The sequence below is a fragment of the Podarcis filfolensis genome (genome assembly GCF_964270895.1).
Source record: "Podarcis filfolensis genome assembly, chromosome: 2".
In the NCBI taxonomy this organism is placed as follows: Eukaryota; Metazoa; Chordata; class Lepidosauria; order Squamata; family Lacertidae; genus Podarcis; species Podarcis filfolensis.
In genome coordinates this window covers 69,116,448-69,339,462 of record NC_139605.1, presented here as the reverse complement: position 1 = coordinate 69,339,462, position 223,015 = coordinate 69,116,448, and the positions used below count along the sequence as shown (strand labels likewise).

Genomic DNA, 223,015 nt, shown 5'->3' with positions numbered 1-223,015 from the left:
TGTCATAGGCAGCTGCCAGACTGTCAGTATTTTGCATTCCACTAAATTCAGGCTGCATAAATAAAGTGGATTTGGTACATTCTCATGACCCTGCGTAGGGAGGTGGGGAGGATCAGGATTTCTGCAGTAAGTAAATATTATGATTATTATGGTATCTCGTTTATGAAGTGACTAAAATTTACTTAGTGCTGTACTGTGATTAAAAAACCAAGGCAACCCCTGTCTTCAGACTTACAGTCTAGTAAGAGTGACACAAAAGTGAAAAGGAATGAGGTTCGAAGAGAAAAGTTATGCAAACAGAGTCAGTATTAATTCTTATGGTTACATAGTTCTTATAATGACCAGGTTGAATGGAAATAGTTCATGGAGGATAAGAGTTGAGTGGAAGATGGTCTCTGAGTTGTGCCAATCGAGTGAACCCCCAGCCCTAACTCTTTATCAACAGTCAGGTGGAGGGGTTGCAGTCAGAAGAGCTTGAGTGCCCTTCAACATCTTTTTTATTGTTCATTCACAACAAATTGTTCTCATTATGCTATTGGAGTAGTCATACACAATCCTGATTTCAATACCATTTGTGTCTGCAGAGGCTTTGCAGCAGTAATACTGCTTCATTTCCCATCAGTGAATAGACTTCCTGCTGAAATCATATAACTTTTCATGCCACAAATCTTCTGGTGTTTTTGTGTGTAGAAGGGGTTACTGCTTTTCTTGTGTTATAGTGCTTTTTTCTGGTGGTTACTCAGTGGTACACAGTACTGGCACCTTCCCCCAAAAAACAATCTTGTGAGCATGCGCATGCATGGCTGGGCAGCAGTGCAGGTACAGTGTGGCTTAGCCACTATGAGGGGAAGGGACAGGACAGGTGTCTGGCTGTCTGGCTCATCAGATGGCGGACATTTTGGGGGCTCCGTGATGTACCCCTGTGAAAAGGGATGGCGGTGGTGGAAGGCAGATCACCATGAACCTGTTGAGCACCGGCACTGTTTTTCCTAGGGGGGAAAAAGCACTGGTTATAACCCCTCCAGATAGCAATGGTATGGTAAGCATTGGAGAAGCATCACAGAACAAAAAAGAAAGCAAAATAAATCTATCATTAATGCTGTGCTATTGTGTTAAAGACACTTGCAATAAAGCAGTCCGTAAAGGCCCTGAGACCGCATTCTAATGTCATGCTTGGTAATTGGGTAAAAGCACAATGGTGAGCTGACAGCCCCTGATTTAATGTCATAGGTAGCCTTAGGGCTCATCCACACATCGGCTTGTCCTGCCACTTTCCCCCAGGGAAAACCTGCTGTTTACCGCTGAATCAGAGCAAACATAAATCAGGGGTTTTTTTGTGGATTGACATTAGCTCTGATTCAGTGGTAACCAGTGGGTTTTCCAGGGAAAGCATCAAGGCAAATGGAAAGACTCATGCTTTCTAGGCACTTAGACAAGTGGTATCTCCCTCATTCTCGCCTCCTGTTATATTGGCAAAATGAACCAAACCTACCTTATAAAGCTGCTGTAGAGGTTGCATGTGAGCACTTAGGGTAAGTGAAATAAAAAGGATAAGTATCATTATTGAGGTCATATGACTTAAATGCTAAATATCTTCAGCAGTTGATTGAGTATTAAAGGAACAGAATTGTTCTCGTGACACTAGGTGACCTTGGGGCAGTCACACTCTCTCAGCCTAACCTTCCTCACAAGGTTGTTGTGAGGATAAAACGGAGAAGGGAGTGAACTATGTGCTCCACCCTGAGCTCCTGGAAGGAAAGGTGGAGTATAAATGTAATGATGATAATGGGAAAGTCTGTAGTTTACAGGACAGAATAAACCAAAGTCACTGTGAAAGCTAACATTGGCGTCATGTGTATTTCTGTCTTTTTTCACTTTCCTTTTGAAGAGATCCCTTGCCAGAACATGACCGGGATGGGATACAGCGGCCCACATGCATCACAAGATCATTCATGCTGATATAATAGCCTACAACTGTCTCCTCACACCTGTTTTGCATGTCACTTGACACCTTAGTGAAGCTCTCCCTACTAGAAAAAAATATATATTGATAGTTATATATGGCAAGGAAACTCTCCATCAGAAGAACATGGCTATGGCAAGCTAATCCTGTTATGATCCATCATCCCAGCGGCTGTTATGTCAGGGCTAATGCCAGCATAACGTGAGTGCCATCCTTTGCACCGCCAGTAGCAGCTCCAGTTTTGAGACGGCAGCCTTGGGCAAGATGTCCTCAGCTGGCTCCCATCCCTGAGTCTGTCCCCCCTTCTTGCCACTGACATTACTGTCTCCCTCTGGGCCCCATCCCTACCACTGCCCAGAAGGAGAGAGCAGGGCACATAAGGGTGCTAGTCCTACTTGTTGATATCACTGCTTGGCTCAGCCCCACTAAAGCCTTGGAGACAGCAGTGAATAGGCAGAAACAGCAAGGAGGTGGTGCCTCTGGGTGTCAGCCATGGGCCTCATCAGATGCCCAGCTATCTATATCTGACTATGTTGCATCAGAGAGGTTCCCAGGCTCTATTGTGAAAACTCTGCCTTCTATATGACTGGGATATAAATTTATAAACCAGAGAAAGAGCCCCTTTCTTTCCCAGCGCGTATCCCTCTCATTAAGTCATCCTTTCTGTTCAATTATATTTCATTATCAGAAAGAGTTTCCAGCATTATTGTTGTAGCCAGTGGAAACCATGGATATAAGTAATGTTGGTCTATTCATTTCCGTGTGTCTACTCTGAGTAGGACTGAATGGGTTACAAAACAAAGTATTGTATCTGATTAACAGTGTGATCCTAGACATATCAGCTTGGAGGTCAGTCACATTGAGCTAAATGGCACTTATTCCCACTTACAGAATTACAGCATAAGGGTATTAATAACTCCTTCTCCTGTTCCCTTTACTTACCTTGTGAAAAAGTAAAATAGTGCAAGAATACACATCACACCTGCCTGCCTTTATATCCTGGCTTATGTCCAGATGTCCTGGTCTTGTATGTTGTGACATGGCCTGAAAACCACTGATAGATGCCTGAGTGTTAAAATAGATGTGACCTGAATATAAACCATAGCTACTATTTGTGTCAATCAATCCTGATGTCATTGCACGTAGCCCTAGCATGTCATGTAACATATTGCTCATAGTGCTATTCTCGGGTGCGCATGCACAAGTGGCGTTTGTAGTCTCCTGCACTCAGGAATATCATGTTTCTCAGAGGCCACATTCAAATCGTCGGCAGATAATGTTACACAGTTCTCAGAACATCCCAACTGCCTGTGGAATTGAAAGTTGTATGTAAGCCACTTTCCACCAGAACTAGTTTCCAAATATTTGTAGGAAATTTGTATTTTGATTATTTATATGGTCCATAAAACTTCTCTGTTTTAAAGGCCTGGTTATAAGTTCAGTGGCTTCTTATTTTATTGTCAATAATCCAAGAGTGCTTCCAAGCAGGGTTTCTTAGTGCCTTCTTTGTGGTTCATAATGGGGGTTTTCACAGGGCTCCACACAACATCATTATCTTTTTGAAAGTATCCCATGCCAACCCCATATTTTCTCCTAACACAGATAGTTCAACTTTTATGAAAGATCTGAAACAGCACCAGAAAAGAATCTGGTTGTGAAGTTGTAGGTTCTTTTTTGCACTTTTATCCCTCAGGTTTTGGTGGGTGTGGTTTTGACAGTGACATTCTTTTTCGTCTTCTATTTCCCCCTTGTACGCCGCTTTTTATTGAACATGAGCGGAATTACTAAACCATACCCGACTGGTATGACTCACAATACCATAAGGCTGACTAGAATTCTCTTTTTAAAAATAAATTAAATAAAATAAAATTATTTTTGCATAACGTTATACACAATAACCATATCCAGTGGGGGTTTTTCTGGGGGGTACGCATACCCCTAAACATTTTGTGAACCTTTGTACTTTTGCCCATTTACTGTATTTATTTTTCCTGATTTGAACTATAAAATGGTGATTTTCTTGAGTCAAAATGAGAGTACCCCTAAACATTTTTTAAAGAAAAAACCCCTGCCCCCAACGGACACTCAACATTCTGCAGCTCCCAGTGACTACTGAGCATGATCAGTCCTCACTGGGCAGCTTTTTTGTGGGGGTGCCCACTCTTGGTTGTTATTGGTTTCTAAAAAAACAACAACACTTCTGTGAACATGCTATCCTCTCATTTCTTGGAAGTCCCATTGGACTCCATTTCTGCTGGCATCTACCATCCTGAGCCTGAGGTCTTCTGGGAGGAACAGGGCTCCCAGAGAAACTCAGCATCACCAGCAATCCTAAAGAGCCCACTGTTCCTGCAGTGCCTTCTGACCAGAGGACCGACACGTTGCCTGGGCTTGTTAATAGCAGAGCCATGGGAGTAGAGCAGATGACAAGTTATCTGGGATCTTCAGGGCCACCAGCAAGGTGCACAGCTAGCTGCTGGACGCTTCCATTTACATGAGACTACTCAAGAAGAAGGAGGAACCCATGCACGTACTCACCTAGATAACAGTGGTTGCAGTAGTGTGAAACACCACAATGCTGAGGTGGGATAGTTATGGGAGTCGAAGCAAGGTGCTGTGGCAGGTGTATCCCAATAGCTTCTTGGGTATGCTGGGTGCTGATGTTGGGCCCAGCGGGCATTGACTGAGTTTTCTGTTAAAGGGAATGACAGAGGTGCCTCTGAGCTATAAAAGGTATATCCTTGGGAGTCATGTTGGCAGATTACTATAACAACACCAACTGGATTGGGAATAGTACAGCATAGACAGTTGAATGATTCACTACTCCTTCGCCAATGTTTACTTACCCACTTCACACATTGAGGCAGGCTTCATAGTCACTAGAGATTGAGATTTATTGCATAAGAGAAACACTTGTAGATGTAAATAAAACATGAAATACATTCCAATAATTTGTTGAATGGTGTATGTTTCTGCAAATCCACCTAGAGTGGCTGGGGCAACCCAGCCAGATGGATGGGGTATAAACAATAAAATTATTATTATTATTATTATTCACCTCAGTAATATCCTTACACCCACAAACATCACATTCTAGCAGTGTTGTTTGTGAACTGTTGCCACACAGAGATACGCCATGTTCACTGAAATGTGAGTTCAGCATCTAAAAATACCGCAGATCTTTATAGTCCAGTGCTTGGGACACTCACCATGCAAGCATTTACTAAGGAAACAGAAAGGCAACAGCATGTTTCCATGGGAACATTACATTAAAATGAATCAGTAGTATCAGGTTCACAGGGCATGAAACAGAAGGCCTGAGAAAAGATAATTAGAACAAAAACCAACAGAAGATTTGTTGACCCTTGAGTACTGAAGCAGCTTGGTCCTAATCAATATGTTTGCTACACCTGGATAATCCTTTCTATATTCTACCAACTCCCTCACTTTTTAATATTATGTTATAGAACCATATATAAAATAAAGGGGAGTTCTGTATGGATTTTTCATACAGCTTGGTGTACAACCCAGCAAAATATATTATGTTCCATGTTTGGATCTAGTAACTATGAGGTCATGAGAGGGACCCATGGAAGGTTCCCCATGAGGCAATATAGTGCTTTGTCTGAAAGAAATATTCATTACCCCTTAAACGGCCCAGGACCACAATACCTCAAGGGTTGCCTCTCCTCCTATGAATCAATCTGGACCCTGCAATCATCGTCTGAGACCCTTATTTGGATGCCTTCTCTATAAGAAGTCCAGAAGGTGACAATATGAGAATGGGCCTTTTCTGTAGTGGGTCCTTTATTTGAGGAATTCTCTCCCCAAATAGGCCCACCTGGTGCCTTCATTACATATCTTTAGGCGCAAAGTGAAAACGTTTCTCTATAATGGGGGTACAGGACTTATTCCGCAATCCAGCTTGTCAGGGTGCCACTCCCCGCTGGTCCCTCCAGTCAGCAAAGAAGGAATCTCCAGCCAAGTTACAGAAGCCAATCAGCGGTCAGTAGACCTGGTCATTATTTGTTGCAACAAAGGTTCAAATGCAAAAAGAGAAAGAACCAAGAACATGGGGCTGCACAGACTTTTGAAATTTTCCCAGCTTTCCCATAATACACATCATCATCAAAACGTCATGAAAGAGGCATGAAACTGTCACCCACCCCAGTCAATCGTTCCAATTCCCAACGCCTTTTAACCACCTTCTTCCCCAAAGAACAATAAAAGTATTTACACATCCCCCTAGCTGCAAGGCTTTCCTGCGCTTCTTCTCTGAAAGTACAGTATCAGGATTCAATCCACCACCCTGATGGGTTTTTTGGCTGCTTAAACAAATCTATGTATGGCCTTTTAAATGTGGCTTTGCAAGGGGGGTTATTGGTTTGTTCTTGTTTTTATTTTACTATGTATTTTGTTTTCTTATTTTGTATTTTCTGTTGTGAACTGTCCTGTGATTTTCAGATGAAGGGAAGAAGCAGAAGAAGCAGAAGAAGCAGAAGAAGAAGACTGTAAAGCGCACACTCTACTTTCACATTTTCTTCTTTTAACTTCAGGGTTAGGCACCTCATTTCACAGCTATGCTAGTGAGGGGCATCAAAACACTGGTTGTGATGTGTGAGGGTTGCTTCTGACACAGTCCTGGGCAGGGAACGATTATACTTGAACCACTAAAAACTTGAATTAGTTCATTCTCTTCTGCTGAGTACCAACTCTCACCATGAGGGGGCAATAAAGACATGGACTGAGAGGGCAGGGAAGCTCGCAAAACAAGCTCCTCCTTCATGTTCACATCATGGTTGCCACCAACCATAGATGTTTTTATTTTTCTCTGTCTGCTTCCATGAAACTGACCTTCTGGACTTTAACTGGCTCAACCCACTGCTGGGTAGAGTGGTGTGGAGAAAGTGACTAGAGAGTAGTTTTTCTCCCTCTCCCTTCACCCTATGGCATCCCAGTGTGTGAGTGTTTGCAATAATGAGAGAGAGAGGAAGAAGAACTAGCAGGACAATAAGCTGTAAGGACCTCCAGTGGCAAGGCCATGAGATGGATGACGTCTCTCAGCCTTTGGTGGGTGGGGCAGCGTAAAACCCAGGCAACCCTGGTGTTATGAGTTGAATAGGATCCAAACTGCAGCAGTCTGATTGGTCCTAGAACAATAGGATTCAGAATACAGCAGTCTGATTGGTCCTAGAACAATGCAGCAGTATGATTGGTTGGCAGGAACCACCCAATCATGCTCCAGATTGAAGTGAATCCACAACCTGATTGGCTTACAGTAGAATTCCGGAATTAGCCAATCATGTGCAGCCCATTGTGTAAATAATGTATATAAAGCAGATACTTTGAGGGGACTTTCATTCATTCCTCCTCACCACCATGAGCTGAATAAAGAGCATGAAATCACTTTGCGACTCTGAGTATATTTCACTGGCGACGAGGATGGGATCCCGCTGAGCTGACTGCCACACAGAGCACCGCAGCACCGCCACCTGCCGCACCGCTGCCTCGCACCGTGTATCCAGGCTTCAGCTCCGGGACACAAGGAACTCAGAATGGCAACCGACAGCAGCTTCTCGCCGTTCAACCCAGCATCTGGAGACTGGGAAGCGTACGCCTCCCGTTTCACCTTCCTCCTAGAAGCCAAAGGGGTCACCGAGGAAGAAGACGCCAAGAAGAGGGCAATATTCTTCAGCGTCTGCGGAGAGGAGACGTTTGAAATCGCCCGGGCTCTCCTTGCGCCTGAAGACGTTGCTACTGTTCCATACAAAACAATAATGGAACAGCTGAAGGGGCACTTTTCGCCACAGCCCTCAGTGGTGGCTCGTCGAAATGCCTTCTACGCAAAGCGGCAAGCCCCTGGGGAAACCATAACTGGGTTTGTGACCTCTCTCCGCCAAGCTGCCCGGTTCTGCAACTTCTCAGAGCTGGAGAACATGCTTCGTGACCGCCTCGTCGGTGGCCTGATGGATGAGAAGCTGCAACGACGCCTCTACGCTAAGAAGGACCTAACGTTCCAGGTCGCTCTGGAGGAGGCCCTGGCAACGGAAGCTGCCGAGAGGTCGACGCAAGAGGCACGGCCGAGCCAGCCGTCCCAACAGAGGGTCCACCATGAAGACCTCACCGACGACTCAGGATCTGACAAGGAGGAGGTGCACCGAGTACAGCAGCGCACTCAAGCAGCCCACATACCACAGCTGCCTCGACGAGAAGGAGGGAACTGCGCAAGCTGCGGGGAAAGTCACGAGAGGAGGACCTGCCGTTTCCGCAACGCAGAGTGCAGGCAGTGCAGAAAATTGGGACACATCGCCCGGGTGTGTCGAGCTCGGCCCGCCCGACGCCAGGCATCAGATGACCTATCCAAGAGCCCCAGGTCCCGGGGCCCAACGCACCAAGGCAACTCGACGGAGCTCACGGACTTCCAGGTATACCAGTTGCCCCACCCCAACGTAGAGAAAATTTATGTAGAGGTACAGATAGAGGGGGCCCCATGCCGCATGGAGCTTGACACGGGTTCAACTCTATCCATAATCTCGGCAAGGACCTTAAGGAAACTGTGTCCTACTGGGGGTCCCAAACTCAGGCCGGCCCCATTCACCCTCCGGGACTTCCAGAAACGTAAGGTCCCCACAATGGGGGTGGGGACCTTCAGGGTGCAATACCGAGGGCGGACGCGGCAACTGGACTTGCTTGTGGTCAAGGGCCCCTACATTAGCTTACTGGGATTGGCATGGTTTGGACCACTGGGGCTAGCCGTCACCGGGGTGAACCACACAAGCTTACAAGTGGACGTGGACGCCATATGCAAGGAATTTCCGGGGGTTTTCGATGGGAAATTGGGACAGTATACGGGCCCCCCCATTGCTCTACAGCTTGACCCCGCAGTACGACCAGTCAGGCTCAAGGCCCGCCGGGTCCCGTTCGCTCTGAAACCCCGTATAGACGAGGAATTGGACCGACTCGTGGAGCAAGGAGTGCTGGAGCCGGTGCCTAATGCCCCCTGGGAAACCCCAATCGTCACACCCGTCAAGCCTAATGGTTCGGTCCGCATCTGCGCAGACTACAAATGTACCATAAACAAGGCCCTCACGGCCCATGCATACCCAGTGCCAGTGGTCAGCCATGTCCTTGCTACCCTGGCTGGGTCGAAAATTTTTGGCAAGCTGGACTTGGCCCAAGCATATCAACAGCTGCCAGTAGATGAGGCCACAGCAGAGGCACAGACGATTGTGACGCACAGAGGAGCGTTCAGGGTAAAGCGGCTGCAATTTGGTGTCAGCGTGGCACCAGGCATATTCCAGAATCTAATGGACTCTCTCCTTAAAGGGATTCCTGGTGTCACCCCCTTCTTCGATGATGTGTTGATTGCCGGGCCCACACCAGAGGAGTTTGAGGACCGCCTCCGCACCGTTCTGCACCGTTTCCAGACGGCGGGTCTCAAGGTGAAGCGGGAAAAATGTCTACTAGGAGTGCCTCAGGTGGACTTTCTGGGATTTATGGTGGACGCAGAAGGGGTCCACCCAACTGGGGACAAGGTACGGGCCATTTGTGATGCCCCAGCGCCCAAGAACAAGACTGAACTTCAGGCCTTCTTGGGACTATTGAACTTTTACCATTCCTTCCTTCCCCACAAGGCGGCGGTAGCGGAGCCCCTACACAGACTCCTGGACAAGCGGGCCCCTTGGGTGTGGGGCCAGCGCCAGGAGGCCGCATTCCAGGCAGTCAAGGACTTGCTGGTCTCAAACTCGGTCTTGGCACACTTCGACGAGAGGCTGCCAGTGGTGCTAGCATGCGACGCCTCGCCCTATGGCATTGGCGCTGTCCTGGGACACCAACTCCCGGATGGAAGAGAGGTACCGGTGGCATACTTTTCCCAGACACTCAACGCAACCGAGCGGAACTACTCGCAAATCGACAAGGAGGGTCTGGCAATCGTGAAGGGAGTAAAAAAATTCCATGATTTCTTGTACGGGCGGCCCTTCACCGTGGTGACTGACCACAAGCCGTTGCTTGGCTTGTTTGCCCCCGAAAAGCAGACCCCCCAAGTGCTGTCTCCTCGCGTCCTCAGGTGGTCAATTTTCCTTGCCAGCTACCAGTATGCACTGATTCACCGCCCTGGGAAGGCGATGGGCCATGCGGACGCCCTCAGCAGGCTACCACTACCGGAAACAGGCCCTGACCCAGCACCTGCACAAGAAGTTATGAGCCTGGAGCTGCTTCCTGACCGCCCCATTCAGGCACAAGAAGTTGCACACCATTCCAAGAAAGATAGGGTCATCTCCCGGGTCCTGGACTGGGTGTGGAGGGGATGGCCCAGCAGCAGCCCTGGGCCAGAATTCGCCAGCTACACAACCCGCAAACATGAACTGTCGGCCCACAAGGGGTGCCTGTTATGGGGAAGCAGGGTCGTTGTTCCCCAGCCCCTCCGCAAAAGGGTCCTCACAGCCCTACACGAGACACATCCAGGGGTAGTAAGAATGAAGGCCCTTGCCAGGAGTTATGTGTGGTGGCCGGGGATCGACGGAGAGATAGAGGCCTGGGTCAAACACTGCCAGGCCTGCCAAGAATCCCGCCCAGATCCCCCAAGGGCCCCAGTCCAGTCCTGGGAGTCCGCCCGAGCACCATGGTCACGCCTGCATGTGGACTTCGCTGGCCCCTTTCAGGGGAAAACATTCTTCATCGTGGTGGACTCCTACACCAAATGGCTGGAAGTCGCACTGGTACCGTCCACTTCTACGTCCGCAGCCATCCGAGTACTACGCAGGCTGTTTGCAACCCACGGGCTCCCTGACACTCTCGTCTCAGACAACGGGACTGCATTTACGTCAGGAGAATTCCAAACCTTCACAGCGCAGAACGCCATCCGCCACATCCGTTCGGCGCCATTCCACCCTGCCACCAATGGCCAAGCAGAACGCATGGTGCGGACCACCAAGGACACCCTTCGCCGCATGACGCAAGGGGATTGGGAGTACCGCCTTGCCACATTCCTTCTAGCACAGCACAGCACCCCCAGCTCAACGACTGGCCGGAGCCCCGCTGAACTACTAATGGGTCGGCGCCTTGCAATCAGATTGGACCGCCTTCACCCCGATAGAGCTCAGGATGAGGTAGTGGTGGGGGAAGGCAGGAACCCCCGGACCTTCGAGGCCCAGGACCCAGTGTACGCAAAGAATTTTGGGGCGGGCCCTGCATGGGTACCCGCCACAGTCACCAGGGTCACTGGCCCCGTGTCGTACGAGGTGCTAACAGATGGGGGGCAATGCTGGCGCCGCCACTGCGACCAGATACGGCGACGATTCCCGGGAGAAAACCAGGAGGAGGAGGACAGGTCAGGGAACAGTGGGGCAGGGAGGCCCATAGAGCAGCAGGGGCAAGCAGGAGAGGCAGAATCAGTAAATACAGAGGGGACCCGTGAGGCCGAAAGGACACCGGAACCAGAACCACGACTGAGCGAGCCGGTTGCGCCAGACCAAACAGCCCTATCACAGCCAGCATCCTTGGAACACGAGCCAGAACCTGAACCCCGGACCAGGGAACACCCCAGGCCGCAACGCACACGTCGGCCGCCGGCGTACCTCGAGGACTATGAATGCGACCTCCCGGGCAGGACTGGAACTTAGAGGGGAGGGGTGTTATGTACTGAGTTGAATAGGATCCAAACTGCAGCAGTCTGATTGGTCCTAGAACAATAGGATTCAGAATGCAGCAGTCTGATTGGTCCTAGAACAATGCAGCAGTATGATTGGTTGGCAGGAACCACCCAATCATGCTCCAGATTGAAGTGAATCCACAACCTGATTGGCTTACAGTAGAATTCCGGAATTAGCCAATCATGTGCAGCCCATTGTGTAAATAATGTATATAAAGCAGATACTTTGAGGGGACTTTCATTCATTCCTCCTCACCACCATGAGCTGAATAAAGAGCATGAAATCACTTTGCGACTCTGAGTATATTTCACCTGGAAATAACTGTCGTGAGTATTGTGGGAGAGGCTTCCTCTCTGCTAACCATGAGAAGAGATGCATACGTCAAACACCCACAGCTTTAAATGAATGGCAGACAATGAGCACATATTGCAGAGGGGCAACAGCACCTATCCACCCACACCCCCCAGGGTGGTCCTGTGGGATGGTCACAGCTGGAATATATGCTCCAGTGTGATCTTGGCTTCTGGTTCCCAGGCCTTCATGCTAGCGACAGCAGCCCAAGTCCATATGAACTGTGATACATAACACAGCATACTTGGGCATGCCGCACTAAGGACTTTCTGCGTTAGGTACCAATTGGCTAGTATGTGCTGGGTGTTTGTGACACAATATAGCAGAAAGGTGTGAGATAGCTTCCAAACAAACAAAACAAATATTTAGAGTACCTGTCCCCCCACTCTTCAGCCAAAAAAGCTCCCAAAGCAGCCTACATACAGTGAAAATCTATGCTGCCTTAGGGTTCAGCACTCCTATGCTTTTTATCAGCTTTCTCGTGTCACATGTATGGTGTCTAGAAGAAAAAGAAAATTAAAGGCATTATCGTTTATCAGCAATGTTCACACACACCATTTATAATAAGCATCTTTACCAGAGCCCTTGGCCGGTGCCATTGCAACTATATATTTTTGCAAGGCAGGGATGCAGTGATTTCCACTGTTAGGAACGACAGCTGCATTAGTGGATTCCTAGTCTTCATTACACCCTCTCTGCCCCTCCCCCAACCCTGCTTTACCCACCATATCACCAGAGGAACTGCACATATTTGTGGGCCTCTCTTAGCTAGCCTTGTCACAAAATGCCCCCTTCTTATCCTGTGCTGTAATGCTCTGATTCTTGATTCTGACCACAGAGCACCCCATACGTCTATGACTTCTTTCCAACTTCCTTAGTCCCCTAATCTTGCTCTCTTTCGGTTATGAGGAAAGCAGGAAAGCCAGTGGGTTGAATGTGAACTCTTCCCCTTTCTGATTCTTTCTCTCACTCTCCTCCCCACCAGCTAAGCTGGATCCTTAAAGCTCTGCCCCACATCTCCATATAAGGTCACCCCCATCTTCAGCCTTCTCCCTTCTTATAACTACATGCTGATCTGGGCAATGTGAGTGGGTGGCCTGCATAAGGTCTTATTAAACTTTTTTGCTCTCTATATTTTTGAAAGGGCATGCTAAACCTCAAAAGCTGCTTTTTATGCTTAAACTGTTTTATCTTCCATAAATAAGCAAGCACATTGATATGGGTTTCTTACTGATCAGTGCTAAATCACCCAAAGTTAGGAAAGTCATCACTATCAAGGCTGGCCCTAGAACAACAGTGAGTCTCATAACGGCCTGCCACTCCTCCTCATTCGGCCTGCGAGCCTGTTTTGACCAAGCTACACCCTCCTGCCCGCCACAACTGAGCCAAAAGGGGGGGGGTTGCAGACACCAACCACCAGCTGATTAGTGGCACCCACAAAGCTGCACACACCTTGTTTGGAAAGTGTTGATGACCAGCTGATCGTTGAGGCGTGCAAAAGTGCTGTGCACAAGGCTTTGCAAACACCCAACATCACCTGATCCTTAGTGCCTGCAAAGCTCCGCACTTGCATGCTCAGTATACAAAGTAATCACTGAAGCTTGCAAAGCGTTGTGCCCTGAGCCATACAATTCAATTTCAAACCATGTGAGCAAAAACAAGTCATTGCGACTTCAGGTGATTGACAGGTAGAGGGCCCCACCCACCTGTCAAACTTGGCCTGTGGGACATGGGGTGGAGTAGATAAAGATGTGGCTTGCTGGTAGGATCCAGTTTTCCCTCCCTGCTCTATAATGAAGTACCCAGAGACATGTGCCTCATGCAGTGGGCAGAGACAATGACATTCTGGAGAATGTCACAGGGAACCACCTGATGAGCAATGACCCATCACCAAACTTTAGGTCCTCCTTGCCAAATCACAGCATCGCATCATCAACATCTCGTGGTAAACTGTATCAAAGGTCACAGTAAAGATGGAAGAGGATTAAGAGGGTGCAGTGCCTCTTATCAGACTCCAGGTGGAGATAATCAGTCTGGGCCATAAACACAGTCAGTGCCATAGCCAGACTGTGAAAACCAGATTGGGATGGGCTTGAATTGCTAATGCTAATGTGCGCATTAGTTTTCAGAGGAAGGGTAATCATCACGGTTAGCTAGGCTTGAGGTAAGATTGGAATCCAGGGAAGTAGGCTGAAGCAGAGGGATGAAGGACAGGGAAGGCATGAGCTGAAGGCAAGATCAAACAGCTCTGAGGAGGGAACAAATACCCTATTTGTTCCCTCTGCAAATCCTCTATCACTCCCTCTTGTTAGCATATTCAGGTGGTGAGAAAATGAGCCAAGCACAGCCTCTTGAGAAACAAGAGGGGGAATAACAATAGCACTGTAGTTTCAGAAATATAAAACAAAAACAAAACACCAAACCCCAAGAGGGCACCCTGCAAAAAGAAAAGAAAAAGAAACCAACCCAATGAGGGCTGGGGACTGACCATGTTCAATAGCTACAGAATGTGGAGTTTGGGTTAGAGAAGAAAAATTACTGACTTGGGTGGTGGAGGTAAAATGGAATGGCCTGCTGTCAGTGGGCTTGGCTGGCTGGCTGCGGCCCCAAACAGCAACACTCCTGTGAGGGGATGAGAATATATTGCAGTATCTTGTTAAAGTTCTCCTTTGTCCTGAAATAATGCCAACAGAATGTCCATCCATTGGTGATTACATATATATCCCAACTAGCTAGTAAACCAGTAGCCCTTCAGGGCTTTAAAAGGAAAAGTCAGATAGATTTTGCTGCTTTGAAGGCATTTACAAAACAGGGCCAGTTGAGGCTTTTACCCACAATCCGCTAGATTATTGGAAGGGGGGTATTTCTAGGTGTTGACCTCTGAAGTGTTGCCTCTGTTGTGTCTCAATGACTTTTACTGTCACGTGTGAGTTGTCCTTGATCCTGTCCCACTTTTCTGACAGCCACACCCCTGGCTATGCCATCTTCATGTAACAACAAGCTTACTTCTGTTACGCAACAAATACTAATAGCTGAGGTTACCAATACTGTAGGACACTGCTCTGTCATTGCAGCACATTGGTTTAAAAGTTGCATTAATGCTACAATTCTTACATCTGATTTTTGCTTATTGGCACAGGCATAGCTGTCAACTTTCCCCTTTTCTTGCGAGGAATCCTATTCAGAATTTGGGAATTTCCCTTTTAAAAAGGGAAAAGTTGACAGCTATGGGCCCAGGGGTCCATAGGAATAGGCTGAGAGGTAGCAGTACCAGTAAGCATGATTTAGGTTGCTCAGTCTAGGAAGCATCTTAAACGAAGTACTGTACTGGATATTTGGCAGTAGAGGTTGCAGTGGTGGACAACAAGAGGCAGATATGAGTAATCACAATATAAGTGCATGGTATCATATAGACAACGAGTAGAACAATCAAGCAGTAAAACTGAAAAGGAGCAGAACTATCAAGCAGCACCATTAAGAGTGCAAGCACACAAGCAGTTATTCAACATTACAATTAAAATGTTCAGAAATGGGAGTTGCTTTGGGATTCAGTCATGAGTCATGAAGTAATTAACAGTGATAATTTAGAGGCCTGAATATCAAATCAAAATCTTGATTAGTTTAAATGGCAGGTGAGGCAAGGGGATGTATTTTCTTTCCTTAAAAAAAATTAATAAAGCATTTATTATATATGGCAAGCCTTCAGAAATTCCTGATGTGAAACAGGTAAGTGATAGTTTTACTGAGTCAATGTTTGAACATCAGTAACAATTACGGTACTTAGTATTTCTTAGGAAAAAGCAATATATATTCAGTTCTGAGCATATTAGAATATGCATTAGATTCATGGCACAAAATGAGTCCTGAAATTGGCCCATGTTGGAAAGCCTAAGAAGTCAGAGCAGACCCGTGTATGCAGGTGTAACATTTGTGACATCTGTTCTTATCCAGCTTTTAAGTGGGTCATTAAATTCTGCCCCAACTTCAGTTTCTGATAGCGTTGGAAAGCAAGTTTCCCCAAAATGTTTGTTGTAAGCTATTGTCATATGTGCCGTTCATAGAATTTCATTTCATGGAAATGATTGTTCAGATTAGCATAAGGAATCATCTCAGCTTCTTATATCAATGCTTTTATGTTAGGCTGTTGCAGCACACATCCTAACTGGTTGTCATGCTACAGTTATGTCTTTGTATGAAATATCTAGTGGTAGCACATTAAGACTGGCAGTATTTTTAAATATAGAGTAGCTGCTTTTAAAAATCTATTTATGTGGCTCATTACATATATTGTTAAATCCTTGCCCATTTATGAATTCAGCACAAATGTGTTCATCCCTTACCTTTAAAGCTCTCGGTGACTTTGCACCGTGCTATTTTTCATAGTTTCCATTTTGTCCTTACCTTTGACCTTCACTCCTCCATATTAATGCAATACTTCTCCTGTTACTTTTGCCTCTCCATTCCCTCTTCTGTCTCCTCCCTTGGAGGAGTGAGCTTTCAGGCCTGCCCTACTGGAAGGCAGCCAACTCAAGTAGCAAACATGGAGGAGGGTGTGTGTCAGGGAGTAGTGGTGAGGTGTTTGAAGACAGAGCCATCTCACCTGTCCTGTATCCTCTAAGGCTAAGCTAGCCTGCTGCCCTCAGGTGTAGCGGAGGGCATTTATCCCACTGCCAGAATTGATGTAAGATCCCAGTTTTCATACATGGATTGGTGGTGGGGAATGGGGGGGAGACACCAGCTTGTCCTTTGCCTCAGGCAACAAAATGTATTGGTGCTGGCTTGTTCAGTTTGCACTTCTCATGACTGGCATTGTGTCATGAGCAGTAATAGAACAGACAATTATCACTTTAGTCAAGCTAATTTGCACAGCATAATTCCGTAGGCTGAAATGAATGGTTAAAAGTGGAATGCTCATAAGAGACTCAAGAGTTTCTATTGATCAGGCTTATCACTGATGTGCATACAGAAGGAAAACTACAGCATCAATACAATAGTGAGGCTGTTAATGCCTAAACTTTAATCTGCCAGAGGACACCTTGTTGGAAACAAACTTTTTTTTTGTCCAAATGGCACTATATGAGCAGGAACAAAAATTCCCCAAATACTACACACATATACTTAGTACTGTATTGTTAATCATGCCTCACTTCCCCAAGCACTGAGAAGTACAGAAGTTTTACTGGACAAGAGAGAAATGGAGACTTGGGATCTCTACAGATGTACCATCTTATGTACAGCAGATATAATTTGAATGCACACATTCCTTGCTCAGTACATATTTATTTATTAAACTTATTAGATGCTTGTCACCCAAAGAGTCTCCAAGCAACTTACACTGAATACACACACACACACACACACACACACACACACACAAATATTCAACCATGGGGGGGGGGAAGGTGAGGATCTTATATTCCATACAACATATGGGGGGAGGGGAAACCAAACCGCTTAACAGTAATAAAAAAAAGCAGTGTACAAACAAAAAACAAAACAATACTCCCAATAACAGCATTGACACTCCCTCCCTAGCCCCAAATCATTCACATCAACCTGGCAATTAAAAAAAGAATAATCCCATTTTTGCCTTATCTCTGTAACAGCACATAACATGAGAACAGTGGATCAGACCAGGACCAGATCAGGATCTGTGTCCCTCTAGCCCAGCATTCTGTTTGCACAGTGCCCAGCTAGAAATCAATGGGAAGCCCATAGCAGGACCTGAGTGCTGTGGCATTCGCCCCTCCTGTGGTTTCTGGCAACTGATATTCAGAGGTATACCGCCTCCAACAGTGGAAGGAGGAAGCACAGCTTTACTGAATCCAGATACCAATTTCCCAGCTAATTTCACCTGCAAGTGAGTTGGCAGCATTTCCCACCCATCCAAAGATGCCGGCACATTCCCCACTCCCAGCCCTACCTACAATAGTTACCTAGGATTATTCTCACTTGCAGCTTAGTGGGTAAGCTGTCCTCTAAATAAGCTATGATATGTGAACATGGATTACTCAAGATGCTGCAGCATTATCTGAACATTTACGTCACTCATAGTCGTGGAAGGACTGCACAAGAAACATTTTACCGTATTTGTACAGGGTTGTCTCAAGATACATCAGATCAAGCCTGACAAAACTCAGATACAGTGGTACCTCGGGTTAAGTACTTAATTTGTTCCGGAGGTCCATTCTTAACCTGAAACTGTTCTTAACCGGAAGCACCACTTTAGCTAATGGGGCCTCCCGTTGCTGCCGCGCCAACGGAGGACGATTTCTGTTCTCATCCTGAAGCAAACTTCTTAACCCGAGGTAATATTTATGGGCTCGCGGAGTCTGTAACCTGAAGCGTATGTAACCTGAAGCGTATGTAACCCGAGGTACCACTGTACTAGTTTGGACTTTATTCACAATTTCCCCCAAGTAAGTCATCTGATTCATGGTAACTACTATTCTTCTGTTTCATCAACTGAATGTAATTACTTCAAATGTAATTACTTTTCTTTTCTGCTGGTTTTTCCCATGCTGCATTACACACCGAGAATTGCTATCACATTTTCTTTCGCAATTGAGACAAATGGGACTGCTAAGTTAAATCCATGTGAAGAAGATCACAGCCATACCCTATGATATTTGGGGGGACCTGCCTTCACCTCCCTCGTGGGATATAAGCTTGCCAGCCTTATTTTTTTCCTGAGCAAAGGCTCTGTGCCTTCAATTAGTAGTATGACGGGCATCTGTCAATAGAAGAAACTTTCTCTCCATCACTGCATCGCTAGACGGAGGGAAAAATTCATTTATTGATTTCTGCATCTTAAAAAGACACAGAGCTTCTGTTTATAAAAAGTGGCAACCATACAGCATGGATGTTTGAAAACCTCCCGGCAGAATCTAAAACAGGCAGCATCTAACTTGTGTAACAGTGCATTCATTGTTTTTTTTAAAGCCACACAGTTAAGTAAAGGGTGATCCTATGCCTGTCATCCCAATAGCATTTCAGTTATGGAAATGCCTCTCTCTGAAGGTTAAACTGGTGCCAACACTGCATAACTTTAAGGGCCAGCCGAATATCTGTTTGTTCAACCCTTTTAAGCTAACCCATTGAATAAACAGACATGTTTAACTTTTACATTTTGTATGATTTTCACTTGTCTTTATACTTGCAACCCCCCTGAGATTTTGGACAAAAGGTAGTACATTATGTAAGTCTGATAGATACAGATAAACACAGTACCATATCAACTTGAAGATACGTAGTAGCTTAAATTAGTGGCTAAAGTTTAACACCAGCAAGAAGGTATATTTTGTGTCCTATGACACCAATTACACTTGTAAACTGTGATTGTATCTAATCTGTGAGCTGGATTGCAAGCCGTGTGTGTGTCAGTGAGCCGAATATATTTGAGCAAAAGAAAGCTGTATAATTCTGTAGTAGCAAGATAGGATGGCAGAGGTTGCAATGCACAGAGGTGCAATCTTACGGAAGTCTACTTGCAGTTAACTTCTTGTGCAGCAGAGATTTAGTCTGTAGGGGATGTGAACACAAACGAAGCCCAGAATGTATGGCTTACAGTCAGGGCTGGTGCTGTCGTTAGGCCGACTGCCTAGGGTGCAGACTTCAGAGGGGTGCAGAGTACTGACCTTTGAGGGGCACAGTTTTATTCAGATTAGTTTTTGGTATATCTTACAAATTTCTGGTAATATTTGATTTTTATTTTATATTTTGAAGAATTTTATCATTTATACCAGACATCTGTTTTTGAAAACTGAAATTAGCAATTTGGAGTGGATGGAGGAAGCCCTTAGCTGTGCCAAGGGTGCAAAATAGCTTGGCACTGTTTACAGTATTTGCATGTATGTCACATAAACCTACTTGTTAAATATTTTATTTTTGTCCACCTTTCCCCCAAGGAGCTCGGGACATCATACATTATTCATTCCTCCCCTCTTCCAATTTCATCCTCACAACCATCTTGTAACAGAGGCAAGTTGAGATAGTGGGACATGATCTCCCTGTGAGCTTCATAGCAGAGTGGGGATTTGAGCAGGAATCTCGAGTCCTAGCTCAACACTTGAAGAGGACACCTTATCTATGGTGTTTGTTAGGTACCAAGGTTTGTATCTTACGCTGTGAGCAGCATTCTATCAATTAAAGTGATGCTTCGCTTGGGTTTTTATAGATTTCTCATATTACAGGTTGGATCCACACATGCAGCAGAGGTGAGGAATTAGAGGAAAGAGTTCTGAAGTGATGAATGGAATGGATCACTTAGTACTGCAGATGCTGTCTGACATTAAAACAAAACAGGGTGCCCTGTAAGTAGAAAACTAGACAGCAGGGAAAGGGGCATGGCAAATGTTTCTCTTTGATGAGGTAGTTTTCCTCTTGCAATTTGTTTAAACGTGGGGTAATCAGACATTATATGGAACACCACCTGCAATCTGAAACAGCACACTCCGTTGTTGTCATTCAGCGGTTGTAAAGCGGACTGTCCAACTCAAGTCTGCAGGAGGGCCGCACAATTTATGATACCACACAACAACATCGCTCGCAAGAAAGCAAACTACTTCGGGTCCTCCCTGCTGTGCTAGATTTCCACTTGCAGGGAGTTCTTCTCTTAACGTAAGGGAAAACGAAAGCGGCCCAATCCCATGTCTTTTAGAAACCGCATAGCTTTCTAAAGCGCCAAGAACATAACTTGCAGCCGTCATTTCGAGATTGAGAAGGGAAGCTGGGAGAAAAGGACTGTAAAGCAGGTCCGGCTCCGTACAGCGAAGAGCTGAAGACGCGAGGATGGCGGGGGGAGAGGAGGAGGAGTGAGACCGTCTTCGCCCCCCCCCGCCCCTAATGGTACCGCCCTCCTCCCCCCACCCTCCCGGCGTTCGCTCGACGGGCTGCCTGAGCCCGGCTCGTCCAATAGGGCGGATAAAGGGAGGGCGGCGTTCCCGGCATGCAGCGTGCGCTAGTGCCCGGCCGGTGGCTAAGATGGCGACTCCCATGCACCGCCTTATCGCTCGGAGACAGGCGTAAGTGTGCGAGGGGCTGCTGCTGTTGCGGGCGAGGGTCGGGGGTCGCGCTGCGGGGAAAGAGGCGGCGGCGGGGGGGGGGGGGGAGGGGAGGCGCCGCCGCTGGAGACCAGCCGCGGGGAGCGGCGTCCTGCCGGGGAGTCCCGTGCAGCCGAAGAAGCTCCGGGGTTGCTGCTACCTGTCAGCCGCGAGGACGAGCGCGAGCTCTGGGAGCGGGGCAGCAGCTCGCGCGGCCTGAAAGCGAAATAGAAATGGAATGAGAGCGCGGCGGGGGGGGGGCGCCTGGTTCTTCGCGAGGCGGGACCGTCCCTTGGTGTCCGCGCGGGGATGTGCCACCCGGGCGCTGCTCCCTCGCACCTGCCTCTGAATGACCGACTGTGGGAAGCGCCGGGGTTGTGGACGGGCGATAGATGGGGGTCTTGAAAGGCTTCAAATCCCCTTCAGGTTCACGAAGGGAGGCTCTCCGTGGCCTGGTGGGCGCTACTTTCTCCTTCTCTTGTTTATCTTGCCTGCTAGCAAAATATGGTTAGGCATTCAAATGAATCTTAGTGGCGTTGGTCGTCTTTCGTTTGCGAAGTTGTGTTATCTCGCCCACTAGCGCTTCTAGCCGTTCAAAAGCTACTGTTGTGTAGAAGGTGGTCTTGTGTTATGTGACGTACGGTTGTTTCCTCGCCACACACACACACACCTCCTTCTCGCACGGAATGACACACTGCTTTCATACAGGCTGTGCGGTAAGTTGCCTTCGGTGCAGTGGAGCTGGAAAAGTTGTTGTGTGTAGATGCTTGGAAGTAAGCGCCGCTAAGTTGAATGGGGCTGGCTTCTGTGTAAGGGTGAAAAGGACTGTGGTTTTAAAAAGGATTATCTAGGCACACGAAGTTGGTAGCTGATTGCCTCAGAGTGAATGCTTAGCAAAGGTTGAAGCTATTTTCTTTGGCTTGGTGCCTCCACTAGGGTTCCACATGTAGACTGGATGTGTGGATATAAGACTGAATTGGAAATAACCAAAGCTTTCCAGTTGACTTCTTGCTGTGACATTTCTATTAATAAATATATAGAAATGATTCTCACACTAGAAGTGTGTAATCCCTGTGAATGTCAGAACTTTTTGATGGCTCTAAGCTTAAAGGAAAATGTGAAAAGGAGACATGACTTTATGCTTGTTTTTGATTACACATACAAGCTTTTTATGTACTCATAAATGCTGCTTCACATTATTGTACTAATAGAGTAAAGTAGTAATACTTATGTGAGTTAGTCAAGGTCATTTACAGAAAGAATATCAGAGGGACAAAGCAAAATTTAAAATGCTGCATGTTCTTTGGTTTCAAAATTTAAGATGCCTGCACAAGACAATTGACCGATTCAGTTTTCCTATATTTTTTCTAGTTTCTCTTGCAGCATGGATTGTAGGGTCTGTTGTAATATCCTTTCATTTCTATCATGCAGAAGGCTTGTACAGTGTTGATTCTTAATCCTCATTATGATTTATGATTTACTCAGAAACGGTATAGGGCCTTTTATGAGGTCTTGGTGTGTGTATTAGTAGTGTACCATGCCTTAAAAATGTTGTTCCCTTTACTAAGGGTGAGTAAAACGGCAAGTGAAATAAAGACACAAGTATCCATCTAACCCATCTCCTAGTTATTATTTATTACTTGGTACAAACCACATACTCTTAGCTGCTTCATATACACTCATACAGCTTCAAAAATGCTTGGAGGAAAATCCATCATAGGCATACTCTTTGATTTAGTACAACAGGGTGAAGCAAACAACACTTGTAGGTCTAAAGAGGATTTCCTTTGGAGTGGTTTCACAATATTCTCCTTCAGGACACCCACAACCACTACCTATCAGAATGAGACACTAATGCCCACCTCAAGCCAGCTGGTCAACCATCTCTTACTGGACATTAGAAGCCATGAGTATCAGGTGTCCAGCAATGTGTAGTAAGCCACATCCTTGCAAGCATGTTGACCTTCAACAACTGGCATTCGTCTGATAAACTATTACCAGTTATTTCTTCAGACACATTCACTGATTGCAGCAATAGTAGTGGTGTCTAGGTCAAAACAGGTGCAAGCAATATTATTCTTAAAGTGCTTAGCAAATAAATCACAGGAGACTACCGAGGCTTTTTAAAAGTAAACTTGTAGGCCAAGCTGAAGAAGACCCCAAACCAGGTGTGGGAAACCTTTGGCCCTCCAGGTGTTACTGAACTACAACTCCCATTGGCCTTCCCAGGCATGGACATTGGCGTTAGGCAACATCTGGAGAACCACATGTTCACCATACCTGCCCCAAACCATTCAGTGTTACTGGACGTGGGATTCATTGGTTGTGAAGTATTCATTCTTCACTCCTATCACTGGTACAGAGTAGCTCTTAATATTAGTTGTTCATTGGAATCAGTTGAATTGACCCAAAATTCCCATAACTTGTGTTCAAACCAGTGTTTGGTCTGCTTCATTGTCCCCAGTTCACTAGTATAACAGAGAGCTAAATGTGCCCTGTTTAATAGGTATGGGCATTTGGGAGTGATGTTCGAAGCCCAAGTCATTTCTGCAGCATACAAAGCTGCTATGACTTTGACATGAGCATCAGTCCTTCCTGATTAGGTCCCAAACATTGTCAGGAAATTTGGCTCACTCTGTTTCCAAGATGGACCATTCTAATTTGTTCACTACTCCTGCAAAGGGAAGAGGTCTTCTTGGTGTATTTGTCCTGTATGGAGCCTCACTTTTATCATGTGGAAGCTACACTCAAATAATTATTTATTTAAGAAAATTTATGTACCACTTGATTGTAGAAAAGATTTCAAAGTGGTTTACAAAAAAACCCCACCCAATCCCAATAAAATTATTACTTAAAAAAATATTGTCTGTAATTTAAAACACACAGAAGGTTAAAGCTGCAGTAAGCTAGACTAAACAAATCAAAACTCCTACAAACTTTCTAAACATCTGGATAGGCTTATCTAAATAAGATTGTATTCAGCAGGCACTGAAAGGAATACACAGAAAGTGCCTGCCTGATATCAGTAAGCAGGGAGTTTCAAACATGCAGAAATGTCTGCAGTGCAGCTGTTAACTATGGGATACTTTTCTGCTTTTTAAGTTGAATATTCTCTACATTCCTGAGCAATTTTTAATTTTTACTTCTTGTTGTGTTGGTGCTGCCACACTAAATGATCAAGTTGTTGCAGAAGTAGTGTGGGTTATATGGCATTGGTAAAAGTGCCAATTCTGCTGGTCAAGTGGGCACATAAGGGATACAGCAATCTCCTAGGTTAACTGGTCCCAAGTTGTTAAGGGCTTTATATATTCATAGTAACACCTTGAACTTGGCCCAGCAGCAGACAGGCAACCAGTGCAGACTCTGAGCACAGGTGTTAAATGTGGACAAGGTCTCACTCCCCCAGCAATGCAGTCATGTTACAGCTTGCTGTGCATAGAATTTCAGTGTGGGTATAGTGATTGGCCCTTCAAGTTTTTATGGGGATATATCTGAGATATAGTTTATGGAGTACCTCATTATCAAACTTTGCATGGTGCCAACTATTGTCATTCTGACATCGAGTGAGCACAATTGTTTCATGGTATTCCTACATATAATGTAAATTGGTTCTACATGTAGTTTCATCTGTTTTGCTGAATTTATTGACATTCTGACCTTTGTTCTCCATTGAGTTTTAGAAACTTTTTACCATAAGATGCTCCAAAAATTTAATTGAAGGGTAGTGTAGAAATATTCTAAACATAAAAAAGGGGATAGTAGCTTTTACTTACTCATTTAGAAGTGTAAGTATCTTGACTTTTTCTAATGGCTCATAACTGCTTACAACAGAATTAATGTTATGTAAATCAACTCCAGGAATTGAGAACATTAAAATTTACTTAACGAAAACAAAACTAAAGCCTCAGTTAGCACACCTCTCTTCAATTCACTCATACTTATATCTCTTTTTAAACCTTTAGCGGTTTTCCTTGCAATAATAGACCATCAAAATTTGTCTAGTTAGCAACAATGTATTTATTATTTTCTTTTTATTTATTGTTTATTTATTTTTATTTATTAGATGTGTGGCATCCACATGTAGATTTGCACACATGACACCCAGGTAATCTTGCTTAGTTTCAGCAATAGAAATGTAGTAGAATATCAGATATTCACTGGTTCAGTTTTTGTAGATCTGTGAGGCATCAAAGGGTGGAGCCTATTGCTATAATATTGAAATCAATTTGAAGTCAGAAAAGATACTCTCATGTAAATAACTTCTGGACCACAGCCCAGATTCCTGACTCTGGTTTTAGTTTTAAAAAGCCAAAAAGATACTCTGTGCCTTCTAGGAACAATCTCAGGCCGGGTAGAATGTATTTGTTTTTCAGATGAATTCTCAATTTTTATCTTCAGAAATACTTTCAACTTGCTGCTCATGATGAAGAGCTTATATTTTTAATACATTTGCTCCAATTTATACAGTTGCTGCTTTGCAGCTGTAATCATTATCACCGAATAATAGTCTGTGAATAAATGTACTAGTATTTACCGTAGCTGTTATTCCAGTTTGGATATTATCACCTGGCTTGTGAATTGCATGTGATAGGCAGGGGTGTGTGTAGTGGTGGTGAAGGAGAAAATCAATAACTGCTAGCTCCACAGCTAGTGAGGTGAAAATAGCTCTTGGCTACATTTTCCCTACTTTTGTCTGGTGTTTTTTTATCATAGTAACAGTTCCTTAAGCTTTCTTGCACTTATTTGCATTCTAACAGGACAGTTTGAAACCATATTTACCACTTTCCCATATGGGAATTAAATTTGTCAAAAGTTTGTGCCTTAATTCTGAAACAACAACAACAACAAAAGCACTTGCTTTAGTTCTAGAAGATTAATCCTCAGTCCAGCTAAACAAGAGTACTGTACTTAAATGTAAGTCATATTTGTCCCAAGGGAGGAAAAGTTAGTAATGCAGCAACCATTGGAGGCAATGGTAAAACCACAATCATTTTAAAAATGTTTTTAATGGAGTTAGATTGCATTGGAGGATTGATGTAATCCATGTACTCTGGTTCAACTGGCTTGTGGATCAGTCACCTAAATTCCAGTTAGGTCATTGGTGTGAGTAGCAAAACATACATTAAGCGAAGCTATAATTTTAGCTTAAGCATATTTCCTTTACCAACTTTTCTTTGTAGTGTAGTATCCAAGAGTGTTCTCTCTCCCTGCCTTTGGAGCTCCTGCCTCCAAAACCAGAGATGTTGTCACTACCTCTCCATTTCCTCTGACCTTGAGACAAGGACAATTCTCAAGACAGTAGGTGATTACTATTGTGGATATGAGAGAGCATCCAGTCTGTGCCTCTTTCTCTCCTGGGAAGCAGGGCATCTTAAGAATGTAAGACAAGCCTACTGCATCAGGCCAGTGGCCCATCTAGTCCAAGTCTGTTCTTGCAGTGGCTGACCAGATTCCTGTAGGAAGTCTGCAAACTGGACATCAGCACAACAGCACTTTGCCCACCTGTGATTCCCAGCACCTAGTATTCAGGGGCATACTACCTTTGACACTTCCCTCCAGTTCTCCCTAGACACAACTGAGTAGCATGGGTTGAAGATGTAGGCAGTGTCTCCTGAGCAGTCAGAAGCACACCCCAAATCCCAGTAACTATAATGGGAAACAACTATAACTTTATGCATCTTGTCTATCTTGGTTTGTCTTATGATAACCGTGCAAACATGGCAAGTCTCCAACTTATATATCCAACATGATCCAGTGAGACCTGTAATGCAGATGAAGCTGTGAATCCACATCAGTACTGAACCTGTATTTCATACCATCCCCCAAATCAATTGTCAGGCAGAGGGTAAGGAGGAGTTTAATATGGTCTAATAAACTGAATAGGAAAATTAAAATTAGGATCTAGCAACGATCTGTCATTTGATCTTGTATAAATACACTTGGCCTTTGCTGTCCAGTTTGCTCTTGGGTGTATTAACTTATTTTCAAGAATGTACTTCAGAATCTTATACCACCTTGATGTTCTGGCAGGCAGCTCAAGGAAACTGAAAGAGGGTTTGACAGCTGTTCCTTGATTTTTCATTTTTCTTGTGTTGTAAAACTATGTAAACATTTTTTTCTATTAAATAATTGTATGGACTGAAATACATTTCTATCTAGATTCAGTTTTCACCTATCTTTGCTATGACAATGGAAAGAACATTCAAATGTTATTTTGGAACATGCTGTAGTTCTAGCTGTTCCTTTTTCTTGTTACAGCTGCTCCTGCTGGTAACACATCTGTGTCTCATGCTGGGTTGGGGGAAGAGATGAAAGGATTTCTGCAGCAGGTGTGGAATGACTTCATTGGACATTCAGCCTCCTTTGCACTTTCCCCCTTTTACTAATTTACTGCCTTTTTGGAGTAAACAGGGATGGCACACTCATGAATATTTAAGGACAGAGATCATAAGCTGGGAAGTGTTAAAATGACCCTCATCAGTAGATTGGTTCAATACAGTAGCTATCTCCTTGTGACACCTTGCCACCTTGTTGTCTGGAAATGGAACTCTCTGATTCCTTTAAACTCTATATTTTCCCCTTTCCCCTGGGGTGGAAGTAAGAGCTGCCCATAGGAAACCGTGGGATTTCAGTGTTGCTTGCATTTAGATGGCATTGTGCCCACCCAGGAACTGAAGCAGAGAGATGAGTGCATGCTCATTCTAAATTGGATCTAATTTCATTTGTGACTTTTAAAAATCAAAGCACACACCAGAGCAAATCAAAGGAGCACAAGGCTTCTCCGTGTAATTGAGTACAGGATTTGGGTTGGTAATGGAACTAAGGGAACAAGTGAACTAGAATGACCTTAGCTGTGATGTGAGGGATATCTTAGATAGGAGATATTTTTGCTGGAAGTTGAACCCAGCCTCTAACTTGTAATGTTATCAGTGGATTATACTACACAGTTGTCATAAGCTTCTTGTTCAGCCACAGTCTGTTCTCATCGAATTACAAATATAATCCCCTACTAGGGGCCCAAAGTTGGTAGATTTTATGTTGGAATTGCCATCTATTTTCTAGAATGTTGATCTTAGCTGTGGTTAATAGTCAGCTTTTAAATCAAAGACATATGGTTTCAAATACTCTTGGATATTTCCATAGGGAAGCAAACAAGCAGCATGTGAGATGTCAGAAGTGTTTGGAATTTGGACATTGGACCTATGAATGTACAGGGAAAAGAAAATATCTCCATAGACCATCAAGGACAACAGAGTTTAAAAAAGCACTTCAGGAAAAAGAGAAGCAACTATTACAACAGAGGTAAGATCACAGGGGAAGGAGACTGTACACCATTTGCAGAAAAGTGCATGTGATCAAGCTGTAGTTTAAGAGCCCTTGAATCGTACAATTGTAGAGTTGAAAGGTGCCCGAGGGTCATCTAGTCCAACCCCCTGCAATGCAAGAATCTCTCTCAACTAAAGCATCCATGGCAGAGGGGCATCCGACCTCTGCTCAAAAACCTCCCAGGAAGGAGAGTGCACCGTCTCTCATGTGAATCTGTTTCACTGAAAGTTCTTCCTGATGTTTAGTCAGAAGGTCATTTCTCGTAATTTGAATCCATTGGTTGACTGTTGATTTCAGTGGGAAAGGTAAGCATGTTCTGGGAACAAGGGCTACTGCACATGTGATGCAACTGTGGTGTTATCTTGCAACTTGACATGGGATGACTTGTTCTCTTATTCTCTCTCTCTCTCCCCCCCCCCCCCCAGCTTAAACATTGTAGTGTTCTTCTTTCTGGTTTGCCTCTCCTACAGTTTCATCTTTCCTCCAGTCTTAACTCTGCTGCTAGTTTAGAATTTGCCCCTTTCTGCATCTCACGTTGACCAAGCTTCTCTTTTCATAACACTCCCTTTCAGTTTTTTTATTACTCCCTGACCCCAACCTAATAATATTTATGCCCTCCCTCCTGTCTTTCCTTTTTGCTTGCTTATTTTTATAGTGGTACCTCGGTTCTCGAACGTCTCCATCGACGAACGTTTTGGAACCCGGACGTCGAAAACCGGGAAGTAAATGCTTCCGTTTTCGGCCGCGCCTTGGAAGTGGTACAGCTTCCGCTGCATGTTTTTCCATTTTCTCAACTGAATTTTCAGAGAGCTCTTTGCGCCTCGGTTTTCGAACGTTTCGGAACTCGGAATGGTTTTCCGGAATGGATTACGCTCGAGGACCGAGGTACCACTGTCCTTGGTTTCTTGTTGCCTTTGTTATGTTGATACTTTCTTACTAGCTAAACCTTGCCATACTACTTTTGCATGTTTCCACCTTGTCTTGTTGCCCCTTTTCCCTGGAATGTCTTGCCTCAGAATCTCTGCACCTCTCACTTCTGTCTTCTCTTTAAGCATTTGAAAACATGCTTTTTGTCTTGTTGTTTTTTTACCTCTAAAATTCCTCCTTTCCTTTTTAGTATACTCTTTCACTCTTATACCTTAAGGAGGGTTGTTCGCTACAATTGTCATATAGCAATTGCAAGAAAGCTTTGAATGCAGGGGTTGCAAATGTGGTGCTCACCTCCACAAAATCTGCTCTAGAGGGTCCCCAGCCTTCCAGTGCAGATTTTTTTCTGGAGGGCGTGGGGTTGCAGGGGAAACAGAAGACTGGAAAGTCCACTTGAGTGATGTTGGATCTTAACCCATTGAGAACAATGCTTAGTGAATATTTATGTAGCCCACTCCTATGCAGTTTAAAATCAATGGATTTGTGTATTCTAAATTACTACTATTGCAGATTTAGACATTTATTTAACAAAACATAGTTGGCTGTGTAATAAAGCTAACATTGTTGCTATTGTCTGCCAACCAAGGGGCTTAAAAAAAATAACCAAGAGGGTTTTTTTTTGTTTTTTGTTTTGCAAGCACACACTCAACTCTCAACCTAACATTTCCTCATATCATTATGTTTAGTGCATATTTTCCCACTCTCCCAGCAAATTTTAGAGTATTTCAGTACTCCTTAAAACAGCCTTGTAAAGCAAGTCATTATCTCCACACTAAAGATAATTTGCTGAGTTTGAGGCAATAGTAGCTTTCCAAGGCCAACAGGTGAGTTTGCAGCTGAAGTGATATGAAGTGAAGCCAAGGGGTATCCAGCTTACATTCCTAGCCATTTCACCGCATCATGTGTAAACTAAGAAATAGGAGCTATAATATCATAATAGGAATAAAGGGATGCAGTGAGACATGTAATAAACTACAATGGGGGTGATGAAGATGATGCTGGTTTCCTGCTTATAGTAAAGATACAGCCTCGCCGTTTTCTGTTGAAGATATAAATGTTAGCCAAGAGCAGCAAAGCAGCCATCCATATTATATTCACCCAGAATTACTAGTTCTGCTATTTACTTAAACAGCTGGCATCTAAGCTGCATGATGTTTTGACATTTTAATATACTAGCTTTTCCTGCAGTATTGCTGAACTCTGAATAATTTCCTAAACATTCATGCCTGAAAATTATTATTCTTGTGTAATTCTGATAAATGACTGAACCAACTATTTTTCCATGCTTATATTTTCAAAATAGTTTAACTGTGTAAAAACCAAGACTGCAAATTCGCCCTCTTTTTAAGCAACAGCAAATCAAATAATAATGGATGTATAGAATAAACTGCAGACTCTTGAGACTGAGATACATGGATAAGTCGGTTCACTACAGCTAGCTGATACAGTTTCAAAACAATTCCCACGCTTTCTCTTTATCTATGCATCCGTCATCTGGTATTACAAATTCACCATAAAAGCTCGGGCAAATTACACTACATATAATATACCCATTTACATCCCTGTTCTTTTTAGCAAATTTGATGAGCCTTGTGAAATCAAGCTGTGTGATATGTTAAAAGGCAACTAATATCTAAAGAAGAAAAATTCAGTAATGCTGTTACCACGCTACCGGGTTTCTTATTTCCTTTAAGTGGGACAACTTGAGAAAGAGGCCAGCACATGGTTTTTCTCAGTTTTGCTTCTTATTTATTTATTTCACAAAAATTTTGCACTGCTTGATTGTAAGAAACCTCAAAGCAGCTTGCTAAAAGGTAAATCAAGAAAATCAGGAAAGAGTCACAACCCTGCTTTAAAACACACTAAAGTAAAAATACTAAAACAGATTAAAATTACCTAAACTTTTAAAGCATCTGGATAGGCTTACCTAAACAAGAATGTTTTTAGCAGGCACTGAAAAGAGAACAATGAAGGCACCTGCTTGATCTCAATAGGCAGTGAGTTCCAAAGGGCAGGTGGGGCCATACTAAATGATCAAGTGCTTACCAATGCAGAATGTGTATTATGTGGCACCTGTAATTCCAGTTCTGCCAACCAAAGGGCACAGGTGGGGTAAGGTGGTCTTGCAGGTAAACTGGTCCCAAGTTGTGACATCTTAAACTTGGCCTGGTAGCAAATCAGTAACCAGTGCATATCTCTGAGCACAGCTGTTATATGTGGACAAGGCCCTCGCTCCAATCAGCAATCATGCTACCCCATTTTTACTAACTGCAGCTTCTGGATCAAGCACAAGGGAAGTACATTAGTTTGTGTACTAATGCTTGTATGCAGTTCTGTCCATGTGTGAGCGGAATGGATTTCCATCCTTGTGAAATAAAACTTTGCCTTGCAACACCCCCTGCACCCCCAAATCTGCTCTAGAAAGTGGAGGTGGGGCTGTGCAAGAGATAGGGGAGGTATGGGTGCAATGGGCAGATGGGAAAGGGAAGGGTAGTCCTTTTTCTCTGCTTGCATGATATTGGATTTCACTAATATATATACTGGTTATCAATGTCTTCCCTGGACAGTTTGCATAAACACCTCTGCCACTAGCATTCAATAAAGTAATTTATTAATACCTGTATCATTGCCACTTACCCCTTTTGCTCATCTTAAGTTTAAGTTCTAACTGTGAGATATATATATATATATATATATATATATATATATATATATATATATATATATATATATTCATTCCAGCATATTAATTAAAACAATTGTTTCTCTTCTCTTGCCCTTACTTTCAACCAGCTCTGGAGAATGCACTACAGACAGGAAGAACAAGAAGAAGAGGTATGTGAGAAAACCTGAAACTCAACCAATTGCCCCTGTCTAATGCCTATATTCTGTGATAAATGATGCAGCTTGGCTAATGAACTAGACATGTATGTTGTCGGCTGTAGTGCTAATTATGGACATGGAGAAGTAAGTGTCTGTGGGACCTACTTTCCAATTTGGGATTTACTTAATTCTAGTAGCCTTTTAATATTATGCATAGTGTGTTCTATTCCAGTTTATTTATTTTTTGTTCCATCTGCTCTACCTCTTCCTGTCTTTAGTGGTAAGCACAGGTGTATCACTTGACAGATAACATGCGATAGTTTTATTTAGAAGTAGCTGTCAAAAACCAAGGGATAGAAGGAAAAAATGTTTCACTACAGAGTTTCAACTGCAAAAATGTGCTTCCTAGCCTGCAGTAGTTTCTCATACTAAGATATATCCAATATTTTAATTTCCAAGTCTCTCTGAAAACCATAGGCCTTTTGAAGTTGTAAGTGGCCCTCTGCTATATATCTGCTGATTAGTGGATTCTCTAGAAACAAACAGATAAGCACTGACGAAATAAACTTCAATGTACTTTGGAAAACTGGGATCTTCCCATTTATAATAACTGCTCTTGGCTGTTTCACAAACCTTTTTTTTTGTGCTGAAGGAAATACAGAATTCAACTAATGATAAACTACTTTTTTTAATGCTGCCAATTCTTACAAAATAATGTAATTTTAAGAACTTTGTGGAGGCTTCAAAATAATGCCCCCTGCATGCAGTTTAGAGGCTGAAGACCTCTTTTGCTTCTGGGTGGAATAAACCACAGTTTCCCATTCTGGCATACGCAGAAATTGTGGAAGCAAAATCTTCTACTCTTATCCCTGGGGCTTGAAATATAGGAGTAGCATATGGGCCCAAGCCTTATTGTAGCTCATCCATATAGCAGGAAACCATAGCCTTGCTATTCCCTCAAGTGGGATTGGGTATTTGAGCCTAGAAACCAGTCAGGGAGATCATTGATTATATGAATCTTTTTGTTAAAATAATGTTTTGTTGATAGTGGCACATCTACATAATTCAAAACTAGGAATGGTTTTGATCAGTGCTTTTTTTTCTGCGGGAATGCGGGGGTACGCATACCCCTAAACATTTTGTGAATCTTTGTACTTTTGTCCGTTTACTGTATTTATTTTTCCAGATTTGAACTATAAAATGATGATTTTCTTGAGTCAAAATGAGAGTACCCCTAAACATTTTTTAAGAAAAAAAGCACTGGTTTTGATAATTGTTAGGGACTAATGCTCACCTAACGCTTAATTTTAATATTCATGGTAACTTGTATACCAACGTGAAACTCCCATATTCCCTTGCTTTTGTTTTCAGCTACTTTAAATAGCAGCCAAACATTTATAAATAGAGAACCAAACTCCGCCCCCCCCCCAATCCTTGCTATACAAAATAAGGAAAAAAATTGTATTTTATCCAAATAATATTTTGGGAAACACATGAATGCTGTTCTATGATTGAGATTGCTTTACAAGGCTTTGCTAGTCACCGAATCGCGCAGTGCCATTGAATAATATCTGCTGGTCATCTTAAAACTCTTGTGCAGGTCTAAAAGTGTCACAAGTTCCAGCAGTAGCAGCAGCGCCAGCTCAGCCAGTGAGTCATCATCTGAGAGCGAAGATTCCTCATCCTCCTCTTCGGATGACAGTGACAGTGATGAAAGCACTTCCTCTTCCTCATCATCCCCCTCTTCAAGTAGTTCTTCCAGTTCTTCTGACTTTGAGACAGATTCTAGTTCCTCCAGCAGTAGCAGCAGCAGCAGCACAGACAGCAGCACGGATGATGAGCCGCCAAAGAAAAAGAAGAAGAAAAGTAATCTGGTGCAGTGTTAGGACTCTGGTGTTGATGAACGATTAGCATCTAAAATGCTTAATGGCCAAACGAAACTAACAGGTCAATTTTTACAATTGATTTCTTTTTTTTTGGTGTGTTTTACATAGTAGTTGATAGGACATAAACCGTTAAATGGCAAGTAACGCTTATTGAAAGAGTATTTTTGTGGATTATTGTTTAATAGGAAATGCTACTTTTTTTTCTTAGTTTTTAAAGAAATCTATCAAATGTTTATATGAACTAAGGTCCAGTCACCCTGATGTTTACATGCCAGCAAGCAAAACACATTTATTTGAACCATCCTGTTATGTTATAAGCAACCAACGTCCATACCAATGTACTTCATGTGAAAAGCAAGATAGGAAGATAAAGGGTGCAAAGTTTTATTTCAGTTGGCTGATATGTCAAAGCCATATTCAATCTCCACTAACAGTTAAAAGGGGTGGGTGGGTGATACTGCCTTCAGCACAAGTGAAACAGATCTCCCTTTTCTGCCAGTAGCTGCTCAAATATTTGTTGCAATAACGTATTGCTGAATTTTGGAGATCAGGACCATACATTCATGCCAGTCCAGTGGGGTTGCTTCAGCCTGTTGAAAGAGGCTTCTGTGCATAGACTGCCCTTCTGAATGTGGTCCTGCATATACAAAATGATATGCAGTGACCCTAACATGGTAGTGGGCAGCACACATGGTACTACGCTTAAGGATCTCCCCCCCCCCAAGGGGTTGGTTCATATTCTCAGTATAGAAAAATCGCAGTCACTCCATCTGGGTTAGAGGGTAAATGATTTCCAGAAACCTCTCTGCCCCCCACCCCCAAGTAAACAGCACTGTCAAATGTTAACAATGCCTACCATCTGTTTATCAGTGGAGATCCTTCCATGCAACTACATACATGCCTCTCTCCAGCATGTACCACAATTTCTGGACCAGGGTCAAATGCTTTAATTTTTTTAACAAGACCCGTTCAGAGCTTAAAGGCCATCCCTTAAGCTGCATTTGCACTGCGCATGGAGAGTAGTGTTAACTGTTGCAACTGAAGTGTTTCATCTTTGTGCCTTTTCATGAAATTAAATGTTCCCCAATGAGGGTGTTAAAAAGAGGAGAGTTTTAAGTCTTCATTTTATCTTCCATAATCTAATTTGGGAGGCTAGAGAAATTGTAATAACATACAAATGTTGTATTTTCAATGAGGAAAAAAGAAAAAAAAACATTTATTTTCATTGGAGCCCGATTTTAAAAGAAGAAAGTATCTTTAAATATTTCCCCTTGTGCTATTTTTGCATAGTAATTCTTAACTGTAAGATAAATTTGATTTATTTTGGTCATATAGCAACTTTCATTGTATTCTAATTTACAATCACTTATTTAGAATTATTTCTTTTTTGCATAGCACAAGTTATATATAATTGTATGAACTTTGAAATGGAGGGTACATAATAGCAAAAATCATATTGCAGTACATTTCTTGCTAGTTACAGAAGTGAACTAACTTGCTATTGTGATAAATTTTAGCAATTGGCAGTAGTCACTTAATTTGTGATACAGTCTCCTTTTAGTTTCTTATTGATGGGAGTCTTTTTAAGAGGGAACATGTGGGGGAAGATCTTAAATATCCTAGTCTAGTTAAAATATGAATTAACTATTGAACTATTTTTTATATTTTTATGAAAATGTAGTGTGTAGAATGCCTTTTGAATACAAATGTTCTATTTAAATGTTTATGTAAGTTGTGCATTTTAGTCTGTAACCATTTCTATGTTTTGCAGAACTCAGATACTGTAATTCTAAAAGTACAAGAAAACTATTTGAAAGTCATGCTAAAGAATGTATCATTTAAGAAGAAAGATTAATAAATTATTAAATGCAAATAAATGGCTTTATTGTTTATTTTAACAGAATGCAGATTCAGTGCCAATACAGTGGTAACTTGGTTGTCAAACTGAATCCGTTCTGGGAGTTCGTTCAACTCCTGGAACCATTTGAAAACCATGGCGCGGCTTCCGATTGGCTTGCTGCACTCAATAGGAAGCCGCAGAAGCTGCGTCGGACATTCGGCTTCTAAAAAACATTCACAAACCAGAACACTCACTTCCAGGTTTGCGGCATTCGGGAGCCGATTTGTTTGGGAGCCAAGCCGTTTGACAACCAAGGTACCACTGTATTGCAGTTGGTTTCCTTAGCTGATTCTAGTCTTAAGGACCTGAAGCCATGGACAATAATGAAGATAATATCTTAAGAGATGGTGGGGACCTACTGTTGGCTAATCACTTACAGAAGAGAATGAGAGGAGCAAGAGTGGTATGGAGATTATATCGAGGAGATTCATTACAGTTATTCTATGGCTGCTTGCTCTAATGGTTTATATGCAATATGCTACTTAATATTAGTTCAAAGGCAATTGAGTAGCTGCAATACAGCAGCATTAGGGCTTTTGCTTCATTACATGTTTGTGGACTTCACAGAGATGTCTGGTGGGTCCACGGTGGGTACAGAATTCCAGGCTAATTGCGTTTTCGTCTGCTCCAGCCAAGGCTCTTGTCTCTTGTTTCATAAGCATGAGACCTTGCTAAGAAAATTCTCTAATGTGGAATGAAGAACAACAAAGATCTGGTAGGAGAAAAAAAGAATAGCTATCAAAACTGAAATGAAATGTAAACCTTAAGAAAACATTGATGAGAATGTATGGATGAGATTGAAATGGGTAAGAGTCGTTAATGGCCTTGTTGGTGCCTGATGGCAAACCATAGTCAGAAACTAATTACGGCTTGTTGTGAATGAGCAGGGTGTGGTTCATGCTGCTTAATCGCACTCGTTCTGCCCTGCTTCCTCTCGAAGAAAACCATGGCAATTGGTTTAGTGTTACATGTAGACTAGCACTTGTGGTTTGTAGCACTCCAAACAAACATGACTTCTGCTCATGGTTTGGAGAGAACCAAGCTGTGAGTGGTGCTTTGCATGTAATGCTAAGCCAAGTTCACGGTCCTTCTCCTGGAAGCAGGCAAGACAGGTTAAGTGAAACCAAGCACCAAGCACCATGCACCATACCTTCATTCCCAGTAAGCCATCGTTTGCTTCTAACTGTTGTTTACCACTGCATGCAAACTAGTTAGCTCATTAAGGTATTTATTGAGCATGTTACCATCTTAGATTAGGGGCCAATCTACATGTTTTCTTTAAAAAAGCACAAGACAGAGTCTTTCTGATAATGTATCATAGGGGAGGGGAACCTGTGTTTCAGGGCCAAATGTGGCTCTCCAGGCTTTGCTTTTGGCCCTTGGAACTTGCCATAGGCCACAGCTTTCACTAGCCCTACTTTGTCCCCTCCTGGAGTGTGCTTTTGCCTGACTGGAATATGTCCTTGAACTCTGGTGATGCCTCTTGCTTGCCTGAATGGAGGACAGAGGAGTGTGTGTGTGTGTGTGTGTGTGTTTAGAAACTAGCCTACTGTACGAAGGCAAAAGGTACATCCATTGATTCACCCACTTTTGCTTCTGGCCCCAGTCAAAAGGTGCACCACCCCTTCTCTACCACGCCAGATTACATTTTGGGGTGGTATATTGCTGGTCTTCTAGTAGTTTGCTGTTTATCGAAAACTATGTCGTGGAAAAAGAGCCTAGTCTAGTATTTTCTGGTGGACAAGGATTTCTACATGACAAACCATTCAGTCATGCTTCATTTTGAACTGCTACTGCCTGGAGATGATGGTACTATATGCTTTTCCCAAATGTATAGGTCAGTTTTAAGTGGCTTATTCAGGTTTCATGTCAACTTTGTCAGTGTAATCAAACCTGTTGTAAATTATCCCAGTGAAGATTAGGCATCAACCACACAGTTAAATGTGAAGCATGAAAGTGTTTTAACTAACCCTTTTCCTCAAGGTAATGCGCAAGGATGCCTGGGCTGCAAATGGGAGAGATTCTCACAAATCTGATTTTCCTGCCTAAACAGATAAACATACATCATTGCAATGGTAATGTAGATGTGGCCTTTCCTGCTTATGTGTGAAAGAGACTTCCAGCAATTCATGTTACCTTAAATATATATTCCTTACCAGATAGATTATCTCATATGGGTTTCAACAATGTTTGCTGAAGACATAGAAACTCTGGAGCAGGTATCTTTCAAATGTCAAAAAAAGTGAATTTTTTAGAAACAGATTTAATTTGAGAAATTTATCTAAAACCTAAGATAAATTTGTTCAAGGACATGGAATTGGTTATCTTTCTTTTCAACAGCAGCAAAACCATCTATAATTATAACCGGAAAATGCTGAATCTTCCCCGTTATGGATTGGTTGTTAAGAGACAAGGGACATGGTTTGCATGGAAAAATTGACAAACTTTGTGAGTAAAGGCACGTAGGCTGCTAAAGAGCTTTATTGAAAAGTGAAGTATGTAATATTTTGGAACGACAAAGTGCCAAAAAATCTACAACGATAGATTTGGGGCAATATTTAAGGACACTCCTTTATGATGTTTTAATTATCTGTGAATGAAGTCCTGTGTACTTAAGTTGACCATGTTAAAGAGATGTTGTTAACTGAACCTTAATTTATTCAACCTTACTCATTCCACTGAGAAAATGAATAGACTTTATTTGATGAATAGATCTTATTGCACTGATTTTATGGGTTATTGATAGCCATTTGGAGACTTGGAGGAATTTATTTTAGTGTTCAACACTGAGCATCATACAGCTTCACAGACACTTTGAAGAATGTACACTGGAACGTACCGCAGAGGCTTTCCTTCTCGTGAAGTCTTCTGTGGCATGGTTTGCATGTTTTTATTCTTAGAATATGTATTCAGAACCCTTTCAAACATGCCTCTTGATTTGTTAAAGTCATTACAGAGTGGTTTAAAATTACTTGAACTGGACCTTGTTTTTGAACCTTCTATTGTTGTTTTTCAGCCTGGGAATGAGTTATATATCATACAAAGAATTTGAACTGGTTTCAATAATTAATTACAGGAGAGGACAAAGAACATCAAAGGGGGGAAATGAAAGCAATCCATAAGCTGGTGTTGTTGTCTCTGTCAAGGGCAATTAATATCCTAATCTAACCTAGGGCAGTTGAGACCAGTGCATGGTATGCACAGATGTTGACAGAATGTGGAGTCCTGTTAACCCCTTTGGGGTCTCTATCAAGCTCTGTCTTGCTATCACTAACAGCAGGGGGTCATTTGAATACCAGGCTCTTTAGAGAAAGGGGGGTGGATTCAACGCTGTGAATCAAAGTGACATTGTCTTCTCCTTGTATTTAGCATCTCTATTGTTATAAAACATGTTCTGCTGCATGAAAAGATTCTTTTACTTCTTGAATTATGTACATATTTGGTTGATTCCCCTCATCTGAAATAAATATAACAACTGGTGTAATTTGTTTTCTATATACCACAACAAAAGCAATTTTGTGTGTGCAGATATTTTCCTATGTCTACCAACTGTTTGTGGTCGCTATATTTCCAGTAGCTAGAGTTTCAGAGAAATGTGGGCATTAAATGGGAACCATGTGGTAGGGAGTAAAAAAATCACTTCCTGCTTTTAGAACATTAATTGATGAAGCCCTTCTGACAAACATATTCAGTCATTGGAATTGTGATAAAATATAGAAGCAGCAGTCTCTGTTGAAGAGAGTTTTATTTCTTATGGACATTCATAGTGGGAAAATGTAGAATACCATCCTCTGTTGTTTACATAAAGGTAAAGGGACCCCTGACCATTAGGTCCAGTCGTGACCGACTCTGGGGTTGCGGCACTCATCTCACTTTATTGGCCGAGGGAGCCGGCGTACAGCTTCTGGGTCATGTGGCCAGCATGACTAAGCCGCTTCTGGCGAACCAGAGCAGTGCACGGAAACACTGTTTACCTTCCCGTCAGAGCGGTACCTATTTATCTATTTGCACTTTGACATGCTTTCGAACTGCTAGGTTGGCAGGAGCAGGGACCGAGCAACGGGAGCTCACCCTGTTGCAGGGATTCGAACCACCGACTTTCTGATCAGCAAGTCCTAGGCTCTGTGGTTTAACCCACCCGCGTCCACATAGAGACACTTTATTGATTGCCAAGTATACTTGCTATATTAGATATATCTCGCCTACTGGGGCGGGGAGGGGTGGTAATGCTGAAGGAAATAGGCTTACATTCTTGAAAGTAGCTGGCAAAAGAGAAACAGAATTCTGCAGTTGGCTGACAAAGAGGACATTGGCAGAGTTCGAAGAAGTACAGTATGCTGTTTCTTTTGAGAAAACCAATTCTGCTTTACAAGCTAGTGCTAGGTGTCCAGTCCACCCCAATGTGTATTTTCAGGCAGATATTGTGGAAACAACATCTTCTCCATAAGGCTATCACAAGGAAACAGATATTGTAAAAAGCTGTCCCTAAACTAAGTTTGTGTGTGTGTGTAGTACAGAACAATAAATTATCTGTGTTGTTTTGCTCTCATCTGCCTGTTTGCATTTACTGAATGATATCAAATTATTCTGGTTTATTATAGATTTCTAGTCACCACCTCTGGATTTATTCTAGTGTGTTAGTGGACCCTTAATGTGAAATTCCATTGCTGTATGACCACACACTACCTCTCTTTTTTGAGGCATTTGAGTCTGATAATAGGCAGCAGGGTGAGGCAACTGTCCTTTTAGGTCTATGAACAGAAGGAGGATCTTGTTATTCCTGTCCATCCTGTCAGTGCACTGCATGCAAAGTGTCCTCTCTTCATAAATGGTTTTAGAGCACCCAGAAACGAAGAGATAAACCCATGTTTACTTCTGTTCTTTAAGCTGGATATTGTTACCAACTTTCTCTTTCTTGAGATTTGAGCCCGTTGCACCTATAAAATGTTGTCGAGGGGCTCTCTCTTTGGAAGGAATTGTCAGCAGCAGCGAGGAGTGTTTCCCCCCGTCAGAACCTGCAATTATATTATTCGTAAACTTAGTAAGGGTACAATACTTGTTAACATATGAAGGCTTTAGATAGCTTTCTTGGCTAATAATATGTGTTACCTGGGTGGATAAAATCACTTAAAAAAACCACAATTTAAGTTAGTGGGCGCCTGTCGGTCGGATCTCAACAGGAATGCCGTTTCTCAAAACAGGGGCAGGCAAATGACTGCGGAGAACGAGGAGGAGGCTACCGATATTGCAGGGAATCTGAAGGAGAAGCCCTCCCGCAGAAAGCAGTGACCTCCTTGGGCATTTGCGTGGAAGAATTGCGCACCATACCCGATTTGAATCCATTCCTCAATGGCGGCTAGGCATGCGTTTAACCCCCTTAACTCGCCCCTTGAGCTTTGCAGGACTCCATCCCTCGGATGCTCCGAGGGGGACTCCCAGACTCCTATGCAAACCCAGACGCTACTTCGCCGCATCCGCCCGGATCGACCACAGCACAGGCGCCCACGTTGCTGCTCCGACTTTCCCCTGTAGAGGGCGCGGGAGAGCAACGGTTTTTTGTAATCATCGACTTCAAAAAAAGAAAAAAAGAAAATGAAGCGATCCCTGGTCATGTGACGCGCCCGAATCCTCCTGCGCTTCCTTTCTGGGCGAGGGCGGTGCTCGCCTTCTCCCGGCGGCGTTGGCTGCTTTCCGCCGGGGGGTCACGTGGTGAGGCCTTAGGCCCCTCCTCTCAGCTGCTGGGCTTTGGGGCGGCGGGGCTGTGCTTGCCGCGGGGGCTGCTGGGTAATCCGACTCCAGAGAGGGAAAGAGAAGGAGGGAGGCGGCGGCGGCGGCAGAGACTGGCGTCGTCGGGGAGGCCCTGACACCGCCGCCCTCTCGCGTTTCAGCGCAGCCCCGGCTCGGCGGCCCCCAGACATGGAGCGGCGGGGGAGCCGGAGATGGAACTCCGCCTCCGCGCCTTTCTCTCCGCGGTGATCTCCCTCGGCCTGCCCCTCCTCTCGCCTGTGGCGGCGGCGGCGGCGGCGGCTGCTGCTTCTTCTGGGGCCTTCCTGGCTCTCCTCACGCCCGCCCGGCGGTGGCGGCAACCGGGAAATGGTCGGGGTGTAGCGACGGAGCCAGCGGAGGTGAGTGGCCGGGCGGCTCGGGGCTGAGCTGGCGCCGCTGTCGGTGGCACTTGGGCTGGGGCGAGGCAAGGTAAGGTAGGCCCCGCTTCTCCCCCCCCTCAGGTAGCGGGAAGAAGGAGCCCTCCCTGGGGATGGGTGAGACGGCCCCTCCCTCCTCGCTGCCGAGGCTCTTATTACACCCCCGTCCCAGACACCCCCCCCCCGATAGAAAGCGTCGAAAGTCGCCTCAGGATGTATCTCCCCCGCTCTTTCCCTCTTCTTCCGGGAGGGGTGGTGGTGGTGGATGGGTAGGCATTTTCTGCTTCCGCTCCTCCCTCTCTACTTTGGAATGGGCTTCCTTTCTTCGCTTCTCCCAAGCCCCGGATTCTCCCCGTCCTCCCTCCTTCGAAATTCAGGGGAGCTCCTCTCCCTTGGATCCCTTTCCTAATCTGTCGCTTACTGCTCTCCGTACTTCATCCTTAAGCGAGGTATCCCCAGAATAACTGCTAGCATAGGGATAAGCACACCTGGTTACTAGCGCTTCTATTTCTCCCCCCCCCCCCATATATATGCCGTATCACATAAATGCACACACGTGAGGGCTTCTGATGATACATTGTGTGTTCGAAGGATGGAAGCAGAGATGGGATGGCACTGCCTTTCTTTCCCAGAAGTGCCCGTAGCTTGAGATAAATGTGCATCTGAGCTTGTTCTTGGATGGTTTTGCTAACTAAACCACACCACCTCCTCTATTGCAATAGTTGGGTTTTAATCCCACTCACTCCAGTGATCAGTCAGCAGTTGTTATGTTTGTTATGTTGTTGAAATACTGAGTAGCTCTTAGGACAGATCAGGCAAAGCGATTGTAGCTCTGTAGATTGCTTTTTGAGTGAGTTTTCTGGCAGATCCTATCTGTCTATGTCAGCAGAAGTTCCTCTAAAAGTGATATGGGGATTTCACCATCTCTTTTGTTACTATACCCAAAGCTGCAGTAGTCTCACCATTTGAAGGAAGGACTGTCTTGATCTCTGTTACTCCACACAGAATCTGAATTTGAAATGTCTTATCCAATGTAACACGGATAAGATACATATTAACTGTATATCTATTATCTCTTTAACTGTAATACTGAGGGCAGGTTTACATAATATTAGTTCTGTATTTGTGGGACATCCCAACTGTCCTTAACAATGAGTATTAACAAATATAACATGTGAATTGGGTAATTGTGAACAGAGCAGTCCTTCCGCAAAGGTCTACTATCACTGGAACTCCTGCTGGCACAGCTCATGTGTTGTGTTGATCTCAGTACTGTATGTACACCTGAGTAAGAACAATCATAATTACTTGTGCAAAAATGTATTTGAACTGCTTGTGTATAAGTATGGAATGGTAGCTATAGTTTGGATGGGATCCAGAAAGCCTTGGATGATACAGCTCTGGGCCAACAGTGTTGATAGAAGAAGCTTTCAATTGTGTTGATCTCTTTCTAGGCAGAAATGAGATGTTAATGACTCAGACTTAGTTCCTTATCATCTGTTGAAAGAGCTTGACTCTGAGAAATGTGAAAAAGAAACATTTTACAATTTACTATATTGCCTTAAGGAATCAGGACAGTATCCTTGCGCTGTGATTTGAAAGGTATGGTGTTGAGAGTGAGAGGAACGAAAGTCATTTAGCAAAGAGTAGTGTTCCAAGGAAAATACTGCTCAGACAAGTATCACACTTCTTTCCTTTGTTTATTACTGTGCCTGTTACCTTCAGCAAATGACTGTTGTTTATCAGGCTGATAATTTAATGGGGACATTTGGATTTAAATCTGTTGAATCCTATTGACGATAATAGGATTAAGCTAGTTTAAATCTAAATACTTTGCTTTAAGTGACGGTGAGTTCATAACCTAAGCCCCACAATTTGTTTGGACTAAATTTTCTATATATCACAAAATTAAGGCTAAAGAACCTCTTATCTTACTTTGTATGCACTTGACTATTACTATGGGATGTACCAGAACAGAAGTTTAACAAAGACTCCACCAATACTTATGAGATTACATTGTTTATTGTCAATAAAGTTATGATTTCCTCCTGACTTAAATCTTGTCTCAAAGCTGCTGTAGCCACAAGTGGGGGCTGATTTCTGGTTTAAGCTCTTAAGCCCATATGTTTTCCTCTCTGCACATAATAGCCTCTAGGTTGGAGCAAATTTAAATTTGGCCTTCAGCACAGGGGCAAAGGGTTGCAAGTCCAAATTGCCCCCCTCCTTAAAGATGTCATGGAACTCACATGCCATATATAGGTTTATTTTTTTACCTGAATGGAACTTAAGTTTATTCACCCTCATCTTCTCTATCACTGACCTCAGACGAATAGAGAGATGACACTGCTTCACCAGGAGTTGACAGTTTTCATCAGTATATTGATAGCCAGGTCAGGTAGCCAGCACCAGTTGATGTAAGTTTTCTGAGTAATTTTGAATTAGAAAACTATTTCTCCTCTCCTTACGTATATGTGTGTGATTCTTAATTTGCAAAGTATATATGCTTTCTAGGGAAAATGACCTGTTAAATTGTAGTTTAACTGGTATGCAGCAGGGAATCCATTTAGTGATTTTATCCTCATCTTCAGTTCTAAACTGATGGTATGGTGAACTAAAACCTGTCCTTAGATCTTTGTCAAATGCATTTTTTGGGAGACAGGGAGTTGTCTTGGTTAGGCTAAAACTTGGATGAAGGGTCTATATACTTCCTGACAGGAGATCCCTGCCAGTGCTTGTGTCTTGCTGTGTTCTCCCTGTTCAGTTATTCTAAGGTAGATTGCAGTCATTGTCATTTTAAAATATGGGACTTCCCAGTAGCAAGTGGCAAGCCCATGAAAGAGGTCAGTGAATAGACACAGGCCTCCCTAGTCCAGTTCTAACATTTTATTTTCTGAAGCACCCTGGTTCTCATAATATTTCCTATAGAATGTACCCTGCCCTTTTATTATTGTTTGTCTGCGAGGCACTATATTCACTGATACTGTATAAATAATCAACAGTATTTATCTCTTCTGTTTAAAGAATCAGATGATCATAGTTTGAACATGCAACTAAAAATGAACTATATGCATAATCAGCAGCTGTTTAGTAATGTTTGGAAATGCTAAGGACATGAACTGCCACTATTAAAGTGTTTAAATAATATCCTAATAAATACTAAACTAATACCAAATTTCTGAAATGAGCTTTGACCAGAAACCATGGTGCAGCAAATTTAGTGGCACTCTGCTGACAGTAAGACTTTCATCAGAGGGAAAGGGAGGAAAACCTCCCTCTGTATTCTCCCCCCCCCCCCTCATGATTGCTCTAGAGCAGGGGCGCCCAACTCCCAAGAGACTGCGATCCACTCACAGAATAAAAAACTGGCAGTGATCTACCCCATTTTTGGGGTGTTCAGGTCAAAGTTGTTGAGCTTCGTTCAGGGACAAAAATGTCAAAATTGTGGAAAGGGGAAAACTCACTCACCAAAAGATCGCTAAGAAAACAATCTCTCTCACAGCGAAAAGTCCATCTTCCGTTACAGCTATCATGCGAAAATGGAGGACAGGCCGAGGGGGGTGGGGCTGGATGCTCTGATGACAATGCAAAGGAAAAGGAGACCGCGATCAACTGGAACCTTCCAGGCATCAAACAGTTGATCTCAATTGACCTGTTGGACACCCCTGCTCTAGAGGATCCTCCAGTCTGTCAAGCAAGCAACTGAGAGGGTCTGCCTTTGTAAATTACAAACTGCTTATTGACGAATCAATGGGTAATGCAAGAGGTCTTTGGGAGATGTGGAAAGGAGATCTAGGTATCAGCACTGTGAAACATGACAGGTTTGATAAGGTCTGGCCCTATTTTATAAGTTACATGAATAACTCACCTTAATCCACTGCACCATATGACAATGTGGAGTTACATGGATATGAAATTATCTGTTCATTGTGTTGCTTAGTGATCACTGTATTGTAACAGGAAAATATATTTTGCATTTGTATATCCCTGGTCCTGAATGGGGTAACTGTGCCCCTGAAGGACCAGGTGCACAGCCTGGGAGTCATTCTGGACTCACAGCTGTCCATGGAGATGCAGGTCAATTCTGTGTCCAGGGCAGCTGTTTATCAGCTCCATCTGGTACGCAGGCTGAGACCCTACCTGCCCGCAGACTGTCTCACCAGAGTGGTGCATGCTCTAGTTATCTCTTGCTTGGACTACTGCAATGCGCTCTATGTGGGGCTACCTTTGAAGGTAACCTGGAAACTACAACTAATCCAGAATGCAGCAGCTAGACTGGTGACTGGGAGCGGCCGCCGAGACCATATAACACCGGTCTTGAAAGACCTACACTGGTTCCCAGTACATTTCCGAGCACAATTCAAAGTGTTGGTGCTGACCTTTAAAGCCCTAAATGGCCTCGGTCCAGTATACCTGAAGGAGCGTCTCCACCCCTGTTGTTCTGCCCGGACACTGAGGTCCAGTGCCAAGGGCCTTCTGGTGGTTCCCAGAAGTTACAGGGAACCAGGCAGAGGGCCTTCTTGGTAGTGGCGCCCGCCCTGTGGAACGCCCTCCCACCAGATGTCAAATAGAAAAACAACTACCAGACTTTTAGAAGACATCCGAAGGCAGCCCTCTTTAGGGAAGCTTTTAATGTTTAATATGTTATTGTATTGTAGTGTTCTGTTGGAAGCCAACCAGATGGGCGGGGTATAAATAATAATAATAATAATAATAATAATAATAATAATAATAATAATAATAATTATTATTATTATTACTATTTAAATCACACTGTGATTATTGGATTTGAATTGTTTTATTTTTAAAAAACCTTTAATACAGTGATTCTCAAATGGTGTGGCATTTGACATCAAGTATAGTGGGAAGATTCAAGGATAATCAAAGAAATATTTAAACATTTCAGTGTAGTATAGGATCATAATATGTTTTTATTTTCAGAATATGGATAAATATTTTTTCAAAATGAGAACAAGAGCATCAAGAATATTGAGGACAATCCTAGTTGTCATTTATAATTATATTTTGGGAGTTATTCAAGTTCTTATGTAGCTGCATTGTTTTACACTTTCTGGATGTCCCACGATCATATTATAAAATAGTTGTATTCTGTGTTATAAATTAAGCACGAGCAAATTTTCTCTGGTACAGAGAAAAAGTTTGAGAACCACTGCTTTAATAAATACCTTTTGGGGGTGAAATTTCTTTCCTCCCAGTACCACTGATTGACGTCTTACTGTCAGCTGAGCAACACCACTCGACACAACCCACTGTGAATATAAAACTATATATAAAATTCTGAAAAGCTGGTACCTATTTATATCCTTCTCATATTTTACATAGTGAATATATATAATAGCTCACATAGTCCTACATATAAATGAGACTTTTTGTCTTATTTTTGAAGCAGTATTGAATATATGCTTCCCATCCTTATTCTGCTTTCAGATAAGATGGCAGTATTGGCAAGTAGGAAGGAATAACGTTGTGGTGAAGTAGTTAAGTGTTGTTTGTCAACAACTAGAATGTGTTCATGTAGTCATGGTTTTTTGCTCAGTCTTAGATTTATGAAGACCAGTGGTTTGATGAAAAGCCTGGTTAATTTATGCTTTGCTTTTGCATTTTATTGCAGTAACAGGTATGGTTTGCTAGAAGACATTCTGTTATGATTATATCCTTTGAGTCAATAGGCATGTTCTGTTTGGCACAGACCATAGATATCATGCTATGGGAGGTGCATAAGCTTCATACTTATAAGTGTCTGGGCAAAAAAAATGCAGCCACTCAGGCAGAAATGGATTGAGGAATTGAAGGATTTGTATAAGATTTACTGGGTAATCCATAAAGAAGTGGAAGTAAGGCAGTGTCTGTACCAGCCCTCTGAATTACCCATCAAAGTTACTAGCCAATAAATAAATAAATAACCAACCAACGTACAGTACCTGCCTTGTACTTACAAGAGGAGTTGGTAGAGTAGAGGGGTCTTTCTAGCCTTTTTTATGAGTAGGTGAGGAAAACATTTGAAATGAAGCTGACTAGTGGAGGGCACATAGAATGTTCCCTGCCTTGTTCTCTCCTCACCTGGTTTCTGTCCCGGATGTGCAGAAAGGGGCTTCACTGCCTGGTTGCTGAGCATAGAAGGCTTGTAAGTGAAGGCGTGGGTCCCTGTGTCACTTCATCAGCTCGTTATGTTTCTTTGTTGAGCCACACAAGGTACAAAGCACTCTTCTATGTGTGTCCAGAACAGAAGCTTAGCGGACTATCAAAGCAACCCAGCCTTCCACTGACAGACTCCTTGATTTCAGTTCTAGGTGAGGAGGAGGCAAAGTGCCCTCCTATACAACATAAAACTGAGCAGACTGCCAGAAGAAGCAGGTGGGTGGGTGGGTGTGCGCGCGCACACACAAACAGTATGTAGCACCCTTAATCGAAAAATCTCAGGATGGTTAACATTAAAATCCAATTGAATAACCGTGTACTGGAAGCAACCATTTTACATTCATTCAATTGACACACAACCATGCACACGCTCATCATTACTGAAGCAGAAGATGGGTTCCTGTTCTTAATAGTTATAGTAAAAATGTTAGACTGGGGGAAATGGAGAGGCTCAGGTAGTGAAGAATGAATGCAAACAAATGTAGCTACATGCACATGGCTTAATTTTAGTTGGGAATGTGGGCTAAGGTTAGTGCAATCCTATGTTGCTCAAAAGTAAGTCCCATTGCTTTCAATGAGAGTTCTTTGCAGCTAAATGTGTACTGGAATGCAGCTTTAAGCCCAAAGCCTTATAGAAGAGACAAATGTTGGGCTGAGGTTTGGACAGTGAGGAAAGGGGATGGGAACATCAAATGGCAACAGAAAGGCATAGAGGGTCACCATCCGAAGTGTTAGCAGAGTGTAATTGTGACAATATGTTAAGACTTAAGCTTGTGGCCATATGACTTTGGAAAAGTTTATGCTTCAAGAGAGTTGAGCCAAATTCTTGTTCATTTTTGCAGTTAAGTGAGATAATACATTGGAGAAGATACTAAAATTGTTGATGTATTCATAAGAAGCTCTTCTCAGTTAAGAAGGTGATGATACCTTTGTAGGCATCAAATTCCTGAGCATTGAGAGAGCTGTTAATTCCATTGTGTTTCTACAGTACTTCCACTTCTTGCCATAGTTGGTTTCTCAGTCACCTGACATATATCAAATAGTCTTAACCTGATGATTTGATTATATGACTAATGTTATATTAAGGCAGTGAATAAGCTATAGTGGATAGTAATGTACAGACTGTGTATTTGAATTTACAGAGAAATGATGAATACCTACATACTTTTGGTTCACATATATTTTTGAGTTTAATTAATTATGGAAATAAGACAATACATCAGGAACTGTCAGAGCTATGTACTTGGGCATGTAAAAGCATGCCCCACAGAAACTCTGCATGCTAATCATTCTGCTGTAACTACAAGAACTAAGAGTGATATCTAAGTACGTCATACTCAGATTAGCGCCATTGAAATCAGTGAACTTGTAGAACTTAAGTACATTCTGAGTATGACTAACACTGGATATGACCCTAAATATCAAATTCTCTGGAATAATATCCAGCTTTTCTCCAAATAGTGTTGATATATTAATTTCTTTGTCTTGTGGCTTTTGTCCTGAATACTGTAGGTATTCAGGATTAAGTGAAGCTCAAGTCATCCACTGGTATAAGGATAACTGAACAGGAAACTGTTGAAACCAAAGACACTTTGTTTTATTTCAGTGATAGACAAAGCTGATAAAGGTTTATTAGAGCTTTCAGAATGAAAGTGGATGAAGCCAACTTTGAATGTTGTTTTGTTGTCTTTTAGCTTGCTTTTGCTTTGTTGGTGAAACAAGGAACAGTCAGGCTAGAATAATCCTGTGTATTTTGAATGAAGTAGAAACACTTTTGGAAACAGACCAGTGCAACTATAACTTTACTAACTTCAGTCAGCAGGGCTTATCATAACTGGGGAATCTCGTAACTGCAACCAAGCAAGTTGGCAGCATTTTTATGCTTCCTTTGGAACAATGAGGTTCCAATTATAGAGAAACTGTCATCTCTGATACTCTCATAATATTGAGACTTAATTATTTTAATTCATTATATTGTTATTTGACAAATAATGTCACATGAAGCCATATTTTATCTTGTTATCAAATAAACTGATATTTATTAAAGTGACAGAGCTTCAGACCTGGTATTAAAGGTGAAAGAAATAAACATAACAGATTATGGCATTTAATTGTGAACTTGGCAAACTATGCCCTCATAAATTTATTCTGCATTATTACATTCCTGGCAGTTTCAGCTGAAATACGATTTTTAAAAGCCCCTTTTATGTGCAAGATTATAACAGCCCTATGCCAACATTATTGCTACGAGTGAGGCAGTCTGTAACTGACGCTGACATGAATGCCTGTGTATATCAGATACATGCATTGATACAAGTTTGCTGTGTATCAAAGCTAACCATTGGATACTAAACTACTGTAAAAGATACCTGCCTTTGAATGATAGGGACATATTCTTGTGCACAATGGGTATATTACATCACTTATTTCAAGACTTTTTGAATTTCTTACTGAGCAAATGTATTTACTTTTAGCTTTCAGAAGCATATATTATATCAGAAATGACCCAAAGGCCTTCAGTTAATTAATGTTGCCTCCTAGGGTGGTGCTCATATTTTAGAGTGGAGGGTAGAACTTAGTCCTTAATAATATCTTGTGGATTTTGTATTGTCAGTTGTTTTAGTTTTTTCCTGGTTTTAAATTGTCTTTTACATACTTTTGTCAGGTCACATTGAGACTTTATTGTAAAAAGTAACTGATAAATGAAATAAATAATTTGCTCATTTTAGATTATACAAGTTTGTGTAGAACTGCATTAGCTCAGCATATACTTGGTATTTTGAAATGATTTCTTAGATCTGCTGTACTTCTAACTATTTCTGGTGGTAGTTAGGTGGATAGGCATCCTGTGGAATAACAAAGACCTAGTTATTTATAGCTGTGCTGGAGCTTATTTATCATTCATAGCCAAATATTGGCAAACATAGCTCATGTTGCATCATGTCTAGTTCACTGGCACTGAATGTGCTTTTGCTTATGAAAGCATTTAAACAACAAACCATTCAAAAGCCCTCAAGACCACTGAAATGGTGATTTCTTCTCAAGGAGATACTTCAAAACTCACTAACATTCTTTAATAGAATTTTTAAATCTTGTTTTTCAAAAAGCCTTATACATAAACGCGTAAATGCTTGTATTTGTGTTTTGGGCATGAAACATGGCAGTCGGCTATACAGTACATTCATTTGATTTGAATAGCACTGCACTGTATCTCAGTGATACTGCATGTGCTTTGCATCCCAAAAGTTCCAGGTTAAATCTGACATCTTGACATAGATCTGGGAAAGACTGCCTGAAAGTGTTAAACCCTGGAGAGCCACTGCCAGTTGGTGTGAATGGTATTGAACTACATGGACCAATGGTATCACTCAGTATAGCAATTGTGCATGTTCTTAAGAGGACAGTACTGTAGTTTAGAACGTATTAGATAATGACAGGGGTGAGTAGGAGGAAATGAAACCACATCCAAAAATGGTGACATCCTTTGACATCTTAACATCCTTTATCCTACCAATTTCCTAGTATGTGTGATATGTCTTGTTTTGTTTTGTTTTGTTTTTTGTCAAATGAAGGTAGAATGACTTTTAAAGATTGATATGTAAACTTCTGCCTTTGGCCAAAATGCTTAGTGTTTCAGAATAAATGTTCTTATTGTCATAGAACAAGGGTCAGCAAACTTTTCAGCCATGGGCCGGTCCACCGTCCGTCAGACCATGTGGTGGGCCAGACTATATTTTTTTGCGGTGAGGGGGGGATGAACGAATTCCTATGCCCCACAAATAACCCAGAGATGCATTTTAAATAAAAGGACACATTCTACTCATGTAAAAGCGTGCTGATTCCTGGACCGTCTTGCAGCTTTAAAATAAATAAGTAGAGTTTAATTTTTCAAAATCACCCTTTCATAGATAGTTGATGGTAGTGAATGTATTTAACTCTGGTTTTAACACTTAGTATGTCACTTCATTTGATCTTCAGTGGTGTTTATCCTTCTACCTTCCAGGTATATTTGCCTGAGGACAAGCTTAAGGTTTGAAAAGTCACCTGCAATGTTGGTTTTTAAAGATAATTACTGATTGAAGTTTGCTTTTGCTTTTGTTATAAAGCTTCTAATTTAGTAAATAACTGTTGCTGTTTTGCCAGCTTAAAGGTTAATTAAAGTTACTAAGTTAATTGTTTGCCTTCTAGGCATGTTTCAAATAATACTTTTTAATATAAAAGCTAAACATCATAGCTAGAGCAATTTCATGATTTCCTAATGCATTCTGTCTTTAATATTCATAGTAATATTTCTCATTCTGGATAAATGGTGCATTTTGTTTAAAAATGTTGGGTAGTATCCAACATTGCTATTCTGCTAGTGCAACAGACTTCTACTTGCACAACAAAATCCTCCCTGCAGCCCTGGCATACCCTCCACATCTGTTCTAGAGGGTTGCAAGACCCTCTGGAGAAGATTTTGGTGGTGTGGGGGGAGAGGAAGTCCCATAAGTCACACTTAGCATTAGATATAATCCATTACACTGGTACCTCAACTTATGAATGTGATCCGTTTCAGGGTGCCATCCGCACCCCGAAAAGTCTGTAAGTAGAGTGTTGCTACTGCGCGTGCGCAAAGCACATAGTTTGCTTCTGCGCATGCACTGAACCCGGAAGTAAACACTTCCAGGTTTGCCGCGTTCATAACCTGAAAAGCTGCAACGTGAAGCAAACGTAACATGAGGTATGACTGTACTTCCATTCTAGTTTATAAAGGAGGGTGTTACTGAGAAGGCAATGGATTATACAAAATACGTAAAGTGAGATTTATTCCACTAGCTGTTAATGGTTACGTAAGATTCAGTTTTGCGATGAACCTTTGTGAGCTTTCCAGAACCTTTGAGAGTTTACTTGGCTCAGTCTGTGACTGGGTGGAGTGGACTGACTATAAACGTTCTGTGCAATAAGTCATCAGCCAGATGTTTCTTGTGAAGAAGCTCTTCACTGTGCCCCATCAAGTGGTTATTAGTGGCAGTTAAACTTATGGCTCTGGAAATCTTGGGGTGACCGCATACCTATGTGTTTAGAAGATACTGCACATTAAATAATCTCTTCTTATAACAGGAGTGGGGAACTGAGGGCTGCATTCTCTCATGGAAGAACTTCTGGGGGCTTCATGCCACTGATGGATGAGGCCAGAGGCAAAAATGGATTGTGACTCTTGCCTTCTATAGTAGGCTACTATCCAGTCACACAAAAGTCAGAGGTTCTATACCCACACACCCACACCCTCCATCTAGGTTACCAAGAATCATTGTTAGAGGTCAAGGCCATATTCCAGCCAGGCAGAAGCACTCAATGTGGGTGCAGAGCAGGCCTGGGGAGGGGTGTAGACTGGGGAGAGGGACTTGCCCAGGATGAATGCCACCAAGGGTGAGACAGAGGCCTAGAGGGCTATATTTGGCCTCTGGGCCTACAGTTCCCCACCCACACTATATAAAGTAAGTGAATTTCATGGAGATTCCACAACTTAACTTCCTTCTGCTTGTAATAGACTGACAGCCTAGGCAGAAGTCAAATTATTGTGAAAATAGTGTTAATTGAAGTTGACCTAAGAGGATATCCAGCTTTGTGATCAGAGGTGTACTCATTTAATGAGGTTTTCCTGCCACCATTTCTTCACTGCAGCCCATACACCCTCAAGAAGCCTCTACTGAAGGTTGCAGGACTCAGGAAAGGCCCAGTACAGTATGTGACATGGGCCGCAGTGGGAGGGGGCAGTGACCAAAAATTAGATGGAGGCAGGTTGCACGTGGTATCGCTCTAGATGACTTTTGGGAAAGAAAAGTGGTGGCCGCTGTGAATTAACCCCCCCTTCCAAATTTGTTCTACCCTGTTTGATCTACCCTGTCCTCACCTTGGAAATCCAAACTAAAACTCAGCCCTAATTGAAAGTAAGTTCGTGTTCTGAACATGAAACACTCTTAGTGTGACTTTGCACTCAGCACACCATGTTCACAAACTTTCTTGTAAGTAGAATCTTGTTCTTAACTTAGATGCTTCCTTGAGCTTAAGGGGAATCCTTTTAGATTTATGGCATATATTTAGAGCAGTAGGTCAAATTAAAGCAGTGTTCTGTTACGTCAGATGTCAGTAAGCCTGTTTTATAAGGGAAACCTTCCAAGTTCTTAACCCACAAGGATCAGAAGCTCCTATTCAGGGAGGAAGTGTAGGCATTTTTAGAGGTTGTTGTAAATTTGGAGATGTTTACTGAAATGTGTATTTAGAGTAGAAATGTCATTTTTAGGGAACCTAGAAACAGCAAAGCTGAGAGCATGCTACGGAGGATGGACACCAAGGAGGCTCTGTTGGGGACAGAAAGAAAGAAAAATGAGGTAGATCAAACGTAGATGGCAATTGTTGTATATGGGAATGTGTGTTCATAGGCTGGCTGGTGGGAGGTGATTTGAATATAAAAAATAGAAAGCTGAAGTTAATAAAGTGTTTAATTTGATAAAAACCTTTGATTCTCATCTCGATTGGCCTATTCTAATTATGCAGGTAACATGATCTAAGAGTAGGAGTTCGTTTAAATAATGCTTTGCGGTTTTACATATCAAAGTAATTGCATAAGTTATACCAGTGTCATATCTGTAAGGCAAGTTGTAGTGTTGAGGCATTCCCTATCTTAAAAAGAATGCACCGGAGGGTGTTAAAGGGGAGGGGGGTTCATAAGACTGTCCAGGGGACAACCCTTCATCAGTTTTTTTACCTCTGTACCCATTTAGGTAATCAAATTGTTTTTGTTCATAGCAACATGAACCGTGAAGACCGGAATGCGCTGCGTATCAAAGAAAGAGAGAGGCGTAATCAAGAAATTCAGCAGGGTGAAGAAGCCTTTCCACCTAACTCTCCTCTCTTTGCTGAACCATATAAAGTTGTAAGTGCATGAGGTTTTTTAAAAATGCAGTTTTTATCTCACTCCAAATTAAAATGGTTTGAGTTTTCCCCCCTGTAATACAACTTCAGTATCATATGGTTTCATTAAAATATGAATAAATGTCATTTATATAGTGGTTCCAAGTCTTACATCCTCAAAATTCCTGTGATGTAGGCAAGAGTCTACAAGAGACATGACTGTGGAAGAGATTAAGACCTGTTGCTCTAGATCTAGAAAAAATAAAGAAACCTGGAAGTTGTATTGTTATGATTTGAACATTTTTAAAGTAATGTTGCTGAAATATAAGATTACTAGAATTTTATGACTGCTCTGGTTTTAACACAAGGACATTGTATCAACATTTTTTTTAAAAAAGAAAGAATTAAATATCTCATTACGCTAGTATCATTAACTATCCACACTTGAAACTAGCTTGCAGTTGAACAGCCTAAATTTGAAATTATAGAAATGATAAATGTGAATTAGAGCCCTAAAGTAGTTGAACAGATAATTGTTATAAAGTACTCTTGCCTTTGTAGTAAAAGAGTAATACAGCATATTAACATTTTTGAACTTTGTAGACAATTGTCTATTAATTACAAGTAATTGTCGGAGCTTGATGTTTTTAGTCTGGCTCTTTATGTGTAAGGTTCACTAGTTAATACTGCTAATTTGCTTTGTTCATGCAGTTAAATCTAATTGTAGCTGTTGTGAGTAAGATTGAAACCAAACTACAAGGAAGACTGGGTTATGAAATACTGTCAGTTTGAGAAATTTGGGTTTTGTTTTGTTTTGTTTTGTTTTAAATACTGACTTGTTTTTGTGAGGCTGCAAATGTATCTCCGTACAGCTCTCTTTCTGGCAACAGATTGGTTAAAGGTTAATTTTTTAAAATTGTCTGTCATTTAGCATGTGCATTTCACTAACAGTGACATATTTTCTTCATACCCCTGAATTTAAAGTTAACTTGGGTACATGTTTCCTTTCCTTCTCAATACCATATTCCTTCTCTGTGTTCTTCAAGGTGTGGTTACTGGACAATCAATACCATCTAATTATTTTGGTCTGTGATTTTTAGTTAGCGACTCATTCAAGGTGCTTGTCTCAAAGTTCTGCTGTTTATTACAAAAAATACATATGGTGAAGGGATTTGTGTTGACTAGTAAATGTTTGATATCAGGCAGCCTACAGAATACATTGCAATGTATGTATCTATCCATGGTGAGGTGGGAGTAAGGAGACCCATTGTCTCCTTTGCCATTTTTGTGTACATCAGGTTAAAATGGTTTTCTTTCAGGAGGCCTTTGCATTGTGGGTGCTGTTTTCTGCTCTCTTGTATTTTAATCTATGTTTTAATTTTTTTTTTCGGTTTCATGCTTCATTAATTATTTTTGTAAGCAGCTTTGTGATACATAGTAAAAAGTGTGGTATAAATTTCTTAAATAATAAATTAAACACGAGGGAAGGAGGGCACAATGACCTGTCTGTCTGATCTTGTTCCTCCTTCAGCCACCTTACATTTAAAAATGCCACTTAAGATATCTATAACTTCTCTAGTATAGGCTTTTAGCCATGTTATATATGGATTGGCCTGGGCAACGGGGGCAGTTGAATTCACTCCCAGCTATAAGATTGACCAGTGCTGATTTTGACTAACAATCACTAGAAAGAAAGAAAAACTGAAATCTTACTTGCTTCTTCTATCCTTTAAAAATATTCATAGGAGTGGAAGAAGCTGAAAGAAGGGAAAGTAGTCATTTATGTTTTTAGTCTTGTTTTTTAAAAGTATATGCATGATGGAAAGAGGTAGATACAGTGTACTGAAATACTAAGTAAGAGGAGTGCAGCTTAAACTACCTGAAAGGCATGTGAGTAGAGATTATAATAATAAATGGGTTTCAGTTATTTAAGAGGATTTTTTCAATTATCTATTTATCTTTGTTGCTTGAGCTTTACTACTTTAAAAAATCTGATTGGTTTCTAAATGTGCAAAAAACAGTTTTCAAACTGTTTCTTCTACCATAAGAAGCTTTTAGTGCCTTTCTCATTTTGCTCCCAGAACCATGCAAATCCTAATGAATGTGATGTCTTGGGAATTCCTAAGAAAGCATCCTGAAAGGCTCCGTAAATGGAGATTTCGCCTTTTGGTCCTTTGAACAGTTACTTAGCAGAACCAGGAAAGACCCTTATATGTTCTGGTTGAGAGACATGTAGAGGGACCGCTTGTCATGGCCACTTTGTTTGGTGAATGGTAGCGTTAGAAGGAAAATCTGGTTAGGGATTTACAGAGAATCATTTGTGCATTTCTGGAATGATAAATATAATGGGTGATATCCAATGGTGCCAATTCACAAGCAGAACATATTTCTGCAAGAACAGTGTGACTTCCCTTCTCCTTCTCCTCCTACAGCTCCCTGCATGCCCCCCAGGTCTGCTCTAGAGAGTTGAGGAACCCTCCAGTACATTGGAGGGCACTAAGGCTGCAGGGGAGGACAAGAGAAAGGGGAATTTCACTGGTGCAGTGTTGGATATTTCCTAATGACTACGCTGTTGGATTCCTTAACTACAAGTTTTGTTTCTGTACAGTAGGGGTGAGGAACCTCTGGCCCATATGCCATATGTGATATCAAATGTGGGCCCAGGTATCAATGTGGTGTCAGAGGAACAATTGGAACCTTAAAGTGAGTTCCTTCTTGTGCCTTTGCTGGAACAAGACATGCTCCAGGATCTTCAAGTAGTTTGCATTGAAACCACAGCTAAAATGGGAGACTTTAAGCAGTGGTGTTAGTTGAAACTGCTTCCTGCTCCTAAATCAAGTCTCTTTGAAAATGCACTGGGAGCACATATTCAGAGGGGCTCACCTTTCACTGTCAGATGGGTAGCCCCGCCCACAGCTCAGATTTAGCTGGGGGGGGGGAGGTACAGCAGATACTGATCTAGACTGCTGGGGGAAACAGTCTGCCACCCTTGCTGTATAGGATGTCAGTATGATATGAAAATGTTCTTCTGTTTTAGAAAAGAGATGTTTCTAATATTTATACTGCACATCTGAAATGAGGCTTCTTTTGAGCTTTCTAAAGGAAAGGACACTTTCACAGGAGTAGAATAAATTGCATTTTAATAAATAAGTAACCAGTAATTGCTGAATCTTGAATATTTTTGTCATGAATATGGAGTTTGTGGAATATTCCATCTTCTAGTAAGAAACAATATGATTCAATATGATTGAAGAGCTAGATATAATTTATATTGGTTTTAGTAATAAACAATAGAGGGCGCCTCATCAGTTAATTAAACTTTAGTTTACTGGTGGCAATTAATAAAAGTGCACAGTACTGTTAGTATATTCATGACAAAATGAATTTTGGTGAAATCAGTAAGCATTAGCCATTGTGGATGGCAGATTAAGTGGTTCCCACGTTAATTTTATTTTTGGTGCAAAATAAAGACTGACCGCTTTATTCTGTAGGTAAATTTCAAATATATGTTATCATAAAGGACATTCAGCTGGCCCAAAAGTTTAATTGTAGAAGGAGTGTATTTTAAAATAAACTTCTGCATCATGTTTTTGTTCCTTACACAGACCAGCAAAGAAGATAAATTATCTAGCCGTATCCAAAGTATGCTTGGAAACTATGATGAAATGAAGGATTTTATAGGTGACCGGTCCCTCCAGAAGCTTGTTGAAATTCCTAAACCAACAGTACCATCAACAACAGATGAAAAATCAAACCAAAGTTTCTTTGGTGATCAGAGGCACAGTACTGGCTCTCATCAGAGCAGCAAATGGACGCCTGTAGGTCCAGCACCTAGCACTTCTTCCCAGTCGCAGAAGCGTTCCATAGGTTTACAGAGTGGACATGGTGGCCAGCGCAACAGTGGTAATAACACTAGCAGTAGTGGGCAAAGGCATGACCGTGACTCGTATAGCAGTAGTGGGAGCAGCAGTAGCCGTAAAAAAGCCCAGCATGGATCTGAACATTCAAAGTCCCGTTCTTCCAGCCCTGGAAAACCACCTACTGTTTCTTCTCTGAACTCCAGTCATTCCAGGTCTCATGGAAATGATCATCACAGCAAGGAACATCAGCGCTCCAAATCTCCGCGAGACCCTGATGCCAACTGGGACTCACCCTCCCGTGTCCCTTCCTTTTCTAGTGGTAGTCAGGCTTTCCCTCCTTCGCTTATGTCTAAATCTAACACAATGTTGCAGAAGCCTACTGCCTATGTAAGGCCTATGGATGGTCAGGAGTCCATGGAACCAAAGCTATCTTCTGAACACTACAGTAGCCAGACACACAGCAACAATATGAATGAACTGAAACCTGGTAAAGCACATCTAACAAAGCTGAAAATTCCGTCTCAGCCGCTTGACGTAAGTTGCCTTAAAAAAATTAAAATAAAATAAAGCTCATTTGTGCTTATTCCATGGATAAGAGAGACTGCTTAGAAAAATACTTTTATTGACATCTGAGCTGTATGTAAGGAACACACCTAACTAAAATGCAATAATTTCTTTTAATTTCAATTTCTTTGACAATTGAAGGATTTACAGCTTCCTGATCTGTCATGATTCTAATAACTGGGCATTTATGCTGGTCTGGCCTGGCACATGTTTTTGCTTGGGTGTTTCAGCTTTAAATAAACACTAATGTGACATTATGATTATTTTGTTTACAATTCAGTTGAGCATCTGCTCAGTCATAGTGGAAGATAAAATTGTGCTAAATATTGACTTTTAATAACGGTGTTTTATTAACAAGCGTATAGCAGCCTCATCTACTTCCCAGTCACAAATGACTGGTTGGAATTCATTGCTTCATGAATGGGTTTGCACAACAGGACTTTCCCTTCCTTTCCTTCCTCTGCAAGCCCCACCCCCTCCGGTACCTAAAACTGTTCTGGAGGGTTTCCAGGCTTTGAGGGAAGACCAGGAGACTGCAGAGGCAAATGAAGTCCCATTGCACAACCAAAAGTCCATTCTGCTCACACAGAGACAGTATTGGATACAACCCTCCTACTTGGTCATACTCAGAGTAGAATAATTGAAAACCATGTAATTGAACTATTACAGGTTAATTTGAATAGATTGATTTCATTGGATCAACTGTGAATATAACTGACTTGGACATAACACCCCGTTTGAAAAGAAAAAGCGAGAGAATGTGTACTGTCATTGTTCTGCAATGTCTTGCACTTTAAAATATAATTAAGATGCCATCTGATATTTAATTTCAAGTATGAAACAGTATTCATATGGGCATTTAATTCTTCATAGATTACTATTTCATTTTTCTTTTTTGTGTGTGTGCTGGATCTGACAGTGCAAAAAGAAATGGATATGAGAAACTGGGTTCTACCTTCTTTTTCTTCTTTGGCGATCACTCGTAGCCGAGTAAGATTGTCTTCCATAAACACGGTTTTAACAATGAGTGCGTAAGTGAAGCATTCATGAAACAGGAACGTTAAAATTATATTGCTTAGATTACCATTTTTCTCAGAAATTTAAAAAGTTAACAATAGTTTCCCTCAGCTGCATACATTTTAGGAAACTTTGATGAGAAATACAAAGGTGTGAACAAGTTATGAAAATATGTTTGTAGAGTCTCTTTTCATCTGCAGTATGAAAGCTGCTCTTTGTACCTTAATACTGAATTTGAATCCCATTTTAAGTAATTTTATAATAATTGAATTTTCTAGAAGTTTTATAACATTGAATTACAAATATGCCAGTTAAGTTCTGATCATTCATTTGTAGGCATCAGCATCCAGTGACATGAGCAGTGTGGATGAAATTCTAAAAGTAAGTTGTTCTCTTATTCTGGCTTTTGAGATTTTCTTGCTTAAATGTGTTGAATTTTTTGAAAAAATCCAAAATCAATTGCCCCCATATATTGCTTAACATTTCATTAAAAACTGATTATCTTTTTTTCCTCTTCTGTACACCATTGGTATCCACCAGTTTGTTCTCTATTTTTAATAATACTTTCGGATTATTTTTCTAAAGTCTTCCTTTGGTAAAGTCTTAAAATATTTTAAAAGAATATTTTCCTGTATATGCAAATCAGTATGTTACTGTATTTTCTCTTCAGAAATTAAATAAAAAGGTTATTTACCCCCCCCCCCCCCAATGATTGAATATGCATAGTGGAAAAGCATATCAATATATTAAATTAGCAATAAAACTGATGGATTAAATAAATAGATGTTTTGTTTTCCTTGGAAGGTTTCCTTAAGTCAATCAAATAATTTTTGTGTATCCTGCATGAAAATGACATTGATGTAATTCTGAAAGACTAATCACAGTCAGTCTTGAAAGAAGATTATGTTGTAACTTCCTCTCCACTTTTTCCTTCCATTTCTTTCTGGTAAACCTAAAGCTTTTAGGTTATTTGGTAAATATAGCAGTTTCATTTAAGACTCTTAATACAAATAAAGTAGAATCCCCATGGGTGTTACTATTCTGAAGAATGACATATACCAGCAGGACAGTGAGGGAGACAATTCATTCTCTCCTTTGAAGCCCCCCATTTTTGGGGGGCGGGGTGATGACGAGTGACGACTGTCATGATTAGATGGGACCAAGGGAGAATGCAAGGAACGATTGCTAAAAATGTCTCCATCTCTTTTTTCCTGATGGATGCCTTTTGTCAGTAGAACAACATTCATTGGATTCCACCCATAGTTGGTTCAATTTATCCCTGTTCACAAGGCTAACAATTATTTTTTAATTCTCTGATCACAAAGTTTTGTTGGGATTGGTCATTGATAGCGTTGTAGTAAAGCAAATACTTTGGCTTGTGCAAGGACAACCCCCCCTTTCTCTTTTCCCCTGCAGCCCTGTAAAATCTACTTTGGAGCATTTGGGGAACCTTCCGGTCAATCAGTAGGGGACAGGAGACTGCAGGGGGCAGGAGAAGACTAAATCTTGTTACATGAATTGGCATCTTTTCCCATTATTTTAATTTAAAACACTTGTAAGCTGTGCTTTTTGGTTTGCATTAAGTTAAAGGTATAATGGTTTCTGGAATCTTTGGTTTGTGTTCCGAACAGGAGATGACCCATATTTGGCCACCGCCATTGACAGCTATTCACACACCTTGCAAAACTGAACCTTCAAAGTTTCCATTCCCAACAAAGGTCAGTGGATAACAGAAAGATCATGATTGCATGCGGCAGTTGGCTGATTCTAAAATAAAGAAGCTACCTTTTGTGGATCAAGATTTTCATAATTTAATTATAATTATTACAGCATTGTTGTTTTTATTGGCTTCATGTTATATTCTTTGCTTGAAACTTCTGCTTTGGCTTTATTTTTCCTTAACTCTGTTTGCCTTTCATATTGAACTTATTATAATTGTGTCCTGTTCTTTCATCTAGAACAAATTTACATACCCTTTTTAACAGGCATGTTATTTCATGCGTTCAGAACATTAGGTCATATGAATTGTTCAAATTCTCTTCCTGTCAGGAAGCTCCAGCTATGCTGTTTCCATACACAATACTTTGTGTTCTTTTAGACATCTTAAAATCTGGTGCAGCCACTTCAACAATAGTGATCCTGGGTTGATTTGTGAGGTTTATCAACAGCAATTTGTATTGAGCAGGTGACTTGAGTTGATGCTTAAGAAAACCCTTTTCCTAGGTAAACTCTTGTCTCCTACGAATACCCCAGTAGCTGTCTACAGTATATGCATATTGGAGGCTAGAAATGTACAGAAATTATCAAGCAAGAGGACTTTAAAATTATCCAAAGAAGGCAGGACTTCTTCAAAATGCTCCTGTTTTGTAGCATTTATTTTAAAAAAATGTTGCTGTGCTATTTGCTTTCATTCTTATTCAGTTCAAATATTAGTTTGTGGAGTGATCTCTCCATGTTAAGAGAGATCATGTTGTGGGAAAACTCTAATATCCTTTGCTTGAAAGACTTTCTGACAACTCATCAAAAGATTATAGCAGGTATTTTTTTCAGTATCATGTTTTAAAGTATCCTGAAGAGACAAACATGATAAAATTGTATCATTCTTGGCACATGGTTTCTGGTGGTGCCTAGGGCAAAGGTTTATTACTTACATAAATATGTTATTTCATAAACCTAGTGTTTGTTAGTCCTTAATAGACTCTGTTATTCAACTTCAATTTTTCATATAACTACATGAAGTGCTGGCAGTAGTGAATTTCTCAAAGTCATATTAGACGGTTACCAATGGCAATAGATTAGTTTTATGATTGCATTCTTTCTACTGTTCTTGAAAAGGAAAGTCCAAGGTTCATTGGTTCCATGTAATCAAGCATAAACACAGTATGTAGTACCTACATGATTATGACAAATATGAATCACCTCCAGGCATGGAAACTTCTGTAGAGAGACTATTTAGAAGAAAGTGTGTGTTGTATTACTTTATTTCTTTCATGCCGTTTACTTACCATACTTGATTAACATAGGCATCTGTTGGAACACAGAAGACTAGTACATGTTTGTTAGCTACTTTTAAGTACATTTTAATGTATATTTTTAATTCAAAGAACTCAGGATGGATAATAGTTATTCAGTAGAACAACCATAACAAAGTAACAAAAAAGCAGAGCATTTTTTGCATCTTTCAGCTGAACATATGTTACCAATCAGTTACCAAAAGTCTATGCCAGCAGCCAGGTTTTGAGCTGATGTCTAAGTGACAGAAGCATAGAAGCTGAATTGGAAAGGGCAGGGAGTTCTAAAGCTGGGGTGCACAACAGAAAAGGCCTGCCCCCATGATGATGGTAGAATGCTGAAGAGATCCTTTGTGGAAAAGTACCGTATTTTTCGCTCTATAAGACGCACCAGACCATAAGACGCACCTAGTTTTTGGAGGAGGAAAACAAGAAAAAAAATATTCTGAATCCCAGAAGCCAGAACAGCAAGAGGGATCGCTGCGCAGTGAAAGCAGCGATCCCTCTTGCTGTTCTGGCTTCTGGGATAGCTGTGCAGCCTGCATTCGCTCCATAAGACGCACACACATTTCCCCTTACTTTTTAGGAGGGAAAAAGTGAGTCTTATAGAGCAAAAAATACGGTAATCTGAGCAGGAAAATGCACTCCACACCACTGTAGACACTTGGGACTCAAGTGATAAAGTGTAATCAAGGAATACCCTAGAAGCAGGACCTGCTCTTTTGAAGAGGCCTGCAACCTTCCAAAACAATCCAACAATCCAAAACACCTAATTCCTAGGCCTCAGAACTGTCCAATCATAGCATCTTCGTCTTACCTGGATTCAGTTTATTACAGTTGCCTTGAGTGCATCACCCAGCAGCTTCATATATATGTTAGATACTACTTAGGATATAAAGAAACCCTGCAGGACTGCATGGACCAACTTCCTTGGACTCATGCAGAAGTCCAATCCCCCCAAACCACCTTCTGGAATCAACCCTGTGGGTTGGAGTGAAAACACTCTGGTGTTGTGTCTCCTACTCTGCCCCATGTAGTCAGTGGTATCTGAATTTGTTTCAGTTTGTGGCAGAGGGTTCCAGTGGCCTTTTATCTGAACTGGACTTCAGTTGTCTAGTCACTAGTCAGAACAACAGTGCTGGACAACTCTTGGAAAATGTAACGGAGAAAGCAAATCAATTCTTCTTTGTTTCCTTCATATAAATTGTGCCTGTAATTTGTATTTGGCCATTCTGGGACTCACACAGTGTCAGGCTTAAGCTGGTATGGATGAGGTCTTCTTACTCCCCACTAGAAGCTGACAAATCAGACTTAGATAACTCACCGGCATCTTGGTACCCTCTGGACTGCACAACCACTTCTTTGGTGGTGGCAGTTGCACATCTCCCTACTGCAGTTTACTCATCCTTAGGAGAACATCAAATATTGGGAGATGGAATAGGCTGGTGTTACAGCGTTAGCTCTCCAGATGTTCCTCTGATTATCTCTTGCTGCTCCTTCACGTCTGGCTGCAGCTGACCTCTGTAGAGAATCCCCAGGCCCAGGACTGATGTGGCTGCCCAGTGTAGATATTTATCTTACATGCAATAGTTGTAAATTGTCATATGTAGTTGTAAATTGCCATTATATAAATGTTAGCTTGTATAAATGACTGCATGGCATGAGTCATGTAGCACAAAAGTGGTAACCTCAGAATTTGGAAGTGGAAGCTTGATCCAGAAGAAGCCCTAGCCTAATGTGCAAAGTAGGCATTTCCTTTTTCCTTTCCAATAGTCAACTATCATCACTTTAAATTCATATTCAGTGGGTTGCATTTAAAAACATGTTTGGGGGACACCACTGTGTGTGTTCATTGAAAAAAGAAAAAAGGGTGAGAAACTTTAGCATGTGATCAGTGCCTTAAACCATAGGAAAGAAGGCATCAGCTTTTAGGATTCTCTTGGCTCTAAAGTCTGGGGAAGATTCAGATAGGCTTGGATAACACTTCAAAGGAATTGTTGTAGTTTTTTCTAAAATTTAAATAATCAAGCACAAGCACAACTAAAGCACTTCCTCTTTTAGGAGTCTCTGTTAAACAGATAAGTAACCTTTTTGTATTTTTACAGGAAGCTCAGCAATCTAATTTTGGCACTGGAGAACAAAGTAAGTGTGTGTTTATATTATGTACTGAATTATTTCTCTGTTCTTTTTAAAAAAGAATTTACAGTAAAATTCTCTTTTGAATGCTTTACTTGAAGAAAAGTTCTATTGATAGTTTTTCTGGTCTTGTGGCTAGGATGCCTGGCTCAATAAAAGACCTGAATCAGAATGTGTTCTCATTTTATCTATTTTTGTGTGTGTGTGCTTACTGTACTAGGAAGGTTTGATTTGAGAATTAGTGCTTGTTATTTTTGTTCCCTTTGAAAGTTGTAGCGCATTTTGAGAAATCTTTGCCATTATGCTCTGAATGATTTCATAACTCCTGTTTGTGAGAATTAAGGAAGTTCAGCTGGTTAAGGCACCCTGGAGAATGAGCTTAAAGTAATCTCTAGGTGAGAAGGATAAGTAACAGAACAGCTTCGCTTCTAGCTTACTTGTGTTTCCCTTATTGGGACATAACTCAGAGCAGTCCTTGCCTGTCTCTGTAGCTTGTGTGAGACTGTGCCAATTTCTATTATTCTCTGCCCTTGGAGTGCTTCCATTCTTTAAACAAAGGCCGTTCTTTTTAAGAACTGGCTTTCTCCAAAATAATAATTATGACTAGGAATGCAGTCACTGTGAATGAAACGGGACTGCACCATTTAATTCACAACATCTGACTTAATGTCTTCTGTAACTAGGATAACTAATTGATTAAGTTGTAAAAGCATAAGTAGTTATTCATATACTGTGACTCCATTTAGATGGCACAGAGCTGATTGTCAAACCATTAGTTTGGCATTTGGGCACACGTCTGTAAGCTTGCAAACTACTTCCCCTCCTTCCTCACAGGGTTCTATAGTATGAGATAATTGTTGCTTTATTACATGTGAATGACATCTGAATCAGACAGATTGGTTATTTCTAAGATTAACTGGCCTTTATACCAGCAGTTAGAATGGCAGATGATGAGTATTTGATTATTTCCATTTTCGAGCACCAGTTTCAACTCTTCTTGCTGCTCTTCTTGTTTTATTAGAAGAATTTTATTGGAAAAGTGAACTTGAAAAGGTCACTGGGCCCCAACCTAGTATTTGTATCTTGCATCAGAACCTCCAACAAATGTGTGCATTGTTTCCTGATCCATAACAAGTGCATCTTGTTTCCCCTCCCTCTCAAAAAGCACCACTCTGTTTATATGGTCTGTTGTCAGTTGCTTCCATCTGTTTAAGTGATTCCTGAAAATGGTAGGCCTTCTTCTGGTGGCAACACAGTTGCTGCATTGACCAATGAATTGCTAACATTGTCCAATTTCTTCAAACCATTGCATGACTCAAATCCCCAAAGTGTAAACATTTTCTCATTGAGATAGCAAAGAAGCTCAAAACAAGTTACATTAGGCTGCAGTCCTAACCTTGTTTGCCTAGAAGTAAACCCCATTGATTAAAATAGGATTTACTTCTGAAAAGACATTGTTAGGCTTGTGATGATAGTTACTAGGTCTGAAGCATGTGATATTTTAACTTTAGGAAACATGATAGGATGAGGTATTTTGAAATGTTGCATATTACTTTTGCCTTTGAGAACAAAAGGATCATTGCTCACCTTCTGCAAGCAGGGGTGATAATGAAACTGCTGCTAAGATAACAGCATTACTAGCCAAATCATTAAGTAGCTGTGTGAAATAATAAACAGCACATTTTTGTCTGGAACAATATGTACTTTATGTTAAGGGAAGAACTTGTTTATATTTGTAAAACAAACAAGTCAAACTATTGAATCACTTCCTAGACTGTGAATTCAGTAGTTGATTTACTGTTAGTCTTTCACTCTCCTTTTTTTTAGAAACCGGGTAAAGACATAGCTAGAGTACAGTAGTAAGTTTAGCATGTAAGTCAGAAAAGAAAGGGCTACTGAATGCAGTGGGTTAGCCCACTCTTGCAGTCTGCATCTGAGTCATGCGTGCCTCCATATATATCATTTGGGTGATGTATATGTTTTTGTAACTTAGTGTTCAGCAATTATTTTATCTTTCTCACCTCCAGAAAGATACAATTCTTCATCAAAAACATCTAATGTCCACCAGTCTAAATCGTAAGTATGTCCTATAATTTTCTTTGCAATATTTACAGTAATATTCTGAAAATATATATGATGGAAATGGCCATATTGATTCATAGAGATGGAACTGCTACAGACAGAAAATCTATATAGTTGCATAGTACATCTCTTTATTTTTAATATGCTCACTTTCAATATATGTTTATGAGTGATGGGATTTCTTAATCAGGTTAGTAATTCAACATGAAATCTTGAGTGCTGCTTCTTGATTATTTACTGCACATTTACTTTCACTTGAACTTTATATACCCAGGTGCACTTAATTCTCAGTACTTCACAGCCATAAAAGAACGTGGTTTACACTTGACGAAGGGGAACTATTATGGTCAAGGCTACACAATTTTTGCTTAGCTTGAGTAGCAAAGCCTAACTTTGTGATCTGCAGGCCCTCCCCATCTGTCCTTTGTTCATGACATTGCTTTGTTCAATGTCAAAGACGATCTCCTCCAATCCAGCTTCAGATTTGGAGCTGGAGAATAGCCCAGAGGTTGTTCCCATAAGAATAGCCTGCTGGCCCAGGCCAATGGCTCATCTAATCCAGCTATGGCTAACCAGAAGCCTGTGGGAAACAAATAGGATCTGAGCACAAGAACACTCTTCCTCCTGTGGTTTCCAACAACTGGTATTCAGAAGCATTACTGCGTTGAGCTATGGAGGCCGAGCATAGATGGCATATTGAGTATTCCCACAATTGCACTGGGATTTGAAAACAGTTAGATCACCTTGGCAGCCCAGAACAATTGTGCAGTCAGTGTGTCCCCAATTTTGCTCCAAACCTGAAGCTGAGGGAGAACATAGAATTGATTGGGCACTGGGCTGTTGAGATATACTAAGGACTTTGGTATCCCGGCACCAAAAGGATAACCCCAGTCTTCTTCTGAAAGATCACCTCAATTTTTGTCTTGTGCTTCTAAGCTTGAGGATGAACCCCAGTTCCTCTCTAGTTCTAAGCTGGGACCTCTATTGTCATGTTTGCTCAGAGGGTGATGAAAAGCATGCTGAGCAGAATGTCAGACCTCCTAACTGACCTTCAGAAGTATTGAGAGTTAGCACACCTCCCTCCCCTGAATTTATTCAGCAACTTAACTTGGGAAATAATGTCTAATAGTTAGTTTTTCTTGGTAATACTATCCATGTACCCAGCACTATGCAGGGAATAAGAGGGCAAGTCCTTGCTCAAGGAGCTTACAATCTAGAAAAATCCTGTATTCGAAATAAACATAGAGATGGCATATTTGGCCTTAATAAAACTGACCTTATTTTCTTGCAACTGCAAATTCATTTCATTAAATAATAAGCAATCAGCATTTTTGGAGAGAATCACCTGGAGTGCCCAACTTTCTCCTAGTGCCCCCTTGGTAATCCCACTGCCCTTTAGGGGGCAGTACCGTCCAGTTTGGGAACCAGTACCTTAGATGAACATCATTCAGCTGCATGAATAGTCGTAAACTAGATATAGCAAGCTAACATTGCCAAGCAACTTTTATTTTACTGCAGAACTACCCAGAAGGTTGAATAATTTTAACCATATTTCTGTTTCCCCCCCAGGTGTGAATCAAACCAGACAAAGTAAGATGCTATGTTTGTTACTGATGTCAAGTGTTGCGTTTAAATTCTTGCTAATGCAAGAATTTTATTCGTATTTCATTATATGCAGAATGTTAATTCACAGCCCAGCTCTTGGAGAGTTCATAGTAAAGCATGAAAGAGTTCAAGTTAATATCCTTGAATTATGTTTTAAAAATATAGCAGTGATTCTTAAGCAAATGGTAAAACTAAAAATGACTTACGATTAATTTATGCCAGAATTTATGAAGCCTACTCTGTATTTAGTTTCCGTCTCCTACTTTTTTGGTGTTGTGTGGTCACGCACAGTCTATGCTCTTAAAAGTTTAGTCTTAGCTTTTTTCAAAGTACATTTTGTCTGTGATGTACTGGCCTTTGCACTTGATGACTGCATTTTCAGTATAGTATTAATGGGTGGTGGTGGTTGCGGCAGCATTGCACTGGTGCCTGTGAATTCCCTAACCTTGTTAATTGGGATAGGATTCTGCTTAATTCAGGCCCACAGCGCTCTCCTTCTTCTCTGCCTATATGTGACTTGCATGGTGCCCCACTCAGTGTTCCTACAGTGATTCAATGTCTTGTGTGTTTTCCTTGTTCCATCAGGACAACTATGCTACTTAATATAACAGCTCTTTGAGCCTATCTGCTCATTGCATTTTGTCACCCACCACAAAGATGTTAAGTGTCTTAATTTCTTCTGTTGCCCTTGTAATGGTTGCCATTTCAGGATTTTCAGTATGCTTCTTCAACGGAGCGTCAATCCATTATGTAAAGGGAGGAAAATTAATGGCAATCATCACAAATTAGGTTAAATTGTTAGGATAGTACGGTATTATTTGGTAAAAAAACACACACCAAACCATTCCTTTTTCTGTTTGTTCCTAGCGTCCTTATAAATGACTTGAAAATCAGCAGCAGCGAAGACAGTGATGTCGAGCAGGTGATTTTTGTGTTTTTTTAAAAAAAATTCTGTCCTGCCTTTCTACCAAGCTACACAGGGAGCTGACAGCACCATCAAAATAAAGTAATACAAAGCACAACATTTAAAAAGGCAAAAATTAAAAATGAATAGAAACAAGCAACTAATACACTGTTTTAAAATAGTGTGGGAATTTGAACCCTGGGCTCCCAGTTCCTAGTCCAATTCTCTGGACAACTACATCATGCTGGCTCTCAGTTTTGAGAGTGTAGGAAGGGCTGGCTGGGCTGCTTTGCAAGTGAAAGGGAGAAAAATACTTGCAAATGAACATGCCAATTGACATTCAAAACCTGTCAAACGACATTTGAAATAGTATAACCCTGCTAGGATGGCTGATGGCTCTCATATTAATGTTTGTCCATAGGTTGCTTGTAAACTTTGGCCAATTATGCAATATTTTCCCTAGTTTTCATTCTTATAGATGGATAATGTTCATGTCAGTGAAAGACAGCAAAATATGTTTTTCCAGTACCCTTGTTGAGTGTGTTATACCTGTTACAAGGACACTAATTCTAGTTTGGATCCTTTATTTCAACTATAGGATTCTGATAAGACTGTGCCAAGAGGTACACCTGGAAGGTAAATATTGGTTGATACACCTGGCATTATAAAGCTATGTTGAACTGGTAGTGCTGTAAGAATTTAACTGTGGGGAATTAAGGTATCTGTTTAAAGCAAGAGCCAATTAGGATTTCATCTTCAATTGAATTGCCATGGCTCTTCAACTGGTTGGGTTAAACATTAAAATATTTCTTAATAGCCTTATGCATAAATTATTTTATCCATAGTTTGAAAGTAACTATGGATAAAATCCTATAGCTTCCTTTGATTTTTGTTCTACCTTTCCCCCCCAGTAATTCTGAACCTTCTCAGCATACAAGTGAAGGAGCCGATAATTCTAGAGATGACTCAAGCAGCCATAGCGGATCAGAGAGCAGTTCTGGTTCCGACTCTGAAAGTGAAAGTAGTTCAAGTGACAGTGAGGCAAATGAGCCATCCCAGAGTGCGTCTCCTGAGGTACGATTTTTTTCCTCCCTTGCATGTGGTCTTCATATTTCCCATATGTGTCTATAGCACAGCAGTAATGTGACAAAAGGGGGAATATGCATGTTAGAGACTATGCACTGTTTATACCCAGCTTATTAATGTTCATTGATCTTCTTTCATTTTAGAAGCAATCATATCCAAGAATTAAGGTGGAACAGGACTTCCTATGTGTTCAGAAGTATACATAGAAACACAATCCAGCATGGCCTCTGAGCTTCTGGGACTTGTGGAATGCTTAGTGCATTGTCTATAGGGAGATCATCTGAGTTCACACTGAACGCCTGTTCTTGTTTCCACCTTGCTGGCCTATCACAATGAAGCAAATCACCATTGCTTTCTGTGAGCAGTTTCTTGCTTCTGTCCTTGGGAATGAGACAAAAAGGGGCCAAGTGGACCAGAAGTTAGGCAGGCTGTGAATCATTTAATACAAATTAAAAATGATGATGATGATGATGATTTAGTCTGCAGTCAAGACCTGGAATATTACATTGGCAGTTTGGAGAGAAATGTAAGGCAAAGGGCTCATGCCTAGCAGCTTAAAACTATATTGGAGAGGGGGATTAGTGTTGGGGAGCATGCGTGCCATGAGGTTAAAAAATTCCCTTCACTGACATATGCAGGTGTGTTTCAAGCAGAAGGAGATGAAAATATGAATTTCCCATTTCCCACTCTCTAGGCACCACTACCACCTATAGAGCAATAAAACTGTCAGCCAGCCAGAACATGGCTTCTGCTCTATGCTGGCTGGGGCCTCCATAGTATTCCTATTTAAGGCTCCTGCTAATGTGGTTCCCAGGGAGTGGGATATCCTTTTAACATTTTGCTGCAGGGCCTACTTGTTTGTTTTACAGTTAACTAAGTCAGCCATGCAGCTTGACAGTAATCTGCTGCCCTGAGCAGGGGAGCAATTGATCCCAGATGAGTAGATAAGTGGCACGCTGCCCCCGCTGCAATTTGATGAAGAAAACCTAGCACCTTGTGGCAGCCCCCCTCTCCTGTTGTGACATGGCTAGGCTGGAGAGACTACATACTTAAATCAGCAGTTTCCTCAATTTTCTATAGCAACAGAGGAGTAAGCTGCATAATGGATGGCCATGTTCCAAATTTGCAAGCTTGGAATAAAATGTTTATTATTTATTCTTTGGTTCAGCTTGTTAGCCACTCGGGAAATGGAGGGAATGTAGGTATTGACTTTTAAGATTCCCTGTTTTCTTTCTTTAGCCGGAACCACCTCCAACGAACAAGTGGCAGCTGGACAACTGGCTGAACAAGGTGAATCCGCATAAAGTATCACCAGCTTCTTCTGTGGACAGTAACATCCCATCAACACAAGGCTACAAAAATGAGGGTAGAGATCAGAGCACAGGGGGTGGATATGCAGATCAGAGTGGATCTAAAGAATCAATTTCTTCCACTCCTGGGAGAGATTCAAAAACCAGCCAGAAAGGATCAGAGAGCAATCGGGGCAGACAAAAGTCACCTGCTCAGAGTGACAGCATGACCCAAAGGAGGACTGTAGGTAAAAAACAGCCCAAAAAGACAGACAAACCATCTGTGGAAGAGCCCAGAGGGGGGCTGAAAATAGAAAGTGAAACTCCAGTGGACATGACAACAAATATACCCTCTAACAGACACAAGGCAGCCACAAAAGGCTCTAGAAAGCCCAACATAAAGAAGGAGCCCAAATCTTCACCTCGGCCTACAACCGAGAAAAAGAAGTGCAAGGTTGCAAACAAGTCCTCCCAGAAATCCAAGGAATTCATAGAAACAGATACCTCATCCTCTGATTCTGATGAGAATGAAAGCTTGCCTCCTTCATCACAAACCCCCAAATATTCTGAGAGCAATAGGACTCCTGTTAAACCCTCCATGGAGGAGGATGACAGCTTTTTACGGCAACGAATGTTCTCTCCTATGGAAGAGAAGGAACTCCTTTCACCACTCAGTGATCCTGATGAAAGGTATCCCCTTATTGTGAAGATTGACTTGAGCCTCTTAACCAGAATACCAGGGAAGCCTTACAAAGACACAGACCCATCAAAAGTTGAGAGGAAGAATGTGTCCGAGAAGCATCCAAGGGAGCCCCAGAAAACATCCTCCGACAAAGGTTCCACCAAGGGCAAGCGGAAGCATAAGTTATGTCAGGTCAGTTTTCAGTATGTCGTTTTAGCGTCATCTAAATGGAGGGTTAAGGGAGTAGTCTTTCAAAACCTAGTATCCTCTGTGCAATCAAAGATGTGTAGAAAAATGTAATGAACTGATATAGCATTTTTAATTTTAGTTTTAAGGTCACTTCCATGAAGAAAAGAAAAAAGTAAAACAAAAGAATAAGAAAACATTATAATTCAGTTGCAATATTTGCATATTGCTGTAAACTAGCAGTAGGTGTAACTCATACCCCAACCAGCATGGCCAGTAGTCAGGATTGATTGGAACTGAAGTCCAGCAATATCTGGCTTTCCCTGTTGTTTAACCATAATTAAAAGTTTGCCAGGAGCATGCATATGGCTTCTGCTTTGTTCTTTTCAGTGGGAGCTACAAACCATAGTCCTTGACTTAGTGTTTCATCTTGTGAAGCCAAGCTTTGTTCTTGATTTACTATGATCTCCTTGTTTGGATGTAATACTGAGGAAATGATCCAAACCACTAAATATGTTTACTATAGTATGCAAACTGGGCCATTGCAATGTGATTTTTGCATTTAAGTTCACCTCAAATTTCTGTGGTTGGTTATAAATGTTGCCAGTAGTGCTTCAGTCAGTAAGTAGTCTGACTAAAATGTATTTGCTTGATCTTTAATGTGAATGGAGCAAGATCTCCACTAGCCAATAATCTATGTGCTAAACTGGAAGCTAATCGGTTTAGAAGGTAGTGAAATATGGCAAACTACACCCCATACATAGTTTATAGATACATGCTGAGAAGATTTAATTGTTACATGTAGTCCTGCGTTGGTAAGAAAATGGGCTTGTGTGATCTTATCCATTTCTTGCATTATAGAGTTTTGCAACTTTATGGCATCATGCCAGTAGATGCCCTGTTTACATGGATAAAAGTGTCCGCCTGAAAGTTACGCAAGGGAGCCTTAATCACACTTGTAGGCTCGGGTTGAAAATTTCTTTGGTGATTCTTCTTTTGTGAATGTTTAGCAGACCCAAGATAAGACTTCGGAAGTTTGTCAGTGTGCAGTGGCTATAGTAAAGCAGCTACACAACCAATGAGTTTGTGGCGTCTTAAGAAAGTTATACATGTTAAAAACTATGCTGAATTTGGAACAAATACATGGCCATCTGTTTGGAATTAATGGCATGCATTTCAACCATTCCCTCTTGATAGTTGATCCACAGCTAAGCTAGCTATTGTTCCGAGGGCTCAAAGTGTCTTAAAAGTTGGGAAGGAAAAAGCAGCACAGTAAGGATTGAGAGGCTTGGGTGAAATCCAGTGGCATCTGTCCAACAGCAGAGCAGGCACTGTTGGCAGAAGAAGTTCCAGATTCTCCTTCCCTACATCTTCTGCATCCCTCCATAATCTTTTCCAGGGGCTTGGGGGATCCTGTGGAGCAAACTGGGAGGGACCTGGGGAAGGCTGCAGGAGTAATGGGAAGTCCCGCCAAATAAGTGAATGACCACTGTGCAGTGATGCCTATGGTCAGTGTAAGAAACTCAGGTGTATTAGCTAGGCACCAAATGGTGTCTTAAATCTAGCTTGCTGTCACTGCAGTGGAATGTCTATTCGCCAGTGAGTTGGACTAGATGACTCTAGGGGTCCCTTTCAGTGCTACGATTCTATTATCTCAACTGCATTGCTTGACTGTAGCCTGTCCTTACAACAATTCACTTGTCCCAGTATGCAAGAAGGAGAAACACACGCAGTAGAAATGGAAATGATATTAACTGTGAACTAAGGCAGATGTTTTTAAACTGTGGTCGCCAACCTGGTGCCCAGGAATATCCTTGTAGGTGTAATTGGACCCATGCCAGTAGCAAAGCACACCTGGGGAATATTGAACACTGGCTATTGCCAGTTGTTTGTTCTGACTGTCTTCCTGCAATTTAAGTACACTTAGTTCTTTTGCCTTTAATTTTAAAAGTGGGGCAAAATATTACCTGAATGAGTGCGCAAAGTGTTCACACTCCACTTCTCATATATATGAATTCTAACAGTAAAATCCCCCCCCCCATTTTTCTTGTGTAAAAGGCTTCATTAAATAATTCTAGTTATTCTTGTTATTGTGACTGTTGGTGGGGCACACTAAATTTAAACTGGATCAGTTGTGTCACAGCTGTTGCCAAAATCCTCTCAGCAACTATATGCACAATCTTGCATTAAAGGGTAATTAGGATTAATAAGATCTTTATAGAGTGTGTAAGGCACGTCTCGAAAATTCTCAAAATCAGGAATTTACAAACTGACTGGCATCATTCCTTTCTGTTAGTCATTTGTGAAGCCCAGTCTAACAGCAATACTATTATATGTATGTATTTTTAAAAGCCATGTTTTATCACAAAATGACGTTAATAGACGCATCATATGTTAGAGTAATAAGCCAAGGTATAAACAAAGGAGGCAGGAGAACATTGCTGCATTCCAGTTCAAACACTTCCTAACTTCCAACTGTTCCTCACTACAAAAGATTCTTCGTAGTCTTCTAAGACTACATGGGACTAAGCACCAGTGCAGGCCAGAAACAGCAAGAGAGAGAAAGATGTTGAAATCATCAAGCTCAGCCCCAAAGGGATCGCTGCTATTTCCCAATACTTTATGATGTGGCCATCTTCCTATATCTCTACACCTTAATAATTTGTTGCAAACAACAGTAATTCAGACAACAGTAATTTTTAAAGTGGGGGAGGGGACTAGAACTAGTGTCACATAACCAGCCTGCCAAGCCTTTTTTCACTGGCCCACCAGATACCCTCCACTTTTTCGCGGTGGTGGTGGTGGTTACAAAACAGAACATACATGCTGCAGTGTTCCCAGAAACTCTTCTTTCTCCTGTCTCCCTGTATTCTGTCTTTGCCAGTGTTTCCAGAGCCCTCAACTCACATTGGACCAATTCTTGGCTAGCATCCCCTTTGCCTTCAGGGAGTACTCAGCTTTCATTGCCCATGCTCGGAGGTGACTGGGAATTACCAGAGGTTCCACCAGTCTCCTACAAGTTTCATGAACAGCAAACAGCAGAGATCTTAAGAGTAATTTAAATCAATTAAGAGCCAGTGGGGCAAGTTAGGTCAGATAGCAAATTAGCAGGCACATCCCTCTTACGGTGGCTGTGTTTGCATGACCAAATCCTGGGTTAATAAGTCAGGACATGTATGAGCTTGGTGCATTGGCAATTTCTCTCTTTTCTTGCCTCTTGACTTCTTCCTTCAGACAAGCAGTTAATCATAGTTTTCAATTTTATGTGAACTGAGAGCCATGGTTAATGGGATCCAAATAAACAGGATTCAAAAGCCAACTTTAAACCAGCTCATGCATATTCTGGCTTATTTTCCAGTTTTGCATGCCAGACTTGAAATCTATATATATTACATATATTAGAAGACTTGTAGTGCTGCATCACAACCCTTTATTTGCATGAAGTCAAATAATAACCCCTATGGGACGATTTGCATGAAATCACTATCCTGGATTTGCATGAAATCAGGATAGAGGAAAGGAGCAAAAAAGAAAGTAGAAAATGGACACACAGGAAAATGGAAGCTTTAACAACAGCAGAGGTTTGAGTAAAGCAGAGATGGAACCAAACTGAGGGGGAAAATTGGTGATTTTAAACAGTGGCAGAGATTTGAGTAGAGTGGCAGTTTGAAACGTTTTGAGTACAGTGAAAATGAAACTGGGAAAGGTTCTGTTGCATTAACTTTTTGGTGTTTTCTTCTCTATTTTCCTTATCTGCTATTTCTCCATGTTAAAACTATTAGGAGTTGGGGTTTTTTAAACACCTCAGTGTGCCCTTCTTCCTGATTTACTTAAACCTCTGATGTTGTTTAAAACTTCATTTCAGTGACCCTCTATTCCTGCTTTACTTTAAATTTCTGCCGTTGTTTGAGTACAGCGAGAAGAGAGAAGCAATGAGGGGGGAGGGATGGCTGCTTTAACCTTCTTCCTCTTCCATTCCTTGGCTGCCTGATGTGATATAGATCCCTCAAATATTCCACAGTACCTTCCCACAAAGCATTTCACCCTTGGTACCGCATGTTGCCTTATTGAAGTTCCATATTCAATATAGTAATTTAGAAGATACGCTAATATTTGGACAACATCCTTCAACTGAATTTAACTTTCCCTCACTAAACAAGCTGACAGGCTAGTTCCTTACGATTCTGTTAATCTAAAAGATGCAGTAGCATGTATCATTATGGGATGTGTGCTCCAAGGGAGCTGCAGAATAGGAGAGAGAAGAAGGCATGGATATTGAGTGATCTGTGTTCAAGAGAGAGCTGAAAAAGTGGGAAGAGTAAAGGGAAAAAAAGGAGTGAATGTGAAAATGGGGTGGCAAAAAGGAGGTAATAGGAAGCATAGGCATGGGGTTAAAGGTGAAAGCAAGGAAATGAAAGGTTCTGCAAAATACGAGGGGAAGGGGAAGCTCTAGGCTCTTAATGGGGGAGGGGGAATGGCAGGGGCTTGGTAAGCGGAGTGAGCAGGGGCATAGTACCTAGTACATTTATATTATTTCATTCATATTTTTACCATATTAATGAACACCCTTAAAAAGTAATTTAATGTTTCCTTTTTTTCTGCCATGAAAGGTTTAACATGTGCATTTACAAGGAGCAGTTTACAAATAATAAATGTGTATTTTGCTAAACATTAAAGTAAGCCTTTAAATTGCACATTTCTTAGCATAGTAAATAGGAATAAATTTTCGCTGGTGAGATCCAGTATAGAGACTCTTGTGTCAGCATGACAAGACCAGTTGCTGTTTTGACAGTCTATAGTGGGAGTAAACTGAGCTGTCACATTTTTGCATGCATGAAGCTATTAAAGCCACACTTAGATCTCCTTGTATTGCAGGAGTATGACATCTACAATACTTCAGCCTTATGTTCATTTTGTCAGTAAGGTTTATTGACATTATCTTGTACTGTTCCTGCAGGGAATGTTTTTATTACTTGCTGTATTATTATCTTAATCCTGTAAGTGGCTTGTTAAATCATTGTGGTGGTCTGTGAAAGATAGCTGCACTTATTTAATGTGAGATCATCAAACTTTGTGGTTGTTTCATTTTAGAATGCAGAGGAAAGCCGAGGCGTTGAAAGCAAGAAAACTAAACTAGAAGAAAAGGCTCCTTCAGCGCACAAAACTTCCAGTAACAGAGAGTGAGTGCCTGTTTACACTATGTAAGATCCGAAATGCATGAAGCAGAAGGTTTGCTCAGAGCACACAGTTTTAAAAGCGGTCCATTTGCACACAAAGTTCCAGTTTTTGTTTGATCAGTTACCCCTGCAGAATTGTCAGATTGCTTTCTTTAAAAGTCTCAATTTTGGGTTGACACAGCACTTGTTCAAAGGTAAAGTTAGGGGGGAAATGTATACCTGCTTTTAGCAAGTATTTCTTATAAAAAAGCTGCCATGTCAAATGCCCCACCACACATATAACATTTGGTAGTTTAAATTGCAATTTGTCCATTCTGAAGAGACAGCTTATAAGAGCTCCAATTTTTTTGTAAGTGGGCACCTTTCTGGATCATAGCTCGTTATCTCTACCTTTTTAGATCAGGGGTCACCATCCTTTTTCAAACAGTGGGCATATTTGAATTCTGAGAATGCTTTGGGCACCTGTCCCAAAATGGCCGTGGGCCACTGGTTGACCACTGTTGCTGTAAAGCGGGGGCAGGGGGCACCTGTAGCCCTCCAAATGTTGCTGCACTACAACCCCCATCTCTAACCATTTGCATCAAACAACATCTGGGGACAGGGGTGTCACAAGCGCCGATTGGTTGGTTTTTCTGTTTAATGTTCTACTTTTAGAGCTGCCATATTTTCTTCATTCTTACATGGGATATTTTTGCTAGTGGAACTTGAAGCATGGAATAGGTTTCCATAGGTTCATGGTTGCAGTAACTTGCATTGGTTAATATTTTTTTCCCTTCCCTGTGGGGCAGATCATCAAAGCAGAGTGCTGTTAAGGAGAAGGATCTTCTTCCGTCTCCAGCCACAACCCCAGCCACCCAGAAAGATTCCAAGCAGGAGCATGGTTCTCGGAAGAGAACCGTCAGTCAGTCATCTTCCTTGAAATCGAGCAGTAACAATAACAAGGAGAGTAGCAGCAGCAAAGGTAGCTCTTCTAAACAAAAGAAGACTGAAGGGAAGGCCTCAAGTAATACCAAGGAAGCAAAGGTAAAAAGATTATACTTCCATCATAGTTTTCCATTGTCCATAACCTTTCGTTTGCACTTTTTGTAAAACCAAGCAAATAAGCCCTCTTCAGAAGAAACCCTTACATGTTGAACAAAAAATGGGAGCAGGGCTGCATTGACTGACCTGACATACGCATGCTAGCTTGGCCTGCCCTCTTGTCCATGCCTACATCACAAACGTTTGCAAGGAGGTAACCTTCCTGTGTACTCTTGTACCAGCAAAGGCATCCATGTAATCTGGAACCAGTAGAATTCCAGGTTGCATGGATGCCTTTGTTAGTACAGCTGTAAGCACAAAGGGTTCCTCTTTGCAGACATTCATGCTATATGCTTTTAGACGTCAGAGGGAGGGGCTTGTTTTCCACTCAGACATTGTAGGAGTATTTGACTGTTTTGTCTGGCTAAGGCTAGAATTTCACAGCTTTTGAGTTCTCTAATTGAGACACGACAGCTTGGAGTTTATAAGATACCTGTTAGAGCAGGGTGGTCCAATGTGTGGCCCAGGGGGTGTATATGACCCGCAATGCCTTTTGGTGTTCCCCCGGCAACATTTGATGTCCCCTGCAAAGGAGAAGGTGTGAGGGCTCTGACAGGGTTTTTAGAGTCTTCTCATCTCCTTTCCAAATCCTAGTTAGTGCTTTCTCAGCTTTGGGAATGAGGTAGGAGGACTCTAGGACCCTGCCAGAGCCTCACAGCTCCATCCCAAAGTGCAGCGCCCTTTTACTGGGATTTGGGAAGGCTGCACAAAGGCTGGTTGGGCAGGGGGTTCAGATTTTGGCCTTGTTTCCCCCCACCGCACGTAACAAGGCAGTGTGCAGCCTGTGGATTGTATGCTGAAGTAAACTTGATATGAAAAGTTGTACCACCCTGTGTTAGAGGAACCTTTGTGGACATGAGCACACCTTTAAGTAGACAACAAAGTTGATATGTTGCATGCCGGTAGTTCCTAGACTGCAAATGTTTCTCTGAATTAGAGGTTTTCTGTTCATCAGTGGTCAGTGTTTCATTAATAGGAACATAGTGGTAGATAAACTAGTAAGTGAAAGTAAATTTGCTTATGCCTCAAGCAAAACTAGAGCCTTGTAGAAACTAGGACAATGGGAGGACCTCAGAAAGTAAACAAGTGGCTAAATATTTCACCAAGGAATGTAGCTGCAAAAGTCTTGATTTTTTGAGCCAAGTAGAGTTGGACTAAACAGTGCTTTCACGGGGGAAATTCCAAAGAGCTTGTGTATGTGGCAGGAGTTGGTTTTTAATAGATTTTTTGGCACCCTTCTTTTAAGCCTACACTGAGTCATGTCTGGACCAATTTAAAATTAGGGTAATTAGTATCCCCTCATAGTTCTGCTGGGTTTTAATAATTCTCCTGCTAGGGTAGCATTGATGTGTTCTATTAATGCATTAGCCTAGTTGGCTGAGTTTCATTATTGAAGCAGAATTTGGTTTATCTGTTTTGTAAACAGATTTAACATACAGATGATGATTGAAAGAAAAACTAAAGTTGAATAGAGAGAAGACTGTAGACTCCCTTCATATATTAAAAGGGCAGTGTGATGCTTCTTGCTCCCCATGTCCCCTGTGAACCCGGTTCCAGGTGAACCCTTAGTAGTCTCACGCTAGAGGGTTTTTCTTTTTTCCGTCATCATGCTTCTCTGTTTCCTTGGTTTATCAGTGCCATTGGTGTAATTAACACTAGAGATCCTTTGTAAACCCCCTGCCTTGGTTTTTCCCCTCTCATGGAGGAAGTACAAACCAGTTAAACTTGTGTTGTATGAAGCTCCTTCCCTTCCTTTTACACCTTCTAACTCTCATTTTCCTCGTGACTTCACGCAGACTCGCAGGTTCAAGTGCACACACAAGGTTTCTCTTTCTCTGTTTCATTCCTTGTAACCTTTCGATTTGCGTGCTTTCACACTCCATACCTTTCTCTGCCTCTAGCTGTTTTTCTCTACATTTCTCACTTACAAGCTCTCTCCCCGCTGCTTCTCTCAGCAGCCAATCAGCCCATTCCCCCCCTCCTTTTCCCTCTCTCTGTGCCTACAAGCACACACAGTTGTTTGTTCTGCTGGGTTTCCTTCTTTTTGCTTCCACTTCCCTCCAGAGTCTCTCGCTGTTGGTGAGCTTTAGGACCCACCCCGCTGGCTGCTTGTGGCTCTTTAATCCTGACAGGGTGGGACAGGTCAGCGCCCTCAAAGCCCTTGACACCCCCCAGCCTCCCAGCTGGGCCCCTACCTTCCCGGGCAGATTGACAGCTAGAAAGACTGCTTCTCTGCTGCTGCCTCTACTCACAAGCACAAAAGTACGGGAGGAACAGAGAGGTGCTAAAAGCTCTAGGAGCGGGGTTGGCACCTTGCACCTCTGCCTTACTGTGATGTATTTTAAGTTCAAGTTAAATAGGGGAAACAGCTGTTGGAGGGTTGGAAGAAGGAGCGAGACATAACAGTGATTACGGAGAACTGTTGGGGACGTGGGAGCAGTGATAAGAATGGTGGGCATCTGAAAACTTTGCTGTAGTTATTCGATTTCAGAACTTTGGCCACCCTGGAACTTGTAGCTTTCTTTGGAAAAAAGTATTTCACTTCGTCTGGAAAGTAAAATATCTTTGGTTGTATGCTGCACTGTTACATAATGGCAATATTCAGCCGTTGCTCAGGCATCTGACTGTAATTTGATCCTTCCTGCATAGTTCTACTGCAGCATAGGTTGGAACAGCACTGAGAACGAGACCTAACAAAGCTGTATAGCTGTGAGCATTAGAAAATGCCTAATAAATTGTATTATTAATTATATGCAAACAATAACAATTCAGTTCCTAATTGAAAAGTGCCCCTGTTGTGTTTTGAATCTGTTGGAGTCCATATGGCAACATCTGTGTCGGTCAAGCTGTATATGTGGTAAACATGAATGACGGTACACATCTGGATTGCATTTAGCCAGCCTGAGCTCAGCAAGTGAAGCACAAGCAGTGAATATTTGTTCGCCAAAAATCAGTGTTTTAACTAATTGTGGTCTGTCTTCTTTCAAGGAGAAGCTTTTAAATAATTCTTCAAACTGCCCTTCTGCCTCCACCATGACTACAGATAACTCGAAGTCCCGGAGAGCAAAGCTAGTGTTCGATGACAGGTGAGAACAGATAGAAGTCAGGCAGTTGGTCTCTATGTTACCAAGAATGTGTGATGAATATTTATACTGACATCTGTGTGTCGTCCATTTTAGTCTTTTTGCTCTGTCTTTCTGACATGAAAGTTTGGGTACCTTTGGACTCATCTGTTGCAAGGAGTTACAGCTGCCAGGAGTGAAATGCAGCATGATGCCGTCTATTTCTGCAAATCTGCAGATCTTCTCTGAACTGAATTAGTTCCCCTCTCCTCCCAAAAATACACTGTTCTCCTGAGAAGGGGCACAGCATATGCTTTGCATGAGAGGGTCCCAGGTTCAATCCCAGACATTTCCTTCAGGGAGGGCTGAGAAAGATTCCTGCCTGAAACCCTGGAGAGCTTCTGCCAGTCATTATAGATCAGAGCCTGCCAGAAGATCCACTTTGGCCCACAAGGCCATTTCCCTTAAACCATGCCCACCAGTCGAAACATGTTTTGTTGTGGAATTGAAGGCCAAGTACTACGTATCTGCTGTGCAAATCTAGTAACACAGACCCAAACCAGTACCAAACCAAACGTCATTCCTTTGCTCCAGTACAGTGAGAACACATTGTAAGCCAAAGTGCCGCTGTGTGGATGCAATGCATTGTGCCAGTGCAGGAGGGGTGTGTTGGGAGCATTGTCAGGCCAGGAAATTAGGGCTTCTCACACTGTATCCTGCATGCTGCTAGAGCAGCTTAGAGCTCCTCGATAACCCTCCATAAATGGGAAAGGCACCAAAGGGTAAGACTGCTCTGATATTATCAATCTCATAGGTTTTCATTTTATGTTGCAGGACTTACTCAGCAGATCACTACTTGCAAGAAGCAAAGAAATTAAAGCACAATGCTGATGCATTGGTAAGGAAAACGCTAAACTGTTGTTTACTTAGAGGCATTGCTTATTGTCCTAGGTTGGCATGATTCTCTCCCCCTCCCCCCCCCCCGGACTATTTTGCCTGACACTGTAGTAGTAATCCTCACTTTTATGAGTTGATTGTCAAAAGGCTTTATATTTCTTTAGTCTGACAGGTTTGAGAAAGCTGTGTACTACCTTGATGCCGTCGTGTCGTTCATTGAATGTGGGAATGCATTAGAGAAAAATGCTCAGGAATCAAAGTCCCCGTTCCCTATGTATTCGGAAACTGTGGAGCTGATCAAGTAAGTGATACAGAACATGCAACAAGCATTGTCATCAAAATGGGGATTAGGAGCTGTGGCGTGAGTGCCTTAGTAAAACATTGAACAAAAATATTCCACTCTCGGTATTTTTCAACTTGGGGCTAACTGCAGATTTTTTGGCACAAAGAATAAAGCACAAGCCTCACATTTGTTCATTAAAGAATTGTGAATAAGAACTGAATGTTTTGACCTGACAGTTGCTTACATTATTTTTTGGTTGCAGGTACACTATGAAACTGAAGAATTACTCAGCACCAGATGCTACTGCAGCAGACAAAAGGCTAGCAGTGCTATGGTATGTACAGTTTGAGCAATTACAGTTAAATAGCTTTGAAGGCAGACTATACCTGTATAATATACATTTTGTGATAAGGAAAAAAACCAAAGCTTACTATCTAGCCAAATACTTTTTGTTCTTGACTAGTAACAGCTCTTCAAGATGTCAAGGAGAAGTCCACACTTCTACTTGGGATTTAGTATCACTTTAATCTTCTTTGAATTCAACTGTTCTAATACTCCTGGTTATGTTACAGAAGTGCACTGTACATTTCCCATCACATAGCTGTTATTATTTGTACTGCCATTGGCAATATTCCAAAGTAATAATTAGCTTAGTGTAGTCACCTCATTATTATGTACTATAAAATAATACATTTAGTATTTTACACCCCCAGACCGATTTTTGGTTAGTCATGTCGTGTTTTATTATTTGTTTGCACAATTTCATAACAAGAAAATTATATATATAATAATTAAAGTGATGGTGTTATTTCTTTTACTAGTCTTAGATGCCAGTCCCTGTTATACTTAAGACTTTTCAAACTGAAGAAGGAGAGTGCCCTGAAGTATTCCAAGACATTGACTGAACATCTAAAGGTAAAAAACATGTTCATTGTAGCTTTGGAAAGAAATTGCCTAACCCAAAGGGTTATTCATTGTGATCATCATGCTTCTCTATGCAGGAATGGTTTTTTGGGGGGGGAGCGGTGTAGTTAAACTTGATGAATTGTGTAAGAAAGACATTTTGTATTAGGTGACTAATAAATTGAATGAAGAATAATAACTCCCATTATCCCTGACATCTGGCATCAACATACTTGGTGACTGCTGTATTTTCCAGATTTTATTGTACAATTTATTGAATGGGTTGTTTTTCCTCAACAGAATTCCTATAACAATTCTCAAGCACCATCACCTGGTATGGGAAGGTAAGTGTTTCTTTTATACACAATACTGGGTTGTATCCAATGATGCCATTCAGAAAGTCTTCCGTCAGCAGAACAGGGAGGAAAGCATTTTTCAGCAATTACTCCTCCATTCTGTGCTCCATAGTCGTCTCTGGAAAGCCACACAAGCTTCTGGAGCAGATTTGGGGTTTGGTGCAGCAGCATGAGGAAACACTGAAAATTACTATCCTCCCAGTCAGTTGAACAGCACTGTTGGATACAACCAAAATGAGAAATCTAGCTGTTGATACTTGGATCATCATCAGATGGTGGTTTCTGTGTTCTCTGATCTTCCTTCATTTTCTCTAAGGGTCTGTGCACTGTTGCATTCTGAGGCTTTAATGTGATAGACTTTTTTCCTTCTAGAAAAACATGCAGATTTTCATGATTTATTTCCATTTCTCAAAGGACTGTATTCAGTCTCCCACAAATTGAGAGGGAAACACACTAATAATTAACTGACAAGATTATCACAACATTAATATTACTCGTAGCACTTACTGGAAGTGCTACATGGTTTAAATAAGAGTTTGCACACTTGGGTCTAGTAGCAATAACATATTGGCAATATTTTGGTATGTAGTGTTACATAAACCTCCAGGAAAATTTAGCCCCCTCTGGTCAGCTTGTATGAATGCAAATGGATGCTATATGGGTGGTTAATCCCATATCTAGCATCCTGGACTGTGCACAATGTGATATGTGCTGAATTAGATCTATAAGTAATGGGTGACGTCAATTTTAATAGTTCTAATTGTCCCTATAGAGTGAATGTCAGAATATAGTTTTAATATTACATAACTTTGTCAGTATCACATACCTTCTCTTAATGTTTGGCTTAATGTTGATGGTGGCAAACAAATGTGTGTGATCTTTTTAATTATTAGCAAACCAGTCAGCATGCCGTCTCCAGTCTCTCCGAAGTTGTCTCCGGGAAATTCAGGAAATTACTCTTCAGGGTCAAGCAACCCTTCAGGGAGCACATCTTCAGTTACTATTCCACAACGGATACACCAGATGGCAGCCAGCTATGTCCAGGTTACATCCAATTTTCTGTATGCCACTGAAATTTGGGACCAAGCTGATCAGCTTGCTAGAGAGCAAAAGGGTAAGACTTGGCTGCGTTAATCTACCATCAGGTCTAGTCACATAGACCATGACATTTAAAGGTTTTTTTTTTAAATCAGTACTTAAATTATTGCTGGTACTGGTTCACTTAAGACTGTAAAATGTCTTTCCTTTCATTGGTACATTCCATGACCTCAAGAGACCCGTGCCTCTCCCCAGCCCATACACTTTAAAAAGTGGGGAAAGAAGGAGGAAAATTAAATAACTGAAACCAATAACACTGAGTCCCTAAGAAGCCATCCTCAGGCATTTTCTGGAGCACTTGAGCTGCAAAATGGGGGCTGGTGCCAGAGTCAAGCTTCACCCCAAAGCGTGCAAGCTACTCTTCAGATGTACAAAGATCAGAAGTGGGTTTTAAGCTCATTCAGTAGAACACACTTGGAAACCCTCCTACAAGCAGGAACCCTGTCTTGTCAGATCACAGGGAGCGTTTCCAAGCTCATTCAGTTGAAACCCTCTTCAGACTCTCACTTGTCTGGAGGACCAGCCTGTAAGGCCAGTGGATGTTAGGAGACAGCTCCATCCCCATTGTTACAGCTCATGTATTCAGCTGTCTGCAGTGGCTCCCCATTCGTAGAATGCTCTCCCCAGGGAGTTTTGTCAGCACTATCATTATAATGGAGAGAGCATTCTACGAATGGGGAGCCACTACAGACAGCTGAAAATATCTATCGATCTATCGATCTATCTATAATATACATATATTAGACACCAGGTGAAAATGTTCCACTTCAACCAGGCCTTTGGCTGATTAATATTCTATGGCCTTTTAAATATGTTTGTGGGAGGGGGTTTTATAGTTTTGTATTCTAACCTTTTATTTGTGCTTTTATCCTATATTTTTATCTTGTGAACTGTCCTGAGATCTTCAGTTGAAAGGGTGTGTGTGTGTGTGTGTGTGTGTGTGTGTGCGCGCGCACACACACACACACACATGCGTGCACACATATCAATATTTTTTTCTATATAGGTATATGAAATGTTCTGAGGCTTAGAGAAAATTGACCAATATTAGAATGTATTGTTTGAATGTTATATGAAACTTTGAGCACTTTGTTATGTCTAAAGTACACTAAGATCCCACTCTGTGAACACTTATTATACAAACCTTCAGTTATCTCCACTTGAAAGATTTCTACCCTACTATCACTAAATAAACATCTTTTTTCCCCCTTCCAGTAGCACCTTAAAGACCAACTAAGTTAGTTCTTGGTATGAGCTTTTGTGTGCATGCACACTTCTTCAGATACACTGAAACAGAAGTTGCCAGATCCTTCTATATAGTGAGAAGGTGGGGAGGGGTATTACTCAGAAGGGTGATTGGCAGATAGCTGTGATGAGCCTGTTGACTACTCTTAACGACTGCAATAGGTCTTACAGGAAAAAGCAAGGGGTGAGAAGGTGAAAAATGGCTTTGTCATGTATAATGAGATAAGAATCCAATGTCTTTGTTCAGACCAGGTCTCTCCATGGTTTTAAGTTTGGTAATGAGTTGCAATTCAGCAGCTTCTCTTTCCAGTCTATTTCTGAAATTCCTTTGTAGTAATACAGCTACTTTGAGATCTTGTATAGAATGTCCTGGGTGATTGAAGTGTTCTCCTACTGGTTTCTCTGTCTTGTGATTCTTGATGTCCGATTTATGTCCGTTTATTCTTTGGCGTAAGGTTTGGCCTGTTTGTCCAATATAGAGAGCTGAAGGACACTGTTGGCATTTGATGGCATATACAATGTTAGACGATGAGAATGTTAGACGATGAAAGCTCATACCAAGAACTAACTTAGTTGGTCTTTAAGGTGCTACTGGAAGGGGAAAAAATTTTTTGTTTTGACTATGGCAGACCAACACGGCTACCTATCTGTAAATAAACATCTGATTTAGATGCCCCAGCATACAAATCAGTTAGCAGTTGCTCAGAGCCCGGAAAGGTTCTCTGACTGAGTGTGATCCCTGCAAGAGTAGTTAAGAGATTCAGAGAATCAAAGTTCCCATTCCGTGCTTTTTTATTTTGTTTAGCATTGCAGTCAGAAAAAATACAATTTTAATGTGAATTTTCCATCGTTTTAATCTTGGGGAATATGTTGCGTAAAGGTGTATTTCAATCTGGTTGCTTCTTCTTTTCTGCAGAATTCTTTGCTGAACTGGATAAAGTGATGGGCCCTCTGATCTTTAATGCAAGTGTCATGACAGACCTAGTACGTTACACAAGACAGGGACTGCATTGGTTGCGTTTGGATGCCAAGTGATAACTGGACTGAAGAAATCTAAAGCATAGAAGATACTTTTCTTGCTGCCTCTGATTTTTTTTCAACACTGTGTCATAAAAAAATAAGGAAGACTGCCATAATGCATTGCTTAGTGGACACTGAGATTAAGGAATGCTTTCATGTGTCTCCCAGCATCATGTGTTTGAGAACCTCCCAACCATCATGTTAATGAACTTTTTCAGTTGTTCCATTTTTAAGGTATTTAAAAAATAGTTTAAACTCTCCAACGTTTTAATGTAAGATGGATTCATTGAGCTGCAATTGGATTGGAATTCTAGTAATTATGCCTAACAAATCTGTTTTAAAACATATTTATTTTAATTTGTTTTTGAAAGCTCTATTTTTGGGCTTTTTTAAGATTTAGCAATTTTTCCTATAAATTTTACCTGATCAAGTACTTAGTGAAGATAAAATGTAGACACTTTATTTAAGTATTTTGTGAGCTTTGTTATTCTGTAATGTCTTGTGGTGGTAGAGATTGTAAGAGAAAGTCAGGGTTGATAGATTCTAAAGTGTAGGGACATATTTTCATGAATATCTCAGTTAAACCCCTAAATGACAGCCACAGGTTTATTATTGTACTAAGTTCCAAGGATGTTGTTCTATACATTAAGCCATTTTATTTAAGTGAGATGTAAAAAAAAAAAATCTCTATGGACACTTAGCTTCAAAACACATGTCTTAACACTAATAATATGAAAACCTTCCAGGAAGTTGCATTTAATGCAATATCAAAGTGATGTGGGTCTCACAATTGAGCTTCAGTCTGCAGGTGTAGACCAGAAATGGTTTCAAATGGACAATCTTGTGCTTTGGTGCAGCCTCTGTTTCCTTGCTTGTCTTTATTAGACACTGAAGCCACTAACTCACTCCTGCATGGAAGTGATGCTTGTCCATTTCCAGTGGTAAATCAGAAAATGTGAGCAGTAACTAAACACCCTTGGGTTTCTCATGGTTAGGTGTACGCAGGGGGCAACATGGGGTTGAGAGTAGACGTATGATTACAGGGACATTTTAAACTGTTAACGTCCAGTTGATTTAAAATCTTGCTTTTACCCCATTTTATGACACCTTCCTTAATGTTAAGTGTTTGTGATGGGAACAGAATCTTTAATTTTCAAGGAAATAACTGTGATCAGCAAAAATCATGCGTGGAATTCTAAGTGACTGCTTTAAGGTTACTAACCAGAGCACCTTTCCATAGGAGGTGCCTGCCTGACGAAAAGAATACTGCTTAGCATCCCTAACATGTCTGGTGTGCCTTATGCCTTTTTAGACGAAGATTTTGAATACTGTTTACAAGAGGTTTTACACTTAGGACCTGGTATACTGTATCCAGTTGGTCTCCTGCAGTACTTTGGTAAAATTCCACTTCCTTTTCCTGATAACTAGTGGCTGTCATTTGTTGAGAATACACACATTGGTTGTTCGTTAGAGTCAAACTCTGAACCCCTCTCCGTGTGGGGTTGTGGAATGCTGCTTTACCTGCCCTTGTCCCTGAACCCTACCCCAGATGTAAATGTGCATGTTCAAGAAAATGATTGCACTAAATTTATGTCTAGCTGTATAGCTATGTGCCAAAATGATGGCGAACGTTGAAAGAAGGAATAGAATTCTACATTGATTAGTACTGCAGTGTGTCCTTGGGACGTTGAGAAACTTCATAAATTATAGTCACTAAACTATAGCTTGCATAGTCAACGGAGCCTTGTGTTCGGATGTTTTGTACTTCAAGGAATGCACAGGTTCTCTTACCTTGATACTTTGAATTGTTTCCGATGAAATCAACTATCCCTTGGTTCTGTATTCACAATCATTAATGCTGTTTACTGTTGCACTCTTATCCACAAGAATGCATTGTAAGAGTGGAGGCAAAAATACGAAGTCGCACCCATGCATACAAAAGATGATAAATCAAACAATATTTGAGAAAATGATGCAGCCTAGGATGATTTACTGTGGGCAAACTGAATTTCAGTTAAGCAGTAATGGGTGATGATGTATTAAATGGCTACATATTCTTTTGGTGTCGCTGTTTGGCCAGTGCAAATACAACTGCTGTCATATGGAACCTTCTTTAAACCGCTTCCTTGGCAAGCAGTTTATTGTGTATGTGCCTGGCACACAGACTAAGAGAGTTTCAGATTATTATTTTTTTAAATAAAAAGAAATGGTTTCTGTGGTCCATTTCATGTGAGCTGCTTGTGTAGAGGTACCAATCTCGTGAAGCAGTTTTAAAGCGGGCACGTTTTCATGTGCTTTGGTCCCAAGAGGCACAGCACAGATGCTAACTCAGATCCAATGGGTAGGTTTTTCCTTAACATTCAGAAGTGCCTGGCACACTTATCATACCGAAGCCTCTACACTGTTAGCAGGAGTTGGATTACAAGCTCACTTGCTGTGTAGTGCTGCAGTGATCAGCAGGGTGATTTGGCTTGGTTTTGTACCCAGTTACCATAACTGCCAGTGGGAAAATCTCTCGTTTTTTTAAAAAAACATTGTTTTCAGAAGTAGAATACTCTATATCAGATTGGATTTTTTTTAAAGAAGCTTCTTCAGATGAATCCTAGACATTTGTATGTTTAATAATTTAGCAAGGCCTCTGTAGTTTTAAATGTATACCTAAGCTAGCAAGCATTATCTTTTGTAATATATGCCTCCCAGAGGTATTATTTGTATTTCCTAAATATGAGCAGTTCTTTTCCTTCATGAATGCAAACTGTCTAGCAGTTTCCAACCAGTTAAATTAGGAGTAGACAAAATTTCAAAAGGCCATCGAACTTGGAATTCCTTTGTCTCTAAAGTGCATGAGTAATTTGCCAAAGTTAATTGTTAAATGCAAACACATCATGAGCTTTTCCTTCTCTTCTCAAAGAGCAAAAGCAAGCTTAACATCTGCCCTGAAGATGCATTATGTGTATATTTTGAGCACTGGCATTGTGCTGTTGTCTTTGTGTGGAAACTCTGGAATAAGGGGTTTTATGGTTGTGTATTTACACATATCAATGTTGCTGTGTATCCCAGTGATGAGCCTTTTAGAACTGCTTAATAGTTGGACTAGGCTTGCTCAGGTGTTCAAGTAATTCTGAATTTTCTCTCAAAAGTTGCAGGGTCATAGGAGAGCAATTCATGAACGGTGGCACGAGATCCACCAGTGGAATTCTTTAGGTGTTTCACCAGCCTGCTGGCAGTGAGTGGGTGAGACACTGTAGCATTAGAAGCTACAAATGTTCCACTTCATCAGTCGATTCTGACTAGCATGTCCCCAAACTAAAGATCAGTTCTGATGGCAGATCCCCTTAATAAAATGCCTAGGAAACACTGACCTTGTTGACACTTAGCTACTTCATTTTGTATCTTAAATGTACATTCAGGGTACCAGACTAAGATGACCCAGCGTGTTCAGTTCAATATGATTTAAATCTCTTGGCTGTAAAGCAGAGCAAGTGGCTCTTGACCTTTGACAGCAGTATGCAATTTGTAATATACATGTTTCTAATACATATATCTACATACATATATAAATGAATGAACTCAAGTCTGTCCAAAGTTTGTTATACTTGTGTTAGGTTATAGTACAGCTGACTATATCAATATATTTATTGAGTGCTGAGCCATCCTCATTTTGGTGATGGTGATAAACTTTGCATATTATGCTGGAGTGCTATCAGTTTCTTTTAGATTATTGAAGCTTGATTGCTGTGATTTTATACACGAGAAACCCTGTAGTGTGTGTTATGAGCAGCCACAGCCGGTAGGGAGTCTGGATATAATGGAGGGATTGCCAAAGGCAAGTAAGACATAGCTGTAGGCAGATAACCACGAAGCTTGCCAAATCTGGCAAATATCGGGAAAGACTACTTTTGCTATATATAGTAACATTTCCCTGCACTGTAAACTTTGCAGTATTTTTTATTAAGGGGGTTTCAGTGGACCTGAGCAAATCAAGTCTGAATACATTTTACCCATACAAGAAGTAAGCAACAACCAGACCATATGGCAGAGTCCAGAATGGCAAATATTTCATAAATATTTGCGTCAAGGACAGAATGATGTTAAATTGAGTGGAAATCAGTATTGTGGGAAGTTTGGGTTTTTGGTAGCTAAGTTAATGTTGGAGATCTTTCAACAGAGTGTAGCCAAAGCTTTTACTAGTGTGCTCTATTCAGCGACTTTCCCCGAAGACCTAGAAAATGCAGGTTAACTGTACAGAGTATGAGAAATCAGTTTCATTATTTTGGGTGGGTACTGGGGTGCTTATGGCATTTTAAAAATAGCAGTTATGGGAAATGGGTTGATTGTAACATTCTCACTGGAGTCGAGACTTTTGTAGAAACCCGAGTGTTTTTACAAAATGGCTTCTCCCGATTCATCGAGGCTTTAAGCAAACTCAGCCGAAGACATTTTGTTGCTTCCCGCTCAGATAAATTGTCAAAGTGGATCTAATTTTGGCTTGTCTTCCCAATTCCATGTGTAAATGTATTGACCACACATTTGTTTCTGGTAATGTAACCGAACAGAACTGGTGCTGGCAAATTGGGCTCAGACGTTTTCCTTCTCCTAGTTCATAGATCACATCAGTATTGGCAGCCAACATTCCAAGATGGTTGCACTAAAATAACATAGAACTTGGCTACATGAGCCAGGCCAAAAGCCTCTGCAAGCACAGTTGCTGGCATATGTATCTGGTTCCATTTTTAAATGGTTTTAAGAAGTTTTGTATATGGAGGATAAAGTGCTTATATATTTATTAAAGATCCTTTATCATATTTGAAATTACTTGGTAAAGGTGGCTTTTCTTTTCCTTTTGGGGGCAAATGTGTTGGGAGGGGGAAGTTGTTTTTAACCTTTGGCTTATCAATTAAAAAATATTAAAAAATCCCTTCTTGAGCATGCAGCTTGGTACTGAACATGATTGGCAGGATGTATGCTTTGTACATGACATGTCCATGTCTTATACATTTTGTTACTTATCAATGTATTAGTCATCTGTTTTCAACCAAAACTAAACTTTTAAAACAAAACTGTGATCCCCCCCTTTACTTTCAATATATTTGAAATTTCAAAAGGGTACTTTGGGGCTCCAAATTAGGATTTCTAAGTCAGTATGTGCATTTCACGTATGTTAATGGTGAGCAAAGTATTATATACTAACTAGATTTCCCCCCCACATCTGTATAGTATATCTATGTATTTTGTGGTATTGAGATTATAGAAAGTTTAGTGTCTGAAATATGCGTTTAATGTGTATTTTTAAACAAATTTATGGCAATTAAATATTTGGAGAAAAGGGTATCACATTTCAATTTGTAAAGATCTTTTTAACTACTGTGTCATTAAAATGCTTTGTACAATGCAAAACTGTAACTGGAGAAACTAAGTTTAATAAATATCAAATAGATTTTCTGTATTAAACTTTATAAGCACTGTGCTTGAATTAATCCTTTTGTATGGGCCTTTCTACAAGAGCATTACACATTGGTTCAGAAAGAATTGTTCTGTTTGAGGATGAGTGGGCAGAGTGGTCTGCTGCTCCCATATGTTCCAAGGGGGGAAAACTCCATTTTATGTTTCCAGTATGCGCATAATTACCCATTCCTTACTATTAAGCCAGTTACATCATTCCCCACCACACAATTAAAGTTTGAAAGGCAAACATTGTAAAAGAGATGGCATCAATTGTGGTACCGAGGTGCTTATTGCTCTTATGCTTTTTTTGATTTACCAGTGTTGAATAATTGCTTGAGGATTTAATGGGGGAAAACCTATATCATTCCCTTAGCTCCTGTAGAATGGTAAAGGTCTATAGTTCAGCTTTGCTCAGGGTACTTCCAGGGTATCTTCCCAGACTGGCTTTCCCTTTTGGCTGGCATACTAGGCACATAGCAAAGTGTGTTTGCTTAACAGCTATTTAATGTCTTGCATAGAAAAACATGATAAACAGTACAAAAAACAAGATAGGTTTAAACTACTTGAGCTTCCTCTAAAGGACTGATGATGGAAAGATGTAGCCTAAATTAAAATGTGCTTTGACACATTGAAGTCCTTTGTAGCTGTCCATACAACAGAAGCTTTCATTGAAAATCTTTAAGCACATGATCTCAGGAGAGGTGATAATAAATAAACAGGGAGGAGCATTATCAAAAGCAGCAGCAGCAGTTTCTTCACCTTAGTGAACAATCACTCCTGTGATACTCTTAAAGAACAGTGTTTGTTTCTGAAAAATAAAAAAGCAATATACAGAGAGGAATTAATATACTTTATACAGCTCTGTAATATGAAAGCAAAGTTAAATGTTATGGTTTTTATTTTTAAAAAACTGATCGGTGTCTGGTATTCGTCTTAAGGGGAGAGCAAATAGTGTCACCATCAAACATTTCATTAGCACAGAGTAATTTTGTTTTTAGAACAGCACACCGAAAATAATTGTTTCTTTTAGTTTTTGATGCTCAGTTGATGTATATTTTCAGGGAATAGTCTAATGACTAGCATAAATATAAATAGCTTTATTGACTAGTCTGTGTTTTACTGTCTTGATCCTAAACTATTTTCACAGTTGACATCTCTATGGTAATTCATCTGGCAATATTTAAAATGTTCCAGATAATCTAGACTGTATTAAAGGCTCAGTGTAGTTTAAAGTTTATTCATTTAAAAATGGGACAGTCTAGATTTGCAATTCCTATCATTCTGATTATTATTTATTTATTTTTGCGGGATTTGGAAGCTCAAAGAGTCACATATGTTCCTCATTTCTGTTCAGGATGACTCAAATGGCTGCTCCTGTCATCATGGAATTCATTTCAAGGAGTGAGATAAAAATTACCTGCATAGTCTTGTGGCACATTCACTGTTATCCCTGCACGCTGCTCCAATCGGTCTTGAGATCCCTCTCCAGAAGGGTGTCATTCTCTTCGGCCTTAATAGCTGAGAGTTTTCTGGATGCAGAGGGGCACAGTGTGTCTGAAACAGAATTGTAGGCAGCTGTTATATATTTTGTTGAGGTCCATTTAGCTATTAAGCCCTCCTGATTCTCTGCAGAATTTGGCTGAAGTCATTTCTATATGGAAGCTATTGTTTATTGTTGTTTCTGCACAACCGTTCTCCAGACCAGTAGGAATGTCAAAACCTAACACTTCCTACATCCAAAAATACACAACTCACTGGAGTCATTAAGTACACCGTTTTACTTTCTTTCCAGTACAAGTTACTGGTTGACATTCATTTCTATGGGACAAAAGTAGAGCTTGGGCTGTGTTGCAGTAAAGGCAAAACAGGCCTTTGCCTGGCCTAGTTAACACACACAACCTGTGTGGCAGCACAACATGTCTGCTCCAAAGTCCTTGCAATAGCCAAACCCTCCTTCCAAAAACACATGGCATAATGATGAGCAGAATGCTAATAACAGCTAGCAGTCATGCTGTCTTGATACGGCTGGTAATTCTGGTCTCTGTGAACTTGGCATAGCCAAGCATAAAGACACCTGAAATGCATGGCATGCAAATAAGCTAGCATCTCCCTCCAGTTTGGAATTGAAATACCAGAAGTGTTCTTACCTGAGACAGCAGGACTGAACAAGCGAAGATGACCGCCACAACTTTCAAACACTGCATCATCTTTGGATAGCTGTCCTGCGACAATCGTGTTTCCCAAATGATGTTAAGTCTCTTTCAGACATACTTGTCCAGCTGTTCTGCTTGGACTTTTATAGATGCAAATTGGCATTGCATCAGCTTATTAAAGGAGCAAAGATCACCCCGAGAGGCAAAGGGATTTCATAAGTTAATGTCTACTAAACTGATAGTCCAAGGTCTGTCCTGGAGGCTAAATATATTTACTTTTCCAGCACTTGTACTTTGATCGATGTATCAAACATGCCAACAGCTCCTTTTTTTAAACCTAGATCTCATCCAATGTTTCACGGTGTACCTGCAAAAGGGTCAATGGTCAGAGCAGAAAGCTTTTTTTACACACAGTTCCTTGGGGTTAATTGAAAAGAAGTGGGGTGATGGTAAGAGAGAGGATTCAAGCAATTTGGTTTTACCAGAGGGTGGTGCCTTTTTGCAGTCTCTGGATGCCCATCTGAAGGGCTACAGTCCTTTTAAAAAAAATAAAAAAATTATTTGATTTTCAAAATATAAACCTACAGTGCCTGAATAGGGAATAACTTCCGAATATGCAGCAACACTGTGCAACAAACCTCTTCTAGCAGAGCACCTAGAGCAGGGTTTTCCAGACTTGGGTCTCCAGCTGTTTTGGGATTACAGTTCTCATCATCGCTGACCACTGATCCTGCTAGCTATGATGGGAGTTGTAGCCCCAAAACAACTGGAGACCCAACTTTGGGAAACCTTAACCTAGAGGCATAGCACAGTGGTGAAGGGAATGAATCCCTGGTTGGAAATCTCCAACCATTAACTCATTAGAAGTACCCCAAGACAAGCCATTGTCTCTCATCTCAGCCCCCTCTCTCTGCCTGGAAAATGGAGATAAGATCAAACTGCCTTATCTGCAAGAGCTGCAAAACCTGGAATCATTGCATTTGTGGCCTGGCTCTTTTCTCCAAGGCCTTTCCTTGCAGCCCTGATTCTTCCCTGCAAATCAATTTTCCAGACCAGGCAGTGGGAGTGTGCAGAGTCAGGTGCAGATGAAGGGCTCTTCATCTCCACCACCTTTTTAGTACCCCACCAAAGACTTTTTAGTAAGCTTAGCCGTCATGGAATAAGAGGTCCTCTTGTGGATCAGGTATTGGTGAAGTAACAAGAAGCAGAGAGTAGGAATAAATGGGCAGTTCTCCAGTGGAGGGATGTAGACAGCAGAGTCCCCCAAGTATCAGTTTTGAGGCCTGTGCTTTTTATTTGTTCATAACTGATAGGAAGTTAGTGAAGTAGTCAAATTTGCTGATGATACTTAACTAACTGTTCAAGGCGGGCTTTTTAAAGGGATTGTGAAGAGCTGCAACAGGATTTCTCCTGAATGAATCGGTAGTAAAATGGCAAATGCAATTCATTGTAAACAACTGTAAAGTGATGCATATCTGGGCAAAAACCCCTAATTGCACATACAGTGGTACCTCGGGTTAAGTATTTAATTCGTTCTGGAGGTCTGTTCTTAACCTGAAACTGTTCTTAACCTGAAGCACCACTTTAGCTAATGGGGCCTCCTGCTGCCACCACGCTGCCAGAGCATGATTTCTGTTCTCATCCTGAAGCAAAGTTCTTAACCTGAAGCACTATTTCTGGGTTAGCAGAGTCTGTAACCTGAAGCGTATGTAACCTGAAGTGTATGTAACCTGAGGTACCACTGTATTGCACATATATACATACTGCATATATTCTCATGGGGTCTCTCATACAATATATTTACTATGAATAAGCAACAATATGTCTAACTTTACCCACCCAGGCGCTCCAAAAGATGCCAAAAAATGCCTAGCCACATTTTCAGTGGTTTGGGTGTAGGCTCTCCTAGTTCCACTTAACTGCAAATGTTCACAAAAATTTAATGTTTCACTTCCCCTATGGCCCCCGCCTCATCCCCCAAAATCGCAAGCTCCGACTCCAGCATTGTGTCCACTCTGTTTCATGTGTTCTGTCCACATGTTTCCAAGTATGGTTATTAATTAAATCTCTAGGAAGCTAATCTTGGCTTGTTTGAAAATACTGTAGATAGAAATAGTGCTGTCCCTTGGCAAATAGGACTCTCAAGTGCAACACACTGGCTGAACATTTTCAGGGAAGAAAACACAGCAAAGCTTTCTTTGGTATTGCTTTATCCAAACTATTCATCCAGACTTTCTAAATCAAGCTTTTTTAGCCACCACAGGTGGTGGTAGTGGATAGGTCTGTAGGATTTGTCTATTCACGGTGAGGCAGGGGTAAGCAATGTCCCCCCAGTTTTTTTTTCCTTTTTGAAAACTTTCTCTCTGCTCCACGGTGCATGCTGCAGCTTCTAAAGATTCATATGTGGCTCTTTAATTTTTGGTAACTTAGTTCTAACAAAGATAAACCGTTTCTGGGCTTGAGGGCTTGAACCCTCTTGCTGAAAGACAATAATTCTGGTGAGAGTACACACACAGCAATTGTGTCAAGTGCAAAAGTACTGGGACAGTACTGCCTCCTGAATAGACAAGTGATGGTGAAACTGTATTAAGTTCAGGAAATTATACTCAGCGAGTTCTAAAAGAGTCCCTGTCAATTTCAGTTCCTTATCTTTTAAATGGGATTGGTGGAAACCCAACAGGGCTGATTCAAGAAATAACCAAGATAAAAACTAAAAAGAATTTTATTCCTGTAACTTGTTTTAACTGTTTATAATACTGAATTTTAAGTTGCTATAGCCCACCCAGGGACCTGCTGGTGAAAGACAGGTAATAAATGTGCTACTGATGTCAACAACATATGAAGAGTTATCTTTTGTATACAGTGGTACCTCGGGTTAAGTACTTAATTCGTTCCAGAGGTCCGTTCTTAACCTGAAACTGTTCTTAACCAGAAGCACCACTTTAGCTAATGGGGCCTGCCGCGCTGCCGGAGCATGATTTCTGTTCTCATCCTGAAGCAAAGTTTTAACCTGAAGCACTATTTCTGGATTAGCGGAGTCTGTAACCTGAAGTTTATGTAATCTGAAGTGTATGTAACCCAAGGTACCACTGTATAACACTTCATATGTTGTTGACATTATTATTGTTACATTATTTACCTGTCTTTTTTTAAAAAAACCAAAACCCTGCTACTGGACTTTTTAGAAAAGCAAGTCTGCAGTTGGAGTTGATAAAAATAACACTCAAACAAATCTTTCAAACAATAAGATGAAACAAAATAGTACTTTAAAAATATTTACTGGCTTTAGAACAGAATGTATGGGTTTGGAGTTAAATTGCATAAACTTTTGTTCCTGTACTAGTACACAGTACGATGTGCAATGTGTGCAAAAAGAACAAAGACTTTGGTGCAAATGTATCTGGGTGGAACTTGCACTGTGCGACTTAACCTCTGAGCAAACATGCATAGGATTGCAGAGTCAGCCACACTTAAGCCCTCCACTTTTGTGTTTCTGAAGTACACACAGCCAATATCTATGCATGCTACACACACACACACACACACACACACACACACAAAATCCATAAATAATTACCTAGGGCAAATATCAAAAGGCAAGAAACATAATTTGCTCCCATTCCTAAATGCGAATACAGCTAATATAAAACAGGGAATACTTTTTGTACTCTAGTGTCCAAAACTCAAGGTGGTACATAAAGAATACACTTTGTAACTTGTAACATCAAAATCTGATGCCGATAGCTCAGAAATTTGATGAATCTTAGCTTTGTAAAAAGGTAAAGGTAAAGGGACCCCTGACCATTAGGACTCTGGGGTTGCGGCGCTCATCTCACTTTATTGGCCGAGGGAGCTGGTGTACAGCTTCCAGGTCATGTGGCCAGCATGACTAAGCCATTTCTGGTGAACCAGAGCAGCACATGGAAACGCCGTTTACCTTCCCGCCGGAGCGGTACCTATTTATCTACTTGCACTGGTGTGTTTTCGAACTGCGAGGTTGGCAGGAGCTGGGACCAAGCAACGGGAGCTCACCCCGTCGCGGGGATTCGAACCGCCAACCTTCTGATCAGCAAATCCTAGGCTCTGTAGTTTAACCCACAGCGCCACCCGCATCCCAACATGTAGCATTTATCTTTGTAGCATGGGCTAAAAGCCTTGCAAGCTCATCTGTAAAATTGGGGTTTTACCGCTCTCTTCATTATTATTTTTCTGATGTAGTCGCAATAAGGGTGTGTGTGCCCCTGTCTCCACAAACCCATTTGTCATGTCTTCCTTTCACCTCAGCAGTGAAACCTCCCAGGCAAGCAGGATAAAAAGGAGATGTACCTTTTCTGCTCCCCTAGCAGCAGGTTTATAGGGAGAGTATTAAATTACCTCCCGTCAGTGGCGTAGCGTCGGTTGTCAGCACCCGGGGCAAGGCAAGTAATTTGCGCCCCCTAACCCGTGGATTTGCGCCCCCTAACCCGTGGATTTGCGCCCCCTAACCCATGGATTTGCCCTAACCCCAGATGTTGCGCCCGGTGCGGCCCGCCCCCCCTGCACCCCCCACGCTACGCCACTGCCTCCCGTGCATTCTGTTAAGCAAAATCTCACAGGGCTGAACCTACAATTAGGCACAGTGAAGCAACAGCCCGAGGTGACTGATGCTGTGGACTAGCAGCCCTCGAGCTGTGCCTCCTGTGCCCCCTGGCCAGTTTGTCACACAACCACTACGCTTCAAGGTGTGGTGGGGAACTCCATCCTATAACTAGTGTTGAAAATTCAGCTGCCAGTCCAATCAACTTCTGCATTTTAAAGGGGGAGGCGCCATTTTGTCCTTTTCCTCAGACAGCAAACCCAGTTTTAAAACGGAGAGGTTATCGGTTTCCTAGAATTACTCAGGAGAGAGATACTGAACAGTGCCAAGTGAGTGCTTAATTTAGATAAGATAACGCCACGTCACAGCCAGATTCCGCCACAACCTGTTCTTTGCCACTGGTGTCCCCATTCAGCTGGGGTCAGCCAGGCACTGCTTCAGCATTCTCCCGACATGCAGCTCACTGCCTGTTTGCTCCCTTTCAGGCCAGTTTTATTTTAACTTGTCCTTCCCACCCCCCACAGCAGCATTCAAGGTTTCTTTTTCAACTTGAGCCCCTCCTTCTCAACTTTCTGTGCCCTCCTCTAGCCATGCATCAGCCATCTATTCGGTGGGTGAGCATACACAATACCTCACATACAGCAGCTCATTGCTATAGATAATGTTTTGTGTAAAATACTATTTTGGCAGAACTGACTGCTCTTTTTCTCTCTCTCTGGCTCTCTCTGCCCTTGACTGTTTTCCATCTCTCTTGTTTCCTTGCCTGTTCAATCGACTGGACTTCAGATGTATTTCACTCCAATTTGAACAGAGCACGGACAGACAACCTCTGAAATGCAGTGGTACCTCGGGTTAAGTACTTAATTTGTTATGGAGGTCTGTTCTTAACCTGAAACTGTACTTAACATGAAGCACCACTTTAGCTAATGGGGCCTCCTGCTGCTGCCGCGCCGCTGGAGCACAATTTCTGTTCTCCTCCTGAAGCAAAGTTCTTAACCTGAAGCACTATTTCTGGGTTAGCAAAGTCTGTAACCTGAAGCGTATGTAACCTGAAGCATATGTAACCTGAGGTACCACTGTAAATGTCTTTCAAATATTTGGACATTTATTTTGTGACTGGCAAATAAAAGCTGAGGAATCCAGTATATAAGATTCAAAGCATCCCTTCCTCCAGAGCATTCTAGCATTTCTGTGGAAGTGATGGTGGAAATCTGACCAATGCTGATCAGTCTCTTGGATGCCAAAGTAATTTCCTATACCTTATAGTAGAAGAAGAAGAGTTTGGACTTGATATCCCGCCTTTCACTCCCCTTCAGGAGTCTCAAAGCGGCTAACAATCTCCTTTCCCTTCCTCCCCCACAACAAACACTCTGTGAGGTGAGTGGGGCTGAGAGACTTCAAAGAAGTGTGACTGGCCCAAGGTCACCCAGCAGCTGCATGTGGAGGAGCGGAGACGCGAACCCGGTTCCCCAGATTACGAGACTACCGCTCTTAACCACTACACCACACTGGCTCTCAGTACAGGGGTATGGGGTGGTAGTGTGCATATTTGCTTGAATGCCATGGTTTTAAAATAGTAACTCTTCTCAGGATGGGGTGAACTCCCCTTTTAAAGCAGAGATTGGATGGCCATCTGTCATGGATGCTTTAGCTGAGATTCCTACATTGCAGGGGGTTGGACTAGATGACTCTTGGGGTCCCTTCCAACTCTACAGTTCTATGATTCTATGACTTTTGAGTTCTTTGGTACAAAGGCAGCATATAAATGTAGTTAAAATGAATCACACTTTGCTCCCACTTCCAAGAAGTTACCAGAAATGACTATGTGTTTGTGTAGGGTTGCCATATTTTGGAAATTCCCCTCGGACGTTGTTTCAACCTTTGGAATCCTGGTAAAGTCCGGGAAAATCCGGACATATGGCACATATATGTTTGTATCAAAGATTCACCATTGCCTCTGTGCACAAATCCAGTTGCAAATTTTAAGCACTCCCAACTCTTTGGAAGTTCTTACTCATGAAACAAAGAAAAGACACTTGCTTTTAAAATCCCTATTAGGGTGATAACTTCATTAAGCCAACAAAGATATAACAAAATAGTGTGAAAGTTTCCAGTTCTCCAAACACTTCATCTGGCTCAGAAGCAGGCAACTGGGCACAACTCCCATCAGCCCCAACCAGTATAAACAGTGATCGGAGATAATGCAGGTTTGTAGTCCAGCAAAATGTGGAGGGCACAGAGTTTGCTACCCCTGTTGTAGGATGGTAAACAGAGAAAAGCCGGGGGGGGGGGTGGAGCGTGAGGAGAAAGCAGCTTATAGTGATGTTATGGATTCTGCACCTGCTCAAAGACTTTAGATGGGATCATAGAGGAGCTGACATACATTCAAGTGAGCCTGTGTTAGGTGCTGGTTTCCGGTTGCCCGTAGGGATGCTGGGAAGGTGGAACACACAATGGTTGTGTGTCAATAACGGAAAGCTGCTTGTAACCATGGTCTCCCCCTGCCTAGTCTGAAAAAGAGTTTTGTAGAACTTGAAAGCTAGCACACTGCTCTAATATGGCTTTCAGAATTTTTCTTATGGGCCAGCACAGATACCTTTACCTTTTGGGTTGCTTTTTAAATTTATCATTCAGCAGCAAGCAGACAGATCAAGAAAGGTTTGTAAACGGATGCTCCCATGAAGGTATTCAAGCAAAGGATGTGCAAGTATTTTATGCCTCCGATTACCAAGGAAATTGAGATAGTGCAAATGGCAACATAGTTGTTCAGCAATGCCAGAAGCTTAAGTAGTACAGTTAATGGTTCATCCCTTGCTTTACAGCCGATGTGATGTGGCTACCGTTTTTTGGTCTGAGGGCCACATTGATCCTTGTCCCACCTTCCAGGGATCACATGGCAGTGGTGGGTGTGGCCACACCACATTTGCCTACACATCTTGAAGACACACACACAGAGGCACACAGCTTCCCCTTCTCAGCTGGTCCATGCAGGTCATATGAGGAAGGGGCCTATCACCCTATCAAATATTTGATTTTATGACCCAGGGAGGATGCTGGGCTCTGTTCACACTGTCATGATGTTTACTGCCACTGCCTTTTTAGAACTGCCAAAAGCTCAGTCTTGGGAGGGTGGAGATAAAAATTGCTTGGGCTGGATCAGGCAACAGCTTAGGAAGCCGTGGCTCCATTTTGAAAGAAGTGCTAGGTTCTGCTGAAGTTTAAGTGGCACTGTGGAAAAGTATTCTGCTGAAAATGCACAATGGTCTGTAGGTACCCAAAAGAAAGTGGTTAGAGATGTGAGCATCTCATGGAGGGTGAGGCAGAAGATCTCAGCAACAACAAAGGGTCTAATACAGGGGTCAGTAAACTTTTTCAGCAGGGGGCTGGTCCACTGTCCCTCAGACCTTGTGGGGGGCTGGACTATATTTTTTGGGGGGAAATGAACGAATTCCTATGCCCCACAAATAACCCAGAGATGCATTTTAAATAAAAGGGCACATTCTACCCATGTAAAAAACACGCTGATTCCTGGACCATCTGTGGGCCGGATTTAGAAGGCGATTGGGCCGCATCTGGCCCCCGGGCCTTAGTTTGCCTACCCATGTTCTAACGGAATCAGTCTAAGACTTGTTGTTGTTCTCAAAATAGCCACAGGCACAAGGCAGCACAAAGGGGAACTAGCCTGAATGATAGTTGTTTGTCCATTTGCAAGGTGAATGAACATTAGCACACTTGGCAAAGCCTATGTTTTAAATTACACAGAACAGGGTGATAGAGGATGATTACTTGTAAATACAAGTGACTTCTTTGGGCTGTTTTATGGGAGGGCTGCTCCTCCCCCTACAGACTTTATCTGAAATTTTCTGCCTCCCCCACTCTCAGCAGTCAGCCAGCTTTCTGTGGGCACTTGAGCATGATTTCATTGGATTGTTTTAGGGGGTTTCCTCCCCCTTTGTCCCCCCCCCCACTCTAAACATTGTTTTTACTGCAAACCTTGAGGTTGCCTCAAGCTTGCTAATTTCTCATGTGTGTCTATTGCGATTTTGACTACATAAGCAATGGCACGGAGAGAAGTGAATCAGAATTAGAATGCAAGATGATAGATTGACTTATGATAATAGAGCTCATTTTTATACTGACTGCTTTCAAGCCAATACAGATCAGCTTAATATCTCAGCTTCAGTTTTAAATGCACTGGTTTTTTATCCATAGTGTCATCTAGGCAATCATTTCAAAGCCTGTTCTTTTGACATTTGATCCTGAGAAAGAGAGGAAGGGAGACCTAATGTCCAGAATGATGCAAATACAATACTGAAATATCTACCCAACATGTATGAACCATCTGTGGGTGAGTGGAGAAGAGGAATAGGAATAGGGGAAAGCTGACCTCAATGAATCATAACCCCCAAATTCCCAGCTTTATTTTTTTGAAATTTCTAGCTGCTTGAGATATGTGAGGAAATGTACACACACTATTATTGCTAGAAATGAGCCTGCTCCCTCATTCTTCCCACCTGCTTTTCTCCAACGCCCAGGAAAAACTCCTGCAGAAACCTATGCCTCCAGCCACTGCTGCACTACAGGTCCCATCACTCCTGACCATTGGCTACAGTGGCTGGGGCTTATGGGAGATGAAATTTAATAATATCTGGAGAGCCAAAGGTACCCTACCACCACTTTAAAAAAACCCCACAAGTATAATACATGCTGCAGCAGCACATGGGTGTGGGTGTGCTCACCTTACCAAAGGAAGAAGAAAAAGGAACTAGCATGGTTGCTGAAACTGACTACTTTCACCAGCCCACCAAAGTCTCATAGCAAACTTGGGAGAGCAGACTTCAAAAATCAAGCATCCCTCCTGTCAAACGGTTTGAAGGCACACATTGAAATTATACCACTGCACTGAAGTAAGTTAAGCATCCATTTGTATGAGAGACTGTACGTAGTCTGCTATGGCCCTCTTTGGAGGAACAGCAGGATGTGTGGCATATGGAAAAGAGCTTATCTACAGTTTGCCTTGACTGGTCAGCTTCAGCCAGTCATCTCGGCAGATGGATGAGCTATGGATTTAGGATCCCAGCAGACTGCATAATGGAGACAGGCCATTTGTCATTAGCTAGTATCAACATTCCAGATAGTACTCCAGAAACAAACACCCTGGCTTTAATCAGCCTTTGCCAACCTGGTGACTCCCCCTTAGCCCCAACAACATACTTCCTTTCTCTTGCTAACTCTACTTTTAATTATGTGGTTCACCCCCTTCTAATGCTCTTGGACAAAAAGGTCTCTGCAGGTCTCTTATTGTCCATTCCTGGTCACCCAACCACTGCCAGTGTCCTTTCTCTTGGCAGATCAAGATGAGCAGGTGACAGCAAAGGTTGCAAGGTTTTTAGCTGGTCCAATCTGAATAAGATCCACTGTTTGACAATTGATTCAAAACCCTAAAATGTATTTTACATAATTGACTTTTTATTTCTATTCTTTGTATATCATATTGTTGTTTTATTGCTATGGCCGATGGCTGATGCAAATAAAAGATTCATTCTCTGCAGCTTTTATTCCACAATGTGTCTTATGGTCACAATTCAGAGAAATGCACATCTAATTGTGCATGCCCGGTATTTTATTTTTATTTAACAAAATTTATATACCACTTGATTGCACTAAAACCTCTAAGCAATTTACGGTTGTTTACAGATCAAAGGCAAAACAAAACTGCAGTCACCTGTGCTGCGTGGAAAGCTTAGAGGAGCTTCAAAAAAGCCACTGGAAGCGCAGCACGGAGGGAGAGGGGAGGAAGCAGAAAAATGTTCAATGTTAAAGCCTGTTGAACAGGCTTAAGCCCTTAATTCAGGGATGGGTGAGCAACCTGTGACTTTCCGGGTGTCATTGAACCCCAACTCCCATCAGACCCAGTCAATATGGCCAGTGGTCCAAAGGATAGAAGTTGGAGAGACCAGGGTCATCTGGAAGACCACAGGTTCCCCCCCTAAAGAAACTCTGAATTCACACACTTAATAGTGCATTGTCTCACCCACTGGATTTATTTGTGTGGTGTTATATTGATAAGCAAGACAGTTGAAGTGTGGTGTTTGTATTTTAAGGTTGCATTTTACATTGTAGGGGGTAAACAACAAACTGATCTAAAAGTTGGAAATGGAAATGTACTGGTAAATTTTGCTGGGCAGATTTGCCGTGGCAGGTTTTGACTCAAAACTTCCAGAATGGTGGTAGCAGCAGAGAATTACAGCTGGAATCCTGCCAAGGCATACTTGGGACTAAACTTCCAAGTAAACATGAATAAGATGGAGTCGTGCCTGTCTGAGTTTCATAGTCCTATCCCTCTCCTCCAGGAACCAGAGAAATTAGAAACAAGAGCAGGGCACTCTCAGCAAACTACATTTCCCAGGATTCTTTGGGGTGAAGCCATTAGAGGTTTCAGCAAAATATGTGTTCGGCACGCAGATATACTCAAAGAATGCCCTTAAGGTGCAAAAGTGACGTGTGTGTGTGTTTAAGTCTTGTACAAACGTGTTATAACCAGTCAAGCAATGCTCCTGTCTGCCTGTAAGCAAACTCCTTAGAACAAGAGCAATCGCGGGCGGTAAAGTCACAGGTCGCGTCAGCTCACGGGCCATTTTCAACAGTCTTGCGGCCCTTTAAAGAGTGACGCATTTATGAGGCCATTAGCAATCTGTTAGCCTTTGGCGGTGCCAAAACGCCAAACAGGCTAAGCCTCCGTCATTGTTATAAGCCTGCTGCGGACTTTTTGCCTGTCCCAGCCTTTATTCTTAGAAGTTTCTCAGAAATTAAACGGACTGGGCTGGGCGAGCCGCGCGTTGCAGCAGCGCTCCCAAGGCGCCCGCCCTCAGGCCGCTGTTTCTTGCAGCGTGAGAAGCCCGGGCGCCCCACTCGCGCGCCGGATCGGCGGCCGGGGAGGCGACGTGGGCTCGGTGCGCCCTCTGCAGGACGGCAAAGGCGGGAACCCCACATTCACATGCCTAAGGGGGGGGGCGAGCCCTCTCAGCCGTTGCTTTCCGCCCTCTTCCATATCCAATGCCCTTGAATGGCTCCAGGTAGAGAGTGGAAAGGATACTTATCGCCACCGCCCCTACCAGCACTTTGACAGCTTCCCCTCAGGTGTGTAACGAGTAAGTCCCAACCTTAAGGGAAAGAGTCGCGCACGCTCGACTGGTGGGACCCTCACCCTCAAACGGGCAGGGCCAAACTCACACCAACCCACCCCACCAGCATCACCAAGCAGGAGCATCCAATGCCTCCTCGTTTTGTTTGGGGCGGCGGGAAAGACGAGGAGGGGGGAGAGTTGGCTTATTACATTTCTATATCCCCCCCCCAAAAAAACCTTCCTGGCTGAGTAGGGATTAGCCAGAACACGAACCAGGTAGGTCCAAGAATGAATGCCTATTTGAAACCCTGGAAAACTGTTGCCAGTTAGTGTAAAAAACACTGATGGACTACTGGTGTGACTCTCTGCAAAGCAGCTTCTGGTGCTTCTATCATGAATGTGGACAGTAGGCATTTATCCCATATACAAATCAGAGGCATACTATCATATGTTTTGCCCAGTGCTGCATTTACGTATAAGCTAAACAAGCTATAGCTTAGGGCCCCACTCTCTTGGGGCCCCCAAAAAAATTAAAGGAAAAAAAACCCTGGATGTACATTTCCAAATTATAAGATAAAAAACAAATAAAACCTACATACAGCAACAGTAGCAAATGGCTATTAGGTCCATAAATTACCATATAGCATATATTCAACACAAAAAACAGCGACCATTTGTAGTTGACAAAGGACAGCTGGACATATAAAGGGCCCCATTACCTTCAGTAGCTTAGGGCCTCATCACACCTAAATCCAGCCCTGTTTGCATCACTGAGTGCTATGCTGTGTTACATATGCTGTTCCACTACTATTTTTTTTCTGTCTGTTCAACAACTTGTTATGGTTTACTCACATATGTTTAAAGGAACTTTACTCTGAAATTATGTAATTCAAAGGTAAACTCTACAGCTGCAGACAAGAATGGGCATTCCATTTATCTTTGCCATTTTTCTATCCTGCATTAAAATCTGTGTGCAGCACAGTAGCATGAAGGCACCTTTTTAGCGTGTTATGTGAAAACTAATATTTGAGCGCACGTGCCTGTCCAAAAAGAGCCAAATGTCTGTGTGTGTGTGTGTGTGTGTGTGTGTGTGCACCTTCTGTACTAATTTAGCTTGGGTGCCCCATGCAGTGGCGGAGCTTCATGCTCCAGCACCAGGGGGCAGAGAGCAGGTGGGGGCGGGGCTGGTGTGCGTCCCAGGGGCGTGGTACACTGCCCACAGGGGTGTGGTGTGCGTCCCAGGAGCGTGGCATGCCACCTGCATGGGCGTGGCACCCAGCACGGGTGGGGGGCAGCTGCGATGGCACCCCACTGGGATCACGCTGCCGGGAGTGGTACGCTCCCCCCCCCGCACTCCTCTTCCTCCGCCAGTGGCCGCATGGTCACTGTACATCTTCTCAGCTGCAAGAGTTGACTCATTATTGTACTATTCTGCATAGAGAACTGGTACTTGTTTACATATTGCTATTCTGCACATTTGGGATTAAAAAACCCCCATTTAGATGGAGACAGATTTGGCAATCAGGGTCATGGCCACCTGCAGCCATTAGCAGAGTGCAAAGGTGAGGAATCAGCCCAACACTGGTTTGCAGCCCAGCACCATAGCATAACTGAGCAAGCATGTAAAGAAGTTCACTTTTAGAATAAGACTACAGAATTTAGAATTAAAAGGCCCGCAAAAAAATGTGTCAGTATATCCCCAGCCACCAACATGAAACAGGAGTTGAAGCTCTGAGAGAATTCCCTTTATATTTCCCATCAGCCTGAAACCTTCCCACACCGGGCTACATCAATGAAAAAGGGCTTAGGTTTGAGGTTAGCTGCCAGTTCTGAAATTAAATGCTTTATTTATACATAGCTAGGGAAAAATCTAATAAGGAGAATTAATCAAATGGAATATATAACTTGAGTGGATAAACTTTTTCAGCCAGATGTAGGACTAGTCCATGCCCTGCAGGCCCCTTTTGTTAAGGGGTGGGGCTGCCTACCTGTTGATCAGCTGACATCATTATGACATCAGGCAACAACTTCAAAAAGGCCTTTGAAATTATGCAGTCACTCCTGTCAGCCTGGGCCCCATTTTGTTTGGTACACTGGTATACAAAAGAATCTGGGTTTTCAATAACCACACAGCATAGAGAGAATTATGAAATGAGTACACAGATGTGTCCAAGTCAATGGCAAACTTGGGAAATCTGTAAGGGGAAGGAAAGCATTGAATGCTTTAAGCAACAAAAAGGAGACTTGTTTCATATGTGGTCGGTATGTAAAAGGCAGCCAAATATTGGAGAATGGTGTTGGGGTTAATTGGACAAACATATGAAATGAAGCTAGACCTAGACCCAGGTATATATTTAACTACATTAAATATAATGTCCGAGATGAAAAACATACAGATCTGTATGCCCTCACTATTTTATATGAGAAAACACGGAAAAGTAATTCATGTCTCCGAGACTGAACTACCACAAAAACTTTGAAAGCAACGTTAAATTATCAAATTGATAGTTCTCTTAAGGGGGAGCACTATATAAAGAAGTTGCAGAAATGGATCAGTGATCTGGTAGGCAGGTTTTAGAGGACTGGAGATAAAAATATATCGTTCAAAGTAATAGTCTATGTGTCAAGCTTCTGTACGTACACAATGTGCTGCATAATAATTTGCTTATTGGCTTTTTAGAGAGATGAAGTCTGGTGAGGTCATATTGGATGCAAGTTCTTCAGAATAGCAGCAGAAACAACGTATGTACCTACTGTTTAGTAAGGAACACAGCTAAGAACTACCGTATTTTTTGCTGTATAAGACTCACTTTTTCCCTCCTAAAAAGTAAGGGGTAATGTGTGTGCGTCTTATGGAGCGAATGCAGGCTGCGCAGCTATCACAGAAGCCAGAACAGCAAGAGGGATTGCTGCTTTCACTGCACAGCAATCCCTCTTGTTGTTTTGGCTTCTGAGATTCAGAATATTTTTTTTCTTGTTTTCCTCCTCCAAAAACTAGGTGCGTCTTGTGGTCTGGTGTGTCTTATAAAGCAAAAAATACGGGTAATTAACCATCTCTTGTCACAGCGCCCACCTCCATTCTCACAGAGGCCTGCCTATGGTGTTCACTGCAAAAATATTAGGTAGTCAACAAAGACCTACTTTTTAAAAAATTAGCACTTTTTGTTTCTTTAGCATGGGCAGGAGCACTTAACTTCATAATGTGCACCTCCCAGATCTTGAACAGTTACGGGGCTTAAGCGTGCCTTACCTCTCTTTGCTTCCATTTTCCTGTTCACCCCCCAAACCACCAGCATTCCATGTTTCAACTTCCCCAACCACAGATTTAATTGCTCAACGCACAAGCCCTATGCATGCATTCAAAAGAACATGAATTCAAAGGACCATGCATTGTCAAAGTGTACCAACTTTCCCTTTGCAGTTAAGCTCTCACACCATTTTTTGTACATGCGAACAAGGCTATAGTAGTCAATCTGAACTTCCAGTTCCTTTAGACCCCCCCTGGCAGTGAGAACTGTCTATAGAAAACAATGGCGAAATCCAGGATTTTAGTTTAGCTGCAACTGGGCAGCAATGTGTCCTCTTTGTCCCCCCCCCCCACCTGCTGCCTCCCTAAACAAAGGGAGAGCAAAGAGGGGGATTTGGTGTTCAGCAGGAACACCAAAGTTTCCTCTCCATGTAGCTGATGAGTTATAGAGGTTTCTTATCTCTCTTTAAACATCCCATACATTATTTGTGTTCTGTTTTTAGTTAGCTAGTTAGTTCACATGTCTGGGGAGTCCCACCCAAGGGTTTAGAAATCACTACCTTGTTTTGGTGTGGCGGCATTTCCCCTTTAACTGAGATCGTGAACTTGGGTTGTCAGTGGCCTGTTAAATAAAATGAGTGAATCACAATTATTCCCTGGAAAGAGCAAACAAACAAGCCAAGCTATAACTGCTTCACATTTATTTCCAGCAAGTGTTCAGGTTTACAAATACATTCAGACAGAATTTCAGTTCCTCAACAGAAGAAAGGAATCATTAAAATGCTTTAAGCTAGCTTATCACTGGAAAACCCACCTACTTTTCATTTACAGACACGCTTAACTATTACACTAGAATGTAACTTTGTGTTTTAATTTGTATTTAGGTGAATTTTGTTTCCTGTTCATAAACCAACCAGAATAGAAGACAGCAAGCATTTGAACATTTCTGAATGCCATATTTAACAGAGCTCATCAATCCAATCTGATGTAGGCTCATGGACAAGTTCAACAGATTCCTTCCCAGCGCCCTCCATTCAATTGACAGTAACGTGGGCCACTTCCCACCCCGATCTGTTTGAAGGCACTTCTGTGTAGAACGTAGCAAGAAACTTGCATGACGTCATGCCTGTGTTCCATGTAGAAAGCTGCAGGTATGATCTGCATGCAGGTTACAGGTTACAGCCCACTCAGACGTGTCATCACACTGGATTTTGTCATGTGTTTAGCCACCCTAGTAAGGTATTTCCTAGACACACAACTAGGACATATATTTTTTTTACAATTACATTCTTTTGTAACATGAGAGCCTTCAAAGTTAAACAAAAGGTTATTCATTGCTTTAAACAAACCTTTACATCTGGTAGTCATCATAATAAAGAACAGGAGCTGTCTCAGACAACCAGTTTCAATCACTAAAAGTACTTATTAAAACTAAGTGATTGAGCAGTTAGCAATAATAAAACCTTCTGTGCCCAAACACTTGTCATAAAATTTCTTCAAAATAAAAAATATTTTCAACATGATTAAAGAAGAACACTACAAAAGTGGCATGAAAGGACAGGCTTTCTACTTTTTTGCTTATCTAGAGAAACAGCGCTTCCACTCTTCCCCTAGCCAAAACATTTCACAATTCATGTCTCTCCCCCCCCCCCCCATTTTGAAGAAAAAAGATAACAAGGAAACCTTATGCCCATACTTTGCCTCTTTCAAATCAGAGGGGGCTAATGAAATGCTGTCCTGAAAATACCTGCCTCAGTACTCCATTCTAAGTCTTTCTTTTTTTTTTTAACCAACAGGTTACTTTCCTTCTACTGTTAAGGGAAAATATCACATTATTAATAAATCAGCACTGGCTTTATTGGCAAGTGCACTTGGTAGCAATCATATCTGCATATTCTTTGTACACAATTGATCCATCAGGTTCTACCTCCAAGACACTCAGGGGGCTGTATTCAGCAGGTATGCAGGAGGGCCTGGGGACAGAGGGGTTTATTTTCTCATGTATGAGGTTCTGTATCATCGAGTGCATAGGAGAGCTATAGCGATGCCTAAATACTCTTGGACAGTTACCTTTGCAATAGCGAGGATTGTATCTGTATGGTGCAATTATCCAACTGTCCCAGCCCAGCTGGCTGAATTTCAGCCTGAAGTTATGAAGCTTACAGTCATTTTGTGGGAAAAGAAACTGTTCGTAGTACTTACGTAAGTTGTCTGTGGAAACTGATATGTTTTCCTCTTGCCCATCTCCATCTCTTCGGTGACGAGGCTTTCTTGCGCTCTGTTTGAGGTCTTTTCCTGCCTCTCCTCCGAGACCTGCGAAAGGACCCCTTTCCAGCTTGGCTCGCATGGAGTTCCTTCTCTTGTGCTTGACAAAATCCCATGTAGGGTGAGCTTGCTCACTGGTGTCATTGAGGTACAGGAGAAGAGAAAGCGATGCCTGTGTCATATTAAAGGGATCCTGTTTGGAGTTGGAGGGCTGGTCATTCGGGCAAACAATATTTACAGCCATGTAAACGCTTCTATTGTTAGAGGCTATCAGAGGCCAGATAAAAGAGGTCACATCAATCTCAGCCCATTTGCGTCCAAGTTCAAAATGGAAAGCCATGGCATGTTCAATATTGGGGTGTGCGTGACCAGAGGCACCATTTGCCTTTACAACTAGATTACCTGTACACTTAACAGCCCACAATTTAGGAAATGGTTTATCAAATGAGTAGAGTAAGACCGACTTGACTAAGTGCTCCAAAGCAGTAACACGGTCCAAGCTGAAGAGGAAGTCTGGTGAACGAAGGTCTCCTGCCAAAAGAAAGAAAAAATACTTTGTACCAATGATAGCAATTTATTCGTAATATTATGTTATTTAAGCAGCAATTTCCTCACAACTCCAGCTTTCCCATAGCATAAGTATCAAGGAAGATTTCAGTTGCGTGCCTTACTCTAAAGATGCAGTTTATTCCTAGAGCAACCCCAGAATGTTTTAGAGGGGCCAAAAACTTGCACTTCTTTCTCTTGACTTTTCAGGTCTGTTCGACTTCCAAAAAGTTCAGAAACCAAGAGGCAGCTTCCAGTTGGCTGCAGGAAGCTCCTGCCACATCGGATGTGTAGGTTCCAAAGAACGTTTTCAAACCGGAACATTAACTTTCAGGTTTGTGGCGTTCGGGGGCCAAAATGTTCAGCTTGCAAGGTGTTCGGGTTCCAAGGTACGACTAATAGGCTTGGCGCCTAACTAGGGCTCAATTGTTACAAGTTATTAAATCCAAACAGTGCTCACACACAGTGCTAAACAGATCTATATAAATGCCACCAAAATTATTATTATATTTATATCCCTCCTTTTTCCACTAACAGGGACTCAAGGCAGCTTACAGCTAAAGTATAAACAGCTAAAAACATAGGGGGAAAAGCAATCATTAAACAATTGAATGCACACACAATCTAATAAGACATACATATCATTCCAACAAAAACACCACAGCTCAATCCCTTTTCTTAGAAATGGGCAGTTCCCCAAAGCCTGTTGCAACAAAAAAGCCTTCACCTGCCAGCATAAGGACAACAAGGAAGGAGCCAGTCTAATTTCTCTAGGAAGGGAGTTGTAAAGTTTGGGAGCAGCCACCAAGAAGGCCCTCTTTCGTGTCCCAAGCATGCTTGTGAGGGTGGTGGGACCAAGAGAAGGGCCTCCCCTGAAGGTCTAAGAGCTCAGGCAGGTTCGCTTGAGAAATATGGTCTTTTGGTTAGCCTGGACTGAATCCACATAGGACTTGATATGTGACAACCAGCACTTTGAAGTGTGCCCAGAAGCAGCCATATGCTCCCTATAACCAGTGCGTCACCAGTCTGGCTACAGCTCTTTGAGCAAGTTGCAGCTTCTAAGCACTTTTCAAAGGCAGCTCCATGAAGAGCACATTACAGTAATCCAAACTGTGGCCAGATGACCAGACCCATTCCGAGTTTTCTGCCAAAATTAAGATTGGCTTTATTACAATCCCCGCTTGGCCTATCCCACAAATAATTAAACAAAACTCATACAGTTTTGGATATACACCCAACAGTAACATTAGAAATCCCGTAGTAGAAATCCAGCGTGAAGATACACATTAGAAAAGGATAAATTCACATTACTACATGCTTGGAAACATGAACTACTCATAGAGAAGATCCATGTGAGCTTGACCAGAGAGCTTATTGACCTCTAAAGGTTGCATACCTGCACAGACACAAATACAGGACCAATAAATTGTATTTTTTTGCACTTTTATAAGAAGAACAGTATAGGATGGGATAATAACAACAAATCTACGGATGGGATAATAATTCAACCCCAAAACACCAAGTGTGTATATGAGGGGGTTTTTTTGGGGGGGGGCACATTTTCATCAAATATCACCTCACTTACCTTTTGTTTGTCCTATGGTGAGGTGCTTGCCTTCAGCACATGGAGATAAGAGTCGGACTGTGTTATAGAGATGGTTTATCTTTGGGAATCCTTCTTTTGTAGTAAACATTTTATAAAGCCTCTTCATGTATCTCAGGGCTTTGGAATCCAGTTGTGGTCCTGGCACACAATCTCCCAACTCCTGCTGATGGTGGTCAGACAATACCTTGGAAGGAGTAGGCAACTGGCCATAGCCATTTTCTGCATCTGGACAAAATAACAACACTGGAGGCAGCTCAGAGGCTTCTGACACCAGCGATGTCTGAGATCCCCCTTCATCCTTGGGACTGAGGGAACACAAGACGCCATAAAAAAGTAGCCTTAGAGACCACAGACAAACAAGTACTTCCCCAAAAATCTTCATGATGGGGATTTGTCGAAGCAAAGAAACCACCCTTTCCACATGCAGGTCTGGTCAGTCAGTTCTGGTCTGGTCAGTTCTGGTTTCTTAAATAATATCCAGGTGTAATTCCTTTCTAACAAGGCATTAAAGGAAAAAACATACACCTGATGAGATAATCCAGTTTACTGATCATCTTAATACTCCACCGTGTGTCTCTGCTTGTGAAATTGATTGCTAAGCCAGGTCTTCTCCACTCCAAGGCTTAACTAAGCTAAGTATAGCAAATGCTGTAAACCCAAGCACACCTACCTGGAAATAAGGCTGCAGGCCCTATATATACTTAGCTGGAAGTAACCTCAGTTGAACTAAATAAGGATTACTACAAAGTAGACTTGCATAGATTATACTGTTTTGCTTGCTCCAAATTAACTAAATTGTACCTCATTCTGGAAATGTGCTTAGTTTTAGTACTGTAGTTGCAACATTTCATTGTACAGTGGTACCTCGGGTTAAGTACTTAATTCGTTCCGGAGGTCCATTCTTAACCTGAAACTGTTCTTAACCTGAAGCACCACTTTAGCTAATGGGGCCTCCTGCTGCCGCCGCGCCACCGCCACGTGATTTCTGTTCTCATCCTGAAGCAAAGTTCTTAACCCGAGGTACTACTTCTGGGTTAGCGGAGTCTGTAACCTGAAGCGTATGTAACACGAGGTACCACTGTATAGTTGTGCACAACACCGTCACATATGGTTGCTGGTCTTTGATCTGAATTTTACCACATCATCTTCCAAGAGAAGACAATGATATGTGTAGGACATCATGAAACGTGAGAGAGGTTGGAAAGCCAACGGATCTTAACTATTTGATTTTGCTTTTCAGCCAAAGGGAATAAAAGGAATCAGGAAAGTAGCCCGTTTTTTAATTCTTAAAATTTTAGGGATTAATACTGCCTGTAATAATGGGCCAGTGAAACTACAACTTTTTTAAAAAAAATCAACTAAGCATATTTAAACCAAAATAAATGCCAGGAGGATGTCATCAAAGAGATTTCTCTCACCCGGAATGAAGAAAATCTTGACTAATCCATATAACGTTGATTGGGTTTCAGATATGTGTGTGTGGGGGGGGGGGAGGCTTTGAAGCAGAAATCCCAGGCTTCATCAGCAGAATGAGTGCGAGGGCTTCTCAAGTATGAGAATGCTGGCTTGCTACATTTTGAAGTCAGGTGCATTCATTCCCATCTTAGGGGTTGGGGGGAAGCTGTGATACAACTCATTTCAGAGCCCAAAATTACTTAACTGCACCACTGTATGGGACGCTGCTCTTGAAGACCCTCTGACTTTCAGAGGTTTCTTGTGAAGTTTGAGCAGAAAGTCACCGCATATAAAGTCATCTTTACTCTAGTGTAGTTCCCAATGTGTTCTACGGCACTTACAAGTAATTGTGCATCAGATTAGTTTGGGGATTTTATGACTGCTTATTATTCTGTTTTGTTGAAAGCATTTATATAGTTTGTTTTTATTGGTTTGTAGCCATTATCAAATGTTGATTCGAATATATGAGTAAAAGCAGTGGTTTTTTTCCAGGGGCGCTCAAGGATACACAGTACTGGCACCTCTTTTTTGTTGTTAAAAAGTGTGGCACTTACTGTAACAACTTCATGGTGAGTACCGGCACCTATTTTTCTAGAAAAAAAGCACTGAGTAGAAGCACAGTGAAAGTATTAAAAACAAACAAACCTGGACTGGAGCTGTGCAGCTTGAATTCATGTCTGTCCAATCAGAAGTCAGCCACATTGTATTCTGTGGGACTTGTTCAAAAGTACCGTAATTGTTCATAGGATTGCAACATCTGAGTTGGATCACTTGATTCATAAAGTCTTATGCAACCAAGAATGCCAATACTTCCAAGAACTGCTGCTTCCTGTATTAATCTACATAAACCCTGGGTTTGTCATCAGAAACCTTATTTAATTTTTTTAATGAATTTGAATAATATTTTTACAATCTGCAAGCTTTTCTTTGTGTGCCTCCTCTGAAAGAGGTTGCTTGAGTTCTCCAGGTGAGAAGGGACCACAGATTTCAACCACTGATTTCTGAAGCAGACCTGCAGATTAGGTTTGGACAAATCTGTCAATTTTGGCTTATCTCAGTTTCTCATTTTTCCTGTCTATAATTCAGTTTGCCACATTTCCATATCAGTTTGCAGGTTTGTGTTTTGTTTTGTTTTGTTAAAATCAGGATTTTAATGATCTTTGTACCCTAATGTTTCAGTATGCGGTCTTGACTAAAATACATGTTTGCAATCAATTTTCTGTAACATTATACATTTTTGTGTGTTATTTTCATATATATATATATATATATATATATATATATATATATATGTGCACATTTTTATAAACATCACCCCTCAGTATAAATATTTTTGAACATGTTTTTGATTAGAGAACTGCACTGCAAAATTCAAGAAATGTGAATTTCAAAGAATAACTATTTCAGCCTAAGCATTGTTTTGGAAGGTGTGAAATAAATAGATAGGTTTGCACTGAGCTGCAAAACAAAACACATTTCTTTCTCATTGTTACTGAAGATATTGGGAGAATTAGATTTTCACATGATAGTTGTAGTGCTAGCATTAAATAGCTTTGCCTATGTTGTTGATCATTGTGCCATAAATGACTTCAGTGCAGTTTGTTGATATGAATATACTTATGCCAATGCAGCATTAATCATTGCAGGGATAACAGAATTATAGAGCTAGGAAGGATCTTGGGGTTCATCTAGTCCAAACCTGCTGAACACAGATCCTGCATTGTGCAGGTGCACCTTCTTGCCACCAGGGGACGCTGTAGTAACTGTAGGAACATTCACTTTGGAATGCAAATACAAAGTGTTTCTAAGGATGCTGCAACCTTAAGGGCTTTTCTGGATATTCCGATGCATTACAAATATCTGTAAATTACCCGTTTATTAAAGAGGATCCAGAGAAATTCATCAAGGTAGTTCTGTTGCGAAGATAACATTTTCCCCAACCCTCTGTTTTGTTTCGGAGGACCTTTCCAGGAAATGTTTAAATTTTTCACTTTGTTCGTAAATACAGTGCTTGTGCTCACAAAGATCCACAAGTAGGTTAGCCTGAGTAACGTCTGAAGGATGGATTGCTTTGCTGCAGGGTAACAGATATACAATGCTTTAAAATGGGGGAGATGCAGTAGCAAGGGGGATCACTTCTCTTCTTTTACTAATATGAATCCTAAAGATAAATAGAAGAAAGAAGATTTTTTTAAATGGCAGGGCACTGTTCTGGTGGAGGAGTGAGAAATGGTAGTTCTATTGAATGTCGCCACTTTTTTTTTTAATGCTCCCCCTTTTCTTTTTCAGGGTGGTGTTAGATCTCTAAATATGTTTGAAAACAGAAATAAACCAAAAACATTTTAAAGACTGCAACCTGGAGTGGGCATGAGAAGAGGGAGTACTGTTACTCACAGATGCTACCCAGGTAAAGGTAAAAAGGTAAAGGACCCCTGGGCTGTTAAATCCAGTCAAAGGCGACTGTGGGTTTCCAGAGCTCATCTCGCTTTCAGGCCGAGGGAGACAGTATTTGTCCTCAGACAGCTTTCCGAGTCATGTGGCCAGCATGACTAAACCGCTTCTGGCACAACGGGGCACCGTGACAAAAACCAGAGCGCATGGAAATGTCATTTCCCTTCCCGCCATAGCAGTACCTATTTATCTACTTGCACTGGTGTGCTTTTGAACTGCTAGGTTGGCAGGAGCTGGGACAGAGCGCAACAGGGTGAGCTCCCATTGCCAGGTTCCTTTACTTTCTTATTGGCATCCCAGCCATGACTGTAACTAACAAATTATATGAGGCTCTTCTTGAGGGTGCACCAGTGAAATTTCTCTATTGGCAAACATACACACCAAACCAAAAAACTCCAGCTGTTTTCAGACTTTGAAAAAGTACAGCTGCTTTCAGAATTTGGATCATAGTGAAATTTGAATTCCACAAGGAGAGTTTGACCGGCAACGAAGTGAGGCAGGGTGGAATACAGATGTCTAGCTTTGTAGTTAATAGATCCACCATATGCATAAACAATAAATAAAAACTGTTCATGAATTGCAGCCTGCAGTGAGCTGCTACTTAAAATGGCCTTCTAATAATAGTGTAAGAAGAAGCTGGGAGAGTATGGGCACATGCAAACTGAACATTTGCCACCATGAAGAAAGTCTAGACCCTTTGTGGATTAAACCAAAATATGAAGAGCATGAGCTCAGTTCACTTTTAATTGGAAGGCTCCTTAAAGGTACAAATGCCCTAGTAATGACTGGTTAAGTCCAGTCAAAAGTGACTATGGGGCTGCAGCACTCATGTGACTTCAGGCCGAGGGAGCCGGCGTTTGTCCACAGACAGCTTTCTGGGTCATGTGGCCAGCATGGCTAAACTGCTTCTGGCACAACGGAATACCATGACGGAAACCAGAGTGCACGGAAACACCGTTTACCTTCCCGCTGCAGTGGTACCTATTTATCTACTTGCACTGGTGTGTTTTCGAACTGCGAGGTTGGCAGGAGCTGGGACAAAGCAACAGGAGCTCACCACATCGTGGGGATTTGAACCACTGACCTTCTGACTGGCAAGCTCAAGAGGCTCAGTGGTTTAGACCACAGCGCCACCCGCAGTACCCAGGTACACCCACAAACACATCCCTGTTCTTGCATAATTACTAAGGACTTGCTAGTGGTGGTGATGAGGAACTGCATTGTCCTGGAGACAATACAATGACATTTAAGTAACTGCTGGGAATTATTATTACATTTTCTAAATTTCTCTATCACTTACCCCAAAATACCCTGGGCCATGTCCAGAGTGCTGCATGAAGTTTAACAACAGAAGTGCTCTTCAAGGATTGACATCTCGACCCACGTTCCAGGTAAGTACCAACTGTATGATTTCTGAATGGAAAAAGAAGGGAGCTGTTTTGAAAAGCCTGGAGAAAAGCTATTCTTCCCACCCTGCCCTCTGGTCTTCTAGTAAGACTTGATAGACAGCAGTCTACCCGTGATGAGTCTCTTCACTGGCAGAACCCCATCTTTGGAACTGCCTCCCCAAGGAGATGTGTACGGCCTTGTCACTGCTGGTTTTCAGGAGAATTTTGAGGATGCTTTTATCCCAGCTCACATTTCATTAATGTGCTATGCTTGAAAGCATTTGGCTGGTGGTGGTTTAAATTAATGGTTTTGAACAGTAATCTGTTGTGCTTCTGATGTTTTATGACTTTTAAAATTTCCTTTTATAGGCTGTCTTGTGAGGGCAGTGTGCCCTGAAAGACAAGCCAGGAATTAATTTACATTTCCCTCCTCCCCGTTTTGCTTAAGCAGAATAATACATAAAATAACCCCCTTTCCTTGTCAGTTGTAACTTGCTAAAAATGTCACTCCTTTCCTAAGTTTCTTCCCTCGTTATTTCCAAGAAAGAGGCTTGTGTTCTGGGATGGCTTAATTACTGTTGTTGTTGTTGTTGTTTAGTCATTTAGTTGTGTCCAACTCTTCATGACCCCATGGACCAGAGCATGCCAGGCACTTCTGTCTTCCACTGCCTCCCGCAGTTTGGTCAAACTCATGCGAGTAGCTTTGAGAACACTGTCCAACCATCTCATCCTCTGTCATCCCCTTCTCCTTGTGCCCTCCATCTTTCCCAACATCAGGGTCTTTTCCAGGGAGTCTTCTCTTCTCATGAGGTGGCCAAAGTATTGGAGCCTCAGCTTCAGGATCTGTCCTTCCAGCTAGGGTTTCATCCAGTCCAGCCTTTTGCATGATGAATTCAGCATATAAGTTAAATAAGCAGGGGGACAATATACAGCCTTGTCGTACTTCTTTCCCAAATTTGAACCAATTAGTTGTTCCATATCCAGTTCCAAATGTAGCCTCTTGTTCCACATAGAGATTTCTCAGGAGACAGATGAGGTGATCAGGCACTCCCATTTCTTTAAGAACTTGCCATAGTTTGCTGTGGTCAAAGGCTTTTGCATAGTCAATGAAGCAGAAGTAGATGTCTTTCTGGAACTCTCTAGCTTTCTCCATAATCCAGCGCATGTTTGCAATTTGGTCTCTGGTTTCTCTGCCCCTTCGAAATCCAGCTTGCACTTCTGGGAGTTCTTGGTCCACATACTGCTTAAGCCTGCCTTGTAGAATTTTAAGCATAACCTTGCTACCATGTGAAATGAGCACAATTGTGCTGTAGTTAAAGCATTCTTTGGCATTGCCCTTCTTTGGGATTGGGATATAGACTGATCTTCTCCAATCCTCTGGCCACTGCTGAGTTTTCCAAACTTGCTGGCATATTGAGTGTAGCACCTTAACAGCATCATCTTTTAAAATTTTAAATAGTTCGGCTGGAATATCATCACTTCCACTGGCCTTGTTATTAGCAGTGCTTTCTAAGACCCATTTGACTTCACTCTCCAGGATGTCTGGCTCGAGGTCAGCAACCACACTACCTGGGGTGTACCAGACATCCATATCTTTCTGGTATAATTCCTCTGTGTATTCTTGCCACCTCTTCTTGATGTCTTCTGCTTCTGTTAGGTCCTTACCACTTTTGTCCTTTATTATGGTAATTTTGTACGAAAAGTTCCTTTCATATCTCCAGTTTTCTTGAATAGAACTCTGGTTTTTCCCATTCTATTGTTTTCCTCTATTTCTTTGCATTGCAAAGGCCCTCTTGTCTCTCCTTGCTATTCTTTGGAAATCTGCATTCAGTTTCCTGTATCTTACACTATCTCCCTTGCATTTTGCTTGCCTTCTCTCCCCCGCTATTTGTAAGGCCTCGTTGGACAGCCACTTTGCTTTCTTGCATTTCCTTTTCATTGGGATGGTTTTTGTTGCTGCCTCATGTATGTTGCGAGCCTCCATCCATAGTTCTTCAGGCACTCTGTCCAGCAAATCTAAATCCTTAAACCTGTTCCTCACTTCCATTGTGTATTCATAAGGGATTTGATTTAGATTGTCTCTTACTGGCCCAGTGGTTTTTCCTACTTTCTTCAGTTTCAGCTCAGGATTACATTTGGCAAATTGAATGCCCCTGCAACCCCCCAAAAGGTGGCAGAACAACTTCTATCTATGGATTTTTTCCACAGCTGATTCAATTAGGAAACCTGGAAAAGGGTATTGCTTCTGTATTTGAAAGTTTGTGTGTAATAAAGCAACAGCTGTCAGCCCAATTTCTCGTACCAAAATATTTTTCTCCCCAGTTCTGCTTTCTGGAAGGTTGATAGTTGCTACCCTAATATGGCTGTTCTGACTTCAGTATAGGGATGTGTGAATCTGTCAATTTCAGTTTCTCACTATTCAAATCTTAAAGTCAGTACTCCCCATTTCCACATGGTTTCATTGGGAATTTGGGTTCTTTTTTTAAAAAAAAATCCTCCTGAAAATCCTCCAGCACCTTACTGCAAACCAAATTTTCCTAATACACACAGGTATGCGAACACTCAATACGAAACTCCAGAAAACTTGGAGACAAACTTTGTCTTTGTGATTACTGGATTGCTTAGTGACTGTGCTGCGTTATGTAGTCAAAGCTGTCAAGGGATAAACAGCTTTACTGATTATAGTAACAGACTCTGGTCATCCTTATTTGTTTCCAGTAACTGAACTATCTGCAGATGTTGGTCAGGAGCCTGAGCATAGGGACAAAGTTGGTGACCAGGCTGTGGGCTAGTAAAGTTCACTGAGCATTTTTTTCTAAGGCAAAGTGACTGGTGCGACTCAAAGGGGGTGTCAGTCTAGTGGAGCAGATGGAGATGGGGAGAGGGAGAGACTGGGCTGATCCATTCTTCCTCTTGTCCCACGGTTTTTGCCAAGGGAAAACTGCTCTTCAGTGCTCAGTTGAAGCAAACACATCAGGTTTTCTACAGATTTCCATTTGTTCCAATGTAAAGCTAAAGAGTGGGCTTTCCTTGGGAAAGAGCAGAGCAAGGGGGAAACCTCTCAGCCTCATGCTTTCTAGGCAAGCGGAAGTGTGAACAAGCGAGATAGCACAGGACTGATGCTAAGCACACCCAGGAAGGGATGTCTATGGCTCTAAACCAATCACAGCCTAAGGGATCCCTAAAGCAATGAGGTGAGATGAGGAAGTTCTGCACTTCTTTTGTCCTTTTGCATTGGCCAAATATTTATCTGTAGCATATATTTTATCTATTAGAATATTAAAATGTTATTTTTATGTTTTGGTAACTCAGAATTGAGCGTTTTCCTTTAGCTCTACCTTTTTGAATTTGTTAAGGAGAGTGGAACTTGTTATGTACTGAAGTTCTCACCCTGGGCCAGCAGGGGGATACTGTAGATAGTTATGCAAATGAAGGATCGAAAGTGACGTTCAGTGATTGGATAGTTTGTATGCAAATGAAGGATCGAAAGTGATGTTCTGTGATTGGATAGTTTTAGAAAGTTGTTACAGTAACAAGGTACTGGATCTCTATATAAGCAGGCTGACTGAGGCCTTCAGTTCAGTTCTGTTCCAGCTTTCAAATAAAGAGCTGCTTTGGAGGGAATCGCTGTGTCGTCTGCTATGTCAACCCACAACTTAACAGAACTTGCTGCCCCCCACCCCCCACATTTTCTTTCTCTTCATAGGTAAGCCTCTGAAACACTAGTTCACAGGATCGTCTTATGAAAATTCAAACTGCTGCAAATGTTATCTGTTGAGCGCTTTCCTTCCCATTAGTTACTGCATTCCTTAACATTCCACAGACCTCATGAGATCTGCTTTCTTTTGCTAATGAAAGGGAATGGCACTGTTGCAAAAGTAGCTTTTCATTTCCCCCCTCCTAACTGCAAGGCTTTATGGGCAATCTGCGCAAGGCAGTAATTTACTTTCTTGTTAGGGCACTTAAGAAGGGTCATAAGTGTGCCCTATGCAAGAACCAAAAGACACTGTTGCAACAGGTAAGAAAGTGGGGGCAGGCAAGGTTAGCAGTGATAATGCCACCTGTTGCATCCTTTCCTTTGAGTCAAATTCTGAGCCACTTAAGCCAGGGATTTGCTGAGCTCTCCCTAGACAAGAAACAGTCCATTCATATGCCAGGCTGTCAGCAGAGCCTGCTTGCCGTAATACTCACTGAGTGGTGAAGGTTTGATTCTTATCACTAAACATTCCTTCCTGCAACTTCAAGTCATATGCAGCTCAGTGGAAAAGTCTAGTGGGGACAGGCAGATTGTGATTCCGCCTGCAAAGATGCCCATTACTACAAGGAAAATTGGGGCATGCCCTACGTGAGGATTTGGTTTAGAAGATGATCTGTAGTTTCAAAATCTTTAGACAAAAGTTCTCAAGCTGTATTCTTTGAACCATGCAGCATTATACTGACATTAGAGGTTGTTCTAGGAGGGTGGCATGTATTAGTTAAATCCTCAAACCACAATGGAAAGATAATAAAATCCAAAGATTAAAATATATAAACACAGGCCATGGTTATAATCAAATCCAGAGATTAAAACATATAACCCAATCCACTTGCCGGTGTCCTTGCAGATGTTTATGTTAAGAGAGGGTGTGCATCCACTGGCAAATGCAACAACACTTTTTGGCCCTATGGGCGAAGTGTTTAGGATGTTATAGTAACCTCACTGCGTCAGTGTTTCTCAAAATGTATGAAGCTGTACACCTTAGCTTACTCTGTATTCTCACATCAACCTAGAAAACTCACGGGGTGCACTCACCAGCATCAGCCCCTTATTTGATTTGTTTAGTGCACTACACTATTATTTTTTTTTTAAATGTGGATTTTTATTCTCTGTGTTTGGTATTATCCTTAACACAGTGGCTACGAGTAACCTAAGGCTGCAAGGCTCTTTTAAATCGGGGGGGGGGGGCAGATCTGGCCCAATCGCCTTCTAAATCCGGCCCGTGGATGGTTCGGGAATCAGCGTGTTTTTACATGAGTAGAATGTGTCATTTTATTTAAAAAACATCTGTGGGTTATTTGTGGGACTTGCCTGGTGTTTTTGCATGAGTAGAATGTGTGCTTTTATTTAAAATGCATCTCTGGGTTATTTGTGGGGCATAGGAATTCATTCATTCCCCTCCCCCAAATATAGTCTGGCCCCCACAAGGTCTGAGGGACAGTGGACTGGCCACCTGCTGAAAAAGTTTGCTGACCCTTGATCAGGTTTGTGGAGCTGCTTGCTTGTGAAGCTCTGCCAGACTTCCTCTTTTTTAAACTGGAGGCAGATACGGTACTCCATTTATTCCAGTCAGCTTTAAAAGTATGAACTGTGTTTTACAGTGCAATATTATACCTGTCAGTTTAAGAACTATGTCCCATGGAGTTCATTGAGACATGCTTCCAGATAAGGTTTAGGATTAGAACCTCACTCTGTTAATGCTTTTGTTGTTGTTGCTGTTGCTGTTGCTGTTGTTGTTGTTGTTGTTGTTGTTGTTGTTGTTGTTGTTGTTGCTGTTGCTGTCGTCTGTTTTAAGGCTTTAATGTTTTATATAGTGATGCTTATTTTTATTGTGTTTTAAAATTTTGTTCTGTTTCAAGGCATCTGACATATTTTTGATGTAGTTTGTGCTATTGTAGAAAAACGTATTGGTTGTGTTTTGGCAGAAAAGCAATATGACAATATTAAATTAGATACAATTTCCTTAATGATAAAATTGACCTAATGGACAGGTAGGGTTTTCAGTGTGTCGTTAGGACAACGTGCTTTTCAATTGCGCACTACAGTGATGTTGTGTTTTAGGATACCTCTAAATGTGCAGTAGTATAGTAATGGACGTGACTCTTACCTCTGTACAAGAGGCTATAGAGCACCCCTACAAAAGTCATAAGTCTATGCATGTACACATCTCTTCATTCCCCATTCAAGCAAGCAAGTGGATAATCATACTCCAAGGATGCATTTTGGTCACATAAAAGCCCACGGAGCAGAACCAGTGAGGGATACAGCCTGGGGAGAAGGGTACAGTCAGGGGAGAGTTGTGAGGGCTAGACAGAGGCCTGGAAGGCTGCAATTGGCACTGGGCTTGAGGGTCTCCAGCCTGATTTAGTATGTGGTGACGTGGGATATATTTAGCTCCACCCTCTTGTTAAACACACCTGATTAAAAAGTTAGTGTTTAGACATCTTGCTTAGTCAGAACTACTCCCCCCCTCCAACTTCACATACTTTCTTATCAGTAGAAGTATTTACTACATTGTCAGCCTCTCTACAGGAGGAAATACATTTTTCCCAAGCACCTTTTATACCAAGTCAAAGACTTGTTCTGCAACTTGGTTAAATATTATCCGATTCTTGTAATACATCAGTTCTCAAGTACAAATGTGAGATTCACATGAAAGCTCTTTCTCAGGGTGCCTTAGGCTCAGTCCTATACCCATTTACCCAAGTATAAGTCCCGTTGAACTCACTGGGGCTTGCTTCTGAGTAGACATGCCTAAGATTGCACTGTAAGTATTTAGTGTGTAATTGTCATGCTTTCCACTTTTATGGGGCATCCATACGATGGCATCATCAAATTGTTGTGGTCCTGTGTTTTCCTACGCTGCTTCCATCCTTTCTCAGACTGCCTTCCAAAAAGACTTGCCAAATCTGACTCCCCCACAAAATGGAACAGTGACTCTCTCTGCTGCTTTAGACTACTCCTCCACCCTTCTAAGAGGCATGTTTCTGACATGTGCAGTGATATATCAGGCAGGGTGAACCTATTGCCATTTCTGTGCACCTTCACAGGCTGGGTGCCATTTTATTATCATGCTTATTTTTAAATTCAGTCTTTTAATTAGAGCTATAATGTCTCAAGCTATATTTTTAAAGGAAAAATTTATGCAATAATGCTGAAATGAAATATCATTAGCATGTTCAAGTGGGGACGGGGATGGCTATAATAACCTCCACTACCTTTTTGGCTGCTGCCATTTTAGCAATATATTAATTCACACCCCACCCCATGTATGAAATTTGCCCTAAAATGCCCTCTAATAATTTTTGACATCACAAAATTGTAATTTAAATAAGCATATTCATGCAAATTAAAGAATAGAATTTAAAAATTGGTGTGCAGTGGAGGGAGTTTGTTCAGGGGAATGTACACCCCCCTCCCAAAAAAGTGCTATGCCCCATTCTGAAGTGTGGAAAGTCAGTTTCAATTCCACTTGTATCTTACAGCAGAGAAGCAGTGATTGGTACAGCTCCTAGCTGTATCCATCCAGATACATATCCAACCAGCTTTATTCATACCTTATGGAGCAAAATCCAAATGAGACCCATGGGTTTTAAGAGTTCGTTATCCATAGCTTAATGTGAATATACCTGTGTTTTGAGTAAGCTGGGAGGTTTTTCTGCTAAAGACACATAGGTAAATCTGGTTCTTATTCTGTCTCTAGAATATTACAATTTTTGTTTGTGAGAACGATCTCACAAGCTACACCCATGAGAAGAATACAAAGCAAATTGTTTATAAGATAGGCTAATGATCCATCTGGTTCATTATTGCCTACCTGGGCTGGTAGCACCTCTCCAAAATCTCAGGAAGACCTTCTTCCAAGCTCTGTTGCATGAAAACTTTTTGCTGGATCTGCTGAGGTTGAACTTGAGGTCTCACACCTGCAATGCAATTGCTACTGCACAGCTGCAGCCCCTCCCAGTAGTTATTTATACCTTAGAGTTTCGCTTTTTATTGTCTTAATTCTGGACCACTGAATTCAAATACATACCTGTCGGACACCTGCGTAGATAGGAGTATGAATTCTTCATACACCATGATTTTCCTCGTGCATATAATTTGCAGCGGTACTTTTGTGAACAAACACCATAATTAGGAAAGCAACCATTAGCTGGCCATCCTCTTTAGAAAGGCCGAACTTTTGCCTCTGTACTCCAAATATATTCCTTACAAAGAGCTGGAAACATTCCTATCAAAATGTTGCTAATGTCTGGCAAGTAGAGAGAGAGAAAACAATAAACAAGGAAGTAATAAAAGACTCTTTCCCCTCAGAAACAAATGAGTCATGTGAGGTCTATACTATAAGTAGAGAGCATTATGAATGTGCGGCTGCCCTGTGTGCTGTTTCAATACCTTAAAAGATTCTAGTTACTAACTGAGCCTTGAGCTGGACTGTAATCAGTGGCGTAAATCCCCCAGTTTATCCTTTTGTCCAGTGCTGGCGGGTGCTTTCCCTTTTCTCTTTTGCATGAGGAGATCTGGGTCAGGCTGAAACGCTTTTACTCTGAAGCCAGAGTTTCAGGTTCATTATTCTAGCCCCACCTACTTCCCCATGATTGGACAGGGAATCCTTCCAATTACCTTTATGATCTAAAAGTAGCTAGGGGAACCAAAGAAAACTCAAAAGAAGCGGAGTCCTCTCTCACTGTGCTTTCGGAAATTGCACTCCTGTGTGGGAAGAGAGTTAAAGGAATAACAGCAACATTTTGCTACTTGCCAGCACTCCAAGGGAAACAATGCTGTCTGTCAAAACCTCGATCTCTTTCAGCCAACAGCTTGGGAAGTACAGTTAAAACAGAGACAGCACCAAATGATGGCATGCAGGTAATTATGACTGGTTTTTGTCAAGGGTTCGCTTGACAGCCTATCTTTAGAAATGACAAATTCAGTTGGGGGCGGGGGAAGAGATGACATATGTTATAGACATTATATTGATTGGTTCTGATTCCTGGTTATGCGTGTACACATCTGGAGACAATAAATCATTAAGGAAGGTGAAGGGGATTTATAGAGAAGGTGGATTTGAAACTGCCAGTGGGAGATTGAGAAAGGCATTCTGTTTTCTTCTTACACAGTTTAGAGTTCAGTGATGTGGTACTTCAGGACGCAAAATGTGTAACTAACCATTTGAACCCAGTTTGTTGCATTTTTTTTTAATGTGAAAAAATGTTAGCAGTGCAAGGAAGTTGTGTTCTTGTTTGAAACCTCAGAAAAATAGAGGTGAAAACCATAAAGAATGGATTGAAATTCTGTGGGGCTTTTTTTATTTGTATTGGAGCTATAGCTGACTTGCTTTTATAGAATTAGAATAAAAGTAAAAAAAATAAATTGCAGCGTCGTCTGTGCTAGCCTTATATAGTAAGATTATATCTTGTCTAGAGTAAGAGTCCTTTATTACCGTAATTTAGAATGAGCTAGGCTAAAATTCAGAACCACTTTGGCCCTATACCTGGATTAATTCATTCCAGAGATGTTTTACTGACTGCGGTAGGATCACTTAAGAGTCAGTACAGGGCTGCGGCCATCAGATTTGCCACATTTCCCTCAATATGCACCAGTTGGAAGCTAAATGGAAGCTTTATTATTCATTCGCAAAGCATTTGTAACAATTGCAAGGGCAGCAGTTACCTTTTCCATTACAGCTGTGTGGTGCAGGGATCCATTAATGGGATTCTCTCCTGCTGCTGCCAAGGAAATAAGCAGAGCTGTGTAGAAACAGCTACTCCGTCTCGACTAAAAACTTCAGGGAATAAAGGCTGGCAATTCGAGATTGTGTAAACTTTTGCACAATTTTGAAAAGAAAGAAATATCCACATTGACTGAGAGCCTACATATAGGAGCAGGGCTGGCCCAAGACATTTTGGCACCTGAGGTGGGCTCCAAAATGGCACCCCCCCTCCTCGCCAGAGAAGGAGTGAGGGGAGATCTACATCAGGAACAAGGGGGAGGGAGGAGAAAGATTGGCATTGGGATCTGCTGCCCCTGTGAATCCTGCCTCCAGAGGCTATTACCTTGCCTCTTGAATCAGCTGGCACTGAATAAAGATCTGCATTGGGCATTGGGATCTGCTGCCCCAGTAGACCCTGCTGCCTGAGGCAGTTGCCTTACCTTGCCTCATGGGTGGGCCGGTCCTATACAGGAGTCTCATATCTGCTTTGAGAAAAGCAGGTTATAGCAGAATAACAGTGCCTTCTACCAGCTTTGGCTAGTAGCCCAAGTGCAACCCTATCTAGATGAGGATAACATGCCTTCAGTGATCTATGCCCTGGTAACCTCACCACTGGATTACTGCAACGTTTTAGTGGACCTGCAACTGCAGCTGGTGCAGAATTCAGCAGCCAGATTATTGAAAGGAACCACACAGTCCAAATGCATAAATCCAGTACTGCGCTGGCTGCTAATTTGTTTCTGGGCCCAATTCAAGGGGCTGGTGTCAACCTATAAAACCTTATGTGGCTCAGGTTCTTCGTGCCTTGTGGAAAACTTTTCTGCATATGAGCCTGCCTGGATCCTGTGGTCAGCATTGCAGGTGCTTCTCTGTATGCTTCCAGCCAGCGAGGGTTCAGAGGGCAGTGAGAAGATTGTGGGTCTTTTTAGGAGTGGCCTCCTGTCTTTGGAATGTTCTCCCCAGGTATTCCTGGTGCCAACACTGACAAATTTTCAGTGTCAAGCAAATCTATTTCTTGCTCCCTAGGTATGTATTTGTTAATTTTTGTTTGCAACAGCTAGTGGTATTCCCTTCTTTGGGGGCTTTTTTCTGGGAGTTAGAGCTGAGTTGTGTGTGGAAGGATTGTTTTTCTGATTTGATTAGCTTGTTGGTTTTAAATACGTTGCGTTGTATATTTTACTAATATTTGTGCATTTCTTTGAGACGTTTGTGTAAAATGGCTAAACTCAGTAATGAAAATGAGAGATTTGCTGTTCAGTCCTTTGCATATTTACGGTACTCAGAAGTAAATTCCATTATGTCCAATAGGCCTTATCCCCTGGTTGGCATACATAGGCCATCTGACTTAATCTGTGACTGTGTTGTGTGATCATTGCCAGGAAACTTTAAACAGATATGCAATAATCACTTTTTCAAAAAAGAAGTTAAAAACATTTCAATCATATTCAAAAACCACCTATTTCACTTAATGTAGTTCTGCTTTCAAGTGGAAATACCATACAAAAATACCATACAAACCCATTTGAAAGGGGATTAATGATTAAAATTAATCTTGTTTCACTAAACTGAAGATGCATAAACTCAAGGAGAAATTTTATTTAAAAAATTATAGTCAATACATTTATATCCTGCTTTTTAGAATTTCTTTTGACAAGGTGGCAAACAGTAATACATAAGTTAAACAATATATAACACTATATACAACACTGCAATAAAACACAGAATATAAAAACAAAATACTCGTAAGAGGAATAATAGGAATCAAGCAGTCAAAGTCTATAATTCTCAAGGTTTTACTGACTTTACTCTGGTTGGAAAAAGTTCTACAACCAAAATTGTTAAATTGCATCAGATAAGATATTGCTCTCAGTTAGAAACTTTGTATAGGAGGTATGGGCTTCTAACAAGGATGCTATTTCAGTAATGATTGATAGTCTGAGAAAGCTTTAGAGGCCCACTTTTGGATATATTAAATATTAAACTGCAAAAGCAGTGTATTTTTAAGTGCATTTGTTATGAAAGGTTAAAAATACCCACCACAGCTGTAGCAGTAGCAATGCATCATCATCAAAGGTTAAACAGGTTGAAGCAAAGGCATTTCTGCCCTGGAATGCATACCGAAAATCAGCTCATTAACTGGTTGATAACATTATTTTAATATGGGACCTGGGATGGCATTAAACTACCCATTAAAATAACAATTTCTGCTTGTGAAATAGAAATTTTCCCCACTCCTCTGGTGTGCCCTATGCCCCCACGATCTGCTTGAGGGGGTTGGGAGAACTCGTAGAACAGATTAATGGGTATGCAGAAGGAAGAGGGAGATGGGACCAAATTACGCACTGTCAAAAATGGAGAACAAAAGAAGGCACAGGGATGCATAAAGTGAACATATGCTAATTTATATGTAAAGATGCACATTTAGAAATAATTACTATGATTTTAATAGAAATAGATATCACCATTGTTGGGGAGACTGTAACCAAGGAGACTTGCATGCCTGCTAAGGATAGACAAATCTGTCGATTTCGGTTTCTACCAATTCCTTGTTTTTCCATTCTTAAGTTTAATTCTACCCATTTCCACATCAGTCTGTTTTTTTTAAAAGTCAGCATCAAATTCGTATGCGTTTTTGCATACAATTTTGCCGGATACACACATAATTGCAAGTTATTTTATCTAACATAGTGCATTTCTGTACATTGTTTTACTAGTATGAGCATTTTTGTGTGTGCGCACTTTCTCGTAATATATGCTTCATTGTACTGAGGGGGAGGGGTGTGAGTTGGAGAACTTTTCATTGAAAAATTCAGAGAAGTGCAAATTTCCCAGGCTTTTAAAGTTCTCTGTTTCATCTGCATTCATCTGCTATTTTTAATCGCTGGTTTCTTTATAAGTTTTTTTCTTCTGATTTTATCATTTTGTTTCTGATTTTGTATGTATTTTGTTGTGAGCTGCTCTGGGAACCATTTGACTGAAGGTCGATATATAAGGTTATATACAGTGTATAGAAGAAGTAATGGCCAAACTTTGAATTAAGTGAAAGGTCCATGATTGAATTGATCTGTGTTTTATTTTTATTGAAAAGCAACTGGCAGGGGAAGGCTGCCTCCAAATTTGATTGGAGCTGTGGGTTAGGGGATGGATGCTGTTTAATTTCCCAACCTAAATGATGAAATAACCTAATTTAAGGAGGGTGTGTGTGATTTTAGACTACAGGGGGAAAAGGTTAAGCACCACAACTCCAATCAAATTTGAACCCCACCCCCCACCCCATGCACAGCTGCTTTTAAGTAAAAAAACAACAACATTGGTACCTCAAACATAATGATCATGGAGCTTGTGTAAGAAGCATGGATCTCCTGTGTAATGTGTAGTTTGGTCTGTAGCTGGCCAGGAATATAGGATGCTTTTGAGGACTACAAACCCTGGTCTGAACCATGGCAAGGATTATGGTCCTCTGCTCGCAAGTGGTCCCTCTAGCCTTTAACATGCATGTTAGAGGGGTTGTGGGACACAACATCTTCTCACCATCTGTATCTGAAACAACAGCAAATGTGTTGCAGGTACTCGTGCTCTTTGTATGTGGCCTCATCCAGGGCAAATGCAATTATGCCAGTGACATTGTCATCTCCTGCTTTAAGAGTAGAAAGTTGAAGAATACTTCTAGTGCCAGAATTGGGAACCTAATGGCTGCTTTTAGATGATCATATCTCTGTTTAATAAACCAAGATATGAATGAGCCTTTATTTGTTTCTCCGTTAAGTTTGAGGTACTGTTGTCAGGTAATTAAAATCCATGTAGTTCTTCTGAGGCCAGCAAAACAGACGTATTTTGATCGTATCTTCATCTGCATGTCAGGAAGCAAACAAGAATGTGTCATTTTGCTTTGTGTCTCCTTTTCCCTTCACTAAAAACCCTACTTGATTTCAGATGACATTGGCAATGTGTGTGGCAAAGGAAAGCTGCATAGTTCTGATTTAAATTGTTCTGTTGTCAGCACTCCTTGCCCACCTTTCATCACCATTTGTGCAGTGAGATCAGAGAGGGTCAACACAGACTTCTTGGTTTATGTGGGTAAGTGGCATGTGAGAAATTAAGTAACTGCAATTGTGGGTGGGTCTCATGTCTGCAGACATCCCTGAAAGATGCCCTTTGGCTTCAGAGGCCTCCAAAAGGCTTTTAAATAATAAACACTGTGGAATGTTAATGTACTCCTTGTATACATGAAAATGTAAATAAATGCTGTTCTGGTATTTTATAAATAACTCCCACATCTGGGGAAAAGCTGGATTGCCCAAAGGAGGGTAAACTGGAGTGACCACACAGGGTGAAACTATACTGCTGTCCACTTTAATAGTAAAACTTGCATTGACTTAAGGGATGAACAGGATTTTTACACGAGGGCTCAGCTTTATTACAGATAAATTGTCACTTGATACAAATGAGCATTGGTCCATTTTCTGCAATGTTTACCCCTTGGAACACAATCAACCACAAAGTTGCCTTTCACATGTTCCACTGAAAAATGAATGGTGAATCCTTTGCATATCAGGGAGATTCATGTGTACACTGGAACTTCTGCTGAGGTTTATGCTGAAAGGTTTGCTGAGTGAGCATCTCTTTCAATGGTTCATAAGATTCAATAAAATGTGGGCTTGGCTCCAACTATTCAGATCTAGTTTTTAGTAAGGTCCTCTTTTACTTTTGTCTAGAAATCATCAACCCGTCAGCATGATCATGCTTTATATTCCATTTTTTCCTGGCAAACAACAGCTAACGCTACAATGATGCTTTCTTCCTCATTGACTCTGGCATTCAGAATAAATAGGAATGCTGGCCAACAACCCTGCCACAAAAATTTATTGTCCTGTGTCCACTGTCTTTTAAAGTATGCCTTTTCCTTAAAAAAACAATCATTTTAAAAAAGTGCCCATTTTTAATTTGTTAAAGAGGCCCATCCAAATCATGTTACCCTACTGCGGTAGCCATCAACTCCATGGTGGTATAATAAAACCTAAATGGATGAACTGCATGCCAAGTAAGAATTTCAAACACTCAGAACTCAGTTTTCTCCAGGAATGTTTGTTTTGTAGCACCAAAAAAGAGATCATTCCATCTTCCTGCCTCATATTTGCAGCAGGCACATGTTCTGCATTACTAGGGGATTTGTACCTTTAAGGAGCCTTCCAATTAAAAGTGAACTGAGCTCATGCTCTTCATATTTTGGTTTAATCCACAAAGGGTCTAGACTTTCTTCATGGTGGCAAATGTTCAATTTGCATGTGCCCAAACTCTCCCAGCTTCTTCTTACACTATTATTAGAAGGCCATTTTAAGTAGCAGCTCACTGCAGGCTGCAATTCATGAACAGTTTTTATTTATTGTTTTTGCATATGGTGGATCTATTAACTACAAAGCTAGACATCTGTATTCCCCCCTGCATCACTTCGTTGCCGGTCAAACTATCCTTGTGGAATGCAAATTTCAGTATGATCCAAATTCTGAAAGCAGCTGTACTTTTTCAAAATCTGAAAACAGCTGGAGTTTTTTGGTTTGGTGTGTATGTTTGCCAATAGAGAAATTTCACTGGTGCACCCTCAAGAAGAGCCTCATATAATTTGTTAGTTACAGTCATGCCTGGGATGCCAATGAGAAATTAAAGGAACCTGGCAATGGGAGCTCACCCTGTTGCGCTCTGTCCCAGCTCCTGCCAACCTAGCAGTTCAAAAGCACACCAGCGCAAGTAAATAGGTACCACTGTGGCGGGAAGAGAAACGGCATTTCCGTGCGCTCTGGTTTCTGTCATGGTGTTCCGTTGTCCCCGAAGCAGTTTAGTCATGCTGGCCACATGACTCGGAAAGCTGTCTGAGGACAAATGCTGTCTCCCTCGGCCTGAAAGCGAGATGAGCTCTGGAAACCCATAGTCACCTTTGACTGGACTTAACTGTCCAGGGGTCCTTTACCTTACCTTTTTTTATAGGAACCTGGCCCTTAAGAACAGAAGAGGAGCTTTGTAGGTCTACTGAGGGACTATCTGCTAGGGACATTAATTGGGTGTACGTCTTGACAGGCAGGGTTTCAAATAGAATTCTATTAGTGGAGCCTCACATCTGGGTTATTGATTGACACCTGTTTTGAAGCTGATACTGATGAAATAAAGACCACAAATTGGGCTTTGGCAAAGATGATAAAACCAACCACTCTTAACAACAAAACCTAGCCATGGTCGTGGCTGGATTATCTTTCATTTGGCTCGAAGAAAGGTGCTTGATTGCCGTGGTTGTCTTTTTCCCTTTCTGGGGGGATTAAATAAATAAATCCCACTTGTGCTCTACACATGCAAAGCTTCTATATTTCAGTCTGTAACCCATAAATCCACTTCCTGGCACCAGAAACTTGGCTCAGGCACAATAGAAACTTAGGTCTGGCTTTTTCACTAGCTCTTGTTTACTTGGCCCGAATTTCAGCTTTGTAATGAGTTTCAGATTTCAGGACAGAGGTGAACAGGTAGATTCCACTTCCTGCCTCATCTCAGGGGGCTGGAGAATGGTGTCCCTTTTTATTTCAGGCCACCAGTTTAAATCCAACCCATGCTGCTGCTGTTTCACTCTTATCACATCGGCATCCAAGAGACATATTTAGGATGCCTAGTTGCCCCTGTGATGAACAGAAGTGACACATCTACCCAAGAGGCATTGAAAGAAGACCACAAGGCTCTTTTATTTCACATTGTTTCCCTGTAGGAGCCTGTTCCCGTGACACAAGATGCCCATCAAACTTCAGCTATTCAAATGGCTGTGACATCTTGCATGCCAGCTACAGTAATACAACTTTAATGTCCTGTTCTATATTTGGCACAATGTTCTCACTTGGGGGACTTCAACAAGTTGCAACTTTTAAATTGCAGTTGGAAGTGGCAAGGCTGTTCTCCCACCCTACCCACTTCTAGTTAAGCAGGTCAAAAAAATAACAAGGATTGCTTGGTGACCCAAGGTTGTAGTTCATGCAGCTACACGAAGAAGAAAAAATGCACCTGACTGACCTCATGTTCATTTCACCTGGAAATGGAGCACTTTGTACACTAATGGAACTAGATGTTACAGCAGACACCAAGTCTTTTTTAGCTCCTGTAATCCACATTGACGCTGCTATATCAGCAAGTCTGCCTATAGCTTGTCAGAAAGTGAGAGGAAAAGTGGAGTGGCCTCACGTACTCCAAGTCTACCCACCACTGGGATATAGGTTCTGGCCAGTTATGTTCCTGGCAAGCAGAAAAAGGTTGTTCATCCCTGATTTTAGAGGATTATTTTATGCAAAAGAAGAGTGTCCATTTAAAAGAGTACTTATTATTTGGATTATTAGTTCATTCTGCCCAAAGGAACATGGGAATCACAACAGTTTCTTCACCATTTTAACACATGTGATCCAATAGTGGGTGAATGTGATATTTACGAGGATGGCTGCTGTGGTTGGTGAAAGGGGCCTATTTTCTAAAAAAAATAATCCTGAAGATAGGATGAGAATTCCCTCAAAAGAGCCACTCTTCCCAGAAACATTAATCTGACTGCTGTTTAAATTCCATTGCCTACCCTGTCTTCACTTAAATCCATATTCTTCAACAGGTTGTTTTAAAAATATGTTTTCCGTCTTAGATGCTAATGTATTTCTGGGAGAACAGGAATTTGACCAATCTTTCATTTAAAGTAGAAATCATTTAATACTCAGGATTTGGGGTCAAATCTCAGGGTGTGTGATATGTTGTGCCCCTTTTTCTGTTAGAATTAAGATGCCACTACATACAGATTTGTTGGTGTGTACTGTATAGGCTAAGGAATGAGGGTGGCTGTGGGTTAAACCACAGAGCCTAGGGCTTGCCGATCAGAAGGTTGGCAGTTCGAATCCCCGCAATGGGGTGAGCTCCTGCTGCTCGGTCCCTGCTCCTGCCAACCTAGCAGTTTGAAAGCACGAAGTGCAAGTAGATAAATAGGTACCGCTCCAGTAGGAAGGTTCACCAGAAGTGGCTTAGTCATGCTGGCCACATGACCCAGAAGCTGTACGCTGGCTCCCTCGGCCAATAAAACGAGATGAGTGCCCCAACCCCAGTGTCATCCGTGACCGGACCTAATGGTCAGGGGTCCCTTTACCTTTTACTGTATAGGTAATAACATGCAAAAAACAACAACAACCCATTCAGGCATTTGGGCTGGAAAACATGTGGACTTAAAGTTGTGATGAAATATGCACCCATACCCAGCCCCTCATGTCTCTGCATGGGCCTGTTCCACTTCCTACCTTCCCATACTCCGGGGATTCTAAGTGCATTTGGGCAAAAGTGTTTTGAATCCTTGCTCTCAGAAACCGTGATAATGCATGAACACAATTGTGGTTCTCTGTGCATGTGAGCTAAATGCTCATTATTACTGGTTTCCTCAACGTCATTCAAAGGTCTTCCCTCAATGCTGCGTCACTCTTTTTTAGAATTCATCATTGTATGGTCAAAATGAAATATATTCTGTCTGAGAGATTGCCAGTACCCACCCACACGCTGAGCATTGTAATCTTAGCCTTGAACTGTGGAATGTAGTCGTACACATGTTATGGCCGAGCATCCATTGTGTGATGTAACTGTGGTGGCTATCTTTTGTTCTATCCAGCCAGTGTATTTTTAATTTCTGGATTTGATTAAATGATTAACAGTGCAATCGTGTGCGTGTCACAAGGAAGCCCCATTGAGTTCACTTACCACCACCCCAAGTAATTATAAATATGCTCCAAGCCATAAGCAGTTCTTAGTTTGAGAGCTTTTCAGAATAAAAGTCTCTTTCTCTCTCTCTTGTATTTGAGGGCTGTATTATTTATTTAGGCACCCTGTAATAAAGATGCCATTGTTTCAGAGCCCTGACAGAGAAAGCAGAGAGCCAAGCTTTGCCTCGACCACGTAACAATATCGGCCACCCCAGCAGAAGCCACCCTCCTCCTCTATTTATTTATTTGCTGCTGCACACAATGACAAAACAGGATTCTTGTGAGGAATCCTATCTGGAATAAGGGAATTTCCCTTTAAAAAAGGGAAAAGTTGACAGCTATGCCTCTGGGGAAGGATGAAATGCATGGTGCTTCCTTTATCTCTTTGATTGTTGACGTTGATGTCTTTTTTAATGTTGGTTGTTAATTGTGCTTTTACTGCTTGTTGTGTGCCATCCTGGGACCTTTAGGAGTTACTACTCAACTGACTTGTTGCATTAGCACAAGGGTTACCTCTAGCACAATGGGACTTCCCTTCCTCCCAATGGGTGGCAGCCCCTCCCCTCCCCAGATGTGCTCCAGAGGGCTGGGGGGGACGTCCCAGAAAAAATTTAGGGGTTCATGGAGTGTTGAGCTGTAATTCTTGTGCTAAGAGGTCCCTGACATGATGTCATGCTGAATATAACCCTGTATCTTCTTTATTTGTCCTGTGTTTCATACTGTAACATAACCCCTATATCAGGGCTAGGCAACCTAAGGCCCGTGGGCTGGATGCGGCCCAATCGCCTTCTTAATCCGGCCCGCGGACTGTCCGGGAATCAGTGTGTTTTTACATGAGTAGAATGTGTGCTTTTATTTAAAATGCATCTCTGGGTTATTTGTGGGGCATAGGAATTCGTTCATCCCCCCCCCATATATAGTCTTGTCCCACCACATTTTCTGAGGGACAGTGGACTGGCCCATGGCTGGAAAAGGTTGCTGACCCCTGCCCTATATGTTGTGAGGGAAGGACCATAGTTCAGTGGTTCAGCATCTGCTTTGGATGCAGAAGGTCCCAGCTTTAATCGGCGGCATCTCCAAGTAGGGCTGGAAATGTCCCCTCTCTGAAATCCTGGAGATCTGCCAGTCAGAGCTACATGGACCAATGGTCTGACTCAGTATAAAATGGCTTCCTATGTTCGTATAATCTCTTGTGATCATAGAAGATACTGGATAAAACACTGGTGAAATTCTTTTTAGCTTGCATCTAGAAGAAGTTAGTCACACTTTAGTCCCATTGAAATCAGTAGGTAAACATTTAAATCAACGTGACTTGTCAATGGAAATAACTAAATGTCCTTTGGATCCAATCCGTTGTTTTTCTCTCTAATTAGAATTTACAGGAAAATGGCGCCTGGTCAGAATTCAAATAGGAAGCCCATAATGATGTGAGAATTGGATAAGGCAGAAGTTAAGGAAGATGGGTCAAGCAGAAAACTGAATCTTGCTTAGAAATGCTCAAGACCCAAGTACTCATTAGCCATGAGTAGAAATGCTGTGACCTGGAGGCTACTACCATATAATGGATCCCAGCCAGCCAAGAAATCATGCTGGAGGCCACTCAGAGCCTAATGTCCAGGGTAATGGCCAAGAAAGATGGCTTGAGTTTTATTTTCAATTCTCAGCCAATTTGGAGTATTCTGACTGCTGGATGATAACGTTTTTTTTATATAAAAAAAAACTTGTTTCGCTATTATAACAATATACTGTACATTCTCCTCTTCTGCACAAATAAATGCCACTGAAGACCTGCATAATCCTTGCATGGTTTCAGAGGTTATTGATAGATATCAGTTGAAACACGCATTCTGAAGAACAATTAATTTTGGACGCAGGACGATTTAACCAATGGAACTGTTTGTTTCATTTGTTTGTGACTGCCAGACTCTGCACAATGTGGAGCAAGAGATCAGGCAGAAACACTTAGGGGGATGTTTGCAGAGTTGGGTGATGTGGAGAAAGCCATCCATCATGCAACTGCTTGGGGGCAAAGCGGAGGTATAATAACCCTTCCCCGCTATTTTAAGAGAGATTTGGATATCCCAGGTACAAAATTGACACTTGGAGATTTCTTTGGTGTGTATATACATGTGTGTCTGTGTATTTATTCAAAAGTACAGTTTATAACAATAAAAAATACACTTGGAGACTTCTGACTCCCAATGAAAATCAATGAATTTAGCTGATTGCAGTCCTGTACATACCTGGAGACTTACTCTAAGGAAAGAGGGTATAGGATTGCCACTCCAGAGAGCAGCTGCCTTTTTGGTTTGGAATGTGCCCTGTCTCCTAAATCCCACGTAGGATTGGTTCAGGGACTTTTGCCAATGTCGGTGGGACAGGAATCCCTCCCCACCCCCCCAGCCCTTGTTATATCAGAGGATTCTGAAGCACAGCTTCAGTTAGCATTAGATACCAGACGTGCTAGAAGCAGTGTAATAGTAGAAGAGGACAGGAGTGTGTTTCCTGAAGCTGCTGGTGAGGTCAGGGAAGTTCACTCTAGGTGGCTAGGTCTAAAATGCTGAATAAAGAATTGGTAAAGCCAAGATAGGTATAGGCCTGTTTGTAAGAGTCTAGACACAGGCTTCTTACACAGCCCACAGCCCTAGGATTCTGCTAATCCAGATGGCTGTTCCCTACCAGATGGGGAACCTGTGGCCCTCCAGATGTTGGACAACAGTCCCCATCACCGGGAGTTGGCCTGGGCCTAGATAGTTGAACTGGCTCTGACCACCAGGTCCAAACATCTGTTTCCAGCTCATTCATCCTTGCTGGACATTAATATTACTGGTTATCGTATTACAAATTTACTTTTACAGTGGTACCTTGGGTTAAGAACTTAATTTGTTCTGGAGGTCTGTTCTTAACCTGAAACTGTTCTTAACCTGAAGCACCACTTTAGCTAATGGTGCCTCCCGCTGCCACTGGAGCACGATTTCTGTTCTCATCCTGAAGCAAAGTTCTTAACCTGAGGTACTATTTCTGAGTTAGCGGAGTTTGTAACCTGAAGTGTCTGTAACCTGAAGCGTCTGGAACCCGAGGTACCACTGTATTTCTATCTGTTCTCCTTCACTGTTGCACAGCATTACAATGTCTGTAAGTTATTATAATGACAGACAGCCCCAGAAACCAAAGCAGAAAGACCCAGTTAAAGGTTTTACACTGACCTTAGTTAAGGATGGGAACAAGGAAGGCAATGCAACTCATCCTGCACTGCAGTCCTGATGAATGTGGCTCACGGCTAAAAACTAACAAATTTCCATGCCTTGGTTTCGTTAGCTCTGTCGTAGGGGTGGATTTTATGAAGAGCAGAGCAGTGGAGTGTATTGCTAGAGGAAATGCACTGTTTAAGCAGAGACCCGGCTTGTAAAAAGGTTCGCTTTTCATGAGTTCAGTTTGAAATCAGAGGGAAGGCAAAAGGCTCTGAGTTTATGGTAGTTTATGTCTGTGAAAATGATGGTGTAGACTAAGAAACTGACATATGCACATTTTCCCTTGTTTGGGCCTCTTGGGCAGTAATGATAGAGGATATTTTTCTGCTTCACCACAACTCATTATATTTATACACATTATATTATACAAACACACACACATCTGCTGGAAAATTGCTATTCTGCCCAGACCACGATCACAGTATCCCATTTCTTGTATTGCCAGCTATGGCCAGATTGCAGTCTTTAACGGGATCTCATTTACCCCTTCGCTTCAGGCAGCTCAGATAAAGCCCACAAAGACAGGTTGTAACCCAAGATCTTGTTTGAGACTTCAAATGCCCTGAGAGATGCTGATCACCAAAGTTTGCCAGAGGGTTCGGAGGGTAATTGTCAGTTAAACCTGTGTTTGCTGCGAGAAAAACAGTGTTATGTAGATAAGCCTCATGAACTCAGTGGAATGATGGCTTGACTCTGGGCTTGTCCGCACTGAACTTTACCATGCTTCTGAGTCCAAGATTTCTGGGCATCCATGCTTTCGTTGACTAAATTTGGATTTCCTCAGACCTTGAAAAATCCAAAAAGTAAAGCAAAACCCAAAGTAAATCTGCGGCTATACAGACTGTGGCTGTTTGCATTCTAGTCAGTCTATCAACAGTTTGCACCTGGGCAGCTGATGGCACAGGCACAGTGAAATATACTCAGAGTCGCATAGTGATTTCATGCTCTTTATTGCATCTCATAAACAGTGAATTCTCCCCCAGAACCTCAGGCTTTTTATACATTATTTACACAATGGGTCCCATGTGATTGGTTGACTCTGCTTCCCTCCTACAGCCTGATTGGGCTGCTCCTGCAGGCCAACCCAGTTGTTGCATTCTAGGATCCTAGCTCAGTACATAACACACAGTCTTCCTCAGACTCCGAGGGCCTTCTGGTGGTTCCCTCACTGTGAGAAGTGAGGTTACAGGGAACCAGGCAGAGGGCCTTCTCCGTAGTGGCGCCCACCTTGTGGAATGCGCTCCCATCAGATGTCAATGAAATAAACAGTGGTACCTCTGGTTAAGAACTTAATTTGTTCTGGAGGTCCGTTTTTCACCTGAAACTGTTCTTAACCTGAGGTACCACTTTAGCTAATGGGGCCTCCCACTGCTGCCACGCCGCCACCGAGCGATTTCTGTTCTCATCCTGAAGCAAAGTTCTTAACCTGATGTACTATTTCTGTGTTAGCGGAGTCTGTAACCTGAAGTGTCTGCAACCCGAGATACCACTGTATCTGACTTTTGCAAAACATCTGAAGGCAGCCCTGTTTAGGGAAGTTTTTAATGTTTGATGTTTTATCGTGTTTTTAATATTCTGTTAGGAGCCTGGCCAAAGTGCACTTCTGGGCATGCATGGCGAAATGCGGAAGCATACACTTCCAGGTTTGCCACATTCGTAACCCGAACTTTACGTATCCAGGGCAGTATGTAACTAGAGGGTCCACTGTATTGTCATTGTTTAGCAGCCCCCTCCTTTAGTTCTGTAAATTTAAGTTGCCTTAAAATGTTTTTAACATTGTGTTTTAATTGCTATAACCTGACCTGAGACCAGGGGATGAAGGATGAGTAATAAATTGTCGTAATAATAATAGCTAGGAGAAAATCAGCTGTGAAGGTGGAATGCAAGGGAGAAGTGCTGGGTGGGAAGAGGGTTAAGTCAGGCATAGGCAAACTCGGCCCTCCAGATGTTTTGGGACTACAACTCCCATCATCCCTAGCTAACAGGACCAGTGGTCAGGGATGATGGGAGTTGTAGCCTCAAAAACATCTGGAGGGCCGAGTTTGCCTATGCCTGGGTTAAGTACTCACCATCACTATCAGTTTCTCTCCACATGTTATATTCAGGTTTCTGTAGTTAGGTTTCCCCTGAATGTCCAGTCTGGCCCAGAAGGTGGTGCCTTCCCCACAGATTTTTCTTTTGCTTATAAATCAGGTGAAGCTACAGGTGCCAACCCTGTAGGCGAATGGAATCTGAAGAATTTAGTTTAATATTTACCTTAGCCATTTGTACTTTGATAAGCAATGGGTCATTCACAGCTGGGTACAAGACATAACACTGGTAGGCTAGTTGTGATGTTTGCTTTACATTTCACATGCTTATTGATCGCATTCTTTTGAGGACAGCTGGATTTTGAAAAAAAGATTAATGGCAGGTGGTGGTGGTTGTCTCACATTTCTGAGAAGCCATTGGGAAAAGGCCTGCTCAGTACCTAAATTACTGATATGAAACACATAAATTAACTGCAAATTAGATTCTCTCGCCAGCTGCAAGACAATGGACCAAGCAGGCAATTACTTCAGGGCATGCCCCAACAACATCTTATGACCCTAAAGATGTTTCTATGCTGCTCTGTTTTTGCTTTTTAGGGTTTTGTTGCTATTTTGTTTGATACCGTATTACATTGTATTCTATTGTAGCTTATCAGTTTCATTGTTATAAATATTGTATTTGTTTTTTTGTAAACCTCTTGGAGACGGTTTGGAGGATTAAGCAGTATACAAATATATTAAACAGGCAAATAAAAATGAACCCCATAAGGCATTGCAGAATAAAATGAGCAGAGAGTGAGAGGCTGGTGGTTGTCTGAGGACTTTAAGAAAAAGGCCCTGGTCAGAACACAGGAAGAGCCCCAGCCAGATCAAGCTAAAGGCCAACCAGCGCTGGAGGCAGTAAACCTCTGAAAACCAGTTACTGGGAACAAAAGGAGGGGAGAGTGCTATTGCCTTCAGGTACTCCGTGCAGGCAGTGGTGGACTTTGGGCTCTCAAATTTCAGTGGCACCCTGTGTCACCGCTGCCTGCAAGCAGAACCTGAAGGCAATAGCACTCTCCCCTCCTGTTGTTATCAGTAACTGGTTTTCAGAAATGAAATGCTCAGAGCAGTGTGATGCAGTGGACTATGCCTCTGAATACCAGTTTCTGAGAATCTGTACTGGTTGTGGGCTTCCTGTGCGCCTCTGATTGGTCCTTGTGAGAACAGAATGCTGGACTAGATAGCCCACTGGCCTGATGCAGCAGAGCTCTTAGGTTCTTCTGAAAGATGGTTGGCTTTAGACTAAAGGTAAAGGGACCCTGACCATTAGGTCCAGTCGTGACCGACTCTGGGGTTGCGGCGCTCATCTCGCTTTATTGGCCGAGGGAGCCAGCGTACAGCTTCCAGGTCATGTGGCCAGCAGGACTAAGCCGCTTCTGGTGAACCACAGCAGCGCACAGAAACACCGTTTACCTTGCCGCCGGAGTAGTACCTATTTATCTACTTGCCCTTTGACATGCTTTCGAACTGCTAGGTTGGCAGGAGCAGGGACCGAGCAACAGGAGCTCACCCCGTCGCAGGGATTCGAACCGCCAACCTTCTGATCAGCAAGTCCTAGGCTCTGTGGTTTAACCCACAGCGCCACCTGCGTCCCACTGGCTTTAGACTAGGAGGACATAAATTGCAAACCCTGCTTAGCCATGATGTTCATGAAGAAACATTGTGCTGGTCATATAAAGCAGTACAACTATCTCATCCTAGTCTATGTTTCAGGATTATTATGGGGAAATAAAACCATGGCCCTTTTAAAGGTGATGGCTGATTTCCTTCTTGCTTTCCACCATCCAGCCCCCTGCAATGGCAGCGTGTATTAAAACACTTGGCTCCATTTGCTATTTCTCTGGCCTCTGATAATCACTTAGTTTAATGTAATCCCCACCCCCACCCCTGGCAGAGAATTACAATCACAACACCGAGTGCCTTCCCTTCAATATGCTTTGAGTTATCCCAGCAGTCTGCAATATGAGATTGCCAGACATTTCTGGAAAGTAGCATTGTGGCTGTTTTTAGCCACAAAACAGTTTCTGAAAATAAAAGTGTCACTTTAGACATGAGCTGGATTTTCAGCAAATGAATGTGTTCCTTTCTTCCAGATGCAAAAGGTGCTTTGGCTGTGTGTAGTTATTGCTAGCTTTTCAAAACGCACGGAGACTGAAGCTGCTGGTTTCATCACTTTGCTTGGGAATGTAAAAAGCTTTTCTCAATATGTGTTTTCTCTTCCAGAACGTTTACACATAAAGAGTAATGTTTTGGCATTGTTTGAGGATTTGCAGAGGCCTGGGGAAAAACTTAAGTGTGATCCATGCTCTTTGTGCAGATAAAAGAGTGCACTTTTTTTTATCTCACATAGATTTCAAAACTATCTCACACATTAAAATCACTGGAATTTACAAATGCTTAGGCTGGACAATGCATGGGACTAAGTCCAACTGAATTCAGTGGGGCTTATTTCTCAATAAACAAGTACGGGATTGGCTTGTTGGTTTACATCCCATCATATATTCAGAATGGCCTTGACATAAACATTGCATTCACCACTTGGGGTTGGAGGAAGTCCTGTTGATGTGTATAATAGATGCAAAATTTACCCAGGGTCCTCCCTCCTGCTTGGGCCTTTGTAGTTTAGTTTACAATTCCAAGTGACATCATTTTACAATTCCAAGTGACATCATTAATTTAGAAGGTTTTCCAACCACTGGGTGTTATTCTCTGGGAATGCATCTCAAACAACCTCCAATTAATGGGGTTAATTTTCCATCCAAATCTAAAAAGTCTGTAGAATAGTGGGGAGGGAGTTTAGTAGAATATATATATGTTTATATATATATATATATATATATATAAACAGGCCAGGTTTTCTATAGACTTGCTTACTCAGGCTATGACTATTAAAAACATTTAAAGAGAGCTACTTAATGTCAAATTGACTGTTGCTTTATTAAGCTCTTGGAATGAACTCGATGGCAGCCAAGAAGGTATTACATGGTCGTTTGTAAATCAAAGGTGCTATGGCATTTTCACAAGGTGTGTGCTTGAATTTCTCTGTTCCTTGTTTGGATTTCTCAGCTTCTCTAGAAATGAAGAGTTACCTAAATGTCAAATAGGTTGTTCTGATTTAGAAGCCCAGTTAAGTCCCACTTTGCACCATAGTGGGTGTCATTCAAGTAAGCATTTCTCAGAGTAAAGGTAAAGGACCCCTGACCATTGAATCCATCTTGCTTTACTGGCCGAGGGAGCCGGCGTACAGCTTCTGGGTCATGTGGCCAGCATGACTAAGCCGCTTCTGGCGAACCAGAGCAGTGCACGGAAACACTGTTTACCTTCCCACCAGAGCGGTACCTATTTATCTACTTGCACTTTGACGTGCTTTTGAACTGCTAGGTTGGCAGGAGCAGGGACCGAGCAATGGGAGCTCACTCCGTCACGGGGATTCGAACCACCGACTGAAATTAATGAACATGACTTAGTTACACCCATTCATTTCGATAGGTCTGGTCTGAGTAAAACTTTGTTGAATACCAGCCAAGGATCTGGTTTTTATCCCCAAAGAACCCATTGAAAACCCTTCCCCCTATCAATGACGCCCTTGGTCCTCTTTGTTCTTTTCTTAGGAGCTGCCTCACTTGTTTGCTATGTCTTGTAAAAACGTAGCTCCACTTTATAAATTAACTTATTGTAATGACTCCCCACCCCCCACCTCCGTCTGCGCTGCACTTTGGCTGCTTTCCACATTCCCCTTGGCTCAAAATGATTGATAGTGAAACTGTCCTTGAAGCAGTGCAGGAATGCTAAGCTTTTTTGTTCAAAGCCTGGTCTCCTCCAGTGAAATACCTTCTTTCGGTCTCTCTGTTCCATTGAAAATCATATCCTTATGGAGGAATGAATTTAGCAGGTTTTCCAACCACTGGGTGTTATCCTCTGGGAATGCATCTCCAACAACCTCCAATTAATGGGGTTGATTTGGCATCATTTGGGCCACAGATCTGGCAAAGGGATGAGCAGTGTGACCTTGCATGTCAGAATCAGAACCCCCATGAAATTCCTATGAAGTAAGGAGTGATGGGTGGATGTGTCCCTCATAGTTTTTCTCCTCTCCAAATCGTATACTCTTAGAATTGGGAAGGACCCTCAAACATCATCTAGTCCAACTCCTTGCAATGCAAGAATTGCCACTAAAGCCAGTGTGGTGTAGTGGTTAAGAGCGGTAGTCTCGTAATCTGGGAAACCGGGTTCGCGTCTCCGCTCCTCCACATGCAGCTGCTGGGTGACCTTGGGCCAGTCACACTTCTTTGAAGTCTCTCAGCCCCACTCACCTCACAGAGTGTTTGTTGTGGGGGAGGAAGGGAAAGGAGAATGTTAGCCGCTTTGAGACTCCTTAAAGGGAGTGAAAGGCGGGATATCAAATCCAAACTCTTCTTCTTCTCTTCTAAAGAATCCCTGATAGATGACCATCCAGCCTCTCCAACAAAGGAGGTTTGAAAACTTCGACTGCAGGCCTCAGTCTGGTGGCATGTTAAACATCAATTTTGGGTGCACAGTTCTGTGACCACTGACGTATGTTACATGCTGCTGAGGAGCATCTGATGCCTTGCTTTGAGGTCCTTCTTATTGTGACGAGGTGCTTACAGAGGGTTCTGATTATATATGGTAGCAGGGATATCAAGTTGTTAATAGCAGAAGGCACTGTAGCTGCCAAATGCTGCCTGTTCCAGCCCTATAAAAGTGGACTAGTTTTTAAAACCTTTGGCAGATTTATACTCTAGTAGCTGCCATGTCATATTTCTAATAATGGAGCATCTGTGGGCTGCTGCTTGCCTTTTCCATTACTGTCTGAATAGTTGCACTTGGTTTGGTGTGTTTTGCAGGGCCAAGAGTATTTGCCTGTCATTATGATGTATAGTGCACAACCAACAAAGCAGTTTATCATCAATATGGATGATGTCTCTGGTATTTCATTCTGGTGTTCCTTCCTTCCATAATCTGGAGGAAGAGCTTCCAGACTATATTTTAAATAATAATGATGATGATGATGATGATAATGATGATAATAATAATAGAGAACATTAAGTGACTAAATCAATGTGGCCTTTCATCCCAGCAGCTAACCAAGCACAAATCTATAACTACTTAGGTTTTTGATGAGGCAATGGAGACAATTAAAGAATGATTTTCTCTTGTACTATAAACTAGGTGTTGGATTGATGTGTGTAATTGTGTTAGAAATTATTTAGTCAGCATGCATTTATGAGCCTGGCACCCTGGGCCCAAAAAAAGCTGCAGGAAAATAAGTTTCATTGCCACCGAAACTGCTGCATAATCCTTTAAAACATAAATATTTGGCTGCCCTGTTGTTTGCCATGGAAAAAAGAACATTGCAGTCTTGCAATGTGCAACTAGTATATTTTATATTGGCATATAAATGTGTGCTTTATACTTTCATTGTTTAGAAAACATTGCATAGGTGGTATCTAACAACAGGAAGATTAGACAGAATCTAGACAGTTTAAGTGATCATTGCTAGTGATGTTGAGCTTCTATAGTAACTCTATTGCACGTTTTATGGGCATGCCCCAAATTACTAAAACTCTACATTCATGGAAATACTGTAGGTCATGATTTACTGGAAAATTGTTTGGTGCCCAGGGTAATTTTTGAGGTAACAGGGAAGTTCTTGAGATAACAGCTCATTGCTAATTGCAGTTTGGATGGCTGTTTAGATTCAGAAAACAAAACCCTCTATTCTTTGGGTGTATGGATACCAAGGGTATGGAACATAGATTATATGACAAACTTGACAGCTATGGTAAATGTCAGAGGGTAACTTCCAATGATGTCTTCCTGCTTGTGCAATAGAAACCCAGCTTAGCAAAGGGAATTTTGGCCTGTCGTAGGAAGAAGGAGAGGAAGAAGCAGCAGCCCTGTTGCACAAGCAGATGCCCTCTCACCTCTTTGTTGGATCTCATGCAGAGAAGGAAAGCAGCATGGTCATACACTTAGAGGCAGAGTTTATTTGTACCTAACACTTACCTAACCCATGACGTAGCACAGATGAGCAAATGCATGGACTTCTGGGGAGAAGTTCGTGGCTACTTTGCTCCTTCTCTGGTCCTTCTGCTGCTGTGCAGTGCTTAGTGTAGTTTGGCTTAGTGTATCAACTGAATCCAAATGTGTGGTGTAGCTCTCTCCAGGCAAACCATGAACTGTGAACCATAGGGCAAACCTTAGTTAAAGCTTGTGGTTTGCTTGGAGAGAACTAAACCGTGAGCCTTGCTTCAGATGACCTGCTAAACCAAACCATGGCTTCGTTCAGCACAGTAGCAGAACAGCTGGAGAAGGAACAAAGCAGCTGTGATCTCCTCTGGTACCCACATATTTGCTCATTTGCACTAAGCCATGGTTTGGCTTAGCGTCCCATGCAAACTGGAACATTATGCATTGGAACAACGAAGTTCAAGGCACTATAATAAATTCATTTACTTACTGGAGAATGACCGCTCCACGCTTAAAACGGGGGGCGCCCTTTGCGTGGATGCGTGCAGCCCCTAGATCTGGAGCGGCTCCAACAGCATAGGCTTGGCTTTGCCTTCCCTCAGGTGGGATACCTGGAGGTCTCCGCCTACCTCAGTCAGTTGTCCAATCCCACCTGGGGGGAAGCGTTGCCAAGGAGACCAGGCCAGGTAGGGGAGGGATTACCTGCCCACACAATAGAGGGAGGATCTTACCTGGGAATCCTCACTTGGCTCCAGAGCTTCTCCCACCCTACCCACCCTCAGTTAATGTCTTATTTTGCAGGTTAACTTTTCTTCACAGGTTTTGCAGGTTAACTTTTCTTCACAGGTATGCGGGCGCTGCTACGTTAAGGTCGCTGTTAAAGGGCCGGAAAGGAATTTCCCTGCATTGGCAGGTTTCGCCTTTCCCGTAGCAAAACGTCACAACTTTGGCGGTATCAGGCCTTGGGCGGAATCCTTTAGTCCATCTTCCTCTTTGCGGCAGCGATACCAGGGTTCCCCGTTAAAGGGGTTTTCTGAAGGGAGGCTTTGACCGTACGCCGAAAGGTCGTCATTGCTCTCCCCTGCGGCGGTGGCGTAACGGGGGCGGCTATCTCTGCTTGAACATATGTTCTCCAGAGCCAGCCCATCCCCCCCCCACACACTGGATAACCCTGATGCTCCCTAGGTCCCCGGCTGGGGACTGGGGAGGGAGAACGGCCAATGCCTGAGCCAAGGTCTACCCACATTTGAAATTTAATAAAGTTGTGGCCAATTTAATCCCATAGCACGTTGTCTTGAGTCGTTATTCCACATGACGGGGGGACCGCGCGGGATCTGGGGACTCCGCCTGTCCACGCAACATATAGTTCACACATGACTTACGTTAAGACTGAGATTAATACAATATGTCAGAATATGTAAATAGAGTGAGTGATATTTATTAAATTATTCATCATGGAAGTTATGCTAAGTTATAAACTGTTTTGTGCTTTATTAACTAGGAAATATGCATTTTACAATTTTCATTATCAATGTGCCTTATTGGTCACAAGACACAAATTACAATTTGGACTCTGTGGCTCCTTCCATCTTGTGTTACTTTGTAACCAGTGATATTTGCTTTTAATCACACTTCTTATATTTTGGGTGGAAAGAACCTTGATGACAGGCAGCCAAGATGCCTTTACCAGATTAAACAGATATCCAAACACCCAATCTAGAAGATATCCTTAGAACATGCCAGCACAAACATACAATTACCCTCCTTTGAGATAATATGTTATGTTTCAGCAGGCTGGCTAAGCAATGTTGATCATGAGACCATAAATATAACTTGAAAGGGGTTTAATAAAAGTATTGAGGACTGGATTCTACTGTCCCAGGAATTTTGGCCAGAATCAAACCAGTTGCTTTAAATGCACTGATAACCTAGGGGTTCATGCATTCATTCATTCCCTTTGACTGGCAGTTTCCAACAGTTTCAGAAGATGTTTGCTATGTGGCATATGGATGTGGTGGTGATGGAACACCTCTCCAAAGTTCATTTTGGCACACGAAACTAGCTGCAATGTTCTTTGGGTCCAGGTGCTTGTTTACAGACCAGATAATTTCCTGCTGTGGAAGTGAAAGCATTTCTTGTGTAACATCAAGGACCTCTCCAGTTATCTGCTGACATCGGCAACAAAACTACTTCTGATAATGTATTTTCTGATGGCCATTACCACTACTTTTGTTAGTCCAATATCTGAAGGCAGTCACTTTATTTCTCTGGACTAACTTAATTTAAAAATCTTTTGGGGTGTTGTGTTGTTGTTGTTTTGGACACTCACCAGCTTGCTAAAACCATGGACATAAAATGCCAAAGTTGTCTTAGCATTATTGTTCTCCCATCTTGTCAATGCAGACAGAATTCTGCTTCGTGGGGCAGGGGGAAATCAGACTTCAGACAGTCTAGGACTGGATCCAGACACATCAAAGAAGTGATTTAGTTAAATGAGTGGTAAACTTCACACAGGGAAGTCCTGTTGGCAGAAAGCAGGACTCCACAGCGCCATCTGGTGTTATAGTGTTATAACGCATATAAAGCGCTTTATCTTTACAAATGTAGCTGAGTCCTAGGAAAGGCTTTTGAAAGGTATATAATGATTTCAAAATGTCATCATGGAAATTTGTAGCAATTGTTTTTGTCTAAACATGATTGATCTAGCAGGACCTTTAGTATTTGACATATATTTTGAGCTATTTAGAGAATTCTAGAGAAACAAAGGATAACACTACTACTTAGGTTTGTCAAGACATTTGTATTAATATGTGCCCACATTTCACAGATAAATTTGAAAGGATCACACACACTTAAAATGCAGGCTTTGGTCAAAATAGGAGGGACACTGCATTTCTACCAGTAAGTTCTGGGCACAGCCAAGGACTTCTAAGTTTTATTTCAGTTGAACAAGTGAGCATGTGTTTCACCCATTCTCACTGAAATCATTCTGATTTTAACATGTTAAATTTTGACTGAATGGTGCCCTCCTTTGGAAAACTCTGGCCCCTCTTATTTATTTTTACAACTAACTGAAGAAATTCAGCCAGTTCAGATAAAACAATCTTGGCACAATTTATTTATGAAACAAAAAATGAGCATTGTGCCTGGACACCCCCACCTTCTCTCCTTCCATTGTGTGCTGGTTTAGGTGCTTGTGTAATGATTTGTGCCCTGTTATACAGAAACCAGGAAATTGTGCCTTAGTCTCTGCCTACTAACCAGGATATGAAAACTAGAAATGGATCAGATTCTGTGTTTGTTCTTAGTTTAATAAACCATGGTTTATTGAGCCAAGATCATTACTTCTGAACTGGCCCACTATTTAAAGTTTGAAAAGTGAACCTTTGGACCCTTATGGAAAAAATGCAGCAATCCTTGCCAGGTCTTCAAAAGTTTTGCTTTTTATATAAATCTTTGTCTCGATGTGATAATGTAGCTAAATATTAACACAGCACCACTTTGTTTGGTAGATGTGATCTTCAACTCAGATGCACTGCAAATAGTTTCCCCAAAGCTTTACACAATTATAAAAATTTCATGTTTTGTGAGAATCAAGATGCCATCAAATCTTATGTTTATAAAACAAAAATGTAAACTACATCTTTCAAATTATAAGCACCCAAGAAGCATAGTGTTCACTATTCTCATGCCTGAAGGATACTGGCACACACTCAGTGAAGGATAATACTTATAATATATCCAAACAGAATGAGGGGAGCTGTCTTGTTTGTAGTGATATATAATCTGATACACCTTTTTTTGGCTAAGGAAAAGGACAAGTTATTTATGAAATGCAAGTGTTCACAGCAATGACAAATTAGGGCCGCTAATTAGCAAGTGAATCCGTATTCAAGCCTGAGAAAGTCCAGATGTGGAATCAGTTGGGGCAGAGGCAGCTAACATAAGAGTACAGAAGATTCCTAGTGACTCACAGTTGAACTCTGGGTCAAACTCCAAAATGAAAAAAACATGGTTGGGATGGTAAGGAAGCAGACAGTGATGGAGGAAGAACTGGGAACTCATGGACAGAGACAGGACCAAGAGTCTATGAAAGCAATACACCATTTTTTAGTTTTTTGGGCCAGAGGAGGGTTTCTGTAGGAAACTGTAAGTGTACAGAGACAGCATTGGAAGTCAATGTGAATGTTACATGGTGAGGAGAAGGACAAGTGAAACCTGTGTAACCTTTTATGTGATTCCTGCTTCTATTAGATATTTGAACTGGCTCTTGTGATCAACCAATCAAATGCTTATGGGTGGGGCTACTGAGGGTGGCCCGTGAATCTAACTGGGCTATGTAGTAGTAAGACAGCAGTAAGCAACACTGATGTGTTTCAATTACCTCTTTTCTTTCCTAGGATCATCTCTCCGTTCATGAAGTGTGATGATATGTGAAAATATCTGCAACAAAATATGATTAGTCATGGCCATAAAATTAAAGACCTCTTAATATTATGTCAGTTTCTTACTTGGAGGAACAGACTGATTAGTGAAAGAGAATATGTCTTCTGTTGAGAGTGAAATATCAAGATGGAACCTCAGGCATGTCAAAAGAATAGCTGACCTCTTGGAGCCAGTGGCCTCACCTAGCGATGCTAACAGGTTTTCACCAGATAAATCCATCAGTGGCATAGACCGGTGCTTACACATTCCTGGAAAAGCAGACTCTGCTTATAGTTCTTTCTCGGGTGGCTCAAATATCCCAGAGTGTCCTGTCCTATTTTGCTATAATGAGCATGATTCTCTGCCTCTAGAGCAGCTATCATATATGGACTCAGGATATGTTAGAGGCATTTATAATCCCAGTGCAATAAATCCAGCATTTAGACAGATGTATGAAGACAGGGCAGCGGGCAGCCACTATATATTGGAAAATTCTGGCCTTGGCAAGCCATATGGAAGCACTTCTGCCCATGGGATGCCATACCAACCATCACCACCATTGGCTAGATTTCCATCTCCTCACCCACCATCCCCACCAACCCGAGTTGATAGCTATAAAACAAACAGAAATGTAGATCCTGGAATTTGCTTTGACCCCAGTATGCAAGAAGATGTGTGCATTCAAGATACCGACTCTCCAGCAAACTATCACAATGATTACTGGCTCTCTAGATGGGAGGATGAAAGCCCAGTCACAGAAGAGGGTGACAGTTTGTATCCTGTCAGTCAACATATCTCTAGGAATACCAGCTCCACCATATCCACCACACCTTTCATTTTTCAAGAAAATTTAAAATCTGGTTCTCTGGTCAAGACCCGGAATATTTCGTGTGCTCAAAATTCAGTCTGCTCTTATGCATTTCCTGAGCCAATGGAGTCTAAGTCCTCTCCGTCACTACATACCAGCCACAACGCTGTTAATGATACACAAGAGAACAAACAGTATTTTTATGCCTGCAGTGTACACAAACCAGCCTTCGCAGCAGATCTGCCAAGCTGCGTGGCAGTATCCAGCACAAAGAAGGGGCAGCTTCATGGTGTTCTGCATCCATTCAGAGTTGCCGATCGCTCAGGATTGGGCCAGGATGAATACGAAAGCCGTTCAAACTTAAAATACACTGACAGCTCTCTTTCCAACAAGGCTGTGTTAGGAATGATTGAAAGCCATGAAGGCAACAAGAAACATTTCTTCAGCTCTGAAGAAGGAAGCAGAGATGTCTGGCAACCACTTCTAAATCAGCAATCCAGAATGCAGAAGCCACTGCCTCATGGTTTGGACCTCACAGAAACACCTCACTGGGAAGTCCAGGAGACAGCCAGTGCATTACCGTATTATAGTCACGATGCTGAGACCTCTGCTTCAAAACCAGTGAATGGGTTTAGAAAAGCAAAGAAAAATGACATGGATAGCAGCCCTGAACTTCTGGTGAACCCCAGGCAAGAGGAAATGCTCAAGCCTGTTTGTTTTCCAAAGCATCATTTTTCTAAGAAAACTGAAAGCCAGCCCCTGGATGACTTTGCCAGTATAAAGATAAACAGAAAGACAACTCCTCTGCTTTACTATCTTTCTGGTGGGAAAAATCCCAGTTTTATGAGTCATGAAAATTGGACTCAAGAAGGAGGAGGAGATGATGTTGCTTTAAGATCTCCAAGGAACAATCTCCCAATCTCTGCAGAGCCGATAGAGATACCAAGGGACAACAACCCATGTGTGGATAATCCTGGCAGCAACCATGAAGGGCAAATTCTAGAGAGTCCTGCATCATCAGTGGATGAGAAGTTCAAGAATGACTATCGGGAAAAACTAAAAGTTGCTCAAAGAAAGGTCCTGAGAGAAACCTCTTTCAAGAGAAAGGATTTACAAATGAGCTTGCCTGTTCGGCTGAAGCAGACACCGTCTTCAAGGCCATCCATTCAGCATCTCAGGTCTTTGTCATTATCTAGTACAAATGAGGACTCCAAGTTGATTCCTGCCTCCAGGCCACTGGAAAGCATCAGCAATGAGGAAGAATCAAAGAGGCCACAAGCTGCCCGAATTGGGGGAAGGAAAAGGGCTACCAAAGAAAAGAAGAAAATCTCTTATTCTGAACCCGAGAAACTCAACCAGCTGGATGATCAGAGAGATCAAAGCATTCCGTGGAGAAAGCAGAATGCAAGGTCCCGGTCCGATGAGATCAATGAACAAGACACTAAGATCATTAGAGGTAAAGCTCTGGAAAACCAGGGAAGGTCTCTTTCTAAGGCAGAACTGAAACAAATACAGCACAACGCACTTCTTGACTACATGGAACGAAAGATTGGGCAACGGCCTGTCATTGGGCAGAGCAGCGCACAGCAAAAGCCCCCTTTGCAACCGAGGACTTCAAATTCAAAGAAGTTTGTGGAAGACAGCACTTCCCATCCCACTGCCAGCAGAAAGCTGAGGAATATGGATGGTTTCTGCCAGTTTCCTGTTCCAGGGAAGATTCAGGAGCCACCCTCTTTCCCTCCTAGTTTAACATCTACAACTGCTGCCACCATGACTGACAGACACAGCACCAGTTCTCCAGTGTTTGAAATGGCTAATGAAGGAAGTTGTGCCAGCAAGTGTGACTCAGCTAAAAGTCTTCTTCACTCAGGTTCTGTCTGCAGCAGAAGCCGAGGGAGATCAAAATCAACTCCTCCTCCTGTGCAGGTAAACCAAGTAGCTGTTTAGGTCACATCCACACATTTGTACCACTTTAATAGTCACAGCTTCCCCATAGAGATGCAACTCCCAGCATCCTTAGTAAATTACAGTTCCCAGGATTGTGAAGTTGATGTGCTTTAAATGTTCTTTTAAGTGTGTGGCGTGGATGTGACCTAAGCTATAACTTGCCACTTGCAATTGTATTAGTGATAAGTTGCTATTATCAATTATCTAAATGTAGACCAGGGGTCAGCAAACTTTTCCAGCAGGGGGCCGGTCCACTGTCCCTCAGACCTTGGGGGGGCTGGACTATATTTTTTTGGGGGGGGATGAACTATGTCCTATGCCCCATAAATAACCCAGAGATGCATTTTAAATAAAAGGATACATTTTACACTCATGTAAAAACACGATGATTCCCGGACCTTCCACAGGCCGAATTTAGAAGGCAATTGGGCAAGATCCAGCCCCCGGACCTTAGTTTGCCTATCCATGATGTAGACCATGAAGGAGTATCTTGCAGTGCACCATCAGGATGCATTTTGCCTGGATAGAAGTCCCCCCTGTTGATTGTAGTGGAAAGATAGCACTGGAGTTTGGAAAGCACATTGAAGAAAATAATAATAAAGCTTGCCTTTATTATGCATGGCACATTCTAATTAATGTTAAAGAAAACTAGCATGAAATGTTAGTTCAGCCTTCCTCAACTTAGGGCCCTTGAGTTGTTTTGCAGTAGAATTCTCACCATCCACAACTATTGGTGATCCTGTGGCTCATGGGAGTTGAAGTCCAACAACATCTAGAGGGCAGGTTGAGAAAATCTGCTCTAATTCAGTAAACTGAACAGTTCCAATTCTTGGTAGCTTAAATTATTCTTAAATTATTTTCATTCTGATTTAAGAAGGGGGCTACCAAGAGTTGGAATTGTTCATATTATAGAATTAGAGCAAACCCAAAATGAAACTGATGATTTCATATCCTATACTTTCTCTGTCATTGAGACCATTGAGGCTTAATTTTGACTTTTCATGCCCAGTGCTGCTTGAATTGTAGCATTCTATAATCTCTCCCCCTCTCATAATTTAATGCCATAAAGCAGAGCTACAGTATATCTGGAATGGTGCATTATTGAAATAAAGTGATCTTTGCAGGACTTAGGAATGTGAGGCTAAAAACTGCTGCAACACTTTCTTCTCATATCAGTAGCTCTTCTGTTCCATATTTTCTAATACAGAAGAATTGGATAAAATTATATAATAAACTTCTGGTCTCCTAACTTCTTTTCAGTTCTGACTTTTCCAGTCTGAATGTGCCAGCACAATCATGAACTCACCATAATTTTGTTCTTTCAAACAGCTTGGAGAGCTTCTTCATGAAAGTCCAATTGCCTATGTAAAATTCACTTGTAATGTGCAAATCTCAAGAGTAGTACAATTCCCTATATGGAAGTGAATTCTGATTAGGAATTTTTGTCTTTTGCAAAGAGGTGCTTAGATACTATGCAAGCTATACTGGCATAGGTGGTGAATCTTGATGGATTTCCATTCCTCAGAGAAACCACACAGGTTCTGGAGCTTGCCATTCCAGAAGAGGCTCTGTTGTGTGAACTGCCCCAGCCTCACTGTCTTATACTCCCTGTTTAATACTCCCCTGGTTCATCCTCCGCCCCAACATCAGCTGTTGGCTTTTTTGATTTCTGTCATGCTCCATAAACCTTTTCCAGCTTCAGGGGAGAAATATGCACTTCTCAGTGCCAACATTTGGAGGACAATGTCTGTCAACAGTGCTGGAAAAACAGGATAAGGAAGGCAAACAGAGGCAAAAGGGAAGGAAAAAATAGAGAAAGAGCAGTAGTACTACCTACATATATAATAAGAAACTGTTCATAATCTCTTTGGTTTTCAGGACAGAGAGAAAAGACTCCTGCTAAGGGTAGCTAGTCACTTTTTGTATTACGGATCAGGAAGCAGCAGGCAAATTCTGTTATTGGGCAAGATGACCTTTGGTCTGTGTCAGGCTGAGGATAGTGCAGCTTAATATTTTCCTGGTATATGCCATTCGACAAATGAGGTTCCGGAGCATGGCAGAGTACTCTGGCACTATGCCTTAGAGAACTCTTAAGAGAGGGCTAAAGACCTTATGGACCTCAAGATGTTGTTGCATTCCAATTTCCATCATTCCTGACCATGGGCCATGGTGGTTGCTGGAGGGCTGCAGTTTCCCCATCTATGTGTATTACTACTTCAGAACCAAGGAAAGTTTAGGGTCTGTCTTCTAATGTTTCTTCTTCTGGAACTGAGGGACCTTCAGTCCAGTCCCAACTCAACTACATATGACCTTCGACAAGTCATTGCCATTCAGTTTTGGTTCCAGACTTATGGTTTGGTAACCAGCTCTCTAGGTAGCTATTGCTCACAATATACTTACTAAATTATCAAGTACCGTATTTTTTCGTGTATAAGACGCCCCCATGTATACGACAACCCTATTCTTTGAGCCCAAAATTAAGAAATAAATATTTTAAACATTCTGTGTATAAGACGACCCCCAATTTTAAACTTAAAAAGGGGGGGAAATACAGTCTTATACACAGAAAAATACAGTATGTTATAAGCAAAAGGTTTGTAGAGCTTTTCAATATAAAATAAATGACATGCATCACCATGATTGAAAGAGATTCCTTCTAAGACTGCTCATTGTAAAATAACCAGTAGCTTACATTATCCACCACAACCAGTTCCTCTTCAGAAATCTGGAGCATACTTATTCTTACCACTAGAGTTGGACGAGCCTGCTGGTTTTGGTTTCTCTCAGCTTCTTGTTTATTCAGTCTTTAAGTTCTCCAGATTTCCACATCACATTGTGATCTTTTAAAAAAACAAACAAAAAGAGTCCTCATAAAAATTTGCCAGCATTTTACTGTGAATTTCTCAGAATAAAACATTTTTGTGTGCAATTTTCTGTGATATACACATTTCTGAAAGCAATTTTCCTTAACACAATGCATTTTCATATGTCATTTTCACTAATATATATGCAGCTTCATGCACACCTTTGTACACCTCATTTGGTACAAAATCTGGGCATTGCAAAATTCGGAAGAGTGCACATTTTGAAGGATAGCTACATTTTGGTGATAAAGATCCCTGTCAAATGGCAGCGGAATGATGAAGATTTGGATTGTGAGCATTGGAATTTGGAATAGAACTCACCAGGATACATGTATGCTGCTGTGCTAAAATGATACAAATCTGCTTATTTGTAAAGTTTGGAATTATTTTCCAAACTTCATTCTATTTCTCTTGGTTATAGCAAGGAGCAAAATCCCTCTCTGACTGGCCATTATTTATTCAGGCACTTATTTTGCTGCTAAGAGTCACCTGGCTTTGCACACACATAGCCAAGCCTATCTGTGAGGACTAGAAAAGGGTTTGCTGCTGTCTGTGTGAAAGGTGGGATTCTCTGGAAGCTCAGTCTTGGACACAATATTCTGGAGAAAGCCAATGGATACAAGATGGTCAAATTAGCCATTTCATCTTGAGCCTGTGGCAGCATCACAGAAAACACAGCTCCCTGATCATTTCTCTGTTTTCTGCTGGTAGCAAAATGTGGGAACGCCATAGAAGAGGGTATTAAAAGAGGGTATTAACAGTGCCATAGAAGAGGATATGAAAAGACTTCCTTTCATATTTAGGGCTGAGAAATCTCTTCCTAGTCAGTTAGCATGCAAATGAAAAGTAGAGAGCTACAAAGTCATATGGAGAGGTCTCCTCATCATAAAACATGGTTGTTTTCCATCCCCAGGTTTTCTATAGCTCCACGGCCTGTCCTGCGTTGTCGGCTCAAGACCATGAATACTATCCCACGCACCCCAAGTAAGTGTGCAAATATTCACAGGACCAGCTCTTACGATTAGATTTTCACTGTGTTATGTCTTGATGAGAATAGGCTTTTCCCATGAGTTCATTCATGTGGAGAACCTAAGACAGGCATGCCCCATTTCAGAAGTTTGGCCATTGCATCTCAGAAGGAATTTCCATTTGCTTCTGGTTCCATTTCCATTGGACCCTAATGTTTTAGCTACTGCTATGGTCATGGAAATTGTTTCTGGGAGGCCATCGCTGTATGGGGTGAGTTATACATTAGGTTTGTAGTATAAGTGCATCACTGGAAATGTGTCTCATGGTAAGAACAACACAGTTAAATGTCTGAACCAGCTCTTAGTTCCACCCAAACGTAAAAGTTTTTTCAGATACATCTGAGCAGTTCTACCTGCCAGGCTACTGTGATATAACACTGTGCAACTTTCCTATTGACCAAGCAGTGCACGAAATCTCTTGGGTACAGTCACTTGCCCCACCATCATTTTGAGACTGTGTGTGAGGACTGGGCAAATGCATGTTCAGGCTTTCTTGTGGATGTGCACGGTTGCTGGAATTCTCCATTCAGTTCCCATTCATTTCAGCACATATATTTGTTGATCTGTCGCTTTGAAAACAAACAAGTGAATAACAAAACATCTGTATAACGGAAAGGGTTTAATGGTTCTGCCTTCTATGTAGCACTATTGGGATTGCAAATGAATGCAGTGGTTGCAGATAATGGTTTTAAAGAATACTCAGGATGGAATCAAGAATGAGTGCAGCAAATTCAAGAGTTGGAGAGTGTGTTGTTTGGTGTGTGTGGTTTTTTTTCGGGGGGGGGGGGCATTACCACAATATCTCTGACTTGGAGATTTCCCCTACATCAACCATCAAATTCAGGGATATTTGAAGAAAGCAAGAGCTTCTGGATTTGTATACCCAAAACTTTAACAGCTCATGGAATTAATCCAGAAGAAGTCTTAATTTTTATCTAGCCATTTCTTTTTCCTTAGGAAGAACTTTCTCTTGGGCATGCCACACTCCTTAGAATAAATGTTCATAAAACTGTCATCTTGGTTCAGTAGGATCCAGGGCTTGCTTATATGCGGTGCTCCAGTCCTTGGCTATTTTTAAGATTGATAGAGCAGATTGGGGCATGGAGAAAGATACTCAGCAACTTCTTCATAAGGACTTTGGTAGCTAGGTTCAAGTGTTAGGCTGCAATCCTAACCTCACCTACCATTAAGAGTAAAGGTATACAGTAGGATTTACAGTAGCATTGTTAGGGTTACAGCCAAACTTTCTGTTGTCCCCATAGCTGTTAAGCAGAAGTGGGAGCCACTGACCTACTGTCTGCTGCAGTTGGTTCTGCAGCTTGTGGATTCTGACTTAATCCTACCAGTTTCCTGTTGCCTATGACCTTTGCACAGCGGTCACCCAAACTATGCAAAGTGTCATGACAGGCATGCCTGTTTGGGGCAAGATAGTATTTCCCGTGCAAGAAAATACTACATTTTGAGAGGTGGGAAACTGATTTCTATGCAATAGAAGCCTTTCATTTAGGAAACATCTGAAGGCAGCCCTGTATAGGGAAACATTTTAAGGTTTAAGGTTTTACTATGTTTTTAATATGCTGGAAGTTGTGCAGGGTGGCTGGGGCAACCCAGTCAGATAGGTAGGGTACAAATAAATTATTATTATTATTATTATTTTCCTTAAGAGGGTCTTCACCAGTGTCCTGGTCTATACATGCAGCAGAAAGAACTGTGCTACTTCCGACTGTACATAGAATGATACTGTTGAATGCTTCCCTGTTTTTAAAAGGTCTTCACTGCAGGTAGAAAACTAGCACAGCATTGAGCAAGCCCTGTTGCACAAGTTCCCCTCTCCCAGTTTGGTAGGTTTTTTGTTTGTTTTATTTTTACTTGCAGGGAGTTTTTGACATGAGGCAGCATTGAAAAAATATCATGATCTACCTGCAGTCTGGAGTAGTACAATCCACTCTGCCACAACTCAAGATTCTGCAAGCTTATTCTGCTGTATATGTAGATCAGACTTGTCATTTTCTGCAAGTGAGTAATAAACACATGCAAGAAAAGCCCCTAGAAACGCAATGTAAACAGCGGCGGAGGAAGACTCTCGGGCACCTGGGGCGTCAGGGGCGGAGCGAACCACCCATCCCTTCCCTATGGGCGCCATGGGCCCCGTGCTGTCCAGTCCTTATGGGCACCGTGTGCCTCGTGCAGCAGGGGGCACGTGGCGCCCATAGGGACGGGGTGTGCAGCGCCCACAGGGAAGGCACAGAGCGCATGGTGCCCATAGGGACAGGGCGCACCACGGGGCCTCAGCCACCCTACAGCTGAGAAAAACCCCACCCCACCCTCCCACTATATATAAGGGTCTGGTGATTTCTGTTTCAGTGTATCTGAAGAAGTGTGGGTGCACACGAAAGCTTATACCCAGAAGAAACTTAGTTGGTCTCTAAGGTGCTACTGGACAATTTTTTAATTTATTTCGACTGTTGTTTGAGTCTCTCATGGGCCTCAAAATGTGAAGAAGAAAAATGTGAAATGGCTGCAAATGGAGCAGAGGAAATTCCTCTCCATATTCCAAAAGTGCAAACAGTAGTTCTGTTGCCCATTATCTGAGATCATAGCTCCACCATCTGATCTCCTGTTGAAACAGCATTTGACTTGCAAGGGAGAGACATGCCTAAGGAGAACAAAATGGAAGTTTCCTCTGAATCTGTTTATAACTCTTAAGATGTGGGCTTAAAATAGAACTTTAAAACCAAAGGGAGTTTTGGCACAGATGCAGTATAAAAAGACTGGTTAAAACTCAAGTTAAGTGAAGGATGGAAAAATATTTAGATGTAAGATTATCCCATCAGTAAGCACAGATTTATAGACTATGGATGATGCATTTTATTATCTTTCACTGACAGAGAAAGCCACAGGCCTGACTAGAATAGCACACTTCAACCTTCATCAGCTACCTCCATTTCCCGCACCCTTTAAATTCTTCAGTTCCTTTCAAGAACGAAATGTGGTACCATAACTGCATTCCAGTGCATTAGGATTCCAACTTCAAAGCAACTCATAAAAGTGCTTCAGATTTATTAGGTTTGCACAGTTAGCTGCTCTAAAGGAAGGGAACACATCATTTTATAACCCACCTGCCCCCAATATATGCCTGTTATCTGATGGTAGGGACATCTGCTCTTTTAATGCATGCATTAATATAGCAAATGAACATGTTGTTATTTGCATGCACACAAAAAGCTGGTGTTCATTACCTAAGGCGGTTGTTGCCCTGGGCAGAAGCAGGACAGCTAAACACCCTTGAGAGGGAATAGCTAAGTGATCACATAGAAAGCCTTACACAAAATCAATTTGCGTGTGTCAGTTAACATCACTGAGGGTGTGCTTACCTAGCAGATTTTACATATGAATAAGTAACAATTTGGGTATCAGAGAACTTCCAGGTGCTTGCTTTTCATACTCAGGTTGCTGCTCAGGTTATGAATCTTCAAAAATTTAGTTTTTATTTTTCATTTTCTCAGTGCAAGTGCTTCTCTACTGTTTCCATTTGGCGCTAGGTGGGGAGGGAAGCCTCATTCTGTAATTAGACAATGGAAGCTGGTCTGTTAGGGCAAAGCATGAATGAAATGAAGTGACTTTGCTTTTTAATATATATATTTGAAACCAAACTTTAGCTCCCCATCAAAGGAGAAATTGGAAGCTGATCCATCTGACAAAACACATGCTCTGGTGGCTGCAAAGCAAAGTGCTGGAAGAAGAGGGGAGTCTATGGGGGAACCTGGGACCTCTGAAATGGCTAGACTGTCCCCATTGAGCCAAAGTACGGATCAGCTTCCCCATCTGAAGAGTTGGCATATTTCCTCTGGGCTACAGATGGGCAGAGACTGGCAAGGAGAAAAGCATCCAAATACTTTGCAGCATTGTGAGCCTGCATCATCTGGGCTCAGACAGCCACACATGGAAGCTGTTGGAGGACAAAGGGGGTCAAATTCAACAGTCCATGAACTGAAACAACCCCCTGCCACAAATAAAGTCTCGCACGCTTTCCCAAGTGTAAGCAGTGTACCCCTGCTTTCGGTTGGCAGGTTGCCTTCTCCAAACCTACCTTTGGAGCCTCTTCATTCTTCACCAGCCCCTCCTGCTCCTGCTGAGATGGACGATGAGGTTTTTAAGGAGTCTTTTGGCAGTGGCTCAGATACAGCCTCTGACCTCCCTTCCCTCCACAGAGAAAGTAGGAGTTTTATTCTGAGCAGAAGAGCACCCCAGCCTGCACCGATGCCTCCGGCTTCCACAGAAGGAAAGCAAGTCAAGGAAGAGCCTAGTACCAGGTAAAAATAAGCATTCCCATTTGGGGCCAATGTGTTTCTATTTATTCTGAGCTGCCATGTCAACTCAGAGAGAGCACACATGCACATATAAAATGTACAATATGGAGAAGGCGATGCACTCTGCAACCCCCGGGAAAAGCTCACAATCACTTTGGCACAATCAATTTGGCCTGGAAAAGTGCAATTTTGAAGGAGAGGAACAGAATGTTGCTGACACTCTATTCATGCTTGCCTCCCTCAACTGCTTCTTAATAATAGTCTTGAGTGTTGGGAACTGCTGGGACTGGAACTGGGGATGTTTGTTTCTGTGTGCTGCTGTTCCATGTGGCAGGCTATGGGAACTGCAGCCTGGAGTATCTTCCTTGCTGCAAAGCATTCTCAGGCTCTAGACGAGCCTTCTCCATCCAGGCTCCAGGGGCAGCCCCTACCACTAGGGGGCATGATGCAGTCACCTCAGTTGACAGGTGCTAAGGGGCACAGATGGCAGCGAGATGTTGGGAGGGCAGAGATGTGTGTGGTACACAGCAAAGTCTGTGTGACCCTTAAGTTTGGGCCACATTCACACCATACATCTAAAGCATGGTTATACCATGCCTGAAGAATTCTATTGTATACAACACAACACAGTGGCGCCAATGTAACTCAAGTAACAAAAACAAAAGGTTTTGGGAGCACCTTTGTCATGAGCATGTCTGGTTAAATGTGGGGCAGGGGGTGGGAGAGCCTGAAAGACATTGCAGCTAAATATCTGATTTTTGCTTGATGCACAGAAATTAATTAGATGCCGCTTACTCTTCTGTCCATGCTAGGAAGCGTCATTTGTTGCATTTCTGTGTGATGGACACAGGAGCAGAATCAGTTGTGGGGAAAGGTAGCAGCCCCACACAATTCCTGTTGTGTACTCAATGTACCTTTTCAGGGGCCTGTACTTGAATAATCTGGTTTCCCGAATGTGTGGTGCGCTATGCCTAATAAAGGATTTTGAATTGAATTGAAACTTATTTATGTATGTAATGACAGCAGCACGAATATTGTATGCCCAAAGGTAGAAGATTTAAAATCTGGTTTCCCCATTAATACTTGCTAGGTGTGATGCAGTCCTACTGGGTATGGCTCTGTGTGTGCACATGTGCACATGCTTATGTTTCTATATGATGGAAGAGAAGGCTGTGTGTGCTGCTTTGCCTTGCTGAAAGACAGTTGTGTTTCTGTTGTTCTTAATAATAATAATAAAGCTGTTTATAAACCTACCAGTCATTAACCTGAAAGCAGGACTTAACCAGACATGGAAGCTTGAGTGAGTACTCCATCCCTAGAACCCAGAGGCAAAGAAGAAACACAACAATTTTATACAGCTTTGTCTTTCTTCTAGCTTCCCTGTCCATGAGAAAGAAGAATCTAGTCTTGGAAATAGCAGAGAAGATGAGAATTCTCCTGAAAATTCACATCGTGCAGACATGGCTCTTGACTTCCCAGCTTTCAAAGAACAGAACAGCAGACATTCTCAGCTGAAAAAAGAACTAAGTGACAAATCCCAACTTCCCAGTGCTTCTGGAAGAACCCGGTGGCAGCAATTAGAGGCAAATAACGCAACCCATGACTCAGAGAGCAGGGCATATTATTGCACTGCCTTGTTAGACAGCCAAGGACAGAGAAATACTAGCCATCCATTAGCAGATTCAAGAGCTCTGCAAGATGAGCATGACTGTAACTTTCCAGCACAAGGTACAGATTTATCTTTAGCACAGTCAATATCGACAGAGGACCAAAGGTGCGAAGACCTTGCGGTTGAGATTATTGCCAAAGACAAGTCTCTGGTTGACATCCTCACGCCCCATCCCACCAGGAAGACTGCTCTAGATCTCATGGAAGGCCTTTTCCCTGTGAACATTTCAATGCCAGGCAGATCCTGCAGAAGGAAGGAGGGAATTCAGTCTGTCCAAGAAAAAGAGTAAGTTTATATATTTCTTCTTATTTGTTTTTATTAAAGGTTTTCTTGGGTTAGGAAAGTACATACACTGTATGTTTATATGGCACAGAGAACCACAGGAAGCATACTTTGGGTAAGGGCAGGGGAATCCCATCCTGTTTTTCCACCTGAGGTGAAATGGGAAGGTGTTCTCCGGTATGCATGCTGCACAGAACTCACCTACCCTTTCCAGTCCTGCCAAAGCCTCACTTACTGGGTCGTGTGGCTTCCAGGTACCAGCGAGATCTCATGAGGGTCTCCGCAAAATTTTGCGGGGCACTCACAGGATTTCACCTGAAGCCACAGCATATGTTTCTTCCTCGCTTCACCAGCAGGAAGGGGCACCTGTGATGACTCCTTTGAAACTGCTAACCACGTTTTTCTCTCTCACACATGTGCCCCACACCCAGCAGAGTATTGGCTTCATACCCCACCCTGCAAGAAATCATTGGGGGGGGGTCTCCTTATAACCCTAACTCCCATTAAGAAAATTTACACCAGGGGTTCCTAACAAACTGTGAAGTGTGGTGACCCAGCAGGCATTATAGTATCTTTGTTGAATTAGGAATACTTTGAATGCCATCCCAATGTTGGAGAGGCTGGGAAGGTGGTTTTGAGTGCTCTGTCTGAGCACTTTTTTGTGATCAGTAATATCTCTGTTAATATATTATTTGTCACATTGTTAAAGAAGCATTTATAATGATTGGGGTTTTTTTTTATTTTAACAGCCAAAGAAGCAGTGACTGTGCAGCAGACCCATCTCATGGGACTCAGAGTTTTCTTGAGCAAAGTACGGACAAAATTCTGAGTAAAAGCAGAGAAAGTCTTGATGATCCAGACAGCATTACATCAAAGAAAGTAGGTAGACGAGTGACCATGCAATCCTGTATATGTTTATTCAGATAGAAGTTCTGTTGGGTTCCGTGGGACTTCCTCTCTGATATGTGAGTGTAATAGGGCTGGGGAAACTTCAGACAACCTTTGGACAACCATCCAGATTCAGATTTTGGAGGTCTCCTAAAGCCATGACACATGACACACTAGCAGCCACCCTCCATCAGTTTCCTAAGCTTCCATGTTTGTCTGACTGCATCCTTTCATACATATATATATAGACATACATACATACATAATTGTTTTAGTATGCTGCCATTCCACAGTTAAAACCATGCTCAAGGCGACATACAACAAAAATAATAATAATTACAAACATAACAAAAGTAGTCATAAACAATAAAAACCATCAAAAAGCACACAACCCAATTGAAACAATTTCCACATAAATTATAACACATAAAGAAATAAAAAAATACCAATAACAGCAACAACCTCCTCCAACAAAAAACTGCTAACCAACACCCTTTCCTTTCCTTTAGTCTCTGTCTTTTTCTCTCTCTGGTTCTCCCTCCTGCTCTCCTCCTCTGAAAAAATGAAGAGAACAAGACAGAGAAAGAGAAACCAGAGGCAAATGTGGGAGTTTAATAAGCCAGCCTTAGAGGACAGCACCTAGAGCATCTAAATACATTCTAGGCCCACTGTTTGTTGTCACACATGTGCCTGCCAACCTTCTGGTCAGGGTGTCTCTTTCTTTCTTTCTTTCTTTCTTTCTTTCTTTCTTTCTTTCTTTCTTTCTTTCTTTCTTTCTCTCTCTCTCTTTCTCTCTCGAGAGAAAGAAAGAAAGAAAGAAAGAGAAAGAAAGAAAGAAAGAAAAAGATGCAGACTAAGGGCTCATCCACACTTCCACTTGTCCTGTGCCTGGAAAGCATGGGTCTGAGTGGTTTTCCACTTGCCCCATGCTTTCTAGGTATGAATCTGAGCGGTTTTGCCTGTACTCCGCCACTTTCCCCCGGAAAACATGCTCTTAAGCGCTAAATTGGAGCAAACGTCAATCCACAGAAAACCCGGTTGATGTTTGCTCTGATTCAGCAGTAAACAGAGGGTTTTCCCAGGAGAAGGTGGCAGGGCAACTGTGTGTACAAATGTGTGTTTGTGTGCGCGTGTGCACAGGCATGAAGATATGGCATTTCTCTCTGTGTGTACACACATGTATGTGCATATGGTGCCTCTCTGTGTGTGAATGTGATGTGTATAGGAGGACATTAGCCCAAGAAAACAAAAGCACATGAAAACCAAATACCGTCTCAGCTGTGCCCAGTTACCTATTGATTTATGCAAGAGTTAAGCATGTGCTTCTTCCATTGAAATCAGTGGTGTTTTAACAAGGTTTAATTTGGCAGGCATGGTGCAAACATTCAGCTTTTCTGAAGTGACACACAAAGAGCTATTACCATGAGATTAAAAACCATTTTTGTCAGAATATTCACTAAGGAGTTAGCAACTTAGTTCCATTGCTTGTGCAGTTCTGATAAGTTTAAGTTGCCTTTCCTTAACATCAACAGGTTTTTTATCCTTTCCACTGGCGATGTTGTGATGTCTTTGCCAGAAGATCTGGCATACATTGGTTCCGTTTTGAATAAATGTGGTTTCTTGCCTCAGATTCTCCTGCTTAGAAATAGTTTCATGGCTGTGAACTGGGTGAGACCAGGCCACGAACCCTACATGAATGAGACCTGGCATCCCGTGGGAATATGATACGCTTCATTTTGAGATCTGGCAGCCCTTCCTATTGACAGGCTTGGTGTGTCATATTGGCTTTCACAATACAGAGAATGAAACCATAACTGAGGAAATAGTTATACTGAGGCTCCTTTGGCAGAAATCCCAGGTTTCTTTGCAAAGGAGGCTTGCTAGTCATTAAAACTTGGCGACATTTCAACTCTGCCAGTCATGTTCTGCCCACCTGTAACTTTCTTCGGCAGTTTATAAGCTGTTGCTTCCTATGATGAACCTGACTTGTCCCAGCTATTGATATAAGCACCAGTGTTGGATAGTGGTTTGAACATCAGACTAAGATCAGAGAGAGCCAGGTTCAAATACCCACTCAACAATAAAGTTCACTGAGTGAGCTCAACCTACTCAATCCCTCTCTCCCTAACCTATCTCATAGGGTTGCTGTGAGAATAAATGGGTGAGCAAGAACCTCATAAGCCACTTGAGCAAGGCACAAAGGTAAATAAATAAATCATTGTTAAAACGTGGCCATGCTAATCTTACTGCCCTCTGTTTTAAAAACCATTTTAGGTGCCTACAGGGGCAGCCTAGTTAGTATAAACATGCATGTTCAAGTTCCTGTGGCTGAATCCTGCCCATCACACACATAGACAGGACCCACATATTTACTCCATATCTGCCCTGCCATGCTTTTCCCCATCTAAATGTTGATAAATCTTGGCATCAGACAGAGGTGTGGCTGCCTCAACTCTGATGTATAGTGACATTCATTGTGTGCATACCAGGGCCCTGGAGACAGGGGAATCTGACTTTATTGCAGAGAGTTGAGGCTTTAAAACCAGCAGCTTGCTTTCCTCCACTTCCTGGAATCTATTTTTCCTCTTCTGCCTGATGCCTGCTTGAGGACAGATGGCTGAGCTAGACCCCATGGTGGTGTGAGCTATTTTGTACACTTATGGAAATGCCAGAAACAAAGTTCTTTGGTGACTGTAAGTCTTGAATCCCACTAGCAGATGAATCTCGTGGGGTGTCCAGAGCACAGTCTAGTCCTGTTGTATTAGATGAGTTTCAGCTGATGAGGCTCAAGGATGTGGACAAGGTGCTTGCATCAGTCAGGGCAACCGCTTGTGTTTTAGACCCTTGGGGTGGTCCCAGTCCTACTTGGATGGTTGTTCCCAGAGGGTGTTGCTTGGGGAATGCTTTTCTGAAGGAGCAGGTTCATAACTTAGGGGTACTCCTGGATCTTTTGCTGTCACTTGAGGCTCAAGTGGCCTCAGTGGCCCAGAGTGCCTTCTATCAGCTTTGGCTGGTGGCCCAGCTATGCCTCTTATCTGGACACGAATAGCCTCACTACTGTTGTCTATGCTCTGGTAACCTCATGGTTAGATTACTGCAATGTGTTTAATAATAATAATAATAATAATAATAATAGTTAATAATTTATTATTTATACCCTGCCCATCTGGCTGGGTTTCCCCAACCACTCTGGGCGGCTTCCAACAAAATATTAAAATACAGTGGTCTGTTAAACATTAAAAGCTTCCCTAAATAGGGCTGCCTTCAGGGCTGCCTTCAGATGCATTGTACATTCAAAGTCTTCAGCTAGGGCAGAATTCAGCAGCCAGGTTGCTCACTGGAGCAAGACAGTTTGAGCATATTACACCAATCCTGATCTGACTGCACTGGCTACCAATTAGTTTCCGGGCCCAGTTCAAATTGCCGGTTTTGACCTATAAAACCTTAAACGGCTCACGACCACAATACCTCAAGGACTGCCTCTTTCCATATGAACCTACCTGGACCCTGAGATCATCTTCTGAGGCCTTGCTTCTGAGGTCTGGAGGGTGGCAACACGAGAACAGGCCTTCTCTGCAGTGGCTCCCCATCTGTGGAATGCTCTCCCCAGGGAAGTTTGCCTGGCGTCTTCATTATACACCTTTAGGTGACAGGCAAAAATGTACCTTTTTAACGAGGCCTTTGGTCGATTTCATTGACATCCTATGCCCTTTTAAAATGTGTTTTTTGGGGGGAGGGGGTGTTATTGGGTTGTTGTTTTTATTTTGATTATATATTTTGTGGTTTTATATTTTGATTTTGTTCTGTGAACCTAATAATAATAATAATAATAATTAATAATAGCAGCTACTACCACCCAGGCCAAGCGGTGAAAAAAGGCATTCACCTAAGTAATATTTGCGAGCATTTTCATTATAATAAACTGTATTTGTTTTATTTCAGAATTGTATAGCTTTGCTCCTGCATTTTGTGAAAAGGCTTGCCTCGATCAGTTTTCTTGAAAAGGAACTATATACTCAGAAGCAATTTTAGCCCAAGCTTTGTGTCCCTTTTAGGATATCCCTGTAACCTCAATAAGACAATTTTTGTGGTGGCAAATATGGAGCAATAGGCCTTCCTAGCTGTCCAATGTTTTAGACAGACTTGGACTTCCTTCACGCCCATAGAAACTCAACTAGGAACTTAAGGCAGTAAAAAGAGGCTTATAAACCCTGCCATGCCAGGTAGGAGGGAATTTTGGCTAAAAATGTTCTCCTCCGAAGTGTTCCTTCAGGGCCTGCCACCTTATCCGAGAACCACCCTACTAAAACCTGTCTATCAAAGCCAGTTCACTTTCTCAATGGCTTCCTTCCTTGCAGAGAGAACTTATTTCCAGCATCCATCTGAAGCTACAGACTCTGTGGCTTGAGAGGGAGCTGATCGAGTCTGAAGCTAAGGGGTATGCTGTGCGTGGCAAGGAGCTGGAGTCCCTGGTCCAAGACCTGTGTAAACCCAATGAGTACGAGCGCTACATGATGTTCATTGGTGATCTGGAGAAGGTGGTGAGCCTGCTGCTGTGCCTCTCCAGCCGCCTTGCTCGGGTCCAAAACGCTATGGAGAAAATGGATGAAAACACAGATGCTGAGGAGAAGGTGAGTTCCAAGGCAGGAACTGAGGGGAGGCTGTTTTACTATATGCCCTTCAAGATATGACTCTTCTGGTTGCCTGAACATAAATTTCTAAATCTGCTGCAACAATGCGGATTCCATGATTAATGGTGCTTAGGATCCAATACGTAATATTGACCTTCAGCAGCTTGGGTGCTGCTGTGATGTGGCTGATCCCAGGCTGTTGCTGGTAACATTTGAAGGAGGGTGTATGTCACTTGTCAGTAATGGGGTGAGAAATCACCATGTTGTCAGCTGTCCCCTATCTGACTTCTGCCCCTCAGAAATCTTGGACAATTTTTCAGTGTTCCACAATGCGAAGGTCTCTCAGGCGAAGTATTAACTCTTGTTTGGAGACTGAAACTAGACACACGGCATAGGAGACAGCAGAGGAATTGAGAGTGGGGTGTATGGGATCCCTTTCATCACTGGCCATTTTCCCCTTCAAAATTATTTCCATAAAGCAAAAGATGGGTAGAAAAGTAGACAGAAAGCTTTTGTAAAAAAGAAAGTAATAAAGAACAGGGAAGTAGCTAGATGGGTAATGTTTTGCAGCCTTGTCTCTACTGCATCCTCAGGCTGGCAAGAAACTGTTCATACATTTACTGTGTGTTACATTTAATTTGATCCTCTTTCCACCATAAGCTGTACTTGGTCAGACAAGCACAAATATTTCAGGGATGGGGGATCATTCTGCATCTTCAACGATGTTGGTAAAATACATTTGTTTGCTCCAATCACATTTCTGTCACTTATTGGGTCCATAAAATACACCACAGTTAACACGAGCCATATTGAAACCCAGCCAGATGGGCGGGGTACAAATAATAAATTACAATTACTCAGAGTCTCTGCTGTTTTTATGTAACTTGCTCTGGTAATACTTTTCGTAATGAGGAGCAGATAATAAATATTATGAATAAATAGGCATCCGTGGGCATTCTCTGGGCACGATCCAGACTCAGATTCATGGTAGATTAATTTAGGGCATGATAGGAATCAGTTCCAGTTTTGTTAAAATACAATGCAAGTTCTAAACACGAAGTGTTAGGAGGACCAGTTGACTGACATCAGTACAGAAGGAAATATTCATTGCATTTTATAATGTTCGCACACTAATTTCTGAGTTGTTTTCGTTGTCTTTAGGAGTCATTAAAAGAGCGGCACAGACTCTTGTCCAGGCAGCGGGAGGATGCAAAGGACCTGAAAGAGAATCTGGATCGGAGAGAAAGGGTGGTGTCGGGTATTCTTTCCAAATACATGACTGAAACGCAGCTTCAGGACTACAAGCACTTTGTACAGGAAAAGACATCACTATTGATTGAACAGAAGGACCTTGAGGAGCAGATTAAGTTTCTTGAAGAGAAACTGGAGAGGTTGGAGAAGAGTATTCCTACTTAAAGCCATATTAGCAGGCCACTTGGTTTCATGAATGAAACGACTGTGCTAGAACTCCATCTGTATCCATGGAAACATTTAAGAAGGGAGCAAGGCTGTGTTTGGTGACTTCACATAGGCATCTCCGTACCTCAGTGCTGACAAGGGCTTAATTGGCCCAGGCAAACATTTTTAGGAGAAAGTGACAAAACCTTAACTGTAGGTGGCAATGCATTTTATCTTGGAATGACTGATGCAATGCGTATTGCCTTTCATTAATGAGCTGGTGCGCTGTTTTTCTTTCCTGCAGACTGCTGGTCTGTTTCCAGACTGACATCATCCCAATAAAGAATATATAAGTATCATAAAATGTTTTCCTCTTTCTGGATGGAGTGGGTATTTAATTGACAGGCAACGTTCACGTTTAAATGTGAAACACAATAGCACCAACTCTGTGGCACAACACTTGCAGGCCTTTTAACAAACTCCTTTTCCAGTTTAACCACAGGGCTTCCCTCTAACAAAAGGAGCAGCTTGCAGGGCCAATAACTCTGGGCTCTATGAAACAGTCATAAAACTCAGCCTGGAGCTATACACGTACTAGAATTGTTTCTTCGGAACGTGGGTGTGATGGTTCTAGGGGTTGCTCGTGCGTAAACCGGTGCAAACACCTGGCTGTATTGCCTGAGTGAACCTTTTCTGTCCGTGGCTGTCTCAATCGCTGGCAGAATCCGTCAGTGGGCGTTTCTTAAACTTCTTCCAGCAAAGAAGCTCTTTGACGCCTAGTCTCCTCCTACTCTCTCTGCGCGAAAGCCTTCTGCGCAAGGAGGGCGTAGGCAGCGGAGGACCTCTACTCTCCCCGCTGGTCCCCGGCAAGGAGTCATGGGACCGCCTCGCCGCTTCCCCCATCTGCCCCCCTTCTCCACTGGTGCTACGCTGATTCTCTTCCCCAGAAGATGGGCTGCCTCTCCCAATCCCGGGACGCTCTCTGGAATCCCTCTGGATTTTGCTCTCTCCCTCCGGCACTGATGGCAGTTCCCTGACAGTGGGTGTGCAGGATGTTGAGGAATACCCCTTTCCAGCTGCCTTTCTTTCTTGCTCCCCTACCTTACTCTTACTAGGTGTGCTTAAAATTCTTTGCAATTTCCCATATACAGCCATATCCTTTTCAAAATATGTACCCAGATTTTATGTGAAAGAATTGATATCCTATGAATGAGTTTTTCTGGACAGCATTCCATTTAATTATAACATTCATTCCTTAAGAAGCAACAGACATAAGAAGCTGTCTTATACTGGGTCCAACCATTGGTCTGTTCTGATGGGTGCTGGCTCCAGGGATTTGGCAGTTCTTCACCAGAGCACCCTCAATGCTTCCCCCCGCCCTGCCCCCCCACAATGTGGAAGAGGTAGGTCATTGCCTAATAATTCTCTTAAGCTGAATCTGATCTTCTTGAATACTCTGTGCAAAATGGAAATGATAACACTGTTAGAGTGCCTCTCTGCTGGCCTTGGCCAAAACCCAACTTTGTCACCTTAGAGTGTTGGGTGTAGAGGGCATAACTTTCCACTCGGCTAATCTATTCCAAATGCTGGTTGTGTTTAATACATTTTACAATGATTGATATATTAAAATGTTCATTTTCTTTGATGCGAGAATCTCTCCTCTCTAATTGTAACATAAAAATCGGAGTGGGGTAAATAAATACACATGGCATTTCTAGGCATTTAAAAATAATTAAACCAAAACCAAGTACCTCAAAAACACAGGGTTTGGTGCAATATACAGCTCCAGGGAATGTACTCTTCCAACTGGCCATATGCTATGTTATGAATTGTTTTGCCACATCTTCCTTTCAAACACCCACCACCATTTGCACATTTGTCGGTTACTTTGACTGCCTTTGTCTAACAGAAGGACAAGGAAAGGGTGCTGAATGAGAAAAGGACAGAACCGGTGGACTAGAACGATCAGTTCAAGACTAGGATGGGGAACATAATGTTGTTGGAGTACAGCTCCCATCATCCCTGACCAATGGCTGTGGTGGTTTGGGGCAGATGGAAGTTGGAAGTCCAACAAAATCAGAAGGGGCAGTTGGTTTCTTAAACCAGAGAAGGAACACTGCAAGTCTCCAATGGTTAATTGCAGTTGGGATGAGCAAAAGGGCTACCTTTCAGATCTGGTTTTCCTATCAGAGGTAATAGCCTTCTCTTACAATCAATCAACAACCTGAGATACTGTGTAGGAGAAAGAGCTAGTATTCCTGACATTAAGCTCAGTTCCAAGGAAACCCTTTTGCCCATCACAGTTGCAATTAACAACTGAAAACTTGCCCATGACTTAGGCCAGGGATTGGCAACCCAAGGCCCACGGGCCACAAGTGGCCCACGGGAGTCGTTTAACCAGCCCACGAGCAGCCCCTGAACCAAGCCGCCTTCTCAGTGAGAACCTTCCTGACCCCTGACTTAGGCCGTATGCATCCTGTGCGCTCCCACTGCCTGTTTGGGAAGTGGTGTGCACGTGTTAGCCACAAACCATATCTCTCTTGCATCTATTCTATTGTTTCTTACGAAATACTGCATTTTAATGCATTTCACCCCAAACCAGCTTTGATCCAAACTGAGAGAAAGAACAATCCAGCTGCATTTTGAGCCACAGCCTTTGGTCTCGTCCACACTCTCACTTGTCCTGTGCCTATAAACCACGGCTCAGAGCAGTTTTCTGCTTGTCCCATGCTTTCTAGGCATGCATCTGAGTGGTTTTGCCTTTGACCTGCTGCTTTCCCCCGGGGAACCTGCTTTTTAGTGCTAAATCAGAGCAAACATCAATCTGGAGAAAACCCAATCAATGTTTGCTCCGATTTAGCTCTAAAGATTGGGTTTTCTCAGGGGAAAGAGGCTGGGGCAAGTGGAAGTCTGGATGAGCCCTTAGCTGCAGCAGCACAGTCCTAAGCAAAGGAAAATAAGCTCCACTGCGTTCAATGAGGCCTGGAACCTGTGCAGATGTTATTACAACTGGCTATGTTCTGTAGCTAATTCCTCTACCCTAGTGTCACATCACCTTAGGAGTACATCTCTGGGAATACTGAACTCCAAGCATGCTAACCCCTGTACCACAAGACAGAGACACTTGCATTTGAGGGACTTTTGTCTATGTCATTTGTTGGAGGCTGTGCATTTACATATCCCCTGCACTGGTGAATGAGCACCTTCTAGTGGCAGCAACGGATCCTTTCGCTTGTTCCTCACATTACTGTGCACCAAGTGACTATGACCTTTTTTCTGCACTGTTGTATAGCCCAGTAGCTGTGAATCAAACCGGCCAGTTGCTACATGCTGCAGTCTACAGGTACAGAAAAGGGTAGACACAGCACACATAGAGAAAGAGAAGAAACACAATATTTAGCTCAACAACTTTGCCAAAAAAAAAGCTCAACAACTTTCCCGTCTTGATTTTCAGTGTTTGAAATATGGCAACCCTACCTTACAACACAATATTTAGTATTAAACATCCTGCTTCATCCTGCTTTGCCTTCTCTGGATTCATTAGTCCAGTGGTATCCCCCTCCACACACATAAACCCTCCCCAAATGTGCTCTGCAGGGTTTGGGGGAACCTTTGTAACAATTTTAGGCTTTGCATGGGGCTGGAGAAGAGGGGGGGTGGAAGGTCAATTTGTGCAGAAATCCTTGTGCTGATGGGAGATTTGCTTAGTGCGACATTGGCTACAAGCCTTAGTTTAGAGAGCTGCTTTAGAAATGATTACTGTTTTTATTTTTAATGTTAATATTAATATTCTGGTCTTATGGCTGAGGATTGTGATATAGGTTTTGATTGTTTGATGTTTGAATGCATTAGCTGCTTTAAGTTTCTTTCATCCTTAAGTTGGTAGAATATATGTTTTAGGATAAAAATAAAAATACAGAGGCTGAGGCCACTCCGATTCATGGAGGTTTGGGGTCAGGGCTTGCTGCTGCACTCAAATTCCTCTTGGCAGGAATGTCATACTATTTCCATTTATCTGAGCTGAATTTCGAAAGCACAGTCTTCCTTCCTTTCCCTTTCTTTTTGAAGAACAAGGCATAAGACAAACAGCAAGAGCAAAGCAGATGTACAGCCTAGATCTAAGTCAGGCATTGGCAAAGATGCCTCCGATCAAAGGTCTATCTTGCTCAGGGTTGGGGAATTTGCTTTATCCGGGGGACCACATTACCTCATGGACAGTTTTGCAGGGGCCACATGCAAACAGTAAGCTTGGCTAGAGGCAGAAGTGTGTGGAGCAAAAGGTGCGACTTTTACCTTTGTACATTGAAAAACTGAGGTTTCTACACACATACAGCCACATCGCAAACACATCTCTTTAGCCTCCATCCAGGCAAGCAGTAGGCATTATCCCACTCCCGGGATGCATGCCAGCCATGCAAAGGCACCTGAGGAGGAAGAGTGAGGCTGTTAAAGGGTCAAGCCTGGGGAAGGGGGCGTGGCCTGGGAAGAGAGGCCTGGAGGGGTGCATTCAGTCCTGTGTCCTGAGTTTTCTCACCCTGATCTAGTTCATCATCTTGTTTCCAGGAAGCCTGGAAATAGGTACAGATAAGAGGGGTCAGAATATTTGCCGTTTGTGTCACTTTTCCCGTGCTTATTCATAAATGCCTTCCACCCTATGTCCACACTGGTTTATAGTTTTTCATTTTTAATCCATACAAAAATTTGCATTTAAAGATTATACAACTCCATAATTTTTTGAGCATATTTCCTGTACATCTCTAAATATAATTTCTCTTAAAATACACATTTTTGAGATGTTGTTTTTGCCAAGAGCTGCACTGCAAAATCTGGAGAAGGGCCAAATCTGAAGGCTACCTCTTGTTCCCATCCACACTTCAGCTCAGGAGGAGGAGGAGCAGATCAGTTCACATCTGAACTTGAGAAAGATTAAATTCCACAAGGCTCTCTTTCACTCTCTCTCACACACACTGAATGTAGGTTCACACACCAACTATCACAGTCAAATAGACAAATTTGTAGAGGCTGCTATGGACTTAGATCAGCAAGATGTCAAAATTCCATATACCCATATAGTGCAGTTCCACCCCTGCGAACGATACAATTATCTTCCCCCTCCCTCCCCCATCTCATAGTACAGTTGACTTAACATACTGTATGATAAGATAATCATAGGTCATAGGTGAAAGGTTAAGACAGCAGCCACAAATTGCTAAATGTTCACCCCCCTGCCTTCAGCTATGATAGCCAAATATGCATTAGATTAAGCAACCGAGCTCTTTAGATCTTGCATTCCATAGCCTGTTCAAAGAACTGGAAAATTACTGGTTTGCAAAGCTACAGGGGACTGTAACCTCCCCTTTTGCTCAAGCGGCTTAACCAGCTGGCTCAGTTATTACACACATTTCAAAAACTATATAAAGAAATCGATGCGTTCCATCGCTACTTCCATCCCACAGGATCTGCAAGCAGCCTGGGAATAGTCACTTATTATTCATGTGCGCCTTTTCTCTTAGAGCTCCAAGGTAACTCAGAGCTGAAAAGTAGGTGTCAAGAGAGAGTGCTTTCTGGTTATGTAAGGTTTCATAATTCTGATATAACAAAGTGCAGTGCAGGCAGTAGCAGAAGAGGTGGGCGTAGAAATAGTAACAAGTGAGATGGGGAGGGGGAATACATACAGGCAGGAGTGGGAAGCAGGTGAGCGTGTAAGAGGCAGAGCAGGACCCAAAGGAATATGCTGGTGCTGTTTTTTACATTATCAAGCACCTGTGTGGAAAGGGGAGGGTGGGAGGGAAAAAGTGGGAATGATTGAAAGTGTGTTTGAGTGGCAGGTACAGTGGTACTTTGGTTCTCAAACTTAATCCATTCTGGGAGTCCTTTCGACGGTTCAAAAACCAAGGCGCAGCTTCCAATTGGCTGCAGGAGTTTCCTGCACTCAACTGGAACCCACAGAAGCCGTGCTGGACGTTTGGCTTCCCAAAAATTTTCACAAACCGTAACACTCACTTCCAGGTTCGCAGTGTTCAGGAGCTGATTTGTTCAGGAGCCAAGCTGTTCAAGTACCAATGTACCACTGTACTTGAAGGTATTACGATTTTCCAGACAATAGCATGTGTGAACTGGTATACTCACAAATTCACACGCAAATCAGTTTAGTGTTTTTAATTGGTGTTCTCTTAAGATGTCCTTTGAATGCAATCATAATCAAGAGCACACAGTCTCCTGTGGAGGCTAGGCTAAGGTCTTACCTTAAAAATGACTGGCCTCTGTAGAATTCCTGCTTGTTGCTCTATTCTTGAGGCAATGGGTGCGTATCTGCAAAAATGCACAGAGTTTTGTATTAGCTGCATTCTCAAATGTAACTTGGAGCAACATGGTGCTTAGTACCATAGTAGGTTTAGAAATAGTTGCAGTTTTGCCATGCTGTACCCATCTTGCAATGTCTGGTATGTGAGACTAGCGCATGAAAACACAACTATTTTAGATAAACTTTATTATTATTATTATTCGTTTTCACAATTTTATACATTTTAACTTTAACCATTTCAAACATTAAAATAAAAGGTTCTTTTGAACCTTCGGACCTCCTTCCCTCCCTCCATGGGTTCCATATTTAAGATTAAATTCACTGCATCTTTTACCATTGTCCATCTGTTATATATCCATATTTACCATAGTTGATTCCACATTACAAGTGTCATTACATCCCTGCCAATGATTTTAACTCTTGAAAGTGGTCTTTACTATTTTAGATAAACTTTTACAGGGTTCTGACCATGGGAAGTATAGTCCACTTTGTCTCCTACATATAGGGATAGTTTGTTACCTCTGTGTAATTATATAAACTGAAGTCACCCCTCCAGAGTCTAAAATGGAGACTGTAATGTTGAATTTTACCAAGGAGTTTAATCGATGTCTGGGCAGATTGAAAATGGGAAGTAACATAATGAAATGCTTCTTTGTACAGATATTTTTTTTAAAAAAAATACTACAAATGGAAAGCTAGTCTGGGGAATGGCTATAGTGAGCCCCTTCCTATGTCTTCTAGTTTTTCTAAGGAGAAGCTTTCATCCCATGTGCATTCTGAGGAGATACAGCACAGATTCAGACACAGATGAATTGCCTCCATTAGGACACTGCCTGCATAAGTCTTTCTCTCTCCCATCATGGGTAATGTCTCCAGATAAAGCTTTCTTCGCCTATCAGCAACAGAGAGCTGTGTGCAGGTACAGTGTGTGATAAATGCTTTGTGGCTCACTCTTACCCTTTTCATAGTTCTCTGCAAAGTAGCTGTAGAATGGAAGATTAAAACCCTTCAGTGAGCTGTACAAGTGTTAGCCTTCAAAATCTTATTATACTGTGTGAAGTACCAAATATAATTCCTCCATGGAGAACATAATGAACTAGACATGTGCACTTTTTTATATAATGGTAATCTTGGTGGGATGTGAGAGAAGTTAGGCATCCATGTGCTAAAATCTCTCTGGCTCATGAGCAAAGCACAGCCTCGCAGCTCTCTTGCTGAAGAGTATTAGGAAGAATTTAAATAGGGAGCTGCATTATAAAAAGTCAAACCACTGGCCCACCCAGCTCAGTATCTTCTTTTGCTGACTAGCATTAGATCTCCTGCTTTTTTCTACAAGCAGGGAGCATTCCTAGCCCTATCTGGAGATGCCAGGAATCAGCCTTTTGGATGTAAAACATGTGCTCTCCCGGTGAACTAAGCCTAGCTCTCTGATGATATTGCTACATCCTGTATAAAATACATCTGTGTACAGCACAGCAGAAGCCCATACACAATACAACCACAACCTTCAAGTTACTAACTTGTGCTGCTGCAAATTTGTTACATCCAAGATTCAAAGGCAGAAATCGAAGTGATGATATCACTGATACTGTGTTTGATTGAATTACAAAACAAGCAGCACACTTGGGGCTGGAAAAATACTTTCAAATGTTGCTGATACAACATCTTCAGGTATTTGGGTCAGGCATGCAGTCTAGGATTCTGCCAAAAACACCCCCCCTGCAACATGGTGGCAAGGCCTTTGCACAATACAGCCTCTGACTCCTCTGGCTTCTTGTCTGCTTCAGATTCCTCCTGCAGCTTGTGAAAAACGGTTCTATGTTTGGAAATACTCACACCAAATCAAGAAATAAACTGACATGTGAAAGTGTCAAGAAGCTTGTTCCAATCTGGGCAAAGCTTCAGTTTTTAGAAGTCCGTGATAAATATGACAAACATGAAGAAGCAGAAACTGATAGATCAGATAAGCTTGCACCCATTCTCACAAAAACCAAACCTCAATTATTCCATCTGAAACAGTATTTATGAATTGTACCCACCAGTGCAAATTGTGACTTCTGGTTCCAAGTGCAGGCCCACAGAGGTCTTCTGGGGATACACTCCCATCTTGTGACCTGCACAAGATCATAGGTGCTTTGGAAGGGACTGTGCTCTCTCTCACACACACAAAAACCGAGGAGTGTGCATTCCATTGTGTCTGGGCTCTTCATCTGGATCTCTAAAGCTTCGTGACTCTAAGGATATAAAGGAGTCGTGACCCACACTGTGACATGGGATGCTCCCTTGCATTGAAAACCCTTCTCATGTGGCATCCTGGCTCCATTCAGATTCCCCGTGCACACACCCAGCAGGCCATGTGTTTACTTTACAGGGTAAAGTTGGAAAGGCTGTCTGGCCCAAACCCCATTTAAAGCTAAAGAATCATAAAGAGGGAGAGCAGTTGGTCAGCAGTAGGTTGCAACTGGGTGGCAGAATGAACAGGAACACAGGTCGCCTGGTAACCATCTTCCTTAGTATAGTGAGATGTACTGCATTTCTATTTAAATTATAGTAATTAATTCCGAGTGTACAGCTATGCACAAAACATTAGCAGATGCATTTTTGTCTCTTTGAAAATAGATACTCTCTTTTGTTGTACTTTTGTGTGTGTGTGATGCATAAACGGCCACCTACACAGCAACTATAACCTGTGCATTTGGACTTTCCTGGAATTAAGCTACTGCCTCACCTTCTGCAAAGTTCAAAGCCCTTCTGGTTGCTCTCATGAGCAGCTGTGTTGCAGTGAGATCTGTGTGTGTGCAGCTCTCCAGATTTGGTTTTGCATTCCGGAGACTCCAGAGTTAATTTGCACATGCAAACCCTCCACACTCTTCCCTTTAATGCACCAGGCCAAGACATGGATTCTGGCTGTGGCCCTGTTAATTTATAACTGCACAAACTGAAAAGTTGCACAGCAGCAATCACACAGGGAGGCAGTGCTGGTTCTGAAGCAAAACCAGACCCCGAATTCCTAAAATAGCTCCCCAGGGTCCAGCCAAGTCCATAAATTCCCTCCACCCCATTGCCAGCCGTGGTAAAACTTTGTCTGTGCTAACTCTTAACTTAAAGGTGAAAATGCTGCAAATTATATTTCAATGTGGATTTTGAATGAGCGCGGCCAAATTACCTATACAGAGCATTGTTCTGTATCAGAGCAATATAAAACACATCTGCTTGGGGGGCAGAAGAACAACCATATGGTTTCACTTTGAATACTGTATCTTGTGCTTAGCCACTGGCAAACTGTGGGTACAGCTTCAGAGACTGTTTTCTATCTTCACACTCTACAACATATGACTCACGTATCGTTTTTCTTTGGGTTCTCTCTTACACTACTGGCAGTTCTGCTGCTCTCTATTATACGAACCAACCTTTGGTCTGATATCTCCTCTAAAATTTCAGTTGCGTGGATCATAGACTGCAAACTCGCAGGTGCACTTAAGAGAAAAAGACAAACAATAACTTTAGCCATTATAAGAAGGCATCCCACAAAGTGAAAAGTAGGGCCAGTGATTAATCAGGGGCAGGACCCAGGAAACGGAAGCAGTAACTAACCTCAGCATCATAAGCAGGGTCTGTCCCTGCTAAATGGGGGCAGAGGATGCACATGCTCATTTGTTTTCACTGCAGACAATTACTACATTGTGCCTAGCCAATGGCCTGCACCAAGGGCATCCTGTGAAGATCCTCATTTAGAGGTTTCTTCATTACTGCATTGGCCCTGGAAACATCAATTGCTGTCACGGTGCCCGGCTTTACTTAGATTCACATGCAAATCAAACAACAAAGCAGACCAAGGGAATGTAGGTCAATGTAGCCAGAAAAGCAATACATAGAGCGAGGGCCAGAGAAAACAAAATCTATGCACATGGTGAATTAAAACAATGTTTTCATAGAAGCAGCACTGCAATCTTTCATGTTTTTCTCTCCCATTATTCAAAATAGGGGTCCACAATCATATACAGCTATTTTCCATCTTCGAGGAAGTGCAGAAAGTAACCAGATCTCAAAGTACCTGCAGAGCCAGGGTAGAAACAACTGAAGGGGAAATGGCAAGCTGCCATCATTTTCAGAAGTTGTGCAACATGATTCTTTGTGTGTTTACAAAAATAAGGGCTGCACAGACGATCTGATTGAAACACAAGTATTTTTAAAAATCTGAGTTGCTTTACAAAAATGTATATTAGATCTTACTTTTTTAAAACTTCTGTTGCAATATCTTTTTAAACAAACTGAGCAGGAGGCACCTAACCAGCCCCATTCATGAAAGCTCTGTGTGAGGACTTCTGCTTGCACAACAGGGCTTTGCTCCCCCTTTCTCCTATCCCCTGCACACTTCCTGTACCCCCTAAAATTAGTTGTGGGGATTATGAGAACCCCCCAGAACAGCACTTGAGGGGAGGAGGGGCATCGTTCTATCTGTCAAGCTGCAATGTACAGTGGAGCAGCTGGAAGATCACAATGTTGAATTCCACCCCATCAGATTTTTAAAAGAAAACTAAATTTAAAACAAGTATGTTGAAAGCTACACTAATAAATCCTAAACACTAAACCATGTTCATCTGTGAAATGTGTGGTTACAATTCAGAGTTGAGCATTTACAAGCAAAAGGATGTTTATGCTTGCATTAAAGTTAGTTTCCCTTCTAAACCATTTCTTAAAAGAGATACTAGTCAACAGAACGCACCACGTTCCTAATCCCTTGGAAGACTAAACCCCAAACCTGAATCCCTGCCACACTTCCTTTCTCATTATGTTGAGAAATCCTTTGTTGTTGTTTAGTAGTTTAGTCATGTCCGACTCTTCATGACCAGAGCACGCCAGGCACTTCTGTCTTCCACTGCCTCCCGCAGTTTGGTCAAACTCATGCTGGTAGCTTCGAGAACACTATCCAACCATCTCATCCTCTGTCGTCCCCTTCTCCTTGTGCCCTCCATCTTTCCCAACATCAGGGTCTTTCCAGGGAGTCTTCTCTTCTCATGAGGTGGCCAAAGTATTGGAGCCTCAGCTTCAGGATCTGTCCTTCCAGTGAGCACTCAGGGCTGATTTCCTTAAGAATGGATAGGTTTGATCTTCTTGCAGTCCATGGGACTCTCAAGAGTCTCCTCCAGCACCATAATTCAAAAGCATCAGTTCTTTGGTGATCAGCCTTCTTTATGGTCCAGCTCTCACTCCTTAGGAGTCCGTAAATGGGCCACAGTAGCTTAAGGAGTCTTACACATCTAGTGATAGAATCTTTAAGCCAAGACCAGAAGTTGCACATTTAGACTTCATTTCAATTCTGCGCAATCATATTTTCATTTCTTTAGAGAACAAAGGTAAACACCTACACCTAACTGAACTTTAGTCTGTGGTAGCTGGGTGTGGGCACCTTGCAAACTTAGGCCTCAGGAAAAGCATGTTTATGGTCTGGTGACAAGATGTGCTCTGCCTACAAATTCAGAATGGTTGTTGCAGAGTCACTGAGATGACTGGAGTAGGGCACTGTGGCATCCTTGTGTGGTTGTGATGCAAGGGTACGTGCTGGGGGCCCCTCCCTACCATATGGAGCTTTATGCGTGGGCAGCTTGTGGGTATTATTCATACAGTCCTGACTGGTTGCCACGAGAGGTTTGGACTCTGCGGGAAATTTCAATTCAATTTTTCCATTTTCTAGTTCTGTGTTTTTCTCATTCCTTCTGAAGCTGTGCACACACTTTGGATATGGGGGTGGTGGTATTCTGCTGGTGTAAGCAGTATTGTACCTCCAGTGCAATATGTCCTGATGTAATATGAGCATAGGATTGTTACATTACTAACCTGCAGTGGGAGAGTTTATGTTATTATCAGCATGACAAAACAATTACCTTGGGTAATAGGACAAGTATTTTCTCATACATTTCAATAATCATAGGCTGAATTCTTTGTATGCTTTACACTGAAGGAAATGACTAGTTGCTTTGATGAGGACTTTGTCAATGCAAGAACCAAAAGATTAATCCCACACATTTTTATAATAAAAAGGAAGCTCTGTTGGGACTCTGCTCCTTTGAATTACCCACTGACTCATTAATCTTCTATACCTTTACAAGGGTGAAGTAAGTCCTATCAAACCATTCAAAATTAGGTAGACAAGGGAGCACTTCATTTCATAATATTCAGCCAACACTTTATATGAGCTGTTTTACCTTCTTGCAACCATAGAATATATGTACCATATCAATTTGATAATGTATTTTCTTTGCTCAGAAGGAAGCAAACTGATTCATGGCTATGCTCCTTTTATAATCTAAAGTAAAACACATGAGACATTGTGAATAAAGGGTTGTTGTTTTTTTTGTTTCCCGTTGTGGTAGTTATATATAATTTGCTTGTGCAGAACAATTACTTCTAGTATAATGAGAATGCTGTTATTTACTGCTCATTCACTATGTTAATTAACTACAGCTTAGATAACTAAAGTGAATTAATGTCATTGTTCACTAGAAATGGGTAATGAACCATTTGATAACATCATTGATTCATACAGTTGCAAAGTCTTTAGGGGGGGGGGATATTCTCTGTACTGCTAAGTCCCTGCCACACCTTACAACATAATCCAAATGGATTTTCTAAATTTTTGTTTACATTTTAATGAAAAGTTTCAGTGGAGCAAGGGAAATGAAAAAAGAATGAAACAAAAAGAAAAGTGTTCCAAAAGGTAATCCAAATGCTATTTGTTATTCAGTGGTTGACTTTCTCTCTCTTTTCCTGGTAAGGCTCTCATGACTTCCATGGGTATGTGATTAGTAAAAAAAACTCAGCATGCTGTAACTTTGTGTATAAATGCAGTGATGCCAAAAGTGTCAGCTGACATGGATAATATAGTTCTGCTGGTCATGTAGTTTGGGGCTGCACTGAACTAAGTTAGATTCAGAGTAGCTTGATTGAAATTAATGAGCCTAGGTTAGTCATGTCCACTAATTTCAATGGGTCTACTCTGAGTAGGACTAATGTTGGCAATAACCATTGTTCTAAGAAACCCCTAGTTTCTTTAAGGAAAACTACTACAGAGTTGCTTGGAAAGCTAGCGTAAGGCAATACCCACTCTTAGTCATACTCAGTGTATACATTCATTATTATCCATCCATTCGTTTTAATAAGGCTTCTTTGGGAATGACTTTAGTTGGATATTACCTATAAAATATTGCAAATGAAATACGCATGTTACATATGCATGGCACTTGTTTTCATCTTTGATTAATAAATCAGTCACACTGGAGAAACAGTCTTTGCATTTCCTTTAGTATGCAAGTACAGTGGTGCCTTGGGTTACATACGCTTCAGGTTACAGACTCCGCTAACCCAGAAACAGTGCTTCAGGTTAAGAACTTTGCTTCAGGATGAGAACAGAAATCATGCTCCGGCAGCGCGGCGGCAGCAGGAGGCCCCATTAGCTAAAGTGGTGCTTCAGGTTAAGAACAGTTTCAGGTTAAGTACGGACCTCCGGAACAAATTAAGTACTTAACCCGAGGTACCACTGTATATTCCTTTTACAAACACCTGCTTCACAAAGAAAGGGGTTTGGAGAAGGTCCACTTTTAACAGCAAAGTGAGCACATGGCCAAGGGCTGGTAAACCTCATATTTGAAATCCCTGAGTACTTTTCTCCTTAGCCAACCTTTAATATAAGAATGAGCTCAGCTGCAGGTTGTTTTGCAATCCTCATTCATCTGCCCAATGGCTGTTAAAACTGAACCCACACTCACTCCCCTCTTTCTGTGTGATTTAAACACCCATGTCTGGCAATGTTTGGCCCTAGCTCTACGCTGGATTGAGCTTGCTATTTTTATTTGCTAAGAATGGGAACAGAAACAATTTGTTAGCTACCCATGTCTTGAGCAGATAAAGTCAACAACTTGTGGAATACTTTAGCAAAGACTATTATGCATATGCACACATAGGTAGCCAGATAGTAGTACTGTATTGAGTTTATTAAAGCAAGGCAGATACAACATTCCAAGAGCCAACTTGTGCCACAGCAGGGCCTTTGTTTACTAGGCCAAAGTCTGACGTAAAAATCAATAAAGGTTACAGCCATTGCCTGTTTGGGCCCTTGATGTATTCAGAGATTAAATGTGTGACACATGAGACTGATCACTAATCCTTTCTGAAGTGAATCTGCTCTTCTTCAATAACAGAATTTAAATTATCCCAAAACTGCAACTTCTGGAGGAGGGACTGGATGTATCGCTTGGATGAAGCTGGTACACAGCACTAAAATCACAGCTACTTTGCTCTTCCCCCTGCTCTTGCAAAGTAGACAATGGTTTGGCATAGCATTATGTTTGAACCTGGAATTGTGGTTTGTCTCTTGCAAACAATCCATGAGAAGCCAGGAACAAACCTATGAACTCAATGTTTGTTTGGAGTTAACTGTAACTGTGATTTAAAGTGATCCATAAACCTCGCCACAGAATTAGGTTAGAAGTCCCCATACAACGCCACTAAATAGTCAATTGTATTAAAATCAATTTATACTGAACTATCATCCATACAATTTTTTTAATGGTGGGACAATAACTACCCTTATTTACAAAAGGCTTTTAGTTCATGCAGAGCATTATTCAATCAAGATGAGTATCATACCGAAAATGAATTTTCACAGAGCCACAATGTCTTTTTAAAAACTACCCACAGAGCCTTACCACTTGACATATTTTAAGTTAGTTATGTCATTGAGATGCAAACTTCTTTTGAGTGTTTAATGATGGCTGATGGTGCACCTAACATGCCCAGCCTTAGTTTACATAAAAGTTCGTCACCAGAAAGACACCAAAACATGTCAGTATTTACATAATATACAATATAAAAATAACTATCTTAAAGAGCTATATTTCCATTAGTCTATTCCTCATATAAAAATATGTACCCTAAATAGATTTTTCCTTTTGTTACATTTTTGAAAAGTTATACTCAGAGGACAAGAGGTTTGTATATTTTGTCAAACTGTTATGGCATTTAGAATCACACAGGTTTTCATTAGTTTGCAAAAACTATTATATATATTCTCTGAATAAAACAAGACATATCTCCACCTGCAATCTCAGCCATGCCTACTCAGAACTGAGTCCTATTGAGGTCAATGGTGCTTACTCCCAGGTAAGTGGGGCTGGGATTGCAGTTTAAGTTGATAATATAAATACAGCACTGAGGTAGAGATGCTTAGGGCTTTTTCTTCTCTTTTCTTTTTAAGTTGGCTAGAGCTGGTTCTCCAAATTCATTGTATATTTTGTTTTCTGCATGCAGTAAAATTCTTACTAGGAGGCATTTTTAATACAAAGTATAAAATATAATGAACTGCCCTTCTCTCCAGCATGCCACTAAAATTATGTATCCCTTTTCAAACATAATTAAAACTGTAATTTAAAAAACTGACATTTTGAATTTTTGGCATCTGCTTTAAAAGCCAAAATAAAGCTTTACTACGGCATAACTGTTCCTTCCTTTTTAAACATAGGGATCACAGATTCACTGAACTGTAAGGTGGATTTCATAAGAATTGCATCCAATGCAAACTATTACAGAACATGTTCAACGTTTTTAATACTAAATATGGCACAGCATTAGGAAGGCAGCACTACCTTTAATTAACTCATTAATCTCTGCTGACAGGCATGGATGGGATGCAAAGAACCTCCCTGAAATGATTTTCATTCCCAGATGAGAAGTTTTTAGAGGCTATAAAGGAAACATTTTGTTCTTTAAAAAATGTGCATGCCGTGAACTGAACATAGTGTTTGTTTCAAGATGTACTGCTTTATATGCAGTGGCATCTATCTGAAATTGACATTTTTATTCCCGTCCTTTTCAGACATGCAACTCAATCCTATTCATGCTTCCTCAAAAGGAAGTCAATTGTATTCCATGGGACTTCCTTACTCCCAAGAAAGAGTCTTAATCCTATACAAACTCACCTGGGAATACGTCCCATTGGCTTGTGTATTACTTCTGTGTCTGGGACTTAACAAAATAAGGGTCTCACATTAAACTCACTCACTAAAACAAAAGAAAACAAACCAAGCCCTGCATGAAATGTCACATGGATTTAGTAAGGGTAATTTTTGCTGAGCAAAACTATTCTCAGTGAAATGTATGAGGCAAAGATCACATTCAGGAATACTGAATTCAACTGGTATACAACCCTATAGAGAATGCATTCAGTCCCTGGATTAGACATCTAATGAGAAACATATTTAAAAACACAAAAGCAGAAGTATTTCTGCAAAAGAATAAGCAACACATGACTGCTTCAGTATTCATATTATTTTGATTTCAGCAAGACAGAGCCTAGTGACCAAAAAACAACTCTGAAACTGGTCTGCGTTTTGTCGTTGCTTCCTCTTGGTCATCTTCCACTGCCTCAGATAAGGAAGAATAGGACGAGAAAGTCCCTCTGGACTTCAGCTTCCTCCTTGGGGTTGAGGCTGCATTAAAGAACTTATTGAGCGTAGCTGGTTTCTTTAAGCCTTTGGTCAGCTCATAGAAAGCAGTGTCATCAGACAAAAGCCCCAGGACAGCACTAGTGGAACTCAAAATGGAAGCCGCCACTTTGGGGTTCTTCTTGATGGAGGCGTTGTGTCCAGAGACCGTGTGAAGGTGGGGATCCCGCAAGAGGTGTCTGACTGCAAAAGAGGAGCCCTCTTTCAAATATTGAAAGGGTTTCTTCCCACTGTAGTCTCTCAGGTGAACGTTGGCGTCGTAATCCCTGACCAACTGGGCGATGACTTCCTCTTGCCCATGTATGGCGGCGATGTGGAGCGGGGTATAACCGCCATAGGACTTGGAGTTCACATTGACATGAGCGCCACCTTTCTCGGCCACCTCGATGACTTTACCCAACATCTCACAGTTCCCGCTCTTGGCTGCCCAGTGCAGAACGGTGAAGCCGGTCATGAAGTCCCTTTTGCTCGCCAGGTTCTTGTCGCTCAGCAGCAGGCCGTGAAGCTGCTGGGACCACTGGCCGGCTGTGGCCTTCACCAGCCACTCGTGCTCAGCGGCTTCCAAAGGGACGGTCGTAGCGGGACAGTCCGCTTCCTCACCCACCTTCTGAGACTTCGGCACCCTCCTCAGGTAAGGGGAGCTAGACCCCATCTCTTCCAGCTGACGCCTCTTCATGTAAGGCGACGTAGAGGGGGTGATGACTGGGAGCCCCACCTGGAGCCAGTCTTTGACTTCGGGCTGCTTCGGCTCGGGGCTCGGGTCCTTGGGCTCCTTGGCCCCGCTGGCAGGCAGCACACAGCGCACGGGCAGCATGCAGGGTTTCTGGGGGGCAGCTTTGGGAGCCAACTTCTCTTGGTCCCCGGGGGCTTTGGGTGCCTCCATGCCCTCCTTTTGAAACAGGCTCTTCAATTGGGACACAGGCATTGTTGGGCTCGCCTCAGGTCCGCTTTCCTGCTCTGGACCCTCTGGGCCGGCATGGCAGGCAGGCGCCAAAGTGGCCGAGCCTTCCTCTCCTTCCTCTTCCTCCTCCTCCTCGCCAGAGCGCCCCCCAGCGGGCGCTGCGCTCACTTCCGCCTCCTCCAGGCGCCAATTCTTCCTCAGCACCACGAACTTCGCTCCGTCTTCCTCCTTCACGACGGCCACGTTGTTGACGAAGTGCTTAAACCGCTCGCGGAGGGCGGCTCGGGCTTCGGGCTCCCCGCCGGGCGCTTCCAGGAGCGGCTTGAAGCGGCTCAGCAGCTCCGAATTGCGCACCTTGCCGCCGCGCTCCCGCAGGAAGCCCAGCACGGCAGCCTGGCTCAGCTCGGGCTCAGCCATGCCCGCCTCAGCGCGGACAGACGCAGCGCGGGAAGAGAGAGAGTCGGCGGCGGCGTCGCGCGCTCTTTCCCGGGCGGGTGAAGCCACCTGCTGCTGCTGCTGCCGCTGCCGCCGCCTCTACTGAGGGAAGGAGCAGCTCTGGCGCTCTCCCAGCTGGCCGGCAGCGCGGCGGGGTGGAGTGGAGGAGAAGGAAAGGCCACCCACAGCCGAGGTGCCTGGGAGTTGTAGGCGAGGACACACCTGAGGCGGAAGCCCCGCGCGCCTCTCCCGAAGCCGAGCGCGGCTTCCAGGCACCGCCGCAAGGCTCTCCCCACCCCCGCCTCGCTTTCCCAAGTGGTTGCGCCCTCAAAGCGCGCATCTCGGGTTCCATCCCACGCGAAGAAGATAAAAGCGAGGCGCATTCCCCTCCCCGCGCAAGTCAGAAATGAAACATTCCTACACTCGTTGCCATTGATTCCCAGGAGCGGCCGCGCGGCCAGTGGCAGGTTGGACGGCTGCATCGCCATCGCACCGAGCTAAACCAGCAGCTCGTTGATCGAGCGTGGTATCCAATGCGGCGGGCATCGTGGACCGGGCAGAACCGCTTATTTGCTCGTGCAGCCGCCTTGAAAATATTTTCATGGGTGTTCGTAGTAGTAACCTTGCCTGTGCACGTTGTAATAGAATGCTCTGATAAGGAGAATTAACGCGTCTGCAGTTGCCATCAGCGATATCTGGTAGAGCAAGAACCGCAGAGGGAGAGGACATATTTAGGTGAATATATATACAGACCATTCACCCACTCTTATTGCTACGCTTACTTGTTTATAATCCGGCTTTCTCTAAGGCTGTGTACACATTGCCGTTTACTCGGGCTCTTGGGCGCTCCCACTGCTGGTGTTTGAAGCTGAGTGCACGTGAGGATGCTAGCCAGGATCCATATGCATCCTGTAGCCGCTAGAGAAATTCTGCTGTTTGATGCCAGCTTCCATCTGATTTGAATATGCAAGCTGTGGTTAGACTGAGGTGTGTACACTTGACACAGCTGCTGCTTGTCCACAGGTGAGAGCCTCACTGAATAGGGCAATGTTGAATTACAGCTCCCAGGATTCTTTGGGGGAAGTCATGTGCTTTCCGTGTGCATTGAATGCAATCTAACTAGAAAGGTGGTCCTACATTTTGGGCTTGTACACACTTCCTCTTGTCCTGCTGCTTCCCCCTGGGGGAACCACTCTTTAGCACTCTATTGGACCAAACAGCAGTTCGGGTTTTCCATGCATTGTCGTTTGTTCCTGTTTAAAGCTAAAGAGAGGACGTGCTCTACTGGCATGTTGGCAGACGAACTCTGCACCACAGAGATGTCTGCAAATGTGACTTGAAGACTGACAACATCAACCCCATCATGTAGTAATTTCTTGCAGACGACCACAGTGCCTGGAGACAGACAGTCAACTTGTTTATCCATAGCAATGACCAGAGGAGAAATGACCACTGGAAGAAGCACAGAGAGAAGAAATGCCATGGTGCATCTGCAGCAGCGCAACCAGATGCCTACATCTGCCCCAGCTGCAATAAAACATGTCTCTCCCGTATTGGTTTCTACAGCCACTGCAGGTGCTGTAACCTTCCAACAATCTGACTTCACCCCCAGAGGCACGCTTCTCCATTGGCTTCTGAGAAAGATGGATGCCAACCCAACCCTAACCTTTTAGCCAAGAGGTGGAGAGAAAATGTTACCTTACTCTGAACCCAATCAGAAATTTGTAGAAGCAAAAGAATGCTAAAATTATTCTTGCTGCATGAATAGATGACACAAATGACCACCTCCCTCATGTTTCCATGTCTGCCATGGTAAGTTATTAGATACTATATAGTGGACTGCATTTCCCTTCCTTAAGTGATTTTAGAAGAAGGAATAAGCTTTGCTAAGAAGTTATCTTCCATCTCGATAATATTGCACAGTCCACCCTTTCGCTACCTACAGCTGGATATGGAAGAGATTAAAGGGGTCGGGAGCAACAGCATTTTTTAATTCCACTTGCCAAACTAACTTCTAAAGGCAACGGATCAAATAATTTTTATAGCAAGATTGCCAGGGCTAATAAAAGATGCTCACTTGATTTATTTCTGCCACAATTTCCTGAAGTAATGAATACTTTTTGCCCTCAGTTATCAAGCCAAAGCCGCAGCTTTCAGTACAATTATTGAGGTTTGTAAATTGCATTTTTATTGTTCCCAAGAACCTCTCATCTGTATGCATCTCAAGCTGCAGTTCTGGTGACACATATATTTCCAGCTGTCTATTAAATCTGCCTGCTTCTGTAAGGCATAACAGTCCATAGGTTTACATGTAGGGAGCGGCACTCAAGTGCAGGGACACAAGTGAAGCACTTGTACAGTCATACCTTGGAAGTCGGATGGAATCCATTCTGGAAGTCTGTTCGACTTCCAAAACGTTTGGAAACCAAAGTGCGGTTTATGACTGGCTGCAGGATACTCCTGCAGCCAATTGGAAGCCGTGCGGGATGTTCAGCTTCCGAAATCGTTCGAAAAACAGAACACTCACTTCTGGGTTTCGATCATTCAGGAGCCAATTTGTTCGGGAGCCAAGGTGTTCGGGATCAAAGGTATGTCTGTATTATACATGACTATGGTGTGCGGGTTTTTTTGTCATAATTGTTTCAAATATATGAAAATGTGCTATTGTTTTTATTGCTGATGGCTTTTATTGTGAAATCACTTTGAAGTATTTGATGGGAGGCAATTTGTATGTGGAAGTAAATAAATACATTTCTATGAGCAGGAGCAGGGTAGGTGGAGCAGGGGCTCCTCTGTACTGGCACCTTGCATGGCAATGGCATCCTAAACGTTTCTTGGGTCCACTAGGGCCTCAATGAAACTGGTACCACCTTGCTGATGTGATGGTCAGGATGGGTGCGGCAAGTGTGGTGTTCCCTGCCTTGCTTGCCCAAATTGTATCTGGATATGACAGTTTTAGTGGCTCAAGTCATCGTTTACTCTGCAGCTCCTGGGACTGTTATGCAAGATTTCGTGGTTTAAATTTAGCATTCTGAAAGGAGCATTGCACTGCTTTGGACTGCCAAATGAATTTGTTATTGTAATGTAATTAAATATATTGCTACATGAAAATGAATAGGATCATGCCTTTTTAGGTTTCTGAAAAAAATTAGAAGTGCTCTGCAATTCTTGCCTCTAGTCCCTGTTAATACTAATGTATGCTTTGGCAAGACCAAAAAGGCCTTTTTGCAGGAAGACTACACTACACAACAGTACCATGTGTTTGTTTTCGTTTTGCTCTCAGGGTCATGAAATTAAATCCTGATCTGCCCAACTGTTTGCAAGGGGGTGATTTTGTGCCAAATCTGCCGGGGAGGCAGAGAGTGGTGTGGTTTTCTTAATGTCTTTCAAAATCAAATGGGAAGGTGAAAGTGGATGCATGAAAACATTAGCAGACCTTTTAGCTGTGTTAGATGCTTGTACAACTAATGAAAGCAGCTCTGGATAGACTCTTCCAACAGGGAAGGGCCATGAATCAGTGGCAGAGCATATAATTTGCATGCAAAAGCTCCGGGTATCAGAGAGAGTATACCTCTGAATACCAATTGCTGGGGCACACAAATGGGGGAAGTGTTTTTCTGTAGCTTCCCCTACAACTGGACACATACTGAGCTAGATAAACGTGGTATAAATCAGCTTCTTATGTATCTAACAGTAGTCAGAAATATTTAGTGAGCCTAACCACCTTGTGTGACTTTCGATCCATACAGCTCAGAGTCATATCATATATTCACTAACCCCCATTGTGTCAAGGCACTGGTTCCGATTGTGCATAGCCTCTCCTGACCCAGATTTAATAGATAAGTAGTGCTGGGTGCCATTGGCATCCTGATAACATTGTGCCCCACATATTCTGGTGACATTCCAGGAATGTCTGCAGCTTTAAGCCTCTAGAGCGCCTGGTCTAGAAAAGAGGTATCAGTGACTGGACAGTAGTTGTCAAGTGCCTCAGGGTTCAGGGAGGGTTTCTTCAGGAGGAGATATACCACCACCTCCTTCAAGGGACCACCGTCTCATGCGAGGATGCGTTAGTTACCTTCTTCAGCCACTCCCACCCCAATCTGTTCAAACAAGCCAGGATGGGCAAGAGTTGAGGCGGCAACTGCTGGGATGGACAGTCACAAGCACCTCATCCACATCTTCAGGCCTCTGTAACTGGAACTGACCCCACAGAATCAATAGGACAACACCAGGCACCTTGCCAGAGCAGAGGCTGCTTTAACAGGAGCATCAAGATCTGTGTGCACGCAAGTGATTTTATCCTCAAAGCGCCTACAGAACTTATCACACCCGGCCTGTAATAGTTCCCATGTCCCATTAAAATTGGGGCAAGTGACTAATCCTCCTGCCAAAACATTCTGCAGAATGTTCTGCCATGCTGGGTCTTGCTGTCTTAATAGAGCCTGATCCTTCTGTTGCTTATAACCCTCTGGTGTTTGTTGGCTTCTTGTGTAACTTCCTTGCCCCGCCTTTCACATTGTTGACACACTACCGCGCCCTTTGCCAAGGCTACCTGTTTTGTTTGTGGGAATTTTGTGGAGATGGCCTTTCTCCTGGAAACACCTCTTTGCCTTACAGAGATTCTGCAGTGCTGATATATCTCCTGCAGAAGGCTGTCCTGAGTCTGTCTAGCAGCAACAGCTATATAGGGCCATCCCTCTTGCCTGTTGGAATCATTTGACTTCATTACTTCTGTGTTCTTAAAGCCCTAGTCCATGTTGGGTTTTCTCATAACAGATCATGGGGGTTAAGATTTGGTGAGCCCTAACTTTTGTAAAACAAAAACATAAACAAAAAACCAAAAGCTTTTCTTTTAAGAATTATGGGATTGAAGTTACCTAAACAATATAAAAATATATTTACGTATGCAACCACTGCTGCAAGAATGGTATTTGCCCAAAGATGGAAGGAGGAAGATGTCCCATTGAAAGAAGAATGGCTACAGAAACTAACAGAATACAGTGGTACCTCGGGTTAAGTACTTAATTCGTTCCGGAGGTCCGTTCTTAACCTGAAGCTGTTCTTAACCTGAAGCACCACTTTAGCTAATGGGGCCTCCAGCTGCCGCCGCACCGCTGGAGCACGATTTTTGTTCTCATCCTGAAGCAAAGTTCTTAACCTGAAGCACTATTTCTGGGTTAGCGGAGTCTGTAACCTGAAGCGTATGTAACCCGAGGTACCACTGTATGCAGAAATGGCAAAACTTACAGAAGAATAAGAAATCAAGATAACAAAGTCTTTAAGGCGGCATGGAAATCATTTATTGAATATTTACAAACTCATAATAAACAAATTAAGACATTAGCTGGATTAATGTAAAACGTGCAGTATTGAAAGCGCATATAAAATGGATGGAAATAAATATATAGTTTTAAATTGGAATATGCAGGAAAATAGAGTAAATAAAAGAAACCACAGAAAGAGGGGGAGGGAAGTAAAAATATGATATGTAAAGATGATTCTGTTTGAAATCTTTATTTGTCATAAATGAAAATACTACTACTACTACTACTACTACTAATAATAATAATAATAATAAAGATTTGGTGAACCCTAGCTCAGATGAAATATCAAGATCTAACTAAACCTCCTACCATTCTCCCACTAATGGTGCCAGCAGCTTTGGAAATGTTAGTGAAATGTTCAGAGACACCTATAAGTATATTCAGGGCCACAGAAATGTACAAAATACATGCAAACAACATTATTCATGAATAGTGCACTTGTATGTGGACTGATTTGCTTGCAAAATATTTATGAGCTGCAATCAAGAAAATTATGTGCCTCCGTGTGCATGCACTTGGAACCAGAAGTCACAATGGTGGGTACAATTCATAAATACTCTTTCAGATGCGATAATTGAGGTTTGGTTTTTGCGAAAACAAATGAATGTTTATTTTGCTATATGTACAAACACTGGGAAGCCACAGTCACAATTTCCTTGTACAAATAAACCACAGCAAAATTAATGTCTGATTATCATGTTTAGCTATCTATGCTCAGGTTTCATACTGCTTTCCTATATGGAAGTGCTTATAAAACAGAACATGTGAAATTATTATTTATTTAACTTCCACCTTGCTGCTGCCGCCACCCCTGTGAAAGGCGCCCAAGGTGGCAAAGTACAAAGGAGCAAAAACAGTACCCACATTTTAAATTTTTTTTTTTAAAAAAAACAACCAAATATTCTCACGGCTAATAACTTCAAAGTTGCCAGGATCAGCTTCGGCAGTTCCTGTCAATTCCAAATATTTTCTCTTCTTTCTTGTCACCTTTGCTGCGGAGTACATTTCGCAGTCCCTTTGATAAGTCTCCAGCTGCTCAGGTGAGATGTCCTAGTAGTACATGACCTTACTCAGATTTGGTTTCCTATGGAACAGTAGCAGATGGTGTGGTGGAACAGAGACACTTTCTGGACCTCTCAGCAAGTGAATCATCGCTGCTCACCACAAAGGAGAGTGGAGGCCGAGGTGGCAGGGAGAGTGATGGAGTGTCAAACTGGCTCTGCTGGTGTGTTTGGACCACACCAGCGTCACTGCCACCTCGCTTCTCCCCCTCCTGGTAAGCAGAAGCACTTCACCTGCAGGGAGGTCAAATAACCACCTCCACCCCACTTTTGTCATCTACTACTACTTTGGAAGAAGACAGGAGTGCCTGGTGTGCTCTGGTCCATGGGGTCATGAAGAGTCAGACACGACTAAACGACAACAACTACTATTTTGGAAGGAAGTCGCTGGAGGCTTCTGGCATTTTGCAAAATCTGGGTTTATTTACAAATGCACAGACTGTGCATGGGTGGATGTGCAGTTTAAACACTCCAGCCGAAAATACCACTGGCACACATCAAATCTTTAGGAAGAGGCAACTCCCCAAATGCTTACAGAGCTCTCTTCCTCTTGTGCTGTGCTCAGAAAACTGCAGTCTTCCTTTTTTGTTACCTTCCTAAGACACACAGCAACTTAGATTACATCGGTGCCTTTTTTCCTGGGGGTACTCAAGGGCACTATCCCCGCCCCCACAAATGTTAAAAGTGTGGCCCTTACTGTAATAACTTCATGTTGAGTACCGGCACCCATTTTTTCTTTTTTAAAAAACACTGGATTACATCAACCTTAGATGGGAGGTCGAAAGGTATGTCCCTCCACAACCCTTGCCTTTGACTGGCTTTCCTATTTAGAACAATAAAGAGTGGGCTTGTATCAAGAAGTCATCTTCTAACAATTAGCTCCCATCAGTGCTACTTTTCTAGAAAAAGAGGTGCCTGAACACCTCCCTCATTCTCTTAGAACGGCAATGGTGCCCACCTGAGATGTGCTGGAACGGAGTTCTGGCGAGTTCCAGGTGAAAAAAAAAGCCCTGGCAATTTGGCCCTCTGGGAGCTCTTTCTGATTCTTTCCCTCTGAATAAAGGGGTCAAACAGGGCTGCCTCTTGGCCCCTTTTCTATTTAATTTCTACATTAATGACATCGTTACAACCATGATGGCCCTAAACCAATCTGCCCCCTCTTTACAACAGCGCAAGATCCCCATATTACTCTATGCGGACGACATGGTGAAACTGTCTTTAACCAAGCAGGGCTTAAACAACATGCTCAGAGGGCTCATGACGTATTGTGATACCAACTCCCTCAAAATCAATTTCGCCAAAACCAAAATTCTTACTTTTGGCACGAAAACTCGGAAGCCATTCTGGAAATTTGAGGGCCACTCTATTGAATATTGCTCAGCATTCAAGTATTTGGGCATCACTTTTCAGCATGGGCTTAGTTGGTCAGCTCACCTAAATATGACCATCCTGGCTGCCCGTAGAACCATCAAAGCCTTGGAGAAATTCTTCTATGCAAAAGGCGCCCAGCTGGTTCCTCCAATCAGAAAAGCATTTATCAGCAAAGTCCTCCCGATGTTACTGTATGGGGTTGAAATCTGGGGGTGGAATTTAAAAACACTACAACGGCTCGAGATTCTACAAAACTCTTTTGCACGAAAGTTACTGGGCCTCCCCAAGGGCTCGGTTGCTGCACAGTTAAGAACAGAACTGGGCCTCCCCTCTATTGTTGCGAGAGCCCACATTAGAATAATTAGTTTTTATTGTAAATTAATCAATGCCCCAGGCTCCCTACTAGCCAGGCAAGCCTTTTTAACTTGTGCTCATAACAACAAATGGTCCAAGGCCATGGAGATTATCACGGCACGCTACTCCCTCCCAGATCTTGACACGCTGTCATCTTGGGACCATCACAATATCCGGGCCTGGATTCTTACAAGAGACGAGGCCATGGACCGGGCACAGTCCACCACAGCTCGCCTCTCCAAGTGGCTCCCTAAAGTGTAAGTGGTAAGATCACTGACCAACTACTTGATAGACTTGACGGAGCCCAATTTGAGAAGAGCGTTTACCATGGCCCGTTTCCATTCTATACCCACAGCCTTCTTGCAGGGGATTTACTTTAAGACCCCCATTACTCAGCGTCTATGTCCATGCACAATGAATGAAGTAGAGGACTTCATACATTTCTTTTTCTACTGCCCTATTTATGAGCTAATAAGAACTAAGCTCCTCCTCTTGATCCCGCCCTCCATCACATCTAAGGAAGACTGTTTGAAATCGCTTCTTGTGGATGCAAATCCCCAAATTTCACGTGGGGTGGCAATCTTTATAGTGCAGGCTTTGAAACTCAGGGCTACACTGACTGGGTAGTGTGTCCCAGACCTGGACCTGTTTTAATTCTTTGTATTACCTTTTTAACCTAATGTGCCGAGCCTATTTTGGGGGCCATTATATGTTTTATATACATCTGCATTTTAGATTCCCGGCGCTGGCAACTAAATTTTTACATTATTGTTTTAGGGTAATTTAAATGTCACAATGCCAGTAATATCGTTTGAATCTTGTTAGGTTGCTTCTCTCTAGCATTTTTGTCTTATCCTGCTATGGCTGTATGCTAATGCAATAAAGGTTTGATGATGATGATAAAAAAAAGCCCTGGCTTCTATGGAGAGACATCACCTGAAAATCCTGGGCTACTAACACTTCTTTGTTAATAGCCCTATTTGTTAGTAGCCCTATTAAATCTGATAGCAAATCCTTTAACATTATAAACAACACTATATTATATAATTTTTAAAGGATGTTTGTATCATCATGATGAATGTAATCCGGTAACTAATAATAATAGTACCCCACTCATCTGACTGGGTTGCCGCAGCCACTCTGGGTGGCTTCCAGCATACACAAAAACAATGAAACATTAAAACATTACAAAACTTCCCTGGTCTAACCCAAATGTTAGAACATAATTTAAATCATGAATTCTTAGGGTAATGTGTGTTTCCCATCACCAGACCTCAACTAAATAAGTTTTTACTGGTTCCTTGGTGAATTAATTTTGTAAAACTGTCAAGGCATGCCTAACTTGACACATCATTATGTTTAGAGCACCTACCTCTTAGAAAACCACCCACTGTGTTTGCCTTCAGCATCTGTAACTCTTCGTTTCTTCATTCAATTTGTAACTTACACCTTCAGCAAACGAAACCTACAGAACCATTGGATGGAATCCCAGTGGTGTCCTGGTGGTGTGCGTGGAAGATCTTTGAGGCCAGCGGAGGTATCTATGTTAACAGAAAAGGAAGGTGCGAAACTGCCTTATATGAACTCGGACCAGTGACCCAAACCACTCATCAATGCCTACACTGACTGGCAGTAGGTCTCCTTTCACAACTGTGTCTGGAGATACCGCAGATTCTGGAGCCTTCTGCATGCAAAGCAGATGTTCTAAGGCTGAGCTATGGCCTGTACCCCTCAAAAGGACGGCAGAGTGTTTTTATTGATTCATCCTTCCTTCCATAGTCCCCATGCCACCTTCTGCCTTGTTCTGGAGGGTGGGAGGTGGCAGAGCAGCAGTTGGTGAAAATCACCCCCTCTTCCCTTTCATTAGCTTTCACTGGATCAAAAGCCCTTCTGTGAGCCCAAGGGTGCTGACTCAAATCTACCCAAAACAATTATTATTATTATTAACACAAATATTGTTGAGACAGTACTGAGTCCCACAAGCAAGTTCCTGAGTCCGTACCCTCTCTCAGCAGCCTGTTGGTGCCAGTGTGTTTCCTTTATAGTCTAAGCAGAAGGCCAGCATTACTCTGACTGACAACGGACATTGCAGCAGAAGGTAGCTCAACGAATAGCATCTACTAGGTAGAAATTTTTGTATTCATCTAAGGATCAAATGACGTGAGGGGTGGGGAATTATGAGTGCTGAGCTGCATTTGGTTAGAGGGTGTTTGTTGTGGCTGCTGCTTTTCGGTTGTGCACAAACTGTCCCAATCTTAAACTAATATTGCCTTGCACTGGAGAAGAAGAGAGAGAGGGAGAATAGAGACAAGGATTCCATATTAATTATCTTGATTTAGGCACTGGTAAATTATTATTGCTGCACCACACACGGCAATTTAAAAAGTCTGTGTAGGGATATCACGGAGTGGGGAGTGGGGTCCGGAGGGAGCACACTTCCCCACCAGCAGGCAGCCACAATCTGCCGGCACACGTGACCTTGGGGTGCAGGGAACCCCCCCCCCCGACAAGCCACAGCTGTCTGTACATCGTTCCACCTATGTCTGACCTTTTGCGGTCTCAGAAGTCAGCAGTGTCCTGTCTGTAAAGTTTTCCTTTGAGACCTTTTGTCTCCTACGTCATACACTGTGCAAGGGGAAAACGACGCTGTGGAACAGGTGCCAAAATAGCTTTGTACCACCCCACGATTTCGGGACGGAAGATGTGTAAAGGTCACAGCCCAAAAATGTATTTGCCTAGCTTGCATATTTGTCTCAATAAAAAGAGGCTCCACAGGAATGGTGGTAGCTCGCTCGCTCGCTTCAGACCACCTGTGCGCAGCTCACATAATGATCAACACCTGTCTTGGGCCTTCACTTCAGTCTGAAAGGACAAGACTCTTGTCCTGAGGTGCTAACAATCTAAAATTCATATACTGGGGGAGAGAAATGAAGGCAGGGAGAATTAAGGGTGGAATGTGCTTGTGTTTCAACTATACATTTTTAAGCTCAGTTAAGTAGAGTACAGGGACAAGTTTCCTAGAATGCCCTTTCTGACCTAACTTGTGCTGACCTGCCCTCAGGTACTAGACTGATAGTCTTAGGGTTGCTGACCTCATTTCCTCCTTCCTCCTCCTTCGTTCTCATCTTGGGAGAGGACATATCTTTTGTGTCTTTCCTGTTGAGATGCAAGAGCAAACATGGCTCAAGGCATCTCCACCTTAGTTAAATAGAACTAGGACCTTTCCAGTCAGATGTGTATTCCCATAATAAACATAGCTTTCTTTTTTTTTCTAAACTCAGAATCTCAGTGTGATTATATGCAGGGTAAACTGTGCTTCTCCAACCAGGATTCAGCATGAAGTTCAACTTCTGCTGAGTGATTTAACTCCTAACGCAAACAGATTTCCACCCAGATGTTCCTTCCCAACCAAACTTATGGTTAAAAGCAATTTAAGTGACAGCCAGACTTCACTGTTGTAAATAAGGTGTGGCATCATGTTGCAATACAGGTGGAGAAAAAGAGCAGCAATGCTGAATGAGCCGGAAAAATAGGAGAATGAACAATGTGAAGAGAAAGTCATGCTTCATAGCTAAACGGTAGTGAGTTAACTCTCCATTGTGAGAGCTGGTGATATTTTTAAACTGTTCTGACCAAGTGAATCTGCTCCTGGAATGCAATCTTGCATTGTACAACAAACAGAACCATGAAAGCCAGCGCTATCGAATTTCCTCATTCATATTTTCCTTTGAAACAAAGCGTGTGCTATGTGCAGGCAAAACAGCTTCTCCATTGTTAGGGTGAAAGACGCAGTAACATTTCAATGGATAAACAATCAAGAGATTGTGGGGAGACGGGGGGGCATCCACAGATAAAAGGCATTCTCTGAGCAAAGAGCTGGATACAAATCAAGAACCAATTTTAAAAAAAGTTCTTAGTGTTGTAGAATAATCTTTTTGCTCAATTTTTTTAAAAGTGGAGTTACACTTGAAGTTAGACATGATCTAGGTTTGTTGGGCACTAGTTTATTTGTTAACAACCTCAGATATGCAGATGACACAACTTTGATGGCAGAAAGTGAGGAGGAATTAAAGAACCTCTTAATGAGGGTGAAAGAGGAGAGTGCAAAATATGGTCTGAAGCTCAAGATCAAAAAAACAAAGATCATGGCCACTGGTCCCATCACCTCCTGGCAAATAGAAGGGGAAGAAATGGAGGCAGTGAGAGATTTTACTTTCTTGGGCTCCATGATCACTGCAGATGGTGACAGCAGTCACGAAATTGAAAGACGCCTGCTTCTTGGGAGAAAAGCAATGACAAACCTAGACAGCATCTTAAAAAGCAGAGACATCACCTTACCAACAAAGGTCCGTATAGTTCAAGCTATGGTTTTCCCAGTAGTGATGTATGGAAGTGAGAGCTGGACCATAAAGAAGACTGATTGCCAAAGAATTGATGCCTTTGAATTATGGTGCTGGAGTAGACTCTTGAGAGTCCCATGGACTGCAAGAAGATCAAACCTATCCATTCTGAAGGAAATCAGCCCTGAGTGCTCACTGGAAGGACAGCTCCTGAAACTGAGGCTCCAATACTTTGGCCACCTCATGAGAAGAGAAGGCTCCCTGGAAAAGACCCTGATGTTGGGAAAGATGGAGGGCACAAGAAGGGGGTGACAGAGGACGAGATGGTTGGATAGTGTTCTCGAAGCTACCAGCATGAGTTGACCAAACTGCGGGAGGCAATGGAAGACAGGAGTGCCTGGCGTGCTCTGGTCCATGGCGTCACGAAGAGTCGGACACGACTTAACGACTAAACAACAATAGGTTTATTTGTTAATCAGTAAAGGAGGGCTGTTTCCCAAACAGTTTTGCACCAATTGTCTACCGTTGTGCCAGAACAAAGTGCTACTTGTCTATGTGCAGGAAGATTTTGAAATGAGGGCAGACTTAATCATGTAGCCTCCCCCCCCCCCCGCAGTGCTTTCTAAAATGGTGAGCTCCCAAGAAGGTGAACCATGGTGTCCCCCCCCCCCACTTCTGATTGTTTAGATTAGCCCAATGACTTACCTGCTTGAGTAAGAATGGCAATGGTGCCTTACTAACAATTCCGAGGAATATTCCATTTCCCCAGATAGTATTCAACTCTCACAATGTGTGGTTGCTTTTCTGTAAATCAATCAATTGAAAGTTATCCTGCATGTATGAAAAGGTAGCTTCTTCAGGCAACTCTAAGTGGCTCCTTCTACTTTGCTAATTTCAGTGGTACCAGTGCCCAATGGTTCTGGTGGGGCAGAAGGCAGGGAAGCCTAAAGTAGGTGGAGCCAGAGCCAAGGCCAGGCAGAGCCAAATAATTCAAATTTAGTCCCCACCCTCCTCCCTGCTGGGTTCTACAAATGCAGCTCTAAGACTGAGGAGGAGGAAGCAGACAGCCAGTGCTAGCCTTTGGTTTGGTTGTAAATAAGAAGGCACATAGGCTTGGAGGAATCAAGAAGACTGAGGTTGGTGTGGCAATGCCCCATTTGCCCTAATGGACCTGCCTTCTCTAGTTAATGAATGTGGGAGATGAGCAGCCAAACCTAACAAGTGCATATTCTTGCCAAGGACTAATTTGCTGATAGGCAAATACTCAGACCATAGAAATACTATCAGCAGAGAGGGCTCATGTGTGATGTCATTTCTCCTCCTCTCCTGGAGAGGAAGGAGCATATAGTACTTCCTGTTCCTCTCTCTTCCTTTCACCAGCGTTGGATGCAAACATGCCTCTGCTTGCTCCAGCTTTTAGCATGTGCCTGAAGCTGGTTATACTGTAAATATAAGTATTTTGCCTGCATAGTTTTTACTGCTGTTATTTCTGAGAACCAATGCATGATTATAAAGTAAGGAATCTTGTTTTTAAACTTCCTTTGCAAGTTGTTGCCTTTGTTAAGTGGAAGAAGAAGGGGGAAGGCCAGGGCCAGATTTAGGTGTGATTTAAGCTACTGAAGGTAATGGGGCCCTTTATATGTCCAGCTGTCCTTTGTCAACAACAAATTGTCTCTGTTTTTTGTGTTGAATATATGCTATATCAGGGGTCAGCAAACTAAGGCCCGCAGGCTGGATCAGGCCCAATGGCCTTCAGGATCCGGCCTGCGGACTGTCCGTGGATTGGCGTGGGGATTCTGTTTGTTCAGGCTGCGCCATTCCCCCCCCCCCGTGCCATTCCATTCCCCGCCCCTCTCCCTCACACACACCATGGCAGTGCCTCCTCCCTCCCTCCTCCTGGCTTCTCCCCGCCCTGCCTAGAGGAGGAAGGGGGCTGGGCTGAGCTGGCTGATTGCCATTTTAAGCAGGTCCTCTCTGGAGCCAGCCTTTTTGCACCGCTCATCTTCCCTCCGCCGCCGCCCTGGTGCTCCTGTGGGCCAGAGAGCGGACAAGCTTGCTCTGCCTATCCATGAGAAGCAGCAGCAGCGGTGGTGGTGGTGGTGGCAGCCCCAGGGAAGGTAAGCGCAGCGGCTGGGGGTGGGGAGGAGGACTACTTGCCCCCCTCACCTCTTTTTCCAGCTCCCCCTTCTGATGCCGCTTCTCTGGCCTGCCACAAAGTCTGAGGGACAGTGGACCGGCCCACGGCTTAACATTTTTGCTGACCCCTGTGCTATATGGTAATTTATGGACCTAATAGGTATCTAAACCCATTTGCACATAACAAAATATGTATTTTATCAAAGTAATTGTTGAACTGAAATACAATTAAGGAGAAGTATATTAATAGTGAAATTTGGGGGGGCAAGAGAGTGGGGCCCTAAGCTATAGCATGTTTAGCTTATACGTAAATCCGGCACTGGGGAAAGCAGCTTACTTTGTAGCTAGACTTGCTCAAATGGAGGCTTTGCAGCCTAGTTCCTATGCTTTTAATTTTGCTGTCAAGGGTGGGATTTTTAAAACTCTGTTCAACCCACACATACATGAGCCTGAAGCGATAAATTGCAATTAATATATTCTCTCCTACCCTTTAAAACCCATCCCACAATTCATGTAGCTGATGTGGGATTTTTCAAATTAGCCAGAAGCCAAGTAATAATCAGTTAAAAGTCTGTGCTTGAAAGCCTAGAAGTAAGAGGGTGAACATGGGATTATGGGACAAGAGTGGGATCAACTCTGCTTCTCAAGCTTCATTGCAGCTGGTCCAGGGTGGAGATACTGTGTGGTAAACTGCTTACCTGTGCAAAGCCCAGCTCATATTTAAGATTGTTTAAATCTGCTGGACAAAGAATAGAAAACACAAACATCTGTGGAAGGGCTGCCTGGTATGCAAATTGTAAACAGCAGACCTTAAATGTATACAGAGAAACTTGCCTTACGTTGAACATGCCCGCATAGCTGAGTCAGAATGTGCTGGAGTTCTTTATGTAAGTTGCTTGGAATATAGGTTACCTTTCAGGACATAAGTGGGAGAAATAAGCAGCTTTTTACTACACTTCACAGGTCACCCTGACTGTTCCTGGATACAGGATCATGTGGGGAAATGGCAACATGAACAGACCTGCACACAGATACAGCTAGCAGCAGATAACAGGGACTGCTGTGATCAAAGGAGCCGGTGGAAGTGCTGCTGCAATCTTGGAAGCTGGTGGCAGCTTCTGCTGTCTTAATTCAAATACAACCCAGGGGGAAATGTTTCGGGCTTGCATCTGTGTCTTGCTTGAGTTCTGAATGCAGTGGTGGCAGTAAGAAATGGCTCAAACTAGCTATCTTAAATCCCAAGTTGTTCCTCCCCACACCTGTTTTTACATGAGCTGGGATAATGGCAGTTATCTAGCACCGAAGTGATCAAGGGGAGAAGCAGAGATGGAGCAACAGGTGGTTGCATCTGGTGCCTGCCTCCAACTCCCTGCAGTCCTGTGGTATGGTTGGATGTTCTTCCACAGGGCCCCATTGCATGGTGGTGATGCTGCTGCTATAAATGTCAGGCCATCACCAAGACTGGGGGGCGGGGGGAGATACTCAGGTCTGCCCTACTGGGTACTCCATGCAGCATCAAGCGAGGCTAGAGGGCAGGGCAGGGGGAGTTGCTGTGGTTCATCAGAGTTCATTCTGCTTGAAGGAGGTAATGGTAAAACCACTCCTCAAGAAACCCTCCCTGGATTTGGAAGCTCCCCTTCTTGGGGAAGGTTCTTGAGCCATGGTCCAGATCAAGGTGCTCTTGGAGGAAATGGATGTTCTAGATTCATTTTAATTGGGGTTTAGGCCTGTTTTTGACACAGAAACTGCTTTGGTGACCCTGTATGGTGACCTCTGTTGGGAGAGACACAGGGGAAATGTGTCCCTGTCTCCTCAACCCCTCAGTGGCTTTCAATACCATTGATCATGGTATCCTGGAGCAGCTGTCAGAGTTAGGAGTGGGCAGCACTGCTTTATATGCCTGTTGTCTTTGTCCATGGAGTTTTCTTGGCAGGGATACTGAAGTGGCTTGCTGGTTCCTCCTCCAGGCGGATCACGTTTGGTCAAAACTCTCCACTATGACCTGTTCATCTTGAGTGCCCTGCTCGGCATAGTTCATAGCTTCTCTGAGTTATTCAAGCCCCTTCGCCACGGCAAGGCAGTGATCCATGAAGGGGAGACTCCCTGGAAAGACCCTGATGTTGGGAAAGATGGAGGGCACAAGGAGAAGGGGACGACAGAGGACGAGATGGTTGGACAGTGTTCTCGAAGCTACCAGCATGAGTTTGACCAAACTGCGGGAGGCAGTGCAAGACAGGAGTGCCTGGCATGCTCTGGTCCATGGGGTCACGAAGAGTCAGACACAACTAAATGACTAAACAAGAGCAACAAGCACTGCTTTGCAGTTGTTCTGGTCCTACTTGGACAGTCATTTCCAGAGGCTGATGCTTGGTAAGTGCTCTTTGACTCTTCACTGTGGGGTTCCTCAGAGTTTTGTTTTATCCCCCATGCTGTTTAACATCTACGTGAAACTGCTGAGTGGGGTCGTCCGACATTTTGGAGTACACACTGTCAGCAATATGCTGATGACACACAGCTCTACTTCTCCTTTACATCTGCCGGTGAGGCAGTGGGTGGGCTAGACTGTTGTCTTGCCTCAGTAATGGACTGGATGAGAGCCAACAAACTGAAGCTCAATCCAGATAGGAATGCTCTGGTAACTACTGGGTTAGATTACTGGTTATATGTGGGGCTGCCTCTGAAGATGTTTCAGAAACTTCAGCTGGTGCAGAATTCAGCAGCCAGGTTGCTCACTGGGGGCAAGATGGTTTGAGCATTTCACACCAGTCCTAGTCCAACTGGCTACCAATTAATTTCCAGGCCCAATTCAAAGTGCTGCAAGACCGCAAGACCTCAAGGACTGCCTTTCCCCATATGAACTGACCTGGACCCTGCAGTCATCATCTGAGGCCCTTCTTCGTGTGAGTCCTTTTTTAATGTAATTTTTATAATTTTCTTTTTTCTCATCACAAATATACTTCTATCCATAACATACAGTTTGTATAACATATCCCCCTGCCTCTCTTTTGACTTCCCTCAACTTCCATTTCTGATTTGTTATCCTCTCCATTGTATTTTTAACAATATATCATATTTTCCCTTTGTTATAATATTTGTTCCCTATCCATAAAATTGTGAATGTTTATTTAAATCCCACCATCGAGTCAATATTCTTTCCTTGTTTCTGCAAATTCTTTGTGTGAGTCCTTGAGAGGTCCGGAAGGTGGCAACACGAGAACGGGCCTTTTCTGTGGTGGCTCCCCACTTGTGGAATGCTCTCCCCAGGGAGGCTTACCTCTGTATTTGTTACATATCTGTAGGCACCAGTCCAAAACATTCTTTTCCCAGGCCTTTGACTAATTAAACTATCTATGGCCTTTTAAATGGGGGGGGGGTATTGTTATTGGTTGTGCCTAAATCTGAGGTAGGGGCTTAACAGTGGGAAGCCAGTAGGAAACAAAAGAAAGGATTAATATGTTTGCATCTGCGCATACAAATATGCACCAAGCAGGCACCCATTGGAGATTGCAGCCTTAAATGATTGCCTTGCGTTAAAAAGAGTAAAAATGTCTCTGGCTGGGGTTACTCACAGACATTTAAGTCAAATGTTACTATTCAGTCTCAGACCCGTTAAAAAGCAAAACACAGAATTAATGTGTGCCGACTGAGCCAATCTTAAAACTTTGGAGGGAAGATGCAAATGGGTGAAATCCAATGCAAATGTTATCTCCACTTCAGAAGCCTCCGAAACTGTTTGTATTATAAGCCATGAAAGGCTCTTGGTGATACTCATGGAGAGATGAACAGGGAGGCATCTTCTCTGGACAGTTGCACATTGTTTGCCTGCCAAGGACTCGCTCTCCTTCTCTGAGGGCAGCTTTATAGCCACTCAAGGACAGATCCCGTGATGTGTGCGGCAGTGTTTCTCAGATGTTTTGAACTTCCACGACCCCCTTCCAAAGTTATTCTGCCCTCTGGGATCCCACGACTCACCCAGCGCCAAGCAACTGTTCCATAGCAGAATGGGAAGAGATCATTGAAAACATAAACTCCTCACTTTCCTGAGTCTTCAGGTTATGGTAGAGGTGCCCGGATCTGTCACTTACCATTTCTGAGTGCTGCAGTTTAAGCTAAGCGTAGTGAGAGACTCTCTCTCTCTCTCTCTCTCTGTGCATTTTTGTGCTCACAATGAGGATTTTTTGTTTTGCCTTAGAATTCAAGAGACACAGGCTATCTGACCCGATTGGCTCCAACTGTGCAGCTATGAGAAAAAGAAGGTTGGCCAGGATAGTGCAGGATTTGGAAGCCATCTTGGATATGATTAAGGGACATCAATCTTCAAATATCTAAAACAGAGGTTGTCAGCATGGTGCCCATGGGCACCATAGCACCTTTGAATGCTTTCTTTCATGCCCCCAGACAGATGCCCTGGCCTCTGAGTTTTCTACTTAAAAAAATAAGAACCTCTCTAGCCCTTCTAGAAAGAACATTATGCGACAAAATGTGCAGGAGTGAGTGTGTGTGTGTGTGATGCTGGCATGATAAGCATAAAATTGTTGCAGGTGGCTGTTGCTCTATTTTATGTTATGCCATGCTCCCCGTGGCAGCCATTTTGTGGCTGGCACGCCCAGCACTATTTCAAAATTTGAAATGTGACCACGAAATGTTTCAAAAAGTTTGGTGACTCCTGATCTAAAAGGATGACACTCAGAAGATGGAACAGAATTTGTCCTCCAGGGCTAGAAAAAAAAAACAGCTGGAAATTTCAGGGGAGCAGATTTCAGCTAAACGTTAAGAGAAACATCCTCACAGAACAAGTTGTTCAGCAGCGGAACAGGCGGCTTCCCCAAAAGGTGGGGAGCTTTCCTTGGCTGGAGGTATTCAAGGAGAGGCCGCATGGCCATCTGCCACAGATGCTGTAGCTGCTTCATTTAGAAGAGGATTAGACAAATTCATGGAGGATAAGTCCGTCCATGCTTACTAGTCATGATGGCTGTGCACCGTCTCCAGCATAAGAGGCCTCTCTGAATACCAGTTGCTGTGGAACACGAAGGAGAGAGGGCTCCTGTTGGGAAAGAGTGCTGAACTGAACACTTCCAGCTTGCCAAAGCATCACCAAAAGAGAGGACAAAGTATGATGCAGGTCTGCATAAAGGGGTTGATTTGTATGTAGGGAATGCACATTTAGAAACAACGACAACAATTTTGATAGAAATGCAATGCATCTTACTATAGTTGGGAAGCCTGTGGAGAGCCGTAGCTACGGGGTAGGGTTGGGGAGGCTAGCCATGTTATTTACCCCAAATGTACACAAATGCACATGGGGTGTTTGCACCAAACTGGGTCTTTGACCCGGGTGAAATAAAGCCTCATTTCGCTCCTGGACTGTGACTAGGTGACCTGAACATTGTCCAGGTTGCTACCTGTCGACTGGCAACTCTAAAAGGTTCTCCTCTCCCTCCTTATGAGTTTTTTTTTAAATCTGCAATCTGAGCTTAGACCAGGCAACCCTTCAAACTGAGGGCTGACTATCCTCAGGTGCAGGACATTGCTCCGTAAAAAATGATGCATGACCACCCTAACTAGATAGACTTTTGTCTTACCCGGGAGGGTTCTTCTCATGTCCTTATCCTGTCTTGCAATTTGCGTGTGGAGCAGGGGGTTGGACGAGATGGCATTCGGGATTCCTTCCAATTGTATGAGTTGGAAAACACAGTGGGGAAGCCCTACTTGTTGCACACTGGCCAGGTATCTAAAGCTACCTGTTTGTAAAGAAAAGCCTCAGTGTAACTCTACACCGAAGTGACTGAGGGAGACTGTCACGGTAAATGTTGAGCTGCCTATGCAACAATAGTATGTGAAAACAAGTACCTCACAACACAAACATATTTGCTTTACAGATACCTAACTTCACAGAAGCAAACGTTTCCATTATTTGTATGCTCTCTACACTTATCAGTCAATATTAACATTGTGTCGTAACCATCTTTACCAAGTGATCTCCTTGACAGGGTGCCATGGTTGGAATGTACTGCTTTCTATGGTGCAGTGATTCATGCTTCTCCTCAGAGCCGTCTTTCCCATAGGGCTTAGTGGTGCGGCGCGCCAGGGCGCTGGCCTCTCGGGGCACCCCAGCAAGTGGTGAAACTGCGGCTTTGCCGGCGGCCTCCCCTTTCCCTGCATGCCCGCCAGCTGCACACCGCCAACCATAAGGCTGGCGGTCTTGCAGCTTCCCTCCCAAGCCTCTGCGGAGATCACTCTCCTCCCGAGGAGGCTTGGGAGGGGCACAACTTCACTCCCAAGCCTCTGTGGGGATCGCTCTCCCACAGCGGCACGAGGGAGAATTGCACACACACACACCCCCGGATGGCTGGCAGTGCGCAGCTATGGCCACCCCAACACTATCTGTGGTAATTGGGGGACGCTGGGCGGATATTTGCACCCTGGTGCCGCATCTGCTAAAGACAACCCTGCTTCTTCTTTTGATGTAAACCACTTTGTAAGTGACTAATCTGGTCCCATAAGGAGAAGCCTCACAGAAACTTCTTCAACAGATCTTCCTTTTGTAGTAGTGAAGACAGGGCTTATTTTAAAAACGATTCTCCCTGTCTGCATCTTCCATCTCCCAAACTGAATTGTATCTGGTTTTCAAACCCTGAATTCTGATTTTCTTAATTGCTTTTAGAGATGAGTGCCACATCTCTGGTCTTGCTCACTTGAAAATTATAAGGACAATAAGTATCCAGAAAAGATTAGTGCATGATCTTGCATAGCCTCTAACACTCAATCATAGTGCATAATAGGTCTTTCTTTCCTATTATTGTAAGAAAGGAGAATGGTTATAACATGAGTATTGAAGGAACATCAATGCCAACTCCTGCCCTGCCTAACAGAGCCATCTGCACACACAAAGACAATCCATCATACTGAAGGGGGTTTAGCCAGACCTGCCTGGCTTAGCTGGTGAGGAGCACTGCAAATGGGCCTCCTCAAATGGAAACCACTGCTGTTGGCATCCCCACAGGAAATGGAGAGGGTGAGAGCAGATCTGGCTCCTGAGCCAGCCCTCCTCCCATCATGTGACAGCAACAGGCCCAATCATCACTGAACCAGCCTGGGATCTGGCACAGCAAGGAGTGTTTTCCCCCCTGCCACACCCCTCCTTTCACCCTGGCTGGTGTGAGCAGCGGTGCTAAGGTGTAGGCAGTGGCTTTGCCCATGCTGGTTTGGATTGCAGCAAGTCCAGGAAAGTGAAGTGTCCTGTAGTATCAAAAGAAAACCATTCACAGGCATTGAAATGTAGCTTAAGGTTTACTTGCGGGTACAAAACTTATGTGGAAAGAAAAATACCCTCTTCATTTATGTGAACAAGTGAATGTTATTACATTATATATTTATTTATACCCTGCCTTTCTCCCTGACAGGGACTCAGGCAGCTTGAACATGGTAATTGGTTACATACTGTACTCTACTGTACTGTACATACTGTGATATCTGGCCTGTTTTTTTGTATTTGTCTTCAAGTCTGGAGGAGAGTAGAGGTTTGGTAGGATTCATCCATTACTAGTGGATGAGCACTTTTAGGGGTTTTGTTTTATTGTATTTTTTGTATTATGGTATTTTTATTCTATGCATTTTGGTTTTGAATATCAAGGTGTTTTGGTTTTTATGGATTTGTAAGTGCTTTGAGACATCTTCTTGTGAGAAGATTGATGAACAGTATAAATAACTTATATTCAAAGTGGATTTTGTATTTGACAAAATGGTATCTAATCTCATCTTCAAAGGGGAAGACGTGAACAAGCTCACAGTGTATGGCTCTCATCTCTCAACTGGACAAAGGATTAGGCCAGGCCAGGCCTGCTTTGTTAGGATATTAATACCAGCTTGCTCTTAATCTGCTTGTTTAGGATTTGCTAGTTTTATGATTGTACTGGAAAGGTATTGGTTTTATTTTAAATTTTTCCATTGCGTTGTACACCACTTTATTATTTTTTAAAGTGTGGACTGACATAAAAACAACATTTAAATGTTTATATTTGAGGCACCCCAAGCAGCTGCAAAGAAGATGCTGATCACAATATCCATTGCTTGATTAAATGTTTTTGCTTCCCCCCAAGTTACCACTTGGGCTGGCTCTGGAAAGAAAGCCGTTTGAGACCCAGATGGAAACAGGCCTCCCATGCAGTCCTCATGAAGTGCTTCCCCACCCCAACACCCGTGAGACTTATAACAGGTATATTGTTCAGCACAAACATATTGTGATCAGAATACAGTGGTACCTCGGGTTACAGACGCTTCAGGTTACAGACTCTACTAACCCAGAAATTGTACCTTGGGTTAAGAACTTTGCTTCAGGATGAGAACAGAAATCACGTGGCGGCGGCGGCGGCAGCGGGAGACCCCATTAGCTAAAGTGGTGCTTCAGGTTAAGAACAGTTTCAGGTTAAGAACGGACCTCCAGAACGAATTAAGTTCTTAACCCGAGGTACAACTGTAGTAGGGTGGGCATTCCTATGAGCCTACAGAACTTTTGAATACTTGGTGCAACATAGTGGCTAACAATAAGTGGAGTTGTGTGACTGTTGCAAATAAGTCAACAAATGGTAACGCCCTCGATTGAAAACTTCCAGTCGCTCTCAAAGGCTGCCCTCTTATTCCAAATAAGCCCCCTTTAATTCACTGGGGCTTCCTTCAGGGGCGGACTTTGGTAATCTTTGATAATATGGTGCCCTGAGAGAGCCCAAAATCTGGCACCCCCCAAATGGATCTTCTCCATTTTGCACCCCCTCAGCTCAGCACCTGGTGCAGGGGAGTGATAAATCCAGTGTTGCTTTCTTCCTAGGAAACATCATATGTTTTGCGCTCCAAGTGACCCTCCAAGATGATTTGGTCCTCCACTTTCCACCAGTCTCAGCCAACATGGCCAATGCTGAGTGATGCTGGGAGCCGTGATCTAACAAGATCTAAAGGACATCTGGTTGGAGTGGATGGTGTTGGGGTTATAGACAAGCCACTCTTCGCCTCCCAGCAAGATAGAGAAAGGAGCATAATATTTTATGCGTCTCTTTCTTTATTGCCTCTGTAGCCCACCTTTTCTTCCAAGGAGCTCAAGGCGGCGTACATTATTATTATTATTGTTTATTGAATATATATACCTATACCGGGGGGGGGGTCTCATGCTTCCCGCTCTCCCCGTGCTACCCCAACAACAATCCTGTGAGGTAGGTTAGGCGGCAGCGATCTCTGCGCTGATACCTGGGAAGCGCTTGGAAGCAAAGCTCTCCCTCGACGCTGCGCAGCTTCTCTCCAGCCTCGCCGAATTCCACCCGAAATACGCAGCGACCCAATCAAGCCCCGGACTACAACTCCCGGCATCCTTCTCCGGACCGCGCACGCCGGGCAGCTGCGATTCGGCACCGCCGCCGCCGCCTTCCCCCTTGCCACTCGCGGGGCGTTCTCCTGCCGGACGGGCTGGGCGTCGAGGCTCCGTGGGACAAGCGGGCTCCCCGGTTCCGCCAGCTCCTCGCCGCCCCGCGGCGCCCCGGGCGAGGGCGGCGCCCCGCGTCCTTCCCAGCCGGAGAAGGGGGAGTTTCCAGGAAGTGGCCATATTGGATTCATTCAGTTGCCTCAGCCCAGGGAGGAGGAGCAGGAGGAGAGGAGCAGGTTCCCGGCAAGACGGCTTCCTAGAGCCCCAGGAGCAGGAACCCCTTCGCCCTTCGGCCCCCGGATCTCCCTGCCATGGCTGCGACGGAGCTGGAGCGCTTCTCTGTGAGTAGCAGCCGCAGCAGCCTCGTCTCTAGCCAGGAGAGCAGGGGCGCCGTGCGCACGCCGCTCCCTCCAAGAGCTTAGAGACCCCGGCTGGCGGGGGCTGCGCGGTGGGAAAGGGTTCGCCGTGGGGGAGTTTAGGGACGGGGCTCCGGGCCGCGCGGGGGCTGCCTGTCTGAATTGGGCTGAGCTTGGGGCATCAGGGATCTCCCGGGGAAGGGAGTCGCCTTCTTCTGCAGAAGAGGCTGCGCGTCTCGGCGCACTCTCCAGCAGGCAGGCGTGTTGTCACTTACTCACCAGATTGCCAGCCCCGCCACGAAACACGCGTTTGGCAGGGTGGAGGGGGGGCAGGGGGGGCTTGTGCCTTTCTGCCAGGATAGATGGCGATGGAGGGACTGGAGTGGGGGCGACCTGTAGTCCTCAGTGAGCGCGACTCTGTGGGAGCGTGGGGGCTAAGGCTGCGTTTCCCACCCCTCTTACCTGGGGGTAAGCCCCGCCGAATTCAGTGGGGCTTATTTCTGGGTAGGGTTGCAGCCTCCGGGGGTGGGGGGACTCCTCCATGGGTTTTGTACAGCTGCACCAGGCGCCAAGGCTGCCGCCGCTGCCGCGTTTTAATACATGTGGCCCGCACCCAAGGAGTGGACTGTCGTAGGTAGTCGGATAAGACCCACCAGCCGACTTTCTCTTTCCAAATTTTCGGGGATCTTCCCATTCCGATGGACTTTTTGCCCTGCCCTGCAGTATTTGTTTAGGCTCTGCGGCAGGAGATGGGCAGCTGGCCTTCAGGAATGGAAACAGCAGCTGCAATTCAGAAAAGCGTCCTAGCAGCTCGATCCTGTGCGTGTCTGCATGGACTCGACTCCCACTGCTCACCTCTGAGCAAGTCGCACTGAAAACAAGGACTGTTTCTTGTGGATGTTGTGTGCAGGATCTCAAAGAGATGAGCCTCTTTCATTCTGAACCAGCTGTCGCCCAAAGGGGATTCTTCTCGGTGCATTTAATCTTAATCGAGTGGGAAACCTTTGGCCCTCCAGATATGCTTTTTTAAAAACAAAAAACCCTGCTATCCTGGCTCATGATCAGGGCTCATGGGAGTTGGAGTCAGGAGGACCACAGATTCCCTGTCCTTGATTTAATAATTCCTGGGCGGGGAAGTCAGATGCTCAGCAGAAGTATTACCCACATAGTTGGCTGCCAATATATTGCTGCGATTACTTACGCAACTCGAAACTTGCAGTGCATAACAGACAGAAGCAAAAGTGAGCTTTTTCTGTTTGCTAGTGGCTTTTACTCTGTGTTAGAAACTGGGAGAGAAAAGCTAGGAGCCAAATGGCTCCTGGGTTGTGGACGCCAAAACAGAGTGTCTAGTTGGCATTGGGGGGGGGGGGGTTCAGCAACACTTTTTATTTATTATTGTATAAGCATGAACTAATACGCAATTCACATAAGTGACATATTGTTAATATCACATTTCTAACATAAATTGTTAATACATGTTTAATTTGGTGCTTACAATAAAAATACTGGTACATATTTCAGTTTTCAAAACACTCTACTGTACTCTTAACATATTGTCTGTCCTTAACATATACTTTGAGGCTTCAGAACACATACATTTCAGTAATCCTTGAGTGTCAGCCAGGTGCAAAAAAATGGCACCCAGACTTTTTGAGCTGCTCGCAAATGGAGAATCTTTATGCGTGAAATGCACCTGGCTCCCTGCTAATTTCGAACGCTGCTTTTACTCCAGTCATGATGAGCAGCTGTAATTATGAACCTGAACCTACCATTTCTACTGAGGCTAAATAGTATCTTCCAATTGACATAAGTTGATTATAGAAATGTGAACTGTCTGTTGGATCTGGCAACTTCTGTTTCAGTGTATCTGAAGAAGTGTGCATGCACACGAAAGCTCATACCAAGAACTAACTTAGTTGGTCTTTAAGGTGCTACTGGAAGAAAATTTTTTTTTTTGTTTTGTTTTGTCTGTTGGAAGTCCCATATGTGATGTTGACACTGCACATATATATATATCACATTATCTTGGACGTGAGAGTATGCAAACACAGTTCAGCTAATAGTCCAACCCTCTATCAGCCTTGAATTCCTCAAGTCTGTGATATGCATTCGTGCAACATGCATGAATGAAATTTCATGTCCATTATGCATTTAACCATTCTGTGCTGTCTCTTTCAGACACTTTTTATCTAGCTCTGTGAAAGAATGAAAGATCTCCTTCCCCACAAAACCCTGGGACATACTACTGTAGTTTTATGTATGCCTTAGTATGCTCACTAAAACAAACAACAATTTTTTTCTTTCAGAATAATTTCTTTTTTGAAGGCTGATTGTCAAACCTCTGTGTGTGCCATTATCCTGTCTAGAACACAGCCAATGTTTTGTTTGAGTTGCCAGATGTCTCTGGCCATTGCAAATCCTTAATTGTGTAAATGTTGGCATCTAAACAAGACAGAAGCCAAGGAATGGCTTTCTAAGCCAACACTGTGGGTGTCTCTGAATGGCAACATCATTTAAATGCACATTTATGAGGCACAAACTAAGACTGTGCCTTGTAGTGTGTTTGAAATGTCAGATGGAAAGTTTGGGAAGTGTTTTGTATATTTATGTTGGGTCTGCAGGAACCTCCTGTTAAGAAGAAATGGAACAATTACAAAATGTACAGCTGCTCTTATATATACATTGTGTACATATAACTGTATACATTGTATAATCTCATTGCACTCTATGAAAGGCACAGGTTAGTTAAAACGATCTGATATTGCCTTGCATCTATGGGTTTCCAACTGCTCATTTGAACAATTATATTGTTTCCTTCCTGGCTTTTAGCTTGTGCTAATTCACACAAGCATTTTCTCTGGCCATCTGGAGTTTTATTTATTGTGTTGCAGCCTATGGCATAAGTCAAGTGGAACTCTGTGTTATGAAAGGAACCAACTCAGGGTTGGCTAACTCCTGCACTGGGATTTTCTGAAGATGCAAATTCTTTAAATGAATGTAGGGTAATATTCAGAGGTGTCTTTCTGCTGGCATAGCAGCCACCCCACTAGCCGGAACCCTTGTTAATAGGGTAGTCAGTGGAACATTCAAAACCGATTGGTGGTGAGCAGCAACATTTGCATGTGCAAAATATATAGTGCAACTGCGGCTGTTATATATGACAGTTGAGCTTGTGCGCTGCTGCTGGCACTGTTAAGGGTTAAGTTTGTTAGGAGTTGCTGGGAATTGTAACTCTGTGAAGGGCAAACTCCTGTGCCCAGAAATATTTGAGGGCAAGAATGTGCTTCAAATGTGCTTTAAAGGTACGGTGTGTACACAGCCTGGTAGTTGATGCCTCATAGGGGGAAATGAAAAAGGGAGGGAGAGGCATTGTAATGGGTGCTAGAACAAAAAATTATTTATTTATTACACATCTATACTGCCCTTCATCGGAGGATCACAGGGTGGGGTATACAATGTAAAAACACAAAAATACATAACATAGTAACAAACAGAAACAATAAAAACCACGCATGCACACACAGTTTAAAAGGCCATAGATTGTTTAATTAGCCAAAGGCCTGAGAGAAGAGGAATGTTTTTGCCTGGTGCCTAAAGATATGTCACAAAAGCGCCCGGCGAGCCTCCCTGGGGGAGAGCATTCCGCAAGCGGAATGATGGAAATTGCGTTCATACCCAAGATATGCCCAAGAGACAAACACTCCAGTCCAGTAAGCTGAGCTAAACGGTGGTGCCTATATATGCCGGAGGACAAGAGGTATATCGGGACCCTCCGTGGAGTTTTAGTGTGCGGGCAAATCAAAGTGGGAGAGTTGAGATTAAAGCAAGAGCACAGTTAATCTGATGGGTAAAGCAGCCTGAAACAACAGGGCTTGCAGCATTTCCTCCTGAATGGAAAGCTCTTCCATGGGGGGGGGGGGGAGGAGTGGAAAAAAGTATCATGTGATGATCACATGTCCGCTTCACTGATGGCATGCACACATGTACGGAAGCTGCACTTGCCCATGTGTGTGCAATGAAATGCACGTGTACATGTCGCACTGTTGGTTGCAGTCTGCATGCAGTTTGCAGAAGAGACCATTTGAAACAGTCCACAGAGGAGGACAATCCAAAGTGAGAATGAAAGCATGCAGTTATGCGCAGGAGCATAAACTGCCGTTCTTGGGTACATCATGGCAGGAGGGCAAAACTTGATACTGGAACAGGCACCGTGGGATTAATGGGATTTCCTCTGTCTATGCACACAGCCAAACTGCGCATCTTGAAGTGCCTGCAATGTGGACCCCCCTCCCCCTCCCCAGTCCATCATAACGATGGAATTTCACTAGTTATAGCATAAATGCCAAATAATTGTGGTAATGCCAATTTTTTTGAGGGGAGGAATAACTTAAAAGTTCTGCTGTTTGTTGTTGGTGTTGAAGGCACATCCATGTAGGCATTGATACAATGGGAATAAAAATAAACCGAGTTGAGGGTTTTGCTAAAACAGCAAGCTCAAGTCATTTGTATTCCCTTCCAGCGCCAGTGCCTTGAAACCTTGCCAGAAACTTGCTCTCAGTGGTTACTTGTGTTTCTATTGAGAGTAATTAGCTCAGAGGAAAATTGTTCCCGTGATAATGTTTGAACCACTCAGAATGCAAAACAAAGCACAAAAGTAAGCACTGCTCAGGTTTTTGCTTTTGTGTGGCATCAAGAAATCTAAAACATCGTTTCTATTAGGTGAATGGTGCAGGCAGTATATGCTGTATAATTGCTACCAGAAGCCAAGCTGGATGGGATTTGTGTAGGTTTAAAGCTGCCATTGGCAGTGTTCAAAAGCTTATATGTTACTGTAGTGTTATTCAGGAGGAATTACAGTGATGACCAACACCTTTTATTTTCATGTATCGTGAATAGCTTAACTTCCCAAGCTCAAGTTGTCATAGTTTGAGCTAACATAATATACAGAAATTCCTTTCTCTCCATGGTTTGAGTGCATCCCTCCCGTAACATCTCCTTCCCTTCTCAGATCTCTGAACAAAAATGTTGAGCATTCTGCATTAGTTTCAAGCCCTTATGCAGCTCTGGCTATGGGGAGAAACTAACGCATGAAATGAACTGGGCTGTGACCCATTTATCTGAGTGCTGCACAGTCTATCCTTGGAAAACATTTTTCGATTCAAAACTGGGTGTCTGGTGATACTGGATTCAGCAACCTGGCTTTTGCTCCCGCCCCCCTCCATTCCTTTTTCCAAGGACCAATGCTAGTTTGAACATTAAGCGCCATTCCCCTGAATTGTAATACGTTAGGAAGGCCCTTTGTTAAGCAAGAGGAGCTCGGTGTTTAGTTATTATGAAATATATTGTGGGAATTGTTCTGCATTTTGAAAATTAAATTTAAAATATTGTTCAGAACAGTTTGTTTTTCACTATCATAAATTTCGGGTATGTTTGTGTAAGACAATGGAATGTAAATACCCCACCCCCAGCCCCTGCCAGCCCCAGTTGTTATGTAAGATTTTGCTGGAGCATCAGTGTGTTCTGTCTGCCTGTGACCTTAATGATGGCCTCTGGAAGGGCAGATCAATCCTAATTTAATTAGAGATGTAGCCAAACTGAACATCCATCCCTGCACGACCATGAAGCTTGCTAGGTGGCCCTGAGCAAGTCACGATCTCTCAACTTAATCCATCCTACAGAGAGGATAAAATATAAATCTCTGCCCAATAGTGGCACAGACGTGGATTCTTTAGTTTTGTTACATTCTCAGGGCTGATAACCGATATCTGTTGGGTAACTTGGTGCCCCTGAAGATATACAGTATACACTAAATGAAATCCAAGGCTGCATTCCTGTGCACACTTCGAAGCAAGGTCTAAGGACCTCCATGGAAATCACTAG

At 42.5% G+C, this 223,015-nt stretch overlaps 8 protein-coding genes across 21 annotated transcripts in view; 4 read left to right on the top strand and 4 right to left on the bottom strand.

Annotated features, from left to right (window-relative positions):
- The first annotated feature begins 20,857 nt into the window (after positions 1-20,857).
- Positions 20,858-35,847, top strand: ZCCHC10 (zinc finger CCHC-type containing 10). Of its 2 annotated transcripts, none has more exons than XM_083591737.1 (4): positions 20,858-20,990; positions 28,152-28,310; positions 32,055-32,096; positions 33,685-35,847. In XM_083591737.1, the coding sequence occupies exons 1-4, from the start codon at positions 20,950-20,952 to the stop codon at positions 33,968-33,970; spliced, it is 528 nt and encodes a 175-aa protein (XP_083447863.1). In that variant the 5' UTR covers positions 20,858-20,949; the 3' UTR covers positions 33,971-35,847. The 2 variants fall into 2 exon arrangements, with proteins under 2 accessions (XP_083447863.1, XP_083447864.1); XM_083591738.1 differs by lacking the exon at positions 20,858-20,990 and adding an exon at positions 27,272-27,337.
- Positions 35,848-41,586: 5,739 nt separating this feature from the next.
- AFF4 (ALF transcription elongation factor 4) lies at positions 41,587-94,065 on the top strand (the record flags this gene model as incomplete). 5 transcript variants are annotated; one of them, XM_083600089.1, is made up of 23 exons in its annotated part: positions 41,587-41,995; positions 54,456-54,543; positions 54,962-55,088; positions 58,672-59,460; positions 60,844-60,888; positions 62,139-62,225; positions 65,624-65,660; positions 67,682-67,730; positions 69,306-69,326; positions 70,209-70,263; positions 70,844-70,881; positions 71,157-71,319; positions 72,571-73,494; positions 78,580-78,668; positions 79,454-79,688; positions 82,734-82,831; positions 83,642-83,705; positions 83,869-84,005; positions 84,250-84,321; positions 84,809-84,902; positions 85,191-85,234; positions 86,140-86,360; positions 88,506-94,065. In XM_083600089.1, the coding sequence occupies 22 exons, from the start codon at positions 54,539-54,541 to the stop codon at positions 88,622-88,624; spliced, it is 3,513 nt and encodes a 1,170-aa protein (XP_083456215.1). In that variant the 3' UTR covers positions 88,625-94,065. The 5 variants fall into 5 exon arrangements, with proteins under 5 accessions (XP_083456215.1, XP_083456217.1, XP_083456214.1 ...); XM_083600090.1 differs by having other exon boundaries at positions 41,656-42,065; XM_083600091.1 differs by lacking the exon at positions 54,456-54,543.
- Positions 90,807-96,361, bottom strand: LEAP2 (liver enriched antimicrobial peptide 2). The gene is made up of 3 exons (XM_083600178.1): positions 96,202-96,361; positions 95,472-95,608; positions 90,807-94,862 (listed from the first exon to the last, which is right to left on the bottom strand). Exons 1-3 carry the CDS (start codon positions 96,259-96,261, stop codon positions 94,826-94,828), a joined length of 234 nt encoding a protein of 77 aa, XP_083456304.1. The 5' UTR covers positions 96,262-96,361; the 3' UTR covers positions 90,807-94,825.
- Positions 96,362-111,840: 15,479 nt separating this feature from the next.
- GDF9 (growth differentiation factor 9) lies at positions 111,841-160,449 on the bottom strand. Of its 2 annotated transcripts, XM_083600155.1 has the most exons (4): positions 160,322-160,449; positions 120,780-120,892; positions 115,553-115,878; positions 111,841-113,952 (listed from the first exon to the last, which is right to left on the bottom strand). In XM_083600155.1, exons 2-4 carry the CDS (start codon positions 120,797-120,799, stop codon positions 113,012-113,014), a joined length of 1,287 nt encoding a protein of 428 aa, XP_083456281.1. In that variant the 5' UTR covers positions 120,800-120,892; positions 160,322-160,449; the 3' UTR covers positions 111,841-113,011. The 2 variants fall into 2 exon arrangements, with proteins under 2 accessions (XP_083456281.1, XP_083456280.1); XM_083600154.1 differs by lacking the exons at positions 120,780-120,892; positions 160,322-160,449 and having other exon boundaries at positions 115,553-117,210.
- On the top strand, positions 129,109-175,009 carry SHROOM1 (shroom family member 1). Of its 3 annotated transcripts, XM_083600077.1 has the most exons (9): positions 129,316-129,490; positions 134,268-134,411; positions 154,796-157,554; positions 161,353-161,423; positions 165,127-165,780; positions 167,153-167,731; positions 168,478-168,607; positions 172,975-173,247; positions 174,409-175,009. In XM_083600077.1, the coding sequence occupies exons 3-9, from the start codon at positions 154,939-154,941 to the stop codon at positions 174,661-174,663; spliced, it is 4,578 nt and encodes a 1,525-aa protein (XP_083456203.1). In that variant the 5' UTR covers positions 129,316-129,490; positions 134,268-134,411; positions 154,796-154,938; the 3' UTR covers positions 174,664-175,009. The 3 variants fall into 3 exon arrangements, with proteins under 3 accessions (XP_083456202.1, XP_083456204.1, XP_083456203.1); XM_083600076.1 differs by lacking the exon at positions 134,268-134,411 and having other exon boundaries at positions 129,109-129,490; XM_083600078.1 differs by lacking the exon at positions 134,268-134,411 and having other exon boundaries at positions 129,294-129,490; positions 174,412-175,009.
- Positions 168,624-202,648, bottom strand: LOC310756345 (uncharacterized protein). Its single transcript, XM_083600176.1, has 4 exons — positions 202,267-202,648; positions 180,891-180,957; positions 172,117-172,256; positions 168,624-169,170 (listed from the first exon to the last, which is right to left on the bottom strand). Exons 1-4 carry the CDS (start codon positions 202,323-202,325, stop codon positions 169,122-169,124), a joined length of 315 nt encoding a protein of 104 aa, XP_083456302.1. The 5' UTR covers positions 202,326-202,648; the 3' UTR covers positions 168,624-169,121.
- SOWAHA (sosondowah ankyrin repeat domain family member A) lies at positions 188,922-192,969 on the bottom strand. Its single transcript, XM_083600153.1, has one exon. The coding sequence runs from the start codon at positions 192,764-192,766 to the stop codon at positions 191,297-191,299; it is 1,470 nt and encodes a 489-aa protein (XP_083456279.1). The 5' UTR covers positions 192,767-192,969; the 3' UTR covers positions 188,922-191,296.
- A 14,082-nt stretch (positions 202,649-216,730) lies between the features above and the next one.
- Positions 216,731-223,015, top strand: part of SEPTIN8 (septin 8) — a gene marked incomplete at its 3' end in the record, with an annotated part of 54,810 nt that continues 48,525 nt past the window's right edge. For all 6 annotated transcript variants that reach the window (XR_014544816.1, XM_083600157.1, XM_083600160.1 and 3 more), the window contains exon 1: positions 216,731-217,120. Coding sequence is in view for 5 of the 6 variants with exons in the window: in XM_083600157.1 (XP_083456283.1) it covers positions 217,091-217,120 (30 nt within the window). The remainder of the gene's footprint in view (positions 217,121-223,015) is intronic.

Excerpts from the sequence above, each read along its gene's own strand:
- ZCCHC10 (XM_083591737.1), top strand. The coding sequence starts at position 20,950 with ATGGCGACTCCCATGCACCGCCTTATCGCTCGGAGACAGGC. Across the intron at positions 20,991-28,151 it reads CTTATCGCTCGGAGACAGGC|GGAAGCAAACAAGCAGCATG; the intron begins GTAAGTGTGCGA and ends ATATTTCCATAG. Across the intron at positions 28,311-32,054 it reads AAGCAACTATTACAACAGAG|CTCTGGAGAATGCACTACAG; the intron begins GTAAGATCACAG and ends ACTTTCAACCAG.
- LEAP2 (XM_083600178.1), bottom strand. The coding sequence starts at position 96,261 with ATGATGCAGTGTTTGAAAGTTGTGGCGGTCATCTTCGCTTGTTCAGTC. Across the intron at positions 95,609-96,201 it reads GTTCAGTCCTGCTGTCTCAG|ACACACTGTGCCCCTCTGCA; the intron begins GTAAGAACACTT and ends ATTCTGTTTCAG. Across the intron at positions 94,863-95,471 it reads TGTGCCACAAGACTATGCAG|AAACAAACACTGTTCTTTAA; the intron begins GTAATTTTTATC and ends TTTATTTTTCAG.
- GDF9 (XM_083600154.1), bottom strand. The coding sequence starts at position 115,955 with ATGAAGATTTTTGGGGAAGTACTTGTTTGTCTGTGGTCTCTAAGGCTA. Across the intron at positions 113,953-115,552 it reads CACCATAGGACAAACAAAAG|GAGACCTTCGTTCACCAGAC; the intron begins GTAAGTGAGGTG and ends TTCTTTTGGCAG.
- SHROOM1 (XM_083600076.1), top strand. The coding sequence starts at position 154,939 with ATGTCTTCTGTTGAGAGTGAAATATCAAGATGGAACCTCAGGCATGTC. Across the intron at positions 167,732-168,477 it reads CAGTCTGTCCAAGAAAAAGA|CCAAAGAAGCAGTGACTGTG; the intron begins GTAAGTTTATAT and ends TTATTTTAACAG. Across the intron at positions 173,248-174,408 it reads ACACAGATGCTGAGGAGAAG|GAGTCATTAAAAGAGCGGCA; the intron begins GTGAGTTCCAAG and ends CGTTGTCTTTAG.
- SOWAHA (XM_083600153.1), bottom strand. The coding sequence starts at position 192,766 with ATGGCTGAGCCCGAGCTGAGCCAGGCTGCCGTGCTGGGCTTCCTGCGG.
- LOC310756345 (XM_083600176.1), bottom strand. The coding sequence starts at position 202,325 with ATGAAGAAACGAAGAGTTACAGATGCTGAAGGCAAACACAGTGGGTGG. Across the intron at positions 180,958-202,266 it reads AGTGGGTGGTTTTCTAAGAG|ATACGCACCCATTGCCTCAA; the intron begins GTAGGTGCTCTA and ends GCATTTTTGCAG. Across the intron at positions 169,171-172,116 it reads AAGATGATCTCAGGGTCCAG|AGGAGGAGAGCAGGAGGGAG; the intron begins GTAGGTTCATAT and ends TCATTTTTTCAG.